This window comes from Seriola dumerili, unplaced genomic scaffold (genome assembly GCF_002260705.1).
Source record: "Seriola dumerili isolate Sdu_G_001 unplaced genomic scaffold, Sdu_1.0 BDQW01000052.1, whole genome shotgun sequence".
NCBI classification, from domain to species: Eukaryota; Metazoa; Chordata; class Actinopteri; order Carangiformes; family Carangidae; genus Seriola; species Seriola dumerili.
In genome coordinates this window covers 14,255,940-14,508,065 of record NW_019174307.1, presented here as the reverse complement: position 1 = coordinate 14,508,065, position 252,126 = coordinate 14,255,940, and the positions used below count along the sequence as shown (strand labels likewise).

The 252,126-nt window shown below is 40.9% G+C and overlaps 4 protein-coding genes and 1 long non-coding RNA gene across 6 annotated transcripts; 1 reads left to right on the top strand and 4 right to left on the bottom strand.

The window, feature by feature from the left end:
• Positions 1-19,794: 19,794 nt before the first annotated feature.
• myo16 (myosin XVI) lies at positions 19,795-97,072 on the bottom strand. The gene is made up of 36 exons (XM_022740925.1): positions 97,045-97,072; positions 92,562-92,831; positions 82,308-82,378; positions 81,792-81,935; positions 75,353-75,461; positions 72,605-72,729; positions 72,336-72,461; positions 68,971-69,046; positions 66,901-67,051; positions 66,572-66,722; positions 66,292-66,402; positions 63,938-64,003; positions 62,202-62,329; positions 60,589-60,694; positions 59,119-59,236; positions 57,504-57,651; positions 56,883-57,000; positions 55,014-55,131; positions 54,219-54,290; positions 53,374-53,515; positions 52,583-52,655; positions 49,795-49,947; positions 49,064-49,264; positions 48,154-48,229; positions 46,942-47,138; positions 45,783-45,863; positions 44,435-44,640; positions 37,958-38,060; positions 37,098-37,194; positions 36,719-36,992; positions 34,328-34,710; positions 33,685-34,211; positions 32,951-33,624; positions 29,890-30,038; positions 29,232-29,317; positions 19,795-23,251 (listed from the first exon to the last, which is right to left on the bottom strand). Exons 1-36 carry the CDS (start codon positions 97,070-97,072, stop codon positions 23,081-23,083), a joined length of 5,829 nt encoding a protein of 1,942 aa, XP_022596646.1. The 3' UTR covers positions 19,795-23,080.
• Positions 97,073-121,838: 24,766 nt separating this feature from the next.
• Positions 121,839-125,004, bottom strand: tnfsf13b (TNF superfamily member 13b). Of its 2 annotated transcripts, none has more exons than XM_022741199.1 (6): positions 124,422-125,004; positions 124,181-124,295; positions 123,612-123,668; positions 123,279-123,379; positions 122,833-122,983; positions 121,839-122,610 (listed from the first exon to the last, which is right to left on the bottom strand). In XM_022741199.1, exons 1-6 carry the CDS (start codon positions 124,653-124,655, stop codon positions 122,498-122,500), a joined length of 771 nt encoding a protein of 256 aa, XP_022596920.1. In that variant the 5' UTR covers positions 124,656-125,004; the 3' UTR covers positions 121,839-122,497. The 2 variants fall into 2 exon arrangements, with proteins under 2 accessions (XP_022596920.1, XP_022596919.1); XM_022741198.1 differs by having other exon boundaries at positions 123,279-123,403; positions 124,422-124,998.
• A 695-nt stretch (positions 125,005-125,699) lies between these two features.
• On the bottom strand, positions 125,700-131,103 carry abhd13 (abhydrolase domain containing 13). The gene is made up of 2 exons (XM_022741027.1): positions 130,931-131,103; positions 125,700-129,251 (listed from the first exon to the last, which is right to left on the bottom strand). The coding sequence occupies exon 2, from the start codon at positions 129,215-129,217 to the stop codon at positions 128,162-128,164; it is 1,056 nt and encodes a 351-aa protein (XP_022596748.1). The 5' UTR covers positions 129,218-129,251; positions 130,931-131,103; the 3' UTR covers positions 125,700-128,161.
• Positions 131,104-141,698: 10,595 nt separating this feature from the next.
• On the bottom strand, positions 141,699-149,742 carry LOC111218661. Its single transcript, XR_002664988.1, has 3 exons — positions 149,664-149,742; positions 144,894-144,996; positions 141,699-142,238 (listed from the first exon to the last, which is right to left on the bottom strand). It is a non-coding gene; the product is annotated as an uncharacterized LOC111218661 (long non-coding RNA).
• On the top strand, positions 149,024-221,006 carry LOC111218660 (transmembrane protein FAM155A-like). Its single transcript, XM_022741068.1, has 3 exons — positions 149,024-149,878; positions 217,600-217,771; positions 220,637-221,006. The coding sequence occupies exons 1-3, from the start codon at positions 149,147-149,149 to the stop codon at positions 220,936-220,938; spliced, it is 1,206 nt and encodes a 401-aa protein (XP_022596789.1). The 5' UTR covers positions 149,024-149,146; the 3' UTR covers positions 220,939-221,006.
• Positions 221,007-252,126: the final 31,120 nt, after the last annotated feature.

Sequence of the window (252,126 nt, the reverse complement as noted above, 5' to 3'; positions counted from 1 at the left end):
TTTTATGCCTTACTATACTATGTCATTTTTATGCCTTTATGCCTTAGTAAACTATGTTGTTTTTTATGACTTTTTATGCCTAACTATACTATGTCGTTTTTATGCCTTACTATACTATAACATTTTTGTGACTTTGCCTATGTCATTTCTGTTGAATTTTTATTCCATACTATACTATGACGTTTTTATGAATTTTTATGCCTTACTATACTATGTCATTTTTATGACTTTTTATGCCTAACTATACTATGTCGTTTTTATGCCTTACTATACTATAACATTTTTGTGACTTTGCCTATGTCATTTCTGTTGAATTTTTATTCCATACTATACTATGACGTTTTTATGAATTTTTATGCCTTACTATACTATGACGTTTTTATGAATTTTTATGCCTTACTACACTATGACGTTTTTATGAATTTTTATGCCTTAGTAAACTATGTCGTTTTTATGAATTTTTATGCCTTACTATACTATGTCGTTTTTATGAATTTTTATGCCTTACTATACTATGTCGTTTTTATGAATTTTTATGCCTTACTATACTATGTCGTTTTTATGAATTTTTATGCCTTACTATACTATGTCGTTTTTATGAATTTTTATGCCTTACTATACTATGACGTTTTTATGAATTTTTATGCCTTACTATACTATGTCATTTTTACGCCTTGCTATACTGTGATGTTTTTGTGACGTTTTATGCCTTAGTAAACCATGTTGTTTTTTATGAGTTTTTATGCCTTACTATACTATGACGTTTTTATGAATTTTAATGCCTTACTATACTATGACGTTTTTATGAATTTTTATGCCTTACTATACTATGTCATTTTTATGCCTTACTGTAGTATGACATTTTTGTGACGTTTTATGCCTTAGTAAACTATGCCGTTTTTTTATGAATTTTTATGCGTTATTATACTATGACGTTTTTATGACTTTTTATGCCTAACTACACTATGACGTTTTTGTGACGTTTTATGCCTTAGTAAACTATGTCTTTTTTATGAATTTTTATGCCTTACTATACTATGACGTTTTTATGAATTTTTATGCCTTACTACACTATGACGTTTTTATGAATTTTTATACCTTAGTAAACTATGTCGTTTTTATGACTTTTTATGCCTTACTATACTATGTCGTTTTTATGAATTTTTATGCCTTACTATACTATGTCATTTTTATGACTTTTTATGCCTTACTATACTATGTCATTTTTATGACTTTTTATGCCTTACTATACTATGTAATTTTTATGAATTTTTATGCCTTACTATACTATGACGTTGGTATGACTTTTTATGCCTTACTATACTTTGTCATTTTTATGACTTTTAATGCCTTACTATACTATGTCATTTTTACACCTTGCTATAATGTGATGTTTTTGTGGCGTTTCATGCCTTAGTAAACCATGTTGTTTTTTATGAGTTTTTATGCCTTACTATACTATGACGTTTTTATGACTTTTTATGCCTTACTATACTATGTCATTTTATGCCTTGCTATACTGTGATGTTTTTGTGATGTTTTATGCCTTAGTAAACCATGTCGTTTTTTTATGAGTTTTTATGCCTTACTATACTATGACGTTTTTATGAATTTTTATGCCTTCGTAAATTATGTAGTTTTTATGAATTTTTATGCCTTACTATACTATGACGTTTTTATGACATTTTATGCCACTTTTGTGCTTTACTATATTTTGACATTTTTATGCATTATTATACTATGTCCTTTTTTTGACATTTCTCTTTTTTAATACTACGATGTTTTAATGACAATCTAAATCTTACTATAGTATGACATCTTTTTACATTTTCATGCCTCATCAAACTATGATGTTTTTTGACATTTTTAGGCTTCACTTTTCTGTGACATTTTTTGTTTTTAATGCTTTACTATAATATAGACGTTTTATGCTTGAATATACTATCATGTTTTTTCAAAATTTTATGCCTCACTATATTATGATGGTTTTTGAAAGTTTTATGCCTCATTATACTATGACATTTTTATGCTTTACTATCCTATGACTTCCTATATGACGTTTTATGCCTTACTATGGTATGACAGATTTATGACACTTTATACCCTACTATACTATGACATGGTATGCCCTAATATACTTTAAAGTTTTTATATCATATTAAACTATGACATTTTTATGCCTTGATGCAATTCCAACTAATCTTATGTGGTATTCAGATGATGGAAGAAGTGTACACCGTTCAGTGGCAACATTTTTTGTTCAAAGATTCATTTTAGTCTAACAGTTTTCTAGACATGAATGTTAACATATGTATCTCTTGACCACTCCTCTCTATCTCTCTCCATTCACTGCTTTCTCGACCTAAGCTGTTCCGAGATTGTGAAATCATCTTAAGTGATGACCACAAACATTTTACTTCTTCTAATCTCTGTGTCACCTCTATCTACATTTTTCTTTATCTTTGATAATGTGAATTCTCAGGGCCCACCTCTTATCTGAGCCTCTCTCCATGTGATGCACGGAGTTGAGCAAAGACATCCGTTTTCTACGCTACACTCAGACAATGTCCTCGAACTGTCGGTCTTAGAACAACTCCATCCTATTTTTGTATGTTTCTATATTTGAGAGTGATGGATAGGAAGAGAGATAGAAAGTGAATGAGAGCTGAAGGACAATGGTGCCATTGTTTACATTTACAGTTACACTGTGTACATTTTTATAACATCTCTCGTCACAAAAGATGTATTCAGCCTGTGCACTGACCCCCAGACGAGGTAATCCGTTAGTGTGAGAAAGTCTCCTAGAAAAATACAGAAGCAGGTGATAAACATGAAAGTTGGATGGGGTGCAGAAAACATAGCTTGTAGAGGGTAGGTGGAAAAGTGATGGGGGATGGTCTCATTTGGGAATTACCACATTATTACATGAATGATGGAGGTTGGCAGTGGTGAAGTGAAGATAAATAAATAATTTGTGAAACACCCAGTTGAACAACACAAGGTTTCTTTTCAAGGCAATGTAAGATAGACTGAGAAGAAAAGAGCGAAAGCATTTATAAAACAGAGGCATGGCTGATTTCATCACTTGATTATTCTTTTCAGTGACAACAAAAACATAATGGGACTTGAGATACAAAAGATTTCCCTGTTTGGCTTCTCCTGTATCAGTGAGATCACACAGCAGGTTTACTGAGCGCTCCAGAGAGTCTGACACTGTCTGGAAGTGGGCCATCAGTTTCCTTCAATCACCCCAATGTGGAGGGCTGTGCGGCTGACAGCCATCTATAGCGAAGTGATACCCCTCCCCCCGAGCGCTAATAAGCAAACACACAGCCTCCCTTGGAGTCCCCCAGGTGGTCTCAGTCAACACAGTGAATGGAGCATCACTCAGTGATGGATCAAAAGAAAGACCATCCACCCATCACTCATCTTCCCTTCCACCCTTGTCCTCCCAGCTACCCTCTCCTCCACTCCTCTTCTCTCCCACTCTTTGATCCACCTTTTCTCGTTTAGCCCCTCTCTCATCCATCTCGGATGTTCCTGCCCTGGTCTGAGCTCTAGACAGGCTGAGGGGCTCCAGACATCATCCTTCACCCGGCTCTCCCTGCTGGGACAAATAGGTCCCTGAGCGCCCCCGTTGAAGGATGAGCCTGTTACACTTACAACCATTTTCTTTCTTGTTTTTGTTTTTTTTATACTAATTCCTGTGTCTTGTGCTCTCATGCATGCACTCTCATGTCCAGATACATCAAACCCAGTTCCCATTTTCCATACAAATGCATGAATCGGCTTCATTACTAAGTGATTTGTCAGACACATAGCGAGAGGCTCTCCAAACCGGTTACATTTATGGTATCTACACATGGGACAAATTTGCCACACTGCCACTGTGCTCAAACTTCAAATTATTTCACCCATGACCCTATTGCTGTTTACAAAGCAAAATATGACACATGGATAACATATTTGTTTCAAATGATATCACACTAGATTGAACCCATATCACAGTCTTAAAAGAGACGTGCTCCGTATGCATTGTTGAATATCATCACAACTATTCAGTTTGTCTTCACAGCATCTTCGTTGCAGTGTGAACTGGGCTGAATGCCAAGTCCTCCATAATTTCTCTGTGTCTTCAAAATTGTTTGAAATCACTGTTGAGAAATAATTACATGACAATACTCTGGTTAATGTTTGGTTAGGTTTAGGGACAAAACAACTTAGTTAGGTATAGGGAAAGATCATGGTTTGGTTAAGACGACTAGCTAGTATAGTGGACCTTCATTGTCATGACTACAATAATAAAGCAGCTAAGGCAACAATCACAGTCTTGCGTAAGAAAACGGCAATGCTAATTGTTGATTGCGAAAGGGAAATGAACAGCTGTCTCATGCATTTCTGGATCTTTGATGGGTGATTAGCTAGCTACAGTGTGCTTGTCAATCTACCTTGACTCAGCTTCACTATTCTGAGATCAGTTGTGATTTTGCCTGTGTTGTTATACACTTGTGCAGTTGTGTGTGGAAACTGTACTTGCAAATTTACTTGAACATTATTTTCTTCCAAAGCATTAAGAGGCAGGAGTAGCAAGTAAATGAGTAAATGACACTGTGACTGATGCTGGCCTAGAGGGAAGAGAAATCATGTTAGTGACAGCATGAATGTGAATTTTACTGGTGCCCATACTACAACAAGAGAAGATGCTGAAGCAATATCCTAAAACACACTTGTCCACAGTCAAACTGAAAGTGTGACATAATGGAACACCAATTCAACAATTCCACAGTTAATGGCGATATCCAGATACATGTTAATAATCACCCCATTCTTTAAGCATGCTTTTCACTACGTCTGTGTGCTGTTGTATCTGTGTGTTGCTTGGCAACTATTCTGCTAAATGTCACTGAAGAACTACATTGCTTGGCAGTAGAATGATTATTTGTTCTCAATAAATTATTGCATTTTTTATTGCAGTGTGTTTATGTTATGAAACCTTATGTGGTAACCGTTTTAAAAAAACAGTAAGCCACGCGAGATCGTGGTTTAAAGTGATTTTAGAACAAGCTAAGGGGGTGGTACCTTCATGTCTTCTATATTTCCAGAACATATTATTTTCTAGTGAAGCCATTTTATGAAGATGGACTAGCTTCTTTTTTAAACCAGCCTGCATTAGATATTATCTTTACCCAAGGCTACCTATCAGTGTTCAGAATCAAACCCTTCTGGCAGATAAGTGTTGTTCTCACAGTGACTATATATTGCATTAGCTGTTATCTTATAGAAGGTGGAAGTTGAATGATTGTTTTTTTGGTCATTTAAAAGAGAGCTGTACCGTGTTATCCTCCCCTAGTAATTGCCCAACTACATTCCCCAAACTATTTCTTATTTGCAAATATCTCAAAAAGTCTGCTTTATCTTTTAGGTCAAGCTAGTTTGTCATAAATTTAAAGTGTTTTATCATTAATCATCTATATTTCTTATACCCCTAGAAAGCCAGAATGCCAAAACATTACTTTTACCCTACTTTTATAGGTGGTTATTCCCAGGCTCTCTTTTTAAATTCCTTACACAACTCCTTTGTGTGCACCACTATGAATGCCTTCGAGGAAATACTGTCTCAAGGAAGATTAACGCATCTCTCCCCTCTCTCTGTGACAGCGGGCCTTTTGCCTTGTGTGTGAGTGTGGCTGACGTCCACACAGGCCTGATGAGGCACAGATACATTCGAACTCTACATTAAAAAAAGAAAGAGACTGGTAGGAACAGGGTTTAGACTAGCAGCCCAATAACAGGCAGGCAGTTATGCAAGAGTTGGCCCGGCCTGAGCACAGAGCATCATAACAGCTGTAATGAAAACCAGAGACAGAAAGACAGAGAGAGAATAGGCCAATGAAAAGCAGCAAACCTCCCCAACAACATTGAAGAGATTTCACTACTCCCCAGTGTACTCTTAATAGTAATGGGCTGTTTTTCTGCAAGTTATTTTGGCCAGAGCCACTTTTCTCTCTTTTTTCCCCGTGCTTCTCTGCGTCACTCTGTTTCTCTCGCCTTTCTTTCTGTGCGTCCCATTTGCTCTCCTCTTTTTGCTGGAGCATGATAGCATGATAGGTTTTTCTCCCTTTGAGCGCTAGCAGAGCAACAACACATTCCTGTCCGCATTCCAGCCTCAGGAAAAACAGTGTCCGGAACATAATAAAAAGCCAAGCACGTCATTTGTTTTTAAACCCACTTGCTCACTGGAACAAAGCTGCGCTGAGGGCAGGATTGGGCAAATGTGTTTGTGCGTAAGAGAAAGAGACAGTGAGAGGGATGTGTTTGTGTTTACAAGAATCTGTGTGCAAGTGTGTTTTCTATTTGTCTCTGTGGTAATGAGAGTGCGATGAGCTTACCCCTCCACCACCAACAATATACCACACATCCTCCACCCCAGCTACACCACCTGAAATACAAATGTGTGGAGTAGAAACAAAAAAAACAAAAAAGGAATTGCAGACTCACTCCAGTTGTACTGCCTGTCAGCACATTATATGTTTTCATTTCAACTATTCCTCTCCTCTGCATGTTGTTTAGGCCCTTTTGTCCAACTTCTCTCATTCCTCCTCTGCACTCCAGGTCACATAGAAATTCCAAGGTACACTGTGACCTTGTTTGGACTACCTGCACTCTACAGGTATCTGCTGTACAAACATACGCACTGGACAATGGCACACAAAGACGGATAGACACACGCACATGGCTGCACACACAATAATTATCATTGAACAGCTGATAAGTGGAGTGCTGGACATTTTGGCGCTGTCCAAGTCGGCACTTTGTTGTGTTTGTTGTGGAGACGGCCTTTCATGTGTGTGTGCGCACACACTAAAACCTTGATAATTATCCATGCAAACAACGGTCTCCCTGACAGTGGTGGCAGGTTGAAGGTCAGGCCAGTTTTAATGGAGTGTTTTGGCCGTGGTGTATCCTTAGTCGGAGAGTCTCTTGACCGCTACATCCTGCCTGAAACAATATCACTTTCGCTCCCTATCTGCTAAGCTAGCCATCTCTACTCTCTACACCAGCATGACTGTGACGGATTTTAGTTCAAAAGCTTCTGTTTTGACATTTCCCATCATTCATCCCTATTTTTATCTTTTAATCCATCCAGTCCACTACATTTGCCACAACCCCCCGAACTCTCAATTTCTAAATGTCTCACGGTCACAGGAGTAACCGATACTAAGAGCTTGCGACTGGCCAACCCATAGGATTGCTGACCTCATCCTGTCCTCCTCTATGTCTGCTGCCCACCCCCCTCTCTGCGGGTCCCATCAGTTGCTCAGGAAGCTAATAATCTCCTTCCTGTATTGGACACAGGACGTGGTGGCCAGCGGAGCCCAGGTTTGAAGGGTGCATGAGTGTGCGTGTATGCGCGAGCCCAAGCACAATGATTATTCAGCCATAACGGAAGTCATAAAGACTTCCGCTGATCGCTATCACTGTGGACAGAGGGAGTGGAGAGATAATACAGCCACAGGATATACGCGAAACACTAGACCAGAGCTGCACTGACACCCAAACAAAGCTGCTGCCTGACAGACTGGGAGATTCCACATACCACTCACATTATTTCTAAATGTCACTAAATGCCAGTCAGTGTGGGTTAAAAACTGTGGTTATAACCACACTAATATAAAAATGTGCTTCACAGTCACTGGGTGGCTGCATGACACCATCACCCTGACACGTGCTTTTAGTTTATTTGCTGAAACTTATCCCAGGGTGCATTGCTGCAGCTAAGTTTCCATCTCTTCGATAGATAGAGAATTTAATACATTATGCAGTGTCAGAATTTGACACACTCCCTGTGCTCGGCTGCTTTGCTCTAATTTCTAGTCTGCACAAGCTCTCATAGTAAAACGAGCAAATTATCCAGTGTTATGCAATGCTGTCTGGAAAAAATGTACTATGCATGGATTCTGAGCCACAGTGTGTAAAGCATGGTACATGACACACAACAGACTGAAACTCCCTTATGAGGCACTGGCTGAAGGTCATCAGTAATATGTAAGTGGGAGAGGACAAGAGAGATGAGGCGAGTACAGCAATAAATCTTCTGAAAGTTCCAAAAGCAACAATGAATTAATCCTACTCCAAGCATTGCCTGTGTACCCAAAGCCTGATTCCTCTGTGACGCAGACCTCCACTGTTGTTCAAAAACTATCAGTGACTCCACTGGGTTAAATGTTCTTGAGTTGATGCCATATACACTAAACCTGCCAGTGCACCAAAAGTTTATCAATCTTTGCAAGAAAAACACGATTTACTCTTGGTTTGGTAATGTTTGCTTAAAAACTACAAAGCCCAGAGGCCACCTGCATGAAAGTACATCACTATAACCATATGCTGCACCAACAAAGTTGTATTACTCAAATCTATCTATCAACTAAGTTTTCCATCTCCACTTTATTATATTAGCCTTTGCTGGCTTAAGAAAACTGTGTGTACGCCTAGTCTGAAACATGCATTACATGAGGAGCTACATTCTCACTGAGCATTCTGTTGTTATGAATTCCAATTTATGAATATGTATGGTTTTATACAACTTGCATTGTTGCTGCACAATGAAAAAAAAAATAGAACAACGGCAGCAATATCCTTTATCTTCCTTAAATCGGTTCTGATACACAATCAGTGGTAACAGCAAGGCCACTGTCCTTGCCCAGTTGTAAGTGATCACACAGAGACGCCCCACACAGGAATCACCAAAAGGCCAAAGTTTAACAACCCACCAATAAACCAGCACTTCTTACAACCTGCTTTTATATGACCCAATATCACACGACCACTCTATTAGGACATGAGGGACCAATAACTTGTGACTGCTGCTTATCCTGCCTCTTGCCCTGGACATCTCCTTTTAAAAGAGGAGGAACAAAGTCAGCCCCCCCCCCCCCAACCCCACTGTTTAAGGCAATTCCTCTTCAAATATTCAACTTTCATCTTCTTTTTGGTGCTTTACCAGACACACACACACACTTTCAGCACATTTGGTTACAATAAGCTAAATCTCTTCATGGTGACAACAAGAGAGTATAAAGTGTAGATTAAAAACGTGAAGGCAAATAAATGCTCTGTCTGTCTTTCTCTGAGTCTGTCGCGTTCACTTGCTCCTCGTCTGTCTCACTCTGCTTCTTGTCTTCCCTGTAGTGGTCTTGATGTTGAAATCCACACCTGGACAGGCACCAGGCATGTCTGCAGACACCTGCGTCAGACCGGCTGAGAAAAACAAGACTGAACAGCAAAGAACAAATCCCACCCCTTCATCCTTTGACTCCCACTCCGTGCCTCCCTCACTGTTTGCCTGTGTTTCTCTACCCCCCACCCTTTTACTCTCTGTGGGTCTGAATGGGTCATGTGACTTCCTTCCTGTTGTTTTGACCCTGGGGTCACTCTGCCTCAGGGTCAGCTTATTAAACACAATCTGAAAATCTCAGTCTCTTTTGCCCTCTTGCTCTCTCTTAACCACACACACACATGCACACACACATACACACACGCACACACACACACTGGTGGGCCCCTGTTGAATCTGATTGAACTTTAGAGGAACTCAATGACCAAGTTCTCCTCCTCTTTATGGTGCTCTGCGGCTGACCTTGCTGTCTGTGGAGGACGGCAGACGGGGGGTTGGGTGTTTGCCTCTTGTTATGGCTAACTAAAAAAAAACACACCCTGTTTTGGGTCCAAACACCGACTGTTGTGTAAAGACTACTATTAACATCAATCAGCCACACTACATATGTCACATTATCACAGACAGCAGTGTATCATGAATGTCCTGCATGTTACTCTGAATTCCACAAAGCTCTTTGTCACATCAGTTGGCAACCATTATTTATAGCTTTCAAATGAATAAAAGGTTTTGAGGTTGGTATGATCAATACAATCCAAGGTCATCAGAACGGAAAGTGCCCCCCCCCCCCTCACCCTCCAAAAGAATCCCACTGGATTTTAACATGAGATCTCCTGAATTATCAGAGGTCCGGCTATCTCACATTTTCCCACAGCAGCAGGCTTCGGTTCCTATCTAAACACCATTCATACACTTTGCCAATTCAGAACGAGCGTCAGAGGGCCCACAGTGGATCCAGTGTGTTGTCATGGTTACAGATAAGACTGCGTGTTATCACTCTCTTCAGCTATGGAAAGCACATGACCATGAACTGTAGTACAATTGGTTTATACGTGTATTTGCGCGTGTGTTTGAGTACAGGGATTCGTCTGTGTGTGTATGTGAATACGCATAGATGAGAAACGTCACTGGCTGTATGAGCAGAATCCTTGAAGAGGGAAAAAAAATCATTCAATGAGAATTACACTTCCTGAACTTCATCACTAGCTCATCTCCACCTCTGTAAAGTAATCTGTCAGTGTGTATGAAAAACATCTCTTCACTTATCAAAAATGTTCCTGTCAGGAAAGGTCTGGTATTTGCTCAGAGGGAGGAACACTCTGTCTTGCTCTATGTTTAATCTTTCTGTGTATGTGTGTGTGTGCATGGCAAATGCCTCACTCCATGTACCTCAGCTGACTGAGAGGAAGGGCTGCTCTCCATGCTGCTTTGACAGCTCTGGAGAACGCAGGGTGCTAAGCAGTCCAAATTAAACCCACTTTGGCTGCATAACGTTCTGTTCCCGACCTGGGTACGATGAGCCCCCCTGGCACAGCGTCAAACATAAGTTTGAGAGCTTCTCAGCACCTTATCCAAGTAGAGCAAGGTGACCTACTAGTGTCATGTCAGCCATTTCTGCAACAAGACGAGTTGAGAGTACTACTTTCTCTCTATGAATGGTAAGGGTGTGTGTTACCACTCATGTGGATGATCAAGATGCAGATGATAAAGAAACAAACAGTAGATAAGGTCTTTTCAGAAGTGAATATCCCTGGTGACTTCATAAATCATAAAGGCAATAATAACAGCTTTATGCACACATGACAGGACATTGATGGTTAAGCCAAGAGACAGCTGACTTAAGTTACAGTCCACTGCAACATGACAACGACAAACCTAATGATAAAATATGTCTTTATATGTTCTCTTTCACCATAGACTACAACCTGTCTCTAACCATGGCAAGGCAATGGAAAACAACACAATGCACTGTTTATTTTAGAAGACATGTTGGGCCTCTCAAAAACAGGAACAGCATAAAAAGTTAAAATGTGACAGTGCCTGCTCCGTAGTTTAGTTTCCCTAACTGCCATGATCTCTACACTTCTCTTTTGTGGTCCTTGTAAACATTAACCAATAACATGACGGTACCGTCCTTACTGCTCGACCTCGTTCTTGTCCTCACCTCCATGGCAAAACACAGAAACAGGTTAGTCATAATAGGCCTTGATTGAGCCCTTGTACACCTTAAGTTTGATTCACAGAGATCCTCTTTGATAAGCTGTTTTGTCAGTGTCTGGCTTGCAACATATAGAAATAAAGATACACTTGTTCTTATTGGCATTGCAAGTGAGCATGCACACAACTGTGAACTGTGGTGTTTAAGAATGAGTTTACTGTGTCTTTCTGAGGTTTTTCACACATAAGTGGGAGTCTCAGGGCTGCAAATACTGAATATTTCAAATAAACAGGAGGCAAACCTCTCAAAGGTTATAAAATCATTGCACATTTACTGTAAATCTGAAATGTTTTTTCACATTTTCATTCCACTCCCAACCCCCCCATCTCCTGTCCCAATACCAGATGGGATGCAATCTCCATGTGGAGAGCCAGTGCTGAAAAGTGCAACAGTTAAAACTCAAGCACATTCGCATAAATGCTCAGCACCACTTGATCTCTCCATCTTTGTGTTGGATTTTATTATAATTGTTATATGCAGATAATACAGCAAATCCAACACAAAGTATTTAATCCTGAGGCTTTTTTCTCCATACCAATACACTAAAGAGCAGGCATCTCAGTGTGATAGAAATCAGATGAGGCTTGTGCACAGCTTGTGTGTATGTATGAGTGTGTCTTTGCGTGTGTGTTAAGCAAAGACACATTATACATGCACACACAAAAATTTGTGCTACACCCGCTGTATACTAATACACAGATCTAGCAGGGATGTGCTGATTAGGATTACACCACTCTGATAGGATGAGGAGATGAAAGCCATCAACTTGAAGTGGAATGGTGCCAGTGCACACATACACCTCACGTGCAAAGACAGTGAATGGATGGAGGATGACTAAATCGAAAAAAACCCAAACAAAACAGCACATTTAATTGCACGCCTGCCATTCTCTATTGTATGCAAATATTGTACCAATACTGCCAATGTGTTGAGGGGAGTCATGGACTGCAATGTGTAAATGTGGATGTGCATATTTGCCAGTGTTATCATGTTTAAGGGAAAGGGTTTAGTTTTTTTTCTTTTCTGCACTTTGTATGAAGTTGACTGAGAAACTATTGATGTTATTGTTTTTGAAAGCATCCTCACTTTAAGTACCTAAAACCTCTGCACAGTACTGTACATACATATTCAAGCAGTATATATATATATATATATATATATCCATGCACACATACACACATAAACATATCTCTAACTTTCACACACAACCAGAATACTGATTTGTGTGATATGTGGGTGTGTGCATGTGTCTTTGTGTGCATGTCAGGCCTTAATCCTTAATTTTCTTGACAAACAATAAATGCAGATGGCCTATAGATGATTCAAAGGTAAATTAGAATTAAAAAAAAAGCCATAAAGAGGAGCCAACCATGCTAATTAAATTAGTTATACCTCTTTAAGTAGGGCAATTATAAGATTTAATTAGCTGGTGAATGGTTGATTGGATAGTTAACTAACACTTGATTAAAAAGTGCTACAGTACTATCTGGTGCTGATTGTCATTTGCAATTGGGAGAGGGTAGGCATGAGGGGAGCTCATTTAAAATAAAACATATATCTATATATGTGGGATAAAAAGATGGTAGGGTGTTTTCTTTACATTTCTCATTGTGTCTCCCCCCAGATGTTAAGTGTATAAATGGTCTGGGGTTTTCTCTAATCTTTCATTTTACTGCTGACAGCAGAGACAAATGAAGGAAGAAGGGTTGGCCACCGCACAAAGGCGGGGCCCACGGGACAAAGCAGAGAAACATCTGACATTTTCCCTCTTGACCAGGCTGCATTGCTTCGTGAGCATTTTGCATGAGCCTGAGATTTTACCGCAGAAATGGCTCAGTTCTGAATTCACGAGATGCATGATTAATCTCACCTTCAAAAGGTGCATACCCAAGGAGTGGATGGGTATTTTCACGAGCCCCATACTGAGTACAAGTGTAAAGCGGAAAGGCGTGAGGAATTTCCTTCTGTAATGCTCAGAGTGCCATATGTTTGCTTGTGGGTTGTTAATGTAAATATGACATACAGCAAAGACAAGTCCTTGGAGAGACAACCCAGGGGGAGAAAAGCAGCATTGCAGCACAGTGGTTACGCTGCACTGACAGGGCCTCCCGTTGCCATGGAAACGATACAGAGGTTATTGACATAATTTCAGAGAGTTCCCAGGAATCCTACCTTTGCATTATTTTGTCAATTTCCTTGCCTCAGTGGTAGAGAAACTGGCACCCTTTTAATACTACAATATTTTTGAGACATCTGCACTACACAAGTCAGTGTGTGTTGCCACATTACAGACACAATTGCAGTTAATTGTTCCCCCATGAGCCCCTCTGATGACCTCACCTGACAGACTTGTGTACATGTGTACGTACCTGAGTCTCTATAAACGAAAATGTGTGTCTCTATCCATCTTACCTCGTCAGCAGCATAGAGCTTTGTTAATTGCCATGTTAATTAGCTCTATCATCAAAGACAGCGTCAGTGTCTGCTGATCTGCTATGTAAAAGGGGAATGGAAACAGTGATTTTAGTGGCTGCTATCTCGATTCAGGGAGGGAGGAGCAGACAGGATTCATCTTCTGTTACTGATCTGCCATTGATTTATCACTTTGTTTTGCTTTTCTAAAAGCATGTGGGCATGGGATGATTGGGATTTTGCATCAAGACACAGATAGCAGGAAAGTTTACTGGATACTTATGTAGTTTAGACTGGGGAAAGAATTTAGATGGCAGGTATGTTGGGAGTGTGTGTTTTTGTTGAACTATTGACACAATATTTACCTCACCATGGGGGCTAATGAGAAAAGTGTTTGTGGATAGTTTTGACCTTAGTCAGAGTTGAAGGTAAAAAAAAAAAAAAATTTTTATTACCTTTGGCTATCATGAAGCTTAAAATACCCAACAGTATTTCGAATATTTATACGTGAAACACCTAAAAAATGAGTTATTCCATTTTGAAAGGGATCATTCCTCAGAGCACTTTGTCTTCTGAGACTTAGTGAAAAGGCTTTTCCCTTTAATGCAAGACTTTGGATTGAGCAATCGCTACTTTTTACTTAAAGCTGCATTAATTGATTTTTTTTTTTTTGTTTGGGGCCTTAAAACCTCAAGTTTTTGTGAAAAAAAGGTACATATTGTCAAGGTTGCTAGGCGACAGGAGCCACGCTTTGCGATGCAACAGTAAGGGCAGGCCTGGATGGTGACGTAAAGTGAAAGTCCTCACCAGACCACACCAGCAACGAAGGACCACACCTCCGTGGGCCGCGTCCTCCAAACGATGTGGCCCCTGAATTGGGACACAGGTATAGTCTTGATCCACTGAGGATCTACTGTTTCTATATTAATAAGTGCAGCTTTAAAAACGTTTGCTTTGTGTTTGCTGCGAGTAGTGTTGCATTGTGTTTGTGTCTTATCTAATGTTTCAAAGGCTGATCTGATGTGATGGATGTGTCTGGAAAGATAGACCTCAAACTCGTTAATTGAAAATTGAGACAGTGTTGAGATGATGTTATTGATTTTCACACTCAGAGAGCAGTACTTGGAAGCCTGTGCCATTGTGAGAGATGGGTGAAGAGGTGAAAAGGAAACAACAGCGGGGGTCAAAGCAGGACAGTGAAAACTGAATGGTGGAGGAGGAGGAGCAGAGAGGGCAATTGGAGGAGTAAAAGGGATCACGAGGTTAGGGTAGGTAGTAAAGTAGGGTTGAAAGATGGACATTATGGGCCTTTAAATGCTTGGAAAAGAACTGCCATCCTTCATGCATGTTACAAGTGTAAGCTTAAACCTATGGCGAACATAAAGCTGGTGAGGGCTCACAGCTCAGGGAACAACCTTTCTAACCTATGCCTTTTCCTCACAACATCGATCAGGCTGGTGCATGTCAGTCCCCAGGCTGTTTATAAGTCAACATAAACCTACAAACCCTCAACCAGTGCTCAAGTAATCAATAGAGGTGGGAATCATGTTTACTCCCGTGTTTCATGGCCTTTGAAATGTCTCAGATAGAGGAGCTCTTGCAGCTTTCATTTGCTTCCTCTCTGGCTTCTCTCTCAAACATATAGACACAAAGACAAACAGTACTGTATGTCAGTATGTCTCTGGTGAATGCATAAAGGTGGTTTGTAAACCAAAACAAGGACATATGATCAATACCTTGCCTCATCCTTATCATTGTCCAAACCACATGCAGTAGTTCCTTCTTTCCAAACACCCATACACTCTCACCCTGTTGAGCAACCATTCAGTGCTTCCTAGGAACAATAACAATCTGGTCTGCTCCAGCAAGCGATGATGCAAACATGTTATGCAAATAATGATTGGAAACATCAGTTTCTTTGTTTGTCAGAATGGCAGGGGTCCAGAGTACTGTAAATGGGACAACCAAAAAAAAAAAAATCACTTGTTAAGACAGTGTTGCTTCTCATGAGCAAAAACAACCCATTAAAGTGACAAGTTTCAGCTTTGACTTGAGTACGTTTACATCAATATACAAAGAACTGTGTGGGGGATAAAACCCTTTTAACGCACGGGGGCCCAAATTGCAGTGGTTCAAAAGTTATTGGACACCTGCCTACTAAATGTTTCTTGGGCAGCTGTGTGTCGTTTCAATGCACAAAAGAGCTGACACATGTTTCTATGTAGACTGAGGTGTAGCTGTAGACCCAGCATGCACAATGAAACCAAAGCATCAATATGGAATCCAGTTGTCGTTAACTGTATTATTTACACCTGTGCTCTTCCATGACAATATGTATGTACATTGCAGCATGGTTGGTTAGCTTTAGTATTATCGTACAGTATTATGAGACTGTTATTTCCTAAAATATTCCTGTTTGGAAGCATCCATGTACAACCAAGATGCTTTATTGTTATATATAGTATCTGTTATATATGACTTTAGCAAGTGTTGCTGCCACTGTGAGTCCCCCCCAGCACAAATACTGACAAAACAATCCACTCACAGACAATGTCCTTTAATGTGTCAACTGCTCATACACATTTTCAACATAAATGTACAACTCTCTATTGTGTGACCAGACATTCTTAAGTCCAACAACAACATTCAACAAACAACACCCAATGGGCTGGCATGGCTTCTGTTTTTTTTTTTTGTGTGTGTGTGTGTGTGTGTGTGTGTGTGTGGCAGTTATCTGAGGCTCAGCATGCGACTGCATTTAAAGGGAGAGTGTGATTAGTCAACAAGCACCACCTATGCTAATCAACACACCTGGCACTTAGAAGCCACCTCCATACCTCTCTCTCCTGCAAATGAATGGCAACCACACCCAACCACACAATTATATTTTAAAAAAATATTTTAAAACTGTATGTTTCATTCTGATGGGGAGCTTTACTAAAATGCATATTGCTGTCCTCTTTGCTAAAACAAGCATGAAGAAAATTATGATGCTGTGCTGAAGAGATAATCTTGACAAGCTATCCGAGAAGTAACGCATAAGTCCTTTGTGTAACATAACCTATAAACTCACAAAATGTTATGCTGACTCTTGGCCTCAATACTTAGCTGGGCACGCTAACATTTACAGGTTACGTTAGCAGAAATAAATGCACTTTTTCATCCATTCCTTACAAATTTGCTTATGTGTTTTGGGTTTTTACAATAGCTGTTCTTCGCTGCTGTTATACTGAAAAGTGTAACATCTCTATCATTTTCTTCAGCTTCTTTTATAGCTTTCTTCTCGACCCTTAAAACACATCCTACTATTTATAGACACAGTCACACCTGGGTACAAACGGCTCCCTAAAGTAGCCCTGAGGGAGTGATGGAGACCAAAGAGAATCAGGAGAAACAGAGGTTATATGGCAAAGGTGACCACATTTAGTGCCCTAAATGGAAGACTGAGAGGAAGGGGCTGTGTGTTTGATTAAGGGCTTATTGGTGTAGCATCAGCGGGCAGTTTGGTCAAAATTACCTCTTGGCTATTTACCCCCTCTTGCTGTGTAATGGTGGACCTTTTCAACCTGGAATAAATGACAAAGTGGCCCCTGTGCCACTTCTAGTGGTGGGGATAAATGAGAAAACAGCCCTCCTGTGGGTGGGTGGGGGGGTGGGGGGGTCATTTCTGTAGAGATGTCTATGTTCACAGTAAAATACCTGAGCAACAAAAATGGCTAAACATCTTCTTCTTCACCCTCTATTCAGTTAGCAAACCACAAAACTCTCCGTTCAGCTGACTAAACCATTGTTTCATGATGGAAATGTCTGACAAAATCAACATAAATACAAGTTAATGACAACAGGTGTGCTGTATGACTGGCTGCATTGACTGTGATCACCTTTTTTGCCTTTTAATGTAGTTGAGTTCACTGTTTTAGTTTACATATTTTGCCCTTTCTGTTGTCAGACAACTGAACAAATATGAAATAGTTACTTAATCACGCCTACATGCTGCGCTGCAATGATACAATCATTATGTACGTCATCTGACAAAGTAAACATGCATCCAGGTCAATGACAACAGCTCAGCTGTGTATTCAGCTGTATTGGCTTTTAAAATGAACAATCACAGAGAAGGTTAAAGTCAACTAAAGGTTGTCTCCTTAACTTTACTGGCACACAGCCCTGACCCTCACTGGGCTGATTTATGTCATCATTTTTGAGAAGTTCTATTTACCTTGTACACACTGAGGCGTAGTGCACACGTACACGGATATTTATTAAGAATAGGGTTTGCCTCCTCCAGTCTTAAAAAAAAAAAATCTCTGTCCACATTAAAACACAAAACACACTGTCAAGCGCTGTCAAGAATGCCAAATCAAAAGGTAGCAATATAACTATACAGCCATGTTGGCCAATCAGATGCCTGAAAAAAGGTACCACTAGTTCTAGTAGGCGAACAATGACGTTACAAGCCAAAAAATCCCTATCTACACAACAACACTGAAAACTGAGTTTCTGACAGTCTTCACCCTTACTAGAGTTTTGCAAAATGTCCATCGTTAGTGACCCAAAGCAGAGTTTACAGTGAACAAAAGGTTAAAACGCATAGAAGAAGAAGCTATGTTTCAAAAAAATACCTGTGTATGTGGGGACAGTGCCTGAGATAGCAAGTTCTGACTGCAGACTTCTAAAAGAGCAAGAACATGCAAATAGAGAGGGAGAATGGTGGTCATTTAAATTCAGCTTCAACACCAAATACAGGTAAAATATCATCAAATTTTGTGAGATGTCTCAGAGTTAATGTGTGCAATGTTCTGACATTGTTACATGAGATTAACATAGGAAGTAGTTTGATGGGAAAGCGACTGAGAACCCCAAAGTAGTATAGTTAGCAGCCAATGTGCACAGCTTCCATGCCAAAATGATACATTTCATTCAGTCCTGTTACAGTAACCTGAAGACTTACTGTAACTAGTTTTCTTTACAGATGTGTATCTCTTTCTCTGTTTTTGATCTTGGAGCACTTACTATGCACACCTGGCAGTGCATGAGTCAGCACCCTCTGGTAGAAACCACTTACTGTGACACACACTGACGCATAAACTTCAGTTGCAGACTCCCACACTGAGGTGAGGCCTTTCAGTAACGATTACTTTGGGAAAACATTCTTCGAAGTTACTACAGTGGATTATTTATGTGGAAAGGCGAGGTTAATTTGTTCCAGCTGACATACAGTAACTTGTACTTGTCTTGACCTGACTCTGAACAGAAACTACTGCAGGTAAGTAAATACCTGAAAGGGCAGCCTCTCACCCTGGGAAATGTCACTGCTCAGGCATTATATGGGGTCTTACAAAGATGTTAAACCTTTAAAAGGGTTGGCTCACCTAAAATACATCGAACCATATTTTCTCACCCAGCCATGGCAACTACGCGGATATTTTTGAGTTGTGTCTCCACCGAAATACATTTGGGGTAAATGCAATTTTGTGCTGACATTTAAAAATGAACAGGGACATCTCTTTCAAGAACACTGTTTGATCCAAAGACCTCACTATCAGTGGTTTTCAGTGGAACTACTTTCCATTAAACAAATAGTCCTCATAAAAACTTAAAGTACAATGAAGGATGTGCATCAACCAAAGTAACAGGGATGTCGTTTGAGTAAAGAGACATGGTGGTTGAGTTCTCTAAAGGTTCTTTTTCCTATTCTGTGAGAACTACTGTGTCCACTTCATGTTCATCAGCCTCTCACTTCCCTGCTGTTACACATTAAAGTCTATGATGAACTGTTGCTCATTTTGCTCTCTCCTTGGAAACTGACAAACACACCAAGTCCGTGGTGGAATGAAGTACATCACTGTACATGTACTGTACTTACATTTTGAAGCATGTCTACTTTAGTTGTGTTTTATACTACTTTATAAATCTGCGTGATTTACATAACAAAAGGCAAATATTCTACTTTTTATTTACACTCACACAGAAAGACTGGCATTGACACAATTGTGCTTTATTGCTGTACAGGTACAGTACTTATAAAACATTGGGAACATAATAATTATGAAATATCACATACAATCTTTTTCTTTCCACAAACACATATGTATGCAGGTTAAAACATACTGTATGTCATGTACAAAAGAAAGATTACAATAAAAAAACAACACTATGAAAGGCAGTGAGATACCTCTGTTTAGGTGCTAAAATATTGTGTCTCTCTGGACAACTATACATGGACTGGGGACAATAGAATGGCCATTCTGCACTGGCTGTAGCACCAGAGAGCTGATCTCAGAGCAGAGGATTCCTGACTAACAAAGATGACTGGCAGTAATCTGGCTGCCAGAGTTTGGTATGCTCATGACAGAGGGAGCTAGGTCATAAGGGATTGCATACTATGGAGCTGATATGTGAAGGTGGATGTGGATAGATGACGAGTGTCTAGATGAGACACAGGGGACAGTGCAATGATTCACAGTGCAGTGGGAAGCAGTTCTTCACATTAAAAAAATCTTTTCAGCATGAGCACGTTATAGGGGGCCAGGTCCAACAAGTGGTCATGCGACGTAAAAAGCAATGATACCAAACATATCATCTCATTTTCGTGATGTCAGTAAACATGTTTATACACAAAACCATAATGCACATGACTAACCAGAACCCTGATCATAATGAAGGACAATACAGAGGCTATGAATTCTCTTTCTCTGTCATTGGCAAAGTTGACTAACTTGATCTTGGTTCATGTCTGTTTTGTTTGACCACAGGTGGAGTTAAATCCTTGGGTGGATCGCACCATGATGAAAATATCTGACGTACAGTAGTTCTGCAATGCACTACTACTCATGCAACCCCAATCACAGCAAACAAGGTGTGAATTATGTAGCAAATCAATACCTTATTGTCATTAACTTGCTTTAAAAAATGAACTGCATACATAACTTTTGAAGACAATAATTACATTAAGCAGTCAGGTACACTCTTTAGATACAGGCGCATGTTCCAGTAATAAGATACACAGGTTTATTGATGTGCACAGGCAGTGAAATAAAAATTTGCATTTATACATTCAGCCAGTCAGTCGAAAATGCAGCTCAGCTGATTTGCCATCTCTGTTGTGAATATCAGTGGTCTCCTCTTAATTCCTCTTGAATATTTGTGCACCTTCACGCATCGACAGCAGCTGAGATCGATCCTGTGATGGTGCTGCTAATTCGTAAGACTGAATCAATCAGACACATTGTGGGTGATCAGTGGGAATGAGAAATCAATTACAGCTATTGATACTTTGTGGCTCTAACAATTCAGACCGATCTTCAAAGATCAAACACCTTGTCGAGACACACCCAGCCCATTACAGAAGTCAACACGACACCACATAAACACTGTGCAATAAAACATCCATATACAATGAAGACATCTGCCTTGCATTAAAAGGAATATAACAATAGGATCAAGAGGGGGAAAACAAATAATATTAAATAGAGTATAAAGAATTTCATAGCCATAGACAATCATTCTGAAAAAAAGATATTCACATTTTAAAATAAACCTCTTCTCTTTACCTTAGTCATTGCATCTAACCCAAGACATTCTTAAATCTCAGTTTAACCATCACAGACAGTATTATCTCATCTTTCCTTGTCTTTCAGTTCAATCTCTGTGCTTTTCTGCCATAGTAAAAGCTACAACATACGCCACTTGTCACAATTTACATAGCGGTTACCATGGAAACACCCGTAGAGCCGGTTTGATCCATTAGGAAGTTGGCGGTGGGGGTCAAAGACCAAGTTAGGAAGGGGGACAGTTTGTGGGGGTCAAATGTGGAAAGGAGATGAAGACGGGATACGGCAGGTAGTGGGCGTCTGTGAGGACTCGCCCTCAGTGGAGGAATCTGTACAATAATCGAGTTCATCTGTGCGCGAGTCCCTGAGCTCTGCACAGTCTCCTGAACAACACCGAACACATAAAACTGTTCAGATGTTGATGAGACACAATGAGAGTTAAGTTGCTACTTTTTCAAGTGTAGACTGTTGTTTTTTATTTGTCCCCTCTTTTCAACATGTTCTGTTAATCTATTTAGAGACGGTCATCACTGAACCACAGTAACAGCTTTGATTTGGTCATTTATGTCAGTCTGTACATATTGGAGTATATGGGGATGACAGTATACATCAGTTTTTATTACTATACTTGTTAGTTTAGACATATATTTCACAAGTTGTGTCACTTTGGCACAGAGTTTCATGTTCACAACATGAACTATATACCTCACGGCTAAAGCTTTGTTATTTTAGCTTTACCTTTATCCCTTTAACCAAAGCAGGTTTTTTTTTGTTGGATCCCCTTCATATAGTAAAGGTGAGTACAGTAGTTTGCATTTTGGCCAGAGGGTTTTGTTCCTCAAAGGCTGGTGGTAACAATGGAGAAGAGAGAAGTGCACCTTGGGATATTACTGAGGTTACCCTGAACCCTGGTTGCACATGTTGCCAGGGCTGCAGTTGCACTTACAGCCCAAACGTGAGAGGCTAAGTGACAGCTGTGTACCTGAAAAAGGTCCCATGTCTAAGCCAGTACTCTGATGCTAAAAACTGGAGGTGTCCGAAGGCGTCGCTTGACTTGTAAACTTTAGAGAGGTCTGTGACTCAGGGGGGGAGGGGCTGCACACACAAGTGCTCACAGGAATACCACAGGACAGCATGTCAAGTATAATCAGCACCATGTTTTGGGGTGGAGCTCCTTTGTGTGCAGCAGTGCATCATGATAGGCTAGGATATAGACAAACTAAGAGGGCCATTTAATATCCAACTACCACGATAACACTATGTCTTTGCTCTTTAATCCATCGATGGACATCATAAATTTTATCTCAGAAGACCTGAGGTAAATAATATTGCCATCTGCATTATTTTTCTGGCTGTTTGTTAGTAAAATATTTGATCATAACCCCCAGCTTCCCACGAACCTCTACTGTTTCTGTTTTCCATTCATTTTTCATGGATAACACTCGTCAACGTCACATAGTGCTGCGCTTCTATCATATAGGTTGGGGCATCATCCTCCACAGTCAAGGTCAAAGGTGGAGGAGCAGGACCATCAGCCCAGGGACTCGGCTCATGCTTTGGGGCTTGGAGCTTCAGCCTAGTCCCTGGGTGTTGAGGTTACTTGGTCCACAAAAAAAACAAAACAAAAAAAAAAAACGTAAAGAGCATGTGCCAGTGTGGTTGAAGAGAAAGAGAGAGAGGAACTTCATAGCCAATACATGTGACTGCATCACACAGCCTCTGTCACGGAGAGGCCTTCCTGTTGGTCCAGAGCAGCGTGGGGGGCAGGGGTGGGGACTGAGATGGACGGTGCTTCCAGTCCCCCCGCCCCTCACACTGCACTCGCCGCCACCGCAGAAGCTCCCCCAGGGCGGTGCTCTCATCCCCGGTGGACAGACGTAACCTCTGGAACACCTGGAGGAGAGATGGAGGAAGAGAGGACAGGAAAGAGCATGAGCATGTTTATACCCGAACCATGCACTGAATATCGACCCCCCCCCCCCCCCTCGCGGCGGACAGACAAGCACATGACAGAAAGCAGAAATGACCAAGCTGTGATCGGAGATAGCAGTGAGAGAAGATGAGTGACAAGCAAAAAAAAAAAAATCATTCTTATCTCCTTGTCACTGCAAAATCACCCTAAAAACAGATGAAAGACATTTAAAATATCATCTTCTAATCTTGTCTCCATTAGAGAGTACCACCTACAGAGCACGATGTCTGATCCATCATCTTGAAGGAGTCAGTGTGATCAGTGGGCTGATTTTCTCCTCTTAAAGTGGGACAGTTTTTCTCATGAATCATTCTAATGAACAACACAGAGATGAATCCGGGGCGGCCGCACAGCCATTTCATGAGACCGTTGATACAGCAGGAAGCAGTGGGGGGAATCCCTCCTTTGACTGACAGCTTTAACAGCAACTCATTTCCATATTCTGTCTCTGGAGCCCACATGCTGTACATCACCTCCAAGAAGATCTTTTGAATTACAGTGGGGAGGACCTCAAAGTGGCTCTTCTACTTTCTCACAGACACTCAGAGCTAAACACAAAAGTGAACACCCACACACACCCACACACACACACATGCACAACAGTCTCTTTTGAGCAAATCATCAATCATCTGCCAGTCAATATCCAGGTAAATCAATCAGAAAGGAATTCCAATCTCCCTCAGTCAGTAACACCAGCAGCAGGATCGAGCGCTGATGATCCAGATCGGATTAGGAACTGGAGGTTATAATAGTGGCAGTTGATGGCCTGTTAAAGGGCAAAAAAAACTGTTCCTTCATGCTCAGAGATGAGATTTAAAGGATAAGTGCATTTTTCCCACTGTCAAGAAAACACCAAAAGGAAAAATTTGTAACTCTGTCTCTCAGTGCCTTCTGACTTTCCTACCCTGTCCACAGACCTAAAGCTTGAAATATGGCTCACAAATATTGTGTAGAGTTGAACCTTTTCAAAAGGTTCAACTGAATTCTGATGAATTGAATTGAACCTTTTCAAAAGGTTCAACTGCTGATTAATACACAGTTGGTGCGTAGTATGAATTTGCGGCAGTAGGACAATTTATTTGAGAGTGACTCAAAATAAACTACAGCGCCCATGTTGATCATAAGGAAGGACGATGTCATCCAGTGTAATAGTGTAGCTCGTTGATCGGTTTTAAAATACTTTTTCAACAACAATGAGCTCTATCAGGCTTTGACTACACAATGTTTGTTAGCTGAATTATTTCATTCTTGGTTTTGGTCATTTCATAAGATTTGTTGACAGGAAGAAAAATACAGAAAATATAATGCCAGCCTTATCCTGTAAAATTTACATACACACTGATTAAACTTTACTTTTATTCTATAATTCAATGTTTACATAATTTGTTTCCTGTAACAGTTGCTCCCCTAACCCCCGCTCTGTTTTTTGACTGCTGGACTTACAGCAGTGAGCTAAATCAAGTCAGCAGTATATATAATGCAACAGGCATACAGTACATTTAGTGATGCATTCCATACACACATTGCAATATAGCGCACGCACACTCACACACACCAATAAATGCATAATCCAGCCATTCTAAACTTTGACGTACATGCACATATTTAGCACACAGCTCTGCATGTTCATATGTACACACTCTCTCTCACACACACACACACACACACACACACACACACACACACACTCATATTGACTGCCTGCACAAGCACAATACTCAACGACCTAATCCATAATTTACACCTCCCTGCCAGGCTATTCTCTGCACTGGCGCCAGCCAGGAACACCAGCTACTGGAACAGTAGACAAGTAGGAACACTGCGTCCTTCTGCAATGTGTGACTTGCACACTACACATGAAAAGACACACACACACACACACACACTGAGCAAGGATGTCCCTATACTTTTGATCATTAAGCAAACTTCATAATTGTATTATATTTTTCAAACAGTTTGGGCTGCGTTGATAGACAGCCAAGAGCTCTGTCATTCATTTGAATGGGACCACTCAGTTGACAGTGCGGGAGTGCCAAAGCAGAGGAGTCTGGTAAAAAAGCTGAACCTGGCTCAACTTTTGATTCAATGCAATGCAATGTCATTCAGCAAGGTATCGTGTTTTCCACTTACATATGTGCAAGTGCACTTTCCTGGCAGGTTATCTACAGTGTCCGACTAACTCAAACTAGACTGGATTTCATTTTTGTCTCACTGGTATATCAAACAACACTCCCTCACCAATGTAGCCTCTGCATGTTATTAACGTATAGGGCTGTTATACCTGTTCCATTACTTTTTTTAATCAGCTAAAACAATCAGTCACTAAATAGCTTGTATTTCTAAAACCGATTTGCCAATGTTGTTGAATTGGAGGAGAGAGTGCAATGGCGAGAAAAAGAGGAACTGCAGAGAGGGAGAGCTGTAGGAGGTCACTGATGAACTATTTGTCAGCTCTTTCCTGGAAATTTGACTGGATAGGTTGGTGACACAGGGACTTCAGAGAAACTGGCGTGGTATCTTCACTCACACGTATGCTTTAACCCTGGCAAACACAGGGGATTCATGCAGAGAAACTAAGGCTCTCAGTCGGTCCACCTCATCCTTTAAGTGTTGTTATTCTGAGTAGCAAACAAAACAGTCTACACTGCTGTTGACTACTGACTACAGAAACCAAAACAAGTCAGTCTATTCATTCCTAACTGAGTTATCCACCCCCTTCTGCTTCCTTCATCCTTTCCTTTTTATTTATCCCATTAGATCTGCTAATCCTGCATAAACACAGCCTGGAATGCAGCTAATTGAAAGGTATTCTGGGTCATAGAGTTGTTTTCATCTCTTGAATGAATTTAGGATAATGAACCTGCTCCAGAAAACACACCAAATTAACAATTAATTACAAATTAAAGAAAGAAACCAAGATAAAAGTCTGTCTTTCCATGTTCAGTTGTAACAGTGAACATACATAGACACATCAGGATGAAGATCTGGAGTGACTACTAAGGCTGTACAACCCTCGGTTAGGACCAGTGACAACAGTGATGCGAAATAAAAGGGAGAAAGGTTTACAAAGGGGTTCATGGGATGGATTCAGCAACATAAAATCCAAGCAGATGAATAAGCAACAATAAAAACTGCAGCTGTCTTTAGCTGAACAGACTTAATCCAAGTGTTTGTATGCATGATCCCTTGCGTGAGCATTAGCATATGCTAATCCAAAAAGGAATATCTATTGTCCATCACAATATGCACTTACTTAATAATCATCAACACCAATCACTTCTCTTTGATTTCGTGTATTATTTTCTACAACATGTGCAGCCTTGAAAACTTCCATGTAAGATGCTCACTGCCACACCGTCGCTTGAAATGAAAAAAAAAAAAAAAAAAAAAACACTTTATGAAAGAACTCCCTCTAATCCTGTCAAATTATTATTAAATAATTTCAAACTTTACACTTAAGCGCTTTCACATCTGAAACGAACCATCCACACGATATATACCTGATATGTCTGGTATTCTTTTCTCAAAGAACCTCCAGCACTACAAAGAGCTCAACTGACTCCACAGATTTTCTGAATTGAGCATCTCATAAAGAATCTTACTGAAAAAACAAACTATTCTAATGGCCTCAAATGAGACAGCAAGACTACAATGTCTTCAGTTCTGACAGTGATTGTGTGCAGATACGCTGATGCAGAAAGTCATGCTGAACCCAAGAGCTGCAGTTTCCCTCCAGAAATAATGGATAAAAAAACAGGGGTGGGCAGTAGTGCCACTGATTCTAGGATCAGATTTTTTGCCCCTGACTCTGACATAACAGGAGACAGGGCAGATTGCTCATCTGATTCCAGACCAGTGACTAAAGGATGAGCACAGTAAACAAGGGGAGCAGGTGAAGCTGAGATGATGTCCTGCAGAAGCAGTGGTTTTCAAGTTTTTTTTTCCCAAGGACCAATTTCTTTATTTGAATCTTCGCATATAAATGACTGTAAATTTGATCAGAATATATATATTTTTTTTTTCTGTCATGAATACACAAACACTTACTACTATAGAAATCTATTGTCCACTGCCATGAATTCTTTAAAGCCACCTTTCAAGTCTACAGGAGTTTTCTTTCACACTCCAAAAACAGACTTTAGGTGGAATATTACTTTGAGCTTAGACAAAACTGAAATGATGAATGAAGGTCAATAGGTCTCTACTGTCATGATCTCACACTGGGTCTATGAAAAACACTGCCATTAGGGTGGAGAGTCGCGAGGCATGACATACACTCACCACATCCCTACATGTGAACAGGGCCTCCAGTGAGCCCCCCTGCCCCCCCCCTCGCTGTTTTAGAGGGCAGCCCCCGCACCAAATGGAGAAAAGTTGAGATGTCCCCTCTGGAAGATAAAGAGTAACAGCCAAGCTCATCAGAATCAGGGGGCGGGAGAGAAAGAGAGAGTCATTTGGGTACAAGAGAACAGCCCAGTAGTTCACATAATTTGAAAAAAACCTTCACCTTCAAGTTAAATTGACTATTAAATTAGCAACTGGAATGTGCGTCATTCTTTTTTAAATGTTGTAAGAACATGTACTGGCACGTCACTATTATATCTCACACACATAAACAAGCTGCAAAAAGAAGAACTCGGTGAGCTCGCCCCAGCTGTGGAAGCAGGGGCACAACATTTAGTCAACCTAGGGATTGTGAAGCGGGTACACAGTGTGCCTTCACATCTTTAGTGGCAGTGTCTTATGATTCATCTGTTCTGAGCAGCTCCCAAAGTGGGACACTACGTACCTTGCTCCTTTTTGTGCTTCGTGCACTACTGACTGTGACACTCAATCACTGACTGCTGTAGTCTGTGATGAATCCAAAATCAAGTTTCCATGTGGTGAAACTTTCTTTTGCACATTAGGATGAAACAGCTGCATACTGGGATAAACATGCAGATGCAGTTACACATCAACTATTGAGGATAGCATTTACAGAGTGAATGAATAGAGCCAAAAGAGAGTGTTCTCAGATTGTTCTGGCTCTTTAGTTATAATATGTAGTTAAATCTTTCTATTAATCAGAGAATCTGACTTTGTTTTTTGTGGATAAAAGACGAATTCTACTCAGTCTCTGTTTTTGCCTGAGGTGAAGGTACAGCACATAACAACTGCCATAAGAGCTTTCTCCCCGTTGCGACTGCCTCTCCCTGTGGACATCTTGTATGCTGCATCGACCATGTTAGTGTGATCAAGCTAATGAAGCCCTATATCTTTATACCTTTAAATGATTAAGGCTTTCTGACATATATGTTTGTGGTTCGTGGTTGTGTCTCATTTTGTTCTTCTGGCTCTCCTGTTCAAGATGCTTTCCACTTTTATCAATCCCATTTAATGAGGCTGTGTATGTCTACGTATGTGCATGTATGCATTCCTGTATGAGAGTGTGTGTGTAAGCTTGCGTGCATGCATGCAGGACATTAAATTCAATCCTGTAACCGTATACCTGTCTACAGAGCCAGAGAAAGCTTGCATGTCATGAGTGATATGTGTTTTTCAAAGGGGGCCACTTCCCGGTCCACTCAAAATGTCAACAAAACCAAAACAAAATACAGGCCTGCTATGATTGTGCTGTAATCGTGTGTTTGTGTGTTAGTGTGGGTGTATGTGTGCAAGCGTGTGTATGTACATGCCACTCCCATTTTAAATAATAAAGAGAAGCTCATGTGTGTTACACAAGGTGTTAGAAAGTGAGGTCAGAACAAAAGGAAATGGTGCCTGTTGCCATTAGTTTAATGCATCGGACACTTATTCTGCATATTCAATTGAAATGATAAGTGTGATAAAATAACACACACATAATGTCACTGTGTTCTCGAGTGTCTGTTTGCGCTCTTAAGTGACTGTCTTCGTCTTTACCTGAGTATGATGGCTGTCCATGTGTCTGTGTAGAGAGGTGGAACTGGAGGAGTTTGACTTGCTGTGACTGTCTTCTTCCATCGACCCTGAACACACAATATCGAAAGCACGTTATGAAACACAGACATCTGACTGGAGGTCCTCCCACACACAGACAGGTAGAGACTGAAGGACACCTCACTTTTCAAGCTCTGGCACATGGCAGGAAACAACCTTCTCTCTCATGCAGAGGGAAATGTACAGGAAAGACACTAGTCGACCGTCCCCGAGTGTTTAAGGAATATTGTAATCACTCTTTGGCTGCAGCTGATTTATCAACTTTGTTTATTGTGGCATTTCCCATTTTGCAAAAACAAGGTTGCGTCTTCACACTTTTTTATTACAGACTATGGCAAACTTTATATGAGCTGGGTGTTACACCTTTAATTTAAAATGTATTCAACCTGGACATGATATTCTCTGTGTAAATGTATATGTGTGCATTCTTGTAATGTCTTTTTTTTTTTTATTTCTCTGCTTTAATATTGAACCGATGTTTCTTTGCCTGTATTATCTTCTTCACCCTCATCTCCTCCTTGACAACATAGCAAGTCATCACTATAAAAAACTATGTAAATTTTAAATCTGAATGCAAATGTACGAAAACATGGGCTGTTACCGTTGGAGATCTGGTTGCCGTTCTCTACGGGGCCGGGGCTTGGGGAGTGGGGAGAGTGGTTGTTGGCGTTCTTGTCCTGTAGCTGCAGAGATGGTGAGGTGGGAGCAGAGCCACATTCTTCCCTCCCTGGCAGATTGATATTAGAATTGAATCCTGGGAGGAATATAGCCAGAGGAAAACACTCTACATGTCAGTACATGTCATATACAGTAGACACCAGACATTAGATTCCATCATGCAACAGAGGGCTTGTGGGGCACAGTGAACTCCTGGCTTTGAAGTGACTGCTGGTTACCATGTAGACTTAATGGACTGTGTTTCAGTCACTATTTTATACTAGTTCCATTGTCTGACAACAGAAACAGAAAAACATGTAAATGAGAATGGCTTTATATGGAATTGGGCTGTGTTTAACTACTGTATATGTGAGGACAGAGAGTGGGACAGAAGCAAACACATAAAGGGCTGAAACTGGCTGACCCCAGGCAGAATGCAAATAGCCTACGATGCAGTCCAGCCATATACTAGATTTTGACTTAGTCTTGTTCCACTTAGTGTCACCCCTGCTTGTCCATCTATCCCAGCCTTTTAAAAAGTATTCATTCAGCTCCGTCTGGTGGGAAGGTGACTCCACATGACCTGCCTCTGCCCCTGTCGCTGCTCCCCAGGCCTCACATGCACTCACACACTGAATGAGTAAGAGACTGTGGGTACATATGCGTGTGGGAGTGTGAATGGGAATTCGTCAGCTGCTGTCCCACACTGAGAATGCGTGCCTTCTGGTCCACCCATGGTCACAAGATGCCTAAATATAAACCTAGCAAACTCTACTATAGGTCCAGTGGGGTAGGTGTGTGTTTGTGCGGGACAAAAGGCCAGGTAGGGAGAGAGACACAGAGAGAGTCCATGTGAGGGTTGCATGCCTGTGAAAGAATGAGTCACAGTGAGTATTCAGGTTTGTACAATGAAGACCATAATGAGAGAGAATTGGACCTTTATCCAATTTTGTAAATTTTGTGTGTTGCTGCTGAGGCATGAGATGTCTCATGACAGTGATTTCCTGAAGCCTGCCAAGACCACCTGCCCTCTTCCCCTGGCATTCCTGTGGTTTTCTCATTCCCTGTGGATGAGAAAGGGGAGGAGGAGGAGGGAGAGACAGCTGCTCTTCACAGAGATGTCTGGGATAGCAACTGTAACCCCTGGCCACTCCCACAGCGTCAGGTATCACACTCAGTCATTTAACAGCCGAGGGGGAACGGAAGTAGGCCATCCTGTTAAGCCCATCGGCATCCCTCTGCACTCTGATCTAAGCGAACCGCCTTGCTTTGACCACTCAAAATACCCCAGTGCCAGGTTCCCCTGTCACATACACAGTTTCCATGACGCCAGCGCTTTCCCATGCGCAGTTCCAGGTGCCGACGAGGAGTCGAGTGCAAGATGTCATGTGAGGCATATGTGTCAGCAAGTGCACTTGCTCTCATACCATCTCTTATAAGGAGTTCAGCTACCTGCCCCCTCTTGGTGCAATTATAGAAGTATGACACAATTCTGTCTTACAAAAATCACACAACTCCACAACAACAACAACCCTCTGGAAAGACGACTGATTATCGACAACAGCAGCTTGTACTTTCACTTGTTTTTCTAACTAGTCTCCTGGATAATTGTCCAGGATGGCCTGTTTGTGCTGCTGGTCAGTCACACTCCCTTCAACAGAACATGAGTGAGCTGTTGAATATTTAATGCACACCCTCATCATGCTACTGCTCATGTATTATTAACCAAACCACAACTAATACACTTCGAGGAAACAGAGGCTCAGTCAAAAGCACAGTGGGACAACAAAGTCATGCCTTCTCTGATGAGCATATGCTTTCTCAGTATGTGGTATCAATGGGAAATTTACTTTCATAAAAACAACGCAAAGTAATCCCTTATGGGTTTGAAACCTCTGATTTGAGGACCCGCCCATTTCATTCACTAGGTGAGACAAATATGTTTGTCCTCCTTTTGCAAAGGTCAACCTTTGCATCAGTGTCAGAGACTGTGTGTGCTCTGCATGTAGTGCACTGAGCTGAAACACAGCTAGATCATACTTAAAGTGCAGTGAGATGCTAAGTGTGCTACCCGAGCTAGCTCATTAGCCAACATGTTACAGGGCAGCTGCAACAGCCAAAGGGCACTGCACTGGAGACTTTAACAAATGGGCTGCCTCAAGTGGGCCAAGGAGTGTGGCTGAATTAATGTAAGATGTTTCCAGTGTAGAGAGGGGGGATTTAAGAGGAAGGCTTTTAGTTGCTGGTGCATCTCACTTCCCTACCACTCAAACACAGGGCATGTTTGTCACAGATCCACGCACAAAAACAAGAGGTTATTACTTACAGACAGTACAGCCCTACACTACTCTTGTTGTACAGAAGGTAATCACCCAGTACCCAATACATCATCTGGCACAGACCAGGCTCAGACTTTGATCATGGAGTCATCACAGTAGATAGAACACATAATGGACACATGGACTCCTGCACAAATGTGAACACGCACACACGCACGCACGAATGCACGCCCGCACACGGGCACACAAGGCCTTCAGTGACCGCAAAACCACGACCAAACCACCACTCACACCCACACACACAGCACACACACAACACACACACACACACACACCACCACACAACACACACACACACACACACACACAACACACACAAAGCACACACATACAAACCCCAAACATCCACCTGAGATAAATGAGACATCGTTTACAAAATGAAAAAAAAGGCTTAGTCTCCACCCCTTCTGAACATACCAACCCACCATTAGGTTAACATATTGGTGACTTGTCTTGGTCTCACTCAGGTTACAGCAACTGTAAGTAGATTAACCCATGACTGCAGATGCAATTGAAAACAATGGATGGAGGAAAAAGGGAGGAGAAACAGTTCCTTTAGACTCTGGAAGTGTTCAACACTGTTTATGTGCTGTAATCTTTTCTCTGTTTGTGTTTTAGATGCATGTAACTGCGAGTGAGTGTGTGCGTGTGTGTATGTGCATTAGTGACAGACCTCCATCTCTCGTCTTCCGGCCAGACGTGGACTTCCTCAGCAGGCTGCGTCCAGAGCTGAACAGAGTGTTGAGTTCATCCAAGGGGCTGGTCAGTGGTCTGCCATTGGCTGGGTTGAATAGCAGGGGAGAGGAGGAGCATGAGTGCGCTCTGCGAGGCTCAGGACGAGACATCTTCACTGGGGAGTAGGGAGGTGGCTTCCCCAGTGGTTCCCCACCTCCCCTTTGTGAGGATGTTTTGGGGGAGTCCGAGCTGCCGGTGACAGATGCTGCCCGTGTCAGAGCCAGGAAGCTGGCCTCGGGCGGGAAGGGGAAGTGTGAAGGAGGTCTGTAGGGAGGAGGGGGGGCACTGGGGGGAGGAGGTGGCGGTGGAGGGGTGAGTGGAGGTGTAGACTTCTTCTCTGGCATGAGGACAGTGAGGCTAGGGGAGGAGTCAGCCCTCTGGCGGGCATACTGTGGAGACAAGGGGCTGTCGGGGCCAGTAGCATAGTTCAGGTTTGTCTCAAACACTGGCAGCTTCTTTACCTCTAGAGGAGTGAGGGGTGACTCATCTGAAGCAGGAGAGCAGGTGACGGGTGAAGGGGGAAACACCAGGAGAGGTGGACGGTGGGGGAGCAAGTTGGGGAAGGGAGCAGGGATGTCACAGCTGCCATCTTTGCCATGCTGAGCCTTGGGAACTCCGCTGCTGGACAAGCTCTGCGAGTGCGCGATGTCTAAGCCAGCGGCCACCCCTGCTGCCGTTCGTTTGGTCTCCCCACTCTGAGGAGGAGATGTCCCTAATCCCACCAAGCCCAAGCCTAAAGCCTCCAGTTTTGCTGCCTTGGTAACTACAGTAGGAGGAGGTCCACCATCATCATGAGGGAAATACTTCATCTCCTCATAGACGGCTTCTGAGTCAGCCTGTTCTGGGCTGTCAGGGGGCTCCTGGAGGCTCCGAGTCCGCGGCTGAGAGCCCAACATCTCTATGTACACATCCTCTTCATCATGACCCTGGTACAGACTCAGTGCTACCCCTTGTGGGGCATCAATGGAGGCTGCTCTCTGCATTAAACCACCAAAACCTCCAAATCCCCCAGCACGGGACAGCAAGGCCAGCTTTACATCAGCGGGGCGCAGCTGGTGGAGGTGGGGTGCTACAGCGTTGATCTCCTCATACGAGCCCGTCAGTTTAGTGTTGGGACTGCGCTTAGGTTTGGGGGGTGGCACCTTCCTCATGGTTGTGTAGTCATCACTGTGGGGGCGGGGCTTTGACAAGGCTGAGGAAATTACAAATAAAGCAATTTAATACAGAGAGAAAGCATTAGGCAACAGCGCTGAAGCACAACAAACCACCATCTGTTATGTGTTCTTAAGACCAGTGGAGGTGATATACCTGCAGGGTCTGTGGGGGACAGCTGGGATTTAGGGGGGCTTCCAGCTGGCGAACCATAGCCCTCTGGAGTGGGGCTTTCTTTGGCTGCCATCGTCAACCCGGCACTAACTGCTTCATAAGATGCACTCAGACGGGTGTTGGGGTCCCTCTTTGGTTTTGGGGGAGGTTGCTTCCGAGGTGATGAAAGACCTCCCCCGCCTGCCCCGTCCTCACTGGTGTGAGCTACCTGCTGCAGGGCTGGCTTGATGGGTGGACTGGCAGAGGAATGGACCATGCTCTCCATGGCGAGGGGGATGGGTACTGAGCTGGACCGAAAGTGGCGAAAAACTCGACTTCCCCCATTGACAGGGCCCTCGTGGACTTTCCCACTTTTCTCCACACCCCTACAAATGGGTATGAAGAATAACAGAATTCATCTTTAAATCAAACATCTCGATTTTGTTGTGTTTGATCATTTGTATTATCTCCATCTACATCGCTTGATTCATGGTTTCCACAAAAGAAGCACAGAAGCTTTAGCCACAGACACAACAACTTCCCATACAATTAGTTTTTCTGATTAAGTCAACTATATCATTTACATCATCAAACTTAATACATCCCTGCTTTAAGTGTCATTCCACAAACATGAGCTAAGGAGGCCAATTAAAGGATAAAGACCAAATACATTATGCTTTAAATTTAATCTCTTTGCAGTAATTTGATCCCATCCAGTTTGATATTTCCTTCACTAATCTGGGTGTGCCATCTGTTGGTTCAGTGATTGAAGGGGGGAGGGGGGTATGTGTGCAAGCAATGGGGGAAGGCACTTTAAAAACCTGCTGAGAAATTAGGTGAGTTTGGATGAATGTGTGCATGTGAGTGCATTTGTATGTAAGTGTGCAGAAGTGTGTATGTGCCAATTAATCCCCTCTACAATACGGCAACTCTGACTCCTCTCCCAGTCTGCCTATTGACACCCCTCCTCCTGTTGGAAGCCTCCCTGCACTCCTGTCTCCTGTCCCAGCAGCAGATGTTACATGTACAAGGACACATAGAGGATACAGAAATCATGTGTGTATGCTTCTTTTCATATTTAAGGTTGTATATCGCTTTATCCTAATGTTAATACTCAATCTAATTATCAAAATATATTAAAAAAAATACTTAAATGACCCCTTTTCCACTGTACTGAGTTACATTTAACTTTATTTCAGGCCATTTGAAGCTTTAATTTGTTTTAACATGATGCTTTCAAGCAAAAAGATTATTCTTCCAAATGAAACACCTGCATGTCTTTTTGACAACAAATCTTCCAAAAATCGAACTGAATGCATATTTATATTGTCATTTAGTCACAAAGCCTTGAAGCGTTGGCATACTAGTCACCACTCATTGTCAACCTGGAATGAAAGTCAGTATTATGAAACCGTGGCAATAAGCAACACAAATCATTTTGCCTCTGCAGAGATGGAATTGAAATAATAATTTCAGTTATTATGCAGCATACCATATAAAGCCTAAACATATATCATATGTACACATTTACAGGTTTATGAGAGCTGAAATGCAAAGTCACAATTCAGGTATTACCATAAATAATGTCATCATTTTTCAAAAAGTAGGAAAGTGACTTTTCAAAATGAAGGTCGTTGATTTAGGACCGCCTCTAAAGAGCTTCTTATTAGCTTTTTTGTGCCCCTTCTAATTCAGCCCTGCAGGGTTATTCCATTTTCTCCAGGCTTGATACGTTACATTAGAAAGAGGTGAGGTGGAGATAAGGAGATAACATTCCAAAGGTGCAACACAATACTAATACAATCTGATTATGCAGCTCATTATCTGACTATCCATCATGAAGCTTACAATTAAAAGCCTACAGTGCATGGAGATACAATGACATCATTAATCACCAAACACATGCCATGCAGTTATAGGCACACACATGCAAAAACACTTGAATAAAGACACACAAGCACATTTATAAAGGCAAATGATTCTTTCCCAGTCGTAAATCCTGTGAATGACAGTGACTGCAGATTGTTTGTTATTTTGCAGGCTAAATAATTCCACAGTAAACTATGAGGCCGTCACATTTAGTGTTATGAATTATATTGTAGTGAGTGATAAAAGCCCTGTTTTAGAGAGAAAACAGTCTTGAGTGGCTGCGTTAGTTTGAAGTAATCAGTAGCATGGTGGATGTTTATCATCCAAACAACTCTTAAACTTTTTGATCAAATGAATATTTGGCAAGAATGTAGATAAAATAACATGATGAATACAAAAGACAAATGGTGACAAAAATGAATAACTGCTCATCCCCATGTCTTGAATATTAATTAATTAATTCTGATCATGCGTCTTTGCCTTCACATCTGATGTATGAGTTGGGACGGTGTTTTGTTAATTTACCTCCTGACAGGCTGATCCTCCTCCTTACCCACCGGCTCAGGCCTCTCACCAAGTGGTGGGCTGTTGCCAAGGGTGTTGAGAAGGCTGTTGCCATGGCAGCGCTGGCGGTCGCTCTCTCGTGCGATGTCAGATGCATTTTGGATGACCAACTGGTCATAGGTTCGTAGCCCCATGTCCTCTGCCCCCTGCAGGAAACGCTGAACACTGCACTCCTCTTTCTGCTGTAGTGACAGCCTGCGATGAACCCGCTGTCTGGCCAGCCAGCCACGCACCACTGAGACATGAGGAGGACATGAAGATAAACATCAGATGTATCAGAGAGAGAGAAGAACATCTGAAAGAACATCTCAGTTGTTGGTTTGTTATTTGGGATAATTACCTCTCTGGCAGGTGATGATCTTCTTATGAAGCTGGTAGCAGCGGTCGTTGAGCTGGTCTGCCTGCCAGTATCTCAGAAATACTTTACTGCTGCCCATCTACACATACAACGGAACAAAAATGATCTGATCAAACATACACGCGTAACAAGTATTGTTACACACTACACTGGCTTCATCATCAGTTTCTAGGAGTAGCCAGCAGACCCTGTGAGGATCTTTTCTGAGTGTGCCTTGCTAGTTGAGAGCGCAGTAGCAGCGATGTATGATAATAGGTGGGTGTGGAGTGTGGGCAGGGTGTAGGTTTGCATGTTGACACTGCATTCACTTCCTGAACTCAAAGGGCATTTGGGGGTCGACAAAGGTCACTCTACACCAGGTGCACAGAACTTTGGGGGTGACATACTTCCACAGACAGACACTATTCAATCCAACACACGCTACTTGTTGGGAGTAGTGTGTGGGTCTGTGTGTAAAGCAGGGCCGCATGAAAAGGTGTCTGTGGGGCATTGTTGAGGAGTGTGTATGCATGTGTGAGGCAGGAGCTGATGTGACCTGTAGGGTCACACACTCAGACACAACAGCAGTCTGGCAGACAGGACAGAGAAAGGGGCGGAGGAATCCATGCTGCTCTGTGTGTGTGTGTGTGTGTGTGTGAGAAGAATTATGATGAGGTGGGACAGCTGGAACGAGTTGTCAAAGATTCCATGGGATCTTTCAAATACAGGGTCAGGGATTAAGTAATTTGGCAAATCTTTTGTTATTGGTGGAGGCCAAAAAAGACACAGACACAGACACAGACACAGACACACACACACACACACACACACACACACACAGACACACAGACACACACACAGACCTGCCATCCCTGGAGTTTAGACTGCTGCAGAACTGAGCGACATTTCTCCTCTGGTGACAATTTCTTCTTGTCTCCCAAAGTTGGGACCACGAGGTCTTTATATCTGAGACACACAAAGACAAACAGAGACCGTTAGAGCTGCAGAGACAAAAGTAACTCAAAGTGCAGAATTTAAAAGTTTAAACCAGACAAAGTGACACCGCCGCTTTTCAGAAACAATGGGTTCAAAGGTCAGTGGGGTCATACGGCAGACCAGCCAAACAGCATCTGTTCCTATTGGTGTTGCCTGGGGCAACCGTTGCTATGAATGGTCAGCTGGATGGAGACAGTGGTTTGTTTGTGCCTGGGATGGTGGGGGTGAAAGGGAAAGGGAGCTATGTTGATGCAGAAATCACAGACAGAAAATATCTAACTATAGATGTTTTTTTACACTGTGTGAACTCTGAGTGGATGAGTGGTGTCAGAGCGATAGAGGCTGGCTTACGAAGATAAACCTGAAGATTTGAATGCCTGGAACAGATAAGAACTTGTGCCTGGAATAAAAAGAAAACGTTCTCTCTTTCATAAGCAGTTACTCCCAAAGGACCCTAATGAGCCCCTCTCCTCATGCTTCACAAAGACTCAGCAGCCACACAGTTTTTAAGTGTGACCATAATTGTAATGAAGAAGAACAAGTGAACATAGTCAACTGTTTTTATAAAACAGTAAAAGAAAAAGAATCAAGATTAAACCTCTTGGTTTCTAATTTAAAGGTGGTAAAATTGGGTTAAAAAATTGCATAACTAGTCGCAAGTGGCACAGTGGCTGTGATGCAATCTTCTATTTGCACTAATCCACACTGGGGGTGGTGATTCTGATGTGTTTGTGTTATAAAAATTCTATCTACACTGGTTCAGTGTAGATCAACTTTGACTAGAGCATTACCACCTATGACGGACACCTGGCTGACAAATCTCTTTGTCACTGTCTACAGAGCTCCTGAACCGGATGAACATGTCACTAATAATTTATACTTGTACGAAATTAATTAATCTAAAATGATTCATTTAAACTAAGAAAGAAGGTGGAGTGACAAGCTTGGGTTAGGGTCCGGGTCCTGCTGCTTTCATGATATAGAACTGTAGTAACAGGCATAAGCAATAACAGATTTTACATCTAGTTGTTATCTTATATGCACAAGAACATGTAACTGGTTAAATACAGTAGACAAGACAACAGAGTGAGAGTAAAAAAAGGACTGCCAACCAACCAAATACACAAATCCCCCAAACGTCTTATTGGTTGCTCAGTCCATTTTGTCAGTCAGTGCTCTGTCTCTTCTGTTATGAATGAGAGGCAGAGCCGTCTGATGATGTCATACATCTGATGAGACAAATTTAACAAGCAGATGGCTGGAAGCATAAACCACCTGTACTGTCAACAGTGAGTATGAGGGTGCACGTGAATGTGGGATGTGTTTGATTTGCAGGAGTGGGGTCCGTCTGAACTCTCCCTCACCCTCTCTCTGTATGGTAATACCAGTCCTGCAGACAACACACGCTGTCCCGCTGGGCCCATAAAACACAAAGGAACTCTGTAAACCCATGACCTCCCCTATGAGGATATGAAAACCATCGATGGTCGCTGCTTTTACAAGACCCAAGGGGGCTTCATGTGGAGTCAAAGAAGTGAAATAACCCCTTTGATAAGAGTTTAAATGGAGGTCTACGGGGGCGCTAACAGAGTTCTCTGCGACCAAAGGGCCATCAGTGACCACTGTTATTGAGCGTCACTAAGGCGGTAAACGTGCGGTGGAAGGCAAATGGAATTTAAACCACTCACTTCCTCGGTGAAGCTGCTCTTATACATCTGACAAACTTTTAGTTGCCACATCATGAAAGACTATTGGATATTCACCCCAGGGGTCAGACGGAAATGATGGATATTATTCTGTAGGCAACTTTACAGCCTACAAATGTGTGTGTTTATCCATCAGAGGAAGGTGATGATGAGGACACACTTGGAACGAGCCATATAGGAAATATGACCTATATGCTTGCGAGCTGCATTTGTGACATGTTCCATGAATACAGATCCAGCTTCCTCATCCACTTTCTAACAATGTATATGTAGAACGGAGCAAAGAAACACACATGGAGGGCTGGGATTAACAGGAACAAGGTTCAAGTGGTAGTATTTGACCTTACACATTGGTAGAAAATAAACCCCTGCCACAAAACACATAGTGTATCATAAAAGACAAATAAAAGCAACAGTAAAATAGATTTCCTCATAAATCACTGTGGTTACCAGGACACTAATGTAATTCGCTTCAGGCGGCCACTATGACTTAGTGAAGTGGCCTGCATGGTTCCAGTGTGCAAGTGTGTATTTTTTTGTGTACACACTGTGTGTTTGTGTTTACCAGAATACAGCAACCTCAAGATTAATAGCTGATTTATTGGCCTGTCATTTTTTGTTAGTCAAGCGCCAGGGCCTGTTTTGAAAGAGTGACAAATGGACAGAGAAAGAGGGATAAGAAACAGAACAATATTGAGATTCTGTGTGTTTGCATGAGAGAAACAGGAACAGGAAAAAGAAAGACAAAGACTTAAATTAAAACGCTGAAAGGAAGAACAAAACTGAACATGTTGGTATAAGGAAGAAAGAATAGGGGGGAAGATGAGAGAAAAAAGGAAATGGCGGTTCAGTGGAGAGAGCATGTGAGGAAAGAATGAGAAATCAAAAGAGAAGGAGCTCTGTGAGGACAGCAGTGTAGTCCGCCCCCGCTCTGCAGCAGCTCCTTCCTCTCCCAGGCCAGGCTGTGTTCATTCATTGGCCCTGTCTGTGCTGAAACCAGTGGAGGAGAGAGAGGAAGATATGAATGGCAGTTGGGCTGGGCTGACTGGTGTCTTTGTGAGTGGCAGCCACTTAAATGAAGCATGGCCTTAATGTATAAACAGCAGAACAGGGACACGTGTCAGACAAAGGCACACACAAAAGGTCCATTTGTAGGAAGACAAAATGCAACAAACGCACATACACAGTGCACACAAACCAGTGCTGGGCAGTTAACGCATTACACATTAAAGCATGACAGTAATTTGATTACTTTTTCTGCAATAAGAAGAATTACAATTTGAAATTCTGTGATTAAATTACAGTTGCTAGTCCCAGGAACACTGTGTTACTTCAAGATTTTAAGGATTCAGCTGTTTGCCGTCTTAGGAGGAAGTAGGGACGGGAGTGTTGAGTTCGGTTTCATCCCATTCAGTCAACAGACTGGTTTGGGTCATGTTAGCTTGATGCAGGGACTGGAAGGAATACTTCCATTAACTCAGAAGCGGTCTTATGCACATGTTGTGTCAGGTTCTGCTCACAGTTTAAACCTTGCGCGTTTAGTGTGAGAATGGGGCTTCTTGCGTGCTGTGTGCAGTCACAGAGGCTAAGCTAGCTGTTGATGGTTAGCAAATGTGAAAAACATAGGCTGGCGGCTTGTTAATCAAGAATATCTCTATTTCTCAGTATATTTTCCTTTTCTTTTGTTCATGTTAAGTGCCACAAAATGACACAACTGGGAACCCGACAATAGAAGCCTTAAACACTCTCTCCCTCACCGCGATCCACAGTGCTGATCCTGATGCTGGGTCGTTTTCATTGAGCATCACTATCATCTGTTCATATTGCTGTACTGTGTTTACTGAGTCCCAAATCTTGTCTGCCAGTATTCATATATGCCCTGTCAGTCAACCACCAGATCACCAATGCAAGCAAGAGGGTGATTTAGGTCCTTCTAGTTCCAACCTGCAGAAAATTTTTTCGAAATAAGTGAGCGACCACCCAACCATCACACTTCCTGTTTGTCCACCTCTGCATCATCTCTGCTCCCTCTCCACTCCAGACACAGCTGGCAAGGAGGAATACATCAAAGAGGCACTCGTGGTGGGGTTTATGCATCCACCCACTTTACCAGCTGGAGCAGGTTTTTCTTTGTATGTAAAAATGATGGTTATCTTCGCCCATACACTGAATATTGTCCTTTGTATGATATCACTGAACTGTTGGCTTCTTTGGAGTTGTACCATTTTTAAAAAAAAATTAAAATCAACCTCTGCACTATGAGGATGGAGATGAGATCAGATTGATTAATGCTGCAACAATATTTCATGCCTTGGTGAATGAAATATTTTCTTTGCGGGGTGTCCTGATAGACGAATGGTTATGGTATGTACCAAAAATGTGCAACCCCCACAGTTTCATTCCAGTCAGGCACCTTTGTTACATGTCTGTCATGTCAAAAACAGCCTTTAAGAACCAGACGCGACGCTTCACGTTTGCTTGGGTTTAAATTCATCCAAAACCTTCTCAACCATTTATCATTGATGTGGATATGCAAGTTGTGGATATTGGAGCTGTCCAGTCAACGTGCTCTTCCACTGACAGTAAGCTCCATACATTCATGGTGTAGACAAACAGCTTTTACATATCTATGGAAATGTACAACGCAAGTCCTGGAAACCAGACTGAAATCTCAGATAAGAGTGATATTACAATCAAAATCACCTTGACCTACTGTGTGTCTGAGCAGTTCCATGAAAACAAACACACACTATTCACCTCACATGCTCTGGTTTATGCCCCTGCTCAGCAACGGTTAAGTTTCCCTTTTTTGGCGACCAGCTGGCCCCTTGTGATGCTCAGTTATCTGCTGGCCACAGCCATCGCTAACACAGAGATTATCTTACAACACATGGCTTCCTAAAAAAAAATATATGACAGTCGCTCACAGACTCACGTACTCACACATACACATGCTCAGACACACACATGCGCCTTAACAAACAGCATTCACAAACCCCTCAGCAGGAATCTTTCAATTATAGCTTGAACAATGAGAGTGTTGGCTCTACAATCTATATTGGATTCACTTCACCATTTGACATGGGCCCATTCTCCAGATTCAATTCCCTGCTCTGGTTTTCCCTCGTGAAAACCTATTATATGAGTCTCTTTCACTTTGTGTATGTTTGAGCAAAAAAAAAAAAATTGTACGTGCAGATTGTACCAACAATAAATTCTACACACTTCAATCATCTGTACAATGTGGTATACAGCATGCTGGTTAGCAGCTCTCTCTTTTCTTTGTTATGAATCTCTTTGCTGGTTGGGTTTTACTCGCGTGTCTACTACAAAATTAATGTGGGACCAGAAATCTGACCAGAAACCCTTATGTTTACCAAATAGGAATGTGAGCCATAGCTTTTGTTTTTCTTTAGCATTAAAACGCTTCTTTGCCTCTAATTTAATTTTGACTGACAATTTAGACAAGCCCAGTTACTTAAGGCAACTGTATGCAGCATTAGTAATAATAATAAATGGGATCTTGATTCAGCCTATTTTCCCTTAATAAAGAGAGATGTTTGGTCACTGGACCTGTGTGTGTGTGTGTGTGTGTGTGTGTGTGTGTGTGTGTGTGTGTGTGTGATGTGGTGATGTTTACAGCAGAGTAGTGGAAACTTTTGGGGAGGGAGGGGGGTCATGTGACCAGCTTTGTCCTCTCTTATTATCTGGCAGGAATGTTTGTGTTAATCCCTTTATCCTCAAAAAGAGAGAGAGAGAAAGAGGCTGAGATACAGATTGAGGAGGGGTGAGAGAGAGAGAGAGAGAGAGAGAGAGAGAGACTTAGAGTTAAATCCTCTCAGTATTCCACTGCTTCTCAGAATCAGAAGAACTGGGGGACAAAGTGTGAGACAAACTGTGAGGGACAGAAAGTGAGACAGAAAAATGGAGGAGTGGTGGTGTGACAGAAACATAACATTCTCTCAACATAAAAAGGAAAAAAAAAACAAAAAAAACAAAACACAAGTGATATGGAAAAACAAGCTAGTGAGGTGGAGTCAGAAGATGGGGAAAACCAGCCAGGAACACAAGTAAGAGTAAGAGTTAAGAAAAGAAGTGACAGTGGTTATAATGACTAATATTTTAGTGTGGAACACAGTGACCTTACAGACAACTGAATGGTTAATGTGTGTCGGGCTGACATGGGAAATGTGATAGTGACATTCATCAGCTGCAATGGACTCTAATACGCTGAAAACACCATTCAAGGTTAAAGTGTACTTCTAACATTGCAGGTTGCAGTGACTTGCCCATGCTAATGTGTCAGCCTGCATGTGAGTGTGTTATCATGGATATTATATGCCCTTGCATTCATTTGCAGATGCAGAGCTGTCAAGCTTTCAGCAGTCTTTGGCCTGATCTAACCTGACAGAGATCACAGTGACCTGCAGGGAGTGTAATGTATCTGAACAACTGAGATCAGTGAGACCAACAAAGAGAGGATGCAGAGCAACCTGACATCTGTAAGGCATTGAAGAAGCTGAGAGAGAAGAGCATAGGATGTGAGGTGAATGAATCAGCATACAGCGAGAGAACTTCAGAAGATGACTTATGACAGATGCAGCACTCTTTAACTATACAACATTATCTGGCACTGACCTGCTGAGGAAGCCTGGGAAGGACAGGCGGACAGGGTATCCATAACGGATCATGCGCACCATCTCAAGCACCCCAATGTACTGCAGCTGGGTAGACACATGGAAGCTGTCAAAACTGTCTGGCTGACCACTGGAGTTGGGGCGTACACACTCCACAAAGTGAGGAGTGCAAGCCTGCAGTTTACTGATGATCTCTGACAGCGAGTTCTGAAAAAAGGAAAAGGAGAGGAGGTACAGCTGGAGACATTCACTAATAATTTTACAATCACAATAACAGATATTATCAAGAGAATGAATAACATGTTCTAATTTTAGTGTTTGGGTTGGAAGAACACTGCGACTGGTCTTGTACAATAAGTACTATAGAAGGAAAGGGAAGCTATCTGACTTTTCTTTAATGTCGTAACTTGAAGTGTGAGCCACAGTGACTGGACTGAGATCACACTGTTTGTAACAAAGTGGTCTGATATTTGGGTGTTTCTTCTCTGGAGGAAAAAAAAAAACAAAACACAAAGAGCTCTTTGCTCTTTCTATTGGTGTGTGAGCGTGAGGAAGCTTTTCTTCAAGCTCTGAATTCACAGATGCCGCATCCAAGGTCACACAGACACACACATATACCCACACATCCACATACAAGTAAACACTTAAATCTTTGTTTTTGCCACGCCTCAAACTGACGTCAGTATATGCACTGCATACCCTTAGGTACAATGCTAAACACCTCACCCCTCATCTTTGAACGTCACCACCAGCATTCCCACTCCCTCCAAATGTGCGTATACACACACACGAATGCGTGTGCATGGCACACAGTGGTTGTTGTTCATTGTTCATTCATTCATGTGGAGGGCTTCACGTTTGGCTTGGTACAGCATCATTTTTCAGCCCACTCTCTCCTTCTCTGCCATTCCCTGAGGGACTCATCGACCACAAGCCCACAACTCTGATTGTGCAACACACTGGCTTCATTCAGACCAAAGGTACTTCTGTGAGCACATTTCAGTCTCCCTACGGCACCAGCAGGTACTTAGTGGATATTCAGTAAAAATAAAGACAAAGGTCAAAATAAACCAACTGGTTTTGTCTGATTGTCATCATAACATCATAACTGTCATAATAACACATTTTTCTATTGACCTTCCCTAACAGTACCACTAAGCAGATGCTTAGACAAAAACAAACACTACTGGAATCTGTTGCTCTTACCAGGAATTAATCAGGTAACAATAAGAAAGAAAGAAAAGAAAAGTTGGTTTTCCATACAGGTTGTTGAATGGTTTAATTGTTAAGTTGTAGCAATTTTTAACTAGTATGAGAGAAAAGCCCATGCAGACTGGAATGATTCTTACCCTCAGCTGGACAGCCACTGTGATGGGCCCACACCGCTCTAGTCGTTGGAGGAAGGAGCTCGAGCCTTTCTTCTTCAAGATCTGACAATGGAAGGAGATGATAGGGAGAAAAATATCAGACAGCTGTACATCTTACTTCAAGTGGCATCTGAAGAATCTGGAACACACTGTATATACAACAGAATCATCTCTTATCATCAAATTGGGCTGTGTGGCTTTGACAAGATGCTGTATAGGATTTTTGCAATCAAACTAAACAATTCCACTGAACCATTTTTGAACCATTTTTTAGATCCTGACTGTCCATACGTACTGTCCAAATGTACTGTCTCTGTACACACAACCATCTATTGCATGTCTGTCCTGTCTGAGGAGGGATCCCTCTTCCAGGAGTTTTCCCTATCTCATTCGAGGGTCTAAGGACAGAGGGTGCTGCATGCTGCACAGATCGTAAAGCCACCTGAGGCAAAATTGTGATATTTGACTATAAAAATAAAACTGGCTTGACTTATACCGTCTTATTTACAGTCTTACACAAAGTGCAGCATTGCAATATTGCCTAATGTTACTTTATAAGGTTGCTGGGACAGTTTAGAAAAGAAAGGTAAAGAATATTGTTACCAGGTGTGTGATTCTGAGTTTTTCTATTAGTGTGTCATGAGAAAAGTGTATAATCACAGTCTTATCCCGACTGTGCACATGTGCATACATGCTCGTGGATTTTCTAGCTCTTCACAGGGCCGTACAAACAAATCCAATTCTCAGAGGTTTATATATAGCACAGCGATGGGAAGTATCTTAAATTAGACTGTTGTTTTTTCCAAAAATACTATCCCTGTTTTTCCCATTGATCAGCACAGCAGTCAGTTGCCAGTTGGAACAAAACGCCTCTGACTGATTGTCACATTCTGACTGTCTGTGCTCCTTGAGGTGATCAATTCCTATATTTAATTTATCTAGTTTCAGAGTAGTGGGATCAATATTCTTTTGAGAATATTGAGAGATATGCAATACAAATCTATTGGAAAAATGATAAAAATATATTTAATGGACAGAAAATTCAAGTCTTGAGGCTCAAGTTTAGGTTGCAGTCGGATGTAACTACAGGTACAGAACAATAAAACACTGCACTCACTACACTGTGAACAGTGTACTGTACCTTGGTAAGGTCATGGTACCGCCGAGACTGTTGGGGGACAGAGCTGGCAGTGAATAGAGAGGCTGATGGCGTCCTGTGGAGCAACAAGGCAGCTTTAGGCCCCCTCAGCCCTATGCGGCCGTGAGCTGCTGGCACCAGAGAACCAGTCTGAGTCAGCTTGGACTGGAAGAGCTGCTGCAGCAACACACTCTCACTAGCTGCCGGGCACAAAGCACAAACGTAGAGAGAGGGAGGAAAACAAGAGTGAAAACAAGCAACGGCATTGGTGGAAATAAGGGGGTGGAGGAGAATAAGAAGAGGTGGGATGAAGAGATATAAAGAAAGAAAGGAGGGAAGAACAGTGAGAAGGATGTAAACAAGGAGGGGAAGAAGGATCAGAGGAGTGAGGGTGGGGAGGGCGCATAAAGTTAGGTTCCATGTAAACAATCAGTCAGGCAACAAGAGGGGGTGGACTATGCCACTCGACAACACGTGGAGCGTTCCACAACAACAATGAGCTCATTCAGAAAAGCCAAACAACATGTGTGTGAACGTGGGCGTGTGACTTCTTTCTGAAAGGCTGAGAAAGAGAGAGAGAGAGACAGAATGAGAGAGAGAGGGAGAGAGGAGGAAAGGATGACAGGTAGGCATACTAAGCAAAGAAAAACAAACATAAGTCGGACTCATTTAAGGACTTAATTACACACAGCTCTAAATAATTGTCTGTTCGTTTAAAGCAATCATCGCCACCACCTGAATATTGACTTACATAGATGCCTTTGGCCTCCTATTAGCTTTAAGGTTTAAACTCAAAGAACAAAACCACACTGTACGTGTGTCAATGTGTGTGGATGAAAGGCAGCGAGGCATCTCAGTCAGAAGGAGGGATAACAGCCAAGTGTGAGTGAAGGGCTAGCTTTGAGAAGATTAGCCTCATCATGGAAATTGTAGCAATTAGGCTGCTGGACGCAAGGCTAGTCTGGCAGTCACACAACGACTGCCTGTGTCACGCTAACCACAACACCCCACATCTGGCACCTTCTATAGACAATATACACACAGACGGTGCTGTCTGCCGCATATGGGATGAAACGTGCACACATACAAACACGACCACACTTAGACAAAGAGTGGTTTTGTGCGTTGTTAGCTTAGACAAGAGTGCATCTTTGTCATCGAGTGTGCACTGATGCCACAATGTGCTTATATGTGTGTTATTGATTGGGTACTTACATTTCATCGTAAACAAGAGATTCTGAGGAAGGAAGTCTTTGTTTCTTGTGAGTGATCCCGTGAGGTCATATGAAATCTGGTGGAAAAACAAATTATTTATGGACATTCACTTAAATTCTCAAATAGTACATTTACTCTTCTATGCAACATAAAATAGTCATCAATTGGAAATTTATATTTACCTACATCTTTGTAAAAGCACCAATCTGAGCTCCTTTCACTATAAGATGTGGAAAATCTCTATATATCTTCTAGCAGGAGGGTGTTGACCTGACACAACAGCGTTTTTTCTAAATTTCACAGACGCAACACAGAATCCCTTTTTAGTTCTCACTGTCATGATGAATGTGGCCTTCGTAAGGCAGAGTACGAATCACAAAGAAACAACCAATCAGGTGCTTGTGTTTTTGGAGCATTTGCGCTCTAAAACAGAGAAAGTAGATTAATGCAATGTAAATAAGCAGAAGTGCTTACTCTAATTCAGATAGATAAATGCTTTATCTCCAGTAAACACGATGCACAACAAAACTAATGTGAGTGCACGAGTGAAGTGCATGAGCATGAGAAAAGTTACAACAGAAAATCCCACATTGGGGATGTTTCAGATGCAGCAGTGTATTACATAAGTGTTTGCTAAAGCCACTCCCTACACTAAAACGTCCTACAGAAGGATTGAGATAAGGTAAAGCATAAATATGGTATTCAAATCTACCTATGTTATCTGTTGTAAGAGGTGTGAAAAAAGCCTTTCTGACAGCTTTTCTGTTTTAGCAAACCTTCACAGAGAATATGTAAAATAGATGAATACAGTCATAATATAGGATTTCTCTGTTTATCATTCAGAAGTACGACTCAAATGCTACCAGCCTTACCACCTCTACAAACATATATAAATGTAACACGGGCACACCTGTCCAGCGTAGTGGTTGACAGTGAAGGCTGGACCCTGGTCTTTAGGTGGGGGGTTTCCATTGCCATCCTTAGTGGTGAGAGAGAGGCCGTGAGTCGGACTGGAGTCCAGCTGGGCTGACAACCTCTTGTACAGGGTCTGCTCTGCTGGCCGCAGGCTCTGGCTCTCCTCATCTAACACACACAGCAGTCCCTGAGGCTTCTGGAGGAGGAACAAACAAATACTCATATGTTATTTATGTCAGTCATGCTCAGAACATGTCCTAGTACCACTTTTATTGATCCCCCCTTGGGCAGACTTGACCCTCTGATATCAAATAGCTTCAGTTATATTTTGTTTTAAAATTTTTTCAGGCATTTCAGCCATTAGTGATAATATAATAGTAGCCGCAATCAAACCAGGTACATTTTTGCAATTATGGTGTACGCATCTTAACCCCTAGACAAGTCGTATGCCAGTCTGATTTTTATCAGTTACATTTTTGCTGTCCCAATTTCAAATGAAATCTAAATTAGGAAAAAAGAGAAAGAGCAATTTGCTTAAACCATTTCTAACTCTGAAAAAGAGACAAAAAAGAAGAAAATCTGACACAAAAAGCAACTTTCTTAAGTGATGAAACTGTCCGTAACTTTAATTTAGTCGTGCGATTGTTAATCTTTTGTCAAAGCTCGGGGTAGGCTTGCAATTAGAATATGACACTGGACTGGACCAGTCCTAACCAGAAACAGTACCTGAAGAAAGAAATCCAGAACGGCAGACTGGGTGCAGGGGGAGTGTGCGGTCTCCATGGCAATGCCCTCCTGCAGACACTCAGCCTGCTCCTGCTTGAATAGCACCTCAGAGACGTACTGCCTCAGCCGCTCATTGGTCATGTTCACACACAGCTGGAATGCACCAAACAGACACGTACACACACACACATCAACCTGTAAGCAAACACTTCAATGCACATGGTGAAGTTCCTCAGAGACACGCTGCTGAATGTTTGTTTTTAGAGCAAACAAATGCATGAATACAATCTCAAACATAAACTGCTGTGGCACCAACAGGGAAGTCAATGGGGCATAAATTAACTGACTGACAACTCATACAACACACCTGACCCTGAAATTATGAGAACTGCTTACAGGGGCACATCCTGCATGGTGCACACAGCAATGGGCGTCCCCCTGTATGGCCTTTCTGCTACCCCCGCAATAATATGGAGCAAGTGTTCCTGCTGAGACACATGAACTCTTCCTAACCCAGCAGTCAACCAATCACAGCACAGGGAGGAGTCAATCAAATGGGTTTTGTCTAGTATGTGTGCATACTTCAGTTGTACTTCAGTTAGGTGTTCCTCTTTTCAACCCAGGATCTCATGCGTCTATCCTTTGAACTCTAATATCTTTCGCATCTAACAGGAGAAAAGTTGCTAGACCAAGAAAGACGTCCAAGCCAAGGGATAAAAACATGAAACTTGACGGTTAGGTGATAATAAGCAGCTGAAAAATAATGTCAAAATGAAAATACTCATGTTGTATTCAGTGCCCTGCAGCCCTTAGCTTCGGGGTAATGTTTACATGATTTACCCATTCACTGCAAAGACTGAATGCTTATTTGATGGACATGTGAAAATCATAAATAAACATGGCTGAGTTGCGCTTCCGAGCTGTGCTATGACCTACATGCTGTCTAACAGCCTGCTGGATTGAGAAGTGCTGATTTAGATGTGTAATTCTCTGCTGCAGACAGACTATAGCCCTGTTTCTCTTTCATCGATGTTAGTCTGCGCTTTGTTTTCAGCGTAGTCTAGTCTATTAAAGGCTCAGTCCCAGCAGGTGGTTGATTGAGTTAGCTCATTAGCAAAGTGCTGAGCAGGTACAACATACCCCTGACTAGCACAGCTCTAATTAACAAGCACTAATGACCCTGATCATGCTGCGCATGTGGAGCATGCCTGTCTACCTATGTGTCTGCACGTGTGCGGATACATGTGTGTACAAACATGTCAGGACTTGTTTGTCACTGATGTGCCACATCTACTGTAAGTGATCATCGTGTTTGTTTATCCAGAGCTTGCTCCTACCCCTCTCCTCTCTGTGGGTGGTGGGTGATTTGTGTGTTTTGACCAGGCTGATATTAATAGGCAGCTGAGCAGCAACAATGGAGAGGATGTATGAGGTAAAGAGGCAGCATCGCCGCCACCTGCCAGAGATAGTTTCTCCTTTCTTGCTCATTTTGTTCCTCTCTCTTCCCTTATGGTGCTCGCACTCTCTGTGACCTGAAGAGATAAGGTTATGCAATCCCTCACTTCGCTCTTGGATTAGAGAACATCCAGAGGTAGAGTAAGGCCACTGACATCTTAGTGCCTCACACACACGAACATCATAGTCACACACACATGCACAAAAGCAAAGACAAACAGTGGCCTAAATAAAAGCTGGGGGATGGCTGGTGGCTCCAAAGGAAGGGAACGTAAACTATGAGTAGCAGGAATAAGCACTTAGCCTCTTGAGCACTGTGAATTACACCCGAAGAGACCCCTCACATACACATGCAGTGACATATGGACTTGTCTTCCTGATCCCTGTTGGTCTTACAATAGAGGAGTCTAATAACAGTGCATACTTGATGAGCACATAGCAGATTTACAGCCCATAACATGTGAGCTGTGTAGAGCTGCACATGTTGTACTCTCTACACTATGCAATCTAATCACACACACTGACGAACTGAAAACAAGCAGTGTTGACATGCTGTTCCATGTGTGCACACATAATGTACAAATATACAAACAGGTACAGAAACATGCTCTCAGTAGGGAAAAACACAACGGACAAAAAAAATAATTAAATAAATAAAAATTATTAAAAAAATTTAAATTTAAATTCATATTCTTCATCAAGTTCAATTCCCAAATTCCAAAAATGTATTCCTGTACATTATAAAAAATGCCACTGCTTCTCCTCGCTTAATACACTAATTTAGTACAGTCGCATGTAGCTGTTGTATGATGGTATGGAAAAGGAAAAAACTACATCAACTAGTGCAGTCGCAGAAAATTGTTGAATATTGTCAAAATGAAATTCCCAACACAAAACGCAGGCACAGACACAAACACACACTGGTTTGAAGCTGCGTATTACGTCTAACATCTCGCACACAGGCAGCCATTGTTTCAGCCGTCAGTTCATCTGAGGACAGCTGAAAATCACGCCACAGTCTGCCACAGACCTCACCTCATTCATTACAATTACAGACTAAAATGTTCAGGCTAAAATAGATAACAGCCCAAAATATTTTAACAATTTGATTAAGATCTCTTTGAAATTACAATACCACATTCTATTCTGGGAGATTTTTATAGCTCAGGATGGCCTTCCAAACCAATGACATTATTCTGGGAATGTCATAAATGCACTCGGGTTAATTAGAAGAAATTATCACTAGGCTTGAAGAGAACAAGAACACAACATTGATGGGTTGTTTTGGGGGCTGGGGGTTGCTGAAATCTAAAAATAGTAAGCACTGTCCCACCTGCTCAAATCCATTTCTCTGAAATTCTTCAAACCCAAATATGTCCAAGATCCCAATTTCCAGGGCAGGATCACTGGAAGACATAAATTAAAAAAACAAAAACAAACAAACAAAAAAAACAGGATTAAAATGAGAACTTATCTGCTTGCTTTGGATCATTCTGAATTAACATGCTTGTCTGCAGTGTCTGTGTGTGTGCAATAACACTTCTGGAGGGGATGTGCCATTTGACAAATGTATTACATTCTGTGGTTCGTGCGTAAACAAGGCAAAGCACAAACACATTCCAGAAGATGTAGCCTGGGTTATCTAACAGAGTGTGATAAGACTTCCCAGCATCAACAACACCAAGGATCCTATGGCCTCCACCTGGGAGTGTGTGTGTGTGTGTGTGTGTGTGTGTGTGTGTGTGTGTGTGTGTGTGTGTGTGTGTGTGTGTGTGTGTGTGTGTGTGTGTGTGTTTGTTTATGCATGCCTTAGGGTGTTTTCACTGTAAACCACTAGAAAAATTTCTGTGGAAGCTCAGTCCGTTGATATCTATTATCACACACAACACTAATGAAGTATATCTGTCATCACACACAAGCAGTAACTCAGTCAGGGCCTGTGGGCTGACACAACTGATAATGAAACTTGACACAAGGTTTGGAGTGGGCGTTTGTAATAGTTTATATTGCATGACATGCAGGAATAGGCATCTACACTGAAATGGAAAATAATGAACAACAGCGTAGAGGTGTGGAGGACACACCCAAAATTGGTCGCACACGCACACACACACACAACTATACCCAATGCTGTCGTCCTGTCCCTGAAGGTAGTCGTTGACACTGTTGACCAGATAGCTGAAGAGGCGTCCATAGATGGCCTTGGCAAGCTGGTCTCTGTACTGCTCTGACATTTCTACTGTGTGGCGCCGAGTGATCATGTCACCTGACACAAAGAGAACATGGTAACACAATTTCTGGCACCTGACAATTCGGATGACAGCAGTTACAGTACAGTATTTATGAGGTTCATTTTAACAAAGTCCTTCTACGACTAGAACTAATTCTTGCTAAAGAAAGACCCATACATTTGCATGGCCAATAGTGCTGGCTGACTTTTTCTGATCACAAACATTATTATTTGCATCTATGTTAGCTAATTTGCAGTACAAAATATCCAAATATATATTTTTTAATTTAGACATAAATGTTGTAGTTTTCATTTGTCAACGAGAGACCACTGACCAGTTTATTTTTCAATGACAAAGTGTCTCTCTCTTTCTATATCTTATTTTTAAACTAAACTAAATATTACCTGTTGATACAGCACCTGTATCAGCCTCAAAAACTTCAACTTCAACTTCAGGTCAGACTCTAGTTCTTGCTGCTGACCATCCGAGGCTATTCGATCTTACAGATAACGAAGAATCCCAATGTGATTTCCCCCCTTTTTTGCCAATTTGGAATTTCCTATTCTCTATAAATTGTGGTCAGTAGTCACCCTATAACTGGCACAAGACACACGCCTAAGCATCATCCTGCTGTTTTGTTGAAATGTAAGTTGCTGCATCTTATTAAAAGCTCTATTTTTTTCTCTATTTCTACACTGCTGAGGTGTTTCCTGATGGCGAGGGCTGGCGAGTTGGTACCTTTGAAGAATTGAATGTCAGAGGTGAGGGCTGTGCTCAAGTCACCGGAGGACACCTGCAACATTCCAGCAACTGTGGCGAGGAGGACAAAAAAAGATAAGAGGCAGAGTAAATGGCACTGGCATGATGACAGGATGAAAAACAGCATTCAACATTAACTGAGCATCAGAAAGGTAGTGCTGATAACATCCCAGAACTCAATAGGTTCTGCACAGCTCTGACGATGATATCACGCAGACGGCACAACAAGCTGAGCTCTGCTATTGCTCATCCCTGCTTAATCGATCGGTGGATTGGGGAGCAATTAGTCATCAGTGGATTTCTGAGCAGAGACCATATACGAGCAGGAGAGGGTGACAGCAACCTCGGAAACCCTTTGCTGATATCACAAGCCATAACATCACATCTCCCTGACAACGGCTGGCTCTTTCCCGTTCAGGCGCTGATGTCATTTGTTTATCATCTCAAAAAAGGTCAGGGATCACCGGAGCACATGTAGCGGCTGCATAATGAAAGAGCCAGACAGAGGGAAAACACTGCCCCAACAGTGGGAAAGTGTGTGCATAAAAGCGCTCTTTCCTCACCAAGGTTACGTTTTGGCAGAAAATGCAGCTTACCAAACAGGTGACTTTAGCTAATGCTGGCAAGCTGCCAAGCCGAACTCCAAGGGAGAGAGACGGGGGGGAGGGGCTATGATGACGAGGTAAACAAGAAGAGATAGTGTAATGCGCCCCTCCTCCTCACCACCTCCACACTGGGTGGAAATGTGGCCCTAGTTGTGACGGGGGCACTGACCTCTCTCCAGCAGCTGCAGGTCAGAAGGGAAGGCCGTATTGGCATCTGTCAACGCAGTAAAACGTAGGTCCCCAATATGGAGCACAGCGGACAGCAGCGTAAACACTGAGTCAACCTCCTAGCAGAGAGAGAGAGAGAGAGAGAGAAAGAAAGAGAGAGAGTTGAAAAAAGAAAAAGAGAGAGAGATTGTATTAATCCCTAACTCAAAATAGTCCCCAGCAAATGCACTAGTTAACTCCTGTGTAATAACGTTTGCTAACAGCTACACTTGCCAACTGGTTTAGGAATTTATTTGATATATATTTCAACAATGAAACTCTTTGTTTCTATATAACAACAACTCATTTTCAAACATTTAGGTTTTCAGTAGCAACAAATTGCTTAGGGCTGAGGGTAACAGACAGTGAGGGGATGTCGGCAGCACTGAGAGCCTGACATAAGCATTGTTGGTTTGGTATTTCCATGGGATTTTTTGACAATAACAGAAATATAGAATAACCAGCCTTTTCCTTCTATGTACTGCAAAATACAAAATGGCAAAAAAAAAAAAAAAAAAGCATGAATACCACTTAGAAAATCCAATGCTGTTTTAATAACACCTACACCCTCCTCCTTCCATTCACACACTTCCCACTCTACCTTCCTCTCTGCCCTTGAGTAGAGGACGCTTAATGGAATACCCCATTACCCACTGCTCTGAGAGGGGGATGTTTGAGTTTGAGGGTGTGTGTGTGTGTGTGTGTGTGTGTATGTGTGACTGAATATGTCTACGTGTGCACTCTCTCTCAAGGCAGGATATTGGAGCTGATATCTGGGAGATAAACACAAGCATTAGTCTCTGTCTGACACTGTATACACAGAGAAACCCCCCCCACTTAGGGAGGAGAAGAAAGGGAACGAGGGAGAGAAAAGGAGCGATCGGGAGCGTTAATGACGATTGACCTTTGGGTCTGGACTGGGAGTCGTCCCCTGATGAGAGCTTAGACAGAGACCAATGGGTGTTCTACCACTTCCCCTCCTACTCCCCCATTCCTTCTTCGGTCCCTTGGTCGCTCACTCTTATCCAGTGAACACTAGTGCCCTCTGATAAAAAACACTATCTATCGCTCTGCTCCTCTGTCCCTTGCTTGCCTGCGTGTATTGACTGCTGCTGGATTAAAAGGTGAGATAGTGGTCACTCACTGCTGACAGATGCTGTCTGGGAATATAAGAATAGAACCTGATAATGGCCTGGGAACACAGCTGGTGGAGTACAGGACGGACTGTACCACAACTACTTGCACACTGTAAGCATTAGTCACAAATTTCATAAGGTCTTTAGATAGATAATTGAAACACATGCCGAGTCCCAATTCAGGATCTGGAATCCCAATAAACACACATATCTGTGCCAAATAAGTGTCAACAAATGATGCCTGTCTCATTTCAAATGCTTATAGCGCCTGAATTGGCAGGATACACTTTTCCACTGAGGCCTCTGCAGCTCTCAGCATCCAACAATCCATTATGAAGTGGTCAGTGTCTTAGGTATTACTGGGATGCGACTATTCTGGTCATAACATTTGAAATATTTGACTTACCACATTGTTTTAAAAGCTCATAAATTAACCATTAGTTTTGCCCTTCTTAAGGTTAGAATGTGAACAAGTTGAAGGATCGGCTGTCGCCCTTTGAAGGCCCTATTTCTGTGGACTCTGATACATTTATAGCGTCAGTTTGTCCCAGCAAAAATCTGGGGTTAAATCTCATCACTGACATCATAAGTGGCTTTTTCAAACTCTGTGATATCAATGCTTTGAATTATCCCTGTTCACAAAAACCTTTGAATAAATAGGCTCAACAGAAAGTGTATGCAGTGCCAATCAATACCTGCTTGTTGAAGCCCAGTGCTCGCAGGGCTTGCTTGACTGCTGCAAGGCGTTCTCTGCTCTGGGCGGAGGCCGTAGCTACCGGAGGGTTCTCCCCTGGAAATCTTCCACTGAGATACCTAAAGTAAAGACAGAAAACTAAATAAACATGGACCAATACTTTAGACAACCACAAAAGCAAAGTAAGCATAGAGGATATGCTGAGGTCTGGTTCTACAGTGAGTATAAAATGACAGGGATTCCATTCCATTCTAAACATGTACCCATGTGCTCAGTAGTTAATCGTGTCTTTGAACGGGAGAGACCCACATAAGGGGGTATACAATGTACATTCATGTATGCATGCATGCACAGACTCTCTCTGCGGATATCAAATATGAATGTATTATGTTAATAGGGTTTGGGCTGAACCGTATATTATGACCTCTGCAGCTTTTTAGCAGCATGTACTTCACATAATTAGTAAGGTCTCTAAAACTGATCCTTTTCGTGTCTGAACACTTAAAGCATCATTAAACTGAAGAGCTCTTGTGGGTCAGATCACCAGCTATAACTAACAGTCTCCTTTCGTCAGTGATTTTTGGAACTGGTAATATGCATATGGCACCTGACAGCCACGTACCTATGAGCCAGGACATTGTTGAGGTAAAGTGCGCTCTTCTCCTCAGGCGACAGGCCTTCAGCCATCAGATAGAAGATGCTGAAGTTGTGTTGATGAGGAGGCAGGTGGACCAGACGTGACTTCTCCAGCATGTATGTGTACACACGGGCTTAAACACCAAATGTGAATACTTTAACAACAGGAGTGTGTAAATATAATTTCAGCAGTGTTGAATATAGTTATCGGTACCTAACACAAAATCTGTGTCCACTGTTCAACAGCCAGTGCTCTCTGATCAAATTAACCGGGGTAAAATGAGGTCAGCATGGTCGGAAAAATGGAACACAAATAGAAAACGCCACAGCAGCAGACTGATGAGCTTTTACTGCCCCCTGCTGGTGTTTCACCGCTTTGCATACAATCTTACAGAAAATTATATCTGTACAGTACTGTGTCTTAGTTATACTGTGAATCTTGTGTAGTTTATGTCTACTGTACTTTCATTATAAACTTAGTGATCCAGACTGTGAAAACAACAACAACATGACAATTTGCTCAGTTATCTTTGCAAGAAATATTCTATTCATTTAGTTAATCACAAATAAAAAGGATAAAAAGATCTAAAAAAACTTTTTACTTCAGGTATAGCAAAACACAACCAGAGTATAGACATTTTCAAGAATTAAGTACAATGTTTTGACACTTATGACTTTCTACATGTGGAATAAAAATGACCTTATAGTGACTTGATAAATCGTTCTGACCCATTCACTTTTTGCACACTTTATTGTGTTGTACATTTAATTTCAAATGGTGAAAATCAAAAACTAAAATCTCTCATTTATCTAACCCTTAATTCAGTATTTTGTAGAAGTCCCTTTGGCAGCAGTTACAGCTTCGAGTCTTCTTGGGTGAGTGTCTACAAGCTTTGCACACCTGGATTTAAGCAGTTTATCCCATCCTCCCCGGCAGATCCTCTCAAGCTCCGTCAGATTGGATGGGAAGTTTCTGAACTGCCATATCCACCTTTCTCCTAAAATGTTTTATGGGGTTTAAGTCTAAGCTTTGCCTGAGCCACTCAACAAGGGCAGTCAGAGACTCCTCCTGAAGCCACTCCAGCATTGTCTTGGCTGAATGCTGCAGGTCACTGTCATGCTGAAAAGTGACTCTCAGGTAGCGTGGACTCTGGAGCAGGTTTTTTTTTTTTTTTTTTTGAGGGCTTCTGTATTTGGCTGCATTCATCCTTTCTACAATTCTGACCAGTCTCCCTATTGCTGCTGCTGAGAAGCTCCCCTTTCTAAACTATGTCTGAATAGTTCAGTTTGCCACAGATGGACCCCAATCAAGTTGTAAGTACTGTAAATAATAAAATCTCAATTTGGAGCGGCCCAGCAAAGGGTCTGAATGCTTTTGTCAATGAGAGATTTCAAGTCTCTAAAAACATGCTTTCATTACTCATTGTGGAATATTGAGCGTGGATTGATGGGAAATTTTACCCACTGAAAATTATATCTACAACACAATAAAGTGTGCAAAAAGTGAAGTCTAAATACTTTCTGAAGCCACCATACATGAAATTGAAAGTAAGTAACATCACATTCACATCCGGTGCTATAGTGACAGAACTGTAGTTTACCTCTGAGCAGTGTCCTCCTCTTTTGACAGTACTGAATGGTCAACAGCTTGGTAAAGCGGCTTGAACTGTTGTTCCTTTGGGTCTTTGCATGACCAAAAGCCTCCAGAATGCAGTACACCTGTATATGATATCAAACCAAGAGAAAAGTTCACAGTGCTTTACAATATCTTTTAGAGTGATGTTTACTGCGGTGTAAATATGTTCTGTTTCCATCGTCTTTTCCAATAATGAAATCAATTTACCTGTAGTATCTCTAGAGCTGAAACTAAATGAGTTCTACTCCCATTCCACTTTCTACCACTAGATGTCAATATGCATCCATTATCTGGGTACTGAGTATTTTTTCTGTCCCAGGATGATCAGAGAGCGAGCTGACCCAGATATCGACGACATGGCGATGACTTCATCAGAACACAGCACTTGCACTTCCAGGCTAGACACTGCTTTGGTACTAACTGACAGACTGATTGCAGAGCAGGTGAATCGTGTGTTAAGCATCACCAACAAATACAAGAAGAGGAAGTGATATAAGTGCTGACCTATATGACAGATTTTTCTTTTCTATCTGTTTTTCATATACAGAGGGAGGGGGGGATACGAAATTCGGAGTCTGCTAAAACATTTTTCTTCTTTCATTAAAATATGCCAAAGTATTTTTCTCTTCAAAATGAATGTTTTTCGATTGTAGCATCTCCTGATTAACTGGAAAATGATGGGTACTTGTTGATCTTCTGTACTCTACTTTTATTATTATTTTACCCAATTCTCCTTCTATAGGCTGAAAAAGAGAAGAAGAAGAATGAACTCTCATCCAAGAATAATGCACAAACAATTTTCTCTGCTGCAAATGGTTCCGTCCTAAAGAACGAGCATCACAGAGATAGAGACAGCGTAGCAGAAATTTTAATGATGCAATCAAACACGGGGTCTGAATGCTCAAATGGTGTCTGACAAATGAACAGCTATCGAGCACAGAGGAAAAGACTACAAGCAATGGCTCCATACTGTGGTGTGGTAATCCATAGATCTATTCTCTCCCCCCACTACAGCAACAAGGAACAGCAAGATGCCTGCACACACACCTACGAACACTACTTCACTGAGTGCTATCGGATTTTTTTATTACAGAGATGACATGGGGGGGTGGAAAAATAAGCACAATAAGACAGGATGTAAGATTCAGTCAGTGCCTCGCTTTGAAGAACACAAAAATATTCATGCGTTTCTCACTGAGGACTCATTGTGTTGAGCATGGAAATAAAAAAAAAGCACAGATAAGATTATTTTCTAGCAATTTGCCTTTTTTGCAAAGTCAAAGCAAAAGTATATGAGAGCAACAAAGGAATCAAGACTCATGCCCAGGACACAGCAGTTACATCACATTTACCTTAGACAAAAAAGCCTCCAGGACAACCCATCTGAAGACTGCTTGAAGTGTAAAATAGAGGAGTATCTTGCAGGCAGACTTACGTGTTTCATTCTGGGATCCAGTGCGAAGCCTTTGGGGCTGGAGCGGGCCGTCAGGTGTCTCAATATATGCTTACATGCCTCTGATTTGCCAGAACCACTTTCACCGCTATAAAGAGAGAAAATATAGATTCTTTGTCATTTATATTTTAGGTAATGTCATTATTGTTTTACATGTTGTCATGTTTCTTATTGTTTCATTTCTTAGTGTTGCAGTGTTTTATGCTGCTATAATGTGCTTTCAATTATGAACAATTCAGTTGTGCTGTATAATATAGTAAAATATTATATACAATATTATATCAAAAACTATACAATGAACTTGCTTTATGGTGATACATGTATTTAAATTTTAAAAAGCAATAAAATTAAAAGACCATTAAAGGAAGCTAGTAATCAGGTATAAAATGCAAAACTTAACAGTATAAAATCTGTTTGTTACTTTGTGTGTTGCACTGCTCTGTACACAGAAGAATAGGTGTGATGCTTTAGTCATCAGGGTGTTTCCTACACATCCCCTCAGTGACATGTCTCCGCCCACCTGACATCACCCCTCCAGGGACCCCTTTCCATTAAATTTCCAATCTATTTCTCTGTCTAACACCACTAACATTGCACTGTTGACCACCGCTTTTCACACGCTGTTACTGTTACAACTTATCTGACACTGGAGTCCCGTTTTTTAATTTGGCACTGGGTGGATATTAAAGCTGACATAAGGTACCTCTACAGTACATGCTCTGACACTCACCGACATGCAGAGAGTTGAGACTGACGTAGTAACACTAAGCAGATGGCTTCAGAAGGTCAGAAGCCCTTACTAATGGCTGCAGTGTGCTGTGGTGCACTGTTTGCCTGTGAGTATGTGTGTTGCTATATTTCCTACTAATGGCCCTGCTGAGTGTGAAGTCTAAAGGCCTTTTCAATGTCTTTTCATTTACCAGTTTTTATTAGATTTCAAGGGCATTTTGTTAGAGCACCGGCCTCTGGGGATCATGGCAGCTGATTGCCTGTAAACTTGTAGGAGCATGTGACTGTGTGTGTTCTTTAGTGTGCAATACATGTGAGCAGACACAGAGAACAGCAACAGAAAGCTTGAACTACAGAGAAATAAGAAAAAGGATTGATAAAGTGCAGCAGGGAAAGAATGAGAGAGTGAGTGTACATGCAGACGAACAGCACAATGCCCCTGCATGCCTGTGTGTGTGTGTGTGTGTGTGTGTGTGTGTGTGTGATTCTGTGTGTGAGTGAGATGGATAGCCTGTGGCCAGGGCGCATTAACTCTCTGCCAGATTGGTTACAACTCAGCGGGAATGTCACTGGAGAGCCGGAACGGGATTTAATTGCAATCAGGGAGCTGCCTCCGTCCAGCCAAGGACAAAGAGCAAGACGCTGTAGTGCTCCCAGCAAACATTCATCTCTGTGTGAACGGTGAACAGGTCTCCAGCTCAGCTCAGGGTGAGATCTATTAATCTCTCAGGGAGTGTTTAACAGGTGTGTGGCATTAGGGTGTGGACAAACCAGGTGGCCAGCTGAACTTGCTGACATTTTTGTCTCACCATCCCACTACACAGAGTTCAGTGTTTGAGTGAGGTGAGGGAAGAGGGGGGGGGTACCTTAAGATGAAACACTGCGGGCGTCTCTCCTGCAGCATCATGTGGTAAGCTCTCTCTGCTGAGGAGAAGATGTGAGGGGGCAGAGAGGAGCACAGACGACCTGTGGAGCTCAGGTACAACTGACTCACCTGAGAGAGAGAGAGAGAGAGAGAGAGAGAGAGAGACACACACACACACAGTCCATCAAGACATTGAGTAACAACCTTATGTAACATGGATACACGCCTGGACTAAGCAACACAGACGGTTAAGTTTCAGCAGAACAGTGAAACCATACTGCATATAACTTAACATATGTGTGTGTCCAGCTCAGTAACAAGGTGTAGTTTACCGCTGATTCTAAACAAGTAGTTCAACAAAACAGCCACCCCTTTAAACACATAAGCTATGGGTGACCCTGCGACTGTTACTGGTTTACTTTAAAACAATAACCCATAAGCCAACAGATGCTCTAATAACTTCATTCCACGCCATGTCAGTGTGACAGAAAAAAGTAAAAAGACTTTCTTTGCCTCTGTCTTTTTTAGGGATTTAAAAACACCTCATTGAATAATATATCGCAACACAAAAATAAAACAATATGCATTATGGAGCTGAACGTTAACTGCAATATTTTATTCTTCAGTTTAGTTTTAACTAGATAAGGATCTTTTTCTAAAAAACTGCTTTTTTAAAAAATCAGGAATGGTAAATGTTAGGAATGATGAACTCTTACAAAGTTGCACAATTTATCCATAAGGGTGGTTAAATAAGGAATTAATAAGTCGTAGTTTTAACTTTGTGAAAAACATAGTAAGTGTATCAGGCAGTGAGCCCTCATTGTCTGTCACACTGAAGTGTGAGATAACTGTGCTGTAACACCCCTATCTGTAGCCAGACCAGCAGATGTGTGCCAGTGCTGTGTCTGTGGCGATAGAGGTGGGAAGGAGGATGGGCTGTGGACCACCACTAGACCAGAGGGGGTGACAGACGACCAGCAGATCACACATGTTGTGACATATGTCCTTCTCACCCTGGCTCCTCCCTGATCCTCCACACACTTCTCTCAGTTGGGTACAGATGCCTGGAGTGAATCCAGACACAGGCAGGAATGGGACTGCCAGAGGGGGCCTGGCTTCATTCTGTCATGGCAGTAGAGGATGTCTCCTCCTCCATTCAACCCCTCCTGGGCTCACATGGGCACACACTAAACTGGCATTAATTCAGCTATTTCAAAACGGGTCATCCAGTATTTAAACTAAGAGTGACACATGTTATGAAGAACCAGAGCCTGTCAGTCATTCACTAACAGTCTCCTCTAGTTGTTAGAAATGTTAATGTGCTGCTTTTCACCAATAGCGATAGTGTTTTTAAAATTAATTATTTATAGTGGAGAGGTAGCGAAATAAACGTGAGTCTGAGAGCAAGTGTGTGTGTGTGTCTCGCTAAACTGGATCCCTCTATTTCCTGGCTGATGTGGAGTCAGCCTTATGCCGTGTATCACTGACAGGAAGACTGCATTATTTATCAACCACAAGGTCCATTTCATCTGTTCATACTCTGCTTATTATACAGCAAACATCGCCTCCTTATAGCGTGATTTTGCATGTAAAATGCAAAGCATTTCCAGTGCAAAGCCAAAGGTTTTAGGCAGGTATCATGGTGTACTTACACTTGCAAATTTAATATTAGGAGACCGAAGAACAGCATATCACGTAAGCTTATGTGAAATAGAGGTCATTTAAATGCATGCTTACCAAAGTGGAATAGATGGGCAGCTCTTTATTTGGATTGACCAGCAGAAGGATGTGTCCAATGTAAGTCTAAAACAGAGCACAAAAACATACCCAAGTCATCTTCAACTCAGTAATTCAGCTGAAAACAAGAAGTTAATCCAATATCATAAAACATTGAACTTTGGGGTGTGAGGTGGCGCAGTTCTGCTTCGGTGGACAGTTTTGACAAACTGCTGGGTTTTAACCACTTACAGATTACCCAAGCTAACACTGACCTGGAAACAGAAGTGCTGTGATGCTCTTTTCTTAACATCAATATTCATGTTGGTGACTACCTCTATTAACATAAGGATATGGTAATTTCATGACAGAGGAAGGTCAGTAGGGGGACCTTCAATGATAACCTCAGTAATGACCTTTCTCCAATAAAAAAAAAAACAACATCCACTCCCACATAGTTTACGCTCAGACCCCAAGGCCATTTAGATAAAAATAACCAACTCTCAATTTCTGACCCTTTCCACTAAACTGCTAACACTCGGTTTCTCACAAAGACTCCTGGAGGCTGTTTGAAAGCTTACACTGTCCCCTGGGAAGGCACAGGCATTGCTAACATTCTGTAACATGCTGCTCTGTCCTTAGGCCCTGGCTCAAGGTTAATGACTTGAACAAATTCCCACTGCTTGCAGACAGAGGGAAATTCTCTCAACTTTTCTGCAGTTTTGTGTTTTTAACTGGGTAAACTCGTTTGAAAATACTGAGCCACTTTTCCTCCCAAACTCTTTCACTTAATCTCATGACATGCTTGTCAAAAATCCAGCCTTCATCAATGTCTTCTCTCATATCCTTCCTCTGTTCCTTGCCGCTCTCCTCTGGGATTTAGCGGTACACTGGTCCTTCTATCCTGGCAGAAGGCAGCAGATCACTCATCAAAGCCCCATCTCTGACCACCCTGCTGGGAACATATGGAGTGTTCACTGCCTTTGTCCACTTGCTGTTTCTGTCCTTCACCGCTTTCTTCACCTCTTTCTTGAAATGTCCTCTATTACTGTAAGCACGTAAGGTCAACCACATCAGATATAGAAAAGGGAACGATAAGAAGGGCAGAAAACACAGAGAAATTAAATTAATTGGCCAAATGAAAAGCGTAAATTACAAACTTAAACTTAAAGCCAAGACACTTACCTGGCTTTGTCTACATTTATGTCTGGACCACAATGCATTACTGTGTCCTGTACACCTCCATGACAGGAGATTTATACACAATCAGATCAAGCTTGCTCCAATATACTTATTGTAGCTGCACTTTGTCAACTTACTCTTTTTTTTCATCACTTCTTCCTCCAAATGGACTTCAACTCAGTATCCAGCCCTCATTATGCTGAATTCTAATCATTTCTCTTTTCTTCATCCACCACTCTACTTCCTTTTATTGTCATCCCCTTATCTGTGTCCCCTGCTGTGGCTAACCCTACTGTCTGTCGCCCATCTGGGTTTCCATAATAACAGACTATTACTGCCTCTTCACAGAGTAGAGCGCGCACCGGATAGCTCCACATTGATCTGGTTCCAGTCTTTATAGAGCTCAGTCCCAGTGGAGAATTATGTGCCAGACCACAGTTTTCAAGGGAAGGAGAAAATGACAGGAATATGAAATGGACCAATTGTTGGAGATGAATGTATTTTACTCCTGAATATAGTTATGGATTTATCTTTCAAATTGATCTAAATTGTATTGATTATGCAGTTGTCATCAGTGTAAGTATGTGTGTGTGTGTGTGTGTGTGTATGTGTGTGAGCGCCTGTGTGTGTGTGTGTGTGTGTGTGTGTGCTTGTGTGCGTATGTGTGCGTGGGCTTATGTGCATGTACGTTAGAATTAGGCATCACTCTTACCCAAGTCAGTGAGCCGGAACAGAGAGGGCAAGGGAGTCAGCTCATGAACATCACCCGGTGCACAGACTAAAGCCTTTACTACATATCCACTGCCAGTCAAGGACTGTAGCAGTAGCCACAGGTCTCAAATATAAATATTATTTGCACAATAGGTTCTAGAGCTTGAGGAGGTACAGTATGTGTGATGCCCTGTGTGAGCTGTATATAAACATGTACATATGCTGGAGGAAAGTAGAGAAATAGAGTATGTGAGATGTGATCTGAACATCGCATCCAAAAATTCCCAAACCATAAACAACACAACACTCCACTACACATAAACAACTACAGTCACCCAGTTATGCCCGAGAGACTGAGAGAGAGAGAGAGAGAGAGCATGTGTTTGCCTTTCTCTGTCTTCTCTGTGTTCTGTGTGCGCTCAGTGTTCTAATGCATGTTTAATGTTGAGTGGTTTAGTGGCACAAGGACAGTGGAGACTCACATAGATTTGGTCATTGCCAAAGCGCTTCTGCATCTCGTAGAGCAGGCTGCTGTCGGTCAGCTCGCTGAGGGATGCCAAGTCGTCATTAGGTGCCGGAGGCATCAGCTTGACCTGAAGAGAATGCAGGGCAACAGTTAAAATGAACATGCAATGATAAGCTGACAAAAAACACACAAAAGTAACAAATGTAAAATGTGAAATCTCTCTTTTATCCGTTTTTGAAATTATCTATGTTCTTACTATCTAACTGTGCAGAAGAAACTGTAAGAAGATGAGGTACCTGCTCCAGTTTGCTGGCTCCAGAGCTAAAGGGACCATCTAAACAACTGTCCTGAGAGGGCTGTCCGCACAGCGCTCCACCTGCCTCTCTGAACATGGCACATTTTTCCAACAGACTGTCCCGCTTAGAGATTGGGAGATACAAGGGGTTCCTATATATGATCAGGACAGTCAAGGAGATGGAAAAAGCACAGCAGGTGGAGGGACAGGAAGCATGTTCAGAGCAAAGTGGTGGATGAGAGAAAGAGGGGAACAAAAAAAAACAACATTATTTACAATCTAAGTGGTAACCATTAAACAAGATTCGTGCTTATGAAACTATTAACCCACAAGTTCTTGACAGGCGTGGTGACGTCGTGTGATCCGCCATCATAGCGTTGGTCTGTTGGGGGCAGCGGAGCGGAGGGGTCCTTCAGTCTCTGCAGCCAGCTCTCCTCTGCGCTCTGAAGCATATCAGCTATAGGCTCTGATGCGGCAATGTCTGGTAACGGGACACACAAGACGGGCCAGGCAGTGTACTGATTAGATGTGAAATATGAACTTCAATGAGACAAGTTTAATTTGATATAGACCAAAACTTTTAAATGTCAAATTTGTAACCTGCGAAATGTATTTTCTCACTATTCTCTGCCACTCGCGTACAATATAAAGACATTGGTGAAAAGACACTGAGAATGTGGTAATATTTATTAGCTCAAGAGGGTAATACTCTGCTGTGAAACAACCAGATACACCTTTCTGTTCTCCTGTCTTTGCCCTGTCAACCCTCCTTCAAAATCTGTGTCGATGAGCCTGCACTGGTGCAGAATGTGAACCCCACTGTGGGGTTAAGATGCTCCCTGTCTGTAATGAGGTCTAACAGGTCACAAGAGAAGGGAATGGCTTCATCCTGTCTTTTTATTTCTATGTGACTAACAACCCCCTCGACTCCCATCTCTTATTCTGTCTTTGTTTCGTCATGTGGCGGCAGAGGGAGGGGGGCAGGGTTCCAAGTAAGAAAGAGGGGGGTTGTTTCAGTCTCTAAGGGCGTCTCTCACATCTTTTCTAAGCCTACATGCTAGAAGGAGCTATTGATTGAGGCCGGAGCGAGGCAGTCGGTGATGTGATGAAGACGTGGGAGTAAATGGTTAGAAGCAGCCACGATGTTCTAGGTAGATCCCTCTCTATGGCACATTTCATCACTATCACACGAGAGACTCTGCTAACGTTTACTATGACTACACACCACAGCAGCAGTCTGGTTCAAAGGGGGGTATTAGAATGATTCTGTTCAGGTTGGAGACACGGGGAGTTCTACCCCTCCTGTGTCCATGTGTATGCGTGAGAAGCAAATATGGAAGATCGATCAGGATCAACAGCCAATAACAGCTTTTACTCCAACATATTTGTAATTGGATTTAATAGAAATATGTTCATTTATAATGTCACACCCACCGCAAGACTGAAAAAAAAAAAAGCTGAGGATAGATTGTTCTTTTTAGTAAAATAATACATATGAGATGCCAAAGATTTAAAAGGTCCAGTCCCTGAGATTAGGGCTGTACCCAAATCAGAATTTTCCAAATCGGCTCTGAGTCTCCAGTTTAGGCCAGCCATTTTTCAAGTGAAAGAAAAACACTGCTCCATAGCACCACTAGTGGACAGAGAGTTTACTAGGTACCTTAAAAACAAATTAAATTTAGGAGGATGGGATTTAAAAGGGATCAATAAATACAAGACCACTGTAAGAGCGGGGAATCATTTTTCAGATGGTAGATGTATCAATTTGCTATCTATCAATTGAGATTCTTCCTGATATCTGGTGTGCACCAGTCAAAACAGGAACCTCTTAAACGGACTTCCATAAACACACATCTACCACCACCACCACCAGGTCTTAATTTAAACCTGCTTTAGACCTGATCTTGTATGTTTCCATTATCAAAAAAATAAATACAACACACACTCTTGGCTGATATGCAACCTTCATGCCCGCTAGCAAATTAATCACACCAGCTGCTGATGATTACTGCTAATATCCAACTTTAATCAGAGCGTACATGTGTGTCCAGGCAAGAGTGAGGTGTTACTGTTTTAAAATGACTGACTTCCCTCTTGCAGATACACTCAGATGTGCACAGATAGGTTCACCAGAGACTGATTATGAGGGAGCCTCAAGAGGGGAACACAATGTGTGTGTGTGTGTGTGTGTTGTGTGTGTGTGTTTGTGTGTAAGCCTGTGCTTTATATCATCATAGTGATTATTAATGCATTTGAAAAACCTCAGCTGAATAAGCCAAAATCCATTTCTCTGCCTCTTTGCTTCATTACTTCCTGCTTGCTAAACCTCTCATTCTGACTGCAATATTATTGTGTGTACGTGCACACGTGCATATTTGTGTGAATGCATAAGTGTGTTACCTGAGGCCTTGTCTTGGTTGCAGTTCAACAGAGTTGGGTTTGCCCCGCGTCTCAGGAGCTGGCTAACGATGCTTGTCTGTAAGAGACGGGAGAAACATCCACATCCATTTTCATTAGATCCTAGAAAAGATTCAAACATTTCTAGGGCACCACTAATTGCATCTTCTCTCAAACCAGCGAAACATAAACTAAAAAGCATTACATAACAGATTAATTAAATTTTTTGAAGATGCTCTTGTAAAAGGTCACAGGATTTAAGATGGTTATACCCACATTTATTGCTACAGTGCAGATATAGAGGACATACTGTGGCACAGGCCTCGAATTGAAACACTAAGCAGATGATATATACAGAGTATGTCACACATGACAGGTCTATACAAGTGTTGCCCCAGACTGAGGAGATCCTTTAATAATGAGCCTATCTTCTGTCACATGTGACAGTGGAAGAACCCTGTAGTCATCCACCCTCATTTCTACACAGTGTGACATGTGATGGCTGTCACCTCTGTCTTCTATTGTTCTGTCTCTGTTTTCCCTTTAAACTCTGCTCACACAGGCTACATTCTGACTTGTTCTCCTTTCCCCCTCATTGCTCCTTCAATTTCTGGCCCGCTTTTTGCACTTGTCTCATTCACCACCCTTCTTTGCCTCTGTGGATGAACAGCTGTATCGAATCCAAGAAGTATATTGCACTTGTGTGATCTGTGAATACTGATTTGTGATCAGTATATGTTGATGTATCTGAAGTGTGACTCAATTTATGGATAATAAACAAGCATCTTCTTCAGTATTTCTTGGCAATGTAGGAAAGATGGCATGACTCAGAAGCTGCCTCAGCAGATCAATAAACATAAAGGCATCATTTAAAAATGTTAATGAAATGACTGTGGCAGATAATTTAATTATACACAAGAACCTACACAACCAGAGCTAGTTCTAGGAAAATATTCCAGGAATATAATAAACGCAAAACATCCCGTCCTACTGTTCAGTTTTCAGACTGTTATATTTAGTTTCAGTGCAACATCGTTCTGTTTAAAGAGCTTTTATATTGGCAGTTACTAACATGGAAATACTTGCATCTGACTGTCTGGTGATTTACATCTTTGTAGTTACTGGTGTATACAGTATATTAAGCAGCAAATAACTATATAATTATGCTTTACCCATGAGTAACCAGGATTCTCAGTTTATTGCATCAAAAAGGCTTCCCATACACTTCAGTAAAATCAAACCTACATTAAAAAACCAGTAAAGGGGTACTACTATGAAAACAGTCATTATGTCCTCCTTATGCTCTGGAGGCGCTGAAGACTGAATCAAGTTATTCCAGCATACCATTATGGGAATTGTAGGATCCAGGAACTACAAGTCATGATATTCTCTGCTGCTACACTAATACCAACACACTTTTCTGTAAGTCACAGTTCAAACTGCTCTGGAAGTACCAGAGCTTCTTCGTACTAAAACAGAGTAATAAGACATCATCTGCAATAGGGAGGAGAGTGACTTTGCACATTCAGCAGACTGACTGTGACCCATGCCAACAGCTGTTCACTTATGGGTCTACAGCATCTCTACTGCCCACAAACCCTGTCAGCTGCACTCACACCCTATAAATACTGACAACACGTCAGTGGCACCACAAGATCTGAACTCTTCAATGGGTCAAAGTTTACAGGAGGACCAGGAAAAGGTCATCAGTACATGGGGATCAGCAGGGTCAAAGTAACCTCACCTCACCAAAGTAACCTAAACTGATGTAGATTCAGATATTTTTGGTTTGGCCAACTGTCCTTTTAACAGCATTTGTCAGATGTGAAAATTAATCTTGAGATTAACATTAAAGTGCTTTAGAGAAGTTCACTGGTATATCAGTGTTGTGGTTGCTCTATTACCACAACTTTCATGTGTACCTTCACTATAAAACAGACAGAATTGATCCAATCCCAGCAGTGTTGTATTTTAACACCCTGTCATTATTTTTTAAAATCCAACACAAGACTATTTAAAAATTCTTTCCTCGAGAGAACACAACTTGAAAACCTCCAACTCAAACAAGGGAAGCCAAAAGCCAGGGCCCAACTTATCTCAAGGCCAAGAGAGAGGGAAGCTTAATTAGCTGCAGTAATAGGTTCATACATCTTCTTAAAGGGTCTGCCCGGTATGTACTCCACACTGCAGAAGGGGTCTTTGGGTTTAACATACCAGCTAGTGTTACAGTTGACAGTCAGTGTTTTCAGGCAACGGTTTTTTGCTTCTGCCTCATATCAGCAAAGCATTTTAATTAGTGGGAGCAGTGATTTACTTGGCTGAATACATGCACACATCTCGAACCCATAATGTCCAGTGTTACTGGACATGTCACTGTCTACAAGGGAAAGGTGGCAGGAAGCAAGTGTTAAGAAGGCTCAGGGAGTAGTTGGTATGCAGGAAGCAAAGCACTGGCACCAGTAAAGAGCTGATGGCTGGGGTGATTTAGCACAGTGAGGGAAACCTAATCGATTCTCCAATCCTCTAGACTGCCACTCTTAAGTCAGATGCACTTACATATTATCCACACACACACATACACAGAGTAACTGCAAATGCACAAAATCTGAAAAGCAAGGGCACACGAGGAAGTTATTAGAGTGCTGTCTGGATGATTTGTACATTTACTTCTACTGATTAACTATCATCTGATCAACTAACAACTGGATGAAGGAATCGTGTAGGAGGTAAGAAAGAAAGTGAAGGCAACAGATCTGTATGAATGACACATAGAAAGGTTGTGTGGTTACTGAAAAGAAGAAAGAATTTTTAAAAGACACTCCAGTGGGGGAAGACTTGATGATAGACGACTCAAAGAAGTAGACAGTGATTCTAAATACCAAATGAATAAATTCCCTTTCTCAGCAGCCAAGCACACAGCCCAGAAATGTAATTAAATATCCAGTTGGGTCAGCAAGATCTGAATGTGATCACTTCCCTTCCCTCATAGTTGGACCACTCCCAAACCATGAGATCCCATCGTTTCAACAGCTCACCTCCGCCCCATCTGAAAATCAATCTCCTTCCCTTTAAGACAGACCATTAAACATCTCATCTAAAATGCTGTTAATAAATGCATATGCAGTGCTGCTCCGTGCCGGCAGTTTGACTGTTTGTGATCAATACGCCCAAAAAGAGCAGTTTATCAGAGGGTGGGCAGGGTAACTGGAGGCAAGTTGCTCAGAGGAACAATCCATCAATAATTTACTCATTATTTCATTAATGACTGCAGTCGCATGGGATCAATACAGCTAGATGGGTGGAAGGTAGGGGATGACTTCATTAATGTCAAAAACACTCGGACATTTTGTTGTGCAGCTGTGAATTACCTGTCCGTATTTAGCAGCCAGGTGGAGAGGGGTCCAAAAGTTGTCGTCAGCAGGATGTGGGTCCGCTCCACTCTCTAGCAACACAGACACCACCTCTCTGTAACCACTCGCACATGCTATGTGCAGCTTCAGAGAGAGAGACAGAGAAACAAAGAGAAAGTTATGAAAGCAAAAACAGTTGAGTTGGAGAGGAGAACAAAACTACTGTTAGAAGGGGAGAACAAAAAAGGTCAACTCACACACACGGACACACATGAGACATTACTCACCAGAGTGACCCCATCATCATTGGGCTGGCTGAGGTTTCCGCCTGTGGCTACAAGCTGTCTAACATCAGATAACATGGTGCTGGGTCTCTGTGTCTTCATGGCGTGCATAGACGACACATCCACACCTGGAAAACACAAACACGATTGGCACACTAAATATATCCAGCTGTCATGCTAGTTTGATATTTTGTGAAATACTCTCATTCACTTTCTTACAAAGACTTGTATGAGAATATCAATATCACTGACATATCAGCATGTTAAATACAAAGCTGGAACCACGAGATGTTTAGTTTGCTATTCACTACACTTACAAAGCTCACTAATTAACACATTATGTCTTGTTCATTTAACCCGTATAAAAACCAAAGTGTAAAAATGACAAGTTGCTGTTGCTGTGCTGGCCGACAGCAGTGACTTCCTGGTATCAATCCTCTTATTGAACTGCATCATAAATACAAAAACATTCCCAAAATGGCAAGCACTCCCTTTAAACCTCATACATAAGATTTAGCTGTTTAGAACAATCTAGTTAGTTTATTGACTTTTGCAATATATAATCACATTCAAGTACAAGGTCCTGACATGTTTTACATTTAAAGTTTCCCCAGTTTTTCTCAGAAATAAATTAGTTGAAAGGATTTGGTTTGAATTTGGCACAGTGTTCTATGACAGTGGCTGTGCAGTGCCAGTACTGAGTATGTGACTTTAAGAGGATGCTGGCTGTGTGCACGGCACTGACAGTGAGAACAAGCACAAACTGATGTCAAACATGAAATCCCTTCATGCTAAAACCAAGGCCTGGTACGTCAGGTGCATGGTCAAAAGCGATACTTAAGCAATCAGAAGGTCATGCTGTACTCATACACAGCCCCAGTCCCTGACTTGAATGATTCAGGGCCACTGTAGTTTGTCTCCTCGGCCGACACAGACGTACAGGGGTCTACGAGGGCATCGCAAACTATGAAGATCAATGCACTGCTCCATAATCACATCCATGCAGTGGATCTGACTTCAGTTGCATTAATAGCATGGATTGATTATCAATCAATTTATATTTGACTCGGATAAGCTCTAGGGCACTAACTAATGAGACTTTTCCAAATAGACTGGTTGTATCAGCTAATCAATACGTCTGTCTTTGCAAACACGACAGCCCCGAGGTTTATAGGTATCTGACACACGCTCATAGTGACATTACCACAACAGAGGAGAATACTTGTTCTCTAAAGTGCCAATACTTGTAAGAATCTAGTATTACATGACGCACAAGCAACTCAACTAGGACAATGAAAACAGAATATCTATTAAAGCACAAAAAAAAAACTCTCTCTCCTCCTTTATCCCTGATGCAGAGACACATGGACAGTCTGTCTTTCCCACAACCACACAAACTTGGTGGGGATAGAGAGCATGCAACCAAGTTGCTATAGCAACAGAGGCTGAGTGAGCCTGTGTGAGTATGAGTGTGTTTCATGGTGGCAAACACCAGCACAATGGGGGGTGGTATCAGGGGAGCTGAAGGTAGGCAGGAGGAGAGAGATCACCACAGGGGCTGGCAGACAGTGGCAGAGAGGAGTCTTAAAGAATTCTGTGGCTGGGTTAGTCAGAGAGAGAGAGAGAGAGAGTGTGTGTGTGTGTGTGTGTGTGTGTGTGTGTGTGTGTGTGTGTGTGTGTGTGTGTGTGTATGTAGGTGTAGGGTGGTCTGAGCTGTGATGAGTTGGCTGTCTGCAGTCAGAAGCTTGCATTTGTCATGTGGTCCCTGTGCAGGCTCATGTGTGGCCAATGACAGATGGATGAGGGAAGACCCTCCATCATTGTCTATATCTGTTTCTGTCTAGCTTTGTCAGCATGATTCCCGTTACCCTGTCTCCGCGTGTCTCTCTATATTTCTCTGGCTATGTTCCCTGCTCTCCCTCTGCCGTTCTATCTATGTGCCTCCACCACTTTCGTCTCTGTGCGCCGCCAACTAGCCTGTGCCTTTATCTCCGTTATTCACAGCTTCTGTGTTGACCTTCTCCTTTCTCTGTGGGAGACAAGTGCCCCGTTTGCAATCCACCATCATTAGGCCTGTGGGTGTACTTTGCCTTCACACATACACACACACACAACACCTTCCTTTTAACTGCAGGTATGAAATATTAACCATTTTTAGTACTTCTTAAATGAAGGAAATGAAATATTTACTTTTTCAAATTTTTCTCTTTCTGAAAGGAGTGTGATAACATGGAAATGAGCCACCACATTTCAATGAACCACACTGTTGAAAGAGTATTCCACTAATTTAGCACTGCACTCCTACATTGTCAGAGTCACAGTGGAGGAAGATCAAAATCAATGCAGCAGAGCCAGAAATATTGTCTTTTTTATTCCACTCTTTCGTCTTCCTTGTCAAAACCTGGTGCCTACATTATCCACAATGCAACTAGACCACTGATGGTTCACTCAAAGATTTGCGTGCTATGTTCGCAGTGACTAATATAGCGTCAAGCTACTAGCCTCAAGCAAAGTTGAGGAGTGGGTGACAGACGTCTGTTAAGTTCATTTTTTTCTTACTCTGCACTCCCAGATTCTTTTCATTTTCAAACTTTTAGTCTTTAAACCCAACCGACACTGACTCAAGTAACATCTGCATTTATATATATATATATATTTTTTCAATTTCACATAAGCAATAGCGCTCCTCATGACCTGTAAACAGACTTTGACGTGTAAAACTTGGTGAATAAAAAGTGTGCTGAGCTTTACCATTTTCCTCCAGGTGCTTTCGGAGGATATAGCTGCTCTCAGTTCCCTCAGAGGCGTAGTCCAGAGGAATGTTTCCGTTGACGTCCTGCAGCATAACGTTCACTCCGGCCTTCCACACGCAGGGCAGAAAAAAAAAAAAAAAGCAGAGAAGACACAAACACACTGAATTTTAGCCAGGTCCATTCATCAGACTTGAATCGATGATAAAGTGGGCCCAATTATCTTGGCTTCCCAGAGGCTTGTAGCTGAGCAGAACCATGGAGACATTAACAGACAACACATTGAATTAAAGAAGTCATTAAATAACTGCCTGGGGGGTGGGGCAGTGAAGAGCGAGGGCGTTGGTTACCGTTACCTGGGATCATCGAGGTGAGCGCGTGTGTGCGTGTGACAAGATTAATGTGTGTTTACTCAACAAGGACCCTGCCGAAGCACTCTTCTGTTATAGCGTGAGATAACATGGGAGACCTTCCCTCGGGCTCCTTTAATGACTGTTACTCTGACGACGGCACAGTCGTTGGTCACAGTAGGGTGTGATTGATTGCTTCTCTTTGGGGGAACTCAGCTGCACTGCATTATTTGTAAAAAATGTTGCACTGCTTTACCAGTTAAACACAATTGTGTACAAGCCATGCAAAATGTATTTCAGTTACTTCTGTGGGCCTTCCTGTTGTCCTTCTCATTTTTATTGTCCCCTCTTTGGGGTTAGGTACTAAAAAGTAACCCACATCCTTTCAAGTGGCAATTGTCAGTATCCAGCCATAAATCGCTTCTTGTTGTTTGACTAAACCATAAAAGACAAGCCAGTGTAACGATCGTAGCTGGACCTGGTCTGATAACAGGGACAGGGGACTCTAAGTGAGGATCCTTATTGAATATTTACAGCTAATAGAATTCTAACGACCCAGTTGCAGTGCGGCAAAGAGATTTATGGCGTAGTCCTTAGACCGACAGAGAGGGAAAGGGTAGCGAAAGCGAAAAATGGGCAGAAGGGGGCTGAAAATGCGAGGAGGGAGCCAGCTGACAGAGCAACATGAGAGCCGTTAACCTTTGTGCTCTAGAAACCAACCAGCAAAACCACAAGGACACTGAGCCTCAAAACCTCAACGCATCCTTGAACTGTTAAACTGATTTAAAAATGAGACAACTGGAATTTGTTTTTCAATTCTGATGCAGATATTGAGAGGAAACGTTTTTCATCCAAGAGACGCCATCGCAATTACAGTGCGATAAAGGCAGCACAATGCTGTCGATTCCAGTTATCAGGGAATCTGTTCTGGTGAGGTTTGCAGTTTCATTGTGCTCCCATCTGTGTTGTCTAGTGGGAGCTGCTTTCGCTCACTTATGAGGGTTTATTAGGGGTTAACAAAGGGAATTAATTAACATTAACAACTATCAGCTTCTGCTGTATGAATATTCATGAGAAAACAAGAATCCTTATCGCAATGTGAAGCACAGCTTGAGGAGCAAGACATGAGGTGATGAGAGAGTCAAAGAGAGAGAGCATAATGTTATGCCCCGTCTGCCCATCCCCATAACCTCACTCACTCACTCACTCACTCACTCACTCACTCACTCACTCACTCACTCACTCACTCACTCAGCCCTCCCTTACTCCATCTTTAAACTTTTGATTTGTGCTTTACCCCCAAACAGTAATCAACTTTCTCATAAACCTGACGGCTCCTCTCAGGGCGCCTCTGTGTGTGTGTGTGTTCTTTTTTTTTTCGTGTGTGTGTGTGTGTGCGTGTGTGTGTACTGCATAGTGGGGGTAGTAAAGAGGTGGGCTAACCCAGACAATTCACTTCAAGGTCCAGTAAAAGTCAATAGGAGTCTGGCTGGATGAAGTTATCAGCTGACTGACAGATATATCTTGCTCCATCTGTCTGGAGGCTGCGCTCATCGCTGACTACTTTCACTCACAGCTGTAAAAAAAAACAAAAAAAACAAAAACAGCTGAGCAAACCTTGAGATGCATGTGGTGGCTTAAGAATTGTTTTGTAAAAATGTGAACTATGTCAAATTTACATTTACAATCCTGTGACAGACTGATAGTGTGAGATAGGTTTTATTATCCTAGAATGAAATTGTTCAACATAACAATGTGAAAAATGCACTAAGTAAATGGAAATGTTTTGCTTTCCCTCCTGAGTTAAGTCAAATGCAACCAGACAATAACAGAAAACTGTCACTATAGAAATGATTTCTATAGAGTTCCTTTTAATACCACACAAAGCTCCAAGACCAACAGATAGACGGTGAAGTAAGCATGATGTGTAGGCCACTGATCCAGACACATAAATCATGTGTCTGAGCTCACATGATAAGTGCCGACAGATATAAATGAGTCGGTGCTGGCTGGCAGCCACGCTGGCTACAAGGGGTTAACAAGTTGACTTCTGACCCCGACACGCTCCACGCCACAATATGATGGATCCACCTCAGAGATGGAAATCTGATAATATCAAGCTGCCCATGGTTCATAATGGCAATTGTTACATGCAGTGACTGCCGGAGAATCAATAGCAACTACAAGACATGCGCTGAAAGCAATCCCTGGGGCAGTTACTGCTGAGCTGGACACCGTCTCGGCACAGTGGAAACCTAACCAATGCGAAGAGTTTCCATCCACTTTTTTTCCCGAAGACCTACACTGATGTATCTAATCTATCTCAGATCATTTAACTCTACAAATGCATGTGTATGAAGATAAAATAAAAGAATTCTCTGTAAAATACATACCCATGTACATTCTGCTATTTCGGTTTTCTTAACCGTAACAAAGAAATGTACCAGAGGCAACGTGTTTTACAATTGAGACATTAACTTATTATTCTCAACTGACTGCACACACAACATCTGCTCGGCTTTGATGTGCCACGTTGCGGCGTTGTAAACAACAGTCTGTTGGACAAAGTATTTCATGCTCACACTATTTTCAAATCAACATAAAACTTTTTTTGTCTGCATTATGTACTTTCTGTTATTGCTGCGCGTTGAACATTCTGCAGATACTGATAGAGGGAAACGTATTCATATCTTTAAATGAGTACAATTCGTCACAGCATAAAATATTTACTCACATGTTATCTCACATGGTATCTACAACAACCATGAACAACCATTTTGCTGTACTTAATCAGGAGTCTGTTCACAAATTTTGCATTTCCTGAAAATATTATTGTATAACAATTTGTTTTATATATTGTTAGACTTTGCAGGTTTGGGAATTAAAAAAAACGAGATCATACACTACAAAGCATCTGCAACAGTTTCTTGATGGACCACAGAGTTCCACTGTTATGTTTAGAGAGGGGACACGGGAGGGCTGCAATATCAGCAGATAACCCCCCCCCCCTAAAAAAAAAAAAAAATCAACTGGTGTGAAGTCGAGTTCAGTGCAGCCAGGGGCTTGAAGTTAATCGTTTGACTTCAAAGGACTCAGAGTTCAGAAGTTTTAAACTCATCATTTACAAGCACGGAAAGTGGGTCAATTCCGTAACTGTAACCCCGCCGGGTTTTGCATTGTAAGATGAGAAATAACACTTTGGAACAGAGCCTCTCTCCTGTTGATCACATGGCTGCATAGCTGCACCTTCCCCTGCACAATTTTAGAGACTAAAAGCTATTATCTCACAGAGGAATATGATATGACAGAGAAGAAAAGGAAAGACAAGTATTTTTTAGATTAGGTGAAGTGCAGTGGTGGTCAGCATTTTAAGGCAGCAATTGTTTTCATGTTCTTCAAGAGTTCATATATTCAACACTGTGTCAAAAAGTACAAACTTGCACTCAGACAGATAATGGTGCAGAATTAGGGCAAGTCTGCAATTAATCCCAATCACTTACCACATCTTTTTCTGGGTTTCATAAGAAATGGAATTAGGAAGACATAATTGAGCCACTAGAAAAAAAAAATGATTTGATAAATATCTTGCGCTGTGATTCGAATAGAAGGCCAGCTAAGATGAAACAGATGGAGATCAAGAAACCTCTTTTGAGTCATCGTGATGCTTACATGAGCCAAGTGTAGTTACGTCCTGGACATGGAAAGAAATATAAAAAGGTTTAGCTTGATAATAATCACTGTGTTTTCACCGTTAAGTATTACACCACAAGTGTAATATTTTTGTGGAATTATTCAGTAAGACTACACACCCTGTCGTGTTCTTATTTGCTGAGTGACAATCCACCTCCAGTTAATCCTGCCAAGGTCTCAGTGATGAACATTAACCACAGCTAGAGCTAGGGATAGGTTTAGGAATGGGTTTGGGAATGAGAGAGTTTAGAAATGGCTTACTCCCTCTCCTGCTGTTTGGAGGCAAGAGATAAGAGAATTAACATCACCGCCAATCCGGACACAGAGCAACAATGCACCCAGACTTCTCATCAACCCCCACACTTTCCCCACATGACAAGCTTGCTAACATCTCTGTCAGCAAAAACCACTCTGCTGCTGTGTGTAGGAACTGGAGACAGGAAATCAAGGACAGAAAAGCAGAGGACGAGGGGAGGGGAGGGGGAATGGAGAAAGACACGGTGGAGTAGGACATAATAGATTAGTACATATTAGCAGTACTATTCCTTCCTGTGCCAATCAAAGATAAGGCTGCCACTCAGGCTCCTCTAGCGAGACTACTGTTCCATTTCTCATTAAAGTGTAAACCTGTTACCATATATTTAGAGGGAGGATCTCTCATTTACTGCTCTGATAAGGGAGCAGTCTGAGAACGGAGCAGGATGACTGGGCATTGGCGGGGTATGTGGTGGAGGAGATGGGTGTCAAAATGGATGAATAGAAGAAAAGGAATATTGCAACTCTATCGGAAATATGGCTTGACTGAAGCTATTTTTACCCTGGAAGACAGGAAGAGCCTAGGGCTCCCCTTTCAGAAACCAACTTCCCTGCTGATTATACCAGGAAAAGAAACGCAAGTGCTTATCTTACCCTAAAGAAAAAAAAAAAAAACGCACTATTTTGGAAATTGAGACATCACACAAGCAAGCACAAGGCCACACTCACATGCAAGCAGATACAGATGCTGTCAAATAAATAAGCATGCAGGATCAAAGGGCATTCAAGCTGTGAAAGATGAAAAAAATTGTTTTGGTGTTGCTGGATTAAGCTGGAAAAATGGTTGAACTTTCTACAAAGATGAATCTGATTCTTTGAATTTCTTAGAAATTCTTTCATAACCGCCTGATCTTTCGCAACTGAACTGAGTTCTGTGTAAATATGACCTCATTTACTAGGAGCTAGTTCTGTCTTGGTAGTGAATGGGAGACATTTAGTTACTGCCTCCCTGGGAGCAGTATTAAATCTCTCTCACTCTCTCTCTCATGGTATTGCCTTTCATGAAAACATAACTCCCTGCATAAATTGCATTTGGCATATCTATATCACTCCCTGCTCTACTAAGACAGCCTGCATGAATCTTTGCTTGGAGGAAAATGAAATGCATGCAAATACAAAATACCCAACACATACATGAACCCAACAGTCATGCAGTCAGTGCAGGCGGACAGATTCACTCTGTGCACCCTTTGCCTGGCAGCTCTTCAAACATATCCATTCCTCTCAGGAACGTCTCTTTCCTGCCCCGCAGACAGGCAGCCAGCTATCACTCAGGACCCAATCAGCAGAACCAGGCTGCACAGGATTCTACCAAGCTCCAGACTGCAGTCAACCCTCTCCAGGGCTAATCAACAGCAGCAGAGCACACCCAGCCCACTGAGTGACTGGGCTGGGTGTGCATGCCCTCCCCTGCAGCTGGGCCTGCTCTCGTTATGGACCTAATCAGTACAACCACAGCTCTTGTCAAGACATCCTCCACAGAACAGGCTCTCTCTTTGATATCATGCTAATGCCGAAATTTCTAAAAATTCTCACTTTCAGTGATTCAGCTGGGTTTGTTAGAGAAAGCAAAGTCGCATTTTAGACCTCAGTAATCCAAAACCCCTCATCACTGGAAGATGCTCCACTTGGACAGAAAATTCTGGATGACTAATGTGAATAGAGCCACTGGTTCAAAGCTAATTCAAAACATGAAGCTTTTATGCCAAGCTATTCCCAAACATTATCTAATTTGTAGCTGACACGCTTGGACTCACACAAGGATCAACAAGGAAATTATACTACGAACTACATCCAAAAAGTGTATCCATGCATGTCTGTGTGTGTGTGTGTGTGTGTNAATAGAGCCACTGGTTCAAAGCTAATTCAAAACATGAAGCTTTTATGCCAAGCTATTCCCAAACATTATCTAATTTGTAGCTGACACGCTTGGACTCACACAAGGATCAACAAGGAAATTATACTACGAACTACATCCAAAAAGTGTATCCATGCATGTCTGTGTGTGTGTGTGTGTGTGTATGTGTGTGAGTGTGGGTGTGTGTGTGTGTGTACATACTGCATGTTCGCATGTGTATTTCTCACCAGCAGCAGCAGCAGCACCACGTCCGCATGGTCACACACACACGCTACATGCAGGGCTGTCCACAGGTCTTCGTCCTGCAGGTTGACATTCAGGCCTCGCTCAATCAGAATCTCTGCCGCAAACACGTTGTCGTGGCGAGCACACTGCGGAGTTCAATGACAGTAGATTGCTTACGATTAGTTTGCAGAAATGTATATTCCCTGATGAATTGCTAACAATAAACAGTGCACAGGAGGTTCAATGCATTATAACTAATGTATGTGGAAATGTAATGAATTTTCACATCCTGCTACGGGATAAGAATTTGTAAAATACTGATAAAAACATGAAGAATGATTATCGGGAGTGCTGCCATGTCAGAGGGGTTACAACCTCTTCTGTGTCTTCTTGCAGTATAATATCAGCACCTTCTCAGTGCAAAATAATGGAAATTTTCCTTCTTTTTTTGGTGCACATACAACACTAGAGCTAGTTTCTTAAATTCAGTGATCATCATCTGATCAATGTTATCTTACCAGGTGTAACAAGGATCCACCAGAAGGAATGGGACTGTTGGGGTCTGCTCCCTCCTTCAGGAGACGCAACACTGCAGGACAATAGACAACTATATGTTAACGCCTGCTGTATGTGAAGACAGACATGATGATCAGGATATATAAAGCAGATACATGCACACTTTGACACAACACACACGCACATATAATGCCCGTACTGATCTGTGCCACTCACTATCAAAACCAATATATATATGTGTCCTCTGACTGTCCTTGACATGTCACTGTACATCAGTGTTAAGGCTGTGTGTGTGTGTGTGTGTGTGCGGTAGATCCTTGTTCCAGCAGCAGGTCACAAAGCCTCTGGGTTACACACATTAACATCACACATCGTGAGCTCCAGTGAGCCGCACAACCCACTCACACACTGACACAGATCTACTGAAGAAAACACAACCTATTACAAACAGCTTCCATAAACAGATGTGCTGAAAGTGGCAGGCTATACAAGATCACGATGATTATACCATGCCATTGACAATTTTTTTTTAATTCAACATGTACAAAAAAATGAAAGCAAACACAGCAGGAGATAGTGAGAGAAGGAACCGGGGGGGGGGCGTACTGGAGTGTGTGACAGATAAATAGAGTGGGATGGACAAACAGGAGAGGGTGAGGAAGGAGCGAGGTGGGGCACTATGGTTTGGACATATGTGATTTCACTGACACTGACAGCACGAGATGGGTACTGACTAAACCCTGGAAGACTTTGTACCAGCAAAACAACCTCGCACCTGACTGTCACGCAACCCACCAATGCATCACAACACACAACAGGCACAAACGAGCGTACACGAACTGACCAACACACACACGACACACCACATATACACACCACACACACAAACACACACAACACTACCTGTAGACCCACACACAGAGCACACCACACACAGCACAGCACAACGAACAGTGTCTGGCAGAGGGCGCACACACACGGAGGGGATTACCACACAACGATTCTTTAACCAAAGCCAGTGACTCTGAAGACAGTAGCCATGGCAATTACCATGGTGATAATTCCAACTAATGAACCCCGCTGATGACCCCCATGAGGTCATTTCACTAAAAGGGTCATTATCTAGACAGACATGCTTAAATAACTCATCCATCCCGCGCACGCATACACACACGCAGGCACGCACGCACACACAACAGTAAATGCTGGGCAGTAATCCTGTGCTTGTGTGAAACTGTCTTGGAAAGGTGTTGGTTAAATATTACAGTCATAGTACACCCACCAAACTGTGCATTGATGTGCATACGGTATAGGTAAGTATAGGTTTGCCTGCATTATATGTACATTTCACAAACACAGTTTACCATAGCGAATGTACAAATAGTCATGCATTCAATTAACAAATATATGAATATGAATTCTGTCAGTTGACTCATCAATAAATCATTTTAGAAGTTCTGCACATGCACACATACCAAACAGGCCAAACACATACTGTACACAGACATTTTTCCAGTTCTCTAATGGCCTTCAGTGCTTAATGGTCTTTAAATGGTTGATGAGAAACAAACTGGCCAACAATAAAGTCAATAAGTACAATTATCTCCCAACTCTTCAACACACTGTAGACACTCAAGACTGTAAACCACCAATTAAGGCTCATATAAGGATAAAGTAGTTACTAGGGAATAGAGAATGTTCTTACCCTCCTGTCTATCCAACAGTATCTCACTGCTTATTAGTGAAGGTGGAGCAGAGATTTTTAAGCATGAAAGGTATAACAGATTTTGTTTCATAAAAAAATAAATAATAATAATATATGATTTGAAGTTTGGTTTGGTTGCCAGTGGTCAGGACAGTCTCTTCTCTCTCAGACTGCCCATCTATCAGAGTCGGTGTTAGTCTTTGCTAGAAGAGCTTACTTGAGTTTTATGGCAAATTAATGAATCTGTCTAAAGAGGGGTCAAAGGTCAAGAGCTACATATCGACACTTAAGCAGTAAAAAAACAAGGCCCAGCATTTGTCTGGCAGTCTGGACAACAAGAATCAATAGTACTGTTGTACCATTGGCAGGTTCATCATGATCAACCACTGTTAGCCACTGGTATGTGCTCCGGCTGGTATGTGCATTGGTAGCAAGAGTACCAGCAATGTCAGGTATGAACATCAAATCACTTTCTTTCAAGATAAGTGTAAGATGTTTTCATACCTTTACAGCGTAAATCTGTTTTAAGTAATTCCAACTAGTGTATTATTTAAAGGGATTTTGACCACAGAGATACAAAGTTGGTAGCAGAAGTGATAGAAATTACTATGTTGATTTGAAGCTCTAATGCTGCTGGAAATGGCAACATGTAATTTTAGTCATCCGGTGTTGTTTAAAAGGTGAATTACAGCTGTAAAGTTTCATTTTATTCAGTTTTATTCAGTGTTGAACTAAGAAATATTACCCAAGAACATACATGAATAGCACATGGGAAAAGCATGTTGAGAGTATTTAGGTGGTGTGGAAGGTTTACAGTAAAGAATGTCCATGTTTGTCCCTGTTGTAATGTAGCTGGAAGAGAAAAGGAGGCCTGGTCATGAGGGAGATTTATAGCCACTGAATGATTTACACAGGCAGAGTAGAACAGATATATGTTTGTCCCACAACAGCCACAGTCATTTTCACTTTATGTTAAATCTTTATATGTCACTTGGTGTTTGATTATATGCTGATCTCAAGCTTTGGTCTGGAGTATATGAGTGTGTGTGAGTGTGTGTGTGAGTGTGAGTGTGTGTGTGTGTGTGTGTGTGTGTGTGTGTGTGTGTGTGTGTGTGTGTGTGTGTGTGTTAGTGTTCCTCCATCAGGAGTCTGATGATAGGGAAATGGAGAGTGGGCATGAGGCAAAGTCGGCCTTCATTTTGTGGAAAATTGCAAAACAGCTGTTCGAGATATATGTGGAGTTTCCATGGCAACCAGATAGGAACTGGTAGGAAGAGTAGAAAAGAGAGAGAACCAGAGAGGATGAGAGGGAAACCTAAATAAGGAACGGCCTGACACATTCAATATGCATCAGGAATTATTACCTGGATGCCCTGGACTAAATACAAATCCGGATTCTTAAGAAACCACAACCCTTTAAGACCTCATTAGCCCACCTTTCCCATGAAATAAGAAAACTACTTCACAACTGCACCCCTATAGTAATATTGTAACAACTGGGTTAACTGTTATGTTATAGCGTCACTGTGTTAAGGCTGTGCTATGTTCAGCTAAGGCAAAAAGGATTATTTGTTGAAGTGAATGTGAAACATTTAGAGGCATGAAGCATGTCAGGCATCTTAGCTACCTATGACAGTGGTTTGCACGAGATAGCGTACCTGTGATTGGCAGAGAGTAAGGGAGGACAGTGGATGCCTCTGCTAGGGATCGAGTATTAGTCAGCGGAGAGATCACACTGTAAACCAGACAGGCTTGTTGTTTTGGTGCCGTCTACGGCCGACACCAGCCTGTGTTCTGTTGACGAATAGAGTCAGCGGAACAAGCTAACACCTCGTAGCTTCATCCTGCTCACCTAGAGATCTATGATGTCATTCAGACTGACAGAGATTCTGTCTTTAACCTGTTTTTGTTAACCAATTTTGTGTTTGTGTTAAACAATATCAATAACCTCCACAGCAAGCTGCGCAAGCAGTGTTGTGCCAGTTCACACTTAAACAGAACTAGTTCAAAGTTCAGTTCATACAGATGAAAATGAACTAGTTCACGTTCATAGTTCATTTTTTAAAATGTTGAACTAAGCTCAGTTTCAAAAATGAACTAGTTCACGTTCATTTGTTCCGTTTTTTTTTTTCAATAAATAGGCCGATATTCTTTTTCAATCACCTCCTACCCATCCATCACCAGCCCCAAATCATTGCCACTCCCAAACTAAATGAATTATTGTATACCACTGAAGAATCACAGACATGACTTACATTTCAAATCCATGCATAAATATAATCTCTCTGAGTCTTCAGTTGTTTGTTCATAAAACTGCTTCAAATGCTCAAACAAACTGGCTTCAGCAGTAGTAGATGCATCTTTACCGTTAGCAACTGCAAAGCTGGGCCGTGTCTATGGAGACGCCATGCGGCGTGCCGTAAAACTGTTGTAAAACTGATTCGTTCAGTTCAGCGTTCCTGCACAACACTGTGTACAAGTAATAACAATACAAGTCTTGGTGGAACTTGAACTACTTGAAGTGGATATGTACATGCTGAATGAGCATGTTTTATGATACAGTACAAGATTAAACGTACTTTCCTTCAGCCTCCCTTTTCGATTCTTTGGATCTTCCTTATCTTACTGGGCCGTGATATTCCATGAATTTGATAAAATCCCTGTAATGCAACCTCCATAATATGCCACTTACAGCTGTATTGCCAATATTCTTCATCTTGCAACCACACATATTCTCACCCATGTACAGTGTATTCGTGGACTGCCCCATATGAGATTCTGTTCAAATCCCTCACCATCATAAATGCTTCTGTCTCTTTTGTCCTTATCACACAGTCATAGTCACAAGAGGGACCGTCTCACCTCACTGCCCCATGTTTCTGAAATGAGCTTAGACATTTTTCCTGTGCTTCGACCCTGATTGGAAAAAAAGGCACTGTACAGTTTTCCAATAATACTTAACTCTAAATGCAGATTATTTTATGATGAGTTCTGTAGGATGGATCAGGCTTCTCCTGCACACTTGAGACAAGTTGATTTCATGGATTTCAGGTGATAAAAATCTCAGCAACAATGCCATGCTTTTACAGCAAATACATTTCGAGTGTACTTCAAATGACTAACCTGCAGGGGTCGGATTAGAAATGTTTACTCACAACACTGTGCAAATAGCCTCCATGATAGAGAAAAATAATTAAAATAATACAATAATCAGGTACTCAATTTAGTAATTGTGAAGTCTCTTCAGGAAATCCAGCATACACACTGACTAGGAAAATGCAATAGCTTGTTTGTGAGCAGTAGAGAGAACCATCCCAGGGATTACAAATAAGTGATTGTGTTTTAATCAATTTTCAGGCTGGCCATGTTTGTGTCATTTTACATATCGATCTTCCTTTTGGTTTTGTTGTTAATTTAAATACTTTAACATAGAAGGGAACTGTACACCTCTGTGAGAGAAGTACTTCTATTTTTCATGTTCTTACATCCTCTGTTCCCATTCATATTAACCTATACAGCTGAACCCCTGAAGCAACAATGATGAGTCATCAAGTGAACCAAAGGTTTAATATCAGATGCTCAGATAAACACCACAGTCTGTGAAAATTTTCAATATGCTGCCTGATGATGCAGTTGACATTACAGGGATCCCTGCTGTATCAGACAGAGTTGTAAGGTTTTAAATTGGATTCCAGTAAAATATATCATGACGTGTTCTACCACCTCTTTGGGCCTAGGCCCCGTTCTGTCAAAAACATGACAGGTATTTGACATGCCTTTAATCCCAGCATGCTCTCCTGCAGAAAAGTATCAATGTATTCCACTAACATTCATATTCACCTACTTCTCCTCCTCTCCTCTCTCTGGTTTGTGTTTTATCATCTGGGGAGATTAATTATATATTTAACCTAAAGTGGCAAGTAGTAACAGTGTGACATGTTTTCTCCACTGAACAGGACACCTGAGTGTTGGATCGATGTGAGGTGGTTGTGATGGCAAGCTGACTGATAAATAAAAGACAGCTAAATGTCTGGAGGTTCCTGCTCTATCACTACTACTGTGAGTGGTACATTGATTTTTCAGCTTCAGCTGCACTGCTGCCCAGCACAGCCACTGCAATTATAACAGGTGTCTAGAGAATTTGATATCCGTTGAAAAGACATACAACCTATTAAAAGTAAATAGAGAAAGAAACAGTTTAAACTTAAACCGCATGAACATCTCTTTACATGAGATTGAGATAAATGAACTACTGTGTGATCATTAAAATATTGATTTGTGTTCAATACTGAGGACTAAGAAGGACTACTAGCAGCAGTGCCACTTAGTTGTAGAATTTCTCTGGTTTAAAAAGGTATTTAGAGGCTAGAGTCAACTGGACAAAAGCCTGTTTAAATTTCCAGAAAACTGGCAGCTCCATTTGTTAAGAAGCTTCGCTGCACTAATCTGGAGGCGGGGGCTGCATCAACACAAAAGGCTGAACATTGTATAACACTGGCTGTGGCGCACATTCTTATTTTAGCCATGGTATGATTCAATTTCATGAATTGTGTCTAAAGCATTGCTCCAAAACACCACACAGGACTGAAAGCTATTACTGTTGCCTCTGCTTGTTTCTCTGTGAGTCACTGTGCTGTGCCTGCGGGATGGATCTATACACACTGATCAATAATGGAAGGTGGGTATTCAGACAACTCTTTGTGTATACGCATGCACCACATGTACAGTAATTACACTTTCAGCAAGTGCCAGAATATCTAAACCTCGTGATGAATAAGCATGCGTTCTCTCTCACACACACACACACACACACACACACACACACACACACACACACACACACACACACACACACACACCCCACACACACACACACACACACACACACACACACACACACACACACACACACGAAAAACAAGCACAGGGGAAATGCACTCGCCCAATAACGCAATCTGGGTATAATCCCCACCAGTAATGTCTCTGGCTTAGTTTGGCATCCCCACTGAAGAGAAGAAGTGGTTATGGGTGGGTAATACGGCTGATATTTAACACCAGTAGGGGTTTGACATAAGGACTGTGCTAGATAAAAAAGTCCCAGGAACAACAAAGACAGAAGGATTCATTCTCTGGCAACCATGAATGTCTTTCATGGCTATCCATCCAATTGTTGCAAAGATATTTTTACTTTCTAGAGCCAAGTTTAAGACTAAACTCATCTCCTTGATAGTCATCTTAAGTTTACCTGAATTGCTGCACACCCTTTCTTAAGACTTAATTATTTACATCAAGTCACATTTCTCACATTGTGTTTTGCCACGGATCATCATCTCAGCAAGAACAACTGACACCGAAATCTCATATTTAATTTCATTGCTCTGTTAAAAGGGGAAGACATAGTAAAAATTGACTGTAGGTTCCATGGCTGCAAGGACAACAGCTGCTGCCTCTCCACTGGTGTCTCCCTTTGATGACGTTAAGATATTGGTTTGGGAAAAGCAATTTCACCAAATGTCAAAACACAAGTGAGCCAGATGTTTGCATATGACAGATCGAGATGGAGAAGCGAGATGAGGTATGGTGTGCTCCTACCAATCTACTGAACTATTTGTATTTTTTCACCTTAACCTCACAATATCCTCCCTAACCTTATGCTTTTTCCCTGCTATCTTTCAATTTCTTGTGCTTTCCAATTTTTCATTTACCGACTGTGTTCATCCTTTCCTCTTTTCTCCACCCCGCCTCTTCTTATCTCGTTCTCCTTCATCTTATTTCCGGTACAAGACAACCGATAAGAAAATAAATCCTTTATGATTTTGTGTGTGTGTGTGACCGATATCTCCGATTACCTGGCTGCCGTGTCAGCAGACTGAGTTTTCTGCATTATCTATGACTCTAATTCCCAAGCAAGCTCACTACAAAACAGGCTTTAATTAGGACATTACACGTTTCCCCCACAATCTCGCTATCTCTCTCATTCTATTTCCTTCTCGACCTCTTTGTTTCTTTTGCCGTTTCCTCTCTGATTCTTATTGGGCTAATCTCTCACTTTCTTTCTTGCACACTCACAAGTTCTGAAAAACAATGTTGAGTCACCAAAACATCTTTCCGTACTCTTTTTTTTTTTTTTTTTAGAAATCTTCACCATCTCGGGGACGCAGTGCTGAAAACTGAAAAATGAATTAAGTTGAAGCAGTTCATTCTAGATAACGGTAATATTACAGATTTAATTATCTTATGATGTTTTAACAGTCTATCAGTCTCATTTTGCACTTTACACTTGAGGTGATCCACAAGATGAAGGTTTAAAAATAATACAGAGAGCATAAAATAATCAAGAAGTCATCATATTTTTCTGGCAGTAATGTTTTAAGACAGGATGAAACCACATGCATCATGAAAAGGAAATCAACAATGACATACTCTGTTTTATGTTTGTGTTGCAGTCTGCTTTCTAGGCAAAAGACTGGGTTATCCTGGCATTGTCAGTGAGTTACAACTACAAATTCCTTATTCTTTTACTCCCATCCACCAGATTAACCCCTAGGCTCTCATTTTAACACGTGTGGATACACATTCCCTCTTCTCTTAAGATGCTTCTGTAGTAAGGGGAAACGATCCAGAAATGTTCCCACATTACTCTGGGGAGGGTCCTAGCCTGAGGCAAATCTTATCACGCTGTGCAAACGAAGAAGAGAGGTAACTCAAGCAGCAGTGGTGAGAAAAACTGGTTTCACTCAGTGAACCAGCACCACTGAGCAATGCTCAAGAACCATCATCAAAGTGATCTAAGTGGTTTGGACAGACCCACAGGCCCTCACAAAGAGACATGCAGAAATTATGTCAAGGACAAGACAGTCCAACAAGACATGAACAGACCACAAAGCTTTCAAGGAGTCTGGTAGAATCTGTCCCTCACACAGGGGCTTCTGTGCGTGGGTCTATTATTTTGTTTAGTCTAGAGCCAATTCTTCCCTTGAACATCACCAAAAGGACTTTCCCATAGCAAAAACAAACAGTGGACTGGTACCAGTTTTGAGGGCATGGAAGAGTTTGGGTGGTAGGTGGGCATTAGGCAGAGGGGTACCAGATCCGTTTCATGCCAAGCCAAGGAACCCTGGTTTTAGTCTGGCTGTTGCAATGGCACACCAGCTGCTCCCACAGACCCCAGCTGAACCTCCTTGGCAGCCAGGGAGCAGAGATTAGCACAGTGACCTGCAAAGACTGCTGGTAGGACTGACACAGATACACCCGGACAGCTGGGTAAATGACTGGCAAATGACTCGCATAGACGAAAAGAAAGAGGGTAAGGTTGGAGGAATATCAATTTCCTTTAGAGTAAAGTGTGAGGACCCCATGAATCTTATGCATTCATTGACAGTCTAAAATCCATAAAAACAGCCTGAGAATTTCATTTTTTTTATTTACTGGCAGCCAGGCTGTAGTCCTACTTAAACCCCAGGCCTGAGGGCAGATGTGATTTATTGTTTGTCTAAGAAAAGCTCTCACAGCCATTTGCCTGATTAAGAATGGATAAATGAACAAATATGCACTATACACAGATACACTGACAAAAACAAAGACACATTCTCAGACAAATATGAACACAGAAAGGAACAAAATGACATTTTTTTTTAGATACTCACTGAAAGCAGTTAAAGTAACACAACAGCTCTGAAGTCATGAGTAAAGTTCATCAAAACCTCTTTTTAATATTTTTTTAAATGCTCCTCTGCAGGTATTTTGACTATTTTTATCTTCAGTGTCATCTGTATTTATAGAAAACAAAAATTACTCATGCACACCCAGTATTGGCAAGCTACCATTTGTTTGAAAGAAATGTTTGAATGGTTGAAGCGATGCCCGCTGTTCATTGTTCCTGAGCTAATATTCTAACATGCTAATGTTTGTTTTGATGCATTACTTTGTGTTTGCATTACAAATGTGAAAACACACATGGATCCATAAACAGTGAAATACTAATCCTACAAACTAGCTATTCCCAACTCAGAGCTGTGTCAGCCGGGTCCAGCAACTAAGCAAGCAGCTGTGTCATATGTCCTCTTGTTACTTTTACATTTGTTTATCTTTGGAGGATACTTACTACCCCCCCTTGACACTGATGCTGAATGATGTACAGTAGGTGTCAGAAAACAAAAGCGAGTGGGCTTTTTTTACCCAGAGTCCTACAAAAAGCGAATGCCATTCTGTGGAATCACTGTTTGCTCTCAACAGCAGACATTATCATTGCTGCTTAGGTATTTTTGTCTCTCAGACCTGTTTGTGTCGGGATAAAAGCTCCACTCTGTTCTCCTCAGTCAAGTGGACAGCTTCCAGCAGAACAAATTGTGTTACCTGCAGTCAGCAGCACTGTTTTGGCCCACTGCTCTGAATGTGTGTGTGTGTGTGTGTGTTCGCCAACACTGCAAATCTAGTAGCCAGTCCCCTCTTCCTCAAGTGTTTCCTGTGTACACAGCCACACACACTTCTACATATTCGCTCAACTACAGACATACACCCTCTGACCCTCTCACCTGTACCCAATACACACCTTCTTTGTCGTCATGGCGAATGATGGCGTCCTGTATGACATCGGTCGGGCTGAAGCGGACGTGGTGCTTCTTGCGGTGGGTGGCTGTGGCTCGAACCTTGACTCCACCTTGCTGGCGCTGAAGGTTCTTTTCCCTCTCATAGTATGCCCTTATTTGGTCACAGCGCATCCTCCTGACCAGGCGCTGGCGCTGGCCGATAGGGAGAGACTCCAGCAGACACTGGTCTATCTCCATGTTCTGACGAAAGACATTACATAGCTGGAAACAACCTGGTGAGGAAGAGAGACAGATCAAGATAGAGAGAGAGAGAGAGAAAGACAACGTTAATGATGTTTAGTGTCCGAAAATTATACAGCTGCTTAAAAATAAACGCAAATGTAATTTATTTATGCAGTGTTGCATTGCATGGACATAAGCTGCCCATGCAATGAGCGAGGAAGACAATGTGGTGAATCAGTGAAAACACTGCAGACTATAGTGTTTACTCGAACACAAATTGATGCAGAGCAAATGAGACAAGGCTCAGATGATAAAACACAAACGCTGCCTGCTTCACCTCCTGGCAGAACTGTGTTTAAACATCTCTGCTACTGTTTTGTGTGCATACATGTATGCTTGCATGTCTGTGTCTGCACTCTGCCCAGTTGTGTGTGGGCAACCACTTAGCATATTTACTGTAAAGGAAATTTTTTCTGTGTCTGTTTAACCCTGGGGTGATTTGAAAGAAGCATCACAGTGTTTTGTGTGTTGTCTGTCCTGTCCCGAAAGAGTCTAGCAATTCTCCTGACTCTGCATAATCCTTCCGCCTCTCGGTGGAGCTTAGCCAAACAGATCTCATCACAAGGAAGCTGCTAAACCTATTGTTCATGCAGTAGGTGGGCTCAGAGTTAGACATTTAAGAGTATTTAGCAGCACACATTTTACAAAAAAAATAAAATTACATAAGGTAGGTTTAAAGTAGACATACGTACATCAACAGAGGAATTTAGTGTTCATGCAATCTGGCATTGAAAGTATTGGTAATTTGACAAATTCAGGTCACTCCCAGCCCATAGGACAAGCAAAATGACGTATTTGCAGAAATGTTGTCTTTTGTTTTTCTTTCTGACTCACCAACTCATCCCTCTTTGGCCCTGCTGTCTTTATATGTCATGCCTTCTTTTATCAAACTCAACTTTACTGTTCCTTTGTTGCTGTTGTTCTTTTGTGCCCATTTTGTTTTTAATTCTCCCATCCTTGGAGCATGTTCGTCTCTCCAGTGATCTGCTTGAATGTGGCTCTCTTTGTCTCTGTATTTCATCTCTCTCTTCCTCTGTTAGGATGACTGAGCACACATCAGTCTGTTCGTCAGGTGGAAAGTATATTTAGTAGGACACCTTTGAAGTACTACATGCTGTCCCAATGGTTCCCCATCCCCCTCTGCCTCTTTCTCACTACTTTATCATCTCTCTTCATCTCTTTGTATGTCCACAGAGTGACGTGCAAAAGTCTTTGAACAGTGCTAACATCCAGGAGTGAAAAAGAACGCAACAATAAACGATGTCCTCAACAGTCCTCCAACGGCCATGAATGGACTGTTGGTAATTTGTGTCTACTCGGTAGCGGCTGAGGTGTGTTTGGACTAGATCTTTATCTAAGAGAAACAAAGTCATCCTGGCAGACAAATGCAGCTGCTGTGCCTGTATGTGCTTTTTTTCTGTTTGATATATACAGTATCTACACATTCATTCAAACTCCTGCCCCCTCCACCTTTCTCTGCCATTCACACACACACACATGCACGCACACACACACACACATACACACCTCCTGTACAATACACCACTGCCATCTGCTCTGGTTAGACATGTAAAGAAGGTTCTTTTGTGTTCAGGTTCCAGACAAGGAGGGGTGGGGGGGGGGGCATTATTATACTGTTCATGCCAGGTGTCTGCTTCAACTGTATTTTATCTTAAGAACTTGGCTGCAGTTTGAGCAAACACACACACACAAAAAAACAAAAAGATACTCAACCTACTGCCTTTTCCAATATTGTGCCACTCCGTCTCTCCACAGTCCAGCTTCCACACTCCCCTGTTATTGCCTCCTTTTTCTTCCACTCTAATATTTCTTCCCTCCACCTTTTCTTCTCCTCTGACCTTTCTGATAGGTGACATGCAGTAGTAGTAGTTGTGGTGTGTGGTCACTACCCATAGTAGACCCCTATGGTGCACTGATATAACATGTCCTGATCTATAGTATAGTGACCCATAGCTCACTGTAGGGCTAAAAGACACACTGAGCATGAAGAGCAGCAACTTGCGGTGCATTAGCTGAATGTTCTTGCACATACATGCACATCCCAGATGATTAGCCTCAGCCAGTGTGTCAGTCTAATGGCTGGTGGATATACTGTGAGTACAAAGTCAGTGTGGAGAAGTAGGTAAAAGGTAAAAAAAAAAGAAAAAAAGGAAGGTTGAAACTAATGATTATCTTCATTATAAATTCAGTAGAATGTTATTTCTTGATTAATCAATTAATCATTCTATCTGAAAAATGTCAGTAAATAATGACAAATCCTGATCAAAATTACATGAAGCCTATCATCATCATCATCATCATCATCATCATATCTTCATATTGCTAGTTGTGTCCAACTAAAGCCGTTTCCCAGTGCAACACAAAAACAAGGGTCCTGCGCCGCGTGTTATGCGCTGGCTGGTGCAGCATTTGGTGGCTACTTATATCCTTCGGACTCTCCGTCACCCTCATACAACATTTGTTAAGCATACATTGAAAGCTACAGCCACATCAACCCATAACTCCCAGCACATAACAGACATCACATGAAATGTTTTACTGATGCAGACATGACTCACAAGGCATTAAAGTATATGCAGTATAGAGTAAATGGATATACGTCAGATTAGAACAGCTGGACACATTGGAGTAAAAATAACGTTAAGTTAGTAAAGATGTTTACATAAAGTGATACAAATGTGCTTGTCTAAACAAACGATGATGTATTCTCAGTGTACTAGAGGGTTCACTTTAACTGCACCTCAATTCACATGTGGCTTTAGGTGTTGTGATATGTTGCGACCAACAAAATCTGTCCCTCATGACTTGTAACAACCTGCTGTGTGTTGCTGTATGTACCTACTGGTGCTCATGGAAACACACGTCATTCCTACTTAATTTAACTAAATATTTTCAAATGTTTACAGAGAATATACTTGAGAGTTGGATGGTAAAATTACAGTATGACATGGTGACATACCGTCATCATGCTCTGGACAGTCAAAAAAATGACATTGGCATTTGCCGCTGTTTGTAATGAATGTCTCTGAACAGAAAGATGGACTGTGAATGAGAATGGGAAGGACCGAGGGACCAAGTCTGATGGGAGATAGGGCTGAATGAATCTGAGGAGAGATGGAGTGAGTGGAGAGACAGACGGAGAGAGACAGACAGCGATAGAAAGCAGTTGCTTTCGTTTCCTGCCATTCCATCTCCAGGCTATCAGTTATTGATTGAATGTGGAACATCCCATGCAGGCTCCAGCTAATAACACTGGAAGCACAGCAGGGGCTTTTAAATTAGAAAATGGCACACTTACACACACATGCATAAACACACACAGGCTACAAACTGTACACCATGAATGTGCAGGATGTTGATAGATGTATGGAGCAGGTCGAGGTTTGGGGGTGAGACAGGTAGGCTTCTCAGAACCAAGGAGAGACTTTATGACAGCCTGCATCAACTCTGTCACAGAATTTACTTATTCATCCGCTTTTATTATCCCTCTTTACTTCTTTCTTTGCCGTTACCTCTCAACCATAAGCATCATTCTCCCTTATTCCTCCCTAAGTCTGCTCATCACTCTTTGCACTACTTGGCCGCATTCTTCATGTCACTCATACCATCCTCACGTCCTTTTCCATTTCTCAATCCTGCCATTCCCTCCCTCTCTCCAACACTAATCTAAATCACCCTCAGTGTTTCTCCATCTGTCCATCTCTCTCTGAAATGACTTTCTCTCTCTGTCAGTCTGTCAGTGTGTTATGAATACGCCAGACGCTCATGGGATCTGCATCTTTGTGGCTGTATTTCATCTTTCTCTCCCTCTGCCGCTACCTGCCGCATTCACTGGTCAACTTCACACATCTGCAGCAGCTCTCTGCAGCAAGCTCACACACCCACTTACTGCACACACACACACACGCACGCACGCACGCACACACACACACACACACACACACACACACACACACACACACACACACACACACAAATAACCATTTGAAGTTTAGTTTGTGAAGCAGTGTCGACAGCAAGGGCCCCAGAATTCTTAAGAATGGAAGCTCATACAGTTTATAACCCCCTGCATTTATAGTAAGTATTAATACCACAGGCACACACCCATGTCCGAGGCATACACAAGTACACTTGCACACACACTTGCCTGCACAGATAAAGAGATGCTGAGTGAGTACTTACAGCATTTGATGAAATGGTAGTGAGACATTTTCTGAGCAAGTCAGACAGTCCGCCAGTCAGGTAGAAAGGTAGGCAAGGAGTCAGTAAGTCAAGCAGGCAGGCAGACAGTAGGCAGCTACAGGTTCCAGCAAAACTAACTAATGCAGAGCCTGTAACCCGGCAGGATGCATTATTAATCTGGCTCCCTGCATGCTATCCAAACTCTGTGCCTCTCTCTGCATTATTCACCAGCATCAGCAACAGCTCCAGTTGCAGCCCATCCAGCATTTACATGGGCCCAGACTTACACACGCACACGCACACACACACACGCACACGCACACACAGACACACAGACACACACTCCCTCGATCCACCCGTCGGTAAGGGGAGCTGCGGCTGTTTCTAGCACTCCTCGCCTACAGCCAGATAACCGCCGCACAACGTCTTCCCAGCCACGACCAACGCACGTGCTCCACTCGCGTCACTGACTGACAGCCGGCTCAGCCCACCTACTGCTCAACACACCCCCAATGACGCAATGCTCTTCACCTCCTTACACACACCCCTCCCAGTCTCCTTCTGCCACACATACACACACACACATAGGCAGTGACTCATACAGATGCACACTTCTTTGGACTATTCTCTACCTTCTCAGGCAAAGACATTTAAAAAAATTTAAAAAAAACAAAAGAAAAAGGAAGGGGGGGGGCAGACAGCAAGCAGAGAGCAAGGGAGGTCATTGGAAAAAATAGAAGGATAGAGATAGGAATGAAAAGTGGAGGAAATGTATATACAGCAGGGGGAGCAAGAGAAAGAAAAATAAGCAAGAGATGGCAAGAGACGGGGGGGGGGGCGTTAAATTGGATAGAAGGGCAGCTAAAGAGAGAGAGAAGCTGCTGCAGTGCGGCTTTTGGTGCGGTGACAGGTTAAGTGCTCATCAATGGTTTTAAACTGGCCACAAATTAACTACAGATAAGTATAGTTTGCTAAAATGGTAGGACTTCAGACCAGTACATTAACACACACACGCGTTTATCAAGCGACACAACGTGCACTATGTGCTTGCATCTGTATGACTTTGTGCTTCAAGGCTGATTTGCATATATGAATACTTCAAGCTTTTTATTAAAAGCAGGATTTGCACGAGGAGAGTGAGAATGTGAGGATGAACGAGGGAGAGTGAGAAAGAAAGAAACAAGAGAGAGAAGCAAGAAGGACTGCAGACGCACACATACAGTGTGGTTGAGCATAAAACAATTTAATAGGGTGTGCAGTGTGTGACTAAAGCAGGATTGTGACACGCATTTTGAAAATCTGTGCCACGGTGCTCTCGCACATCTGCTAGTTATACGCTGCATTTTCCGTGGGAGATTTTGAGCTGTTACGTCCCACTCCACATGCCGATCTATGACAATAAATGGGCATGTGGAGATGGGATTAAAGAGCGCCAGAAGCAGGTGAGGCAGTGAACAGAGAGGAGGAGCAGAGCGAGCTCGAAAAAGAACGAGAGGAAGACAGAGACTGGGAGATGGATGTGTGTGTGTGTGTGTGTGTGTGTGTGTGTGTGTGTGTGTGTGTGTGTGTGTGTGTCAGACTGGATGCTCGAGTAACTCCTGTCAGAGGAAATCAGGTCACAGAAGCTTCTCCTGCAAAACACTGCTAGTGCAACTACATCCACCTGAGTGAAATAATATTGAAGGTTTGTGCGTTGTGTGTATACCAATGTCCGGGTGCTCCCAAAGATTACACTTCAGTGAATACTAAATAAGTCACATTGCTTAACACAACTCACGGCATGCATACGCACACACAGATGGACAACACACACATTCACACCTCTGCTGCACTCACCAGCCGGACACTGTCATATTTTTGGTCAAGGATATCACAGTGACTACCCCATTAACACTTTACCCGTGACAATACAGACCTCACAGTAGATCTGACAAGAGAATGTCATGTTTTTCCATCCAAATGTCATGAGGCATTAGTGGCTCGTGCAAAATCTTGCTATCTGTGCCTGTAGCCATAGACACGTACAAGCTGCATCAGGGAGCAGTGATGTGCTGGAACATTTGGGACAAAAGGTAACACAAGGTCTCAATGTGAAACATCCTGCTAGAGGGCAAGACAACTAATCTGTGGTGTAACAGTGACAGGACAACGGGTTGGAGTCATGTCCTGATCATTTCTACCTCTCTGCAGCTACAATTAGGTCAAGCACCTACACTGTGATGTACACAGAGAGCGCAGATAAAGTGGAGGAAACAGAGATAGATAACAGAGGGATAGATATTTAAATCTCTCTGTTAAAAGACAAATATGCAGCAATTACTGGTGAAACAGTTTTTGTTTGTTTTTTTTAAATACAGGTAAAGAGAAAATCTCTACAGACTGTACAGATATACGACTCCCATTTCTCACTGTGCTCACTCACACGTTGTCTTGATGTGTGCAACTATATACATCTGTGTATGTTTGCACAGATTCAGAACTAATGTTATGAATGGTAGCTCATTCTGTAGCACGTGCTGTATTTCGCTGTGTGCAGATTGTCTCTCTGCTTCTGTAGACCAGTGACAAACTCTCATTGTAGCAGATTTTGTCCCACAGGAAATGACAAATTTCATTCTCTTTGACACAGCTGTCATTCTGCCATCATCACCCTCAGGTGTCAATCAATACTGTGACTGTGTTAATTTGTATGGCTACCACCCTAGAGTGACTGCATATCCATGCTTGCATGCAATCTGTTCAAATAACACTAATAATACGGGATGTCTGATGCAGGAAATGTTCCCAATTATGGCAAAGCCAAAGGCACTTGGTAAGTTTGGGGGTGATGCATTATATATGAAAAGAGATCTCCTTGGATTAATTATTCATCATGTGTGATTTACACAAATAAATATTTATTTATTTTATGAGCCAAATTTAAAATTTTGAATATTATTTGCATGTATTATGGGTTGCTTAACGTTTCTGTGATGTGTACTTTGTGTACTTGCTGGCACATGTGCACCTGCAACCACACACAACAAAGCGTTTTGAGAAACGAGGCGAAGCGCATTTACCAGAAACAAGAATCCCTCGAGCCTGAATGGACCACTTGACTAATATAGATTGTATGTGATCACAATCTATACTTAATGAAAAACACACACCCTCCCTCTCTCTCACACACACACACACACAGTCACACATAAACCACCATTCAGGTTAATCCAGTGCCTTTCTATTCACTAGATTACGTTATCTCCCTCTCTTGCTCAGTCTTTATATTAACCCCTCTCCTCCGTGCCGGCATGGTCAAAGTAATTTGATTGTCGTTGAGTGCCAAACAATACTGTGTATTATGGTACAATACAAGGTTCTCCATTAAATATGCAGTAAATTTTATAATTTACTATGTGCATTGTTTAAAATCTGCCGCTGAGGTAACAGCTTGTGTTTTTGTCACTACATTAGGTTTTACTGTTACATTTCCAAGCACCGCTGTTGTTTTTATTAATTATGCTACTGACAAAATACGACGAAATGGTCTGCAGTTTTTTTTTGTTATTTTCCAGTATTTCTGACACTATTTCTAACTGGAAATGGAACTGTAAGGCATATTCTTAGACAAAGCACTGAATCATTACACCACCATAATGTATGGTATCAAACTGAATGTTGTCAGCCTTTTCAGACCCAGTGAACTGTAATTACTAGTAAGCTGTAAAACTGTAAGCTTACCTCAATACACACAAATGTGTTGAACATCTTTTTAGCCACATGAATTTTGTTTTGGAGGATTAGTTAAAACATATGTTAGAATGTGTAATAACTAGGTTGTACAGTGAGCAGCCATGCATCAACAAGGGTGCCGACAGTTCCACCCTGGTGGATATTTCCTAGCTGCTCAGGGAGAGAGAGATGAAAACGTGCAAGAACTAAATGTAAGATTGAAATATTTATGACCGAATGCAACTGAGAAGTGGTAGTCTAAAAGGCTGAGCAGATAACCTTTGGCAATGCAAAGATGCAATGATGTAGTTTTTTGCACCAGCTGTTATCACACCTGGCTTTTACACAAGATTTATTGTTGCTTCCCTTCCTGTTCTTACACAGCATGTTATCATATCAAAGAATAATATGATTCATAGCACAGCAAAATAAAAATCTATATAATGAAGCACAAAATAACACCATCATTGACTGGGGCAGGATTCAAGATGATAAAGGAAAAATGAACAAATAGAAGCTTTTAGCATGCACAATGGCAAAAACAGAATTTAACAGCATTACTCACAAACAAGACATAAGTGTATGCTGTTAAGTGTAATACACAGCATGATTGAAACAAAGTGCAAGAAAATTACACTTTTCTAGCTTTGTCTAGCTTTGAGTTTTTCTGTGCAAAGGCTGCAAACAGCATGAAGGAATCTGCAATGCTGAAATTCTCTTGGATGTGTGTCAAGGGTTTTTTGATGAAATGAATTAATAATTGATGAATTACGCAAAAAACATCAGAAACAGAAACAGTTTTCTGTCCACAGACCTCTGTTTGCATGTATGAAATCTGTTTTAATCTGAGTATCACCCTGTGGGCTGGATTATATTGTAATCCAACCATTTTTTCCTCCAAATCAGCAGCTCAGTTCAGGTTTAAACTCAACAGCAGGCATTACTATCTAATATTCATAATACTAGGTAATAGCCTAGCAGCAGTATCGGTCAATTCCAAGGTGGATCGTTGCCTGCAAGAGGATTTAAATGCTTCTCTGCATGATGCTATAGAGCACTGAGAAACACCACTGACTCAAAGAGAGGTTTATGTGCCTCGCTAAAGTCCAAATGGATGGTAATTAATGCTGCATTATGCAATTTATGAGCATTCTGCGGTAGACAGACTCACAAACAACTTATAGCACCAAGCCTTGAAACAATAACAGTTTATAGAGTTCTTACGGATGAGATACAACTACCTACTTACCAATCCAAAAAAGGAACAAAGCAACATTCATCTCACTGGAGTCCTCTTTCTCCAGCATTTCTTTTTGGTTTGTTTGACATGATTCATCAAACTACCTCAAAGACAAAACAGTACAGAGTGGTTTGTTGATTCTGAGTAAGAACCAGCAGCATTGGCAAACTTTTCAAATTAAATATTTATATCAACAATATTGTTTAATACAATATTTACTGAGACAGTTTTTAAGTGATTTAACCATTTTTTTACCCAGAAAACCAAGCTGCAATTCGTTGTTTTTACTATGTCTCTAATTTGCTACACTTTACCAGCGACATATCAAGGGTAGGTCTAGATGCATCATTTAATGTGATTTTCATTTGTTTTGAAGAGCATGTATGTAGAGTTTCACATATATAGCAAAGCCTGTCACAGTGTTGTCTCAGTGCCATTTGTGGAAACACATTAAAAACTATTAATTAGTGAAAACATGTGATAGACAACATTGGAGAGATTAAAGTAAGAATGGCATCCATGTAAAAACAAGTCACACCGTCCATCTGTACAGAGGGGGTATCATAGTGTGACTCAATCACAGACAAGCCAAGTGTTGCTTTCAACAGCTCATAGGCACTGATCGAACAGACACAGCAGAATGACACATTCCCCCCCTTGGAAATCTGTTTGATGGGCTCGACATAAGGCAGGCCATGTCACCTTTGCTCCATTTGTACCAAACTAAACAAGTCCAAACAAGCAGCAGTTATAAGTTCAATTGCTGCACATGGGCAGTTGGGCACACACTTTGTTCAATCTTGTGAAATTTTGTGCAGGTACACATTCAATGCAAAAACAACAAAGCAGACAATAACCTTCTGAATCACCTGCGTAATTAACAGAGGTTATATTGATGGTTAACTGGCCTAAGAGCTCACTGCAGAAGTCAGCTCAATACACACCTAAACATGGTATAAAGCTGTAATATTCAACTGTAATTCTTTCACCATCATACAAACTGACAGTAAGTCTATTCCCTATTAGCAAAACAAACAGTCAAACGGTTGGGTATAGTACGTTATAACTTAATTATTTATTAATTACTCCTACACCAATCCCCCATAGATTGGCAGCTAGCTAAACCTGGATTTCTCCAATTTCACGGTTCAAGAGTCAACAGCTGAACTTGAGAGGAATGTGAGTGAAGGACAGAGAGATAAAATCTGTAGCATCATCCAGTATGTAGATTGCTGAAGACTGGCAGGCCGTTTCGTCTAATTATCACTGCTGGCCAGCAGGCGAAAAAAACATGACAAGATGGAATCACGAGAGAGGGGGAATACAGCAAAAATCTGTCAGTCAGGTGAACTTGACAGACAAATGAAGTAAATTAGTATGTGACAAAGACAGTGAGAGACAGAGGAGAGCTATAACAATTAGTAACTTATCAGCCAGTTTTTCCCTCCTCTTACACATTCCCGAGCTGAATAACTCACTTTCTGCCTATAATTATGTTTCATTTTCTCTCTCTAAATCATCTCTCCTCCCCTCCTCTCGTCTACTCCAAAATCCCTTAAACTGGAAGCAAGTCCATCTCTCTCTGCCTTTGTCTATCCTTTACTACCCTCACCCCTCACTCCCACCTCCAGGCAGCTGACACAATGGACAATATGGGAACGGACAGGATGCCTGCAACATTCAGTGAGAGACAATCAGTAACCAGACAAACAAAAGAAAAGCACAACCCTGCATGTGAGCAAATCCAAACTAAAGCAGCACTATAGACACGGCGTCCTCCTCTTACCTCATTCTGCTCCCAGCTGACTGAAAGTGAAAACCATGACCACTGCCTGACACATACTGTATTAGTGACTCACAGTGAGCTAACAGACTCATGCACAGTTGGATCTAAATACTAACGCACACCACCGTTCTGCTTATGTTCTCATGCTAAGCTCACAGCTGCTCAAATTCAAGAACCAATATTCCCTAAGATACCAAATACACATACACACTTTACTGTGCACATTGTTAAAACATTTAAAATTATACTCAACCAGCTGTTTTGTCTTCCCTTGGCAAAGCCTGAGTATTGCAGAAACAACTATGCAGTAGTGGTAGATAAAAACATGAGGAGAGCGTAGGAAAAGAAAGGCTTCATTAAAGTTAAGTTTGATCGTAATGGTTCGAAGAAAACGGCTTTATAGCGCTATCTGTATCATATGCAAATTGTGACAGTTTTGAAAAACGGAGGACATTCTACATGAAATTACATGTTGAGATGTTGAGACTGCGGATCTAGAAGTGGGATCAGGCAAGATCAGACAGACATTTGGCCAGAGTGTCATCAACAATTGTTCAATTTCATGCAAGTTCAGTTTTAGTCTCGCTAGACCACTGCAAAAAAAACAGGAAAGTAAAGAGTTAAAGGAGAAGTGACAGTGAAATAAATTGTAATGACCCTTTTCAACCAAACTAACGTTGCAATTTTTGTGGAAGACTAGACAACAGCACAAAATCATCTATCTGAATTCACAATATAATGTTGCATGACTGCGTGATGTCTAGACTGATATTACAAAACTGCTGTGCAGAGGTGAATATGGAAACAAAAAAAGGCAGAAAGGCAAGTGCTGTTAATCCACTGAGTGTTTTTCTGTTATTTTTCTGCTTCAGTGCACAACTGCACTGAAACAATGGGAGGTAAGTTTTGTTCCTTTGAAATCTCTCTCTCTCTCTGCACCTTGATCTCAGCATCCTGTAGATCTCTATGTTCCCCTCGGACAAGTTAGAATCGATCCTCAGTCTCTGCTGTGCTAAGTTCGGTGAAGCCCTGCAGAGAGCGACAAGGTCAGACCCCATACACCAGATATCCACTGTACATTTTCTGCTATTACACTAGAGTTGAAGGTTTTGAAACTAAGGTTTTAACATCGCAAGTTCCTGGGGTTATATAAATCACAGATTTTCCAACAAAAAATTTAATTTAATGCCATGAAAGAAGATTTAAATACAGACATGCAGATTATCATGGTTGTTTTTTTAATGTTTCTGATTTCTTATACAACAGTTTAAATGATAATATTAGTATTGCAACAATTCCTATTTCAAGTTCACTGTCCTTGAAGATTTGTTAACAGATTTTGCACCCCACTTCATTGATACTTGTTTAATATTTTGTCCAACAGCTTTAAGTATAAGCTGCCAATTTTGCATGAAAAGTAATTACAAGAAACCAACGCAGTAATTAATGTGTTTGCATCTCCATTATGCAAAAACACAGGTACACACAAGCAAACGTGTGGTAAATATGGATGGAATATAGGATTCCACAGGTTTTTCCAGAGAACAGGGGTAGAATTTGGCAAGACTTCCAATGAAATACTATGATCTCAGTACCTATACAATCCTAATTCACATACAAGTTAACTTACAGATTTCGGCAGTGAAAAGGGCCATTAAAAAAAGAGAGTAGCTACTGATCAGAAATTGTTTTAACATATCATAAATTTCTGCATAACCCATATGGTTGAACTACATGACTAAACTGTCCAGTTTGTGTGTGTGGGCATGTTTAAATGTGATGGTGTTTGTTTACAGGTCCAGTCACCATATCTGACCACAGCTTTGCCAAAACAGCTGACACTACAAGGAGGAAGGACTGACTGCACACACACGGACACGTACTCACAAACCACACATGCACACAAGCTGACATTAGTGTGGTGTAAACACATCATCATGTCGCTAAGCAACCTACTTGAAATGCGTCCTCCTTTCCAGTACAGTAAAGAAGTGAGGCACAGAGTGAACAGAAAGATCAAATATAAAACTCAACTCACTGTTTAACCAAATCACGTAAGAAAAGATGCAGGAGCAGAGGCCCAGAGTGGAATGGCTTTGACCCAAATTCTGATTATTTACTTACAACCTTTACCTACAACTTTGAAAAAAGCACTATGTTGAGCTGTGTTTCGCTACAGGGCAGTTCTGTTCTCAGAGTGAAGAGAGAGAGAGAGAAAGAGAGATCTCTACTACTGACCCACTTGTGCCCCCGACCATACAATCCAAAACACTGGCAGATTCACAGTCATTCACTTTAACTGACTTAAAACATTAGCATGCACTGCTTTATATTGTCTGTACTGGAGTCCTTTAACATCCACCCAAATATTTCCTCACAATACATATACAGATGTATGCTGTACAAGGACTTTACACATGCAAAAACACAGTCACCCACACCTACTAGGACTGTCACATTGGTTCAAACATGAGTTAAAAAGTTCATACTCAAACTGTAACGACCTGTTTGAAGTCATAACTCACAGTCTCTACACACAACAGACTATTTGAAGAAGTTTGCCTTGTGATCCAGCAGAGGGTGCTCTAAAACTTAACTCTCAGCTTGACCTATGGCATGCCCTATTGACCTATCAGTAAACTAAGCTAGTAATGTTATGTTGTCTGCCACAAAAATGGAGGACACTTGTGAGCAAACCCATCCTGAGGGGACAATTATGACACCAAAGCATCTGAGAAGCCGTGTGTGGAAGTATATTAGGTTCTACACCATAGATGGCTGTTTGTCGACTTTGTGCAAGGCTATCTTACAATACAGCGACAAGAAATCCGCAGACTCACCTGCTAGCTTGCCACCCAAGTGAGGCAGCGGCAGCGCTCCAGACGAGAGGAGCAATGTCAAATGTACAACCTCGCCTGACTGCCTGCTATCTGGCACACTCAGTTTCAACAGGCCACGTGCCAGAAGCACATAAAAATGCTATCAGCAATAAGATAACAAGATTTATATGCAAGGGATATGCGGCCCATTGGTGCTGTTTTGGGAGAGGGGTTTCGGGATCTCATGATAGAACTGGAGCCACGATATAAAATTCCAAGTTGCACCGCAATCTCATCACACAAAGTACAACTGTGTGACACCACACTAAACTGTCTGAAATAGCCTAATGTGTATTCATCCCCCTCCTATTCATAATTAATGCCCTGAGCCTACCAACAGATCTGAAGCTGAACAGACTGATTTCTCACACTCCTTTTCAAAGACACCTTCAGAGCATCAACACTGCTCCACTAAACTCTATTGCAAATGTTCCACCCTGAACTGACTGATTCCCTCTTTAACACAACAATAATCATTTTTCTTTAGCTCTGTTTGCAACTAAACATTCTGCCTTTTCTCCTGAACTCTCCGCTGTAAGAGTGCAGGTAAGTGCGTTACATGTGTCAAGACACAAACACTTAACCCTTACACAACATATTTGGTTGCTGTGATTTCTAAATAAAACAGGATAATCTGGTTAGAAGCGGCAGCTAAATGACTAAATGCTAATTCAAAATGTAAATGTATCTCTTTGCATATTCTCCCTAGATACAAACAGTCAGCACGGTTCACACATGACTGTCACAAGAGGCCAAAACACAAGATTGCCTTCAGTACAGAGGCCTTGGCACTTGTATGCTCTGCTCAGCAACAATGTGGCCTTGATGGTAGCCACTGAAAAGATGTGAAACAAACCACCACCCCAAATTCACTTCAACAACGTGAGACAAGATGCATTCCAACAGATATGTAGACAACTGATAGTCCTGGTAATGGATTATTCTTTCCAAATCTATACTAAATGTTGATCCTTAAATCCCTGAAGTAATCTGTTTCTCCATTCAGGATGCTGGCCAAAGAGAGGAGACACTGAGCTAAGGATTGTGATTGGCCTTGTTGTGATCTCTAGCCCCTGCCCTTCAGTTCTGTCTGTTTGTCCCTCAGGGGTCAATGCAGGTCAGCTTCATCATTAATCACACATCCAGATGACTGGCACAGGCTTTGCCGATGAACTCACAGCAGGGAGAAGACCACCCTTGAATCGAAGGAGCCCGGTTCACACTGCACTGTTGAGAAGCAGCTTCTCTGCAGAAGTGTTTTTTAGCGAGACTTCACCAGCTCCAAGGGTGCTGTTCAGTAGCTGACCCTGTGCTTTGATCTCACTGTGGAGTGATAAGACAATTTTCCAAAGGGGCCAGAGCATTGTCACATGATAACTGAAAGTATCAGCACACTGAGTTGCTTGACAACAACACCACAACAAGACAGCATGTCTCTCTCTGACAGACATAAACATAATCACAACAGGTTCATGCTCAAGTACAGCACTCAAGTGTGACAACCTATACATGTACCCCAGATTTCTCACAGCACACTGAAATCATTCCTGCACAATCAGCTGTTCATTCCCAGTCGGAAACACACACATTCTTCCACACTAAGCATCTCATGATATATTTAGACCAATGACAACTGCACAGCACATCTGCCTTTCCTTTCATTCCCTGTGGCATGCTGGAAGCAGCACATGACATCTATGAACACTATCACACACATGTCCTCTCTCTCTCTGTTCGTCTCACATGTTGTCATGACCTGAAGACAGTTACCAGAGCGAAAATCACACATACACTCGCCATCGTCCTCAAAATCAGCCTTCGCTCTAATGAGAAAGGAGGGAACAGAGGAAAAGCGGAGCCTTACCGGTGAGAGCCCGACCACAGGAGACACCAGGGTACGGAGGAGAGAGAAATGTGTCTACCCAACGAAAAACCCAACAAGAGCCGCCTCCCCGTGCTCCGCCACCAAATCAATTTCACACTCTCTCACCTCCCCGCCACTGTGATGTCACTCATTCATCCGTTTCTCCGTAGCCATGGCAACTCTGCCGCTTGGACCTGTTCATTCTTCTACGTCTGCCTTTCTTTCTCTCTGTCTATGTCCCTCCCCCTCTCCAGACCCCAGTGAAGCCAGCCCACTTACTCCATCTGAGGGGTACAGTTACACCCCAAGCCTCACTTGCATCCACCCCCTTTCTTCTCCTTTATTACACTGCCGGGCTGGTGTAAAAAACGAGTAGGAGGGTACAAAACACAAAAAGGGGAGGCGTCCCAGATTCACCTCATGTAGCATACACGCCCTGAGGGAGTTTGTGGTCAAACAAACATACTTTTTTCAAGGCGACCCATAAAGACAGAAATGGCAAAGAGAACTGTCAGATGAGGGAGACACAACAGAGCCTGATAAGGGTTGCCTGGAAGTCTCTCGTTTGGACGTGAGGCAGCTGTCTTATTTGCACACAGACATACAGAAAAACACAACATGTAATGCAGCCTAAATGCTGATGCATAGATGTGTTTGTAACTCCCCAATGCACTCACACATAAAACCAAACACTCGGCCCTGCAGTGCACTGTGAGGTGATGAATAGTTAATGACCACCACCGTCATTATTAAGGTGCCCCTCTGCTAATAATCCCCATGTTGACCTTGGAAAGGCGTGGGGGAAAACATGGTCATTGAGAGACAAATCAAACAAAGACACACACTTACACACACCATCACCCTGTCTGAAGCCTTCTCCTTTATTCAAGCACGAGCTGCCTTCTTCCTCAGTCCACATTTCTTCTCCGAGTAAGCCCGCACAACCATCACAGGCTCAAGATGTTGATGACGGCCTCACCTCAACCATTTCACCCTGCACACTCACCACTCACGATCCCGCTGTTTTCATATTTTAATTCTCCAATATGTATCTCAACCACACACACAGAGAGGAACAGATCAAAAACGGAGACAAAGACACATGGGGTTAAAAAAAAATTTAAAAATCTTCTTGTCAGACATTATCTGAGGACACAGTAGTCTGCAGTGAAACAAAAGACACAGAGGCAGAGCCACAAAAAGTAATTAAGCAGTGACCAAGTAAATAAAGAAGCCCCAGAGGAAGACAGAAAGAGCTGAGGGTATGTCTGAAATAAGGGGGATCTCCTTTCTCCCCTATCGCTTCCCGCATCATCTGGTTTTTAATTAGCTTTGCCTGCTGCTCTTCTGGAAAATCTTTCCATCTGTCTGCACCAATCCCTCGCTTGACATTGTTAATCTCACAGTTACTTCTCACATAATTAATGGTTAGTCTTACCCTGAGATAGGTCTGGCTGTACTAGTCTTACCCTACCACTAATTATGTACAAGTTTTCAGTCAACTGATGTATCCTGACATCATAAACTACAGGGAGTGGTTGCCTAATAAAAGTTTGTATTTTTTTTAATCTCTATTATTTCATCACTATTAGAGCTGAAAACCTCATTTTGGACAGTCAAGCAGCTTAGCCACATACACTGTACATATAGTCGACATTATGGATTACTAACTTATGCTGTTTGAGTCACAGCTAGTTTAAGTCAGTCCCTTGAGGCAGAGGCTCGTTAGATTATTTATGTCCGCATAAGGCTAACGCTAACGTCAAGTCAGTAAAAATCCACTGCATAGATAATATTGCGCCACACTCTCTGTTAAAATCGAAACTCAAACCAATGCAATCATTTTAAACCATAATAATTATTCTGACCTTATCATTGAACAGCGGTTACGTTCCCCTTGTCCTTCTCATAGTAGAGGAGTTTGGCCAACTAGCATCAATTAGCATCTAACTAGCAACTAAGTGACGCAGAGTGTTTGCATTGTCGTGATGCAGTTGGTTTACCTCTGCCACAGTTAAAACTTTCAGACCTGTAGGGTGCTTTCTTGTAGCCAGTAATACTCCCATTCAAAGATATGAACTTAAAAACTGTCATGCCTAATTTTACCTCTTCTTCCCCACTCTTGTGTGTCTGTCCCATTGCAGTATCGTTACCGTAAAGTAATGCGTTAATTTGGGAACAGGTTGGGTAAGGCGTCGGCCCACCAGAGCACGTGAACTAAATGGACAAGAGGATAAACTGATAAACTTTTTTAAAGTTAATATAATAACCTATGGTACTGCAGCTGAAATCTCTTTTTTGTGCGTTCTCAGAAACTAAATAGGTCAAATGTAATTAATTTAATTAATTATTTTATTAATTTACAAATCTGAAATTGTTATTAACTTGTCCGGGACAGTCCATGTTTGACAAGTCTTAAAATGTAGCTGTTATTGATATGGACCTGGTCCAATGTGGTCTAGATGGGGGAAAAGCAGGGAAACCATCCTCTCTTGCTTTGATAAATGAAATAAAGTTGTCACAGATTTGAAGTTGAGGGGGAGGTTTTAAATATATGTAAAATATAGATATAATATATATATATATATAGTATACACTCTTTCACAACAGTAAGAGGTGCAAAAGACAGAGTTTGCTCAGTACTATAACTTAAGTTTCCCTTAAGTTTCTCCTTAGCTGTGAACCTGAAGCTAACTTTAACATTCCTGTAACTAACTTTTACATTAGCAATAGTAACAATAGTAGCTTGGTGAGGTTAGCCAACCTTTCTCTGAAAGTTACACAGCTACAAATTTTTGGCTGTCAGATGATCTGGCACAGGCTATGGTATCTTTATTTTTGTTTTATTAGGGCTACTTTGCTTATGTTACACACCCCCAATTCTTTCTTCAACGAATTGCAATACAGTCTGTAGATCCTTAACAGTAAAATCTTAAATACAGATAAAGACGATATGCTATTGATTTGTCTTAAATGTTAATCAATATCTTACTTATCTGATGTTTAAATTGAATAATAGTCTGCAGCTCTGCATACCCACTCGTCAGTAATAGTCTGCACAGAAAGAAAATGAGTGTGTTTGGACATGTTGGAAGCTTTGACCTTCATTTTTCACAATTAACAGCATAATGTGCCTCTCATCAGTTCAGTCTGTCTGTGACTATGTTGGACTGCTAATACTCATACAGAAATATGTCATGCTGTTCTTAAATCTATAAGCACTGCACCAGTACAGTATGTGCCCTTGAAGTTATCACACTTTACTCTGACACCTCTTTATTGCATTCATCTTCATCTCATCCCCCAGTCACACAGGTAAGTCTGTGGTTATGGCTCCAGCTGCAAGCTAAACTCCCTCTTCCCTGGTTTAAGGTCAATTGGTAAATGTAAGAAGGATCAAAAGAGGTGGAGGTAAGTACAGAGAAAAAGAGACAGGAGAAGTTCAGGGATGAGTGAGTGTTAAATCTTGGAATTGAGGTCCATCAGGGGAATGAAAAATTCACACATACATAGAATTCGAACATACACACCTGAGGGAGGGACCTGTAATCCAAAGCCGAAGCAATTCCCATCACAGTATATATAGCCTGAATTGTTGCTTCAACTAGACATTATTCTTCTCTTCAGATCTCTTATCCACACTTAGAGAAATGAACAGAGAATACAAGACTAACTTTAAGTCCTTTAGTGCTCCTTCCTCCGTATGTTCTCTGTCTATTCTCCTCTCACATTATCACCTTCAATCCTCTCTCTCTACCGTCACTGTGTTCCACCATCAACATATCCTCTGTCTCTCTCATGCCCACTGTTATAAACTACAGTTTGACAGAGATCCACAGAATATCAGCATGATAGTAAGTGGGAGTGTATCATAGTGTTTTCAGAGGGGAGCATCATGCCCCATTAAGTATTGACCTAATTTGATTATGGGTTGAATGTGAGAGATGACATGTTTGGAATCAGGCGCACAAACATCACAGCCAGACATTATCTTTCATCTCAGTGTAAAATCCCCCCACGGCTTCTCAGTCAGATCAAAGCAGAGTTTTTAAAGGGAATACTTAACCAATGCTGTTCAAATCATTAACACGGCTCTGCAGCTGGGCTCCTACTCAGCACTCTAATATACGCTACATTGTCTAGCTGCAAGCAAGACAACCTGGTAGGTGGACAAGTGTTTGTTTGCAAGGGGGAGGTGTCGTGTGTGTGTGTGCGTGTGTGCGTGCGTGTGTGCGTGCGTGCGTGCGTGCGTGTGTGTGTGTTAGAGGCTTGATAGAGATGGGAGCAGTGAAGCGGCTACATGTCATGCACCTGCCCTCATACACATTCCAGAAAGAGGAGAGAACCAGCTGCTTCCTGAGATACTCTCTCGGCCCCTCTTTTCTATCTTTTCTTCTATCTCGCCTCTCGCTGAGAAGGACCTCTACCATCTTCCGCTGTCACCATCCTTTCCATGTCACACAATCTAGTCATTTCAGCTCCCACTCCTACACACTAAATTACCCTCATAACGTTCAAGTGCCGCAAAATATGGGCTGCTCTTTTTTTTTTCTTTTAACAAGTGTAAATTCCAGTACTGCCCACTTCACCTAGATTTTTTTTTTTTTTTACCACCCCATCTACAAATAAAATTCAGCTCTGCCATTTCAGTTCAGGGTCCAAACAGGTGAGAGGCAATACATGTTCATACACACACACAAATGTAGCAGAGTCAAGTCCTGGCAAGCCCAGACACTGACCCTGACATCGATGTCCCTTACTGACATCATGTCCAATGATAGCCCTGGAAGGGAAACAAAGTCTGCAAGGCTGCCAGTCACATGCCAGTGGCAGCAAGCCTGCATTAGTATGAGGAAGTCTTCTATAGAAAGATGAGGTCACTTTGGGAGCAGCCCCCCCCCCCCCCCCCCTCTGACAAAGACTATCATATTGGTCAATCTTTGTATGCACCTGTTTAGTACTGAACCCATGTGGACAGCTCTGCTTTGATGATATTGTTTCATCAGATGGGGAAAATCTCAGACCAAAGGTTTTGGATTTAATCTTAGCCTGCTGGAAGTGTTCCACGCCCAAATAACATGTTGTTGCTGCTGCTGCCAGCAGTGCTTCCCACCACCTGTCATTAGCTTTAGCTGCTGTTTGAGTCGACCAACTGTCCAGTCCCATGGGCCTCACTTATAAGAATAGTCTGGGATTTCATTTTCGCATCTCAAAATCACTCTTCAACTCATGCCGACGCCAGAGATACATATACAGGAAGAAGAGTTTTCATTTTGAGTTCCACTTAAGCTCATACTTCCAGCATTGGACATGATCAACTGACTGTAACAGCAAAAAAAATCTCTGAAGCAGATTACTCAATACAACTTTAATTTCACAATTTAAGTAATTAAATTATCTTCTAAACATTTTCTTTAAGTATCCACTGATTTTATGCATTTGTTGAAAAAAATTGTATGAAGCCTCAGATGGACAGAAACCGCCTTAATCCCATCCCACCCCCACTTCTGTCTACGCAGTCAGCTGTCTGTTCTCTGACGTCAGGCACATGAAATGCATCTATCTACTCTGTGTCTGTGTGTACATGTGCTTGTGTACTGGTGGGTGGGGGGTGAGTTGGGTTGTCTGTCTGAGGAGCTGGAAATCCAGTAAGCATGGTAACCGGCTAGTCCCGTCTAAGAATAGATCAACTGGTTGACAGACCAAGGGTTAGACATAAGAAATGTAGACAAAGGCGGCCAATAGGAGGCCCACAGTCAGACGTGTTAGCAAACAGGAATTTCTCTCCAGCTTGACTTGACTGATCAGAGAGCAGACAGAAATATTCAAGTGAACAGGTGGTGGCAGTATTTTCTAGTTTTAACTTTCTGAATATTGTGCAGCCATGACTTTCACAACCACAGAAAATGTCCTCACAGACCTCTGCGAATACGTATTGCCCTCTTTAATCATGCATAAAAGGTGTCATTTAAATCTTGCCAAAGCCACGGGGCTTCAGCATCGCAACACAGCTGGTGGGCTGCTTTACATGAGTGAAACGGTGGGGGGGGGGGCTGTATATTCCTTGAACACCTCTGGAGTTCTGACAGCAGCAGATCCATCAAAAACCTTCCTTGTGGGGATAAGTCTTTGCACAGCCATCCCATCCTCCCCCTTCATCCCGCTCTTCGTCATCATCCACTCTTGCTCATAAATCAACCCATAATTATCAGGGAGGGTGGTGACTAAGTCTTGAGACCATGTGGCTCAACAGCTGACCACAGCACAGGGGACTGGGCTGCGTCCTGACACAGACCGTCAGACTACAGTTTTCAGACATTTGTTTCTTGCCAGTTACACCCAAAGACCAATGCACTCATAGTCATACAGTATTATAAAGTATAGAAGAAGGAGAAGAAACAAAAGAGAGTGGAATGCATCTGCTGGAAAATGGCGTGTGGTGGAGATAAAGAGAGAGTGATACCTCCATGCTGCCAGACAGAGGCCCACAATCTGGCTGAGTAAGAGGACAGATGGGTGTATCACACACACACACACACACACACACACACACACACACACACACACACACACACACACACACACTCACACACATCTTGCTAAAGGGATGGAGGTGGGGGGTGATTGAAAGGGCTGTTCCTTCCTATACATCAGTTTACCATGATTGATTTTTTACACAGTGTTTAACACACCAACAACTTCAACCCACATGAACTCACTTCTCACACACACACACACACACACACACACACACACACACACACACACACACACACACACAAACACACTAGGGTGTGTAGACTCTGAGCCGTCTGAAAGAGCCCATCTGTGAGCCCCTATGAAACAAAAGCAGAGTTTTGTGGGGTGACATATCCAGAGTTATGTTCTACATTCTGTCACATTAGCTTTACAGAGTACAAAATGTGTTCTTCTCTCTGTCTCTTCTCTGCTTTTTATGTCTGCCCACCACTATGCTCTGTTTTTTGTCTCTAATTCCCTCCCTTATGTCTTCTGTCTCTACCTCTCCTGCTTTTTGACTCTTCCTCTATCTCACTTTCTCTAAATAATGAGACACAGGCAGACACTGTGCACATCACACCACCACACGGCGTTTGGGTGAAAGTTGCCCAAGGTCCTCTGAAACTGGGACGATTCCCAACTGACATCCAGTAGCCCAAGGGCTTTTTGGATGGGTGCATGTTTGTGTGTGCAGTGAACAAGCCAACAAACCTGTTTCCCTTTTGCTGCGCTGCCAGCCGGCACACATGCAACATCTCAGGGCAAACAACAGCATGCAAGAAGGGAAAAAAGGGGAAAGAAACAAAGGGCATTCTACGGGCAGTGAACAAAGATAATGCCATTTAAGAAAAAGAAATAGTCCTTGGAAAATATATAAACCTTAATGAATACAGACAGAAAAAAGACTTTTGACTTTTTTGTGAGATGTTTACTTATGGAAATGAATCAATGCAAAGGATAAAGCATTCAAAATCATAGTGAGAACAAACTGACAGTGGCCCAACAGTGTGTCATCGGGCCTTCTGTGACCAGAACTCACAGAGTAACTCACACATAGCAACAGCGAACAACAGAGAAAACACACAGACAAAAAGGAGACAAGTGGCATCGTACCTCACTGTAACATTCCCCCGTAGGTCTTGATGCTTTCTTTCCAGCTAAGAAATAAAATCCAGAGACAATCTGGTCTCAGCTGCAAAGGCTTGAAACACTTACAGAGAGACACAAGAGAGGAATCAGCTCCCAGCTCCCACTACATCTACACCCATAGGCAAAAATCCACCACTGACATCCCATCAGACAGAGAGAGAGAGAGAGGGGGAGAAAAAGAGAGAGAGGGGAGTGTGCCAATTTGGCTGAATGAAGGGGGAGCAGTTGAAAGGGAGAGCAAGCATGAGTCAGTTAGAGAGAAAGGAGAGAGAGAGAGAGATTTAGGAGTTTGTCAGCGAGTAAGGGTGCGCGTTTGTGTGAGAAAGAAGTAGAAAGAGAGTGAGATGGGAGTTTAAATCTCTAATTACAACTGCTTATCACAAGCCCATAAGCAGCTGGTGGGAATGATTGACACAGGACTCCATGTACACACTCTGTTGCGCCTGAATGTGTGCATGTGTGCACGCTCTGCATTAGTGTTAGGGGGAGGAGAAGCAAACACTCCAACAATGGACCAAAAGCGAAACCAGAGAGTGAAAACTGGTGGACAAAAAAAAAGCAAAACACAGCAGATGTGCCGAGCAGCTCCTGTCTACTACATGCCTCCTCTCTCCTTTCCTCGCATCCCCTTAACTCCTTCCTTCACCCCACCTCTGCAACTGTTTCTCCTCCTCTGTTGGTGCTCTTTAACTCTATTCTTCATCAGCATGACAAAGACTGGCTGGTGTATGAAAACAGAGAGAGACATAGAGACGGACAGACGGAGATGTATGATATTATAGTGACATACACTGCTGCTCATTAAGTTGGAATAAAATATTTTTTACCTCTTTCCATGAAATGATTGTGACAATGTGATTTATTTCATTTCACCTGAGTAACTGGGACACATAATGTAATCATTGCACCTGGTCAAAAGTGATTACTGATGCATTTAAATAGGAATAAACAGAAGATTGTGTCTGAAAACAAAATTATTCCAACTTTATGGGCAACAGTGGATAATACTTCACATCTGGTTTGTTTTTCATGACCAATTTTTTTTTTTAACTTTCAGTCATGCTTGCGGCACAGCTCTAGGAATGGCAATGTCTATGTTGCTGATGTTCAGACTGAAATAACTTGAATGGATTGTCATGAAATGTTGCACAGACATTCATGGTCATCAGAGGATGAACCCTACTCACTTTGTTGACTTTTCCTCCAGTGCCAGCATGGGATCAACGTGTTTGATTTTTGAATAAATTGTACAGCTATTTGATGAATTGCTGTGAAAATTTGAACAGACATTCTTGGTCCCCAGAGGATGAACCTGGCTGATTTTTGGTGTGCCCTTTTACTTCTCATCTATATCCACCAGCAGGTCAGCGTGTTCACTGATCCACTGAAGTTTCTCTACATCTACTTGATGGATTAGCACAACATTTTGTACAGGCACTGATGGTTCCAAGACGATGATGAAACTACTGGTTGGATTGTCATAAAATTTAGCAGAGATTTCCATGTTCCTCTGGGCATTTCCTCTAGCACCATCATAACTGTTAGGGTAAGGGTTATCATAATTTCTATTTATCCAATACTTTATGAATAAATACCTGTTGAAATATTCCCATCGACCTCAGCTGTACTTTGTGTTTAGTACTAAAAAGCAGATGTTAGAATGCTAACAATCTAAACTAAGATGGTGAATATGTTAATGATTATATTTGCTGAGCAGATGTAGCTTGCTCGCATTGTAAACCTGTCAGCATGCTGATTTTAGCATTCAGCTCAAAACACAGCTGCGGTTAAATAAAGCCTCACAGAGCTGCAATTTTGTTCAAATAGACATATTAAACAAATAAATAACACAGAACATGTTTTAGCACAACACAAAAACAAACCTAGACAAATATTGCTGCTTCTGTGAGCGTTCCTGCCAAAAAGAGCCATTATGCGGAGCACAGAGTGTGAGTCTGGAGATGGAGTGGGGGTGGGTGGGGTGGGGGGTATCAGAGTCGTGGCAAACCAAAATCCTTCTCTCCTCTCATCCATTTGATGTTTTTCCTCTCCTCTGTAATAGGCTGATGTCCTTGAGAAAAAGCACAGGAAAAAAAAGAAGCAAGATTTATCAGATTCAGCTTTTAAATCTGCTCTTACTTTTCTTGCACACATGCAGATTGCACGACTGGCGCTTCGTCGTGGTTTGATTCCAGGCAGAGGCAGAACCATATGAATTATAGATCAGCTTACATTCCAACAGATCCTATGTACTCCGCAGGGGGGAAAACTAAACCTGTTCAAATATTGGTGTTAAAAACAAACAACACCTCTCATTCTGCTGGGTCAGTAACATTTTTCAGATCAGAAACAATTAGTGTCTCCTCAAGCTGAATTGATTAAGAATCTACAGCATGGCAAGCACAGAACATGGTGTTTAGAATTTAGAGTAACGGATGCCACAATCCAGTTTGTTGATAAACCAAATCCTCACTTAAATGAGAAATCCGCACAGTGCTGCTGCCAGTTCAGCTTGAGGGCTCTGGATCAGCCTGATTACTTTGGGCTGACTGCAGCAGATCAAAGTAATCCCCAAATACTAGAGAAGTACATGGAGCAACTGTGTAGTACACTGAGGCACATGTGGGTGCTGTACATTTTGCTAGCGTTTAGTGTACATGAAGGTGCATATGTGTGTATAGGGCGGATGTGCAAATGTGTGTCAGTCTGCAGAAGCTGCAGCACATGTTGCAGTGTGTTTGTGGTGGTTTGCTGCAGAAACAGAGCATGCTGGGTTTTATAATCAGGATTCAGGGTTCACCTTTAGCCCCTGTCATCAGTCAGACCTGCCCTAAAGCTCACAAACAGGGAGAGAGGGAGGAGGGAGGAAATGAAAGGACAGCTGGGGACAAATGATGCAGCCTGAAAAATGAGAGAGAAAGAAAGAGACAGAGTCTAGGACAGCGTTTCCCAACCAGTGGTACTTGTACCCTGGGGGGAACCTCTGCAGTTGCTATGGGGTATGTGGAATGATTGTAGAGTAGCTCAACTCATTTGAAATTATGATTATATTAATATATATCAACTGCACCTCAAATAAACACTTGGCCAAACCACAAACATTGACAGTTCAATTGTATCAAAACATTATTATAACAATATCCACTTTTTTATATGATTAATGAACACATTTGGAACAGGATGGGTGGTGTCATGGAAGGTGGTACTTGAGGTCATTTGATGGGGCTGTGGGGCCACATCTGCTCTAAAGCACTGGAACTGATTATTCCATGAAATTTACCCCTTTACACTGCAAGAAAAAAAAAATCAGCATATCATGTAATGTTGAGAAATGTACTTATATGAAAAAAAACTTAATATAAGGTTATTCTTATTTCTTGCAGATATTAATAGCTATTGAAAAATAAACAAAAATAAAATAAAATAGAAAAAAATGCATTTTCCAGTGGGTTTTTTTTTAAGACGATTCTGATTCTGTAAATAAGACGAGTAAGTGTAGGATCTGCTAAGCGTGGCGATTACTTTTCAGACTCGATTCTTATCATGTGCTAAAAAATGACTAGCAACATGTATGAGTGTGTGAACGATACACAGCATGCCAGCATGTGTACACAGCAGGTCTCATTTCCTGATTCTCCAGTCAGATGCTGGTTTCTCTTTTGAGAGCCGAGCCCACAATGACATCAGCTTCCGCCGCCACACCAGCCGTCACTATGGCACCACACAAAGACATTTCTGACCCAGAGGGAGGGGGAGCATCATGCTTGACACATTTATAGGAGAGGTCTGTGCTCTACCAAGCCTCTTCTCTTATACCCTCCTCCTCCTCCTCCTCCTCCTCCTTCGTCTTCTTTTTCTCGTTTTGTGTTTGTACAGCCGCCTGCTCTGTTTACCAGATCATCAAAGAGCTTCTCTGACTTCTATGGCTGTAGTACCCTGGTTCTGGCCTCCTCTCCTTATGTGTTTTAGCTTCATAGCCTCTCTCTTCTCTTCCGCTCACTCTTCCACTAATGGCTACTTCTATCCATTAAGTCCATTTGAAATCTTTCTTTCCAAGAGTTCTATTTCAGACTTTCTTCCTCCCTCCTCCCCCTCTTCTGGTCTCTCTTCTTGTCAAATGGAGCCATGACTCCGAGGGCAAAATGCCTAGAGAAGAAGTGACCACCCACTGGGCTTTGTCTAACTCTTTGCCCCAGCAGACAGAAGGCCTGTGTGTGTGAGAGAGAGTTGCACAGAGAGGGAGAAACAGACGGGACAGAGCATGGCAGGTAGTGAAGAGCACCAATGCAAAAAATATTCATTTTCTTCAAAATGAACAAGTTAAATTAAAATACTGATTAAAATAATGTCATAGTTAACTTAAACATGCTACTGAAAAAGAAGTATGTCACCATTTCAAAGAGGTCTATGGCTGAATTATGGTTCATTCTTCACTAGTAATTTTGATTTGAATATTAATTGTAGTTAGGAGTTTGTTTTTTGCTCTAAGCATTTCCGGAGAATAAGCTGCTCTCATGTCCTTTCATTATTTTTGTTTTTTTCGTGGGATCATGGTATTTGTGTCTTTTATTCATTTTTACACATCAACAAAAAGGAGGAGGTGAGGGAAGATTTCCCTGAGGCATTTTGCCCCAAACCACTAGGAGTCATCTTGCCCCAGATGTGGATTTTTCACATTTTTATAATCAGTAAAATCATTTAAATTTTTTTTTCACATGAATCTCCTATTTGCATTACCAAGAGTCTGCCTCTGTCAAAACAAACAGCTCCTTAAAAACCAATGAGGAAAAATTCGATCAAGTTATCTCAAAATTTGCAGAGTTCCCAGAGAGGAGTGACCACCGAAACCAAACCCCTGAAATGAGGCACTTAGTGTTAGTGTGTGTTAGTCGAGTTGTTCCTTGATAGCCAGATAGCAGCGAGCTTGTTTCAATCAAATTATATGTTTATGGGAAGTGTACTAGCATATTAGCATATTAGCAGTACGTGATGTGGTTGAGATCAACATCACAATATTTATAGCTTTCCGTTATCAATACACGGTACATTGTGATATGTGAAATGTATGCAAAATGATGTGAAATGAACAATTAACATTAAACATATTGATTTTTCACAGCTGTGGACTCTGCTTCACTGTTATGTAAGACAAAACAAAATAACTTTGTAGTTCAGTTTATGATTACAATTTGTTTCGATTCATTAATTCCTGGGATAGAGGCTAATGAAATATGTGATGACATCATGATGCTATCAAATAGTATCATCACAATACAATTCTGTGATCAATAAGAGATTGTAAGAGATTATAATGACTTATTGCTCAGTCAAACTGTATCATGCACTCCAAATGTCATGTACATTAATAACTTAACATAATGTAAACTGAAGAATCATCCATTGAAGATATTTAACTGTTTCCTCCATGGTCCTCAGGCACTTTAAATTCATTGAACAGCCCCTCGAAATGTGCAGATATCAAATGCAGACAGTTTTGCCTCAAGCTAAAAGTCTGCTCTTTTCCTTTAGTTTGTTTTCACTGATCCTGCTCAGCTTTAGTTTGATTTGTGTCTGTGCTGCGTGGCAGGATGTCGTTTTCCTTCTAGTGGCAAACATTGGAACAACAACCTCCACCTCGACTCCGGATGATGTCATCTCTTGAGCAAGAACTGTCCCCTTTATTGTATCTGAATTTTCATATCATTTAAGACATATACAGTTAAACTGGAATCAAATTGTGGCATTTGGATGATAACCAGACTCTTGTTTGGGTTAAAATATCTAAAAGAAAATACAAAAAACAAATGAAGCACGTGAGAAGAACTATTTCAGCAGCATAGTAATGCCACTGCAACAGTAGAAAAGATTACTGATCAGTGCATGTAAGAAGATAAGAATGATTTCACACAAATAACACACTTCCTTCCAAGTCAGCCTATGTCATGTGTTTGTGATTATTTGAAGAAAAAGTACTAGATCCTGGCAGTTTTTTTTAACATTTTGTCTTGGTGTGTGGTAGAAATGAACACAATAAAGCCGTGGCTATAAGGTGTATATAAACTGTATGTAAAGAGTAAAGACTATGACATCAACTCATCATCCCCGTCATGTCTGCTCACTAGCAAGGAGTCACACAGTCTATCTGTCAGCCAGAGCACAAATGGCTGCTTCCTGTATTCTTCTCCCAAACACCCAAGGTCAGGCAAGGTCAGCAGAACTGTGCCTCGTTGCTCCCTCTCTTCCCAATGTGGCACGTGTTTCCCCTGACAACAGCGTCCCTCAGGTCCAAAACAAGCTGACACACTTTAAGCCAGTTTGACGGCACCGAGGAAGGTGACGTCTCCGTCCAGGGACACGTTGGCTGTGGAACGGGGGATCAGAAGCTCCAAGTGGTCCCCGACCTCCAGTTTCACAATACCTGAAGGATGTAAATGTACTGTTCAGACCTTGAACTGGCATTTTCTCTTTGTTTCCCCCACTTCCACAGACATCTATCACACGTACCCAAACTACTGACACACATATGCAGCCACTTAGGCAAGCAAAAACACACACGAATGCATGAGCTTGACTGAAGAGGAGAACACACTGTTTGAGCCTCCCCTAAGAGCTGCTGTAAAAAGGGTGATCATAGGCTCACCTCCTGTGTAGCAGGTGTTGAAAGGGAAGACGGGGTTCATGCTCTGGATGCAGCGGAACAGGACTGCAAAAGGATCGTCGTTTCCCACCACATTACTCTTCCACCGGATCACCACGTGACCCATTGCAAAGGTACTGTCCATGTAGAAGACCTGTGAAAATCAGAAACACTAGGTGAAATCTAGGAGGTATGGCACCGGCATTGGTTTTAACATGCATAAACAGTCAGCTGGGTGGTGTAGCATTTTCTATGTGTTTTATTTTGAGTGCATCATTTACATTTTCTCTTCAAGGTCTGCTAACCACCTCATGCTAAGATCGAGCACACCCTTTTTCATGCACTATATGGAGACATGTGCCCCCTCCTATGTAAAATCTGGTGATTGGCAGACAGAGCAGCAGCACCTCCCTGTGGAAAAACTATGCAACGACAACAAATGGACGTACCTGACTGTACACAAAGAAGAAGCCCTCCTGTCTAACTAATATGCGGTCTCCATCTGCCTCCAGGGCAGAGCCCCTCCTCAGTCCAGTCTGCCAGGGGATACCTGTGTAGAGAGTCGATTCCAATTCTGATCAAAACAAATAAGAATATATTAGACAACATGTCAAAGCACCTAAAGCTTAACATCCATCCCAGGAGCCCACCTGTTAGAGAGTTAGTTGCTGCTTGGGGTTGATGCATACATGTTTATATCATTTACTGTGTGAAATATATTTTGACTCAGTATTTATGGGTGTATTTAATGTTAACTTACAAAGCTCAAACAACAACTGTACCTTTGCTGAAGGTTGTCCTTTTCCTGTTTGCCAACAGCTGCAGGCAAGGTTGAGAAACTGTGACACAACATAGGAGAAATTTAGAGATGTTAAAAATGGTCAGCTGTGTCCTTGCAGTCTGAACGCTGCTCACTCCGTGGATGTCTCTCTTTTTCCTTCTGCCCCTTCCAATTTTCCTTGTAGGGTGAAATTCCACTGACAGCACTCAGCAGCAGTATAAACACTGGTGCCCTGTACACCCCAGGAAATGTTTAAAAAAAAAAAAAAGCAGACTCCTTACTTTGGATATAGGTATGGGTGTTTGTTTAACAGTTTTGGGGGAAGCTTTCCTTTTCTTCTTTCTTTTCTAATCCTAAAGCTCTCTGAGACACATTTGTGATCTTAAGCTACATAAATAAACTTGACAGGACGTCCTCAATCACCGTCTTAAACCCGAGAAATAGAACTGGTCACATAGTGTATTTAATATCTTTTTGGAAGTGAAGCAAAACATTTATATCACAGATTTTGCTACTAATAACTGAATCTCTTTTGCAGTTAACTGTCAGGTGTGCACCACTGTGTCTTACCTAATGTCTCTGCTCCAGCCACGACTCTCCTCTTCCTCAACAGGGTGGAAGCATATTGAGACTCAGGTTGCTGGAGGGGCTCTTGGCTGCTTCTCCTGCTACCGATATTCTCAGTCTGTACAGGCACAATACAGTCCTTAGAAACACCATAAATGAAAGTGAAATATAGTATCTTGCCAATCTTCACCAGCCTGTTCAGATGGGGTTTTGTTTTTATGTTATGAGCATAGTTGTCTCTCACCTGGCCTCCATGCTTGGCCTCTTGTCCCTCCTCTCTCCTGCGACAGACCTCTGATTTGAGTCCCTCTACCTCCGCTCTGAGAGCCACCAGTTGGTACAGGGACAAAGCGGAAAGAGAGGAGCAGGTGACAGCAGCTAGTGTCAGCAGGAAAACTGGCCAGGACAGCCTCCCTCCACCTGCTTGTTGTCCAGTCCCAGGCTTCACACCTGCCAAAACTGCCATCGCAGGGCCCATACAATCTCCCGAGAGCTCACGCCGGCAGCATGACTCGTCTCACACCTGAACTATGAGGCCTCTCTTCAAGCTTTCTCTGGAGCCTCCAGCTTTACCTTAATCACTCTCTGTAGGCTCCACTGACCCTCCTAACTCTCACTTTTATTCACTTGTGGCCAGTTCCAGTTTTAGTCGGAGGGACTACGCAGAACAAATACAGTAAAAAAAAAACAGCTTCCCGTCTACTGTTCCGCTCAGCTAACCACACTCAGCTTCCTGCCTGACCAGCAGCTCTGACGAGTCTCTCTCCCCTTCTCTTCATCCTGCTTCCTTCAAAATGATAAAGCTCATCAAGCGCAGCTTCGCCACATTCTAATAAAGTGTGTGTGCGTCACAGAGTGGGCACAGGAAGACAGACAGTCTTGGCAGTTAAGATGAGTGATTTTATACTAATAAGGAGAAAAAGACAATAAATTTGAACTTGGCAGCCGGAGGAGCCAGCACTCATCGAAAGAAGGAAGTGCAAAAATTATTCAACTGTGAATGGCAACATAACAGAAAAACAATCAAACTGCTATTCTCAGAATATAAAAAGTGAAGTGACGGCAATTTAAATGAGTCAATTTGGAACTTACACAACAAAAATCCAACACGAAAAGAAATTTCAATGTATCAATTTATTGCATGTTACAGTACAGAAAATAGAAAGTGAAAATGTGTGCTTACAAAAGAAGTTGTCAACATTGTTTCTGAAATAGAAAAAGAAACACAACTCTAAAATGGAAAACTCACTCAAACTGACTGCTTTATACTGAAGATAAAGATGAATCATTCAGATGTCTAACTGTTCACATATCCCATCAACGTTTCTTCAGTGTGGGGTTACTGGAAGTCATGGTAGATGTACACAAAATCATGTCGTCACTGTGCAGCTTCATTACAGAAATTTACCAAGACTCAACATAATCACATGCCAGCTTGCAAATGCAACTTGTAAATTCTAAATTATGCCAGCACTTTCAACAGCATTGATTCCACTATTCATAATCGTATGAACATATAAAAATATGTTCCACAGTGTACACAGTACCTGGCAAGTGATTTTCTTTATAAAAAATGAAAAGACATTCAGTTTGAACAGGGTGTTGGACAAAACACTTGCCTAGGATAAAAACTCTAATATTCTATTAATTATTAAATTTGCTTTAGGCCAACCACCAAAACAATAAATCAAATAAATGATGACAAGTTCCCACATCTTTTCTTGAATGAAGAAATGGCACAATGCAAACTAACAGCAGAAGTGTGTAAAGCGAAGCGTGTGAAACAAAATCAGTGTATATTCACATGGTTGAATTCAGATTGCACAACGGGCTCTCCCAATGTGTGATGGGATAAAAATCTTTAAACTGGATGCATCAAACTCAGCTCATGGATTTGATATAATACAAAAATATCTGAAACTGTTCAGTGCCACTGGTGGAAAAATGTCACACACAAGGGAGAAAAGACTATAAATGATTTCTTATAAAGCACACTTGTTAATTTAAGACCACATTTTACATTCATGGTAGCCTTTAGACCATTTTTCAAGTTGTCACACTGACACAAATAAATTTTGGTCTTTTGTCGTTGTTAAATTTTGTTTAGCATACTGTTTACAAACAGTATCAAATATGGCTAAGGAGATCTGTTGAGTGTATTCAAATGGCTTTGTTACCACTGCAGTGCAGCGTGCTGCATTTGGAAAGCAGGAGCAGTGTTTTAATCATCAAGCTCTGCTCCACCCCCTGGAAGACATGCAGGAAAGGTTAATTAACTCATTAAAAGCCCTCCAAGTGAGTAAAGCCATTTTGCCACATGAGCATGGGGCGAGATGATAGTAGCTAACAAATAATTACAACATTTGATTAAAAGAAGCTCACATATTATTTTTAGTTCTTGAGATAGGGTCAGGCTTTTTCCAAGACAATCTTAATACAGTACTCCAATGCCCATATGTATGCATGTTGAAAGAGCAACTGGTCACTAATCATTCTTCCTGTCTGTACTGGCGGTCAAGAAATCCCCTCCTAGCGCGACTCCGAGGAGACAAAATCCAGTGTTCTTGCAGTGTAAAAAATTCATTCCAAAGTTCAATTAAAGTTAATATGAGGTCTTAGTGGTCTGAGTTAGACAAATAGTAAGTAACCATCTTTCAAAGTTGAGTCTTTTTTCCTCTTTTCTTTTAATTCAAAATTTCCCAGAATGTTTCCGTGTTGATCTGCACTGGAGGAAAGGGAACAAGTGGTGGCATTTTCTACTCAGACTTTACTTTGGAAAATCCCTAATTAGTTTGTCTTCCTTGTGCGAGGTTCTGCTCAACTTTATTTCTGTGCATAAAATGACCTCTTCATGCTCAGTAACAAGTCCAACCACCGACTCTTTTAGTACAGAAAGACATGTATTATAGTGCTGTACTAAGATAGACTTAAAGAAATCTGAACCCACCCTTTAATAACAAACTACACACAGAGCAAATGCTCTTGCTCACCAGACTACTGGAGCCAAAGTTACTGCATAGCAACCCTAGCCCATTTAAGAGTAAATGCTATCCCGTGTGCTAGTTGTGTTTTAAAAGGACACAGTAACAGAGAGAATATCTTGTGGCTTATCCCAATCACACTGAAACAGAGGCAGTTTGACAGGAAATAAGATCTCAAGAACTTATTTTGAAAGACAAAAGTATCAACGTCACCTTATCTTACTGACCACTTTATCTCAGTCAACAGTTTTTGTGACAGTTACTCAAGTTTTTTATGCTACTTTGCCAGACAAAATTTTCGAGGGAATATATAAATATTAACCACTACAATGTCATGACATGCCAAGCTGCTGCAAATACTCAATATTAATGTCCCTTGCCAAAAGGGCAGAGAAAAAAAAAACATCCTTATGCTCCTCCAAGTATTGCTCATAAGATGTTAGCCTACACAAGTCAACACTTAAATCTGAACAAAAAAAAGTGCAAAATATTAACAAAAAAATGTATATATATATCAGTATAGACCTACATATTATCAGTGTCTCATTTTGTATATTAGAAGGAGTGTCATTTTAATTCTAGTAGTAATCAATTTGAAACATGGTCCTTATGCGGTCATTGTACAATGTGCAACTGTTTCATTTTAATTGATTTCAGCAGACCCATTCTAGCAAGTTCTTCTGTAGTTGTGACATGTCTTGCAGTGTGGGCATGTATGCTTCATTCATAAAAGGTCATAAATACATGCATTCATAGCTGAAACACAAAAGATCCCATGAGGGATTGTTACCCTCTCTTAAAACCTTGAAATAGTCAAATCATTTAGACAAATATGTTACATTTACAGAAGAATAAAATAAAATAAAAACCCAGAAAAAGCATAGAAAATGTACATTCTTTCCAAAAATTAATTAAGTCCCTCCAAGCAATTTCCTTAACAGCCTTCACTTCATCCTGCCCATAACCTGTAGTCACCAACAGTCACTCCCTGACTGGATTTTTTTCAGATAATGGTGACACTAGCTGAGGGCTGAGCACTCTCCTCGTGGGCATGGCTCTTCAGCAGGTCCTTCATGAACTGCTCCAAAGCAGCAAAGTAGCCCTGACACTGCCACGTGTCATTGTGTGTTCCCTCTGGAAAGATAGCCAGGCGTTTAGTCCGTGCAGGAGACAGCTCATACAGTTGTTTCATCATAACTGGTGGGATGAGCTGGTCTGACAGACCAGACACAAACAGCGAGGGCATGCGGCACAGCGCCACCTGTCGATAGGACAGGAACTGATTCCTATAACACCACAAGGGCAGCAAGCGCATGGGCAAGAAGGAGAAGAGCGTCGCTGCCATGTGAGGGATGCTGAGAAAGGTGTTTTCAACAATAATGGCTGCTACACGGTGAGGGTTGACTGAGGCCAAGCGCACAGCCACAGCGCCTCCTAGTGAACGGCCAAAGAGTACCACCTTTGTCTTGTCCAGATCAGGACGGGTCATGACATAATCCAGTGTGGCTTCTGCATCCAGGTACAGCCCATCCTCACTAGGCTCACCTTCACTTTTTCCATAGCCACGATAGTCCACCAGCACTACATTGGCTTTCAGATTGACCAGCATCAGTAGGGCGTTTGGCACCCTGTGGCCAATATTACCTGCATTACCATGGAAATAAAGGATGGTGGGTGGAGCAGAGGATGTGGGGCTGCTTTGATTGCCAGAGGTGACACCAGGCGGTGTGTCCCCTCCTGTGTAGCGAAGCAGGATGAGGTTGAGCTTCACACCGTCCTTGGTGCGGATGTACACATTCTCATGGGGGATTCCTGTTGGCATGGGAACATAAAGGCGAGAGGAGGAGGGCTGGTCAGGGAAGTAGAGGAGCACATCCTGAAATTTGTAAAGGATGCCAGCCACAGAGGCTAGGATGAGAGCGAGGAGAAAAAATCCTCCATACAGGTGGAAGGTGAGAATGAGGGCCAAAAGGGAGACTCGACAGGCACCCCAGGACCAGGAGGCCAGAGTTAGGGTACAACGCTCCATTGCCCCCCACAGCCTCCACGGTTTCTCCATGGCTAGACACAAGCTGACTCACACAACACACACTCTGTAAATACAGAAAGAACGAAAGACAAAGTACAGGGGAGAGAAAGGGGAATGCTTTAGTGAATCTGTAAAGAAATCGTTTGACAAAGAACACAAATGATCTATTTAACAAACATAAAATAGTTACAGAAGATCACTCCAGCATTAGAACATAACAGTGCACATCATATTCATTATGAATTAGTGTATTTATTAGCTGACCACTTCATTTAAATATAAAGACAAGTACCCAGCAAATTACGTGTGTGATTTTACAGGCCAAAATCAATGTGTAATTGCATGAAACGGAGGAAGAACAAATTCTCACATTTGAGAAATCATGACATTTTATGTAAATGACAATTGATTATCAGAAATGCCACCTATTAATGCTCATGTACTTACAGGATGCACTCAGTCATGTTTGTGGAATGCAGTATGGTATCAATTATATGGAAATATCATTGGAATTGCAAAATGGCCAAGTGTGATATCTAAATCCCAAGAGCTGCATTTTTTTTTGATAAAGGTAAAAAGTGTCACAACATACCATAAATTAAGCTTTGTGGTGCAACAGAGATGCCCCTGCCTACAAATCATGCTCTCAAAATGTAAAGGAACCTGCCTGTTTGATACAAGACCCACACAGGTCACACCGTTTATTCACCCACTGTAACAGCATTGTCCATTTCCATCCTGTGTTCAGGGTAATACACTATGGCTTAACAATATGAAATAGTAATAATAATAATGATGATAATAATAATAATATAAAATCATATTGCAATTACTTTGGCAGATATTGCAAGTGATATGTGAGTCACAATTTGAGTTGGAATGATAATTTTTGCCTTTAATTTTAAGTGAAAAAACATTAAAAATTATGTGATTTTTGTTGGGTCTTGTACTGAACGAGAAATGGATAGTTTATTTTACCCTCATTAAAAAAATTGCAGCTGCTGCGATTTAAATATTGCACAAATTTCTATAATTTCTATACAATTAGCAGTGCTCACTGTTGGTCCTGGAGAGCCCCAGCACTTTTTCTGCCTTACCCTGTTGTACCTACACCTCATTAGATGGATCAGGGGGGGTCGGCCACTCAAGACCAAATGGGCACGAAGTCTTGATGAAGTGTAAACCTCAACTTTAGTTAATTAGGTGTGGACAGACGTAGAAACAGGTGTTGCAAGCATATGCTGTAGCGGTACTCCCCAGCGCCAGGACTGAGCACCACTGAAGGGAATACGTTACGTTAACGTTAGTGTTGCTTGGAATAAACGGAGTATACATAAATATTGCAAGACTTCAAAGTCTCTTGACCCCACCCAGAAGGAAGAGCTGTCAACGGCTGCTGCTAGCCTGAGAATCTCATACGACTAACGTGAAGAGAGCTTTGACAGTTAGCATTAGCTAGCTAACATTAACTAACGTTTAACGTTAATGTCACCAATCACTCAGAAATCTGTGTATGGACTGCCAAAAGAAGTTGTAAAATCAGCGACGGCAACACACTAAGCTTTGAAGTTACCATACAACCAAAGTAAAGCCTATTTAAATTAACGTTAGCTAGCAGTAAGTTAGCTCAAGTTAGCTCAGTAAAAAGCGTGCTAACTATTAAGCTATCATTTGCTCCCTATGTATATGGCTACTGCTATCGGAACTGCTATAACTAGCCACCTAGAGCAGCCACATACTCACCTTTCTCTCATTTTTAGCGCCTCAGCTGCATGAAATGTTGACAAATCGGAGACGCATAGACAGCACAGTCAATGTCATCCAGCTTTGTACCAGTTAATTAAATTACAATGAGCGTTAACTTGTGAAAACGCGAGGTGAGTGACTGACAGCTGCAACCGGCAATGCTAGCTACACAGCTGGTTAGCATTACTGGTGTAGCTTTAATGAGGTCCGTGTTGAGCTCAGCACAAGAAAAAGGTTCCGCGAAAATGGTTTTCACACACATCCATTAAAACAGTGCTGCAACATATTAAAGTGCTGTAATAGGGAGGTCAGCAACCACTACTAATGTCTCACATTAATCTTATAATGTTTATTTATATTATTTATTCATATAATACAACACGCGGGATGTGTGTTTTAATATTGGTCTGGTCTAAAGCTGAGCCATCACCATTGCATGTGCTACTCGACTGTTGTCCACCAGGTGCTGCTCTTAGAAAGAAAATAATAATGACTGTTAATCCAACAGTTCTCAAGTAAACTCCCCAATGTGAGTGGCTGGTTTCGTGATGCTTCATGAATAATGAACAGTGCCATGTATAGAGAGCACGAATAAGCAGGTTACTGTAACTCAGCTATCAGCTAGCAGCATGCATAACAAAGTAAAAAGCAAATACAGGAAGTTGTTTTTTTTAGTTGTATTTTTAATGTTGATGTAGGGATACAAGAATCAGCACTGGCCATTACAAAACTCTGTTACTAGGAAAAACAGTCTCAAAGGTAGAGACTGCTGTAAGCCATTCATTCCTAACACATGGTCCTAATATAAAGCATAACTCCACAGTTTATATTAGCCTGCTGCTTTGATCTCAAAAGCAGACTATAAAAAAAACCTTTTTTTTCCCTTTTTGCCTTGGTAGAGTCACAGTTGACACATCTCACAGCCTACAAAAGTGGGTCAAATTGTAGATGTGACAGGGAGCTGTAACACTCTTGACTGCTGGCAGATAGGGTGATGAGAGAAATGTCCTTGAATGAAATGTCCCTTGATGAAAGAACAGTGAGGGCAGATAGCATGTCAACCTGCACACAACACTCATCTCAGTTACTGTTTAAGTGGGAGAATGCCTCAACCCAGACTCTGATAATAGCCTGAACAGTGTGAGGTCAACAAAATAAACAAAGGTACGATTACTATGGATTTAAGTTGACTCATTGTGATTGTATGTAGAACTGACAATGACTTTACAAATGATGATCTATCGAACTAATCAGAATATGCTTCAAATATGAAGCAAAGTGCTTGTTAAATACATATTTGAATTACTGTATGTTGATGTTTTCCCCTAGTCCTAGGTTGCCCATTGGTATTTCTGTATTTAACATCTTGCTCACACTCAGCGTGACCTTGGAGGAGACAGACAGATTATGTGCAGACTAGCACAGCTGTTGGCCATTCAGCTCTGTCCTTGAGGATCGTTGATTTGATTCTGTGGTGTCTAAGTCAGCATCAAAACCCCTAGATGGAGCATGCTGTTCTATTCTGTTAGATAAAACTCATAGGCTACCAAAATTAAGTTAGTATACACTTGAAAGCATATGGTTAGTGAGAATTAATTACTGCTGAGGCAGAAATGCTGACACTGCAGTAATGAGCCTTTAAGATAGAGCAGAGATGCAGATGAGGAGAGGTTTGCTGTGCACTACTTTGGAGGAGATGGTTAATTTCTACAATGGCATGACCATTGTATAGCTGACCATATACTGTAGGTAAGTGAACAAATTGTTATCTCAACAGATATATGTTTATCTATATACTGTGGTTGGCCTGCTGACAATTTACCAGGCAAATTGCAGGATTTGATGAAAACCTTCCAGGGCCCTTGCCGTTTCAGAACTACAGCTGATAACCTGCATTAGCCTAGCCGTGTTGTTGCACTGTTGTTTGTATAAGAACAAGGAGTTCTGACTCAAGTCCTGATTTTCAGGCCTCGTGACTTGACTTGGACTTGAGAATTGATGACTCCGACTTGGACTCAGACTTAATCATCGACTGCATTGACACTCGGAAGTTGGATACGATTACTCTAACTTTTTTATCTTTGTTGCAGTGTGTGCTTGCATGTCAGCTCTTTGACTGGAGCCCATACTCGGGTAATCTGGACTCGACTTGGAATTGACTCAAACTCGTCTTTGGTGACTTGGACTTGGACTCAGACTCTAACACTGGGGACTCGAGACTCGACTCAGATTCGAGGTTTAGTGACACTACGACAACACTGCTATGACTCAAGTCATTGAGGCTGAAGAATATGGATGAGGGACTTTAGTTTTTCAACTTGAGCAGATTGACTTTGATATTATGTCTATGTTCATACTCCATTCATTATATCCACACACACACACACACACACACACACACACACACACACACACACACACACACACACACACACACACACACACACACACACGTCTGTTTAGGTTATAGGAAATGCTGCATTCTGATGGATTCAGCTTATGAGACTGACAGCTGGCAAGTTCACTCTCTCTTACCTACTACTCAATTACCTTTGACATGGCAGTCAAAACATCTATTACACACACCCAATGATGGGTATATGCACACACACACACACACACACGCACACACAAACACACACACATACAACCTCTCATACACACTTATACACACACACTCTCTGTCGCTCCACTCCCGTATCCCACGACTCAATTACTTGAAATATAGCACTCCAAACAGCTGGAGGGCCCGAGCTCAATAATACAAAGTCAGAGCTGCTATAGGATGAGGAGTGACTTTGATGACCTGGCTGGGCATATCATATCATCAGGCCAAGGGACATGCTTAACATTCACCTCATGCCATGCACCCAGTGGTCTCCTAGGGACACCAGAGCAACAGAATATAAATCTACAAGGCACCCATGGTTCCCACTGATAGAATGAGAAATTGCACTTGGCTTTTATGCAGAAGCCAACCTATTGATACACATTGATTTTTCTGTCAGTCAGCATCTTTTATGACTGGTGCTATGACTTTATCTCTGCAAGTGTAAGAGTTGCTATAATTGCATTTTTGCTGGGTTTGTGAAAGACATAGTTGAGCTTGCCTGACATCATCGTGAGTGATTCTTCTTTGATTTGCAAGTCACTGAATGCCGTGCACAGGGTGATGCAGTGTCCATGGCTACAATGTAAATGTGTTGTCACAGAGACAGAGTCAGAGTCGGAGAGGACAGCTACATAATAGCAACAGTAGGAGCTGTTGTAGATGCAATGGCTCTGTTCAAGTGTCAGTCAACAAGGTTTAATGAGGCTGTATATTGTACTGTGATTACCTTATCGACTAAGCGAGAAGACAAGCCTGCATGGCATTGTGGGCATGTAGCAAAGAGTTCCGTCATGTCAAGTCAGGTTTATTTGAATATTGCCAAATCATAACAGAAGTTATCTCAGGGCACTTTTCATACAGAGGTCTCAACCATCCTCTTTAAAGGATTACTAGATTAGTAGACCCAGCATTCCCCCATGAGCAACACTGGGTGACAGTGGCAAGGAAAAAATGGAAAGAAACCTTGACCAGGAAATAACTCTTGGCAAGACAATAATAATAATAATAATAATAATAATAATAATAATAATAATAATAATAATAATAATAATAATAATACTTGTAGCAGTGGGTGTTGAGTAGGATTTTTGGGGCAGTAGGTGGCTTGCAATCTCAAATCCAGACTGTAGCTCCGGAGGAATAAATACCTGCAGAAAGCAACAAGAGTGCCCTATACACTATATGCCTGCCAGGAATAAATTGGTTGGAAATTGCTGTATGTCTCAGGCAGCAATTAGGGGCCTCCTGTGGTGAAAAGGCAGACGTTTAATACAGGCTACATTTCCCTCATTTCCCTTGCAAATAAACCTTCTGCCACACCTATGATGATATCAATCACTCTAATTAACCTGCAGATATAAGTTTGTGCGTGCATGTGTCTTTGTGTGTGTGCTCCTGTGAAGGACCCATCTTCCTAAAGTGCAAGGAGTGGTGTGGGTTTGGAGAGTAAGGTTGTAAAAAGAACCGTGCCAAATCAAAGCCATTCAGTAAAGTAATAAGGAGTAATAGCGATACAGATGGTAGTTACATGTTGACACAAAGTTTCCTTATCGTGCTGGATTTGAATAAGGTGCTGGATTTTGTGCAATGATGAACTATCCTTCACACGTCTTGGAGCTCCTTCTGTTTACATTCCTCACCGTGTTTACAATATTCAACATGATACGTAGGACATTAAGAAGGATGGTCACCACTTTCCCTAAAATGCTCCTAACATTATCCTTAGCATCTTTAGAGTGGGAATGATGCTATCGAAACCATCATTAATCTCCTGGTCTTTGCCCAACCTCCGGTGATGGTACAGATAGATAATTAGCACATTTGTCCATTGTGCCAGAAATAAAGATGAAACGATGACTTTCTGAGAAAGCTTTCTTTGGCTCTCCAGACACTTGAACAGCCTCCACAGTGGTAACGTAATTTGCCAGAGCTGCTAAATCAAGCAGTCTTCAAGTGGTTTATTAATGCACTTCATCCAAGTCTGTTTCCCTTCCTCATTTATTTGAGATAAGAAAGAATGCAAGCTTTGGTCTTTGACAATCTTTATTTATGATAATGTCATCGCAGAATTTAAGTTAAAGATTTAGTTCAACATTTTGGAGAAGTAAATGAGAGCATGAAAACCACTCTCATGCCTATGCCTAAGTATGAAGTCAAAGCCAGGAAACAATTAGCTTAGCTTAGCTTAGCATAAAGAGTGGTAGCAGGGGAAAGGATATGCCTTCCAGCACCTCTAAAGCTCACCAATTAACATGCTGTGTCACAGTGCTTTAATCCATATACACACAGAGGTTGTCTTTTACAGAGAATTACATGCTGTAACTATTTGAGAATGGTGGCCGGGTGCAATGACTTCACTTTAGATATGCATGAAAATCCAGGATTTTCTGCTGTTTGCCTGGTAAACTTACAGTGATTTGCCTGATGAAGGTCTACTTCTGAACTGTTGCATTAAATTGTTTGTTACAAGTCAGACAGTGTGCAGGATTTTTTGATTGCCACTTTGGATCCACTCATCCTGCTCCTCCTACGCACCTGCCTCACAAAATAGATGTGCATAGATTTCTCCTGCTTTGAAACCTTACAGTGATGCCAAACTCCAACAAGTCACTGTGTCCGGCCACTATTTCCGGCAAGAAAATAATAGTTATGAAAGGTTATGTCATATGTATAGTTGATATATTTTTGAACTTTGGACAGAGCTAGGCTAGCTCTTTCCCCCTACCTCCTACCTCTTTATGCTAAGCTAATCACTCACTGTTTCCAGCACAGACAAGAGAATGGCATTGATCCTCTCATCTAACTCTTAGGAAGAAAGGGAATAACCATACAGTATGTCATGAAATGTCAAACTGATCCTTAGAAGCAATAACTACCACCACAGTTACTGTCCTCCTCCTCCTCATCATCGTTAGCATCATTACTAATCCCAGTTACAGTAATATTTTAATGGCGACCTTGTGCCCAGAGCTCATCACATTGTGACAAACCAAAACATGTCTTATCTCCTTGAAGGGCATTTTCTTTTTGAAGGAATTGCAACCACAAAACAATGTCAGCAGCAAGCCCTGTTTGAAAAAGTGCAATATCAAGGGCATACTGTAATTACAATGTGTTCAATTTGGCCTGTGGAGACTTCAGTCTGTGCAGGGGAATAGAACCCACTGTCCTTGAAAAATGCAGCCACATTGTCTGAGTGAAGTCAAGAGGTTTCTAAAGGTGGGGTAAACTGCAGGAATGTGAGTGCATACGCGATCGTGTTGGTAACTGCCGTCCACTTAAAGAGCAAATTCACTCAATTTAGTGCAAGCTCAGTCACTTTGTGAAGGTCAGTCAAACCAGTAATAAGTGATTGTTTGAGTTGTTTTGGGAGATCACTCCTGACTGAGCCGATACCAGAGGACACGTAGACGCTGGTCGCCAGAAGAAAAAGACAGGGTTGTGGTCCAGATTAAAGGTTACTGTTTTATCCTGTGGGGATGGAAAGGCCATCTTTCATTTCCTATTTAATAAGTGTGTGTGTGCGTTTGTGCACGTGAGTGTGGGTTTGTATAGGTATGGGTATGTGAATGAGCAAAAATGGTCATTTTTAAAGGAGAGTGAATAATCTATTCTCAAATTTAGGTTTTTGACCTTTGATAAACTGATATGTAAACCTGATAAATAAGACTGATCAGGGGGGTTTTCATAATATAGATGTTGACTCCCAAGTTCACAATTTTAGACCACTTACAAAATGTATATTTATCTTTTAGATGCTAAGTTAAAGATTGCATTAGGCAATGACTTTTTCTAAACTTATGCTCACCAGAAGAAAAAGCTTACAAGCTGTACAAGAATGTTGCTGTGCATGCACTGCAATAGAATATAGGTTGTTGTAAATACCCAGTACACACACTGTCATTTATTAATGTATGGTATCATTGTTTTGAAAGTAATGCTTCATGTAATACAAGTGGGAGAGGAAGGTGTTCATTCATCAGTGTGTGTGAGCGGGTCATATTCTCAACAGATCATGCAGCAGTGTGCTACAAATAAAGACTAATAGCTCAGTTCAAAGGCAAATAAGTCTACTAACACCAAATATTAACTCTTAAGACATACAGGCAGAACAATCATCCATCCATTTAAGAGCTTTTAGCAAACACACTGGACTGAGTGACCAATGCTACAATTCATACGCTCAACAAGTTCACAGGAAGTCACACAAGATGGCTGCTATAAAATCAGGGTAAAGAACCTGGGTGTAATTATGCCACAGTATTTAATTTTCAGAATGTGACATATTTACCCATACACAGTCAGTCCTACTGGTTTGGCAGCGCAGGGAAAGAGGGAACAAAGGAGAGAAAAGCGGAGTGTGAGAAAAGGCAGCAGGGAGAGAGACAAGGGAAACAAGAATGATTGAGAGGAAAGGCCCACATACAAATCCATACAGTGATATATGTATTCGGCGTCCTGTTTCACTCCCTTTTCAGTCATATGACCCTGTAGTAAGTCAGCGTAATAGCCATGGCTCAGGGAGCCATGTGATTTAGAGACAAGAGTTTCAACCTGTGAATCTGGACAATATATCACTGCCTCCCCTCCTCTCCTTCCCCGCTTTATCTCCACACTTGGCTCTTAGTTGTTGTCTGTTTCAAGCTATTTCTCTCTTTTGTCTGTTCTCTCTTTCTGTTGCTTTCTCTCTCTCTCTCTCTCACACACACACACACACACACACACACACACACACACACACACACACACACACAGGCAGACACACTCTCCCAGGCACCTCCCCTCCTCACCCCTGAGGCTCACACAATAAGAGCTTAATGAAAAGGTACTTTACACTGGCGGCTGTGCACTGGGGAGATATCTTTAAATGTCACTGTTAATGGGAGGAATTAGCAGAGAGCAGGGTGTTCTGTATCTGTGTGTGAACGTGAGCATCCTGATGACAGTGTGTGATACCTGGTTAAATGAGTTATAGTTTATTTGTCCTACTGTGTGTTTGTGTGTGTGCGTGTGCCAGTTCACCAGAGTTCATGTGCTTGACTTATGTTCCCCAGGTCTCGGCTCTCCGGATCCCGACTTGATTACAGCATATCACTGCAGATACGGCCATGACCCCGCTGTGACCCCAATAATTTAACCCCACTGCCTGATGGGAGTTTGCAAAATCAGATGATGCCGATCTTCTTGAGCTGATTGATTTAACTACAGCAATAATTCAGCATATCATTTATTTTTCCCCAGTCTCCTTCCTTCGAATCGAGTATCTCAGTGGTGCAATGCATCACAACTCCAGTGAGCCTAGAGGACTACAGCGAGAACGATTGATGTTCTTCCAGGGATCATTGCTGAGAGGGTCTATTTAATGGTTACAGTAACAGTTGAATGACATGAATGAATGAATGAATGAATGATTGAATGAAAGTTGAAAAAGAAGGCAGTTCGTGTTGCAGCAGTCTTATAATCTCAGCTGATGAAATCGTGATACACTGAGGTGGAATGATAGGTACTTTCTCAAACTTTGGTTTTACGCTGGGACACAGTGGACAGAACCACTGCAGAATTTATCACTTTTGACCTTTTGCTGAACTTTACCCAGTCTGTGGCAGATATTTGCAGAGCCTTGTAGAGAGCAGCATGACTGCTAGAGAGAGAGAGGGATAAGTGTCCAAGAGAGAAAGGAGGAGAGTAGTTTAGAAGGGAAGGAGGTCATGAGTGTGTCTGTGACTTGCTGCCTCCTTCATATCAAAGCAGCTTTTAGGGAGCAGTTAGCAGAGCTGCAAATAGGCGAATAACACAATTTACAGCGACACAATCTGTACATTTAACATGACCCCAGGTTAACTGAATTTAAAATGGCACGTTCAAAAAGGAACTCTTGCTAATGAACGACACTCCTCCTTTGATTGTCTCACTTAGGCATAGATTTTAGATTGCCAGGAGATGCACAGATGTGTGCTGTGATCAGAAGTAGAGCAAGCCACCACAGGGAAAAAGGGAGAGATTTGCACGTGACTGCTAGACTGCAGAGTGTGTCTGCAAAGTCATCTGAGGTCGGCCAGTCTGTGTGTGATGAGGCAGATGACGCAGAGTAAGGGCTTAGGCCGAGTACAGCACTGTGCCACACAGGCCCAGGCTCCCACACAGAAACACCTTGCATACTAGATTAGATAGTGATTGAACCTTGGCTTTATTTGCCAACAAGAAAGCCATACAGAGTGTCAAGTGGAGAGCTAAGCTACATTATAAAAGATTTTGAGTGTACACCCATATCTCAACTCTGTGAGGATGTGTTTTGATCTCAATTCAAATGTCAAAATGTGAACATGCTAATGACAATGCTAAAGTTAGCCTAAGTTTTGCCTTCACCATCTTGATTTAGTGTGTTAGCATGCTAACATTTGCTACAACATGAATGTGTCTGTACAGAATTTCAACAGCTGTAGTGATATTTCAGTGTGGACCAAAGTGGTGGACCTACCAACCGACTGACAGACAGACAGCATACAGACAGACCACTAGCACGGCTTAAAATTTTAACAAAGCAAGTCAAGTACCAAATGAGAAGCAATAAGCCTGCAAAAAAAGGCAGCAATAACACATATATTGTAAAATAAGCCGCTTTTGCCAATGTATTGTAGCTGAAGGAAGGACTGGAGCAGAGCTGTACTGGCCTTCCTCCAGCCCCATCCCAGGCACAGTCTGGGCAGTGGCTGTATATTGGTTCATGTGAACACACCACTCCTACAGGATGAGAGGTGACTGAATCTAGGCACTGGATGCAGCTCAGATTCCATGTTAGCCAGGATTTGACTTCAATCCCAGTTCTTCAAAGGCTGTACTACGCATTTTTTTCCATTTCCACTGTTGGATCCAGGGGCAGACATATCCCTTTCATCAGGAGGTGCTTTTCTCTGACAGCACAGATTAGCGAGAGGCAAATGCATTTAGAAACGCCATGCTCATTTTCCTTGCTCACACACTGAGCTTTTACCATGCTTTGCATCAATAAATGGTTCATCCGAGGTCTTCTACATGTTGTCCCATGAAATTCAACATATGTATTTTTATGTAAATTCAAATCATATGAGGAATACAAAGTTCAAATGATACCAACAGTTTAGTGCATATGCAGAAGAACAGCCACTTCAGATCGGGTTGATCTCTATCTCTAGAATTTAATGTGAAGATAGGGGACTGTGAGGTATGGACGAATAGGGAGACAAGGAAAGAATAAGCTCAGACTGGTGTTGACAGCAGGGATGCTTGGTGACAGGAACTCTTTGGGCTGGGCCTCAGCTCTCTCTGCTGGAGTGTGGAGCCTCGGTCTCTGTCCTGGAGTTCCTGTAAATCCTGCCTTCTGCTGTTTACACAAGGGCTGACGCCGATGTTACAGGGGCCCACTCCTTCCATCTGGAGGAAACAGGCCCACGGGGTGCTGATCTAGATACTGCTTGAATTTAAGATCTACAGTGACAAATGCTAGCGTGCTGTTCATCATATTAGCATGCTAACATTTGTTTATAGCAATTTACATAAACTACAGCTATGGCTAATGGAAATATCATTGGTTTTGCAGGTATTTGGTGCAAATGTAATATACCACACATACACACACACACACACACACACACACACACACATATATATATATATATTTCCATATATGATATAGATGTACATATAAAATAAAAACATTCCCTATGTGTAAAAATGATATATAAAACCTATTAGAAATTGGAACAATTTCAAATATTCACATATACTGTATGTCTAGCCCATATGTTTATGTATGTATGCTTATATTTTAGACATATGTTAACATATATCCACCCAAATGCTTGTCAATATATGTTAATATTATACACAGTAGGGTCAAAAAGTCAGAGACCACGTTTCAAGAATGGGTAGACATGGATAGACATGTTTAAAATTGATAAGATTTTTTTATTTGTATGTTGTTTTCATAAACTTGCATATATATATATACATTAAATATATATTGTCAACATATATGCTCACAACATTATACTATATAAAAATTAATCAAAGATATTTTACAAATTTTACTAGTACTTCATATATGTTATGAACTTATATCTTCATGTATCCAGTGGATTGTATATACTGTATGTAATAATAAAATATCCCTTTTAAGGTGACATATATGGCAACATCACTTTTGATATACATCTCTGTATTGGTTGGACAAATCAGAAATTTGACCTAATGGCAGCACTGGATGAAAAGTCAGAGGATCCCCAAAGACAGTAGGGATCATTTTCTGAGCATCATGAATATCTGTACAATATTTCATGGCAATCCAACAAATAGTTGTTGAGATATTTCAGTCTGGACCGAAGTGGTCATGTGTGGTGGTCATCCCTATAGAGTCATGCTGCTAGCATGGTGAAACATTTGTTTAATATCTCAGAGAACTTCAAAATACAAAATCACATTTTGTGCAAAAGAACATCGTACTGCTTAAAGAGGCAAAGTCTTTTGAAACTGTTCTGCTCTTAGAACTAAAGTAAGAGGAGTTAAACCCGCTGTGTGATTATCATTTCTACAGCCTTCTGGTCCTTTCCCAGAGAGAGCAATCATTCCCCATGCAAGAGATTGTGTAGAGACTGTGAGAGCATCAGGCCATCACTGATGCAACATCTGGGTAAGAGAGGATGAAGACAAACACTCACCCTAAAAGACACAAATATATTTATGTTATGCACATATTCAACAATGTTTTTGATGCATATAACTGTTGTGAAATGTTGTGGTTGTAATAGCTCTGGAATTTTGCACAATATGCCAGAAGAGAAAAGCGGTATAAATAAGATAATGTAAGGGCCCTGAGATTAGTAGATTTTTCAAGACAAACAAGTCTCCCCTATCATGTATTTGTATTCTGAATGTTTCCTTGCCAGGGTAAAAGCTGCCTTTCACGACAGGCACATTTCCTTTGAAGCTGGGGGCAGGGTGAACGCAGAGATCCAGATTGCACAACGGGAATATGGGCCAGGAATCCGGGATCATGGATATGGGAATAGGCAGTGTCCTTGGGAAAGTGAGCTGTGTTGATAAGCAGCTGAGGGATTCCTGGAATGGAAATGGGGTGAGCCAATCGATCAGGAGAGTAAAACCCTGAGGCGGAGCAGAGGTGGTGATGGGTGGAGTGGGAGGTTCAACTGAATGATGGTATCTCCATCATTACTCTAATCCCCCTCGATTCCACAGACCAATTGAACATTCTGGAAAATTAACATTTGTTTCACCAATCGCCCCTCACACACATGCAAGGGCCAGCAATTCTGCATACTCAGTCCCATTAACAGTAAATCATGGATACTTTATTGCTGACTATTTTGCAAACCACTATTTCAGGATTTTTAAATAGATTTTTTTTCACCCTCCAGGCCACCATTAGTATCCATTCGTTTCTGTAAGGTTGAAAATCAATTGGCTGACTCTTGAGACTTTCTTACGCTGTGCCATCCATCACAGTGAACATCAACTATGCATTTATTTTTGTCAAAGTTACAGTTGTCAGGGAACGCAGTGCACACTAAACATAATAATCAGCAATGATAATGAAAAATACTGTAATAAAGCACAATGATGCTTTAATATTTTTTAATATCTGAAGACCCCCTCTGAAATAAGCAGTCAATGCCATGACTGCATGTTTCCATCTTGGAACTGCAGTGAATGACAGTCTCATAAGACGGATTCAAACAGCCAGGGCTTCATACGTCATACCTGAGGAACCAAACCTGTCAACTTACTGGGAAGGGGGGCGGGCAAAATAAACACGAAACCTTGTCAGTACAGAGAGAGAGAGTTTGCATTAGCACAACCACTAACACTGTGTCAACCACTGCCAGTTGTGAGCTAACAAACAACCAAAACAAATAAAAGACGGTAACTACGCTAACCTTTCTGATATATCTGCTGAACAATAAACTCCTCACTCCTCAAAAACTCCTGAGTCTGGGTCTGACTGAGGCTCAAATGTGTGGCTGAGTCTCTGCGGTGTTTACTTCACTAACCATCTCGATACGCACTGCTCCATCACCTGTAGACTCAGTGTAAGCAGCAATGGTGGCCAGGGCACAAGGCCTGATCCAGAATTTCTCAATGAGAAAATAAGAGCAGATGTGCTTCAAGCCCCAGTTTACCTCTTTTCTTTTTTTTTTACTTTTTATGTGGGAAAAACTATGTGAAACAAAATATTAATCATAGCAGAGTATTTTTTACATAGCTTAAAAAACTGTCTGAAGAGGAACTTTAAGTTATGAATGTCCTTATACGTGTTTCATTTCATTTGATTTTCCGACTATTCAGAAATAAAGTGAGGTTTAGTTGCTGCTGAGACATAAAAAAGATGCATTATAAATTCTAAAGCTAAATACTCAGCAGCAAGTAACGAGTTAAACTTGCAATGGTCTTTTTCGATACAACTACTGTTACATTAATATTATATGATTAAATGACCATAGTTTCATAGTATGTTACGTGATGACAGCTGAGCTGATTCCATCCATTGATGAAGACTGTGAGATGTGGTTGAGAGTTGGTTTCTGCAGCTGACCTTGAGTTATCATTATTTTATCAAACTACCACTCCTGGCTTCAAGAATGATTCTTCATGCTTAAATGCTTTGGTATAGCGCACACTCAGATCATTTGATTGACATAAAATACATACTAATACAAACACAAATGTGTACGCGCACCTGTATGCACTCACATATGATATGAAACACACTTTGCAGGTGCAAACGCTAGACTTATTCTTCAGTGGAACCTAAGTTACACTTCTCTAGTCAATTCATTAATGTCCACTCAGGGCAGTAAGCCTTGGCTGAGGGTGTTGTCTTCTCTGACCAATCAGAGAGGCTGAGCCTGTCTCTTTTTCCTCTCTGACGTCAGGCAGATGAAAGCAAGGAAAGAGAGAGAGAGACTGAGAGAAAGAGGAAGACGGGCTGATGATGGTGAGCGAGAGCTTAAGGAAGAGTCATATCAGAGGAGTTGCACAGGGTCAGCTGAGTGGGAGAGGAAAAGAAAGAGAGGGAAGGAGAGAGATGTGGCAGTGGAGGCGAGGAAAGAGATGCAGACAGATCACTGAAAAGAGATGGAAAAAAGGAAAAAAGTGACTACTGAAGGGGAGCGAATGAGAATGAAGAGTGTGCATCTTAAAGCCAGCTGTAAAAAGCGAACAGGAGATGAAAGAGATATAGTGACAGGATCACTTAAAGAGGTCCTTTTCCATGCTGACACGGTGCGTAGGAGGTGTGAAGGTTGTGGATTTGACACGACTTGGCAAATGGCCATGTGCACAGTTGGATGATGTCACCTGTCTCTTTTTTCTCGCTCCATTCTCCTCCACCTCTGACTGTCAGAGGGTCCAGTCCACCTCTCTCCTCCTCCCTGTCTCCCTCCATCAGGAATGCTGACAGCTGCAGAGAGACATTGCAATGATGAGACAGTGAACATCAGGGTGCAAAAAGGTCTTGACAAAGACTTAAAATGTTCATTAAGAATGAACCAACAATGTCAGCATCAGTTTAAGCTTCTTGCATGACTCATGGAAACAACACAGAATGTGGTTACTGTTTATAGTTTGAAGTCAGTCAGAATCAGAATGACTTAAGAAGCATCAAAGAAAATCATAGGAAAGGCCCTGAACCTTCCACTTGGTTATTTTTGATTTGTTTCTAAAATATTTTTAAAATAGACATTTACACATTTTTTTTTTAGCTTAATCTGACAAAAAAGTACTTCCAAGTGCCTTTGACAAACCAGACAGGACAACACTTTAAAAATAGATATAAAGGGGTTTTGATAGTGAATGACTCACTTATTATTTTGTACTGAATTCCTAGAAACTACAATCGAAAAAAAGCAGAGGCCTCAGCTGTGCAAATTACCCTTGAATGAGCAAGTGCTATCAGTACAGCAAGATAATACAATCAGTTCTACACATGTATGTACAGTTGTTTCAGAGAGGACGCACACACGCTCCCCAGCATGGATACTGGATGAGTCATGTCTGCCAGCCCTTACTGTTACTGTGATGGCTCCAGATTTAAGGGCCAGTAATCTGCATTCATCTCACAGACATTCTCTCTCCAACCCCCCCACCCCCATCTCTGTCTCTCTACTCTGTCTCACTCTTGCCCTCACACTACTTCTGTCTCCTTCACACGCACGCTCGCACGCACGCACACAGGTAGGAAAGTGTTGGGAGTGGTGTCAAACTGACAACTCTTTGTTGTGCCAAACACACACTCCGTATGTTGTTGACTGGCCACCTCTCAGGTGCTGAACTAAGTCAGGCGTTCAGGTGCAGCCAATCAAATTGCAGATCAGGAAATTGTATTATGAGACTCCTGGCCAGGTTCCTATCTCCATATGTCTACTAACAGAGCAAGGGGAAGCAGACACATACGCCACAGTTACATTCAAAGACAGAGCATGAAACTGAGAAACTACAGTTAAAGGCAAACAAGACAATCCCTGCCAAAGTAGGACATCTATCCCACTGCATGATCGCAGCATCCTGCAGTGACATAATATGTGAGAGCAAGGAGTTATGAATGATGAGCATTCAAGCACCCCTAGCAACGACACAACAGATGTTTGCCATTAGACCATCCGCAGTTTCAATTCCGGTTAATGTTCCTACCGAAACCCAGGCTGTGCACCGTGAACTGTTACCATTATGATCAGAGGTGAATCACAGAACAAGGAGTTCAAAAACATCAAGCAAATTGAATCTCCTTGTGTGAGCGCCTGCTGACATTTTGGCGATAAATCAGCAAATTCTGTTAGGGACAAGACTTATTCCCCACGGATCAGGAAAACACGACACTAGTGGCCTACATCACTGATTTTGTCCTTGAGCAGTTTAATACAAAAAGAAAATTTGTAAGCTTTTGGAATTTTTTAAGCTTAAACAAGTACACTGAGTGAAAGGTGCAATACCATCATCAACACAACAAGAGGGAATAAACACCTTTATTTGTTGCATTAATGTTTGCGAGCAGTTTCACAAAGTAAACCTCTGCCACAGGAAAATGCTTAAACTGCAGCTTTCATACAGGCAGCAGTAAGTGGTGGGGAGTTATCCATGGTGCTGAAATTCAGTGCTGAAGGTTTCCTAACAATATGTAACATTTGGTTTAAATTCCCGGAAATATTCAATACATTGTTGCATGATGTTTTGGCAGAGGGACACTGGCTGCACTAAAACTAATTGGATTGGTGTGAGATGAGCACTTTTCCCTCTCTACAACAAATTGTAGAATAAGCTGCCTCCCACCCAGCCTTAAGCACAAATTAATCAGGTAATCATCTCTTGTCTTATCCCCACTATACAGCCCATTAAAATTAAGCTACACTCTCTCGTCTCTTTGGTAGCGATCCATGCCATGCACGCTGACAATGATTAGTAGCTTTAAGGACGAGGATAAATACTGTAATTTACTTTCAGCACCCTAAGAGCAACTACAACCTATCTCTCCTCCCCTCTCTTTCTCAATCTTTGTCTCACACACACAAACACACGCGGGAACATTGCATATAGGGCCATACTGTAAGTCGTGTTTGTTTTAGACCCACTGACCAAACACAACACAACTGATAAGATGGGACCCACATACAGGAAACAGGTACGTGATATTGTTAAACCTACAAGCACAAACCTCATGCTTGTTCAGCTGCTTTCCACTTGTCCACAGGCTCAAGCCTGAGTAGATTTCACTAGTGTTGTCAAAGCCTCAATTTACATCTTAATTTCATCTCCCTCTGAAAACAGCAGTGTCGTTTAAGGATCTGTGGTGTGTAGAGACTACATTCAGATCCTTTACTGAAGTAAAACTACCAATACAGTCATGTTAAAATACTCCATTACAAGTAAAAGCCCTGCATGAAAAATACTATTTAAGTAAAAGTGCATAAGTACTAGCAGAAAATGTAGTTAAAGTATTAAAGTAAAAGTACTGGTTTGACTGACATATTATTATATATGACAGTGTGTTACAACATGTTGCTGCTGGAGGTGGAGCTAGTTTCTCTACTTTATGTACAGTTTTATTTACAGGGACACCAGATAATATGGGGTGTCGTGAGATGATTAATTGGAGGAGAGAAGAAAAAAAAACTAATTTTGTGATACACAAATCTGTTTTCAGTTCTTGGGCTTTTTCTATCATCTTTGATTTTTGGTGAGACGTTGGGTCATTTGAGAATTTATTGAAATTAAACCATGTGAGAAGTTTAAAGGGAAAAATCCCTATTCGGTGGAGCTGTTAACAACTCATCATCATCTGAGTTGTATCCCTGACAACACACTACTTTGTATAAGATGTCAGAAGCCAAAAGGGTCGGAGGCCACCGGTTTAATCTTTGACAAAGTGTTGTATTTTAAAAGCTTCTTGTCCAATGTCCAAAAAGTTAATCTTAAAACTAACAACTGCAGCTGTCAAATAAATGAAGTTGAGTAGAAAGTACAATAGTTCCCTCTGATGTAGTGGAGTGGAAGTATATTAAGTAGCATAACATGAAAATACTCAAGTAAAATATAAGTACCTCAAAATTGTACTTAAGTACAGTACTTGAGTAAGTGTACTTAGTTACAACACTGCAGCCTACATCATCTGTAGGAAATGGACCAGATCAATGAATCTTAATTACTGTATAGAAGCAGTGAGTGTGATGACTTAACTGCATTATTGTTCTTGTGAATGGACTCGCATCTCTTTCCTGCACCAAAAACAAGATGTCGCCAAAAGTGAGTGTGTGTGTGTGTATGTGTCCTGCCAAGACAATATCTAGCGACTATTACTCATGAAGAGCAGAGAGGATAGCCAAAACACCTTTAACCACCTTTATGTGTGCGAGTGCTCCCTCTCCCTCTCTCCGTGTGTGTGTGTGTGTGTGTGTGTGTGTGTGTGTGTGTGTTTGTGTGTGTGTGCATATAGGCAATAAGCTGCTCCGCCACTGCGCAACGATGGAGCTATCGCAACGATGGAGATGACGCAAACAGACCCAGCTCTCCAAAAAAGTGTTTCAAGACGAACATGGCGGCAACTTAACCGCGGTCCAAGATGACAATGGCCAACGGGAGAAAGGATTCTAGGCTTTCCGCCCAGGTACGGGACAGAGAAACCAGCCTGCGTGCATCGAAAGGGCTCGTTGCTCTCCTTTAAGTGAATCTGCAAACCGAACGGCGGCAGACGCGCAGCATCAGTACCGAGAGGCTCGCAACAGCTGGTCTCCCTGCACCCCCGACGAGAGAACAAACCCGGGGAGGGACGGTAAGAGAGAGGGGGGCATGCGGTCAAAGAGGACGCCGTTTCCCCCCGGAGAGCCATGGAGAACCGGGATGCGGCAGCGCTAAGCTTAATGTGTGCGGGCGCGCTAATTGGATCGGAATAGCACCAATTGCTGCGGGCGCGATAGAGGAGCGCCCTGGACCGGCGGAGGCACGGCACCCCACCGTTACAGAGGAGAACCAACCGGACTCCATCTCCCCCCCAAGTCAATGAGTATTGTGGCAGAGCAGCCCCCGCGGTGGAGTCGGCCAGGGCAGCACTTTTCTAAAATATGACCAGGGGTGCTTGGATGCGTCGGCAGCATGATGAAGGCTTAAAATACTGGTTTGCACCCCGAGAGAACGAGAAGCCATTTACCGAGTCGGAGCGGGCCCAGAGATGGCGACTGTCGCTGGCCTCTCTGCTGTTCATCACCGTCCTGCTCTCTGATCACTTGTGGTTCTGTGCCGAGGCGAAACTGACGCGAACCCGAGACAAGCGGTCGGACGAGGGGCTTGCAATTACGGACATGGGCGAGTACCCAAACTCCCTCCACCGACACCATACCCCAACATCACCTGACCCCTACCGTCTCGCCAGAGAGCAATATGTTATTTTTCTAGGGAATTCTACCAAATCTCTGTGGCGAATGGACGCCTGTCACCCTGACAGCCTGTCCAAAGACTGCTTTACTTTCACGGACGCGGAGACCGTGTGCCTGGGCCTCTCCGGTGGAGGGGAAAAGGGGACACAGTTGGCGTACGTGAATCTGAGCGATTTGTACCTTTCTTTTTGTAATTCCTACTCACTTTTGGATTTGTTTTACGGGTTTACGAGTCCGGTCGTTTTGAATTGCACCCTGGATATGGCCATGGGGGTGGATCTGCTGGGATGCAGCGAGTGTGTCCGGGCTTATCAGCGTCTTGACCTGGAGGCGGAAGAGAACTACCGGGAGTTTGAACTGCTGGTTCAGAAATACGAGACGGATGCATACTCGGTTAGGACGTGCATGGAGGAATGCAAGGTAGGACTAACGAGGCCAGGTCGCGCACGCGCATACACGCCAGTGCATTTAAGGGGGTGGGTTCACAGTCGTCATGGCAACCGTTGGGCATATCTGTCAGTATATTGGTATTTATTTTTTGAGTTCAGGCTGCCATTGGGCTACCTGTGCTGTTACTGCATCATGTGGCCTGTCAGGGTTTGCACAAGTGCACAGCTGCACGGAGGGACCAGAGGAGAGGTCACCAGATAATCTTGCAAGCCATTCACAATTTCCTCTCTCCATTTTCCTTGTTTCACCTTCTCAGGCTTTCTAAGTCTTTTGTGAGCTGTGACTGTGGAAGTGACATTTGACATTTGGAGGAAGGTCCAGGCTTGCACTGCAGCTGTATGAGATGAGTGGAGAGAGGGCTGTTGAGTGGTGCTCATTTCAATATCGTTAATAGCATGGGAGCGATTTCTGCACCTAATCCAGGCTTTGTATTGTCCCCAGTTTGCTTGTTGTTCCAATAACATGGCAGCCTTAGAGCACGTATCTCAGGCTCTGGAGTAGGCCTACATGTTTTGCTTGTCAGCAGCGTTGCACACCTGGGTTTACGTGAACTACACTGACACACACTTGGTTTTGATTTACTTTGTGCTACAAGGCCCACTCAGCTGTGCTGGACAATGAAAACCTATATCTAAACAGAAACAATGGGGATACATTGGTTGAATTACACTTGAATCTGTTTCATTTGTTGTATGCTGGAGTGCTCCAAAGGCTCTGCCCCCTCCACCTGATTAGCTAAATCAGGTGTGTTCATGAGCTCTTCTTTGGCTGAACACTCCTGAGAGACGGACAGGATTTAGAATCGGTGGTATTGAAAGCATGGGATATTGTTAATGACAGTAGGGAATATGCCTTACAAGGGTAGCAGAGATTTACGTTGAGCCTGGCTTATACTGTATCTGGTATACATGCAGTGCACACATTGTCATGCTGCATACACCGTATCTAAAGCTTTACTTGTGCTTGGCCGATCAACTCTTCACCTTTGCTGCACCATGTTTTTGATTGATGCACCATCCCATGGCAAATTTTCTCATCTTGAACATGAAGGTTTTTAAAAAATTTAAATGACAGTTTTTATCAAATATGTCTAAGGCCAGGAGGGCTGCATCATCACCATGACAACATGATGACACAGGTCAGGGGATGAACTTTCAAAAGCAGGAAGTCTTCCCTCAAAAGTGCCCAAATAATGATACTTCAACCCAAAGTCGTTTCTACAAGATGGATGTTGTATAAGGGCAGATGGTCAGGGAGCTGGGCTGTGAGTGCTGATAATCCATGTGTGTGTGAAGAGGGAGAATTACTGGGAGGATATACTGTGGGTAAACCTTCACATTAGAATCATACGCTGTTCATATGATTGTTAACCGTGAGTCATACCTTATTGTTATGCTTGTTTGTCAGACAGAGTGTACATGCATATAAATATATATATATATATATGTATGTATATATACAGTATGCGCTGTATGTTTGTGCATGAATATATTTCCTATAACATCTTATAGCTGCTTCCTTCTAATGCAATCTAATCAGTAGTGTGCATTTGCACTCCTACTCATTGCTAATGTAATAAGACTCAGGCAGGGCTACAGCAGCCTTTTAGCCCCTTTAGCCCAATCTGAATTGCTAATCTGCTTCAGTGTTCGTATGACCTTTGTGAAAGCACAGCACCCCAGGCCTGCATCACAAACCACTGCTCTTTGAAGAACCACTCTGTTGGACAGTAAAGATACTAGACAGCTTGAAACAATAATTATTCACTATTAACTCTTCGCTCTTTTATTTCTCTAATCTCAGGCCTGTTCAGTTTAAACAACGGCTCAAGGTTTTCTTTTCAAACTATTTAAGTGAATTGGAATTGTAAGATCACATGGTGTTTGTGTGTAGGATGCAGATGAGTGTTGTCAGTGCTGTACAAGTTTAGGTGATGGAAGAACAGGTAGGCGATAAATTCAAAACAAAGGAAGAGGGATAATGGAATAAGTGAGGTAAGATTAAGAGGTGAATTTAAAGGAGGTAAGAGAAAAAATAATGTTGCGTTGAAGGTGGGAAATGTCATATCTAGCCAACACATATAAACATTACACACACACATACTGCACGCATCAAAAGACATAAGTAGCCCACCAGTCACTATGAACAGATGTCAAATGTGGGTTGTTCTTTGAAAAGTAGTTTTCACCTGGATGGTGTGTGGCACTGAGTCTGCCTCGTTCACTGTCTGAGAGGGATGTGTAACTAAAGTTTGTCAGTCAGCTAAACCAGAAAAATAAAATCAAAATTCATTACAAAGCAAGCAAATGACTCATACGTGTGGATATCTGGTTGGTGCAAGTGAGGCATACTCTGCAGACAATAAAACAATCATTTTTGCAAAGTTATGTTAGGATTTCAAAAAGGTGTGTGAGGGCCTGTTAAATATCTTTTAATGCTAAGATGGTTTCTGTATCGTGAGCGATATTAACTTAAATCGGCTGTGGGGGGCCTTGATATGATGCAAACTGGTGTGTAGAGTATAAATTATTTGAAGTAGTGAGGTTGTTCTTGCTGAGGTGTATGATCAGAAGAGGCCGATGCAGGATGCGCTTCAGTGACGGACCTCCATCATGTGTGGTATAAACACAAACAGAGGCTTTCTCATCGTCAGTGGCCAAAATGCTCAGAAGTGCTTTGCAACAAATCTCATGAAAAGACAAAACACGACAATTTCCTGATCCCACTGCACTAACAAGTATTGTCAGAGTAGCTCAAGTCTGATAGATTTTATTCCTCTGTGCCATAAAGCTCGCATTGTTGCACTAGGTGACACGTTTTTTCAAAATTACGTCCTCAGAAGAAACAAATGAACTTGGTGTTGAAAGCCACAGACAGAGGAGGGAGTTTGCATTATCAGATGCAGCCTTTAACTGTGGTGGCTGTGGCTGATTCTTGTTCTGACTCTGACTTGTGGCTCCCAGGCTCCATTTCCTGGGAGTGTGTGCACAAATCCCACATCGTTTGCTAAATGAACAGTCCCAGACCATAGCCACCACTTCTACTATTAAATTACTCTAAACCCAAACAAGATCGTTTGATAGGCCTTTTTCACTGAGGATACTTTGACACAGCCGGGAACACACAGGTGTCAATAATAAAATGAATGATGGCCGAATTCCATATAGCTGCTTCAGTTTCAGAGTCCTGGCATTGTGTGCACTGGATCACAGTCGCACTGTGGAGACCGTCCTCCCATAACCGTTGCTAACTGATAGTCAATGTTGTTTATTTTAACCACGACTGCAGTCGTGTTGATCATTGTAACCATGATGATGAAGGTGCTTTAACTTTAGTGAAGTAAGTATTTGAATCCAAACTATGAACTTTCCCTAAACCCAACCATATTGTTTTTGTGCCTAAGCCTAACCAAACCATTACCATGGTATTGTCACATCACAGTTCTTTTTTTCAGCAGTGATTTTTAGCGGTTTATCTGTGGCATATCTACTGCCGTCAGTATGGGCACTAATTTAGGAGACGGTCTTGTGGGTTGTATCAGAGAGTAGGAACAAACAACCTATATGGCTGATTAGGGCTGGAGGACTTGTTGTTACTGGCACACACCAATAGAACAAAGCCATGTTCAACATTATTAGTAACACCTGTGCTTTTCCTACTATGATGAGTCAAACTGTTTGCTGTGAAAAAGGTCTATTGATGCACATTGTTGGGGGGCAGCAGTACCTAGCCTAGTGCTACCTAGTTGCTCCCTGATGAACTAATTTCAGGACATTAAAAACATCAGGACAATAAAAAAACGAACCATGTTTATAGTAGCCTTGCTAGGATCTGAGTATCTGATGTTTTCAGACCTCCATCATTTGAGATAGAAGAATGACCACGTGGCTGTGTACACAAAGGCATACAGACAGGTAGCATGAAAGGAAGTTCACATTATTATGAGCAAACAAGGCTCTTCTGCCACAGCCATCGCTGCACTGCCAAAGATCAGTCAATGTTTTCAGTGTTCAAGAAATTTGAACCTTTGGTGCAGAGTGGCTTGTGCAGCAAACAAGATCACCAACAGAAAAAACATCTCAAATTATACAGGAGGGATGTGGAAAAGCTGTCTCTCCTGTATCATATACAAATCTAGTTTTTATGTGCTCGTGCTTGGCAAAAGTCTTGCAGACTCATATGTTGTAACTCTCCCTTTGCTTCCTGTTCTTCTCTTTCCTTCGCTGTTTCCCCTTGTGTTCTTTACACCTTTTGATCTCTATATGTACCTATATGTTCCCCACACACACACACACACACACACACACACACACAGACACACACACACACACACACACAGAGAGCCCCATATGCAGTGTTTCCTGCAGGTCCAGACCTGACTGTCCCTTCCGGTGTAATTTAATTTGCACTCCCATAATTCTCTGCTTCTCTGGTGGCTGTGTCTCCAGGGCTCTGTCTCAACATGTTGATGTCCTTTCTCCCTCTATCCGTCACTGTTTCTCGCTTACTTTCACATCCTCTCCCTCTTTGTCTTTCTCCCATCAGTGTCAGAGCTCTGAGGAACCAACATCACACATACACACGTCCAGTATCTGTCTCTACATCACTTCCACTCGTCTCCCCCTCCTCCTTATGGACTTACTTACCATTGGGGGCCTTGGTCTCTCTCTCTCCCTCTCCCTCTCTGGAAATATATGAGTGTTGAGCTCTCTTTTCTGGCTGGAGTGATAGATACTGATCTAGGTTAAGGTCCTTTCCTTCCCTTCAATTACAGTCCTGTCCACACAGATCCCACTGTGTGCTCCTTCACCCAGCCTCTCTGGCCCTATGCTTATTAAATCACCTCTCCTCTATCACTCTCTGTTTCTACAAGACTATTCAGTTGAGCCTTCATTTAATTTAGCTGTTTAGGTTTCTGTGTTACAGGAGCACTAAACACACAGTGCAGCTGAAGCATTAGTTTTTCAGGTATTGGGTCATAATTCAAAGTACTGGGCACAGTGAAATTTTGACCTGATGATGGCGCCATCTGAAAAATTAGAGCGTCATCAAAATGATTACAGTTTATTGTGTGTTTGTACCAAATTTCATGGCAATCCATCTAATAGTTGAGAGTGAAAGTTCATTCTTGATATTGGAACAAATCTCAGCACAAGGTCCATCAGTAGCTGTTCTGGAGCTTTTGTTCGTATTACATGATATTCCTCAGTTGGTGATGTTGTGTTGTGTATTCCAGTTGTAATGGACTTGTGGATCCTTACATTTGCCAATCTTTCTGTTTAGCATAAAGGTTGAGAAATTAAGTTGATTCCTCATCGTTTGAAGAAAGCTCAAAGCTCAAAACAAAAGCTCATGATGAACCTTCTGGTTCATCATCATCATCATCATCATTCAAGAATTGTGGAAATCCACTGTGAACCACAAGCGTCAACCTTCTGGTGGCACTTGTGCAAGTGATGTCGGAAATCAGATGATCAGCAGAGTCAATAGGCTACCGTAAATGGCTGTGCTAAATTTCATGGCAGTCTTCCCAAAATTTGATAATCGACCAATCACAGTGAGCCCCACTGCCATGTAGCTGAAAATGACAAATCAAAATCAGAGTTATATGCAGTGCATTAAGCTATAGCCCTATGTGTCAAAGTGTTATGTACACTATGCCCTTATATTTTAGCTCAAAATGACAAAATAGACGTATGTAAAATATAAAGTATTTATATCCGAATCTTACACTTTACATTACAAGACTACAACATTACAAGTTTGGGAGGACTAGACATAGTAACACTATAAGAAGACACAACATATGTTTCTGAAAACACTTTTTGTGTTAATCTAATGCATATTCTGTTATTTTGCACATTTGTTAAAACTGACAGTTTTTAAATGATTAAAAAGGGCTTTAACACAGTACATAATGTACATATTGTTCTGCTATCAGCACAGACAGCATGGCCCCACTGCAAGTTCTGCACTTTTCTCTCTCTCTCAAATTCAATTAGGGCTCTGTTGCTTCTCTACGCAGCTCAAATAGATCCAGGGAAACTCCCCTTCATATGAGCTGCCAGTGTTTGTTTCTCCCCAGGCAGGAGATAAGGGAATGCGTCTGTTCGAGAAGAGCACAGCAGCACTCCCATGGAAACGCCTCCTCGTCGTCCTCTATTCCCCATCTACGCAGCACAACGAGACCGTACAGCTCCCTCCTTCACTGCCATGGGCTTCAGCTCCTATCAACACATCCACACCCATTTCTTTCTCTCCATATTCTCTCTCTCTCTCTCTCTCTCTCTCTTCCTCTCCCTCTCTCCCTCCCTCCCTCCCTCCCTCCCTCTCATCTGTAGGCCACTACTCTGTAAAAATCCTTATCCTTACACAGTTAATATCTGGAGGAGTGATGTCCTGTTTCTCTGGTGCGTGGGTACTGGTTGGGTCTGCTAAAAAAGTCAAAGACTACAGTATGTGCTTATCCGATGTACGTGTGTGTGACTGTGTTTTGTGCCTGTGTGCAAGACCAAGCTCCATGCATCCAGTAATTCTCCGATTGCCACAGCCCGGCTCCGCTCACAAAGAGATAAAAGTTGCAATGAGTTCTTTTAAATGCATCCAATTCAATCGGATCTATGACATGAACAATTGATGACTTTTTTTTCCTGCTGGTCTCTCCTCTCCTCTTTCTCACTGTTGTGCTCACATGAATGATTTGTTGAGTGGGTGATGTGTTATGTTTGATTTTCTGTGACAATGTGAAGAGAGAGAGAGAGAGAGAGAGAGAGAGAAAGGGCTAGAGAGAGAGCAGAAATGGCTGCTATCGATAACTGACTCCATATAAAATGCATTAAAAGCTGGGGACATAAAATTGGTAAACATCAGGCATTTATTTATTCAGGCTAATGATGATTTCAAATGTTTAACAGACCGTATCTATATGAAGTGCTCACCATCTGCATGGCTTTAGAACAATACCCAGGATGCTTCTGTGCAGGAGATTTTGCACTTGATGGTGAACAAAAGGAAGGTGACAACTGCAATAAAGAAAATCAATAGTATAAGGAGACCGATTTTAAAACACAAACCTGAGATATGCCAGTGCTACCAAGAGAGCCCCGCTCTGTTTCACATTTCTGGTCTGAGGTTCTCCTTTGTTTTGCAATGCACATGTAAATCCAGCTCTCTCTGTAAGCATGACATTGATCTGTAGACTGAATTGTTTATTTGCAAGGAAGAGAAATGGGCTTTTCAGTGGGATGAGTCATTGATAAAAATGGAATCCATTTAATCAGAACTTCATTGAAGCAGCTCTGTGGAAGCCATTTATAGAGCGTAAAGTGCAAGTGCGTGCTCTTTAGACACTATTTTTAGAGTGATGTCAGTAAGCTGTTTAATGGCGTTGTAAATATTGGATGAGAAATGGAATGGAGCAGCACATCACACCTCATTTACAATCTCTGCTGCAGGTAAAGGCATCTCAATTATGAATGATAGATTATGCTGATAAATAACTGGTTGTGATCAATGTACGTGACTTACTGCATACACTGCTGATGCTGCCGTATATCGTTCAAGTTGACTGCAGCTTTTTGTCACCTCCCCCGGCTACACCCACCAGCTCTCATCCTTTTTTTTTCCAAGTGAGAAGTGATTTGTCTTAAACATGCTGTTTTTTTTTTTTTGTTTTTTTATATCAAATCTCCAAGCACTTCCTGCTTTCATAGAGGAGTTTGTTCCCCTGAGCTTGACTTCTAAGGCGGCACTTCCTTTCGAGCTGTTTACAACTCCTGGGGTTGTCAAAATCTAAGCTAAATGTAAAACATCTAAACCCTAACTTTAACCATGCTGATCGTTTCCAGTTTTTTATGAAAGTTCACAGAAATTGAGGTCATCACAGATTTTAGCAACAGTCGGACTCATAGCATTTTTCCCCATATGGCACTGACTGAACTTGAGTCCACTCTACTCGACTCGCTCTTGGTACCAGTTACTTCTTCTACTGCAGATAGTGCCCCTTCAATGTTTCATCTTTACAAGATGCATATGTGATGTTTTGTCCTCCCATGTGTAAGTACATCATTCAATGGTCTGTGGAATTAGCAACTTACAGGGTGTATCTTGCCTGATAATGGAAGCTGAAGTGACACTGAAATTACCATCCATGTAGCTGTCACAATAAAAGCAACAGGAAGAAAGTAGGACAGTGATTTCAACACATAAGGCCATATAGAAGACACTGGCACTTAACTGATCCCTGATCAGTACAAACACCTAATGATCCGTGTGGGTGAGAGAGCTGTGATCAGGAAGCAGTGTGAGTGAGACCCTGCAATGATGAGCAAAACTTTTGTCTTAGTTAAGATGTTAATGTTGTGAGTATACGACTGAAGTGCTTAAGATATTCTTCTTACCACAACCTTCTGGACCGAAGTAGTGCAGACTCTGATTTTCATGTATAGCCCGGTAAAAGCTGCAATCAGATCTGGGATCTGGCTGTAACCAAAAGTGTATTAAATTGCATTTGGATTTTATCTGTATTTGAGACAGTGAAATTAGGTCTGAGGCAAGAGAGGAGAGGATAACAAGAAAAAGAAAAAGCAGCAACAGCGAAGGTGTGCTGAGAAAAGCTATAGTGTGAGCGTCACTGGCAGAGAGACAGAAACCAGTCACAGTTCCCAGACTCTGGTGACATTCTCACATTACTGAGTCATCATCATCATCAGCCGCTCACAGCGTGTCCTGATTCAGAGGGAGCAGAGCAGAACGGGAAGAGAGAAGACATGCACATGAACATGCAGTCCCAATGCCTATAAACTACCACAAAATGTACTGCGCTTACACTACAGGAGTAATACTAAAGCACAACCAACAAAGACGCGCGCGCACACACACACACACACACACACACACACACACACACACACACACACACAGACAGGAGAGAGGCCGACAGTGATCAGGTGATGACAAATGAATGGTTAGATCAGAGGGAATACTCAGTGGTGTGTGCAGCATGATGCGTGTCAGATCCCCTGACATACTGTATTTTCCCTGGGTTTGGTACAAACAATTCATTTGAGCACCTGGTCCTACCTAATCCTTCCCATTTTAATCAGGCTAGTGTTTCTATCAATGGATGAATGTGTGTGTATTTGTTGAACGAGAGCTTGTGTGCACGCATGAATGCATGTTGGCATGGCGGCATAGTGGGATGCTGTGTTCTAATTGTTTCCATTGTCAATTGTCATAAATTTAGTATGGAGAGTTACAGGAGCTTTAAAGGAATAGTTCAACATTCTGGGAAAATAAAAGGTTTACCCTCGCTGAAATATATTTTTCCATCAGTGGTAAACTTGAAACTAAAGATTATTTTCATTCTCGATTAATCAGCCAATTATTTGCTCGATTAATTATTAACTTATTTAGGTCAGAAAATAATGAAAAATGCCCATTATAATTTCCAAAATGAAATGACAAATCGATTATTCAAATAGTAGCCAATTAACTTTCTGACAATTGACTAATCATTAAAAAAAAACGAATTGTTTTAGCTCTAGCTGCAACGTCCTGATATTCATTTGACCAGTGGTGACATTTAGACATAAAAGCAGGGTTGAAGGGTTTGAACAGTCCTCCTTGTTTTTCTGGAGTGTGAAAAAAATGTGACTATGCTTTGATCTAAATGTTTTCAGTCATGATGGATATTGTTTTTTATCCTTGTTGGGTAAATATAGAAATACAGACAACAATATTGTGTTGTCTCGTAGTTGTTTCCAGGGCTGCATGATGGAAGGTTGCACTCAGCCTAACAACCGCTTGCGTATGATACAGACTCTTTTAAATCTATGTTGTTGTTTTTTTTTTGTTTTTTTTGTTATTTCCAAATGCAGGTTTGTGAGTGATTGACTGTGTTTCTCCTAAAAAGCTTTTTCCAGGTGGGGTGGAAAAGCCTCCAAAATAGCATTTAGAGCATATTACACTAAACGCCTCCATTCAAACTGATGCAAATGAGTTTGTGTTGTCCTCCTCACAGCCCTCATTATGAAGCCAAAGAGGCTGATTATTCACATCATTACTCCAGTGGCACCTAGCAACCACCTCACAGCTGAGCAGCCTTTTCTGGTGTGTGATATACAGTAGGATTGTATGTTAGGTATGTCAGGCCCATACGTTTGGTCCAAGTGAGGATTTTTGTGAGTTGGCTGAAGCGAGCAGTATCCTCACCCCCACACCTCCTTCAGTCTGACACAGTAATTTGATTGTGGACGAAGTGGGGAGGGGCGGGGAGAGAGAGAGAGAGAGAGAGAGAGAGAGAGGTTATTGATGGGTACAGATAGAATGTGGAAAAGGAACAAAGCAAGACAGAAGAGGAATGGAGGGGAGCTTGACCTGATGATGAGGGTCTTATCGGCACCTCTTCGTAATGGTTTTTTGCCTGCTGTTTGTGTGTACGTGTGTGTGAGGTGGATGGATGGTGGAAGGGTTAGTGGGGGTGTTCACCTGCCGAAGTTTCCCTCTTTGTCTAAAACCTTTTTGTCCATTTGTCCTCAGCCCCATCTGTCATTTGTCAACTGCAGCTGTGCCACTCTTTCTTTATCCTTTACTTCATCTTGGCTACTGTTATCCTTGATTCTTCTTTTTTTTATTCTCTTCCGTGTTTTCCCTACTTGGAAACTACCTGTTCAACTTGGATGATGCTGCAGACCTATCCTGCTTTGTCTCTTTTGTTGCAGTTTTGCTTTACAGTAGCAAAACTGCCCTGACTGATTCTCTAAATTATTCATCTCTCATTGACTTTTCAAAAGCACAGAGGTATAACTAGAACACTTATGTCCCTCGATGGTGGTATCTAGTGTCCATACAGTATATACAGTATATATACACTTACACAGTATACAAGAAAAAACACTTAAGAGGTCATTGGACACAGGCAGCTTTACCTTTCTGGTTTTCTAAATCTCCCTCTCCATCTCTGTGCATCCTCCTCCCAGTCTGCTTCAACAAACATCACAGCAACACAAACAAAAAAGTACCCATGATTCATGTCTCTTAGCATGCAAACATTACATCTCAAGCTAGATTGATGCTTTCTTAACCTGTCTAATTGTTACGGATAGAAATGTCATGGAAACAAACGCACAAAAACATAATTTCACCTCCTTCTTTAGTTCCTGAGGTTTCCTCCAGAGACTGCTTCATTTCAGGAACCATTTGATCAAAGAGGCCCATTGATGTGTGCTCGAGTTACAATTAATGTTCCATGCTAGTGGTCGACTGATGTGGGTTTTTCAGTGACTGATGCAGATATTTAACGGCTGATATATAATGCAGACATTATGTTTTTTTTTGCACCTGATAAAATACAACTATTCAATACTTTAATACTTTATTACTTTACATAAAACTATGCCTTTTGGTGGTGTCCAGGCAGGCACTGTATCTGTGTGTTTGCCTTAAACTAGAGGGTATGCATGTGTTATGGTGTAGATATCGTCTCTCCACTGTAATCCTTTAGACTCTGACCTTCATATTGGCACTTTCTCCACACTCTCTTCTGTCTGTCTTTTCTCCCCTACCCATTTCCTCTTTGCATCCCTTCCATGCCTCTTCTCATTTTATCAAGGCAGTTACCCATCACACAATCGCTGCCCCCGTTCCTCAACCCCCTCCCTCCTCTCACTAGCTTGCTCCCTGTAGCCCTAATCCTCCTGTGCAGGCTCTTAGCTGGATAAAGCTGTCTCCCACCCTTTCTCTTTATGACAGGATTTACAACAGTACCCCTCCATATCCCCCTTTTAGCACTCTTATGGTAGCTTCCACTGTTACAGGGCCATGCTCTCTGGAGAGCACGGAAATTCAGTAGCATAGCAGAAGGAAATCCCTGAAGGTCTACAAAACAAACTAACCACAGTTTGAAAGGGTTAAATACAATTGAAAAGACTGTAATATTTTCATGCAAAACTTAAAAAAGCTTACTGCATTGAACAGGCATTAAAAATAGAAAGGTCAGGGAAGGACATTTTGAAAATGGAGACATTTTGATTCTTAACTGGCTTTTTTAACACACTGATAATCATTCATGTTTTCACAAGCTGTCAAGTGGAGATGCCTTTTTAACAGATTATAATTGTCTCAAGAAATTCTGTTTGGACAGAATTTGTGGGTTTGGGACTTCCCTTACCCCTTTTGGGACTGTCTCCCCCACTGCAGTTTCCATTAAAAAGCTTCGGGAAGTGAAGTCTTTTCTCATGCAAAACAAACACGTCTAGGAGCTTCCAAATTTATTTTCATCAGCCACTTTTTCAAATGCGATTGTCCTCACTTTCAATTGGCAAATAAATGTCTGGGCTCTTCATTTTTCCAGAGTGTCCTCTTGTCCTTGATGTCAGTTAGTTGTGGTATGCATTGCAGCACTTGAGCATAATTCCTACAGTATAATCCGCTGTGTGTGTTATTTCATTCCCGCAGTGCAGTGTCTTGGAGTTGGACGGGATGAAAAGGAGATGTGAATTTGTCCGATTTTCAAAATTTCCAACATGTAGTGTTTGTTGTGAGTTAATAGCAGTGTTGGTGGGCTACAAGGGAAGGTATGTCATTGCATATGTGACTGTGTTTGTACGTGTGTGTCACTGGTGTGAGTGAGTAAATGAAAAGAGAGAGTGAGAGAACGAGAGCGACTTTCACAAACTGACTTATTGATTTCCCATTTTAAAGCAGGGGTGAGGTTTCGGATGGGAGGGATTGGGAGGTGGCGTTGTCGAGAGAAAAGAAGAAATGAGGTGGAAAGAAAAGACAAAAAGAGAAGGGAGGGGTGGGTCAGAGATTGACAACAAAATAAAATTGATGATGATTTGAAACATAGCGAGCTGGACACACATGCAGGAGAGTGGACAAATAGGGGGCGGGATGGTGGTGGGAAGTATGGAGATTGATGCTTTGAGTCAAGGCGCTCAAGATGCTGAGAGCACAACTCTGGCATAGGAAATGATTGTTAAAGGAAGATGAGGGTCACATGCTGTACAGAGGACAGCAGGACTGAAACACTTTGTCTCTCTTTTTCTCTCTTTCAGCTCTCCCTCTGTCTCTATCAGTCCTCCATTCACCTCCCCCAATCCACCACACCGTCAGCTCAGCCTCTTTCTCTGCCTCTGGTTTTCTCTTCTGGGGATGGTCTGATCTGACCCCCCCCCCCTCCCCCCACTATAATGCTGATACCCAACCTGAGGGTATCTGCTGATTCTGAGAGCCAATCCAATACCAGCTCTCTTTCCAAATCTGCAGCTCCCTTCGGCTTTACAGACCCTTATAGTGAGTATTAACTCATTGTTTAGCTGTTCTAACTACAACTCACCATTTTCCTGGGGTTGCCAGTTCTACAAACTCACTGTACACAACCTGCTCAGCACCAAACAACAGACAGACACGGTAAGCCACTAGCTAGCATAGCAGAGTACTTAGCAGCTAATGACTTATTTCCCTCAGGAGTTGGTAGAGACCAAAATTAGAGCTAAAAGAGAGTGAATATTGGACTTGCATATTTGGCAGGTGGCCAGAAACATGACTCCAAATGAATGATAATGTTGCTCCATAACTGCTGGCCTTGAAAATGTTTATAGCCTACTTTCAGCAGGATTATTAAGTTGTGTCATTCAGTGCATCAACCTCCTGACAGCAGAGACATCATCATGTCCTTGTCTAACTCATGCAGTTCATGCTTTCCAATGACTGTTGTCACAGACCTCAGGAATAGGTTTCCCTCAACGAGTTACATGTTTCTACATCTCTTCAGCAAACCACTTCACCACGTGGCTCTGTTTTCCCCCAGGCCAAAACCGACTTAACCGACTTAATGCTAAACAACTTAACTCCTCCAGTAATGTTTTCAATTCTAGTTGCAAAACGGTTGCAGTTAATAGATTCAGACCTCATTTTTGGAGCTGTGCTTTTATCAAGTTTTGTTAAACATGTAATAGAAAGTATTAAATCCAAAGTTTGCAAAATTTTAAAATGATATTATAATGAATAATGAATGATAATAAAGTACCTATAATAAAGTAGTCTTTGGTAATAATAACTAAAGGCTATCGTCATTGTTAGCACTTCTGGTTTCACATGTCTGTCACTGCCGTCACGTTAAAATGTATTTATAGTGAAGCACATGCAGGAAGTAGCAAAGTATCAGCAGTAGCCTTACGTATGTGTGTTTCACGTGGATCAGTGACGTCGCTGACACCTGATCTGCTCAGTTTGGTCAATACCAGTGTCGAAAACTGATCCAAAAGTTTGAATTGGTGCATCCCTGTGCTTTTCCACTGCCTGCCTGGATTTCTCTTGCTCAGTCTCCCTCTCTCTCTCTCGCTCTCTCTCTGCCTCTCTCTCTCTTTCTTTGTGTGCGTCTCTCCCTCTTGAAGCTGCATAAACAGTAGCACAGTGCAGCCGCAGCAGAGGAAGAAGATTGCAGGTGGAGCACATGGTGCTTTATAGGTCTTTGCTGGTGAAACCTCAAATCCATTTATGTTTCGACATGTTTGAATATGATTTGGTCATGCATGTGGCGTGTAATGTGTGTTTGTGTGTGTGTGTGTGTGTGTATCATTGTGTTCCTGTGTGTTCTTGGGGCTCAGTGTAATCACAGCTCTAATCTGTCTGCTAGGAGTCTGTGTGTGGGTGACATTAAAGTTCTCATTAGCACTGTAACTCAGCACCAATGTCACTGTGAAGATACCAACGACACATCCACTGCAGCAAAATCTACCCACCATATCTGTGTATATGTGTGCGAGAGAGAGGGTAAAAGCTTCTTAACATTACGAATGATTTCTTGCACCTATTCGCCTCATTTTTTCCTGGTCGTTGTTCATGTGCTGTCAATTTCATTACTCATGTAGGCAAAATTAGATAAAACAGTACATGAGTTCTTCGTTTAAGAGCATTCACTATTAAAAAGCTGAGGAATAATAAGTAATGTCGTGCTGCACCACATATTCATTAAATAACTTAACAGTTTTGTTTATAGGCACACAATTTGATCTAGCTTTTGCTGAAAGGCGGGAAGAAGGAGAAAGAAGAGGTGGAAAGAAGGAATAGTTGGGAAGAAGGAAGAGAGCGGTTGCTATGGTAACGGGTTGGAATTGAGTGAAAGATGTGGTGTAGACCGTTTTACTGAGTGGAAACCACAGTAAGTGAGTTACTGTACAGTACAAGGTCTACTGCTGCTATTGTAATCAGAGAGGCTGCCTGTGCTGCTGTTTTTCATCCTCCGACGAGAAAAGAAGATATTTATTGGCATCCTATTTCCATCCTCCATGCCTTGACCCACCTCTCAATGGTGTTTGAATAAGCATGGCTATGAGCGCTCCGCACCAAGTTAACCTGAGTTGTTTGCAGCATACAAGTAAAGTAGTAAGTAAGTAAAACAACCAGAGTGAGTGAGTGCAGTGGACAAGAGGAGCATATGGGCATCTGAGCTCAGGCTGGTTCTGTCTGATTTCATACATCCCAGCTAATCGCCCTCTAACACTTAGCATCCTCGCTTTCTTTAGCATGCTAACATACAAGCTAGCTGCTCTTGGGGTCTGGGGGTGATGCTAACATGCTAACACAGAGCTAATCATCTCTTGTGTACAGGAACTATATCCCATGGAGGATATTTGGGTGCTTTAAGGCCATCCAAGCCAATCAAGCATGATCTTACTACTGTGTAAGAGTGGAAACTGACACTTCATAGCTGGTCTGGACTGCCTGGATTTAGTGTTAGCATGCTAATGGGCAGAACCAGGTTTCCCATGTTCTTAGCTGTGGGAAGTAAATTTGGCACAGACGTGGTTGGAGGTTGTCCCTGAATTAATTATTTTTTTTCTTAAAAAAGAAAGGTTTATTGAAAAAGGCAGCAAAAAGTGAGAGCAAGAAGAAGGGTGAAGAGAGTGATAGCAGATCCGTCAGACTTGTCTCTTGTGTCCTTGGTGACGCAGATCTGCAGTTTTTCTGCAGTAGGAACAACGGAGAGGGAGAAAGAAAGAAACAGAGACAGAGAGAGAAAGAATACATTTCCAGGGTCAGGGGCTGAGACAAACAGTGAAGCTCAGGGAATGAACATTCGGCACCTGCAATTGAACTTGGCTGCTACAGAGTTCATTTTTTTCTGGAAGAAATGGGGTCTATGATTTGCATTAAATAGCATCCTAGATGCCAGCTCTACTGCAAATCAGCTTTATATTCAGTAGCTGGCCTTGACTTGATGTCGGTGTTGAAACGAATAGATATCTTATTTGGCCTTTGGGCTGAGACCATGTCGTTTTTGTTGTTGATGATGTGTATATGTGTGTATGTGTGGGTGAGGAAGCGGGGTACTGAAAGCCCAGGGCTGTCGTTTTGCAGTTGAATATTGAGTTGTGGCTGAAATTAAAGAATGGATACAGGAAGCTGAAGCAAGCTGATAAAGCTTAGGCTACTTTGACTTTATGAACAGATATCTTCTATTATTTTGGGCTGCATAATACTAAATTGGCCCCTCTATACGGTCACCAAATGGAGAGAGCTCTTACTAGCAGCCAGCTTAATGATATGAGGTAATAGTATTCCCCTTTTGTAGAGGTAAATGAGGGCGCAAGCAGGTTCACTTAGTCTTGTAGAGTTAGCTTGATGACAACCACAGTGTTTTACTACTATGCTCACCTGTTAAGTGGTGCTCTTGTTACAGCATCATTTTACCACTTCAGCTGTACAGTTTCACTTAAACATGCAGACACTTCACTTTTACTCACAGCACAGTTTCCCATACTTGTAATTTCCAGCAATATTTATAACTAATTGAACTTAGTTGCCTCACCACTTTTACTACACAAAGTAAAACAATACTGAATAAACAGGATCTCTATAATGTATTCTGAAAATGGATGTGGGATGGGGAATAAAATTTGGTTTGGTTTGATCTAATGCCAAATAATAACCAGGTCCAATACTCATATTGGTAATTTTAATTTTATTACGCTGCTCATACAATGGAGAGAAACATGTCATGATTTACGAAGAAGATGCCTCATTAACTTTTGCATGTATTTTAATGACCACTTGCCAGTAGTCGTCCTCACATGAGGCATTTCCTTTTACGATTCTCTGTTAATTCACATGCGTGTGATCTAACACCAAGGATCCTTTTTTTTTGTATTACTAGTGTCAATACTTTTGGGATTGATCTACCCTCCACTAACTTGAATCTCTTACTTAATATATATAATCATCTTCAAAGATTATTTGCTTTTGTTTCAATTTTTTGTGCTGTTCTTTGTAACTTTTTTTTTTTGTAACTTTGCTATCCTTCACATATTTCCCCTTTTACATGAAGGTGGGATCCTCCTGCATATCATTGTCCAGCTCAATGAGGTGCTATACAGCAAATATCATGACTGAAGATACAGTAGTGTGGGAACTTTTTTGTATTTTCACTATTAAACATCCAAATCAATCAGTATGCTGCAGTCTCTATTCTATTTTCACAAACAATGGCCTGTGTACAAATGCAAAATTAGTTTATGGAATGTAAGGTGTGTGTATGTGTGTGGTTGTGGGGTGATAAGGGTTTGGAATGGAGGGATTTAATGGGGATCGATGATGGGCCAGAAAGGTGTCACAGTGAAGAACCCATGCAGTCTTCCTCCTTTCCTCAAATGAAAGAAGGAAGATGTCTTACAGTATGTGTGCACAGAGTTCATTAAATGTATGCTTTCACTCTGCCTTTTTAAAATTTTAACCAGCCATATTTAAGCTGATGCAGTCAGAGTGGTTCTATAAATGGACCACAGAAAACTTTTTTCTAAATTAATAAAGGTTAATGCATTCAAGATGGAACACTTAATCCTGCAATACAAGGGCGTTCGGCTGAACATTCACTTTCAGTATGTTTGATATCAGTTTCGTCAATATTTAATGTGGAAAATGAAGTTAAAATTTAAATGGTCTTTCTGGGCCTTTACCAAATGAATCATTCTGAGGGATAAAGGGGCTTTTTTTATTTTTTTTTTATTGTTCCTCTGCTACTTTAGTAATACAAGCACATAAAGAGCATGTGACAAATGTTTCCACACAAACACAACAGGTGAAAGTGATAAAATTGCTCTCTGATTCAATAAGAACAGTATTTCTCCACAACGATAGCTGCACAATGTTTCTACCTGTTGTGATTGGGCAACTTTCCAGTAAAAAATTTGACATAGTATTATTAACACCGACAACGTTCCTCATCACAAAGAAAGCAAAATATATTTGGAAACATAGCTCAGAACCATAGTTTGGTAACTGTAACACCTAGAATTTCAGGTTTGCGTGAGTACAACAGTACAATAACAAAATACCAACAACAGTGTCACAATACTTCTTGAATACTGCTTCCCTGACTACCTAATACAACTTACCTACCTAGCAACACACTCAATGAATGTGTAAGCTTTTAGTGTAACTTCAGGAATGAAGATAATTATAATTCTAATTTCCACATCACGCTGGGTCACAGCTTCTAACCAAGGAACTCACTAGGTATTCCTATCAACCAATGATCATGAAACTGAAGGCTATTGAAAGTACAGTACATGTCATGTCTTTTCGCTGTAACTGCAGTGAATGACACTTTGGTTCCCCGCTGCCACCAATGTCAAAGCTCCATCTGTGCTTCCCCGCAGTCCACAAGTGTGATATAGCAACAAGCCTCCAGCTTGTTGCTATATCACACTTGCTTTCCAATCCAAGTGAAATAATAGATATTAAACGTACAACCTTCGTGCTCTTTGCAGCTGTGGAAATAACAAAAAGTAACTAGTGTCAGAGCTGGATTAATCTCCAAGGGGGCCCTAGGGAAAATCAATAGGTCCGAAATGATTCATTTATTGATTTTTTGATTGGTTAGTTGCTTGAATTAAAGAAAATGCCAATGTGATATTTCATTTCTTTTTTTAAATAAATTTGCAAAAAACTTTAACATTTCTGTTCTTCAGTTTGTCATTATGGGGAATTCAGAGTATATTTGATGAGGGAAAATGAATTTAAAGGATTACAGCACAAGGCAGAAAAAAGCATAGCAAGAAAGAGTTGTGAAAACTTTCTGAATGCTCTGTAGATGTAGGAGATAGAGGAAAACCACCAGGGTTTGACCACACTGTTGACAAATATATGAAGTTAAGTGAGGCAGTTACAGGAACTTCAGTCTTGTGATTCATGATGTGATTTCTGCCATATATGAAAGAGATCAAATTGATAGATAGTGCATCAGTGAGTGAGAGATGCAAAGCTGCTGTGAGAATGGTTCATATTGATATTTTACAGTCCAAGATGCATGGTCCATATGAAATTCATTTGTTTTCTGTGTGTTCAACAGTAGCCTGTCTGTCTGGACATATTGGTGGTCCAATTTTTTCGTAAGCCTGGCCGTCAGAATATTTCAGAGCAACTATACCAATACTGCAACCTATTACATTAAAGGTCATACGATTCCACACGGCGGAGATTTCTGTGACAGATGATATTAGAGCAGCTGGACATATCACACCTGCAGCTTCTGTAAGGTTTCCCCCTTAACTGTCAGAGGTTTACACATGTAAGTGCCTGTGTGTGTGTGCACAATGTGCAGTGTGTGCTTGTGTTTGTTGCTTTACTCACAAACAGAGAGAGAGAGAGAGAGAGAGAGAGAGAGAGAGAGAGGGAGACAGAGTCAGTGTCAGCTGCACACCTGTGTATGTTTTGTCCTGTGTCAGCATGGCCTCTCTGAAGCCCGATGTTATCAACCTCTGGTGATGAAAGGTAGATTTTGTCCTTTCCAGGTGTTCCTGATAGAGAGAGGGAGGGAGAAGAGAATATGAGAGCGTTTCCATGGGCTTTGCTGAACATTTATGACTGGCTTGTTATAAACTATTACAATCATAGTTTCAAATCAGTTATGGGTCTTAAATCCCTTTGGATTTATTATCAGCCTTTTGTATAATCTCACACAGGACTGAAAGCCATAGACAGTCACCATGATAATGAAGCACCTTGTGGCTGAAGACTGAATAATGTAGTCTTAACTGGCCACATAGCATCTATTTCATCAACGTTTCTCTGAAATTTTGCAGTGTGCAAGTAAATAGTTGTTTATGCTAACGTTGGCTATGTGCCAATACCAAAATTTACAAAAAGCTTCTTTAAAGGACCAGTCTAGAAGAGTTCAACACGCTGAAAGCAACCCTCTTGTTTTGCTTTTATTTCTATCCTTTACTGAAGGTAGCATGCTAACCAGGTAGCCACGGCCTGATCGGCCCGTGTCGTCACTTTCCGATACCGAGTCCAAGTGGCACTGCTTATTATAACCTCTTGTCTTGTAAATGCAACAATGGCGGAAGCTCTTTGCCAGATTGCTAAGTAAACAACTGTTAATGCTAACACTGTGTAGCAATAGCCAAACTCCAACTCCAAATAAATTCCTTTAAGGTTAAATGTTCCATTTTAGAGCGATATTGATTCAACTCTTAAGGCTTATTTGGAGGTGGCAGTTTGTGGTCCTGTTGAACTATGTTATACTAAGAGGTGGTTAATATTTAGTCTTTTCACAATGATATATAAATAGGGTGGACAAAATATTCGAAACACCTCTCCATGACGCAATGAAATCTAACAAGAAATTCATTAAGTTGGCAAGCACTGCTCAAGCTATTAAATTATGTGAGGAAATAGCCTCAACTTTCTTCTTCTTTTTTTAGTGTAATGAGAACATAAAAACTGACACATAAGACAAAAGTCTGCACACTGTGACTCATGCAGAAAGTATTATTAATGTCCGTGGACATAATGTGAACAAGTACTCAATGGTGGCAGAAATATGTTGAGCTATGAATTGATTTGATGACAGGATAAGTAAACAATGCAAAGAAAGTATAGCATCAGGGAAAACAACATGAAAACACAATACAAGTATAATATAATATCATTTCAAATTTCAAATGAAACACTGAAAAAAAAAAATGTAGAAAATGACCATGGCTTGTTTGCTTTGTGGGTGTTTTTTTGATGCACAGTCATTGTCAGTGCTAATCTCAGTGACAAATACATATTGTATTACTGCCTCACACTAAAAACCACCCTGTGTTTGGCAAGTGCTTTTAATGTGAAGCACCAGCAGTAGAAACTGTTTGGTTTGTATTAGCAGTTATTCTAAATACAGTTCTGTTACAGCTGGAGAGAGTGAACAGTAAACGGTGCGGCTGTAATCAATGAGTTAATGTTTTAAAAAGAAACACTGAATTACATTAGCAATGCTAATGGTTCTTGGGCTCAATCAATCACTAAAAACAGGGCAAAGCACCAACATACAGTGTTTCCTGTTCTTGTCCTCATGATTCATCCTTTGTAATATCTTCATTTTCATTTTTATCCTCAGAAAACCTGCATATTTGTGTGTTTCTTCTACACCATGTGGCATCTGTGAATAATGTCGAAAACAACTGAGCAGGCTAGGGAACAACACAATACTCACTCTCTCTGCCACCTTTCAGGACACAGAGTTTATATTAGGTGACAAAGCCCCTGCTGAATATTTCAGTGATACTGCCTTGCTACTGGGAAGAATAATTCTTGAAATGAGAACACTGTAAAGAAGAAAAGGACCATATGTCACTGTAGTACCTGAACACACTGTTTGTGTTTAAACATAACAGGTTCTTTTTTTGGGTAGAGCTGTTGATAGCAGTTTTTAACAGTTTGGTGTGTATGGTACATGATGGGACTCAAGACACAGGCAGATGGGTGTATTTGCGTTTGAATTCTTAGGTTATGGCCAAAAAGGTGTTTTGTTAGGTCACAGTGACTTTGACCTTTCAACTTTGACCGCCAAATCCTAATCAATTCATCCTTGAGTCCAATTGGACGTTTGTGCCAGATGTAATAAAATTTCTTCCAGGCGTTCCTGATATATCGCGTTCACAAGAATGGGACGGACGGATGGACAAAAAGAAAACGTAATGCCTCTGGCCATGGCTGTCTCCGGCACAGAGGCATAAAAAGTATTAGGAATAAGCCTGTCTAATATAAACCTGTTTCAAATCAAGGACTTTTTCTCTCTGGGCTCAAGGAGAGAGAACCAGGAGCTTTGTCACCTAATATAAACTCACTGTCCTGAAAGGTAGCAGAGAGCCTGAGTATTAGTTGTTCCCTGGTTGTACTCGGCATCACACGTCAGCGCAACAGGGTTGTTGAGGGAACACACAAACATGCAGGTTTTCTAAGGATAAAAGAGGAAGATGCTGAAGAGGACTCAATGCTATTTGAGAATTTAAGGTATATAGGAATATTTTAGAGTAGGTTTTGAGCATAGAGTGGATAACAGATATCAACAACAACATCCAAAAACAAACCAATTATAAATGAAATTACAATGCTGTAATTTTTACACTTCCCGTCATGAACACACTAATTGGTGATGCTTCGCTTGGTGCTGTCACTACCTTCCTTTCCCAAAGTCTCTGCCACAAGATTTGAAAATTTCTTGCAATATGTGTTAACCCGCTTGCTCTTTTGTGTCTGTGTGGCTGATAAGTGCTTTCCTTTGAGAGAGACGTTGCAGGAGGTAGCCAACAACTGTTCAGGCCGCCCCATCTCACCTCGCTCTGCACCCCCTGCTGGCTCAGCTGGTCTGGAAACCCACCTTAATATAGATCAGGCACCTGGGAGAACAGCATGGGGTCCTGGCCCCCTGGCCTGTTCCAGAGCTTTATTGATAGGCACTGAGCCGGGCTGCCAATATCACAGCAGCACATGGACCTAGTGGCTGTCCTTTAGTGTGTGTTTGTGTGTGTATGTGGCTCTTTTGTGCACTGGGTGTGTGTGTGTATATTGTGGCTCTTAAAGATTTTAAAAAAAATGTTTCTGTTTTCCTCCATCTTTGCTAAAACATCTTTTATGGGCATGTAAGAAAATTGCTTTTGAACACCCAAACAGCCATGCCTGCATATACATGCATTCACTCACTCACTCTCTCACTCTCTCACACACACACACACACACACACACACACACACACACACACACACACACACACCAATGTGAGCCTAACATGGGATTGCATTTTCAATGAAAGAGTATGTCATTAGATTTGCTTTGCTCAGTCTCCATCTGTTTTTCTTTATAATGCTGCCCCTCCTTTTTAAATGTCATGATTTATTCCTATAAATAATGACGTTGTGGTGTTAAATCAATAGCATGGAAAATGAGAGCAGGGAATACGCATGAACATCTTGTATCTCTACTTAATTTTACAGAGGTTTGACTTCTTCTGTACAGCATGTAAGAACATGAAAAATGGGGGTAAAGAGGATGGGTAATAAGAAACACAGAGAAAAGTGTAGAAGGAGGCAGACAGAATAGAAGGAGAATGAATAGGTGGTTAATATTTCATTAGTTAATTAGAGACTGTGCTACGTTCTGAGCGAGTGTGCTGTAGCTCTAGGCTCATGGGTGTCATTGTGGCCGGCACAGTCATCACTTACTGTACCAGCCTATTTCCGATGGCCTCCACTTCACAACAAATACAGTACCAGGACTTGAGCAGTTCTCTTGCAGTCACACTAAACAGGAGAAAGTGGATGCAGGAAGAAAAAAAAAGAAAAGAAAAGAAAGTATTTTGGAACAAGGTGCTGTTTAAGGTGCTGTTTTTTGTATCTTTGCAGCAAGAGGTATGTGGTGTACCCAGGTAAACTTGGATAGAGTGTGAAATATGATGTACTCCATTATTAAACATAGCTAGAGGTTAGCTACAGTCTGGTATCAGTAATATATCAGCATTATATCAGCTCCTTTAAGCGTTCTCCCACCATGATGTAGCAAAAGTTTGATAATTGTAATGAAAGTCCAGAACACCTTCTCCTATAAGAAAACTGTATTATTCCACAGGATGTTCAGAGTCATAATGTGGATATACAACAGTCCAACACTTTCAAGTGCTGACTCTGTTTTAGTGGTACAGCAATCCCTGGCTTCATGTTAACTAAAACAGAAATGAAAACAAAATGTACAGATTTTTAATCTGGGAAAAAAAGGGCTCCGTGTTTGGATTGGTATTGGCAGATACCCTGTGTATTAGAGTAAGAATTGGTTTTGGGTAACAAAAAATTTGATTGATGCATCCCCCTACTTTTAAGTCAAATTCAGATTTTATGTTAATTATGCTTTATGATGTGTGATTTTATTTGGAAACGCAGTGATTCATAGAGCAATCATAGGTAATATGGGGCTGAAAATAATTCTAATAATTATTATTGTAGTAAAATAAAGCCTCTAGTGGTAGTGCCCAAAAACACAGTGTGGTACACAGCAATGCACGTCCCACATAAGCCTTTATATATTACATTAATTGACAGTTTCCTTTGTGCACGACTCGTCAGTCATGAAGTGCAGACTTCTGAAAAGAAATGCCTCCTTCACATTTAAGCAAAGCAAGTGTCTCGATGATTTTTCTCTAGCACATCACGTATCACAGCCGAGACTCTTCTCTATTCCAACCTCTGGTGATACGTTTCCAGAGAGAAGGTGAGCACAAGGAGGCAGGTAAACAATTGCTTTTGGAAGAGTACACATAAAAAAACCACACACTTGTAAAAACACTGTAAAAGACTCTTAAAGGCATAACAAGAAACTTTTTCAAGATGCGAAAACAGGGTGAAGTCATCTTCTCTGATTCATGCTTCTTTGTAGGGCAGCCCAAATTGACTATAACCATCTTGACAGCCCAGGAGTTTTGCAATCACAGAAATGTTAGAACATATGTTAAGTACAACTGTGCTACTGTATGGTTATGATGGCTGTTGTTATTTACATCATTATTTCGACCTACACTAAGTTTCAGTTTTGCGAGACTTTATAGCAGTCTGATGCTGAAAGCACGAGACTGAATCACCCACCTTCCATTTATCTCAAGTCTACACTGCTGGCATAATTGGATTGACTTCGCATTCTGCTGTATACATCTGAATGTGTTTTCTGATTTATAGTCAAAGTGAAAATAAAATGCATGGCGTAGCTACACATGCAGGAACTGGGTAAATTATAAGAGTTACAAATATCAGTTTTTCTTCACTCTAATGTAACCAAACACTTCTGTACTCTGTTGAGTGCACTGTTTGTGCTGGTTTGAGCAGGTGGAAGCACAAAATGCAAAGCACAGTCATACGCTATAAACCAGAAATGCAGCACCCCAGTGGACCGCTAATGATACACCCCTACTGTTATCCCACTTCGGTGCACAGCAAAACCTTCAAAATAAAGAAAAGGTAAAGGAATATACAACTTTGGCTGTCAAAGCTCAAAAATAGGGCCTAGAGACCCGAGGATTGAGACAGCAAGGACATGAGGTAAGAATAATCGAGGACGGAAGAGCAGGATTGAGGAAAGCAGCGGGAGGTGTTGCCTTCCTCAGAGAGACACCATAGAAATGCCAGTTACCTCAGGCTTCTGGGGAAGAGCAATGAGAGAGAGAAGACAGTGAACATGTGTGTTGTTTGTGTGTGAGAGGGAGCGAGAGACAGAAAAAGAAGGCATTTGGAAATATAAAGTTTTTGACACTGTTGCTAAAAAACGACTTAATTAAAACATCTCTTTTCCACGGAGCATTTGCCGGTTCCTAAATCGGTCTGATTTCAGGAATAGATGTTGAGACAGAGGTGAGAATGTTTCCTTCTCTTTTCAACAAGCATGTTGTGATGTGAGAATATCACACTGGGTCCAAAAAAGATACAGATGTCTCACGATGAGTCATAGATATCACAATAAGGGAGTGAGTAGTGTGTGTGTGTGTGTGTGTGTGTGTGTGTGTGTGTGTGTGTGTGTGTGTGTGTGAGTGTGAGTGTGTGTGTGTGTGTGTTTGTGTCATTGGAATGAATAGCTCTAGTGTATGTGAGCGGGTAGACAAACGGAGGAAATCCTGATCAGGTCTCTCTATAGTTGTGTTTTGGTCTGTAATTTGGCAGCAAAAAAAAAATCTAGAAATGAAAAAGATACATGCAGAGGCGAGCATACACACATGCACACACACACATGCACACACACACATGCACACACACACACACACACACACACACACACACACACACACACACATCCAGGAACGCACATGAAAAGCTTTATGTTGTTTTGCGAGTCCCCTGAGCAACAGCGTCTTGCCAATCCATGAATAAAGTTTTCCGCAGAGAGCAGAGCAGAGAGAGACTGATGCACATGAGCTGTGATTGATGCTTTATTGAGCTCATCAACCCAGAGGGGAACAGAAAACCTAATTCTCCAACTCTTGTCTTCTCACTGCAAGACCAGAGGAAAAAAACAAAGAGAACAGCCACCGAGGTCTGCATGTTAATTACAAATGTATAAGATAAACCCAAGTGCATTGTGTGTGTGTGTGTGTGTGTGTGTGTGTGTTTGTACTCAGTAATTAGTATGAATATTACATGAATTAGAGGTTTAAAGCCAAAGGAAACCATTCATTCATAATGACAGGTAGCATCATAAAGGGACTTACATGTTATTGCAGCTATGGATTTTTCATTTTACTCAGGAAAACATTTTTTGAAAGTTAAAGTATTTTCTTTCCTTCTTTCTTTCTTTTTTAGTTTACGTATTCATACAAACATTCATATTCGTACTAATAAAAAATGAATGTTCGACTTCAGCGCACTTCTTGCACCAAACACCATAAATAGCTTGTAAAATGTGTTTTGACAGACTTCTTAGTTCATTTGTTTCCCAAGCTGTGACTGTCACATCGCTGCTACTCATTTCTCTCATGTCTTCTTCCCTTTTCACTTTTTGCATTGCATCGTGGGGCAACATTCTCCATTGACAACATGCTGGAACAAAGGGAAATTATATAACATTATCCTCAACCACCAAAAAGTCAGTCACTATCACAGCATTTGGCATTAAAATGTTTAATTATGACTGTTCACTTTTTAAGGAGATAACTGGCAGAGATTTTTGTGGATCGGCAAGCTACATTTTTCTTCTGACCCCTTAAAATACAGAATAAATGTGCAATTTTACTCTCATTTGAAACCCAAAGTGTCCAGAAACAGATAACAGTTAACCATGTTAAACAAAATATTAATGATAGCACAGTATTTTTACATACTTTAAAACGTGTCTGGAGGGGAACTTTAGGTAATTTGGGGGTTATATATTTAAAGGTACAATTGTGTCTTCTTTGATTTAAACCATTAACCATCTTTCTGTGATGCTCTCAGTTATTAAGCATTAAATAGAGGAATTTAAAAATCTGGAGGAAATGGTCTCAAAACAGCCACCGAAGAAAGGGATTAAGCACATTTTGTCTTTTCTTTCTCTCCAGTTTAAACTATACATTCTGAAAGTGTGGTAGAAATTATTTCTTGTAACTGATAATACAGATTTCAATATTTTACAGTTTAACAGGAATCAAAAAAAGCTTCCATTGGCAGAATGACCTCATACAACCATACATGGCTTTTATTTGTGTGAGTGTTTGATTGGCCTTGAGCCGGTTTGTTATATGACTTTACACGTATTCGATGAGAAAGCGTGAAGCCTAAAGCGTAGCAGCAGTCGAAGAAAATGCATGGAACCGTTCCTGTGAGAAGTTTGAGGACATTATGCAACCAAGCCACCATACTGTTACAGTATCCGAGGCAGCACTTTCATATACAACACATCCTCAACCTTTTACACCGCTACACCTGTATGAGCGTGAGCCCCTTTTGCACTTCAAATGAATTACCACTCAGATCCAAGCTGGCAAGTTTGCAGCCCCTACCTGCAATGTTTTACTGAACAGAGTTTGTTTCACGTTGGAAAATTAGCATTCAACAGTAGCTTTCACCCTCACATCAGGGTGTTGTTGCTGCTGTTTTTAGCAGCTTTCACTCCTACACTCCTGGTTCTAGCCAGCTATGATTCAGGACTACTAATTGTCTTCATGGCATGAAGGAACCCTCAGGGGTATCAGAAAATAATCCTGAGTGATAACTCACGTTCATACTTTTTTTAAATTTTTATTTTTTTTTTTAGATCAGTCTCTTGCTTCCAGGTATATCGCGTGATCTACAGTATGTGTGTGTATACTGTATGTATCTGTGAATGTTTTTGGATGCACGCTTCTCTATAGAACATATACAGCATGTCTACTCGTCAAATGTTTCTTCATAGGACTGTGTATACCTGTGTGTGCATGGATTGGTGTAACTGTGACGACCTGGCAGTGGTGTTATTTGGCTGAGAAAAGACTCTGGCCCTCTCCAACCCTCCGCTGTAGTGATTACTGACTCCTGACTCCTGGCACTTATACCCCAGCTATAGGCCAGGGCAGCTCCACCCCATAATCACTATTGATTACTGATAATCCAGTTAGGAGAAGGAAAACTGCCTGGGTTTTGGCAATGAGGAGGAGATGGCATCAGTTAGATGAGCCAACCTCTTACAGTGGCGCTGAAGTAGGAAGGAGAGAGAGCATTTTATAATTTAACGTCGCTTCTAGTCTCTCTATGCTCCCTCGAATTTGTTGGCAATTTTACGTTACTTTTCCACAAGAGCTGTAAAGGCAATCTTACTGGATCAGACCTACAGAAGTAATTGATACTTGACTGTATCAACTATGACACAGTCAAGGTTTAATGAAATATATATAAGTCTTGTTACTCTTTTTAAGAGCACTCAGAAAAATTTAGATATCGTATATTATGCACAAATAGATAAAGACAATTTTTATAGAGTCAGATGAGTCTATAAAACTATATATACTATAAATTTTATCGTTCTTGTCCTCCAACCTGAACAACCCCATAGGGTGTTTGTTCTTCTTTCTGATATGACCCATAGGAGTGTTTCCTGACATAGTGCCGCTACAGCGGCAGGTGGATTAGACTTTGGTGGTGGTGGTTTCAACAATAAATACTTAAAGTGTACCCACAGCGGTGTACCAGACATTCATCACCATGGTTACAATTATAAGCAGTCTTGGTTAGGTTTTTCCATAAAAACTACTTGGTTAGGTTTAGGAGAAGATCATGGTTTGGATTAAAATAAGTTCTTCTTTAAGATTAGACAGTCGTTGCTATGGAATCGATTATCCATCCATCCATCCATCCCAACCTCCTTCCAACATGGACTTTGTTGCTCTATATACTACGTCACCAGACTTCTTCTTCGGCTCCTTACAATTACTACAGCCACTAGGTAACACCTAACAACAAAATGTAACTCTAGGTCATAAGAACCTGCTCCACAGACAACTATGGGCTTGTTTTTTACACTAGGACAGTCTGGGTCTGGGTTGGTTGGACCAGTGAGAAGAGATGATGAGTGTCACTTGCACTCACAGCTGGCATTACTCTAATTAAAAGTCCCCTGTGGAGTTATCTTGTAAACAAAGACATTAAGTGTTTCTCACCAAAAAGCCATTGTGTGTATCCATGAGGGCTAAGAAGAGTGTTAAATGCAATTCCCTCCTCATAAACAAAATTTCCCAAAAGTGAATTTTAAGAAATGTTTTGAATCCTACACTTGCAGTCTTCGTCTTCACTGACATTGTCGTTTCTTGGTGCATTACCGCTAACTGTTGATCAGTGGATAGGCCTGCACCAGAATGTGAGTTGCAAGTGCATGAGATAAGGAAACCATTAGAGTGACTCGTAAAGACTCCATAGTACTTTTAGTGCCACAAGTGATCAAAAACTCTGCAGGGTACCTTTAAGCCATGATGATAAACAATCATTCAGCTGCTAAATAAGTTTGAAAAACGGTGAAATTTTCCTCCATGGTTATCAATACTTTCCAGCTCATTGCTGTTCTCCAGCAGCAACTCCACTACTCACTCACCAGAGGCCAAAATATTGCCCAGGCATTCAAACCTCCAACTATTATGGTTCAGTCACAGTTGAATACTTCCAGTACAGAACATAAACGCAACAGCTTTTAACAGATACATCAAACCGGCAATGTTACATTTCAGATTTCATGTCTGAAAATGGTTATGTTCTTTGTGAGAGTTAATGAAGGCCATCTATTCTGGTTGAGTGGCCATCAATAAAGAAATTTATGATTTATCAACACTTCGATGCTGCATATTTTCTGAGTGAATCAGATCGTAACAGACAATAGATTTAGAGAGAGGAGAGAAGAAAATGAAAAGGGAAACAGACAGGAGGAGCAAAGAAGAGGGGACGGATGGGTTAAGAAAAACAGCTTTGGTTAATCTGCAGTGTGGGAGATAAAGAGAAACTGAGAGATGCGCTGTAGGTGTATGAGGCTAAACCGAATTAGGCATCAACACACATGTTTCTGGCACAGAACTTTTTGCATTATATTATATTGCAGGTTGGGAAATATATGAAAATGAAAACTCTTTGCATGAAATATTGAATTCAAGACAGAATCATGTGGAAAAAAATAGACTATGCTAGAACAATGAATTTAAAATAAAGTTCATCATTATCAAGAAGAAAAACTTTGGGTAAATAAAATCAGGAAGTCCATCTTCACATACTATAATGTGTTTTCCACTGGATGCAAGACAGCCTTCAGTTAATGGGAAATGATACAGGCTGTATGCTTTGAAACAACCTCAAACTTGAATTGAATTTTGAAAAAGTACATTTTGCTTCGTACAGATTCTTTGAGATGGATTCCTGATAATGGTTAAGTGTGATAAAGCAGGCATCTACTGCGCTGTGTGGCATAATCCTGGCCATCAACTCCCACGCTCTCTGCATCTCCACAGCATGGAGCATCCACTGTCTGTCAACACTCTAATGGTAGGCAAACCAAACAACACGGGGGGAAGGGGACTAGAATATGCGCACAAACTATACAGATACAAATGGATACTGGGCCAGTGTTTTACAGATCAGAGCATCGCGAGTTATGCTTATAATGGACGCTGTTTCAGACATTCTGCGGTGGACTCTTCCTTGTGTCACATTTCAGCATTTTCGCTTCAGTGAAAAGACGCTGTGTCAGTTGTAAAGCGATTAGAAATGCTGCAGCTGGGTCACAGGAGGAGGGCAGGGTTTAGAGGGTCATTAAAAACGGAGAATAAACAAAATGTCCTCAAGAACAAAACCAATTAGCACGATGATTTAAAGACTGCATGGCAACATACTGACAGAAAAGCTACTTTACTGTTTTTACCCTTGTCACACGACAGTAGATTTAATAGTGCTTTCATAAAACTGAAGCATGATTAAGTGAGTGACTGAATACAAGATAATTGTATTTATTGCAATGCACACATGGGGACAATAATAAGAGTGAATAATGCTGTTGCATTTTGTAGTTAGTGGTGTACAATGCTGCAGGGCTGGCTCGTGTCCTTCCTGTTCTCTGAATATGGGGTCCCGTTGGAGTCTGAAGGCAGTGATGGCAGCTAAGTGGGCTCTGGATTGATGTTCTCCTTCAGCAAAGCACTGCAGAGGCCTGACGCTCGCTCACGTCTACCCCCCCGCTGAACCTCTTCTTCACTTACCTGCATTGCACCAGTTATTTCTCACCTCCAACTTAACATCTCCTCCTGTCCTATAGATTCAGGGCTCCGGAGTCCTCCCGCCTCCCTCCCTCTGTCCTTCTATCTCTCTCTTGGTGAACACTGCAGGGTTTCATTCGCATGTACTCAGGTGTGGGCTGACTTCAGGGTAAATGAAGGCTGATAATCCTGTTAGCAACAATTCTGCAATATAGATATATACCATGAGGGAAATAATCATAACATGGAGCTTCCCAAAAACTGAACTTGTAAGGTTTTGGTTCAAGGTAAACCAGGATGTTTTAGATAGACAACATTGAAATTATAATAAGATTTCAGTCCTGGTTGATATGGCAACACCTGGTTATAACAGCAAGTGAGGTTCTACAGCAAATACTGGTTGAGCAGCTACTTTGTCAGAAATACAGCAGATGAACAACTGGTGTATCTGTTTAGTGTTCAGTGCAGCCAAACAAACTCATGTTGTTTTCATAAAGCAGTCAGTCAGAGTTGAAGGTGTGCAGCCTGTCACCTGCAGCTCCTCATCTAAGAGCTCAGTGTGGTTGCTCCTTCTTGTTCCATTACTACCTGCAATATTTCAAACTAATCAGCCATTAAAAGAATGCAAAAAAGGACTTATTTTATACACATTTCAATGAACGAGTGTAGTCAGCACTGATTGCAGTGACAAATACATAGTGTTTTGTGCAAATGCTTCACAATAAAAGCTACTCTGTTTGCATTAGCAGTAACTTAATACAGCTCTTCTATGGCTGTTGGAGAGTGAAGAGTAAACCGTGAGGCTGTTATCTGTGAGATGAAATTACAAACAGCAGTACTGGATTACATGAGTCCCTCATGAATTGGGGCAATTTGAATCCAGCACCAGAAAGACAGAATCCAGCACAAATAATGAAAACTGCTGAGAGGTAATTACAGATTGTTAATACATTCAGTGGTTATGGCTGAAAACACGTGGACCATCAATAGCATCATAATAATTCACGAACTTTTAAAAGCAAATTTTGCCATTTTTAACACGCTGTTTGGTGGGAAAGTGGAACAGACAACAACATATTGGTTTTCTTTCACACTTACACATCAGGACATTTGAAAATTAATATCATCAACTAAATGCAAGAACACCACCTACAGTAGGAGAGAGTGAATGAAACGGGAACCAGACCAGCAGCTATCCCACTCCCATTTTATTTTTTATGCGTAGGGCGAAAATTAAATCAGATTGCGATTATTTCCGCAGATACAAGCGATATGAGTCACGACTTCAGTTGGAATGGTCAGCATTTAATTTGCACTGAAAAAAATATAGAAATGATGATGATGTGAATTTTGTTGGGGCTTGTACCAAACAAACATATTCCTTTACGTCTGGAGAATATCATTAGTAGGCATGGGCATCTCTGCAGCACTTCAATGCTTCATTTATGTAGGTTGTGACACCGTTTACACATCTTGGACATTGCACTTGGCCATATAGTGATTTAGATAATATTTCGAGTAAGTGTGCTGCCCTATTTACGAATAAATAATATATAGTTTTGAAACATTTGCTTGTGATTTTGGAAATAACTACGCCACCGGAATAATTATTGTCAAATGTTTAACTGGTAGCTAACATGTCAAGTAACATGTTCAGTTTGTTAAGTCCCCATAACATCACATAGGTGCACCACCCTTTTTCGTTAAACTGGACCTCCTCAGCTACTGGGCCGTGGCGGGCTCCTGACTGTTGTTCAAGACCTCTGCGTTGAGGAACAGAACCCAGCTTTACACCATCAACTACAAGATTAAATGGCTAAGGGGAGGAAAAGGAGGAAGACCCGGATGTGTGTCTTTGTGTGTGTGTGTGTGATTGATTGTGGTAGTGGGATGTGTTTACAGCATTTGGTGGGGCCACTGTAAATCAGTCCCCTTCTTTTGCCCGTCGCTATGGCAATGGCTTCCTGATCCACTCTGGGCTGATTTAATAGTCCTGGGGGACCTCTAAACACACGCCATGGATGATCTCTAGGCTCCGCTCACCAGGCTTAGGCTGCCGTAAATTCAATCAGTTACACATTAGAGCACCTGTGTGCACTTGGGTGAATATGTATTTGTCTGTGTGTAGTTTATCGATGTGTGTGTTACACTAAACAGAGTAATCATTTTGTGAGGTAATTCAATAAACCAGTCAGTGTTGAAGTTTTAAAAATGTATAAATCTGCATATCGCAGGAGATTATAAGTTTTCATTTCAAGCATCATTGTGATCTGCTTTGTTTTTAATTGCTCGCATTCAGTGGATACAATTGTTTCATAAATAAGTTAACTTTCTTTTAATCTCAATTAAGCCTTTATTTCATATAAACATTGAATTAAATAGCTTCTGTTAATCTGACTATGTTGTTCATACTGTCCCACTGAGAGTTAGTACCTCAGTCACTGTGCAAGTAAATGAGTCGCGTGCACCCACACAAGCACCCACACACGCACACAAGCAGCCGCATCTGGAAACTGCCCAACACAACCAACCACAGTCTTGTGTGAGTGAGAGGGAAGCATGTAAGTATGTCTGTCTGCTGTTGGGGTAATGTACATTGGGTTTTTAGAGTTTTTGTTGCTAAACAATAGCTGCTAGCTGTGGCCAAAAACAATGCTATGAGAGTAGTGAGAGTGAACCAAGACAGTATTAAGTTTTAAGCAAACAATGAGGGAAAAGATGCTAGAAATATTGTAGCCGACGGAAAACCACAGAGTCGAGTGATAATTTTCTGGTTCCGTCCTTTCTCATCACACATCAGTCATTTGTTATTGTAAAAATATTACTCTTACAGTAATGACTCAGTGTTTGGTGCTTTGACTACTTGCCTCTGAGCAGGTGTCTAGCATCAAGTATGACATACTGTATGTTAATTAAATATGACCACCTTTTAAATGAATGACCGTCACAACTGTAGGTTTTTCAGGCTCATCTGTGTTGTCTGTGCCAACTAGGTCTACTATAAATTATATTGTTATACAACTAAGCTGTTTTAAAAAATTACGTTGAGGTGGCAGCATAATCACGGGCTGCATTTATGAATGAAAGAACCGTTCCATTTATCAACCGCAGCGGAGTCACCAGGTGGTGGTTGGGCTGGATTGCACGTGTACAACTGTCACACCGTAGACCTGCGTTCACATCCACAGCTGTGAAAGATGGCGGTTTTGCTTGAATGTAAAAACATTGCATCTGAACTTTTTGTCTAACCTTAACTGAGTGCTGTGGGAGCCTTAACATAATAAAAAAAGCAATAATTCAACAATTTAATAATGCTGTAGTCACTACAAGTGACTATTGTACTGCAAGATCTGATATTCTGACTGAAAACAAATATGTTGGCTGTGAACATTTTGCCACAGACGTCAATTGACAACATATCCTCATTAGATTAACAGAAAATCTAATCTGAACACGATTATGTTTCCTACAAAATGTATTTGCTCTCGGAAATAAGCTGTATATAATAGGTTGTTTGTGCAGACATTAAGTATTCATATTTGGCGCCCTGATGTCTGAGTGGTTGTCTATCGTGTATACTGGTAAATTCCCAGTTTGATTGTGGCTTCGTCTTTATCTCTCACTCTTTTGCTCCCTTGCGTCCTTTCTCTCAATAAGGTCTACTCTCCAATACAGCAGAAATGCTATTAAGTGAATCTAAAACAAAGTATTTACATGAATAATTAACTCTTGCATGAATTTTACAACATCGTCACTGCATAAATTTTGAATAGAGTCATGAGTGCACATCAGTCAACTGGCAGTATTAGCCATGTTTTGTCACAGAACTTTTGAAAAAAAAAAAAAAAAAAAAAAACTTAAATATGGGAGAACTACCAAAACCCTCTCTCCATATTTGCAGCCACAGAATCATAGAAAAAAAAATGTCAACACACAAACATGGGTGTTTTTCCCCACACACACACACACACACACACACACACACAAGGGGGAATGAGATACTAGTATAGTACATTTGTTTGGGTTCAGTTTGTTAACTGATATTACAAGAATCAAGACTGATCTCAGAGGAGATTGCTGGTCACATCATGACCAGCATTATGTGTTCGTGTCTGTGTGTCTACTTGCGTGTCAGAGGAACCATGTTATCAGATAACCGTAATAAGCTGATTGATCACATGTTCATAAATATCCCTCTGCTCGTTTATCAGTGAGAGCTACAGGCACATGTACAGCAGCCCGGTCATTCTCCCAGTGGAGTCTTTGGCCGACGAGTAAAATGCATGAAAACAAGGCATGTTGCAAAAGTATGTGTGTATATATGTAAGTGTAGAATCATTTAATATGATAGACCATTGACCTTTTGCACATTCTTGCAGGTAGATTGGATTGCAACTATTGAAAAAACAAACAAATATATTTTATCCTAAGAATCATTACAAAAACATACGATTGCTAAATTACTATTTATTCCTTCATTAATTAACTGCAGTCAAACTAGAACTGCATTTCAGTACTGGTCTTCTCTAAAAACATAATAGGAAAATAATCTAAAACACATGTTTCTCATCTCTGAAGAAGGCACAACCCTAACCCTGAATGCTGAGTCTGTGTCTTTTGGCTTGCCAAGAACAGATAAAAACAGCATAGCATCTATAAAGTAGTGCAGTCTTGAAATACTCTAACAGTCAAGAAATGTCCTAATTATCACCTTTTCATTTGTGTTCTGATGGGGATTATAAGAGTTGTCCCATTAAAGGTACCCTGTGGAGCTTTCTCGTAAACAGTTTGCCTACATTCAGTGTTTCAGATCAGAACTGACTGTGTGAATCTTTTATGCCTTACAAATGTGTTGAAGGCATTTTACTTGTCATAAAGCTCCTGCAAAGCCAATTATTTTTATATTTTTAAAACCTGCATTGTGAACATCCAAGTTTACATAAGCTAGTTCATCTTCCCTGCTGTTTGCTGGTGCATTTGCTACATTTATTTTTTCATTTCCTAGTTTAACTGTCATGAAAGTTAGCAACATCAGATAGCTCCCGCATGATTGTCATGGCCAGGGTTTGAGGTATATGTCAGTTTGATTAAGCATCATTTTGGGTGTTTGGATTTGTTGCCACTTCCTTATCTGTCCTCAGTCCTGTGTCTTCTCTTGCTTTGTCCACATACGGATTTCCTGGCTTCAGCAACTGCTAAAACAGTGGCTAGCACTAAACTCAAAGCTATAGTTATATAGCCATGTTGTAGGCCACGTCTGATGTACAGCACAAAGATGAAATATAATTGGGAATCAGTTCTGTATTCTGTGAATCTGTTAGAAAATCATCAATTGTAATATAGTTGTTTGTTTTTAGGATTGAGCCAACTTTTCCTTCCCTAATCCTTTCCATTGAGTGTTTTCACAGACATTTACTTTCTGGATATTCAAATGTTCTGTATTTAACTTGGCACACGTAAACAACATATTCTGTTTACAATATGTGGGAGAATGTATGAAAAACCTGAATATGCTAGCTGGGATATGTTGATATAACAAACATGAGTCTGATGAACACTGCAATTTTCTGAGTCACAAGGATAAAGATAAAAAAGGAGGAACGTTTTTAAACTTTAAACCTTGAATCACGTAAAAGTGTCACTTAGCACTAGACTGAATACTCCCCTTGAAAGTTATTCCCTGCCCCAGGCCAATTTGGAATTTAACTATCCTGTGGCTGAGTGAATGAGTGTGTGATAGCGAATGACTGAATGAATGACATTCATTACAAAATGCCTTCATCATGCTTCAGGAGCCTGCTTTAATACAATTTAATAGATGATAAATTCAACCTTTAACAGAAAGTGTAAAAGCATGGAAAACATGGTTGCACTTTTCACCACTCATACTTCCTAACAAGTGCTGTTGGTGGAAGTAGGTCTGCAGTTGTCATGGAAACCGCTCTATTAATGCCGGGTGATGTACGACTGCTTCCTGTTTGCTCTCACATTGGACATGTCAGCTTAATCGCTTGGAAAAAGTCCAAATATGAAAATATGAAGCAAATACGGCAGCATGGACGAACTGTAAAACACCAACACATTAAATGCATGAACGCTTGTTTCGCTATTCCTCCTGCGACTGTGGAGGGCATACACGTGAATTTGGATGAGTTGTTTTTGTGTGGCTTTGACTCTGACCGTGTTATTGTTGAAATAATTTCTCGGAGCTTTAGCTGACTCACTTTCCTTTATGGAGGAAGACTGATGTCTTCCTCAGAGCCCACAGCATCTGACCAGTAGCTGTCAGCTCGCAGTTCTGAAGGTGAGGATCTGTCTGCCTCTGTAGACATATTTGACACATATACACACACACACACACACACACAAACACACACGCTCCAGTGCTCATAGTGCATCAAACCTACTCTCCTTTCACAGGAAATGTAAAAGAGCTCTAAGCAATAGCCTAAGGGCATTACAAGGTGGCTAGAAAGACCTTTCAGCCTGCCTTCAGCTCCTCTGTAGCAAACATGCTAGTATGACAGCAGCCAACATATCAGAGCATCAATGATTTAAAAGTACTAATTCGCCCTCAGTATTGACCCTCTTGCCATGAAAACCTGTGATGTTTCTATCAGGCATGTTGTCCATGATATCTGATGGTTTAGGTCTATGTGTCCAGTCTGTAACAGTGTGTACCACTACCCAGTAAACTGGGTAATGGTAATTTACATTACGTTCATTTGATAGAGCATTCAAACTCAGAAGGAGAAACAGCTAGATGTCATCAAAATTAGAAGTGAAACCCTCCTTTTTTTTACCCCCATTTACAATAAAATCTAATAGAACAAACACTTTGAAGAATCTGATTCATCAAAAGTTAGTCTGGTTTTGGTCTTAATTATAATATTGCTGACATAATGACATTATTCATCAACTTGCAGATAGTCTGAAAATTAATTGGCAACTATTTGCACACAGTATAGTCAAGTAAAAATGCCACAAATGCTGCTTTTCTTTATTTTGAATCATTGTAAATGAAATATCTTTGACTGTTTGAAGCTGTCAGAATGGGCTCTGGAAAACGATTGTGATTGTTAATTACAGCCCCCTTTTGCTAGACTCCATTCTGCATCAAAGTTCAACAGGGACAAACCCATGATAAAATAGGAAGTGATACTAATGTCTCTGCTGACAGCTGCCTCAGAGGACACGTCAACAAGACATACTGTGTTTTGAATAAGGGCGGCGACCTTCACTTGGTCTGAACTAGCAACCAGTATTATTAGTCACCCAGTCACACATAAACTTGATGAAATAATGAATACCTTATAAACAATTAAAACAGATGAATTGTTATAGATGTAAAGGCTGTATCGAAAATATATGATGTGACAAAAGTATCCAAAAATTTCACTTGATGCTCTTTAGAGGTTACTGAAAATCATTCTGGGGAATGTAAGAAATGAACAGTACAGCAGGTTTTAGACCACTTCATTTGAAAGTAACTTCTGGACTACATTAAACATAACTAATTGATGTTATTCGCAATCTTCCTCAGTGACGTATTGCTTCGGGTCACCCTCTTTTGCCCTGACATCTGACCTTCTCCCATGAGGCTGCACTCCAATCACAGAAAAACAGGAAGAACATTGCCTCTGACAGCAGGCGTTACGAGTGGCCTCATGGGAAATGTAGTGCTGGCAATCTAAAGTGGGGTATGAGTCACCATCTGTCTCCCTCACTCAGTCAATACACAAGCGCCGCACAATGCTGTTGTGGTGTGTGTTTATCAGTATAAACTGTGATTGTTTGTTCTACTGACGTCTTACAGTTTGAATCTATTGCGTTTTTGATGACAAGGAAATTGTGAGTTGACCTTGTAAGGTACTCTGAGACTCTAAGATGTCACTCTGTCTGGTGTGTGTGCAGTTGATTTCTGTGTGTCTGGGAAATGCCGTTGGTGCTGGTAGCTGTTGACCTACACAGAGTGGATACACATATACTGCATGACTGCAACACATGCACGCACCACCTCAAGGCTGAGACTGTCCTACTGTGTCTCTACTCGGCAGCACGTTTACGTATTTCAGGCTTCGCTCATAGGGTGTATTGACATTCCTGTCTCATTGCTCGCTCCATTGTGCATTCTGTGAGAGCTAAACCCCCCCCCCGATTTCTCTTTCTCTCGCTCACTTTACAGAGCATCAGACTTATCCTCACTCGCTCTCAGCTTTACATACATTAAAACAGGCACAGAAAAACGCGCAAACACCCACCATACAATGATCACTTTACACAGGCAATATTTGAAAGATTGATTTAGTGACCCTATTCATGAGACCCATTTAATGATTTGTCAACACACCAGTTTATCATGATATCAGTCTCTCCTTCAACAAAACTGAAGGCAGGGCTTGGTGTCAATACAATACAGTACCGACTGAATATTGAACAAGACTAAGAGTTTACAGCTATGCTACCAGCACTGTGAGCTAACATCAGCATGTTGACACTCTCATGACAATGCTAACATGTTGTGTTGTAAGTATAATGTTTTTACTAGGATGCGATAACTAGCATGAGATACAAGGCAAAGCCAAGGCTGATGGGAATGTCATTAGTTTTACTTTGATATTTGGATCTAAAGTATTGGACAAATCATTCTGAGGGGTGACTGAACATGTGTAGCAAATAGGGGACATAGGGGATATGTTAGAGTCACCAAGTCATTAGGATTCATCTTTTGAGCAAGGTGGATGTCTGTACCAAATCTCATACCGGGAACACACTGGATCCGTGGCGTGTGTGTGGCAGCTACGAACATCTTAAGTAGGATTCATCCTCTTGGGACCACGGATGTCTGTCCAGAATTGTTGGGGATCCATACACTTGTTAAGATATTTCGGTCCAGACCAAAGTGGATGACCAACCAACATTGCCATTCCTTGTGCCATGCTACCACCATTGATAAAAATGTCAAGCATGTCAAGTAAAGTTTGCAGTCCATGTTTGGTTTTTATATGTTCACTTATTCTTTGAAGAGAAATTAAAGTCTCTACCTTAAGGATTACTGCACAGGGTTTTCAAAGTCTGACACTGTGGGACAACTGCACCCTCCCCAACACCCACCATCCACTACTTGTCAATTGTGCACTGTCTTGCAATGATTTGGGAGGACATAGTTTTGGAACTGCAGTTCCCACAATGCAATCAGTTAGCCGGACTTCAACTGCTGTCCCCTTTTTAAAAATAGTTTAAAAATATCCTATATTTGTTTATATTTTCGTTGACACCATTAACAATATGCTGAATTAGCTATTAGCAGTTTCTGTTTGCACTGTATCCACGGATAAACAGAGAGCTATTGCTATAAAACTATGGATTTCTTTGATGCTGAGGAAAACTTGAAAACGTGATGATAAAGAACATCTATTTCTATGATTTCTAGCAAATTCATGGAGGTTTATTTGAGATGGACAGGAGATAATCCTCTGAAAGAATACGTCACACTGAATCTCTTGGACAAGAGATCTAAATCTCAATGAGACTGACTGATTAAATTAAGATTAAATAAAATAAATTAATAAATAAAAACCATGTGTATCATTTCAGTCTGTTCAGATTTGACTGAGTTATGATTCAGAGAGGGCGTATACATTTTGTTGCAAATTGCGACAATTGAGCAATATGGGTTATATTAAATAACCTTAACTGTCTTTCATCCAGTATCTTTGTCTCATGTCTCTCCCTCCTCCCTCACAAACCTCTGCTACAGCCATCCTATCCTGCATTTAGTCACTCCAGTAACCTTGGTGTACCAAAACCAAGCAGCATCAGAGCTGCATAACTCTGGCTTAGAGGCCTTGAAACTAGCCATATCTAGATCATACAGTGTAGTAATCCATACTGTACCATCTAACAGCAAATACCTTTTTTTTTTTTTTTTTTTTTTTAAATGTTAGCTTTGGTTGGTGGTTGTGGACAACTGCAACTCTTTCTCTTGGAAAGATAAACTTTGTGTAAATGTTTAACAAGCAAATAACATAATTTACAATATGTGTATTTTGCTGCTGTATGAGCAGAACAACCAATGCTTGTTACTCCATTGATGTAAATGTACTTTTTAAAAATGATCACATAGAGGAGTCATACAATACATCATTGTTGGCAGATAAAAGTTCAATCTCAGGATCTCAGACCTCAGGAGTTGGTGTAGTGAACACATGTTCTACCAACTATTGCAAATAGAAAGTGATACTGCAGCCATAGTCTTTGTATCTGTGATCAACAATGACACATGGTCAACCAAGACACAGAACGACACAAAGACATGCTTGATTCAACAACAGTCCAGAACTAAGATCTCTGTGTTTGCTCGTCTTCATCTCAGACAAGCAGTAGCTTGTCTGCTGCCTCTTTATCTCAGTGCTGCATGTTCTGTAAGGGAAGACATGCAGGTAAACCTCTTACAACACAAGAAGTAGTGGTTTAGAACAATTCCTTAGTTATATATTTCACACCCAGAAAATAATCCACTAAAAAAGGTAAAAAGGAGAAACAAAACATAAAAACATGTAAAAACAGTGAATCAGTTGAAAATGTGTATTGAAAAGGACAAGAAATAGAAAGTAGCACTTATATGCATTACACACTTTATATACAAACAGTCCTCGTTCGCACGCACAAATTTGCACACCTTGAGGAGCTGGAAGGAATGTATCTTACTCGTATCATGCTGGCCTGTGAACTTGGTTTGTTTACGTGTGCGGAGGGAGTGATAACCTGCTACTGTAGCTAACAACAGCAACAACAGCTCCAGTGGCAGCTCGCACTGAGAAAATGAATGGGCAGAAATGAGTTAGTATGTGACGCAGCTGTTGATCTCTTTGTCAGCCTATTTGTCCTGACCATGCTGCATCCTTAGCCTCTTCTCACCCACATCATACCTCTCACCAGCTGTCAAAAGTTGTTATCTCAACTTGTGGTTAGGAGACATATATTCTTTTCTTTTGATTTGTTTTAACATCACCTCAGGATGCCCTTCCTTCACTATAGCTACACACTCGCTTGGCTGGTGCTGTGGAAGTACAGATCTAGAAGTGAAGTGAGGAGTTGAGCAAGTACTATTTTAACTGTGCTCCCGATAATATAGTTTTCTTTTTTTTTTTCAAGTTTGGTCAACTTTTCAAAACGTTTTATGCTATTTTCGCTCCCAGCTGTGAATGAAGTAACTTTTTACATTTACTTCAAGCAAGGCCAAAAGAAAGGGCCAAAACTTAAAAGAGAGGAAAAAAATACAAAAGAAGTCAAAGACAGACGGAGCCCTTTATAGGAAAGCAGAAAAGTTGGAAGGGAAGATACAATATATTTAATGACATACAGTAACTCAGAAGATAAAATATGTGGAAAGTCTTAGAAGAAGGGGGATGAACTATAGTCAGCCATTGTTGAGAAGTCAGACAAGCCACTGTAAAATATATGTATGTACACAAGCATAAATGCACGCACGCACGCTACACATAAATTTACAGTAAAGAATGGAAGAGGGTCCTTTGTGCTTATACTGTAAATGTTCTCCCTGAGAAATCATGTACCCATCTGTTCTTCATCAAATTAAATTTAGTCTGTGAAAATGGGTTGAAACCTAATTATTCTTACCCTCTACTGCAGTTCACTTGCTTATCTTATAAAAACAAGTATTACGCAGGGCAGGCGGAGGGTAATTCCTAAAACTGGTGAGAAAGAACAGAGAATTTGTACTTTAATTTTTATGGCACTTTGGCCTTTATTTGATAGTATGGCTGTATGTAAAGAGAGGAAACACAGTGATAGGATATGATGACATGTGATAAAGGGTCCTGGCTGGATTCAAAGGAGGAATATTGTGGTCAAGGCCAAAGCCAGAATTATAGAAATACTGAGGTCATAAGTTCACCCAATGTATGCCCCAAACTTGGAAAACTTTGACCAGACACCTAATGTAATGGAATTAAAGAGTAACTTAACACCAGACTTAAAAGCAGCGCTTCATTGCCCTCTCTGGCCACACAAAGCTACAGTCAGAAGTTTGTTCTATTCCAACGTTTTCATCGCCCAACAGTGATGACAGAATGTAATGATGCATCCTGTAGTACATATCTACATCGCTGCTGCAAGGTGATTGCCTCATTTTGCATGTCACCTTTTTAAACACGGGTCAAGCACTCATCTATCAAGTTCACATAATAAGTAAACAAATGTTTACACATCACATAAACAGGCATTTGCACGTTAGCACGGACACACACACAGACACACACACGCTCACACACACAGGCCTACTAAACTGCATTAAGCGATTCAGCATTGATCAGAACCCCAGAGTGTGGACCTCTTAGCTGTTTTATTAATAAGTGATACAGGCCAGGAGAGCACTGGGGCGCTCATCTTTACTTAGCATATTAAGGCAGGAACCTTTTCCTTCAAGGCTTAGAGGCAGAAGCCACTTATGGGAGGTTTGTGGCTACTGCATTCGCATGCTGATGACATTTAGCTGAGCAGGGAGTCAGGGGACCTTATTTAAATGATGGAGACATTAAGACATGGTTGTAAGCTGGTAGACCGAAGTCCTACTATCAAACCGAATAATGCGGAGAAATAGAGTGAATCCCCCATGAGACATGCTTGTTTGCTCTGTTATCATACATATTTGCCATCACTCCATCTTTTACAAAGGTACTCTTAGAAAGAACCTCCAGTAAAGTGGAAAATAACTCCACACCAGTGCCTGCTGTGTATAGTTTTTCAGAATTGATAGAGGGCTTTTACACTGTATTACATAAGATACTTCTTTGTTTGTTCTGACAGGTTAGGCTGAACATAGATTGAGAGAGTTTACAGAAACCTTTAATGAATTGTTTTTGTTCTGATATAACTAAATTACACTTAGTGATTTAGAGGATGAGAGGTGGTGTAATTGTAGAGTTAAATGATAAGAAAAGTGAAGCCTGGCGTGCTGTCCAGCAGGGGGGCAGTCACCAGTCACGTAGAGATGACACAATCTGCTGTGATGCCACAAAGCTGGTCCAGCGGGTACGCAGGCAATACACATCCTGGCATTTCTGTGTTATGTAACTGCTTGTGCACTGTGGAACATTTAAGGCCACACTGCACCTGAGGCAGTAGATGCACGTGTTTTCAAACACCCTAAATGTTTTTGATCTCTCACTGAGCAATGAAAGTATCATGTCACGTGTCATGTGAAAGCAGCCTCAGAGAGGTTGCTCTTAACCTGATCCAGGACCATACACTATGTATCACGGTCCTCTGTGGCTATCCCTTGTAACCTGTGTACTCTGAGTCTACCTTTCTCTTGACGGGCAAGTTAGTATCATCGCTCCCCACTCCTCCTGCTGTGCTGAGCTTAATATTGTGTGTGGGCCACAAGGTCAGAGCCTAGGTGCCACCTTAATGCTGTACACATTCACATAAAATCTATTCAATGTGCAATAGCAGACTGATGTATAAAATCTATTCAATGTGCAATAGCAGACTGATGTATATGTACTACAAACTCACAAGATATGAATTATATTACTCTTACAAACCACAGGTTGAAACTCAACGATGCTAGCATTGCTAGACGCCAACAGAAATACACAGTGAGCCGCTCGGTGTCCAGCCACTAGCTGTCTAGCCGCTAGCTGTCTGCTAGGCGTCACCTGCGCTGATTCGAGTCACTAAACGTGACCTCTCGGCCGTGTTCGTGGTGTTTGGAGGGTTTTTCATGCAAATATCGGACAAATAATACAGCTTGCGATGTGGTTATTTGCCAGAACACAACGTCAGTAAGTCTGTGCTCCTTTTTTTGTTTTGAGGTGAGTTAAATTCTAGTATTATCTAATTTATATCACCCTAATATCGGTATCTTTTTTATGCGTTCACTATACCTGGCTTATTAACTAGCTAATCAGCTAGTAAATACATTAGCCTGGTTTAGCCTTTGAGTAAGACGCCCTAATTAAGCTCGTAGAACAGTCTAATTCAAGTAAGATTGTTTCACAAAAATAAAGACTGACTAATTTCAAGCCAAAAACATTAGACACCTTACCCCCTGGGCTAACTCAGGTCTAAGACTAATGTTACCATGGTAACGATCAGTGACACCTGTGCTGGCCAGTAGCACACAACAACAAAAAACAACAAAACATGGCTCATAATTTGTGGTTTGCTAACATTATTATGAAAAGAGCAATGCGAGGGGAAAGAGTTTTTAGAGACAGCAGTAACTGCCTCTCCTCTGCTCTCATCCAGACCGTCCAAAGATAGGGTCGCTAAGACACCGACAGCACTACTTTATTCTGAAGGCCAAGTTGTGGCTTTTGTTGCCATGTAACTTGCCGGTAGCTTGCACATAGGCTGTATCGTTAAATCGCTAGCAGCTAGCTACCGGCTCAACCGTTAGCATACCAAAACTACCATTACAAAGTAAAACATTTTTCTTTTGACTGCTGTCATTCAAACAATCACTAGAGACATTTTTGGCGTAATGTTACCTGTGTTCTCTTGGCTGTCACTGGCCTCTGTCTGTCCCTCTCGGGAGGCTGCTGGTGGGCTGCTGTCAGCGCCAACGCTGGCCGATGTGGATCGGGAAGCCTCAGTGGCCGCTGTCGACCCCGCGTACTCCGCTATGTCTTTAACCCCCAAAACAGAGGCGACTGCCCATCTTCGTTACAATTTCTGTAGTGTCTTTAAGCTTTTTTTGTGGTCCTCCTCCTGTTTTAGGATTTCTTCTTTTAAACATTTCTTTCTTTGCGTCTCGTACTATATTTGTATATATTTTCTGAACTTCTTTGATGCTTCTGTCAACGGTGGGATTGACACTGTTTACTGTCGCTGCAATTTTTTTCCAAATCGGATTTTCTTCTTATTGTTACACTCTTCGCTGAATTTCCAAAGTAAAACGTCCTTGTAACTGTTGAATTCTTCCAGTAGACAAACATTTTCTGCTGAGGGTAAACAGAGCTGAGTGGTTGGATGCGTTGAGTTAGCCATTTTTTTTAGTTCGGAAAAAAGTCTTAATTTACCCAGAATTCATTGTACCACAGTCCGATTTATGGCAGTCAAGAACTAAACTGGTTTGTGCAACCGACGAATTTAGATGTTTTTCTGAAGTCTGACTATCTATTATATTTAACCCATAGTCAAAGTGTGTCTTTGTGAAACCGGCCCCTTTATGACCAACTGTGCTACGATGCTAACATGAGCATATGCTTTCCATAGTATGCACCGAAGTCTCGGCTCCACACACGCCCCAACTCTTTGCCCATCTTTGAATTAGCCAGGAGTAGGATTGGGTCACACACTGCCACTACAGTGGAGCAACACAATCTGAGCTTCAAAACCGCTCTTCAGAAACCTCCCTGACGTCACGGAGGCTACGTCCATCTTTATATACAGTCTATATGCCTGACTACATTTCAGCAGAGGAATGTGGACATTAACCTGCAAGGTAAGAAGGCTGCTTGTGCTAGCACTGCTAATATTAGCCACACTAGGCACACCAACATCACATTTGTTACCAGCAGACGCTGAGATCATGACAATTTTTAGTGTTTTTTTTTTTTTTTACTTTTAGCCTAGTCGGCTAGTCTAATTTAAAATTCCTGTTTCCAATAGGTAAATTGGTTATTAGGAACATCCCTGGTTGAAACGCAGGTAGCTTCTGTCTGTAGTGCGCCATATTTATAATGACACATTCAAAAAAGGTTTGCTTCCAGTTGTCCTTCATAAATTCATATCTACCCTTACTTGCTTAACCCTTGCATAGATTTACAATCTGTAAATAGGTGTCATGCCTGACATCTGGGCAAACTGTTCATGCTGTTTTATATTAAATCTTGGCAGGGGTGATACATGTATGTGTTTCAGCAGATTGTCAAAGTAGTAGCCTGGGAATGTCAACTCTGTGCAGTGATTGAATACATTCAAAATGATGTCAGTATGGTAGAAAGGGACCCCTTGCATTTTGTGTCAGTTAATTGTGTCTTCCCAAGCATCATTTCCCTGCTTGATGGAATGCAGTAGACAAAGTGTGTCCTCAGACCACAGCCACTGACCACAAAATAGAGTCATCACTAAGAACGCAAAGAGCTCACAGCAGTGCAGGAGTCATTGTGTTCCCCCTAATGACAATACAAATCCTCACATGTCCTCCTCTGGCACTGACATGGCTTTGTGTGTGTGTGTGTTTCATTGTGTTCAGTCTGTTTGTGTTCATGCGTGTGCACCCTTTTGTGCATAGTATGTGGGGGAGGAAGAGGAGGTGTCAAGCACACAGTGGTATCCAGGAAAAGATTGTTCTGTTCTTGTAGATGTGTGTGGGAGGACACTGTGGAGTGGGGTCATCTGGGACTGTGGATACTCAGGGAATTAAGGAATTACTTACTGTATTTTCGATTTAAATGCAAATGTTCGGAATGTGAGCTCCTACAAGTGTGCATAGACACAACGTGAGGAGAGTAAAGTGGGCTACAGTATGTGTGTACAGTACAGGGATGTTTAGAGGCCTATATTATCCATGATTGGCTGTTGTCAGTAAGATCACCAAGGGCAAGACCTGGTGGGATCATTACATCTCCCAGAGAATGACCTGAAGAAGGTCAGCATACTCTTTGTGCCAAGAACAAGAGCATGTGCAGCTTTGTCACATTTTCACAATCTGTTGGTTACTGTCCATACGTAATGTCATGGTAATTCTGTTAGCTACAGGTCCAGCCACTGCAGTCAGTCCAGTGGAGGATGCAGCATATGTAGGGTCTTTATAAATGTCTGCCCTGCTTTGTAAATCCTCAAGAGTAACTCTTACAGACTCATTTACATAATGGAATAGAACAGACTCACAGGGGATTGTGACTATGCAGAAATATGTTCCAAATTTTCAGTTTCATACAACACATTGCCATGGCTCAGCAAACCATGTCTCCATGCTCAGGCACTTCTCTGCCACACCTTGCCCACCTTTATTTGGCAAACTGAATAGGGTAGCAGACTATGGGATTGAATGAGCAAAGGAAACACAGAAGAAAATCAAGGAGATGACAATTGGTCAGAGATATTGAACTGAAATTGGGAAGAGAGGGCAGAGTAATAGTCAAGTTCAGAAAAAAAATAAAGACATTAATGTGGGTGAATCCATCACTGGCAAATCAAAAGGAGAAGAGAGCATTATAATTGTAGGTAAGAATGAATGAATGAACAAATTTGATCATCTGACTGGACTTGTGATCCTTCTACAGCCTGGCACCAACCCCTCTTCTTAGAAGATTTATATGAAAGGGCCCTGAGCTCTAATGTCCAGCTGAGCAGACCCTGAACTGTAGGGAGATATAGGCTATCAATTATTAAAGCGTGTTGTACTTTTCGTCACAGTAGACAGTTGGTGAGAATGTCCCTCATTAAGCAGGCCCTCTGTGAGTGGGTGACAGTGATTAGTGCTGAAGAGGACACATATACATGATGAGGCTGAAGTGTAGTATTAGCCTTTGTTACATGGAGCGCGTGTTTGGAAGTGGAGCAGAGTGCACCAGGAGTTCCTGTGTTCTCTCCTCCTCACAATGGAGGCAACAGAGTGGAAAATCGCTGGATTATGAAGAGCCTGACCCAGGGACATGCACACACACACACGCACACACACCGCTGCACACATGCTCCACCCACCCTATTTATGTAAAACTCTGCTGCGCCTGTGCACCTGTGCTAAATGCACAACACGGTGATCATGGGTTTTGCAGGTATTGCAGTGTTACTATTATGGGAAACTGCTGCTGCCCTGAAACTGCTCTCCTCTCATCCTCTCATATATCAACTCCCCTAAGCAGTGGTGAGCTGGGCCCTGAGGCTAGCTTTCCTCCACCCAATGATGCTATTAGATGGTCCATTTTGTCATCATAGCCCAATGGAATTACAGCCATGTTCCTGTTAGGATAAATATTAGATGTGTGGTGAAGCCTTGATAGAACACACGTTTCTCTGCAACCCTCACTCAGTATCTCTTTTTTTTGGCAAGAGCCCTTAATGTGAATGTATGATATATATTCTGTTATATGTTATACCACAGTGTAGATCAATGATACAAGATGACAGGCGCAGTGTTTCGAGTGGGCCCTTGACTTGTAATAAGCCAGCAGGGAAAGGAACGCAACTGTGTTCCTACACAGCCTGTTGTAATGGGATGTATAGCTTCGATTAATGGACCTGTCAGGGCTTGGTCTGAACATATGTTCCACATAGACAAGAATCATTTATTGAATTTCAGTGCATATACACTTCAGATCCATTTTCCTGCAGATCAGCAGAAGCACTCTAAGCATCTGTAAGATGTTGTAGTTTTTTTGTTTTATAAATCTCCTGCTAATGTGTTGAAGCAGTTAATCAGCACTTAATATCTTGTTTTATTTTGACTACTCTTAAAAGTTGTTTTTGGAAAATAACATCTTGTCCTACTAAGTACTTGTTACCTCTTTGCCCGTTGAATCTCTCACCCTGTGGTAACTGTTGCTATGTCTTTTAAGCTTTCCAATCCAACACTGGCTGCATGCAGTTCGCAGTGATAGCAGAGGCAGAAACATGGAAAAGGGTCTACATGCATATGATGCTAACTCAGTGCTGTGTAAGACTACAGATTAACTGGTCCCGAGTAACAGGCGGCATCTTTACCAGTTGATGATCCATGTAGGAGATATGGAAGCTGTATTTTCACTGTATTACAGCGTAGTGCTTGTTTACCCTCATAGCTACAGTAAGAAAACATACAATATGTTGATGCAAATACTCCAGAAATATGTAAGTTACTTGGACAAGCAACACAAAGATTAGACTGCTTTACTATAAGTATTTTTCAAACAATATGTTTCATGTTGACATGAAAGAGTGCTGAATAACTTGGCACTCATCTTACAGAAGCCTCCTGAAATCTAATACAGAGCAGTGTTACACTTACTCCTGTGTGGTGGATTTGCCAGTCAGGGCTTTTTTCTAAAAACACTTGTAACCCCACAAAGTAATAATGTTAGCCGATGATAAGCCAACTCTTGTCCTTTGAAGAAACACTTGGTAACTACTGTAGGTAGCTGACCTAGTTTGCCACACACCTAATGTGAGGGGATTAGAGCATTAGAGCCAATGAGCGCACATGCTTGCTGCTGTATTTTTGTTGTTGGAAAGGTGATTAAAAAAAGACACAACCTTCCAAACTCTTTAAATGCCAAGTATCTCTCTTACTAGCACCCCATATACACACCTCTTTGGCATGATTAGAAGCTGCTGCTGTTGCTAACCTCTGATCGGACAAACGCTGTCTGTGGGAGGGTTTCAGCCAATCAATTAATTTGTGTAATTATAAAATGTTAGCTTTTAATGCATGGCTGTTGAGCAGAACCGTTTACCAGGGCAGACACATTTATGGTGTGCATGGATACACAGTATGCATTTCGGTGCATATCTTCTTGGACCTTGAATGCTTAGCTCAGTCATGATAATATTCTCTGAGCTATCATTATAATTCAGTGTAAACTTGATGCTTTTCCCTGCAGTAGGCCTACCAGCAATGTGGGGGCTGCTCTGTTCTGCTCTCCACTGCTTGCACAAACTCTCATTCTCTCCATGATACAGAGCTGTAGCTTATCCTGGCAGCAGCAATCAGATTAATAAGTAAACAAGCTAGTAATTGGCCTCAATGAAATATTCAAATGATACGGCTGTTTACTAAAAGGATACTCATCCTGGAATTTCAAGCATTAACCACCCATGATGATATGACATGTCATTACAAGTACAATCTCTCTCTCTCTGCCTCCCTCTCTCTTGCTTCAGCTGCCAGGCAGACCGTATAACATGCATTTACTTTCCCTTCAGTCATGGTACATTTTAGAATAATATACTGCAACATATCAACTGATTTATGACTTAATTCTGATCAAATGTACTTAAAGTGTGCTTTGCAAAATGTAGTGCAATCTCCGTGCTTTCACTGAAACATATATCTACGTATGTGCCACTGCATGCATTAGATTTCTGTGTTAAGCCCTTCATCTTGCAGTGTATGTGTGTATGTGCGCCCATGTATGCTTGCGTGCCTCTGTGATCTTGCTTTCTGTCTAAGCGCAGCATTGCAGAGCACAAGCTGCATACTAACCCAATCATTAAGACATAAATGAGAACATCAGAATCTATCTGCAGTCTCGCACAGCAGTCCTGAGAGAGAGGCAGAGGGAGGGAGTGTGGTGAGGGTGGGGGGTGGGGGGGCTGACCAATTTATCTTCAGTCTCTCCTTCCTCCTCTTCTAATGTTTTGCATCTCCCCATTTCTCTCTTGCTCTCCCACTTCCTTTTCTTTCCCTGACAGATAGAAGTACAGGGGCAGAATGTGGCCTGGTTGAATATATCAGACTCAGACTTTCTTGCTGTAGTTTTTAGTCTAATTGGGAGCAGCAAAGCAGCTATGTCTCAGGTTTAGCCCAGACGATGTGACCCCATCAGATTCTACCATTCCTTTCTAATTTGGTCCTGCATTTCAAACATTGGCCAATCTTGGCCCACTTTTCCCATCCATATGTGTGATAAAGAGATAACATCAGAGACAACATGAAAGGACAGAAAGCTATCTTGACTTGTTCTTTCTAGCTCATCTAAAACAAGCTCTCTTAACACACTCAGAATATTTGTTTGCTGGAAATATTTTCAGAATATAGTGAAATCTTGGTTAGAGGAGTTGATTCCCAGACATGAGCCATGTCATAGCAGCTCCACACTTTACCTTTCATCAAGAAATGTTTCCCCTAAACTGTCATATTTCACATTTCCTTAGCTTCGCTCTAGAAAGCAACACTGACTGGCTGAACTCAGAAAGCAGTGTGTATTAATGGAGGACTGGTGGGTCAAATGTATATCACAATAATACAAGACTATATATATATATATATATACTGTATATATATATATATATTTGTACATGTGCAAAGAAAGATTAAAAACATGCATGCATACAGTTAACAAAACCCTGCTTATATTGTTTTGATATGTTGCTCCATTGTGTCATAGTTACAAATTGTGTTCATCCAGATGCAATGCCTGCTCACACAGACCTGTTTTAACTGGTTTGGTGGGCAAGGGCTGTCTTGGCTTTATCTTTGTTTTGACTTGACAACATAAAATTTCCTAAACAGTATCTGTTTCAGTCTCAGCCATTAAACCATAGTACCATATAATCTCATATGACTGCTGAAATTGATAGCTATCAAAAGATATGGTACATTCATGGTTAATTTGATTAACCATGAATTGCAATCAGTACCACCTTTAATTACAAGCTGCTTTTAAGGTCACATTATTAACCCTGTCTGTCCTGCCAAATATAGCAAATGAATATGTTGGATTTGATAAAGCATGTATTGATGTTTTAATGCTAACACAACACAATTCAGTGTACGTATTCAATGAATTACACTTCACGTGTTTGTCTGCGGGGTTTGCCATGTAGCTAGCAACAAAGATGATAAAGGTTAAAGGTTGAGACTTTTCATAGTGTCAATTAGGGACCATCACCATTTATGCCCCCTGCATGTAGACATGGAAACCTGCATGTGCACCATCTCACTGTCATAAAACCTTCAATGGCAAAATATCTTCATTATCAAATCCATGGATACATCACACTGATGGGCGGTAAGATGTCACTTGATTGACGCACAGTTGAACTGATATTGAATCATGTGAGAGGTTGCTGAAAGCCATGTCAAATTAAGTGCAGCAATTAGTTTAAAGAATCAGTGGTTAACTTGCACTAAATCAATTGCTGTAAATTTCTCATTGATAAATTAAATGTCAGGCTGATCAAATATAATCATAAAATGATTCGCTGACAATTTTATTTTAACACTGTGAAATCATGTAATTTGGGTAATTGGTTCTAACACTTCCACTATTTAATTTAATTGCATTTAATCTGAATCAACATTTATTCATTTTACCATTTAATTTGTTAATTTTTTACAGAATCACTGTTTAATTCATCATTTTTGTCACCTCCAGCCAAGTCTGAGGACACAAGCAGCTAAATTTATCTCCAAATTTGTAAATGTATGTAGTTTTACTTCCACTGCTGTGTTTTGATTATAACATTCAAACATATTTAGTAGAACAAAAATAACTTAATAAACCATAGTCTAGCTTGTGTTTAATGAAGAAAGTGGCATCTGCAGAAAACACCTTTTACTATAATGAAGTTCAATACATTCAATACCACCACCAACAGCAACAACCTGAAAAATGACTGCTCACACCCCTCTGACACAGTATCAACAAATACTGAACATTATGAGCTTTTACAGTAACAGAAAATTGTTACAGAATCATTGTATAGGATTGCATTTGATTCTACATAATCACCTGATAAATTGGTAATTTGGTGTCCGAGGGTTGGATACTCTGAGAGATTCAGAGTCAAACCTCTTGTCAGCGGAGTTGGCCTCAGCACAGTGTGGGTGTGTGTTTATGTGTAATGTAATTTAGCAGCTGGTATTGGGTTCACACTGGACCAGCCCAGACAAGACGTCCATTATCAATACCTCCTCAGCTCTGGTGGCTCCTTATCTGATAATTAAACAGTGTGTAGTGCTGATTTTCTACTGTGTGCCGAGAGACTGGGCGTCTACATGTGCCTGCATGTAGTGTGTTTGTATGTACTTGTGTGTCCAGTAAGGATTTTCACAGACATGTGTTTTTTTAGTATCTCACATGTTCCAGGCTCCATGTTGACTTCACCTTATTTTTATCCAAGAAAGTTATTTAAATTATGAACAATTTTGTATCTTTGTAGTATGCAGTACTGTATGTTCCACTTCTTTAAACATATTGACTAAAATGCTGTAAAAAATGTCGTGGCCTACTCTTTATTCCAACCCCCCGTATTTAGCATTTTTAGTAGAAACATTTAATGGGGCAATTTGGTTAATAAAATTAAAATAATATATATATTTTTTATCATTTAATCGATGTTGGTAATTATGGATATCTACATTTATTATCTTTAATGAGGAAGGAAACACATTCAACATGTTTGTTATACACATTGTGTTTTGCTGAGTAACCTTGAATATAAACATACAGTAAACTGTTTGTTTACATACACAGGGTACCTTTTAATCTAAAGTTCAGTAGGGTATATTCATTTTAGGATTGAATCCTAAATAAATAACATAAAGGTTTGTTATGTCTCTGAACTATCATTTAATTTTGAGTCAATAACTTGGTGTAATATTTGCACCTCAACAAGGCAACAACCAAAAGGCTTTTAAATCACAGAGAAGATCAACATGTTATATAATTTTAAAATAAGAATACAGAAATTTGAAGAATGTCACTTATAAAATGAAAAAATCAGTTACCGGTCTGGTTCCTATTAAAGACTCAGTAGTGGTTGAGTCAGACAGGAGCAGGTGCTGTTGTTTGGACTAATTTTACCACAAGAGACTTGTTTGTGAGCTTGGATGCTAGTACTAGCATTGTGGGACTGCAGACTTACTGTCTCTTTCATTATCTGTCTCATCCCATTATCTAATGGGACAATGGGATGATGGGACGTTACCTTTTCAAATAGTTCCTGTCTTCATTGGCCATCGACTGCATATTTTACAACAGATTTCACAGTGCTGTTTATCCAAGTTTAGATATCCAAACCAAATCACAGATGTTGATTTTATCATCTTGTGGGAACATCTGCTTATTTTCACATTTCCAATAATGTGTGTGTGTTTTTTCCCCTTGTCTTGGCCCTACATGTGTCAGCTATGCAATCCTGTTGATGTAGCCTGATAGAGTGACTGTCTAAGGTAAATTAGTCATCAGGTTATGGAAATTTTCTTTCATTGTCGTTATTAAGGTAGTTTTATCGCAGAGTTAAGAATTGACTTCAGGTACACATAACCAGTGTTGTTCCAGTTCACACTAAAAAACTAGTTCAAAGTTCAATTCATACAGATGAAAATGAACTAATTCACGTTCATAGTTAATTTTTTTTAAAAATAAATAGGCCACTTTTCCTTTTCAATAGAACCCCCTCCTACCCATCCATCATCAGCCCCAAATCATTGCCACTCTCAAACAAAATGAATTATTGTATACCACTGAAGAATCACAGGCATGAGTTACATTTAAAATCCATATATAAATATAATCCGTCTTCACTTGTTTGTTCATGAAACTGCTTCAAATGCTCAAGCAAATTGACTTCAGCAGTAGTAGATGCGTCTGTACTGTTAGCACCAGCCATGCTGGGCCGTATCTATGGAGACGCCATGTGGCATGCCGTAAAACTGTCGTAAAACGTGAGTCACATTCATCATTTGTAAACTGATTCGTTCAGTTCAGCATTCACAAAAAATATGAACGTGTTCAATGAACGTGCGTTCATGCACAACACTGCACATAAACAAATCTAACCAGCTAAGTAGTTTTCAGCAAAAAAAGCTCTAAAAACCCACTGAACACTACCAAATGGCAGACAGACAGACAAAGCTGGCAATTACCTGGTGAACATGGTGGAGCATTTAGCAGCTAAAGATCCAGATATTGCCCTCAGGAGTTGGTAGAGAGCAAAAATGGAGTAAAAGGACAGTGAATGTTGGAATTATATTGGACGTGGCTAGAAACATGACTCCAGTTGAACGATTATGTTACTCAGTAACTGCAGTAACCGCTGGATGTGTAAATAAGCAACTCTTAGCTAATGAGTTCACCACATCATCTTAAAAGGTGATGATATGTCAATGTTGTGTTCACAACTTGTTTTCACTGCCCTCAGTTGACCAAAAAAAAAAAAAAAAAGGTGAAGAAAAAATTATTGCTGGTTTTAGAACCTATAAGATGTGTCCCAGTTCAGTGGCCGCATCCTTCAAAGACTGCATTTGAAGACTGATTGTGTTACAGCGGTGTGACTAAGGTGTCCCATTTTGAAGGCTCCTTCAAATGCAGCCTTCTTTTCCTGGGCCCATCCCAAGATTCATTGCATACCGGTAATGCAAATAATATAGCAGCAAACAACGTCAACAGAGAGCCCAAGAATTACACTTTTAAATGTAAGTATTGGATTTCAGCTCAGTTAAACAGCTAATGGTACAACTGCTAAAAACCAATAAAAAATCAAGTTTTCATAAAAAACAAGTTACATGTTTACAAGGTTGCGAGGTGACAGGAGTAACACTTTGCGACTTAAAGATAAGGGTGAGCACAGCTGGTGATGTAAAGCAGAAATCTTCCGTAGCCTTCGCGGTGGCCCTGCGTAGACCACCTCTGAATAGGGACGCAGCTTTAGACCATAGCTCATGCATAAAATGTCACATTGAATTGTAGCAACAGTGTGGAGGATTCTCTAACTAGTAGAAACTGGAATACAAATAGACTAACAAGCAGTTACACATGTACTGTAAGAAGAACTATGAGTCTGTGACGCCTTTTCACTGATGTTCATAAAATTCATTGGATTTAAACTTTTAGTGTTTACCACTCAGCTAACGGGCTAATGCTCTTTTGAGCACTCACAATTGTGCCCTCTAATATAAGTTGTGTTCACTACAGTGTTTCTCCAGTTATGCTGCAGTGACTAACATAATCGCTGGCTGGATTATATTGGAGTAAATGTGTTTATGTGCCACATTTATGAACTGCACTGTAGTGTTGTTTCTGGTTAGGTTTATGCAAGTTGATTGGTTATGATTAGGGAAAGATACTGGTTTTGTTTAAATCAACACATTGTGAACTTTTGCTGGATTAAACATTACCATAAGTTTAGCAATGCTTTAGTCACTACAGCGGACATTGAACTGCAAGATCAGATATTTTGGCGGAAAAAATATGATGTGTTAGGAACATCTTACTCATACATTCAATATCAACATATCTTTGACTTGTCGAATGCATAAATTCATAACATTTCCAGATTATGTTAACAGAAAACGTTGCAATTACCTTCCCCCTGATCATATTTGCTGTTGTACATGAACTTAATTTCTGGGTGACAGGGTTGGCAGAGCAGGTGGCATGTTTGCCTTTCACTCAGCCTCCTCTCTCTCTGGTCTGTGTGACTCTGTAGGTCCAGTGGGAGCTGTGTGCTATAATGGGCATATTTAACAGCAGGAGCAGGGTATGTTCATTTTTAGATAAGGTGAGGGTTTTTATTTTCTCTAGCTCTCTACTTAGACCTGCTGCACATATCATTCATAGCGTTGCAGAGGAATAGCCAGAATTACCTCTGAGTCTTGTGGACCCTGATTAGCTTTTTCCTTCCCCTTCTCTCTACCTTCTTCTCTGCTTTCCATGGATCTTACCTTTGCATTATCTTATAATTTAAAAAAAAGTTTTCCTCCTCTGTTGTTTTGGAAAAAGCTTTGATTCCCTTCCCCCAACCAAATGAAGAGATAAATTTCAGTGGCACCCTTTGAAGATTCCACCCTCCTTTCTCTTTGACTTTATCTTTCACGTCTGTGAAAGATTAACATGGATGAAATGATTTCCTTTTTATGATGTGAAAAGCAAAACATCTGAGAGAAGTTATTAAAGGAATGCTTTTGTGTGTGTTCTTACACATGTATGCATGTCTGTATATTTGTCAAATGGATTATTAACATTAAGTCAATTAAACGCTGTGTAGATGTCACATCTGTTAAACAGAAACACACTATGACCATTTGATTTATGTGCCTTTTAAAACAAAAAGGTATTTAACTGAAAAACTTAAGAGGCCAATGTAAGGACATGGGCTCAGTTTCTAGCGATCCCCCTTTAAGAGGCTCCACAAGGTCTGACATGGCTGGCCTGGCTGGGTCAGTAGCACCCAGGGGAGGAAAACCCTCTGATAACAAGCTACTGTCAACTGTAAGTTATTAATACTGTAAAGCCCCGCCGACACCAGCCATCCCTCCTCGTCTGTCTCTAACTCTTTCTCTCATTCACTCTCGTTCCACATGCCTGTGTGTGTGTGTGTGTGTGTGTGTGTGTGTGTGTGTGTGTGTGTGTGTGTGTGTGTGTGTGTGTGTGCTTCAGCCGTGAAAGAGACAGAAAGAGAGCAAGCTAGAGAAATAGCACAGGAAAACTAGAGAGAGAGTAAGCACAGTGTGTGTCTGAAGGTGAGCGTGTATATATGTTATGTCTCTGCTGGCAACCTTGCACCAGCCCCCACTTCCAGGCCATTTTTCATCCAACTGCTGCAGTACACACTGCAGAGGGAGACGACGAGTAGGGGTGAGGTGGGATGGGGGGATGGGGGTGGGGGATGGGGGGTAGCAGCAGGAGAGATAGTGCTGAGAAGAGAAAGGGATTTTGCTGTGATACTGTGCAGTTGTGGTGAACAGTTGTCTGTTGCTGGGATTACTTAGATTATTTAACAGGTTTGCATGGTTTGGGGAATGGAGAAATGGGACCCCATAGAGACAGAGAGAGTTGATAACTGAGCTGCAGGTGCACGCACATGCATGCAAGCATGGCCTGCTAGAGCTAACAGCAGTGTGACTGCAGTGGGTGTTGATTCATCACTCACTCACAGTAGGCTCATCTTGCTGATAATTATCTTTGCCAAATTAATTATCAGTGTAAGTGTCAGCATGACAGTGTCGATGAATTACGTCCATATAACCTTGATTAATCAACAAAATGAGTTTTAGGCCAAATGCTTTGTGTGTATGGATGTGCTCCCTGTAGAAAATGTCCTCCCCCTTTCATCTCCATCCTCATGTCCATAATTCCTCATTGTCTCCCCCCACCTCTGTCTCTGTCGCTCTGCTCTGTGTATTCTCATAGAGGAGTTTTTTCTTTTAATCTCATCTGCTCAGTCTGAAAGCAAAGCTGTCTGTATACAGTAGGTAGAATCTGCATGTAGTACAGCTGTGAGCTGTGGATGATACAGTAGTATAGCATCCATGTGTTTCTATTCAGGTTTTAGCCACACCAGCAGCATGGCTCTACAGATGGCAATGTTGGTCTGCCTCTTGGTCTGAAATATCTCCAAATATCTCACAACCACCGGATGGCTCATCATTTGTCCAGACATTCATAGTGACCTGGAGGATGCTTCCTAAATTAAGATGATGGACATGGTAAACATCATACCTGCTACATGTAAGTATGATAGCACACTAATAATGGATTTCAGCTCAAAGCACAAAACGCTGTGTTGCACAGCCTCACAGAGTGCTAGTCTGGATCTGGACTCTTAATCTTCTTAGTTCACACTTTTTTTCACGCTTTTCTGCTCGCCCGGACTGTCTACTGTTCACTCCTCATAGGACATAACCTGTATGATGAGATATCCTTTAGCATCTGTTGTCCTGTTCCTGCGTGGCCCACAGACTTCCCATTGGGATGACGTCAACACTTTAAAATCACTTCTCTAGTCTCTGGGGAAGTGTTACAATCCTCTCCAATCCTCTCCATGGTTTAAAAAAAGCTGTATATGAACATGATTTAAACTGTTTATGAATGTGCACATAATGGAAGCTTGGCGATAATTTTATCAAGTGGCCCGGACTGAATGACATCCTGACAGGAGGACGTGAAACGGTCTATCTCGCAGGCTCATAGGGCAGCACAGAGCACCACCTGACACACTCATGCAGGCAGTGAACACCTCCAGCATGGAGGAAATTCACTCTTTCATTATTAATTCACACACTGCCATGACCGTATCTTTCATTCATACATTTTTCATGTAACCCTGTACTGCTGCTATTTTGCGATTCAATGCTCATAATACTTGTTTTTTTTTCCTTTTCACTGAGATTCACACCACACTGAAACATGGCCTGTCAAACATGTCAGTATTACAGTCTGGTGAACTTTGTGCCGCCTGTGGTCTGAGGTTGTTCTATTTTACACACACGTCCGTCTCTCCTCCTCCCTCTATTTGTCTGAATGTTTTTATTTTCCCTTTTAATAACCTCACTCAATATAATAATACTGTATGTCCTTGGTGTGTGGTAATTACATTAGCATGGCTTTTGTTTGTCAAATGAGCAGCCCATATTAAAAGATATGAGGTGGTGTTTGGATGTCTGTGATTGAATGTGTGTTTGTGTGTGTGTGTGTGTGTGTGTGTGTGTGTGTGTGTCTGTGCATGTTTGCTGTACGTGCAAATGTTAGCGTCGTGCATCCGCCACAAACAGCTTGTGGGTCATTATTGAGAAACCAGCCCTTATGTGTCCACGCAGTCATTCAAATGTAACATGAATGTAATTGAATAGGTGCCTCTCAGGGAGTTGCATGAGTTCTTTCTGCTTCACTTCAGTTTCAATCAATGTATTGTGTCGTGGCTTCAGTCTGAAGGCAGCCTCGCTCGTCCTTTTGTTTTACTATTACGCTCTCACCAGCTCCTCTACCCATCTTGGCTTTATCTGCCTGTTTATTTCATGTCTGTCTTGTTGTTCAGATCATTAGTTACGTTACATTTTCCCTGTATAACTGCTGCTGACACGGTTTGCATGCTTGCCAGGTGCTGCCCCCAGGCTAGTGAATATACACACATGCATTCAGTCTCTTTACAATACACACAAGGGAAAGCACATACATCATAGCTAATTAAATGTTGCGTAATTAAGTTAGCATTATAGTTCTGAATTGATAATATGTTCGCTTTCCTCGCACAGACCACGGGTTTGTTTTTCCTCTGTGTTTGAGTTCACGCTTGATCACATTCATTGACTTACCAACATGTTTAGCCGTGCACACTTGTTTGTTTGCATATGTGAATGCGAATGTTGCCTTTCAGATTATATTTGGTGTAACCTTTGCTTTGCTTTAACCTCTTGTTGTGGAACTCTCATGGGGCATTGCTGCTGCTGCTGCTGCTGCTGCTGCTGCTGCTGCTGCTGCTGCTGCTGCTGCTGCTGCTGCAGGGATTAAGGGGAAGTTTACATGCTCGCTCTTCTAAAGAACACCCTCTATTTGACCCTTTACATCTGGCTGCCTATGTCTCTGCTTGAATGGACTGCTCATTTCTGCCAACACTGTGGAGAGCATGCAGAACGATAATCTGCGCTTCTGTGGACAGTGTGCAGGAAATTATATTTTTCTTCAGTGGACAGTATACAGTACATCCAATTAAGTCATTTCAGTATAGGAAGGGTCGTAAAATGTATCTTTTTATTTAGCATATTTTACGAAAACTTGACAAGACACAAAACAGATAAGTAATGAAGAACCATTTTTAGTTCTTCTTCTTCAGAGAGAAACTGGTGTGTTTTGCATTTCTATATTCTTAACTGTGCTTGTTGACTCTAAAGCACTTGCCTGCACTTGCTGCAGGACACACATTGACTTTTTTGTACATGAAGAAAAAAAGTCTGGATGATACCGTTTTAATCAGTGTAAAAGTCAGAGACCCAAAAGAAAATCTGTGTTTTCCCTGTGCAGATCTGTAAAAACCTTAAAGTCTTAACTAGAATTCACTCAGTTGTCATCATTACCTTCTGTTGTTTTAATCCCATGCCTCAGTCTGACACAACTTGAAAGTATGCTAATAGCAGGCTATTGTGCTGTACACTTGTCCTGGTTCACTATTTAAGCCATGGATCATTTAAATAAACAGAGCAGAAAAGAGGATAAAAGAAAAGAGGATAGCTTTAATACAGCGGAGCAGTAGTTAATTGACGAGATGGCTCATGAGACTCACGCATGTGCGTATGTGTCCGGGTCTCTCTGTAGCACTGCTGTACTGTACTGCATGTTGAAGAGGAGTGAGTTGCAGTTATCTGTTGTGTCTCTGTCAGCAGTTTAGCCACAACCACAAGTCCAGATAAAGCATTACAGACGAGGCACTGACAAGGCAGGGCCATCCGGGGCCACTTAAAACCAATACTACGGGGCAGAGTAAGGCCTTCCATCAATTACAACTTTAATAGCCTAATTGTAATGAAGTAATCCAACCCAGGAGAAAGCTGAGTCTCAATTCTGTAGATCACCAGCAGGCAAGCAAACCAGTGGGGAGCAGGAATGGGCGTGGGGTTTAACAGAATATTGTGGCATTATATTTTCTGATTTTAAAAATGAGATTCATTGTAGAGCTGAAGATTGGATTGTAGTATCAGCTGAGTCTTCTAAATTGATTTTCAGGTTTCAAAAACAAATTTACATCTCGCTTTGTCCACTGGAGTTTTTTTAGTCTTTCGTCAACAAACAATCAAGTTCCCCAACTGATTTCTGCTGTGGTAAAAAACACCAACACTGTGCGTGACACGTGAGAGCACACGGACTGATATTCAGATTAATTAGGAGATCCGCTTTCTGTTATTTTCCTCAAGACTTTCCCCTTTCTGTTGATATCTTTCTTTAAACAGTACATCTGCATTGATTCATCTCCGTTCTCTTCTTTCCATTGACTTTGTTTGCATTCATTCCACCTCTGAATACCTTGTTGCTTTTGTAAATTGCAACTGAACTGAAGCATTTGCTTTGGAATATAGATTTGTGGCCATCTAAGGCAGATGGAGAATGTTCAGCCTAGTCTAACCAAGTCCATACATTTGTTCTTTGTGTTAATAGAGACTGTCTCTTACATCACATCTATTCATTTACATGTATTACATTTACATACCTTCATTCTTTTATCCAAAGTAAAATCATTTTTCCCCTCACATACAGACATTGGAAGCAATTTGAGAATCAGTGTCTTTCTCAGGGACACTTAAACATGTGGACAGGCGAAGTCAGGAATCTACCAACCCTTTGATTAACTGCTATTTTACATGAAAACCTAGCATAGAAAATGAAGAATGGTAAAACAAAAGACGATTTATGTGCGGAGGAATAATATTTTATCATATTTTTGTAAAAATATTTGCTTGTTTTCTGATCTGTTCCCATTTTGCTGCTAATATAAACTCAAAAGCTCCTTCGTGTTAACCTGTTAAATTAACCCATTCTTCTAATCCCATCTGTACATCAGTGTCATGATCTGAGTTTATCTTTTAATCACATATCTTGTTTTCACTCACTGATAAATTCCAGTTGGTTGAATATCACCATGTCTTTCTTCTTTTTTTTTTGGATCATACTTCCTGCATAGATATTTCACATTAAAAGCCTAACCCTTACAGTGATAGACAAAACTGCAAAGTAGAAATGATTGTAACTAATTAGTGAGTCAGACCAGTATTTCTTTGAAAATGAACCATGGGGCACATTTACATCACAGTGCTCTTGATCCTTTAAGAAATTTCATTAATGCAAGTTATTTTTATCATCCAAAATGTCATTTAAATGTTTGATTATACAACAGGTCATTCTGGGGAAAAAAATGAACAATTGGAAGAATGAATGACAGCTAGCTAGCAGTTATCTAATATATTTTTGCTTCAATAAATATCAGTAATTATTGTATAGATAATACTTTTAATATTTTCAAGGAAGGTGTATTTTCCAAAATCGTGAGACACCTCATATTTAAGATAGACAGACATTTCCCCAGCTGATTATGGTGAAAAAATGTAGTGTATGTACTTAGGCCTCAAGAGCCCTTCTGGTGCTGGCAGATATATAGAAACCTCCCGGCAGGGTGCGCTTTGTGAGCACACATAACCAAAAAAATTTCACATGCGTGAAAAGTCCTAGGGGAAACGCTGGAGAGAGCACAATGACAGGAGTTACAGTAAAACAACAGAAGCAAATGAGAGATGTAAAAGGAAGTGAAAAGTGACAGCAAAAGGAGAACAGAAATTTGAGAGCCAGCTGGCTGACCTCTAACTCACTGACTCTGTGATTGAGGAGAAGGCAGTATTTCACTCTTTCCCTGAGGGGTTGCAAGAACACACCAGATAGGAAAAAGTTATATAAATGAGAGAAAGCCCATCCTACCACTATCTATATAATGACGCTCCTCTCCCTATCCCTCTCACTTGCTGCCTTGCTCTCCCTCTCTGACAGCAGGATGATAAATTACTTCATGGGTCTAGAGTAGACTGATGGTTGAGGGAGTAGAGATCTCGTATGCCGCAGCAATGGGCTTTACTAACTGCCGCTGAGTGCAAGAGGACACAACTGTGTGGCAAAGGGCCAAAGAGAGCTGTGGTTTTTACACCACATCTGTTGCATCTGAGACAGATGTTAATTCTGACTGCCAGGCTCACAGGGCGCGCTTGCCCTTTTTTGTTCAACTTGCATGGTCTAGGTGCCACCTAGATCTGACTTACTGTAGTTCTTTGTCCTTGTAAGTAACTGTTACTAAACAGATGGAATAAGGATGTAAGGACATGAAACAGATGGGTGAGACCTTTTCTAGGCTCAAGTCAAAGCTAGGATGTTGCTGTAGGTGGCATTTAAAGATAATGTCTTCAGTTGTTATTGATTATTCAGCCTTTGATTTTTTTTTTTTTTTTTTTTCATTTATGTCTGAGCCTCGGTGCAAGTTGTTCTGTCATTCTGCTGAGCAGGGGAAATGTCTGATAAATACCAAGACAAATACTACTTGATACTCATTACCACTGACATTGTTAGTGTAATGTGATACCTTGCAGAATGAGAGAAAAAGCCAGTGTTTGGTCCGGTTCGTCTTTATATTCCCATCCTGACAGCTACAGGATGAGCAGTTGTCTAAACACCGAGAACAGCAGGACATGAAATGGAAAATGTGTTGCACAAGCAAAACCGGAAAAGACGAGTGTCCTCTCACACATGCCTTTCTTCCAAGTTCACAGACACACACACACACACACGCACACACACACACACATAAATGTACACGGTTTGTTAGTAATTTTGAAATATCAGCTCTAATGTGTACAAGATGTGACAGAGTGTCATGTGACCACATTTTCATCTGTGACATTTACATAGTGATAACGGATTAGAGAGAAGGGCAGTGTGTGTGTGTGTGTGTGTGTGTGTGTGTGTGTGTGTGTGTGTGCGTATGTGTGTGTGTGTGTGTGTGGAAGGGGGTGTATCCTCAGGAACCAACCTTATCTTCAGCTGGAAATCTAATTATTAGCACACAGCAATTTACTGTGCAGTATCTATGAATGTGTGCACAGTCTCTGTATGTGCACATGTTCAATCATGTAAATAGTCTGTACATCTGAGTCTACAATATCCGTGGCAGGTGTTGCAACCCAGATGTTACTATGTTACTTTGAAGCATTATTTATACCATAATATACAATGATAGAATACATTTCAGATGCTGCACTACGACATGTCACTGTGGCCTTTATGACCATAACGGATAGCTGAGAGGCAATAGCTTCTTGTCACAGTAATGATGATTGTTAATATTTTAACTTAGGGCAATTTGCCCTCACTCAAATTCTAAATAATTTGCAAACATGAACCATGCATAACAATAATGCATTGTATTTAGTTTTTTGTCCTCATTTCAATCACATATTGCATTCTCCTTTGCTTATTTACAGTATATTTAGAGTACAGAGTGCAGAGTGTAAAATGAAACATAAATTTAGGTCATATTACAGAGAAGCATTAAGGAGAGAAAAAAAAGAGGATGAGTAAGAGGCCAAGAGGAAAATGTCAGCAGCTTGTTTGTGCAAAAATGTTGCAAGATGCGCAAAGATGTTTGATGATTTAAACAACATTATGATTGTGTTGTATTTATTTGTTTTTCCTGTCCTCTCCACTTTGTTACCATAGTTCAGCTCATATGATTTGCAGTGCAAACTTTTGTATTTATACTGTACATCATAGTCTTTTTTTGTTCCCTTTTTACACACATACACACACACACACACACACACAGACGTCAAATGTCTACATGGAGAGGTGATAGGATCTATGGTTTGCTGCACTGTTTTTAGGCATGATGATTAACTCACAGCAGGTGCTAACTTGCCACTCAGTCGCTGGAGAGGTTCACAGGAAATAGCTAATTGCTGCAGGTGATAATGCCACACAATGAGGCAACCACCTTATCACATGAGAAAAGAAACATAAGGTGCTAACCAAATCATTTGCCCCCACTTGTGCACTTGTAGAGTTGAGAAAATGGGTGAGAAAAAGATTAACAAATTACTACACACAAACATCAACATTACGTAATATAGTTTTGACCAAATTCAAAATATAACGGACATGAACAAAGCTAACAGCGACATTAATAAATCGATCTGTTATCTACTAGTAATTTTGTATTGAAAGAGCTGTCACCAATCTGGTAGTTGTGGCCATTCACTGTAATTTTCTCTTTTTATAATAGTTGTTCATGGCAGAGTCCGCCTTTCCCATGCAGGTTTTAAATTGCATACCTGCGCACGAGAAATTGATAGAATTCAATGCATGCGTGTAGCCTAGTGTAGCCTATCTAACACTGCTGACTGTCTTCTTTGGTCATCTTTATTAAAAGAGGATGACTCCTCTTAGCCCATGGTTCAGACACATGACTGTTTTTACTGTTTTATCTTCTTGCATTTCTGGCACACACAAACTATTTTGTTGTTGTTTTCCTGATCGTCACTTGAATAAAAGATGAAATGTATTTGTGAAAATTCTACATTTAGCTTTCGGTGTTTGCCACTGAGACAACTATTGCTTGATTCTCTGGATCATAATTGATTGTTATACTGTTGGAGCATTTTACTCTTGTTAAAAAACATTACTGATATAAACAAAGCCTTGCAATTGCAGAAAACAATACTACTTTAACTTTGATTTAATTGTTTTCTGAAGGGAGTCTCTGCACTGTTGCGACAATGCCAAGTTTCTAATGTAACTAGACATTTTATGGCGGTGACACTCATTTGTTTATATTAGGGTTACTGTTATAAATTGTGACTTCAAGGCTTGTAAAATGAGTTACAGTTCCTCTGGTGCTTTAAATGTTACTCATACTGTATGCGGTGATAGTGAATGACATGTCTTGCACTCCTCCATTTGAGGACCACTGCATACAAAAACAATCCTTCTGAAAACAATAGAAATGCAGGCACAGTAAACAGTAACGCTCAGCTGTTCCGAAGAGGAGGTTGACTGACAAAGGGACGACTGCCCAGCAACAGCCACGTTCATTAAACAGTAGATATCAGAATCAGCAGGATATCTGCTCAGTGCTGTGTGAATCAATAGCTCTAGAGGTCATAGATGATGCACGTACATGTGAGAGTGTGCATGCGTGTATGCGTATCCTCCAAACCCTCCTTAACTCATCAATATCCTCTCTCTGTCACCCCCACCCCCTCCCCCTCACCTTTCTGTCTCCCACCTAGATGGTTTATAAGCCCTGGCTGTGTTCTCAGTACTTCCAGACCACCCAGATGCACTGCAGCAAGCCAATCCCCTGTGGTCAGTACTGCCTGGAGGTGCAGCAGCGGTGCCCCTTCATCCTGCCCGACAATGATGATCTCATTCACGGAGGCAGCCCCAGTTTTATATGCACAGGTACAAAAAAAAAAATCGTTCTACAATTTGTGTTTGTTTTCTTCAGATTAGCAACAATACACCACACGCAGCTGCCTAGTGCAACGTTAGGAGTCAACCAGTAGGCACTGAGGAGTTGTGCTTTGTTGACTGTTTGAGGGATAAAAGAGCCTTACCTCCCCAAATCCTGGGATTCAAAGCTATGAGTAATAAGCTTGTCTAACCTCTACTGCTTTTGCCCACACTGTGTACTTTAGATCTTGCTCTTGGCCTGATTAATTTTATACAATGAGCAAACACCTAATGAGCATGTAGGGAGTGTACAGTCATACTTCAGTAGGACAGACTTTGGACAGGATGTTCTGTCTAATCAGCAGTCTATCAGGGTGATACACCATCACAACTTACTGCTGACAATTACTCACAGCACAGCACAACAATCAGCTGCACAATGGTGCACCATCACAGTAAGTCTGTATACTCTGTCTGTACTGAACAGTATATAACACTCTCACTCTACACAGTGTAAGTGCTTACTCCTACCCCAGGTCACAAGCTGAATCCTTAAATAAACAGTTAACCTTGTTTGGAGCAGATTTGCATTGCATATACATGGGAGTTGAATCCCCCACAATATGAATGCGTGAGCAGATTTTTGTCGCCAGAATTCAATTAAAACAAAGGCACACATTTTACATCACATGTTGATGCTGCCCTCTGGTGGCCATGTTGAGCATCAGGTTACAGACATGTACAGCATGACACACAAAATTTAAAGCACAACGTTTAGGTTGCTCACTGGTGCTTGCTTACTGTTTTCACTGAAATGGAAGTATAATTCTGGTGATATGTGACAACGAGGCACATGATGAGGCCAAAACCAACAATGTGCTTGTCAGTCTCTCAATAGATGTCCCCAGCCTGTCTGTGGTTTTCAGCCCTCAGCCCATTTGTTTAAAAGGAATCTTTGAAAAATGGGTCATGGATATGAACTTTCATTTTTTAAAAAGTAATTAAGAAATTATTTCCTAAAACAGGTGAGCACTGTAGTTTCAGTAACACTTGGCAAATGTTATTCACACAGGAATAAATAGTTCATTTGTTGGGGACTATTCCGTATTAACAGCAGTAGGACAGTGTATGTGGGATTGACTTGAAATGGGAAACAGATCAATGTTGATCAGTTCCATGTAATGAAGGAACATATCACACAGCCCAATGGTGCAGCTTAGTGATGTGTTTTTAATAGTTTCGTGACAATTATGGAGGTCTATGCACAGAGGAATAAACTATATCAGGCTTTGGAATACTTAGTAGGATTGATTAATTGATTTTGGTCTTTTCATGGGCTGAAGAATATCTTATCATTCAAGGTCGTGACTAAGGTATCCAGTTCAACCATAACAACATCAACTTTAAATCTACAGTCTGCTATGAGAACACATACTGATGCACTCAGCAAGACTGATCCAGTGTTTACATACGTACTGTTAGTGAGTAAGATGACAGCAGCTATTTCAGTTCTGTAGGTTGGGGTCTGTCACTTCTGCGCACTGTATAAATACTGTAGGCCAATGTGCATGTGCATATTTTGTCAGTAACTGCAAACACGATCACTCTAAGTGCAGATTTTGTCAGAAACTTGCAGTAATTACACGGTTCCTCTTGTCCCAGTTTAGCTGTAGACAGTCAAAGTGTGCTGAGTGGGCACAGACGTCTTCAAAGTTCACTCCCTCACACATGCCATGACAGATCCCCTTGGCTTATGATGTCATTGGAAGGTGTCAGTCTGCTGTTTGTGATTACAGTCCTTGTGTTGACGCAGTACAGTTTGGCACAGCACACAGTGTATCTGTACTGTGTACTTTGTGTTTCCATGAGTTTCCTGTACATTTTTAGAATGTTTTCGTACACTTTCTATACATCAAAAACGCCTCTGTAGCGTATATGTAGGCGTACTTTTACAGACAGTATTAAATTACAATAATTCAATTTGGAAGAAGAACAGAATATAGATGTTACCTTTACCATTTTGATAATGGCCTTCATAATTTTCCATAATTTTTGTTTGAGCAGCAGTCCAAAACCTGGCAACACTCAGTTTAAACAGAAAAAACTGTTCATATTAATATTTTAGACTGTAAGTGTTTCCTTAAAAATGACTTTAACAGTTGATTATGAAAAATTGTTGCTTATATTTCTCGTTGACAACACAATAAATCAAATAATTGTTTCAGCTCTGGTTGCCAATAAATAAGAAACAAGCAAATGCAGAAATTGCTTTTGCTTACAACTGATGAGCATGTGTGGATGCACGATTAGTTTTGTAAAATGAGTTAACAACGTTTATTTCAGTTTCTTTTTCTGATAGCATGATATTATATTATTGGGGATATTAGCTGTACACCCACTGTAGTGTTAGCCTTTCACTAATTAGTGTATTCATGATGTTTAGTTTTCCCTGTAAGGTTCTTTTGTGTTGATTTGTTCCTCATGACTTGTGGTGTTTCTTTATGTGTGTATGTGCAGGTGTTGTCAAATTTGTGAATGTGTTTGATTATTTTCTTGTGTTTTTCCTTTCGCAATGGGTTGAGCTCTCTTGACCACGGTGCTTTCCAACCATAATTTCAACCTGAGAATAATCAAGTTTAATTAATTTTCTCTGACTGTTGTTGTTATTGTCTTTTCTGTCTTTAGGTTATCAAAGCTGTGCTTGTCAGGGAAGCTGGATGAGCTGCATTACTTTTTGTCTTTTTTCACAGGAAGATAGTATAGGATTTATTAAAAAGAAATGTTTCATGCCACATCTTTAAGACATTGTATGAGCTGTGAGCTAACTTTTTATACTCCACCCCCCCCCACCACCCCCCAAACCCTAACCCCCAGGGCTGCTGGAGGACTATCCATCAGGTGTGGATCCAGATGCAGAGTGCTGTGACGTGCGGTGGGACTTGAAAGTGGACAACCGATCCCGGGGGACCCTGAAAAGAACTCACCCGCCATGCCAGCATCGTACCTCCCTCAGCTCCTCAGCAGCCTGCAGACTGTGTAACAGCCGGCTCAAACTCTGCCTGCTGGTCCTCGTCCTCCTACACACTGTTGCCAGCCTCACTGCATCCCACAATGCAACAGGACTGGGCCTCCCCGCCATCACGCCTCTGGAGGAGAGCCCTGCCAATGAGGAGTGATAGAGCTGCCAGGAGGAGGTGAGGTTGTTGGGGTGGGGGATTCCCTCACCATGGCAACCGTTGTGGAAAAATACAGGCACAGGAGCTGTGTGCCTGTGGACATTCTGCAACGCTTTCTGGCAAATGGAAAATGTGGGACGCTTTGAGATGAAAGACACACAAATCAATCAAAATAAATAAATAAGTAAACAAACAGACATACTAAGGGTCTCAACCAGTCCCTTAGCTAGGAAAAGGGGACAATGCCACAGCCTTTGTTGAGTGGGAAGGTCGGCTTCCTCATGGCTGAGTTTCTCTCACTACGCTTTTTTACACTGTGTTCCAATTATTGGTTTCTGTTGCACTGGCTGACTATGGAATAACACAATCATATTCTCTTTCTAATGTTCATCCTTTGTGTTTGTTTCTGGGTCTCTCATACAGGAAGAAAATGTGTTCTCTAAATAAGACAGATAATGTGTAAAAAAAAACAAAAAAAAACAATTAGCTGCAAGTTTGTGTGTGTGTGTGTGACAGTTTGTGTTTCAAGACTGTGTGTGTGTGTGTGTGTGTGTGTGAGAGAGAGCATGTGTGGGCATGTGTGGGCATGTGTCTGCATGTCTTTACACATGTTTGTATGTGTGTATGAGAGAATGAGTGTGTGTGTGTTGCTGACAAGTACCCTAATAGTCTACCTAACAGACTGGTGTAGAGATGAAATTTTATGGAGCCCCCCCCCCCCTGCAACCTTCCGGGTGTCACTTAGCTCTGCTGTGCTGGTTTGTTGGGCACAATCCCATTAAAACTTAACTGGGTTTTGAATGTGGTTCTGATGTCCATAATAAGCTCTATGTTTAACACAGGTTTATGGTTTTTCCTCAGTTTGTTTTGTGAGATAATATTCATCTATTATTACTGTTTTTTTTGGTTTTTTTTACAAGGATCAAACCATTTCGGTAATTAGCATCAGTAAAAATCTAACACCTGGCTAAACTGTGAAAAGCATCAGGAAACAAACAGGATGCATTCCTCCAGTGTCATCAGCACTCAAAGTCGCAAAGGTTACCTCCATTTAATTACAAATTGGGCCGTATTTTGGTTTTCACCAATAATTGCGATCACAGCACCATGTTTATTGACAATGATTAAATGAAGACTGACGTGGGAAGAAACACGAGCAGACAATTTAAACAGACCCCAGATTAGCCAAACATATTTGGAGGATGAAATGAAGGCTGAGTATGTGCACACAGTTTTCCTGAAGGATTGTTTGGGACATTTCAGGTGCACTCACTTTTAGTTTTGAAATCATTACAAATAAATAATAATAATCATAAATATTAAATTAATATGTCTGATCATCTGACCCCTAGTTGAAATGTTCCCACATCTCAGTCAAATATAACCAATAGAAAAAATGGTCAAGGCTATGATCCTTTAAGCTTCAGGCTAACACTATGACAGGGCTGAGGCATATGATCAAAATATATTTACCTCGATAATCACGAAGGCTGAAATAGTGATTATTTTAACTTCCACCATACTTTGCAGATTAGAGTATATGTGCAGTGCTCATGGTCTAGAGACGCTAAAATAAAGCATCAGAGTTAGGACTCATCACGCTGCACACTGCTGTGTTTTGAATGAAGATGAAGGAAAGACATTACTAGATCCCTTTTACTGAACATATTGACATGAGCAAAATAAGAAGCCTCAGTGAATCTTTAATTTGGTATAAATGTTTGGTTCATCACCCATTGATACTAGTTATAGTTAGTTGGTAAACTAACTAAAATAACCTTCATTTACAAAGACAGGATAATCAAATTCTCCCAACAGATCCTCTGTAATTCAGTTTTTAAACAGTTAGCCAGTTGTCAGTAAGTGTCTTAATTCACATGATGGTAAAAAAAAAAAAGAAAAAAAAAAGCATGAATAGGATGATTTTATCTCACAGAACAAAATGTGACTGTCTTAAGCTTGTCGTAACCAAAGATGTTATTTCAGGCATTTAACCAAAATCCCATTCAGATTCTGGTTACTTTTCAGCCACATGGGTCAGCAAAGTTAACTGACATTGGAATATTAGCACTGGACCAATATATTTAGCACTATTGCTCCAGACGTAGATGCTTTTGTTATTTTAGATTTTAAAGGTACCATCCAGTCCAAGTAATGTCTGCAACATAAAAATCCCTCTGTTCCCTCTGCCTCAACAGCTTTGGTTCTTTTCCTGCTGCAGGTTAATAATCAAATGTGACAGCAGCATGAGTAATAAATGATTATATCCCATCACCACTACTCGAAAACAACAACTCAATTTATTGTTTTCCCCTGAACCAAAAATATATTTGTGGTGTAATTTTAACCTCAGGCCTTTTTTATTCCCAGGAAACATACTGACTGGATGTTACCTTTAAGGACTTTTCATACCTGGTAAACTGCAATTCCCAATCAATTATGATGACCATAAAATGTCAGCATGTCACTAAGAAAGGTAGCCTGCTACCTGCTGTAGCGTTAAAGGAAATCCCCTGACCCACTAATAGGTATATAACATTTTTCCCCCACTCCCGGGCCACACAAAAAGTTGTAGAATGACATTCAACATCTCACCGACACAGAGACAATTTGTTAAAAATGTTCACTTTGTTTTGAATCAAACTGTGTAATCTATTCTCATTAACTGCATGTGGAGGCTCTCTGTAAGGTTATGACAGCCTCTTTTTTGTTGACTGCCCCACTACCTGTAGAAGCACCACACCTTATCCCGAATCAGCTGCTGTAGCATGCCCACTGTCTTGTACTTTTCTCCTCAAAACATCAAACTAATCTCATTAAGTAAAGGGCTTATTAAGAAATACAGTACATTGTCATCAACACAGTCAAACACACTCAAACACTCCAAATTGTTAGCAGAGAAAGGGTAAAATCATGGCTCATTCTCCTGAAGTACAGAGGTAGGAGAGCACGAACAGAAACAAATCCAGAGAGAGGAGCATGTCATTGTTTGTGTAAGCACTATTGGCAAAACCTGATAATCATCTAAGTCAGCTGATACTTATGTTTAGCTTTTAAATGTTGACCAGCGTGTGAACAGAAAGGAATGGTGTGACCTTAAGGGCTGACCTCTTCTTCAGTTTCTAGTTTTTATTTTGTGTCTCTTTGATGAACAAGGCTGTGAGATCAGGTATTCAACAATAAACAGATGTTGCTGAATGCATTTTTTTTTTTTTTTCCACACTGAGTATGTTGATTACTTAAACGAGATGTCCAATCCAATATCTGATGTCAAGAATTTTATTATACAGCTTATATGAGGATTTAAAATTCATCGTTATTCAATCCATTTCTGTATAACCAATATATTGGCTTATTTTGACACTTATGCTGTTAAGACCCTGCCCCACTCTACACTTTACCATTCCTGCTTGCATGAAATAAATAGCTGCTCATTGTCATTCAGCACAGCACACCCATGCCCATCTTGGATGACCGCATTCAGTGACAGAAAAATGCTGCTATACTATTGGCCACCAGTAGATGGAGATATTTTTATTCTTTTATATTGCTTCTGCTGCTGAGGACCTACCACACAAGGACTGTCAGATACACAGGAATCAGGAAGGCCGAGCTTGGGAAGAAAAAGTGATGGATCTGTGGGTAAAAGTGCACTGTTGTACTGTATATGTGTGTACGTCTGCGTACATGCACATGCAGAGATGTGTGTTTGTGTCTGTTGCTAATTGCAATGTTCTCTGGAGAGCTCATTAGCATTGCCATGACCTTGGTGCCTGCAGGACAGGTGTGGCAAACCTCCACTGTCTTTACACCCACAGGGATCTGCTACACTAGTTGTCCCATTATTCACTGCAGCCCTAAAGCTGCATGGACTGTAGTATGAAACCATTGTACTGTACAATGTGTAATCACTGTGTCACCGCCCCAGGACCCAAAACAGACTAGAGTAAATGTATCTATGTTTTCCCTAAACTGTCTAGTAGAATATTTCCCCAACCCTTGTCTGAAATGAGAAAAAACGGGTGTCAGAGGCAGTGCAGAGAAGGCCAGGGTGAGTGAAGTGGACAATGATGTGAATCTGGTGCCAAAGCATACCTTATACTGAGTAAAATAAACCCAATTCATATCTGATATGACATGCTGCTTTTCGATGGGCAACAGGAGGAAAAAACAGGGTCTGTCAGTGTCATAGAAATGTGCCATGCAACCTTCACCACAAGCACATGTAAGGGATCTTTTAAGACGTACATGTGTTTTCATTCTGCCTATCATGTCAGCGGCCATGCTTTGATGGAACAACCATCACGAGCCAACCGTTGGACATGTATTCATACAGTAAACCTGCATTCAAAAGTCATGCAGAGGCCATGTCTGCTTTACATGCAGTAATGCATCCTTACTGTGTGCTACATGGGTGCGAATGCTGTGCATATTTGTTGTCCTTCATTCCCCTTCAGACATGTTTGCACCAAGGATGGACATTTTTGTGTGCAAGATTTCTTCCAAAAATTCATAGAATTAGATTTGACTTAATGTAAATCTCTAATTTGACTTTTGTTGATAATGCAGGCATGCACGCAACAGTTACTCTGCTGTGATAACTTTTTTTGTGTGTGTGTTTTGGTTTGTCGATTTTTTTACTGCATTATACTGAGAAGAAATTGTGTAGGGTCCTATACAGTAGATTCCATCTAGATCCCTGACAATGGTCTGTAGCAGTCATAGGGTATGGCCTGTCACATTGCATAACACACACCAACCTACAAAAACCTTTTTGTGTTTTACCCCTGCACATATAGACTATGTATGCCTCTTGCCCCCGACCCCCTGTGCACCCACCACCAAGTGGTATGTACACAAATATTTCCCTCTGTCACTCCTTCTCAGCCTCTCTCTGTTTTCACAATAGTTCCGTCCTCTATCCTGTGGATCTATGCAGAAGCCCATTCCTTTTTTGGTTGTAAATACGTTCCCTAGTATGCTGAACAATGTATGTCTTTTCGTCCAGGTTTTCTTGTGTATTTTGAGTTGATGTCATGCTATTACTTTCTTCTTCTTCTCTAATTCTTTTTGTATTTTGAGCGTCTGAAATCATTGATGTTAAAAGAGAATGTGGTGAGAATTAACCAATAGAATTGTCCTCAGCTTCACAACCTTATTGTAAAAGGTTGTGGCTCTGTGTGTGTGAAAGCGAAAGATTTATTATTATAGAAATGAAAAAGGTTCAAAGGCATATAGAAGTATCATTGCGATTATGATTATTATGATTACTATTATACTACCAGTATATTGTAATATTATAGATGCTTTAGTTCAAGTAACTTCTTTAATTTTTTTACAAACAACTTTGATGAAATGATTTATAAAACAGTCTCACAAGTCATGATCTTTTCGAGAATTAAGAAAACTACTGCTACAATGATTAAAATTGTGTTCTGATGAAAATAAATACAGACATATAATCTGTTCCTCTGTTGTGTTCTTGTATGACATGATATTATTCGATGCAAGGATGCACAACATGCAAAAAAGGTCAAAAAACGAAAAAACATGTATATATAAAGACATATTTTTATACTTGACTGACCTTAAAACTGACAACAGGCAACCAGGGCAAGCCTCAAAACAGTGATGAACATCTAAGAATGTCTGAATAGGCAGTTTCCATTTTCCAAACCATGATTACGATGGAAAGTGCAATCGTGTTGCATGTTTTTTTCAGTGGTGCTGGTGCTGACAGCAGTTCAATGATCCCTAATGAAGCACTCTGCTGGTGGAAACAATTGATTCAGCAAAGGTAATGTGTGCTGTCAGCTGCCTGAGCACAGAACAAAGCATTAAAACAAACTAACTTTTAAAAAGTCATTCAGTTTTCACTTTAATCAGACTTATTTGAACATTAGGATAAATTTAGCGCTTCTATTTATATTTTACAATGGCTGTTTCCTTTTCCAGAATTGGAAGCATAATTGATGTCACCGAGTCAGAGTGCACCTGCTCAGTTGATGCAAATGATCTTCATGTGTAAAATTGTAGGTTAAATATTTGATTGGCTGAGATATACTAGGGTACTTAAATAAATCAACTCTGATAATATGACAAATATATTTTCAGCAAAAACAAATTGATGTTCATATTCTCTGAAGGAAACTGCATGGATTGTTTGCCATAGCCAAATGATACAAAGTATCAAACATGGAATTTTAGGCTTCTGTTCATTACAATATACCCTAATATTCACAACATATGTTCCACTGTCTACGTTAGTTTATGGTATGGAAGAGTGACAACATGTTGTTCCATTTAAAACCATGAGATGGCAGTATTAGCATATTACATGCAGTGAGTGCTGGTATAACTCCAGGAGTATCAAAACAGACAATGAAAAAAATGTAGACATCTTATCCACAAGGATTATAAATGAATACTATTTGATTTTATTGACTCAATTTTTATCTTAAGCAGAGGAATTAGTTTACACAATATCCACTGGCTGCCACTGAATATATAGGCTACCACAGGGTTCAAAAGGTCCCATATTTGACGGTTTTCTAGTATTACAACTGTGGTCGTGTACTGTTCTTGTGTTGTATGTGTTCTTTTTGTGTTTTGAAAGCTGGCGTTATGTGAGCGTATGCAAATGAATGTGTGCTGAAACCAGACGGTGATTGGGGCGCAGCTTTCACGGTGGCAGCTGATTGGCTCCTCTCAGATGTCCACGAAGATTTAAAGAGCCAAGATGGCGCGGCCGAGCAGCTAGAAGAGAGGCCTACGTCTTCCTACACTCCCGACCGACTACACTCTTTTAACCGCCATGTGTTTTATGATAGTTCGAGAGTTAGTAGGGGTGCACTGCCTTTTTCTTCCTGATCGCTTTTTCTCTTGGTTTTGTTAGATAGGGAGCTTGGTTCATGTGTTTTGGTTTGGTTACCTTTGGGCAAGTTATGTTGATGTTTTGTTTTCAGGTAGACTTTATCGCGCATCACAAACAATATGAAGCGAGTCAGTGAGTCTCCTGAGTTAGCGTAATGTGTGAAAAGCCAAGGCAGTTCCAGTCATACTTTTTGTGGACCATCTATTACGACACCTTATGTGGATTAAACTACTGTCAGTGAGATGGGCTGCCTAAACTGTATTTTCCACTGGTGGTGCTCTGTAGCAGGCTCAAACCCCAGTGCTACTGTAATGGTGGATTATAAAACAGAAGAACAATGCCAAATTGCATATTCTCGTTCTTCTTCCACTCTGTGCCAGTGGCCCTTCCACCTCGGATTAAGTCCTCATTTCTATTTCAGCTTGTTGGGGGGATGAAGTGCTCATCTGACTAATCCTCAGCTAGCCTGCCAATAGTCAGCATCCAATATTCCACCTGTCATTCAGACCACAGTCTGGATGTGTGTGCGTGTGGGCTATGAAAAGGCTGTGTTTTTTTATTGGGATAATTGATTGTTATAATACTGGCACTCAGCACTTCTGATGGAATTTAAGGAGTAGTAGGGCTGTCATGCTGATTTTGAAATCCTCTATCAATTACATTCCTATAGTACAAGTAGCCTATTTGTACTTAAATGACACTAAAATTTGTACTATGATTGTTGTACTCCTGGAGCTCTTGAATGTTCAACTCTGTACTGCCATTTACTCACCAACAGGGGTCAGTACTATGCAAGCATAAAAGGAAACATAACATAACAGAAATTTAGATTGATCTGTTGTAATAAGGTGTAAAAAAGTGTTATATAGACAATTTGTCCCTTGGAAACAAAAAAAGGGTTATACAGCATTGTTTTTCATATCTTTGCATGTTTGTTCTTGCTTCAAATCCCAAACAATCCTTGAACCAAGAAGCAAAAACCGGGCTGTGTGGCAAGCCAAACCACTGAACCAAGCTGAGCCGAGATGAGCTTGGCTCAACTGAGCCATGTTTTCTTTTTTTCTTCTTTCCACCAGCCTGCATGCTGCTGATCGCTTGTAGGCTAATCCTCAGAGAACAGACATTTGTCAGCTCTGCTGGGAGCTTTGCAGGTGTTACAGAAACTGTAGGAATAACAGAAATGAATAAGCATCTGACGGGGAAAATCACTCTTCCACCACCCCCAGTTTTAATTTAGTATCAATTACTTACTGTAGTCTCATTGAGGTGCTGCTACTGATATGTGTTTTTGTGTGTGTAGGCCTCTCTTGTGAGAAGAGTTGAGAAATGTCAGCCTGTTTAAATATTTCACAAAGTTAAAGCTTCTGAAGTCCTTATGTAACTGCCCCTCGTAACAGTTTTTAAGCCAAGTCTCTGGCACATCCTATTTTTTTTTTTTTTTTTTTCTTGCTTGTTTTGCAGTGGAGTGTGTGTACTGTGTGTGTTCAGATTTTATAACAAGAGGGAGGGGAGGAAAGTAGCATAGGACTACAGGGATTTAAGGAGATGATCTGCCTCAGTGGAAATTCAAACACATCAGACAGACCAGTGTCGTTCACATCATTGCTGACGGAAAAGAAATGAAGCTATTTATTGTGCTGCACTGTTCCCAATCCATGAGCAACAGTTTGGTCACTGTTAAGGGCTTAATGGATGAGGCAAAATTAAACAGATGCTTGAGCATAGTTGATTAGATGAGTAGAGTTGGGCACTGGGTTGTGAATGTTGCTTACAACAGTGTTAGTGGCTTTGTGGCAAGCGTCAGTCAGGCAGAGAAGCCTAATTACACACTAATTGTTTCTTATTGTCCCTCAATTATTAATGAGGTGCATCCATTCTGTAGGTCTCCCTGGATTTTGCCAAGGAAGAAGAGGGAATCTACCACTGACAGCTAAATGTTATGACCTTAATAAGTTAAGTCCAAAGAGCTACCATGAGAATTACTGTCTCCAAGTTCAGCAGTCTATCATTTCTGCAATTGGAATATGGAATTTATAATAATGTGAAATAACATAATATGCATTTGATACACAGGCACCATAGAGTATACGGTTGTCTATGGTCCAAGACTGTAAAGAGGAAATATAATGCTGGAGACGTTTACATGCCCTGCATTTGTCCTCCATCATGCAACAGCAACATGACTCAGTGTTATGCAATGTAAGCATAGCACCTGATTTCCCCCATGGAGCTGCTGTGAGCCTGCAAATGATAGAAATTATAAGCAACCTTGCGGTTGGGTCTCAGGATGGAGAATGTGAGAGGAGATACAGGTTTTCAACAGGACAGCATCTCTTGCAAGCTACATCAAAGAGTATGGAAGCGAATGGATGGTACTGTCTGTGCTGGTGTGTGTGTTGTGCCCTCTACTCACTGAACTGACGGTCAAGCCAAATCAAACAAACCTTTTATTTGAACACCACCAAACTGATTAGGATCATCATCAGCACATTGCTGGTAGATTACTTTGTAGCGTGAATTCTACTATTTGCCTCAGCAAAGGTGAAATTGTTGCCATGATGACTTTCCAGAGTTGTAAACTCATGTCCTGTTATATTATAAACAGCTCCACGAGGTTTAAGCCTCTGATAGACTTTCAGATTTCTGAATGCTGTATTCAAACTGGACTTCCTGAATTGTACGGTATTTCATCACCTCAGCAGTGCCTGATGCAATGCCCAAACCAAAACAGCGCCTTATATTTTTAATGCAGTGCAATCGTGCAGTAAACAGCAAGGAGAATGATGTCATAATTCAAAGCACAATTAAACACACTACAGCTCCAACGTACTACTACGACTTAGCTACTCGCTGACCTCAGACTATCTGGTAGCACACACTGTGGGAGACGCACACACACACTTGCACTATCTTAGCTACCGTTTATTTCTTTGTGCTGTTAAAGAGTTTATTAGGGTAAAGCTTATTTGTATTCAGCCTAGGTATGCTGATATTTACAGGCAATCAAATGAATGGAGCAATTTTTCCATTCACAGTTCTTGTTTCCCATGACTACCGTTGCTGTGACTAACAGCACATGTAATGAAACACTAAATCACAGTGGGAAATATGCTTATTTTATGTCTTACCCTGTGTTGTGCTCAACTGAATGTCTGTGCATTATAGGTACAGAGATCCAGATTGAGCAAACAAAGCTGAGCAGGAGATTTGAAGCAAGAGGAAATAATATCCTTGCTGTGTAAAAGGTACCTTCCATTTTATCTTTTCTATTTGTGTATATGTGAAAATAAATATATAAAGTATATTTTTTAAAAAGTGATATTGTAATTGAAGGAGTAGTTGGCATAGACAAACACTTAGCTGTCCTACTGAGTCCTTCTACATCTTCACATCCAAAACAGTTTGAAACACATGCAGCAGGAACACCCCACCAGTCCACCATGTTATTTGTGGAATCCATTGATGAATAGATGTTGCGTCATACATTATAGATGTGGTGTGAGGAAACCAAGGGTGAGGAGACCATGAAGAGGAGCAAGTATTCCAAAATTGTAAATTTATACATCCTTTTGACAGGAAGTGTCTATTTTCATCATACATTTTTGCTGCAGACATCTAAATATGGATTATGCATATCCTCCACACCTCACACACACACACACACACGCACACACACACGTACAACCAAGTGCCATTCCTCATCCCCATCATCTCATCACCATGGCAGCACTTCAAAGAGCTGGTCTGAAGGTCTAATGTGCAATAAGAGCTTCTTATAGACTTGTCTTGAAGACTGGTCACACTGTTTTTTTTTGTGTCATTTCAGATCTGAAATCTTACTCATTTTTGACAGAGACAAGACTATAAATGAGCAAATGATGAACATAAATCACGGTATATTCTTCCACCTTGCTCCATTTGAAGACTGGATGGATGGATGGATGGTTGGATGGATGGATGGATAATGCATGAATGCATGGGGAAAATGCATAGTTTCAACCAATAGGTCAGTAACTGCACTCTCTCCCATAAGTTTGATGTATTACCAGTGTTAAGCCTTTCTGTCGGACTTGAATTTTAGCCATGCACAGCTGAGTTCAGATGCTGTTCTCAAAAATATTTGCATGTCATTGTGACATAATGGAGAGTGGAGCCACATACCATCAAATTCTCCTCACCTAGTAAGGCTGTGCGCCTTCTTTGAGTTAAAATCTTCAAAGCGCGGATAAAAAGCTTTGTCCAATTACTTAGATGTTGCAGACTTGTCACTTTTGGGTGACAAATGAATACATTAACATGTGAAAGATCACAGAGCGAGACCACTGAATCAAATTTCATTCTGCTTTTTAAGTGTCTCTTGACTTTTTCTTGCTACAATGCTCTTCAGTGAACAAGACAATATAAGACTGATGTCGAGCTGCAGTAAATGTTATCGCTGTTACACTGTAGCTAAGCTAGCACACAAGTGAATGTGCACGCTCTATCATGCTCAATGTAGAGGTCACCGGCCACACAGATGGGATGATGATTTAAGAGTTACTGTGTAATGGGGTAAAATATTGTCATCTGCCTAGCTCTCTGCTTTGGGATGGCTACTTTTAGGACTCACTAATCCTGGACACACATACAGACACACACACACACACACACACACACACACACATATACAAACAGCAAACAAACAGAAACACATCTCCATGCAGAAGTAATAAGCAGTTTTTAGTTGTCTTAACAGGAGTAGAGGGATTAAACTCACTCACACACATACTCAAATGTCTGTCAGTCTATCTCTCTCTCTCTCTCTCTCTCTCTCTCACACACACACACACATAAATACATGCATCCACACATGCACACATGTACACAGGTCACATAGAGCATCAGTGATTAGACCCAAATGGAGTTGAACCCTGACTGATAGCATCTGTTTCTAATGCCATCTGCTGCAGACATCAGCCACACCGACGGTGTCTACAATAAACTGACCAGGAGCATTCACAGTGAGATTTGCATAACATTGTTTCCGCAGTGCAGAAAAAACATATGAATGCATATTTGTTTTTGTATACAAAATTGTGATCTTGACAACCTACTATGTCTAGTGAAAATGTCTGCTGTGAAAAAAGGCTTATTGTAGGACGTATACGCAGAAACAAACTACACCGACTAATGAGGAAATATAGAACAAATAATTAATATAATTTGCAACCAGCGATGCGGTCAGAGCAGTTGGAGTTAGAAAATCCTTCCTCACAGATTACAACTCACAGTACAGTGTTTTTTTTTTTTTTTTTTTTTCTAATAAGCTTGACTCTTTGGTTTGTTTAATGAAGAGCTATTTTTTTTTATCCACTTCCCATCTGGTTGACTGCATCACTGGGCTAGTTCACTGCTCCCCAGCTTGTTTCTTATATTAATTTGGATTGGTAATTCTAAATATGCAATTTTAATTTGAGGGGAAACAAAATTTAAAGTCTTGCAACACAGACTGAGCCTTCACTGCATGGGGAACCTTTGACTTCACAACAGCTTTAATAAATACAGCAACATGAAAATTAAAAGCTAATCACTAATCCTGCTTGAAAAGTTCATGTTTACCACCGATAACTCCTGTCAACACAAAAGACAGTCAGAACAATGTCTGAACTTGACACATCGTGGGTCTTCATGGGTCTAATAAATGATCCTCTACTCTGAGTCCAACAACGGCCAACTAGTCAACTAGTTTCTATCCTCTGATAGCAACACTGTGACTCACTCCCTATTCTGAGCAACTATGACAGAGTATCTTACGTTTTGCAATGTGGACACTGACATGTTTTCCTCTCAGGGCTTTGCGTAGCAATTCAGAAAACGACCTGAAGAAACCTGAAAACTGAATTTGTTTAAATGTAGTGGTCAATACAAGTGATTCACTGATAGCTGGGAGCTTGATTGCATGCCTGGAGTTCATTAGCCAAAGCTGCAGCTCTCATACTGTGTGCAGGCTATACACTGTGTCTACCCTGGAACACACCTAAGGGATGGCTGCCTCAGAAGTAATCAACGTCTGTGGCCTCAGGGGAAGTGTCTCTAACAATGAATCACATACTGTAAATAACATACCACGCAAGGGTAGGAGTAGCCATTACAATAGGAAATGAAACAATCAGTCATGAATCTAATGGTTGCTCTGTCATGAACGTTTATGATGAAAATGTTTTTTACCCTCATCTGTCACAGGACTTCTTTTCAGTGTAACCCTTCTCATACAAAACCATTACACTTTTATACACATCACATTTATGCACTTTTCAGACTTATAGACCTCACATAGTTGATAACAGGATATTATCTTAATCATGGGGTGGCATGACTGACCCCGTTTAACTCATTAGCAAAGGTTGAACCTTCACCTTAAATTGAGTCATGAAAGGTATACAGGAAAGAGTGAGCATGACAAGGAATATAACGATGTGTACTAAGAAATTCATGTACTCTGTGGATGTGTCAGTGTATCTGCACTGTATCCTATAGGCAGAGTGTGATCCATAATGGTGATGATGCTTTATGTGTATATATATATATATATATACCGACACTTTCAAAATAGATTAAACAAAATTTAAAAAAAAAAAAGAAAAAAAAAAATCCATAATTAAATGTCTACTCGTGAGCACTGCAAAAGAAGCCACACTGTAAAAAATGACAAAGTTAAGAAAGCTTAAAAACAATAAATTTTGTGTCAGTTAATTTCTTAACCTATCCAAACCTTTACCATAGCACTGTCAGAGTAACAGTTGCCCAAAATGTTATATCAGCAACACATTTTAAACTCAGACAACTAATATCTTGAGTGTGTTTGATAAAAAATATATGTTTGGTCATAGAGCTGACAAAAATGAGGATGTAACAATGTCAGTTAACCTTCTATAGAACTGTGCATGTAGTAGTTGTAACTAGCAAAAAAAAAAAAAAAAAAAGTTCAACTAAAAATAACTGTTGGTGGCAGAATAATGTGAACACAAACAAATACAATGACATCACACAGAGAGACAGATACCAAAAACCTAGTTATTCTGCTTCACTTGTATGTCCCTGAAGTCAAGAACCATGAAAGTGATGCATTAGCCTTTTCTTAATGCAAAAAAAATCTAATATAGAGAAAGCAGAGGATCTCCTGAATACAGTTGCGTAAACAAAGCTCTTATGTTTGGATCAATCAGGTTGATTGGGTCTTTTGCTTTTCTTCCCATACATCACCTTGGCAGGCACCAATTTTTGCCATTTTTTCCTGCTGTGTGATGTTTTTGATATCGTTATCTTACTGGCATTACCTGCTGGCAATTGCATTGGCATCAGTAGAATGATATTATCTGATTCTACCAGCTATGGTGTCCTCAAGGTTAGTCTGACACTACCCTTTATGTATTTGGAAACGGTCTGTGAATCAAAATGTGGGCTCGTCTCGGAGGCTCTTAGTAGAAGTGGTTTTTAAATATGCTACACAGTGTGCCCATGTGTAACTCAAGTGCACATTTGCCATCGATTACATGTAACCCATTGGTTACACACACCAAACACAGGTGCTACACAAATATATTACGTGTAATAATGTGTGAAGAAGGTGTTTTAAAAACGAAGCTAATGCATTCTGTGAGCATACAGTAGAACGCATGAACTTTCAGTGGTGTAGAGAACATACAAAAGACATGTAAGTGCATGTGCAGTATGTGTCCGGTGGCATAGTACGAAAATCTGGGCCACACAAACACGCAGCCGCACTCCCCTTTCCCCTTTTAATCCCTCCATTGTTACAGCTCTATACTATTGACTAAATCAACGAGTAAACACATGCATCTGTAGCAGTAATTGGTAATTAGTATTAGTAATCGGCCAAATGCATTTAACAAAGTCTGCACGATCTGAAATGTTGGCATATTTCATCCTCTTCTCCACACATACTGTTTTTACTGTGTGAAGCTTTCACTGTGATGTTCTACAACATTGCAGAACATTTATCTTTAATATCATCCCTATTAGTTTATTGAATTTGATGCTTTTACGTACTTCCCAGCATAGCTCAGCCCAACATCAATATGAGCGGAGGTTTAATCCACCAGAGTCACTGAAAACACTTTCACTCTTCACTTGATTGTGTTCAGTTTAACTTGTTTTAGTTTAGCTTTTCTCTTTTAATGTCATGGATCTTAAACATGTTTCAAACCTATCCAGGTCTGTCAGGCATGTGCTGTACTGAGCATGACACCCTTGAAAATGTGACTGTAATCACATAAACTCGCAATACAGGTTTTCACACTGTCAGAATTCAGTTTTCATTTGAGTCTGGAGCATCTACAGTCGTTTGCTCTGACTCAGACTGAGCTGTATGCATCATCTTGTGGGTGTGTATGTTCATGACATATCAGCACAGCCAGTAACGCTGTCTCTCTGTGTGACAGTCGAGTCTGGCAGTGCTGTGACAGCAATCGGGAGCAAAGAGCAACAAGTGGTGATGAAGAAATGGCTTGCTCAAAGATTAGCACGAACAGTTGAATGAACAGTTGATCCCATGTGAAGGTGATGTCAGGGCAAGCATCATCAACACAGCACTGACTTTAGTCAGATGAAAAATTCTCCTACAAATCCTAATGTCTCACATTTTGTCACTAAAAAGAGTAATGTTTCCCGCCGAATGGGAGAATTATCAGAGAAGAGGGAAATATCTGGGAAGATGTGTTGAAGTTGGATGAATTAGATTGGTGAATAATATACTGCATGCCTCAAAGACAAGATACATCCAATTATTTAGGAATCAGATCAGCATTGTGAATTTAAACACACAAATTTCAACAGCAGTTGGGTCTGATCAGCTCTTAATGAATAATTACTCAAAAAAATCTTTTGGATCACTAAATCAAAGAAAACCGTGTCAAACCCACTGCACGAAGCAAATATTGGGGTTCGCATTAGATACTTTACAAACACCTAGTTGCTTAACCTGCGGCCTGCTCTGCTGGATGGGCTGATGTGATTGTAAAAGAGGATTTTGGAGGCTTTCAGGCTGAAAGACCAGAATGGCAGAGCAGGGATTAATTTGGTGTTTTCATCAGCAGTGCAGAGGGACTGTCAGTATAGACTCTGAATGCCAGAAATCTTCTAAGCTGTTTTATTTAGCCCCCTAGGCTTTAAGTCTATTTATTATACCCCTCTAGGTGGTGAGATTTTTGTCAAAAGGCAATGGACACTAAACACAAAAGAGGTTAAAACTCAGATTGAATGTCTTCATGTAACCTCAGACAGTATCTTCAGTCTTTTAATAACATTTATTGCTGTGTTTAGCTGCTGTTCAACCCCGAACTCCTCAGTATGTGTTTTGTTTTTTACTCTTTGAAGTTATCTGTGTAATTTAGAACCTGCTTTATAACAGAAGCACTTGTGTTGACTGGTGGTTACATCAAGTCTTGCATAAAAAAAAAAAAAAAAATCACTTATATAAGCTAAATTTAAACAAGCTGTGCATCATGTGTAGTCTACTAGAAATTCAGTGGAGAGTCATATGTACGATTTGTTGATATATAAATGTTACTTTCTGATGTTAGTTTTCTCAGATTATAGCTAAAGTTAATTGAAACAAATCCATATTAATCCGGAATTAATTAACTACAAGAATAACAATAACCCTGTAAGTTTTGCTAGTACTGCAAATCCCACTGACAATCAATATCCACTATCCACAGGTTTTTGTTGCTCTGGGCCACCAAAACTTGTTTTGGTTTGCTGGTTCAAATGGATGATCCGCTGGCTCTTATACCTGCTCTGTAAAACCATGCAGAGCTTCTCTCATGTAGAGTGTGTGTTTCCTGCCCATCACAAAAGCTAAAGTAGCTGGTAAAGAAAGTTCAATTTCGAGCAAGCTAAGGATCCCAGATATTAAGAGGACTTATACCCATGTTGCTCTGTTTTTTTGGTGAATGGGTAAATAGCTAGCTTGATACATCAATATTTTTAACTAGTCAAAACCACATTTAACTAACAACATTATGACTGCATTCCATCATAATCTGTTTGGGGCCTTTTCTTCATGTTTTTGTAATTTTTCACAACAGCTCTGTTAAAATCCAAAGAGGAAAAAAGTGAGTGAAACATTTTGGCAGACAAACATATGACCCTCCACCCTAGACTGCTCATCCTCAGAATCAACTGAATCAAAACAGATGTTTGCTCAGTGGCGTAAAAATATGAACTGATGTTATGAAATACTTCTAAGCGGCTTGGTGAGTAAAAATAGCAGCGAGTGTATTTGCTTTGACCCCTACTGTGCTCAAAGTGTAGTGCTCCCGGTCCTGGACCTTCTAAATATCACTGCTGGAAACACAGCTTGGCTTTCTCCTCACTGCTTTTACTCACAACTAGTTCTTTTCACATACAGCCTCAAAACATTCAATTCAGTACAATGCTAGATGCTAGATTTAAGGTTTTTGTTTGCTCATAAATCACGTGCATTATAGACTCCCTGCTGTTCAATTGTCATCACAAATCCAAGTGGCCTGGTGCAGTCAGCCTGGCGTCATCTGTGGCAGATAGATTTGAATATTTTTTATATTTTGAGAATCAAATTATTTTTTTATCTTGATAAGATTATATACTTTCTCTTGCTCTCTCTCCTTCTTAGTCATTCTTTTGTGTAAATACGAATAGATGTACTTTGTTCATTCTTTGCTTTTCTGTGTCTGAGTCATTCGCTCTCTTTCTGCTAGTTTGTGAACATCTTCCTTGTACTGTATTTGTGTGGGCAAACATATCTGTAGATATATACTGTTTGATGTGTGGGATTGTGAGCAGAATGCAAAGGGCACAGTAGGTAAAGCCTCCTGGACCTGTTCCTCTTCCTTCTACTGGCTGTATTGAGCCACCAGTTAAGCCCTGGCAGATCAGTGTGTCAACAGGGGATTCCAATCAGTAGAGCTGCTGTGGGTGGACGCCTACCCGTCAAGGCTGAGCGTTGTCTGTGTCACGCACTTATCCACCCAGGAGTGGAAACTTTGTCACTTTTCCCGTCCTCATCAAAGCCTGTGGTGTTACCATCAGTGTTTTTCATCAGAGGCTGATGAGAGGTTCCAAGGCCAGGTTATTGTTATGTGTTGGGTAAAGAAAGAAATCAGAGGCTTGTGTTACTTTAAGTCTCCATGGCAGGTGCCTGGATCACCTAGGACATCCCAAGTAACCATGCCATCATAAGTTTAAACAGTAAATTTATCCCTCTATCACAGAAATATTAAATTATTTCGTTGTAGTTTTAAAACTTTATCTCTTGAGATGTTTTTTTTCTGACGCAGTCACACGTCACATGATGCCATATCACACATCAAATCATAGCACAGAAAAAGCACATTTACATTTACAGGATATTAGCATTTAAACCAGCTGTGTTTGCCTTTGAATTTTAAATTTAAAAATTAAATGAACAAAATGGCATGGTTACGCAGAGGAGAAGCAAAGAGTCTCCAGAGTAATTGTCTTTGCTTTTTTGTCTGTGGCTTTCAGGCTCAAAGACCAGAATGACAGAGCAGGGATTAATTTGGTGTTTTCATCAGCACAACAGTGCAGAAGGTCTCTCAGTACAGACTCAGACTAAGATGTCTTTTTATTTAACCACCTAGGCTTTAAATCTGTTCATTATACCCCACCAGGTGGTGGGATTGTTGTCATGAAGCAATGGACACTAGAATAGATTAAATTCAGAGTGGATATAACTTTAATTTCTGTGTTTTTCTGTTGTTCTTGTTCAGAAAGTGTCGATCCTGAGGACTCTGTGGTTAAAGTTTGATTAGGTTTTAGCACAAAAACAACTTGATAATGTTTACTGAAACAGCACAGTTTGTGTAAAATTGCTACTTTGTTACATTAGGGGACCTTTGTTGTCATGGTTACATTAATGAACATGTGGTCATGGTTGACCACATGGCACGCCTTCCTGCTGATGTCCAGATTAAATTGAATGTGTATGCTCTACGTTGGATCAGTGTTAGCCCGATCTGTGAATGATGATCTGACACTGGTCCAGATGAGCGACTGCATGCATCCAGTCATCATCCATAATGAAACCTGACCAGCTGTCTGTGGTTGTGTCAAGGTAATAAGGATGAATGCTTAAATCTGGGGACTGCTATGACATGCATGGTAAGGGTCAACAGCTGAAGGCATCAGTAGGCTACTTTTGGTAGCCTTGCTAGCTTGTCTACTTGTAAAGTACAAGGGTAATCAGTAAAAAAGTACAAAATAATGAATGGAATTAAACCTCTGGAGACCACAAATGTCTTAACCGAATATGGCAAAGCATGAAAACTGTTGTCATGATATTTCACACAAAAACAAATATCAAACTAATGGTAGAGCTAACATTAGCTTGAATACCGTAAATCTAATCTCAGAATAGGGCAGTTTTTGACATGATGCCAAACCTGCATGGATTGGGGAATAATGTTTTCCGCACAGATTTACCTTTAAATCTCATTATGTAACTGGTAGGCTGTTTTCTTCAGTTGTTGTTAGACTGATAATGATGATTTCACATCTGATGTGCCCAGTCAGTGAGACAGGAAAGATGCAGTGGTTGCAGGAGTAGAGGAGGGGCCATGAGAGGTCAAGGAACGCAAGGGAGAGCAGCTAGAGTGGCAGGATCAATAGCTGAGCTTGAGGAAAGAGTGAAGGAATCTTAATCTTTAAATTTTTCAATTTGAAATACTTACATATTGCCACTTACAGTGTTCTTTATTATGATCTCCATATTCTCTGATTTCCATAGCATATTAAAGCGTTTGATACAGAAAATGTGCATTACATGAATCTCAATTTCATACACTTTTTAAAAAATCATTGTTGTGTCTATCTTGTTCTCTTGTTCTATCTATCTTGTTTTGTGTTTTTATTTTATAGCTCACAGACACCATGCAAACTATCAAGGATGAAAACAGAAGAGTGAGAAAGTGTAATCTTGCAGCAGTCAAATCAAATCAGAGGCAGGAAGTGAGGTCTAATGGGTTAGAAATGGAAAATGCTGACTCCAGAGGTACAATGGAGAGGCAGAAGGATGAAAAACAAAGACACCTCTTTCACCTTAACTGGCGGTCTCATCCTTGTTGCTTTTTTGTTCTGTTGTATTCAAACAGTGATTTCACCTGCAGTGTGAGGCACTGAGGGAAAGCCAGCAATTAATCCTGATAGATTTGATTACCTGAGTTGCCAACCCACAGTGTGACTATAAAAACAACCTTGGGTCATTCACACCACTAAGCACAAGAGGAAGGGGCAGAGGATATGAAGAGCTGGAAGGTTAATTGAAGGTTGATGAGATCTTTCATGCCTGAGGCAGAAAGCATATATTAAGCTTTCTGCCTCAGGCATGAAAGATGAAAGATGTTTAATAATACATGACACCTTGGCTCAGTCATCATGCCAGTGACATTCATGACTGGTCTTTACTGTAACTACAGACTGAGTTAATTTATCTTGCCATTGATAGTCCATATAGCATAATAGGCCACTTGTTTAAACTGAAACATATTGGATATGCAAGAGTTTCATAGTGCCATCAAATATGTGCCAAAGAGTATCTGCTTGCCTGAGTTTATGGTGTCTGCCCGTGTTTTGCTTCCTGCTAAATTAACTACTGATTTCCCTTTGGTGGAAACAGTCTCACTTTTTGATTAGCATGTTAGAATTCAGCTCTGTTGTTGCAATTTACCAGCATCCCACAGGCAGACAGGAGATGCTGAACACATGCAGCAGTATTGCGCGTGCTCATTCCTCCCTATTCCTTTCCTTTCCGTCCCTCCATCAGTCATCGTTAGGGAATGTGGTGCAGGACACATCACTTATTACCTTTAAATATTTTGATTGGATGAATTTCTTACCAAAATTTGGATTTGTGTGAGTGAGTGTGTGTGTGTGTGTGTGTGTGTGTGTGTGTGTGTGTGTGTGTGTGTGTGTGTGTGTGTGTTTGTGTCTGCATGTAAGCACACAAACATGTATGCCTCTCTGGACACTAATTAATTCAACGTCCATTCAGCTGGCTGGTATTCGCTTCACATAATCAAATCATCTAGATGAAGAGTTCCAAGTTCCACTTGTCATCTTTCATCTTTTAACCTTAAAGTTTGACTTATCTAATAAAGAACTTGACCCTGGCTTAACTGGTCTAACACGGACAGAGGAAATGAAATGGAGAATTCAGCTGCTGTCAGCCTTATTTGATATATTTCAAACTTGATATACCTCATCCCACATAGTAGGAAATGTTTGCCCTCCACAGGACTTTACTTCCTCCACACCAAAACAATTTCAAATTGTTTTCATTTGTACATGTTTTTGTAATTCGGGTACCTTAACACAAACTACACTATATGTCCTTGGAGAGACACACAAGAACAAGTAGGTGAACTATCTGTACTAAAGCTAAACCACCTGGCTTTTTCTACATTATCTGTTTGTCATTGATAGAACAATGAGTCAAATGTTTTGATGGTGTTCAGTAGCATTTTATCTGAAATGTGAAGGCAAAAGTCATCTATTTATAAAGCTTTGGTCTTCTGTGTATCAGTCGCTATCTATGCAGTGAAATCAAATGCAAAAGGACAAAAAACATCTTTAGTATTTTGGAGGTACTTTTACATATGCTTTGCATTTAAAAAAATGCATGAAATAAATAAAGTATGAGCACAAAAATAATTATCCCAGTTAACTTGTCTGTTATACATGGGGAACACATTGCTCTCTCATGGCCAAATACAGTACTTCCTAGTGAAAACAATAACTGAAGTATGACTAATTGATTTTCTGATTTAAATGAATGAAAAAGTAAGACTCAGATTTTCAAAATGTAATTGCAAATCAAACAGAAGAAGAGTTATTTATTTTGTTGGTAATTTATTTTACAGTGACTTGAATGCATGGAAACCTCAGTGACACATTATTTAGGGTTGAGCTCCAGTGTCACCTTCCATGAACCTTGTGACCTCAAAGTGGCTGAAAACTATTGATTGGCCTAGTAATCAGCCTTTCCGTTACAGCACGTCTCTGATGATGGCAGCCATGACTTTAATGCACTTTACCCTTCTCGCCATGGCAATATCCTGTTAGCATAATGAAATGACCTAAAGGTCCCCTATATGTATCATTTGCAGGTCTCCTCCTGTCCCTCAACGTTCTTATAATGTATTCCCCCAACAAGACAGCTCATGTTAGCATGTGCCATATAATTCAGAGTGAGAGTCGCACGGTTTTCTTTTGGTAGACATCACAGTTTTATCTGGAAATCATACATTTAATGTAACTAATCCGTATGTTCATTATGTCCCCAGCACTCACAGTTTCTCAGTGACATAAAAACACTACTTCTGTGCTGCAGTATCGCCGTATTAAAAGGCTTGGAATAGGTATATTATTGGTATATCGAGTAGTGGACCAATTGTGTGGAATTTAGCACATCAACAGCTTGCTCATGAAATTTGAAACACGTGCCTCGTCATGAATTTGGTAGCGTCCTACAACTACAACTCCCATGAGACCAAGGTGTCAGAATCTATCACCTGACATGGGGGCTCAGGCACAATCAATGTGTCCAGTTTTCCTGAGCAAGCAAATACTTTTAGATGAATGTACTTTTAGGTTAGTGGAAATCGAATAAGGTGTCATTGCCACCACCAAATAAGCGCAGGAATGTGCCGAGCTGAATTTATTTTGTTAGGTTATATGTTTTGCCTTCATCCTTGAGAGGAAGTGAGCATAACTCTATTTTCCTTGTGAAATTTGATTAAACATGGTGTGAGATCACACTATTTATATTTCTACAAAAACATGATGAATGTTGAATGTGCTATCATCTTCTATGCAGCAGTGTGCTGGGGCAGCGGGGTGAAGGCAGCTGATGCCAACGGTGGTATATGTAATTTTTCCCTGCAGCCGAACGTAGGTGTTTCTTGTGGGTGGTGGTGGTTATAATAGTCAATTGCCAAGAGCTTCAGACAAGAGGTTAGAATATGCCCTCTTATCAGCACTCCTCATTCATCCTCTCATGTGGAACTGGACACAGTATTATTATGGGATGGGATAGAACGGGGCTAGATGATAAGCCTGCTAACCTCAGTTGAAGGAAAGAAGTGATAGAAATAGAAGCAAAACAAGAGTTAAAATTTGTGCTTTCTTGCTCTGGAAGATGTGACCCTTTATATATAGGTATGGTAAATCTCCCGAATACCTGCAAATCACTAAGGGAGTACTGCTGATTAATTTACTATAACTCGGATTAATGAAACATCCAAAATAATGACACCAGTTACCAAAAGAAAAGAGCCATCTCCCAAATCTATAAAAACTATTCCCCCGGACACAAATGTGTTAAGATTTTGTTGAACTTTGTTGAAATGTAAAAAAAAACAACCCAAAAAACTCACACAAATCCCTTCATATATCACTGCCTGCACCCATGTGCTCATTTAGAAAGAACTGGCATTCAATATCATTAACTCCAGTCATCACAGCTGGAACCCAATTAACACACAATTCCCCAGGTGTAAACACTGAGAGTCAAAAGTGTTCACACACCAATCAAAACCTCAGGATAGATGACTAAAGGGGCCATGGGTGAATTCCCTTGTTTGGATCATTAAAGGTAAAGGAAGAGAACACAGGAGAGTAGGAGGAGGAGGAGGAGGAGGAGGCAGAGAAGAGAAAGAGGAAGGGGAAGGACAAGGAGACAAATAGTGTTTCTGATGAGATTCGGGCAACTCTAGTTGACCATATGTCCTCGTCAGTATGTCAACAAGAGAAGCTGAGAAAAGTGCATCCAAATCTGATCCACTTCACAGTAGCCAACTTAGTAAAACAGGTTGGTAATTTACATACTGCTCTCTACTGTAACTTTGGAGTGCTGTACTCTGCGTTGTGTTCATCATGTGAAGAGGTTGTTCTGGGGGAAAACCAAAAGTGCCATTATTTGTTGCAGTAACAGGTTTCTAGAGCAGTATTTTGAATTGATCTCACCAATGGCTATTTTGTAGTGTATGTGTATTTGATGGTTTGTTGTATTTGATTCATATGTGCCTGAGCAATAGAGTAAGTGGAGAAAATGCATCCGCATCATGCAATTAGTAGGAGCAAAGTTGTGGTTTAGCTGCACCACTTTCAATAAACGTATCATCATACATTCCCTGCGATACATCAATGATCTTTTTTTTTCCGAAGGAGCCGAATCAAAGTCAACAGGGCTGCCAACTCTCAAGCATTGACACTTTTCACACACTCTCACGCCACATGTCTATATTCTGTGAAAATCTAATTAACAACTGATAATGTTGCTGTGCGAAAAGAAGACACATGACATGACAGGCAGACAAGACGAGATGACAGTGCAGCAGCAGCACAGTGCAGCAGTGTGTTATTCAGACCATGAGAGGAAAGTGAGAAATACCCAATAATCTCTTATATTGTAATTTTAATCCCATGCATGCTGCTCAGAGGAATCAGCATCTCTCCGTCTCCACTCGCGCCGTGTGAGAGGAGAGGGAGACATGCAATAATTCCCAATTTAGGTTAGTATGTCTTTGCAAAATCAGGAATGAAATTGAACCTCAACACTGAAATCTTGTAATATAACATAATTTTCCATTTTTGGTTAGGGTTGCCAACACACTCTAATCTCTCTCTCAAATCTCATGCCACATAAGAAGAAGCCTCCTTCATGAAGAAATAGAATTACATATGTTAGATAGACTTTCTGTGCACACAGAACAAAATCTGAACATCAGGCCTTTTTCCAGAGCCAACAGTATACAGTTTGTGTGGCTTTAGTTGACAGAGGTGCACTCACACACACCCACACACACACACACCGCTCCAAAATCAAAACACTTTCCATGAATGCAGTGTATTGGCTACCTTTGCTCTGCAATTTCACATCTATGACAAATAATAATGTTGGTGATTAAGATAGGTAGGCTAAATTAATTATGCTCACCAATAATGTGATGCTATAGACCACTGAATCAAATCACCCATTAATCGTCCAGTACCATTGGTTAATAGTTTAATTTAGCTAAGGCTAAGGCACCTTTCACATAATGAGATTTTATTTCCAAGGGGCACATGGTAAAATTAAGTTTAGTTTTTACATGCATTTGTATTTACAGTTTTGGAAAAATGGAACATAATTTCAAGTCTTAGTTCTCAGAAGTTTTTCAATAACCAACATCATGTAAGGTATTCTGTCTTCTGGGGCTCCTCTACTTTTATGAAGCTTTCAAGGCCACTGAGATGTGCCCTGCATTTCTGAGTGAGTATTGTAAAACTGTAACACAACTTAGAGCAGAGGTCCAGGTTCCCATGCCAGCTGCTGTTTGACTGTCTTCTGTTCTGCAATGTACCTTGCCATGAAGGGTTTCTTTATCTGTCTTTCAGAGATAAAGATATGCTTAATACCAGTCTTTTCTTGAGTCAGAGAAGCCTTTCTATCATATATGTTGATATTCTTCATTTGGTATGTTCCTTCAAAACAAGTTGTCAAATAACTGATTCATTCATCTTTAAGAGCTTAATAATTAAAAGCTTAATTTCAGCCTTTGAAAGCTAAAATTTTGATTCAAATGGTATTGCATTATACAGTCACTTCACATTTGTTTTAGCACTTATTTTTGAAGAGTACGTATCAAATTCCTCAAAAAGACTAATTTTGCAAGTTAGCTTTAGTCACAGGAGAATTACTATATTCTAGAAAGGAAATGCATTGGCTCCTTAATGGATTTTAAAGTAGTAGGTTTGGAAAATAAGAGAGCCCAGTCTTCTCTGAGCTTTTAGCCATTTGGTTATGATATCTATGCAGAGCTCCATCATGTCCGTGAAATTGCTGCACTGTGCATTAAAACTCACTCATGTGTCTATTTCCATGGCCCTTGGGGCACTCTGTCCATTTTTTCCATCCTGTCTTTTAATGTGGCAATCAGGTAAAAGCAGATGAAAGAGTCACTGACCAATCAGCCCTATATGCCCTTTTCCTTTTCGCAGCTCTGCTGTCCCTTTATTGTGGGTCTTACATGGCCATCTCCCTCCTGCTATCAGTCTTCTTTTCTGTACTTCTTTTCTGAGTGTGCTGGAGTACAGATGAAACAAAAATGATCCAAAAATACTTTCAAATTAAGTCAATGTGCCGCATGCAAGAGCCAATCACAAGAAGATTCATTCTTAGTGTGTATGAGCCATTTAAGACAATTTGCGGCATTCACCAATTTTCTTGTGCTAAGGCTTTTCTCTAATATATGAGCAAAATTCATTAGTGGTCCAGATCTATCATTTGAGTCATGAACAGATAAGTGCCAGTATGTTAGAGGGCTTTTCCCTCAGTATAAACCAGGTGCAAACCTTTAAATGTATTGAGTATTTCAAGTATTTTGAATATTTTGAGTTTTTCAGTACTGCACCTTTCAGGCCACAAGAGTGCCTGACATACTAACATGATATGCCATTATTGAGTGGAGGCAAAACAATATGCTTCATTATCCTCCTTTTACTTAACTTACTGTGTTGATGCTATGTGTGTATACAGTGAAACAAAACTGTACCAACTTGTACAAAAGGGAAAACACACTTGTTGGCCTCAAGCATTATAATGGTTTGATCTGAATGCATTTGGAGGTTAAATACGAGAGCAAAATCAATATTCTGTTCACCATATCATCATCATGGCTGGGGCAAGCTGGTTAGCATGCTGGCTTCACTAGCAGTAAGGAAGTGATAGAAATGCAAGGAATACAAGAGGGTTGCTTTCAACCACTGGAGACAGGTCTTAACAAGGAAAGGAATGAATTGAAGTCTCTCTATCTCTCTATCTCTCTATCTATCAAAATTCACATTTGTGTAAATGGACACTGCCACTGCTTGTATCCAACCCTTCCAAATAGTGTTTAATGTCTCATAAGAAACATACATCCCACTGTAGTGTCACAAACAAGAGATGTCATTTACATTTTTATCACAGTTAGTTGCTAAGCTACTGAAATCGTCTAATGAAATGTTCCATTCAAAAACAAGTCTATTGAAAGAAAGACTCCCTCAAATGCTTTGTATTTCTTTTTTCTTATTTGTTCTTTGGGTTGTCTTGTTGTGCCTACCTCCATAAACTGCAGGCTACTGTGTAAAAGTGATTTGTGTCATTGTGTTGCTTTGTTTTTCTGCCTTTCTACATGCTTGCGTCTTAGTATCTCTCCATCAGCATGACTACAAGCCTGCATCAAACTCTGTGGCTGTTTCCCTGCTTGGATGGAAATTTTTGCATTGAGTTCTATTGCTACATACTACAGCTGCATCATTAATCTGATACTGTTGCAATTTCATCGAATAAAAAGAAATGTACCTTTTATTTTGACTTGTCACTGATGTCGTTTAATTCACCATGTTCTTATATTTGTATATATACTGTAAGTTCCTTTCATCCCTTATCATAAAAATATGTTAACAGTTTAAATATAAATTTTAAGAATAACATTTTGTCAACCAGTCAGACAGATAATGAGATTAAGCACAAAATGAGTGAATAATTTTAGTACCTCTGCCAATGAATCACGGGGCTGGGGGCTTCTCTGTGAGAAAAGGTTTTGGGTTAGAATCCCAGGCCTGGGACCCTTCTTTGTGGAGTTTACATGTTCTCCCCTGTGCCTTTCTGGCTTCTCTGCGGTTACTCCGGCTTCCTCCTACAGTCCAAGGATATGTATGTTGATTGGCAACTCTAACTGATTTATTATGCCTTGATATACAATTAAGTTTTTATGCCATTACTATACCATGGCGTTTTTTATGCCTTATTATACTATGACTTTTTATGCCTTACTATACTATGACATTTATGCCTTAATATACTATGACTTTTTAATGCCTTACTATGCTGTGACATTTTTGCATGTTCTCCCCAGGTGCCTGCGTGGATTCTCTGCAGGTACTCCGGCTTCCTCCTGCTGTCCAAGGACATGAACATTAGTTTAATTGGCAAAACTAGCTAATTTTTATATGCCCTGCTATTCGATTACTTTTTTATGCCTTACTATAATACAACGTTTTTATGACATTCTATGCCTTACGATACTATGACATGTTATGCCTTAAATACTATGCTGTTTTTTGATGGATTAAAGCCTTATTATACTATGACATTTTTATGACATTTTATGCCTTACTATACTACGACAATTTTTATGCATTACTGTACTATGACATTTTTACGGCATTTTATGCCTCACCATAGTATGACCTTTTATGCCTACTATACTATGACTTTTTTATGACATTTTATGCCTTACAGCATGACATTTTTAGATTTGTTTATGCCATATTATACAATAATGTTTTTTGTTCCTTATGAAATTTTACACCTTACTATACTATGAAATTTTTTGACGTTTTTATGCCTTACTATACTATGACGTTTTTATTCCTTACTATATTATGACATTTTTATGACATTCTATGCCTTGCTATACTATGACTTTTTAATGACATTTCATGCCTTACTAGACTATGACGTTTTCATGACATTTTAGGCCTTACTATAGTATGATGTTTTTTGACGTTTCTATGACTTACGTTACTATGAGGTTTTAATTAAATTTTATGCCTTACTATACTATGACTTTTTTTTGGCTTTTTATGCTTTAAAAATGAAGTTTTTCTGACTTTTATGACTTATTATACTATGTCGTTTTCATGCCTTCCTATACTATGTCGTTTTTTTAACTTTTTATGCCGTACTATACTATGTCATTTCTATGCCATACTAGACCTTTTATGCCTTAACATACTATCATGTTTTATGTCTTATATACTATGTTGTTTTTATGACTTATTATACTATAACATTTTTATGCCATTTTATGTGTCATTATACTGTGTTGTTTTTATGAGTTTTTATGCCTTAGTATACTATGTTGTTATTGACCTTAATATACTAGGTCGTTTTGTGTGAGTTTTTATGCCTCAATAAACTATGTCATTTTTATGCCTTTTTATGCCTTACTATACTATGTCGTTTTTATGACTTTTACGCCTTAATATACTATTACGTTTTTTTATGACTTTTTATGCCTTGCCTTACTATGATGTTTTCATAACCTTTTATGCCTTAATATACTATGATGTTTTTTGGACATTTTATGCAATACTATACTATGTCGTTTTTCGACATTTTTACACCTTGCTGTAACATTTCATCTTATGCTTTGCTATACTATGACCTTTGCATGACCTTTTATGCTTTAATATACTATAATGTTTTTTGACATTTTTATGCCAAACTATACTATGACGTTTTTGGGCCTTGTTATTCCTTACTATACTATGTCATTTGATGGCTTACCATATATGATGTTTTTATGACCTTTTATGCCTTAATATACTATGATGTTTTATGTCATGTTATACTATGACATTTTTTGGCATTTTTGTTCCATAGTATTCTATGACTTTATTTGGCATTTTTATGCCTTACTATACTGTTTAGTTTGATGCCTCACCATTCTATGATGTTTTTATGACCTTTTACGCCTTAATATGCTATCATGTTTTTTTGGATTTTATGCCTTCTATACTATGTTGTTTTTATGATTTATTATACTATGACATTTTTATGCTGTTTTATGTGTCACTATGTTGTTTTTATGAGTTTCATGCCTTACTATACTATGTTGTTATTAACCTTACTATACTAGGTCGTTTACATGAGTTTTTATGCCTCAATGAACTATGTCGTTTTTATGACTTTTCATGCCTTATTATACTATGAGGTTTTTATGACTTTTTATGCCTTAATATACTATGATGTTTTTTGGACTTTTTATGCGATACTATACTATGATGTTTTTTTGACATTTTATGCCAAACTATACTATGACGTTTTTGGGCCCTGTTATGCCTTACTATACTATGTCATTTGATGGCTTACAATAATATGATGTTTTTATGACCTTATATGCCTTAATATACTATCATGATTTTTTATGTTTTATGACTTACATACTCAAAACTCATCTGTTTCAATCTGCATATTCGCTATAATTTCATTGTTTTCTTTTTAACTGTCTGTTGTTTTTATTATTTTTATCATGTTTTTAATCTTCTGTAAAGTGTCCTTGAGTGCTGTAAAAGGCGCTGCCAAATAAAATTTATTATTATTATTATTATTATTATTATGTCGTTTTTATGACTTATTATACTAAGGCATTTTTATGCCGTTTTATGCATCACTATACTATGTAATTTTTATGCCTTTTATGCCTTATTATACTATGACGTTTTGATGACTTTTTATGCCTTACTTTACTATAATGTTTTTATGACTTTTCATGCCTTTTAATACTATGAGGTTTTTATGACTTTTTATGCCTTACTATATCATTTCATCTTATGCCTTATTATACTATGACGTTTTTAAGACTTTTTATACGTTATTATACTATGACGTTTTATACCTTACTATACTATAACTTTTTATGACTTTTCATGCCTTATTATACTATGATGTTTTTTTTTACTTTTTATGCCATACTATACTATGACGTTTTTTGGCATTTTTATGCCTTACTATATTATAACGTTTTTATGACTTTTCATGCCTTATTATACTATGAGGTTTTTATGACTTTTTATGCCTTACAATATCATTTCATCTTATGCCTTGCCATACTATGACGTTTTTATGACTTTTTATGCCTTAATATACTATGATGTTTTTTTGACTTTTTATGCCATACTATACTATGATGTTTTTTGGCATTTTTATGCCAAACTATACTATTACGTTTTTGGGCCTTGTTATGCCTTACTATACTATGTCATTTGATGGCTTACCATAATATGATGTTTTCATGACCTTTTATGCCTTAATATACTCTGATGTCTTTTTGACTTTTTATGCCATACTATACTATGTTGTTTTTTGGCATTTTTATGCCTTACTATATCATTTTGTTTTATGCCTTCCCATATTATTACCTTTTCATGACTTTTTATGCCTTAATATACTATGATGTTTTTTTGACTTTTTATGCCATAATATACTATGACGTTTTATGGCATTTTATGCCTTAATATACTATGACATTTTTTGGTATTTTTATGCCAAACTATACTATGACGTTTTTGGGCCTTGTTATGCCTTACTATATCATTTGTCTTATGCCTTCCTATATTATGACCTTTTCATGACTTTTTATGCTTTAATATACTATGAATTTTTCATGACTTTTTATGCCTTAATATACTATGATGTTTTTTGGCATTTTTATGCCAAACTATAC

What these genes read in the sequence shown, in the direction of transcription:
- myo16 (XM_022740925.1), bottom strand. Translation starts at nt 97,072, where the DNA reads ATGTCTCACTACCATTTCATCAAATGCT. An exon ending in GAGCCAGCAAACTGGAGCAG is followed by an intron (nt 66,403 to 66,571) that starts GTACCTCATCTT and finishes CATTCTCTTCAG; the next exon opens with GTCAAGCTGATGCCTCCGGC. An exon ending in TGGACAGCCATCATACTCAG is followed by an intron (nt 23,252 to 29,231) that starts GTAAAGACGAAG and finishes TCTCTCCTCCAG; the next exon opens with GTGTTCCAGAGGTTACGTCT.
- tnfsf13b (XM_022741198.1), bottom strand. Translation starts at nt 124,655, where the DNA reads ATGGGCCCTGCGATGGCAGTTTTGGCAGGTGTGAAGCCTGGGACTGGA. An exon ending in GGCTGGAGCAGAGACATTAG is followed by an intron (nt 123,669 to 124,180) that starts GTAAGACACAGT and finishes GTTGTGTCACAG; the next exon opens with TTTCTCAACCTTGCCTGCAG. An exon ending in TCTTCTTTGTGTACAGTCAG is followed by an intron (nt 122,984 to 123,278) that starts GTACGTCCATTT and finishes TGATTTTCACAG; the next exon opens with GTCTTCTACATGGACAGTAC.
- abhd13 (XM_022741027.1), bottom strand. Translation starts at nt 129,217, where the DNA reads ATGGAGAAACCGTGGAGGCTGTGGGGGGCAATGGAGCGTTGTACCCTA.
- LOC111218660 (XM_022741068.1), top strand. Translation starts at nt 149,147, where the DNA reads ATGACCAGGGGTGCTTGGATGCGTCGGCAGCATGATGAAGGCTTAAAA. An exon ending in CGTGCATGGAGGAATGCAAG is followed by an intron (nt 149,879 to 217,599) that starts GTAGGACTAACG and finishes TCTCCCACCTAG; the next exon opens with ATGGTTTATAAGCCCTGGCT. An exon ending in CCCCAGTTTTATATGCACAG is followed by an intron (nt 217,772 to 220,636) that starts GTACAAAAAAAA and finishes CCTAACCCCCAG; the next exon opens with GGCTGCTGGAGGACTATCCA.